This window comes from the organism of the source record quoted next, unplaced genomic scaffold (assembly GCF_019419815.1).
Source record: "Pyrus x bretschneideri cultivar Hongxiangsu unplaced genomic scaffold, Pyrus_bretschneideri_v1 Contig41, whole genome shotgun sequence".
Taxonomy (NCBI): domain Eukaryota; kingdom Viridiplantae; phylum Streptophyta; class Magnoliopsida; order Rosales; family Rosaceae; genus Pyrus; species Pyrus x bretschneideri.
Genome location: NW_025999735.1, coordinates 1,565,721 through 1,854,078, shown reverse-complemented (window position 1 = coordinate 1,854,078; position 288,358 = coordinate 1,565,721). Strand labels below are relative to the sequence as shown.

At 37.4% G+C, this 288,358-nt stretch overlaps 21 protein-coding genes, 1 long non-coding RNA gene and 5 pseudogenes across 28 annotated transcripts; 14 read left to right on the top strand and 13 right to left on the bottom strand.

The window, feature by feature from the left end:
* Positions 1 to 29,450: 29,450 nt before the first annotated feature.
* On the top strand, positions 29,451 to 31,513 carry LOC103959462 (uncharacterized oxidoreductase At4g09670). The gene is made up of 2 exons (XM_009371811.3): positions 29,451 to 29,992; positions 30,789 to 31,513. Exons 1-2 carry the CDS (start codon positions 29,525 to 29,527, stop codon positions 31,413 to 31,415), a joined length of 1,095 nt encoding a protein of 364 aa, XP_009370086.2. The 5' UTR covers positions 29,451 to 29,524; the 3' UTR covers positions 31,416 to 31,513.
* Positions 31,514 to 36,469: 4,956 nt separating this feature from the next.
* On the bottom strand, positions 36,470 to 38,894 carry LOC103959460 (protein GAMETE EXPRESSED 1). Its single transcript, XM_009371808.3, has 6 exons — positions 38,376 to 38,894; positions 37,697 to 38,284; positions 37,499 to 37,625; positions 37,224 to 37,410; positions 36,987 to 37,134; positions 36,470 to 36,898 (listed from the first exon to the last, which is right to left on the bottom strand). The coding sequence occupies exons 1-6, from the start codon at positions 38,852 to 38,854 to the stop codon at positions 36,646 to 36,648; spliced, it is 1,782 nt and encodes a 593-aa protein (XP_009370083.2). The 5' UTR covers positions 38,855 to 38,894; the 3' UTR covers positions 36,470 to 36,645.
* Positions 38,895 to 42,728: 3,834 nt separating this feature from the next.
* Positions 42,729 to 44,929, bottom strand: LOC103959461 (zinc finger protein 4). The gene is made up of 2 exons (XM_009371809.3): positions 44,692 to 44,929; positions 42,729 to 43,788 (listed from the first exon to the last, which is right to left on the bottom strand). The coding sequence occupies exon 2, from the start codon at positions 43,692 to 43,694 to the stop codon at positions 42,942 to 42,944; it is 753 nt and encodes a 250-aa protein (XP_009370084.2). The 5' UTR covers positions 43,695 to 43,788; positions 44,692 to 44,929; the 3' UTR covers positions 42,729 to 42,941.
* Positions 44,930 to 55,479: 10,550 nt separating this feature from the next.
* On the top strand, positions 55,480 to 57,048 carry LOC103959459 (U-box domain-containing protein 21). The gene has a single exon (XM_009371807.3). It carries the CDS (start codon positions 55,567 to 55,569, stop codon positions 56,905 to 56,907), a length of 1,341 nt encoding a protein of 446 aa, XP_009370082.2. The 5' UTR covers positions 55,480 to 55,566; the 3' UTR covers positions 56,908 to 57,048.
* A 366-nt stretch (positions 57,049 to 57,414) lies between these two features.
* Positions 57,415 to 61,928, bottom strand: LOC103959458 (receptor protein kinase TMK1-like). Its single transcript, XM_009371806.3, has 2 exons — positions 59,362 to 61,928; positions 57,415 to 58,137 (listed from the first exon to the last, which is right to left on the bottom strand). Exons 1-2 carry the CDS (start codon positions 61,679 to 61,681, stop codon positions 57,608 to 57,610), a joined length of 2,850 nt encoding a protein of 949 aa, XP_009370081.2. The 5' UTR covers positions 61,682 to 61,928; the 3' UTR covers positions 57,415 to 57,607.
* Positions 61,929 to 80,138: 18,210 nt separating this feature from the next.
* LOC103959454 (PHD finger protein MALE MEIOCYTE DEATH 1) lies at positions 80,139 to 84,305 on the bottom strand. The gene is made up of 3 exons (XM_048566284.1): positions 83,959 to 84,305; positions 81,870 to 82,113; positions 80,139 to 81,790 (listed from the first exon to the last, which is right to left on the bottom strand). Exons 1-3 carry the CDS (start codon positions 84,251 to 84,253, stop codon positions 80,293 to 80,295), a joined length of 2,037 nt encoding a protein of 678 aa, XP_048422241.1. The 5' UTR covers positions 84,254 to 84,305; the 3' UTR covers positions 80,139 to 80,292.
* An 8,722-nt stretch (positions 84,306 to 93,027) lies between these two features.
* Positions 93,028 to 100,752, bottom strand: LOC103959455 (annotated as a pseudogene).
* Positions 100,753 to 101,302: 550 nt separating this feature from the next.
* On the bottom strand, positions 101,303 to 112,286 carry LOC125469266 (annotated as a pseudogene).
* A 777-nt stretch (positions 112,287 to 113,063) lies between these two features.
* On the bottom strand, positions 113,064 to 122,741 carry LOC103959456 (potassium channel SKOR). The gene is made up of 14 exons (XM_048566379.1): positions 122,343 to 122,741; positions 121,886 to 122,177; positions 117,954 to 118,178; positions 117,676 to 117,739; positions 117,097 to 117,436; positions 116,727 to 117,022; positions 116,283 to 116,363; positions 115,722 to 115,820; positions 115,173 to 115,394; positions 114,880 to 115,062; positions 114,676 to 114,751; positions 114,293 to 114,587; positions 113,915 to 114,036; positions 113,064 to 113,434 (listed from the first exon to the last, which is right to left on the bottom strand). Exons 2-14 carry the CDS (start codon positions 122,146 to 122,148, stop codon positions 113,181 to 113,183), a joined length of 2,520 nt encoding a protein of 839 aa, XP_048422336.1. The 5' UTR covers positions 122,149 to 122,177; positions 122,343 to 122,741; the 3' UTR covers positions 113,064 to 113,180.
* A 16,481-nt stretch (positions 122,742 to 139,222) lies between these two features.
* Positions 139,223 to 146,987, top strand: LOC103959453 (tRNA threonylcarbamoyladenosine dehydratase). Of its 2 annotated transcripts, none has more exons than XM_009371800.3 (11): positions 139,223 to 139,424; positions 139,603 to 139,643; positions 140,250 to 140,367; positions 140,996 to 141,143; positions 142,449 to 142,661; positions 143,591 to 143,725; positions 144,245 to 144,379; positions 144,499 to 144,714; positions 145,525 to 145,649; positions 145,839 to 145,896; positions 146,644 to 146,987. In XM_009371800.3, exons 1-11 carry the CDS (start codon positions 139,333 to 139,335, stop codon positions 146,752 to 146,754), a joined length of 1,392 nt encoding a protein of 463 aa, XP_009370075.2. In that variant the 5' UTR covers positions 139,223 to 139,332; the 3' UTR covers positions 146,755 to 146,987. The 2 variants fall into 2 exon arrangements, with proteins under 2 accessions (XP_009370075.2, XP_009370076.2); XM_009371801.3 differs by having other exon boundaries at positions 139,224 to 139,424; positions 139,603 to 139,631.
* Positions 146,988 to 147,153: 166 nt separating this feature from the next.
* Positions 147,154 to 148,897, top strand: LOC103959452 (putative pentatricopeptide repeat-containing protein At1g26500). The gene has a single exon (XM_009371797.3). The coding sequence runs from the start codon at positions 147,342 to 147,344 to the stop codon at positions 148,839 to 148,841; it is 1,500 nt and encodes a 499-aa protein (XP_009370072.2). The 5' UTR covers positions 147,154 to 147,341; the 3' UTR covers positions 148,842 to 148,897.
* Positions 148,898 to 150,536: 1,639 nt separating this feature from the next.
* On the top strand, positions 150,537 to 152,411 carry LOC103959451 (late embryogenesis abundant protein ECP63-like). Its single transcript, XM_009371794.3, has 2 exons — positions 150,537 to 151,699; positions 151,795 to 152,411. The coding sequence occupies exons 1-2, from the start codon at positions 150,656 to 150,658 to the stop codon at positions 152,254 to 152,256; spliced, it is 1,506 nt and encodes a 501-aa protein (XP_009370069.2). The 5' UTR covers positions 150,537 to 150,655; the 3' UTR covers positions 152,257 to 152,411.
* An 8,758-nt stretch (positions 152,412 to 161,169) lies between these two features.
* LOC103959449 lies at positions 161,170 to 162,664 on the top strand (annotated as a pseudogene).
* Positions 162,665 to 165,653: 2,989 nt separating this feature from the next.
* LOC125469239 lies at positions 165,654 to 166,369 on the top strand. The gene is made up of 2 exons (XM_048566332.1): positions 165,654 to 165,948; positions 166,059 to 166,369. Exons 1-2 carry the CDS (start codon positions 165,654 to 165,656, stop codon positions 166,367 to 166,369), a joined length of 606 nt encoding a protein of 201 aa, XP_048422289.1.
* A 4,705-nt stretch (positions 166,370 to 171,074) lies between these two features.
* Positions 171,075 to 172,060, bottom strand: LOC103959486 (ADP-ribosylation factor 1-like). Its single transcript, XM_048566331.1, has 5 exons — positions 171,877 to 172,060; positions 171,727 to 171,797; positions 171,458 to 171,577; positions 171,274 to 171,367; positions 171,075 to 171,158 (listed from the first exon to the last, which is right to left on the bottom strand). Exons 1-4 carry the CDS (start codon positions 172,058 to 172,060, stop codon positions 171,329 to 171,331), a joined length of 414 nt encoding a protein of 137 aa, XP_048422288.1. The 3' UTR covers positions 171,075 to 171,158; positions 171,274 to 171,328.
* Positions 172,061 to 174,311: 2,251 nt separating this feature from the next.
* On the bottom strand, positions 174,312 to 175,034 carry LOC125469238 (annotated as a pseudogene).
* Positions 175,035 to 175,121: 87 nt separating this feature from the next.
* Positions 175,122 to 175,957, top strand: LOC125469237. The gene is made up of 2 exons (XM_048566330.1): positions 175,122 to 175,540; positions 175,639 to 175,957. Exons 1-2 carry the CDS (start codon positions 175,122 to 175,124, stop codon positions 175,955 to 175,957), a joined length of 738 nt encoding a protein of 245 aa, XP_048422287.1.
* A 5,169-nt stretch (positions 175,958 to 181,126) lies between these two features.
* On the bottom strand, positions 181,127 to 206,371 carry LOC103959485 (annotated as a pseudogene).
* LOC103959447 (NADH dehydrogenase [ubiquinone] iron-sulfur protein 1, mitochondrial) lies at positions 206,319 to 212,665 on the top strand. The gene is made up of 5 exons (XM_009371792.2): positions 206,319 to 206,815; positions 207,213 to 207,459; positions 208,182 to 208,476; positions 210,987 to 211,361; positions 211,550 to 212,665. The coding sequence occupies exons 1-5, from the start codon at positions 206,383 to 206,385 to the stop codon at positions 212,447 to 212,449; spliced, it is 2,250 nt and encodes a 749-aa protein (XP_009370067.2). The 5' UTR covers positions 206,319 to 206,382; the 3' UTR covers positions 212,450 to 212,665.
* Positions 212,666 to 213,880: 1,215 nt separating this feature from the next.
* LOC103959446 (microsomal glutathione S-transferase 3-like) lies at positions 213,881 to 215,309 on the bottom strand. The gene is made up of 3 exons (XM_009371791.3): positions 215,087 to 215,309; positions 214,643 to 214,891; positions 213,881 to 214,219 (listed from the first exon to the last, which is right to left on the bottom strand). The coding sequence occupies exons 1-3, from the start codon at positions 215,200 to 215,202 to the stop codon at positions 214,141 to 214,143; spliced, it is 444 nt and encodes a 147-aa protein (XP_009370066.2). The 5' UTR covers positions 215,203 to 215,309; the 3' UTR covers positions 213,881 to 214,140.
* Positions 215,310 to 216,370: 1,061 nt separating this feature from the next.
* LOC103959445 (centromere protein V) lies at positions 216,371 to 219,506 on the bottom strand. Of its 2 annotated transcripts, none has more exons than XM_009371790.3 (2): positions 219,419 to 219,506; positions 216,371 to 217,138 (listed from the first exon to the last, which is right to left on the bottom strand). In XM_009371790.3, the coding sequence occupies exon 2, from the start codon at positions 217,064 to 217,066 to the stop codon at positions 216,638 to 216,640; it is 429 nt and encodes a 142-aa protein (XP_009370065.2). In that variant the 5' UTR covers positions 217,067 to 217,138; positions 219,419 to 219,506; the 3' UTR covers positions 216,371 to 216,637. The 2 variants fall into 2 exon arrangements, with proteins under 2 accessions (XP_009370065.2, XP_048422250.1); XM_048566293.1 differs by lacking the exon at positions 219,419 to 219,506 and adding an exon at positions 217,688 to 217,850.
* Positions 219,507 to 219,668: 162 nt separating this feature from the next.
* LOC103959444 (serine hydroxymethyltransferase 3, chloroplastic) lies at positions 219,669 to 224,693 on the top strand. Its single transcript, XM_009371789.2, has 12 exons — positions 219,669 to 219,753; positions 220,662 to 220,914; positions 221,484 to 221,679; positions 221,778 to 221,952; positions 222,028 to 222,145; positions 222,261 to 222,373; positions 222,504 to 222,626; positions 222,812 to 222,916; positions 223,044 to 223,130; positions 223,207 to 223,314; positions 223,763 to 223,835; positions 224,217 to 224,693. The coding sequence occupies exons 2-12, from the start codon at positions 220,695 to 220,697 to the stop codon at positions 224,489 to 224,491; spliced, it is 1,593 nt and encodes a 530-aa protein (XP_009370064.2). The 5' UTR covers positions 219,669 to 219,753; positions 220,662 to 220,694; the 3' UTR covers positions 224,492 to 224,693.
* A 13,762-nt stretch (positions 224,694 to 238,455) lies between these two features.
* Positions 238,456 to 240,216, top strand: LOC103959443 (aspartic proteinase PCS1-like). The gene has a single exon (XM_048566469.1). The coding sequence runs from the start codon at positions 238,523 to 238,525 to the stop codon at positions 239,948 to 239,950; it is 1,428 nt and encodes a 475-aa protein (XP_048422426.1). The 5' UTR covers positions 238,456 to 238,522; the 3' UTR covers positions 239,951 to 240,216.
* Positions 240,217 to 253,782: 13,566 nt separating this feature from the next.
* LOC103959442 lies at positions 253,783 to 257,399 on the top strand. Of its 4 annotated transcripts, none has more exons than XR_007251572.1 (3): positions 253,783 to 254,940; positions 255,241 to 256,416; positions 256,889 to 257,399. It is a non-coding gene; the product is annotated as an uncharacterized LOC103959442 (long non-coding RNA). The 4 variants fall into 4 exon arrangements; XR_007251571.1 differs by having other exon boundaries at positions 253,784 to 254,940; positions 255,149 to 256,416; XR_007251570.1 differs by having other exon boundaries at positions 253,786 to 254,940; positions 255,214 to 256,416.
* A 16,754-nt stretch (positions 257,400 to 274,153) lies between these two features.
* On the top strand, positions 274,154 to 279,567 carry LOC103959440 (protein FAR1-RELATED SEQUENCE 11). 2 transcript variants are annotated; one of them, XM_048566418.1, is made up of 4 exons: positions 274,154 to 274,311; positions 275,114 to 276,151; positions 276,874 to 277,317; positions 278,302 to 279,567. In XM_048566418.1, the coding sequence occupies exons 2-4, from the start codon at positions 275,156 to 275,158 to the stop codon at positions 278,917 to 278,919; spliced, it is 2,058 nt and encodes a 685-aa protein (XP_048422375.1). In that variant the 5' UTR covers positions 274,154 to 274,311; positions 275,114 to 275,155; the 3' UTR covers positions 278,920 to 279,567. The 2 variants fall into 2 exon arrangements, with proteins under 2 accessions (XP_048422375.1, XP_048422376.1); XM_048566419.1 differs by having other exon boundaries at positions 274,155 to 274,315.
* Positions 279,568 to 280,098: 531 nt separating this feature from the next.
* Positions 280,099 to 281,949, top strand: LOC103959441 (COX assembly mitochondrial protein 2 homolog). The gene is made up of 3 exons (XM_009371786.3): positions 280,099 to 280,385; positions 281,322 to 281,426; positions 281,534 to 281,949. Exons 1-3 carry the CDS (start codon positions 280,341 to 280,343, stop codon positions 281,645 to 281,647), a joined length of 264 nt encoding a protein of 87 aa, XP_009370061.1. The 5' UTR covers positions 280,099 to 280,340; the 3' UTR covers positions 281,648 to 281,949.
* A 332-nt stretch (positions 281,950 to 282,281) lies between these two features.
* LOC103959483 (increased DNA methylation 3-like) lies at positions 282,282 to 283,149 on the bottom strand. The gene is made up of 3 exons (XM_048566329.1): positions 282,978 to 283,149; positions 282,865 to 282,913; positions 282,282 to 282,729 (listed from the first exon to the last, which is right to left on the bottom strand). The coding sequence occupies exons 1-3, from the start codon at positions 283,144 to 283,146 to the stop codon at positions 282,582 to 282,584; spliced, it is 366 nt and encodes a 121-aa protein (XP_048422286.1). The 5' UTR covers positions 283,147 to 283,149; the 3' UTR covers positions 282,282 to 282,581.
* Between the last annotated feature and the right edge of the window lie 5,209 nt (positions 283,150 to 288,358).

The following is a 288,358-nucleotide window of genomic DNA, read 5'->3' as shown; positions in this document are numbered from 1 at the left end:
AGTTAATTCTACATAGGCTAAACAGCCCCACACTCTTAAATATCCCAAATTTGGTTTATGACCTTTCCATATGTCAAAAGGTGTAATTTTTGTTTTCTTGTGTGGCACCCTGTTCAACACATAACAAGCAGTTAAAACAACTTCGCCCTAAAGATTAGAAGGAGCACCTGAATCAATTAGCATAATATTTGTCAAATCAATCAAAGTTCTATTTTTTCTTTCCACTACACCATTAGATGCATGAGAATATGGTGGTGTAGTTTCATGTATTAGTCCTAAAGATTGTACATAGGAATTAAACTCAGAAGACTCATATTCTCTCCCTCTATCACTTTGAAGTTTTTTAATTTTTCTTCCCAGTTGATTTTCAACTTCAAGGAGGAACTCTTTAAATTTATAAGAGCATCACCTTTTTTTTCCCATCAAATAAACATAAGTATATTTGGAATAATCATCAATAAAAGTGATAAAGTATCTATTTCCTCCATGAGTTAAAATTCTTTCAAACTCACAAATGTCAATATGAATTAATTCCAAAGATTCAGAATTTCTTTCATGTTATAAAATTCTTATTTAAGTGTGATTGTATAAATCCTAGATTAAATTTAATTCTAGTTATTCTTCCCTATTAGAACTTGTATTCCTTGGAAGAGAGAGAGTGACCAGTCTCGAGTCATTGGTGTGACTGACATCAAGACAAACATGTAGGTGCTCAATAGGGAATGAATCCGTTGAACGCGATCAACAAGGAGTTCTCATACTCATGTCACATGAGAACTCATGGTTGGGATAATGCAAAGTAGTCATTTGACTTAAGTCATCATAGGTGTCTTATGGTTAGATCATTGATCTTTGACAATGTCAAAGTCACTCCATCAGAAGGTGTCTACGACATAGTTGGGGTTAAGCCACTTAGCCATGGAGGCAAGTAAATGCACAACAAGGGATCTCTAACCTTTAAACCGTTTGAAGGAGAATTCTCTATGATATGATTGAGAATCTCTAGCAAGAGTTTGAATGAGATTTAGGAAGTTGTTCCAAATCACATTCAAGGTAATCATATAAGTAAGAGAATCACATTGGATAGTAGACATGAATAAACTATCCCAAACTAAATAGGTTCTCTACCTCTTTTGATTAGCTTGGGTAGCCATGACATACTGCTAGGTGTCACTCATGGTTTATGGAAGCCCTAAAGGTGTTTAATCACTAAAGGGAGAATTGAAAGTAAGTTTCAATTCACAATCGATTTAAAGAGTTCTAATCGCCCACTGCCTCGCTAAAAGGAACCTAATGGACCGCCAAGCCCATTAACTTAAGTTGTATGACAACTTAATGACTAAAGACTCAAAATGGCCTGAACAAACCAAGCCTTTAAAAGGCCGGCCATATCATGAATGAAAGTTTTTTGGTTCTTTTTGTCACTTAAGTGAAGTGACTGTATAAATGACTTTATAGCTAAAATTCACTAGGGTTCTCTTTTAAGGAAATTGGAGAGAACAAAAGCTCTCTTTTTCTATCTAGGAGGCTGACCCCCTTGGAGGGGATTTACTAGTATCAATCCTCCTCCAATGTCACTTATCTCTTCTTTAAGTCCCTCATTGGTGTGAAAACTTAGAGGTTCCCTTTCTTGGGAACTTAGAGAATCCATTCAACCATCCTCCTCCAAGAAATTCATGAAGCTAAGAAGTAAGGAATGAAGGCCCTCTCTCTTGGGTGAATATCCTTTGCTAAGCAAAGAGGTGTTTAAATGGTATAAAAGTTTCTCAACTCTTTTCTTTAAGATTTGAGTTGAGTCTTAGTTCACCACAACTACTAGGCCTTGAATTTCATGGGTAAAGTTTTGTTTTTTAGGGCAGACAAGCATGCTTCCGCCTTTAATTACTAATTGCATGCATAGATGTTGCTCAAATGAACTTTTTTTCACAAATTTTTCCTTCATTTAAATACTAGACCATCTCCTGTAAAGATTATTACGAACTCTCAATGATTTTCTTCAAATACTACAAGGGGATATGTCGACCAGTCGGACACCGTATGGACCATTTAGATACTTTATGGTTTTGGTTGATGAATTGACAAGATGATCATGTGTTTGCTTATTGTCCACAAGAAATGCTACATTTACTAAACTCTTGGCGCAAATTTTTAAATTGCGGGTTCACCACCCTAATTATCCCATAGAGTCGTTTCAAGTAGATAACGCCGGAGAGTTTACATAAAAAATATTCGATGACTATGGCATGACTCAGGTATTGAAGTTAAACATCTAATTCCCCATGTTCTCACCCAAAATGGTTTTGAAAAAGCGTTCATTAAATGTCTTTAAATGATTGCAAAGTCCTTGGTCATGCACAATAAGCCACCTGTTTTTGCATAGGGCTATGCAATATTATAGGCATCCATGCAACTCCACGTACAACCCATTTCCACCCAACCCTACCCCACGTTATAGTTAGTTACTGGATGCAATCCTAATGTTTTGCCCTTATGCATCTTTGGGTGTGTTGTTTATGTGCCAATTGCACCACCAAAACATACCAAAATGGGCTCACAAATAAGGATGGAACTATGTTAGTTATGATTCTCTTTCGATCATTTGCTATTTATAGCCCTTGACATATATTCTCTTAATCGCTTGTTTTGTAGATTGGAACTTTGATGATGTATTCCTGTTGTTAGGGGGAAGATAAGAACATCAATATTTCTAAATAAAGGTGCGAATTAGTGTGGACGATACCCATTTTGTCTCATCTCGACTCCCGACCCTCCCAATCTGTGACTGAAATGCAATACATTCTAGATCGTCACGTCATTGTCTAAAGCATGCCAGACGATTTTACTAATCTAGCAAAAGTGATGAGATCACATATACTTGTTGCAAACGTGCATGCATGGATAGATGTGCCTAACAGACGTTATGTTAACGCCCCAAAAGAACGTGCTACAAATATTTCAAGTTATGTTACAATCTAATAGAGGATCCATTATACACTTCTTTGTCCAAATCTCCTTGCAGGAAAACGTGTTTCACATCAAATCGATGCAATAGCTAGTCTAAGTTTGCAACAAAATATAAAAGGATATGTTTGGTTAGGTAACCTTACTTAAGATTTTGTAGTATAGTAGATACTAAATAAGAACAAGATTTCACCATAGTACCTACAAACTCAAATGGAAGAGTAAATATATCACCTCTTAATCTACACTTGAATCCAGTGTTCCTAAAATACTTTTAAATCATATATTTTCTTTTAAGTTGTTTAAGATTCCATTACATCGTCAGACCTCTTGTGTGTTTATATGGATGATGTTGATCTTTGTTGCAAGAGTTAATATCTTTTGGTAATCCACTACATATTTCTATATATATCTTTTAGCTATAGTCTAGTTTCATACCTCTCAATTGGGCCATCTGCACACTACTCAGAATAAATATGAAAGCTAGTTGTTTCATAAAATCCACATCACTAGTACAATTTTGGTCATTAACGACACTAAGCAGACAACCATTGCTCATGAAACTGTCATTTCAATTTTCCAAACGACAAATTAAGCCTATAATTGTCGCCAAATATTTGAAAAAGGGGTGGCAAATAGATTTCTTAAAGACTTCATTATATGCCTGTTCCCATATTTTCAATATGTTATGATAATCTTTATGTCATTTTATTCTTCAATTTGTGTATCCTAATACAATTATGTATATTTGTAATTATAAATAGGCAATTTATATGATATATAATAAATCTACTTAAAATTGCGTAATCCGCCTAGGCTGAGCCTAGGTGCTAGACCACAGCACACCGGCCGACTAGCACCTAACGTCTTTTTAGAACCTTGGTTGTATTGTGTGTGGCCTTTTTTTTCTTAACCTAGGCCAAAACGATGTCGTTGGACCTAAAAAAAATGATAATCGATGTCGTTTCGCTGGTTAAAGAAAATATATAACAAAACGGGGACCACTTGCCCCTATCATACAGAGACTCAAACGCCTAACCCAATCACCCACGAGGACCACCACCTAAACCTAGTCTCCTGTCTCCAGCAGCCAACCCTTATAGTAGGCAACCGCCGGTGCCGCCCAGCCAACTCACACTACGATGCCCCGTCACCCTCCATAGCTCCACGATGTCGTGTGCAACCATCAGCCAATTCAATTTTGAGGTAAATCCCTAATTTTTCAAAATTTGGTTATTTAAATCCCTATTTTTATATAATTGATAATTTAATGTGAAATTTTCTTTAATTAGTACTTGAAATTTACTTTATTTCACTTACATGATTTAAATTAACTGATGATTAATATGAATTTTTGTTAGTTTAATTTAAATTAATTTATGTAGTTAATTGATATGGTGTAATATATATATATTAGTTGATATAATATGGCTATTGATTAATTGAATTGTTTTTTAATTAGTTATTAATCATAGTAGACTCTAGGACTAAGATCATTTTTTCTTATTATACAGTTACATAATGGAATGATACTATATAAGAAATGGTGCTTAAGTTCCAGTCGGCCCAAATCCTCTTTCGAATATTCCAGGTAGTTCACAACAAAGTGAGGTCATTGAGTTGGATGAAATGTTGGCTAATCTTCCTCCAGACCCTGGACTTAAACCTTGAATGATTGATTATAAGCCTAATTATCATGAAACAATTCGTAGACACTATCTACATAAGGGTAATGTCAACCTAAAACCCACAAAATACCAAGAAAAGTTATGGTCAAGGGCCCTTGATGTTTTATCACCTATTAGTTTGATTTATTTGAGTGGTTGAAGTATATTATAACAAAAGATGTTGCATTTTGCCTTCATTTCTATCTTTTCAAATGTGATTTGATAAAGCGGAAACACTAACAATGAATCTTTCATAGAGATAGGGTTTACAAATTGGAGGAAAGGACCCGAAAATTTTCAAGATTATGTGGGAGGTGTTGGAAGTCTTCATAGTAAAGCTTCACAACAAGCTAAAGATTTGATGACACAATAGCAACATATTGAAACCTTTGTGATCAAGCAAACCGATCGATGAAGCTCGCATTAATTATCACATTTTATTAGTGGCGCACTTGATTGCACTAGATGATTGTTGTGATAAGATTTTCCTTTTTGCGGCTTTGATGAATCGTTGAAAACAAGCAATATGGGCAATTATGTGGAGCTTATGCCAATTTTTTTGCCAATCATGAAGAGAAAGTTAGGAATGTTGTATTTGAGAATACTCCCCAAAAGATCTCAGGTTTATCTCTTCCAATATTAAAAAAATCTTATTCACCCTTGTACCGTTGAAACTATTGATGCAATTACCAAAGATAATGGAATGTTCATTTTTTTTTACTTTTGATTGATGAATAACATGATGATTCAACTAAAGAGAAAATGATGGTGTTATTCGTTATGTGAACAAAAGTAATTGACAAGTTTTTAGGTCTTCAACATGTCTCCAAACAACTAGTAGCAAACTTGAACATGTCATTAAGAGATTGTTTGCTCAGCAAATTTGAGTACGTCCAAGTTACGAGGACAAGGCTATGATAGAGCTAGTAATATAAGAGGTGAGCTAAATAGTCTTAAAACCAAGATTTTGAACTAACATACTCAAGCATTTAATGTTCATTGTTTTGCACACCAACTTCAACTAACTTTATGGTTGTAGCAAAAGGAAATGAGGATGTTGTCACATTCTTCATAACGGCTAGTAGTTTGGTTAATATTATTGGATCATCATGTTAGCCTCATGATGCATTTAGAGAGAAACTAAAAGAACAAATTAAGAAAGCTCTTGATATTGGTAAATCATGAACGACATTAATACTGTCTATTGTCTAAAAGGATTTGGTTGTCTAAATTTTTTGGGACATTTTATTCTTTTAATTTTCACCCCTCTGCAAATAATTCCTGACTTCATACTGTTCACACTTAAATGAGCTCCCTACCCCCAATTTGTTTTATAAGTAAAGTCTCTCTCTTCTTTCACTTTATCGAACGCAACAAAAAGTGTCCAATCTACCATCGTCTACTAAGCTATAGGATGACACGAACTTAACCAACAATTTTTTTTATACCAAATGACAATTTAAAAGTGTCATTATGAACATTTTGTATCAGTGATGTAATTATAGCAATTATTTGAGCAAAAACATGATTTGTTAGAAGAGTACTTGATTTTGGATTTAAAATTTTATGTGAGGAGATATTTTTTTACTATGAACCATATGTAGGATTCTCTCAAAAAAAAAAAAAAAACAACAAATCAGTTAAATATAAGTCCTTAATCTAGTATAATAGCATCTTCAAATGAGATGTCAAAATCCTAGGTGGAATGCCGTTGTGCATATTTTGTATCAAAAGTCTCTTCAACTGAAGTGTTATTTGTTGACTGGTTTTGAAGGCTTTGTGATTTGATGTCAAATTTGACATTAATGTCAAATTTATTTTTAATTCGTTTTAATGGCGGGTTCCTTATTCCACTAACATTTCAACCAATAAAAATTTTGTTTCTGTTATGAACTTTCCTAGTTTAAGTGCGATTATGTAATCCTAGATTAGATTTGATTCTATTATTCTTTCCTATATGGACTTGTATTCCTTGGGGATGAAGGATTTATTCTCCCTCTTATTATTATAAATAAAAGCCCTACGTAGAAGGGATAACATATCCTCAACACACACATTCCCTTACGATTCTACAAACACATATCTCCTCTCTCTACCCTTGCCATGACCCTCTCCCCTTAGTCAAAAAAAATAAGCTACAACACGTTATCATCACACTCCTAAGAATATGACGTTGAAGCTTTTTCTGCATCAAACCAGTTCCTCCATATCATCAGGCAATCAGGTTCTTCCAAAACAACGATTTTTATCTCGATATTTTTGTAGTCCTGATAGTCTGAACATTCACCATAATGCATGACCCAACTTTACATTTTTTGAAGTTTAAATTCTACATAAATTGTGTATGCATTATATTCATAATTGTTGAATTATGTGAATTTGATATTGCCATGAATTGCATCAAATATATGTACATGCATTAAAACATTTGAATTGAATTGAATATGGATTGAAATAAAAAGAAACAAACTGAAATCGGCAGCACTAGGGTTCTTCAAACCCACAACCTCGACTCGCCTAGGCCCGCAACCTATGTGGCTAAGCTAAGCTAAGCCATTAGCTGAGAACCAACAGCTCTCTCTCTCTCTCTATCTCTCTCTCTCTCTCTCTCTCTCTCTCTCTCTCTCTCTCTCTCTTTCTCCATGAAAACCAACACAAGACGTTCATGGCGTCATCTCCAAAAACCTTCACTTGCCCGCAACCCAGTCACGGCACCAACGCTGACTTCCATCGAAAACCACAACCTGAAGTTGTGATTTTTAGGACAAATTCATCATCTCCAACAATGATCATTGAAATTCCCGTCAAATTTCATTAGGTTTTCAAGGATTTCAATTCGAATCCCTATGGTTTTCACATCCAAACGTTGAGAAATCGAATTTTCTTCGTTCAATATAGGGTTCCAGGTCAAACCCGTACTTCCCTCGACCAAAATTTACCTAGAACACAGCCACCAACAGTAGCAGTCCTCTGGCGACCTTATCTAACAAACGTTAGGATGCTTTGGTTCTTACCTGAGCCCATGTGGGTTTGGTTTGGTCTACATACCAGCCTTTTGGGCTTCGATGTTCCTTTTGAAGCCTAATGGAGAGATATACCAATATGGACTCCCGAGGGCTATGGTTTCCCATACGCTGCGACATACTGGATCACGTCCTCCACTGACTTCACTGTCCACACCACACCAGATCATACGTTTTCATGGGCTCTTATTCTAGATCCAGCCTTTTCTTCTTTTCTTTCTTTTGCATTTGGGCCTGCAGCCCACCTACAATCAATCCAGCCCAATCTAAGCCTGGACCTCACGGCACAGATCTGCTCAGCCCACTCATGGGCTTTGGCCCTATATTTATGGGCGCCAAGCTTCAATTGTTTAAAATTTTTAGACAATTTGGGTTTTATTTTTTTCACCCACACTTTACTTTTGGCCCGAAGTCCAAATAATTAATTCAATTATAATTCTAAACCTGAAGTTCTATTTGCATATTTTCTTGTTGCATATTTCTGTATATATATTTGCGTTTGTCTGCAAGAACATATGAACCTGAAGTTCATCATTATTTTGAAACCTGATGTTTCAATAAACAAGCCTTGTTTGAAAACCTGAAGTTTTCATTAAAAACATCACCCATGAAAACCCGAAGTTTTTTCATGCGAATTTTAACCAATACATGTATATTTAGAACCTGAATGTTCTACTGATATATGAATGGATTGATTTTTCCTTCTCCATTACATTAATCACATCTTGTCCTGTATTATGTGATAGGAACATGTCAAATTTGAACAAACTCGACTTTACCACTTTGGAGGTCTTTGAAAGGAACTACCTCAAGCGGGTCCAAGATGTGAAGCTTCACCTCACTGCAAAGAATTTAGGTCCCGCCATTGAAGATGAGATGGACAGCCCTGTTGGTGAAGCTAAGAAAGCCACTACCATGATCTTCATCCGAAGACATATTCATGATGCACTGCAAACTGAATATCTTGTTGAGGAGGATCCACAAGCATTATGGGTCGCTTTGGCTAATCCCTTTGATCACCAAAATGACATCTTCTTTTCTGAAGCATGACATGACTGGCAGCATTTATGCTTCCAAGACTTTAAGTCTGTGAATGAATATAATTATGAAGTTTGTTGAATCTGATCAATGCTTGAGTTTTGTAATGAGACTTTGACCGAAGAGGATCTCCTCGAAAAGACCTATTCGACCTTCTGTGGTATGAATATTATCCTACAACAACAATATAGAGCTCATAAGTTCACTAAGTTCTCTGATTTGATCTCTATTTTGCTTCTCGCTGAAAAACAGAACCAACTGTTGATGAAGAATCATCAAGCTCGATCTATTGGGGCAATTGTTGTGCCTGAAGCACATTGTAGCACAAACCAACGCCTAAAACACTAAAAGAGGCCTGGTAAGGGTGGCCAGAATCCATCCCGCCAAGGTCATCATAATCAAGGCCCATTTAAGGGAGGAAATAAAGTCCCGAAGCACCCAAACCTTGTTCCCAAGGCCCCCAACTTCAAGAATAAGGGCAAAGCACCTGAAACCATGGATGCGGATATATGTTATCACTGTGACTCAAAGGACCATTGGTTTTATGTTTGCCGAGCTCTCCAGAAGGTTGTAGCTGAATATGATTCTCGTCGTAAGAAGTTTGAATCAAACTTTATGCAAATGGACGAACTGGAGAGTTTGAAGATGGAGGTTTCTAACTTTCAAGAGGCTATCACAAAGATTAGAATCTTAGACATAGACTTATTTTTTAGTTGAAATAAGATAACGGGGCCAAATTCCACAGTAGTGGCCGAACTCCCTCCTTGTTTTTTGGTTAATTTTGAACAATTTTCCTTTATGTTTGGATTATTTGTTGGTGATTTGTTTATTGGATATTAAGTTTTAATTAATTTTTGTCCTTGAATACTTTAAATTATTTTGAATGGATATTTGTTTTTTATAACTTTTATGCATATGACCGTTTCAAATTAACTTTTCATTCTAGGTATAACTAGTGGGAAAGTTAGTTGTCTGGCATATAGTGTGACCACGCACACCGTTTTGCGTGAACACGTCTATTTCACTAACTTCATACCTAAGAATGCACCTCTAACAACCCTATCAGGCTTATCCAACCTGATTAGAGGATACGGTAAGACACGTATAATGTTGTCCAATGGTACAATTTTGACCATTGATGAGGCACTCTATTCTCCACGTTCCGGAAGAACGTTGTTGAGCTTTAAGGACAATAGAGATAATAATTACCACGCTGAAACCCATATAGAAAACGGAGTTGAATTTCTGTACATAACTTCCTAGGAATATGGCCAAGACCGTATTCTAGAGAAGATCAAGCGTATCCTACGTGGTCTGTATACTACGACCATACGTCCTATAGAAAGCCACTATGTGGCCGGCTCTACCTCTGGGACCACGCACGAAATTACACTTTGGCATGATCATTTAGGACATCCTAGATGAATAGCGATGCATCGTATCCTCAAATCATCACATGGGCATCCACAAACCCGAAGTTTAGGTTCGATTCAAGGGATCGCATGTCAAACATGTTATATGGGAAAACTTATTACTAAGAATTCTTATGACAAGATTCGTTTGAATCCTCCCATTTTTCTAGAAAGGATTCAGGGGGACATTTGTGGACCGATTCATCCTCCATGTGGAGCATTTGGATATTTTATGGTTTTGGTTGATGCTTCCACACATTGGTCACACGTGGACTTGTTGTCCACAAGGAACGTTACATTTTCCAAACTATTGGCTTAAGTTATCAAGCTCAGGGCTCACTACCCTGATTATCCAATCAAATCTATTCGATTAGATAACGCTGGAGAATTCACATCAAAACTTTTGATGACTATTGCATGTCGGTTGAGGTTGAAGTTGAACATCAAGTACCTCATGTTCATACCCAGAACTTGGCAGAGGCATTAATTAAGCGCTTACAAATGATTACTCGATTGTTGGTCATATGTACCAAGCTTCTGATCGTTGCTTGGGGCTATGCAATATTGCACATAGCCATGTTGGTCCGCTTGAAGCCTATTGCGACCCAACCATACAGTGCCCTTCAGTTGGTTACTGGATACGAACCCGACATATCGCATCTGCACGATTTTGGATGTGCGGTCTATGTGCCGATCTCGCCGCCTTTACATACAAAAATGGAGCCTCAACAAAGGATGGGAATCTATGTCGAATATGATTCTCCTTCGATCATTTGTTACTTAGAACCTTTGACAGGCAATTTGTTTACCGCTCATTTCACGAATTGTCACTTCTATAAGACAGTATTCCCATCGTTAGCGAGAAGATAAGAACGTCAACGTTCCTGAAGAACAACTCGAATTATCGTGGACGACTACCATTTTGTCTCATTTAGATCCCTACACCGCTCAGTCTAAAATTAAAGTGCAACGCATATTAGATCTCCAGAGCTTAGCTTAGAGCATGCCAGATTTTTTCACTGATCTATCGCGAGTGACAAGATCACATATTCCAGCTGCGAATGCGCCTATAAAGATGGATGTACCAAATGTATGATGGACTTCCCTCTTAGAGGCTCGGGATGCCAACCTAGGTGATCCACGTACATTAGCGGTTAGCCAATCATCTGCCCCTACACAAAAGCATGGCATACTTCTTCGTTCAAAGGATTCATACCCCAAAAAGAGAAAACCCACAGGACAAGCCCCTGAAGAACCTACCATGAATCCGATTGTTGCCTACTTATTCTATCTAACTCATAAGGAAATTCTAGATTACGGTAGTGTCCTTGAAGAGACGAATCCTCCTCCCGAGAATCGTGAGATTTCGATTTATTATGCTAGCTTGGATGATGTATGGTGTAGAAATAAGATGATCGTCGATGATTTGCATATGCAGTAACTACTGAGATCATGTTAAGCAATGATATTGAACCCCGTTCCGTTAATGAATGTTGATGTAGAACTGATTGGTCAAACTGGAAACAAGCAATCCAAGTTGAACTCGATTCACTTGCGAAACGTACGGTGTTTAGACCTGTAGCTCCTACTCCTCCACATGTGAAGCCCGTTGGGTGCAAGTGGGTTTTCGTTCGGAAGCGTAACGAGAAGAACGAAATTATGCGTTACAATGCTCGTCTTGTTGCGTAAGGCTTCTCACAACACCCCAGGATTGACTATAATGAAACTTATTCACCCGTTATGGATGTGATTACTTTTCGCTACCTTATCAATATGGTGGTTTCTGAAAAACTGAGCATGCAGCTGATGGACTTACGTATCTCTATGAGGATCTTGATATGGAACTTTATATGAAAGTTCTCGAAGGACTTACATTGACTGGATCAAATATTTCCAAATCCCGAAACATAGTCTTAATTCGGCTGAGGCGGTTACTTTACAGTTTGAAGCAATCCGAAAGAATGTTGTATAATCGTCTGAGTGAGTATTTGACTAGTCAGGGATATGTGAACAACGAACTATGCCCTTATGTGTTCATCAAGAAGTCACATTCCGGTTTTACGATTGTTGCAGTATATGTTGATGACTTGAATCTTATCAGAACTCTTGAAGAGCTCGCGAGAACTGCCACACACCTGAAGTCAGAATTTAAGATGAAAGATCTAGGTAAGACTCGATATTGTCTCGGTCTTAAGATAGAGCACTGTTCGGATAGAATCTTAGTACATCAAACAAACTACACCCAGAATGTGTTGCGCCGCTTTAACCAGGATAAAGCGAAGCCTTCAAGTACTCCTATGGTCATTCAATCGCTAGATGCAAAACGATATCCCTTCCGTCCGAATGAGGATGATGAAGAGATTTTGGAGCCTGAGGTTCCTTACCTAAGTGCAATAAGCGCTTTATTGTACTTAGCTCAATGCATTAGACCCGACATCTCTTTCATTGTTAATCTTTTGGCAAGATATAGTAATGCACCAACACGCAGACATTAGACTGGCGTGAAAGACATATTTCGTTACCTTAAGGATACTACAGATTTGGGCTTGTTCTATCCCTACGGATCCTCGAGTGATGTTGCACCCCCCACTTCTCAAGTCGATTATTGCCTTGTTGGTTATACTAACGCAAGATACTTATCTGATCCGCACAAGGCGCGTTCTCAAACGGGTTATGTCTTTACTGTTGGAGGCACCGCAATCTCTTGGAGGTCAACTAAACAAACCTTAGTTGCCACGTGATGCGAGATTTATACGCGCATAAATTAAACCCTCTTTTTATCGATTGTAGTAAGTATGTAAGTAGGGATCGTTCTAGACCGGGGATTAGGAGGGATTGTTAACCACTTGGATTTGACTCAAAAACGTAAAATAACAATATGAAACACTATACTAGACTCAAAGAATGTAAAACTAAACACTTAAAACATTAAAACAAACCAAAAGACTCAAACATCACTCAAAACTGCCTTAAAATCACTTTCTGGGCAGTTTTGAGCACTTTGGTGAATTTGGACGAATTTGTGTAACAAAATGAATTAAAACACTTATAAACACAAACTAAAACACTTTCTAACTAAATTGGACATTAAAGTAAAGGGGGAATTAGGTTTTGACGAAAATTAAAATAACAAACAGATTGTAAGTAAAAACAGATAGTAAATATGAATGCGATGAAATTGAATGGATGGGAACCTAGCTAAGGGGTTCATCTCCACACATGTTACACTTGCATAATAAAATGATTTCCAATTACATTTCAATAAACCATGAATGCTCAACACCCCAACTTAACCGTGATGCACTAATTAACCTTCAAATCTTCCTAACGTTATTGAATTGGATGGGTTAGCGCATACACAATTCAAAACATTCCCCACAAGTCCTCAACATGAATGCATAGAAGAGATACAAGCAAGAATCATTACGCTCTATGAAAATTATAAGTGTTGACGAGGCATTCGTTACTATGGATTGCATGAAACTTATGCCAAGAATTCGTTTAACGCGATTGTTTATAAGCAACCTCCACTACTTGTGAATATAAGTTCGTAACTATTAGGTGAAACTCACTTATATTCTAGCGTCATATTCATGCATGAAAATTAAGCGTGCACTCTCAATTAAACATACATAAATAAGTTATCAATCAAACAGTTAAACAAATTGAATCCACAACTTATGAAATGCAATTAGAAGTAATCAAATCAAAATGCAAGCATAAACATATATTTCGAATCACCCCCTAACAAAGGGGGGTTTAGTTCCTCATAACTTTGAAATCAAAGAAACACCTAAACATTCCAACAACTCAAACTTGAATTGTATGAACGTTTAGGCACTCTTCTCTTCCATTCCTCATACGTACAAAACAAAGAGAATTGAATTTAAACATTGAAATCAAAGAAACACCTAAACATTCCAACAACTCAAACTTGAATTGTATGAACGTTTAGGCACTCTTCTCTTCCTTGTTGTTGTAGCACAAGGTCTAAGGATAGTTTGATGGTGTGAATGGTTTGGGGAGTGGTGTTTAGATTAATAGGGAAGGCACGGCAACAAGGGGATGTTGTTGGTGTGTATGGATGAATTTCTGAATATGGAAGAATGGATGGGAATGTATGGAATGGGTGAATTTCTGGCACAAAGGCCTTATTTCTGTGGTGAATGGATCCCCCCCTTTGTGGCTGCAATGAAGGTTTATTTATAGGTGAAATGGGGGGAACATGACAGCTAGGAGGGTGGTGGAAATCTGGAATGGTGATGGGAGATGCATGTGGCTGAAATGCAAGGGGGAATGATGATGAATGCATGTGCAATGACAGCTAGGTTGTGATGATGAATGCATGTGGCTGATTTAATGGAGGAACAAGTGCATGTGCACGGTTTTGGTTGGAATGCAAGGGAATGCAATCTGAAAATGCATGTGAAAGCATGTGAATTAAAGCTAGGTTAAACTAATTAAAGGGAGTGCATGTGGCTGTAAGGTGTGAATGATTATGAGTGCATGTGCAATGTTTTAAAGGATGGAATGCATGTGAATTAGGTTGGAAATGCATGTGGAGTGGCTGATTAGAATCTAGGGTGCATGTGTTGATGGTTTATGGAAAACATGTGAGGGAATGATTAAGGTGAATGAATAATGAAATGGGAAAGCATGTGCAAAAGGGGAATGCATGTGGCTGCAAGGTTTTGTGTTAGGTGATGGGTGTACGTTAGGTGATAAGTGATAAGTGATAATGATAAGTGTATGATATGTGGTTATGATAAGTGATAAGTGGTGATGATAAGTAATGATATGTGATTATGATAAGTGATAAGTGGTGATGATAAGTAACGATATGTGGGAGTGTGGCTGAAATGAAGGATTGGAATGTTGGAATGTTATGCACGGCTAAGGATATAGGAAAGGTTTAAATGTCCTAAAACTAAAGGGAACAAGGTTCCAACACTTTGGTCTTCAATTAGGTCTTCAATTTCGTCTAACACTTTGGCGCCAAGCATAAGCTATCCATCCTTAGCCCAAAAGTGCTCCAAAAGTCTCCAAAATGCATCTTTTTGCTCCTTTAGCCCTTTGGACCTACAAACACACGAAAATAGCTTAAAGGACTAAAATAACTAAAGAAACATAACGTAAATGCACGAGAACAAGTCATTTAAGTCGCATGAATATGCTCCTATCACCACGTCATCTAACCATGCTAAAATTATAGTCTTACATGAAGCAACTCGGGAATACTTTTGGTTGAGAGCAGTTGTGGGCCATATTCGAAGCTCATGAGATCTTTACCAATGCCTCGACGATGATCTTTGAAGACAATGCAGCATGCATCGAACAGCTCAAGAAGGGTTACATCAAAGGAGACAACACCAAGCATATTGTGCCGAAGTTCTTCTTCTCACATCAACAACAAGAGCATCAGAAGATTAAAGTCACGCAAATCCATTCACCAGACAATCTGGCCGATCTCTTCACCGAATTACTACAGAAGGCAACGTTTCAGAAGCTTGTTCAAGGAATTGGTATGCTTAAACTTTCTGAGTTGTAACATTGATATTTCTGTTTGGAATTATGTCAAACTCAGGGGGGTATCCTGAAGTATACTTGCTTGATCTTAATGTACTATTTTTTCCTACGATTAGGAGCATTTTTCCCACTGGGTTTTTGATACCTAACTAGGTTTTAACGAGGCACCCACCTTGGGTTGGTCATATCCCTGATGACGTCCTATAAACGTTTCTTTTGATTTTGCATTTTTCCTTAGACTATGGATTTTGTCCCTACTTGGGTTTTTGCCATGCCCTTAGGGTTTTTAAGTGAGACTTACTTCTTTATGAAAGTTCCTACCTTATTGAGAATAAGCTTTGTTCCCATAATCAGTGCCGACGAGTCGACTTCATCAACTTCTACATGATGCTGAATCTACCTTGAGTATTTACACACTTAAGGGGGAGTGTTATGAACTTTCCTAGTTTAAGTGTGATTGTGTAAATCTTGTATTAGATTTTATTCTAGTTATTCTTTCCTATATGGACTTGTATTCCTTGGGGATGATGGATTCTTCTCCCTCTTATTACTATAAATAAAGGCACTGCATGGGGGGATAACATATCCTTAACACACACATTCCCCTACAATTCTAAAAACAGATTTCTCCTCTCTCTCTACCCTTGCCGCCTGCCCTCTCCCCTTAGTCAGATAAAATAGGCTACAACAATTTCAATATTTTCTTAATAATTACAACCATTTAAAGCTCTCTTTAAATAATAAAATAACATTTGACAATTCGATTGGAGAAGTAAAAAATTTGACATAAAATTTTATATTGCTACATCAGTCATTAATTGTAATATGACTTTTTTAATTTGACTTTTTTTTTTAAGATGGTCTAAGGAGTTACTTTGGGTTGCAACCTTCTAAGACAATTGGTTTGCTGATATTGGTATTGTAGTCAAAAGAAGCAATATATACTCGAGAACGGTCGATTTCCCGCAGACTAGAATAATCGCACAACCCAATGAGGGAAACCAGTCGTTAGATGTAGGATGACTTCTCAATTATGACAGAGACGGAATTTTTAAGTTTGTAGCAGTAGGTTATTGATACGAAGAATTAGGACGTCTATAGATCGGTCTAATGGAGGTGAGCGACCATTTGTTAGTAGAGAAATGTTAAGAGAACTTTCTCAAAGGTAGGACTCTTTATGAATTATCTGTCGTCTCATGCTTTTAGCATAATATTTTATAATATTAATGTACAAATTAACAATAAACTGTGAGATGACAGATAATTCAAAAGCCCCCTTACCATTTTGCTTATTAGTTTTATGGCGATTCGTCGTGATGTTGCTGGAAACAACATATAAAGGTGACAAACGTCAAATCCAATAAATAAATAAACTAAATTTCTCTATATTGAAAGAAATATCAAAAGTTGATTCTTCTAGAAAATTAAAATCTAGTTAATAAACGACTTTAAAATATTCTAGTTATTTATAAGACCAGGAAAAAAAAATTACTCAAAACTGAAACACTTTTTTTGTTAATACAGAACATTTTTCCTTGTTACAGATATCGATTTATAAAATTTGATGTACATATGGTTTAAGGTTGTCCTTGGGAAGGATTGTTCTGTTTAACATTTTGAATGTCTAAGAAATTCCCCCCATTCATCATAAGGTTATCATTATCTGAGCAGAAGATTTCCCATATGTATCACATTTATTGGCTGCCGGTTTGACAAGAATATATGGTGGAGAATATGGAATAGCCTGTGTACCGTTATGCTTCTTGTTTGGTACAGCTCCTCCTATACCATACAAATGATGCTCATTCCCCATTCAATCTGAGCCGTTCGATTACCTTTGGTCCCATTCAATCTGAACCGTTCAATCTGAGCCATTCTTTCTATCATGCTACGTCAAAAAAAAAAAAAAAAAAAAAAAAAAATGTTGCACGATTCATTAAATTTTAATTTGTAATATTCAAACTACTAAATATCCGGATTACTAAGAAGCAGTAATCATCGAAGGCATACCGATACTGAAAGAGACAAGGTACAAAGTCTCCAGTTATAGTCATTAAGAAAGCAATCCTAACCCTTAGCGTTTCAGACCGAAATACGTACTATTAAAAAGAAATTGAAGAAATAAAAAAGACATTCTAATTACATCATTAAGGTCATGTAGCATAGTTTTTTTTTTTTAACACTCGATATTATCTACACTAAAAGGGAGATTGTGGGTTTATCCTCATAATGAGATAGAAATAATGTGGTTCAAACTCGCATTTGGCAAGAATCGAACCTAATACCTCTCACTTACAAATGAAGAGAAATATCACTAGACCATAGTACTGAGTGATAGGTCATGGAGCATAGTTTTATTTTGTCTGTTTGTATATTTTTGCTCTCTCGACAATGTAAAAGAAACAGTAGCATAATTTTAACGAAAAAGTAAAGCTATTAAATGAGAACGTGATCGTTCTAAGGCTGGAAGGGGTCCAGATTTGTCTGGTAATAAAACATTTTACTCAACATTATTATTTTCTATAAAACAAAACTTCTGAATTATCTTCAACTTCGGATCCAAAATCTCATGACCAGTTAGAGTGGCAACCTAGGATTTGTTATGTTTTACTTTTTTGTATTTCTCTTGTTTTAGGTCAGTCATGTCAAGTTACGAATCCTTTAAGATTATAATGGATATATGCGTTGTTTTAAAAATTCCCGCCTAGGTGTTAGGCATCTATCCACCGTCCCAATTAGTTCCTAAGCATTTGAAAATTAAGAAAGTGTAGTTGACCTGCTTTAGGTGTCCACCTAACCCACTTAAACCCGCCCAACCGTCTAGGTCACAACTCTCACTTAAATAGAAAATCAATAACTTTCTTTTTGCATTTTATTTTGTCAATAAAATGTAAGAGATTTGTTGAATAATTGGATGAACACTCATTATATGCTTGTTGTTTCAATATGTTCTAATACTTTATAATCTATATATCATTTTATTTTGCAATTATGTATGCCAAGACAATTATGTATTTTTTTAAGTATAAACAGGCACTTATCTATACCATATATAATAAATTTACTTAAATCCGCCTTGTCCGTCCATGCCCCCGCCTAGATCTCACCTAACCGCCTAGGCGCTGCGCTAACCCTCAGCCAGTTGCCAAACTAGCGCCTAGCGTCTTTTAGAACCTTGAATATGCATGATATAAAAGTCTAACAGTAAGTTAATATTTTTTTTTTTTTAAGTGGTGAATTGCCTTGTCACATTTTTCTTAAACTCACTGCGTCTCGAGTTTAAACTCTCTCCCTTCTTTTCGTATAAATAAGTGTATAATATCGCTTGTAATTGTAAAAAAATAAAAATAAAAATAAAAATAAATTCCTTGTTTCACTTACATGAATGCTAGTTTGATGACAGTTGAATCCCACTTAAACTTGATTTGCAAATGACAAATTCCAAAGAGAGATTGCTAATCTTCCTTATATGTCTTCGTAATGACCATATGGTGCATTTCTTTTTTTTTTTCTTTTTTTTCCTTTTTTTATAATTTGGCCTGCCATTACTTGGAAATCCCTCACCTAAACGTAGCCTAAGAAATTTTGAACAAAAAAAATTATTTTTTACCGAAAGATGAAAAATCACAAATTTAAGATCAACTAAGAAATCTTTTTTATTTAGAATATTTGATGTCAACCCAAAAGTATCAGCGTATTCATGAAAAAACCCATAAAATTTTATATTTTAGATTTCCTTTGACCAATATTCCACGTAAGCTGTATTGGATAATAAGCTTTGTTTTTGGATTAATGAAATTTTTCTCTTGACGAATGACAAACTTTGCCCTATATGTGGTATTGATGAGGAAAACCAAAATCATTTGTTTCTCGACTGTCAACACGCTATGGAGATTCGGAACCTTTCTCTTGTAAGTCCTTGGAAAAATAATTCGATTCATGTAAATAATGTAATAGATTGGTTGGAAACTCTTTAATTCTGGTGAGGGAAAGGAGTTGAGTGAATTAAGCAAAGTTGTTCTCAACTGTTGGCAGATTTGGAATTAGAAATAGCAAAGTTTTTAGAAGTTTAAATCCTATTCCAGCTAGGAGTTTAGCCGTTGCTGCAAGTATTGGCTTATCATACTTTAAGGCCAATTGCAAGAAGACTTCCAAGGGTGATCATACTAATATGCAACCCATCAGATGGCTTCCTCCCCCTAAGGTTGTATGAAACTGAACTTTGATGGATCAGTCAGTTTGGATAAAGCTGCAGCTGCTTTTGTTTTAAAAAATAAGGAGGGACAACCAGTTGGTGCTGGTACGATTAATCTTGATGGAGTCACTATTTCTATTGAGAAGGCTAACGCTTTGAAGGAAGGACTTTTGTTCGTCAGTCAGAAAGGTATAAAGAATTTAATGGTAGAAGGGGACTCAAGGCTGGTCATCCAAGTGGTGCAAGGTAATGGGGTTCCTCCTTGGCATCTTAAACCAATCATTGAAGATATCAAGTGGTTGGCGTCTGATTTCGAGAATATTAGTTAGAAGCAATATATTCAGCAAAGCTAATTTTAGCAGACGTTGTTGCTCATGTGGGACTCTTTGTTAAAAACCCTTATTTCTGATATTATTATATGCCATTGTCAGCCATGGAGGCCTTTAGATTTGATTGTATGGGCAACGGTTGTATTAGAGGTCTTCAACTCTAATAAAGTTCCTCAAAAAACAAAATTTCTTTGACGAATATTACACGTAAGCAAATTTTCCTTGTGGTGATGAGGCAGCCGACGTTTATTAATCCAATTTTCCTCTATATTGTAATACCCATTGTGCCCTCCAATATTTTCAACCGATTCCTACAAACTGGATTTACCCTTAGGAGGAAATTCCATAATTTTAGGTCTGTAATTCAATGGAGTTTATGCCAAATGAGTTAATATCTGAAAATTAAAATTTATATAATATTTGCTTCCCTAATTGGTTGTCTTCTCCAACGCAAGCAACAAGTGGTGGCCCTCTGTTCATTCTTTCTCCTATTCCATCTCTACACATATGAACATATAGGTATACTAATCTTTTGTATATCTATGTTGTTCCCGGTACAAATTTTTATTTTTATTTATTTATTTATTTTATTTTTTGTGGTGGTCTCTTTCCTCCATTTCCTTTTGCTTTAGCAAGGTTATCCAATAGGTATCGTTTTCTCGTTGTTGAACAACAATAAACCTCTGGTCTAGAAGTGCAATTTTTCTAGTTTAATTTTTTTCTATAAATAGGTCATTATTTTTTATTTATTTTTTTGTATTTATTTGTCTTCTATTTTTTTTTTTTTTTTTTCATATCAATTTGTATTGTACCCCCTCAATAGATATGCTATAATTGGAGTGTAGTTTCTCGCAATAGGTAATTTTCTTCTAAATTATTCACTGTATATTGGTTAGGTAGGGTTTACTTTTCCATGAATCGGTCATTATTATTACTTTTTTTTTTTTTTTTTTTGAGCTTGTTTATTTTGTATTTTTTACGGTTGTGAAGGACTCAAATTTCAAATTTTACATTAAGAAGTAAATGATGCATAAAAGGGGGGCATCGGTTTTATTTTTATAATTTAATTTAGGGCAAAATGGACATTAAAATATAAAATAGAAGATTAGGGCCTAAATCTAAATATTAATGAACTAAAAAGTTATATGTACTGTTTTCCACAATTCATTCGGTTGACTGGGTTGAAATCAAAGCTCCCTTTTTTTAATCTACTACTGAAAAACTAAACAAATGAAAACCGAACGAGGAACTGAGCTCTTGAGTAACTCCTATAAGAAAAGTTGGTTTCACAAGGAAGATTTCAGTAAAATTATACTTAGAAAAGCACTTTAAATTTAATGAATTTTTTTAATAGATATTATCTACACTAAGAGGGAGGGCGTAGGGTTAGCCTCACAATAGGCTAAGCAATAATGTTGTTCAAATTCAATAATTTATAAACACAAAAAAACAAAAAAACCCCAGGTGTACAAGTAGATAGATGATGGGTTTTATCTTCCTTTTATCTGAACTTTTAAATTATTTTTATCAAATCTTGAGGTACTTTATTAACTAACCTTGTCAATATGGGATTAAATGTGATATCCCACATCGCCCAGGGGAGTGATCCTTAAATGTATATTCTCATCCCTACCTAGCACGAGGCCTTTTGGGAGCTCATTGGCTTCGGGTTCCGTAGGAACTCCGAAGTTAAGCGAGAAGGAGGCTAGAGCAATCCCATGATGGGTGACCCACTGGGAAGTTGCTCGTGAGTTCCCAAAAACAAAACCGTGAGGGAATGGTAAGCCCAAAGCGGACAATATCGTGCTACGGTGGTGGAGCGATTGTGATATCCCACATCACCCAGGGGAGTGATCCTTAAATCTTAAATGTATATTCTCATCCCTACCTAGCACGAGGCCTTTTGGGAGCTCACTGACTTCGGGTTCCGTAGGAACTCCGAAGTTAAGCGAGAAGGGGGATAGAGCAATCCCATGATGGGTGACCCATTGGGAAGTTGCTCGTGAGTTCCCAAAAACAAAACCGTGAGGGAATGGTAAGCCCAAAGCGGACAATATCGTGCTACGGTGGTGGAGCGGGCCCGGGAAGTGATCCGCCCCGGGCGGGGATGTGACATTAAACCTAATAGGCTAGTATTGGTAAAGGCATACATACATTAATTTATTGAAAGCTAAAGCTAGGGAGACCAAATTTTTAAATCAAATTTTGTAAACAATATGATGTGGTTGTTGATAATTGGATTATTATTTAAGTGTTGATTAACTTACGTGCTTATTTTTTATTTGTGACATGTCATATGGTTTGCAAATTTGGTCTAACAATTTGTCTACATAGCATTCCTCTTTATTGAAGGTTAGACATGAATTGGAATGAACATCTAAAAATTGCAACCCACATAGCTAATAACTAGTAGTTATAAATCGAATCGGAGGTAAAAAATAATAATACAATAGAAATTTGTAAAAAATTGGAAAGAAAAAAAAACAAACATATCATTTCCAACCACCTCCCCATTAATTTTAAATAGTGGAAACCACCAATTATGGTCAAACTTCTTGATTATATGACCAAATTTTGTGAATTTATACATTTATGGAAAGAAATTCATAAAAATTGGAAAATAAAAAAACACATGTAGGGTTTCAAACCCACAACATCATCCTTAATTTTAAGGAGCATAAACCACCATTTTCTTGTCAAACTTCTTGATCATTTAGCCAAATTTTATAAATTTATGCTCTTCTGCAACCAAATATGAATATACCACTCTAATAATTTTGGTGCCCCCATGTTTTTTAGGTCCGGACGATCACCCTACTGGCACTAGGCCAGGGTCGGCCCTAGTAACTCCCATTTGGTGCGAGAGGGAGGGAGGGAGTGGTAGAGCCAGAAAATATACCAAAGGGGGTCAACTTAAATTTAAAAAAAAAAAAGGGGAAATTAGGTTCACATCCTTCTTTTTGTTACTCTATTAATTAAAAACCTATTCATTTTGAATTTTTTATCAAGATCCTTGGGTATTAATAACATCATTAATTAATTGAATAATAAAATATTTTTATTTTTTAATATATTCCTTTAGTGTTAAAAATGTTACAATTAGTATATTTATATTTAGGGCTAAATTTTTTATCATATATTTTTATTTTTAGTTTGTACCTATTTTTAATTTGTAAATATTTTTTAATTTGTACCAATTTTCTTTTCATTTTTAATTTGTACCCATATATTAGTTTCTTTTTGTGCCCATATTTTTTAAAGTCTTATTTGTGTTTGTACTCACGTGTATACCGTCACGTGACATTGTATATTTTAATCAATGATAGAAAAATTACATATGGTATATTTATGTTTTATGCCTAAACTTTGTATCATATATTTATATTTTTAGTTTGTACCCACTTTTAATTTGCAACATTTTTTTTTAATTTGTAGTATTTTCTTTTTAGTTTTATTTTGTACCCATGTATTAATTTCTTTTAGCACCTATATTTTTAAAAATTCATTTGTACTCATAATTTTTAGTCTTTTATCTGTACCCTAATTTATTTATAATGTACCCATTCTTCTTTATTAATGTACCACTTCGTTATATGTGACATGTACCAATTTTTTTTAACACTATGGATACATTCTTTTGCCATTTATTATTTCTTATTTTTACATAGTTTTTATCCATTTATTCAATCAAAATGTTTGAATTTTTTTATTGTAATCATTTCTAATAGTATTATAACGAGAGATTTTAAATTTATAGGATTATTGACACACCCCGACCAAAATCAAGGCTTTCCCAGAAACAAAACCATGAGGGTGTGGTAGGGGCCCAAAGTGGACAATATCGTGCTACGGCGGAGCCGGGCTCGGGATGTGGTGGGGGCCCGGGCCGGGATGTGACAATTATAAATCTCATAAAATATCAAACAATTAATGTCAAAACTATAAAAGTATAAATATTAATAGTAATATAATGAGGTGTACAAAGTCAAGGGACCTTGATCAAACTTTGAATACTATTAAGGTTTTAATTAAAGAATGTTAAAGATTAAGGACCGCATCCAAAGTATCCTAAAAAAAATAAGACAAAATAAAATCATCTAATAGCACAAAATCCTTAGGTCCAAGTTGATTTCCCTCCGTTCACGGGTTGAGATGTCATAATAATGCTTGCCCATGCGGGGGTAGTAATTTTCACTTATGTAAAAAATTATTTTAAAAATAACCACAACTATATATTACCATTTTTATATCCTATGAGACCTAGAAACATACCGCTCAACCACTCAATATTTACATATTTGTGAGATTTATGTCAGTTTTTATTTCATTAAAAGTCTAGTCAGTGAGAAGAGTCATGCCTTGAGAATAAAATATTCAAAATTAAATTTGAACATATACAAATACAAAATCTATTAACTTGAGAAGGGAGAGCCAACTAAGTTAAGATTAGACGGAGAGTCAGTGCCTTATCTCACTTACAGTCGAACTATTATTAAGATATGGCAAATTAATTAGTTACATGCATAATCTTTATACTCTATAGTAATATGCATGCGTATGTATAGTAATATGCATGCTTATGTATGTATGTATGTATGTATGAAGTTGGTTAACGGATTAAGCATGCTTTAATTCAGAGAGAGATGTGAAAGTTCACTTTAATGTGATGTGAGGATACGAATAAAGAAACTTGGGGGTGGAGGTATAGGGGTCCCTTTGTGGTTCCTCCCATTGACGAGCAAATGTATTGAAGGTGAAAGACCACCACGTAAACGCAAAGAATGCACTGTAAATTATCGTGCCATAACCCGACACCACAAACCCTACCAACCTCCAAATTCTCACTTTCTTTTTCACACACTTTCACTTGCTTCTTTAGTTTAAACCCATTTAGGGTTAGTTTGGTATTACTGTGCTTTGAAAAAACACTGCTTCTGCTGTGTTGTGAGAATAAGCTCATTTTTGCTGCTTCACGTTTTCAGCTTTTTTTTTTTTACCCAAAACTATGAAAATAAGCTGTTTTTAAGTGTTCACCAAACATTTTTTTTGAGCTTAGCTTTTTTTTATACCCACTTTTTATAAAAACACCTCAGTACCAAACCAGTACTTAGGCGCTCCCCTTGTGGCTTCCCCTTTGCTAACTAGTCGCACGGTGAAAACTTCAACTTCCTTCGAAGTATAACATGTATAAATGTTGTTTTTTTATTTTTTATTTTTTTATAAAGGAATCAGATTATCAGATGGATTAATCATGATTCATGTAGGAGACTTATCCTCTTTCAATCTCTATAAAATGGTACGACGACCTTAAAGATTACGTTTTTTTCATTATTAGTTCATCTTGTACCTTTAGCATTGGCAAAATTCAGAAACTGACTTCATTTCTTTATTTAATAATTCAATCTTAGGCACTAGACTTTGGACGTAGTGGTTGTAAAGTTTAGGTGTGAATACTGTAACTGGGTGCACTTTATAGGCTGCATATCGACAAATACCATTATAAGTGGCATAAACCATGGAATGATATTGGCCGTTAATCTTTTGTTTATCTACATGTGAGTAAAATATAATGATACAGGAGGAAGGAAGTATTAAGAAGCTTACATGGAAGGTAGGTGTGTCCTTTCACACCTTCAGTTATTTCTTTACTACAAATTGATAAAGTTGAAAAGGAGAAGCCCCTTCAAGTATAGTTGTCAAGCTATTTTAAGTTTGCTTTGTATTCAACTGGGAACTTTTTGATGCAGTCTAAACATTGGGTTTACAGAAATAAAAATAATAAGTTTTCGTTAAGCAACGGAGATGTTCTTTACTTTTTTTTTTTTTTTTTTTTTTTAAGTTAATAACTGTAGTAGTCGAGATGGTTTACTCTTGGGAAAAAGTGATTGAAAGTTAGTTTTCTTTTCTTCTTAACTAGATGCAATTTAGTATTATGCTTCAGTGACATTCTTTTATAGTTTTAAGTGAAAATCATTAGGTTCGAATCATGTCATTGACGAGTAGAAAAGCACAGCAATACCATGCTTTTTATAAAAAAACTATTGTAGAAAAGCATAGAAAAGTAGAAGCAGAGTTTACCATGCTTCTAAAAATATACTTTTTTTTTCAAAGCATAGTGATTAGTGCCTATTTAATGAAATTCTTATATCCCATTAAATACCATGTGGGGTATACTTTCTATTTGAAAGTATACCCCACATTTTCAAATAGAAACTATACCCCACATCTTTGCCCCTACATTTTAACTTGATAATTCTTTTATCCCATTAAATACCATATTTTTTTTAGTCATTTAACATAGTCACAACAATTTATATAAAAGTTTACCAAACATTCAGACATTATGTTTTTGTAAGCACTTTTACAAAAAAATAAAAAAATTTACCAAACACTGAACAACTTTATTTTATAGTTGTTTATTCTCATAGAAAAGCACATGCAGTTTTTTTTCTTAAAAGCACAATAATACCAAACTAGCCCTAAAAAGACTCTCAAAGTCGGACTTTTTATGGACTATCAGTCACCACAGTTTAACGTTAATTATCGTGTCACTATTACAAAGCATTGTGCAAAAAGCCTCACTTTTCCTTAGCATATATTTTTCAATTTACAGGTTGTATAAGCATGAAAACCACAAGTTGCATAAAAATTAGGGTTCCTTACTTTTTCTGATCAAGTAATTTAGAAATTCATAATTTAATTGGCTTGGTAAGAATAGTTTTCTTATAAGAGAGATGCTAAGGAATTCTTTTAAAAATTGGACTTTATAGTTTCTCTACAACTTCACATTTCAACGTCAATTTTTTTAGTAAAATTATAAAACATTCTGCTACAAATATAAAATGACAAAAACTTCATAAAAAAAATCCTACTTTAAAAAGCGTCTCTCTAGCATCTCTCTTCTTGTAATCAAGTGAAGAACAACATTCTACGTTTATGAAGTTAATGAATGAATAAATAAAAGAAGAGAGAAAAGGGAATGGTGGTAACGAAGGCCCATTCCTCGAAAAAGAGATAATAAATGTGAAGGCAGAAGGACACATGACTTTTTCGGCAGAACACAAAAGATGGTCCAATGTGAAAGCGAGAGGTCAGGAAATGATTTTGTAATCGATTGCTATATGATTGATCATCCTTTGACATAAATAAAAGTAAATTTTTTTATAAAATAATAGATACAGTTTCAAAACCAAGGACACATTTTTAATGTATTGAAAATACGGTACGATACACTAACTTTTATAATATAAATAGTTAAAATATTTTTTTTAAGTTTTTAATTGATTATATTATTATACTTGATGTACTAAATTGTATTCACGACTCATCGGAAAGATTTTTCAAAGCTCTTTCAACTTTTACTTTTCCACTCCTTTCTAACACAAAAAAGTGGAAAAGAAAGAAAGCGTTTGTATCATGAGGGTATGATGACCGTATGATAATGCATGTTTTCATGCATGGATTTATCTTGTCAGGTCTTTCTCTACTGTACTAGTGTGAAATAGTATTGTATACAGAAGACTTGTTTTTTACCTTGTTTTTAATGAGAGATTCTCACTACACTTAAAATACAAATTCGTATATTAAGTACCATAATATAAATAAAAAATAATATACATTATTTTATTCTTATATAATGATATATAATGTATCTGTTATAATCAATAAAAAAACATCTCTCGTTTTAAATTCGTTGTAAAAATTTCAGAAGTTTTTTTTTTTTTACTTGGCTTGGTTGGACTTGGACCTAGTAACTAGGTGGCTGTGAAAATAAGGCAAGACTGGAACCTTAGGCTGTAATTTGTGTGGGAGGGAGTAAAAGGGCGATTAATGTGGATGTGTGACTGAGCTTTCACATCATACTTTGCTGAGAGGTTGACATTTGTCTATCAACAAATTACTTGACCTTATGTCTTTTCAGCAGTTAGGGCTTTGTATGTATTTCAATGCTACTACTTTTAGGCATGTGATATCCATCCATCTCATTTTACTTCTCACATACTTTTTTTAATTTTAGATTGTCGGATCGAATGAATTAAAGAAGATCAACAAATATAAATTATGAAAGGGTATGTGAGAAGTAAAATATGATATGTGGATAGCACACCCTTACTTTTATCATAAACCTAATATTTTTTCACAATTTTTCTTCATTTGTAATTAGTAGTGAGTGATATAAAGAGTAAATAATGAGATGAAAGTAAAAGAGTTTTTTTAGTATTGAAAATTAAATTTTAATAATTAAAATACAAGTAACACTTTGTGCTGCATAAGTACATAGCATTGAAATCAGACTGCTTTTCTCATAACAAAAATACCGTTTATTTGGTGAAAAGAGATGAAACGGGCTTTGCATATCTTGACATTGAACTAGGCCCGTTATTGGGCGGGGCTTCATTACTGTGTACTGAGTCCATTAAATGGTGAAAAAGCATAGAAGGCATTGATGGGGTTTGAACCCCAATCCCCAAAAGGCCCGAAACACTATCAAACTTTAGTAGGTCAACAACTTTTTTTCGGTTAACAACTACAGGTTGGCCAAGCGTTTAGGATAAATTCCAAGTCTATATTCTACATGGTTCATCCTATGTTTGATTGGTATTGATGAATTACCTGATGGTGATCAAAGGAAGACTGAAATGCCCCTGTGAGTTTGTCCTCCTAAAAGGGTGGACTACCGTGACTTGTCACCAGTTGATCCTTTAAAAAAGAAGCTTGTTTTTTAGCTAACGACTCATCCTCTCCGTTTTTCTCACTATTGTCAACATTTGCAGCTCCCATGAACAGTGGCGGATCCAAGATATTAATCTCGAGTGGTCCTAATGTAAATGTGAAAAAATATATATATTTAGATGAAAACAACATTGAAACATTAAACCATAACCTTCAGTATAAATGTTTGTACAACAACATGAGTCTTGTTCTCCTAAACTCAAGGTCCAAGAAAATCGCAGTCATTTATCATTTGAGTTTAATCCTACAATAGGAAGAATTAACTTGTTTAATAATCCTGTTCGGATTGGGCCGAAACAATGTTGAACATCAAATAGAAAACAAATGAAATAGCAAAAGTAGGAAGTGGTCATTTATCACAGTAGTGGATATGTGTTGAATTCTTGCATTACGGCGTGTATTCAAATCCCGTCACTAACATATCTAACAAAACCTATCGTTTGATTAAAATAAAATAAAAATAAAAAAATCTTGTTGGTGGCTAGTCTACCAAAATTTATTTTTGGACAACCAAAAAAAAAGAAATAGCAGAGGTTTTGAAGTAATTTCGACCAACAATAGTGGCACTTCTAAAACAAAGGCAACAACCACCACCCAAATCAAGAGTCTCTCAACTCTCAGAAGCCAAAAATCGAAAAATATGGCAGAAAGTCCAGCAGCAATACGTTTCGGCATAATAGGATGCGCCGACATAGCCAGAAAAGTAGCTCGAGCCATAAAGCTAGCACCCAACGCCACCCTCTACGCCATCGCTAGCCGTTCGATTGACAAAGCCCGGAAATTCGCAGCCCACAATGGACTCTCCGGAGCCGTCAAGATCTACGGAAGCTACGAGCAGCTGCTTGACGACCCATGTGTAGATGCGGTGTACATGCCCCTGCCCACAAGTCTTCACCTGCAATATGCGGCGTTGGCTGCCCGGAAGAAGAAACATTTGCTTTTGGAAAAACCAACGGCTCTTGATGTGGGAGAGCTTGATCGGATACTGGAAGCGTGCGAATCCAACGGTGTGCAGTTCATGGATGGGAGCATGTGGCTGCATCATCCAAGGACTGCAAAACTGAAGGACTTGATCTTTGATCCCAAGCTTTTTGGTCAAACTGACATTGTAAGTATATTTCTGGCTTCATATTCTGTCATTCTGTAGGGATTGATTGACAATTTTATATTTACTTTTTAGTGGCAAACGAAAAACTAAGTGAGCGTCCATCTTAAAACGAATTGACAATAGAAGGGAGTCGGCTTCAAACTATTAGATAAGACCTTCCTTTCTCGATGTGGGATTCATACGCTCAACAAAACAAACTACAAAGTTTGGAAAGCTGCCATTTGTTTTGTAACACATTAAAGATTTTAGCTTCATTGGAGGTACTATCGAGCAGTGCTCGAACCCCCTTGAGTTGGTCAAATTCTAAAGGTCGAGAAATGGGCTACAAGTCTTTAACATGTACAAAAGTGGGATAATTTTCAGAGTTTCCCAATTAAACTATGAACGAAAAGAAACACTAAAATGTTTGAGACCATTTCTGGTATAGCAAATCGGTCCTCGATCACGATGCAATGATTAATTTTCTAAATGGTAGAGAGACGAAAATGTCTCTTAGAAGAGGTTAGTAATCTCAAAATTTGCTCCTGTCTCATTGATCCGTGAAAATAGTTTCTTTTAAGAACAGAATGAACAAAAGAACGTGTACCCTTCAATGCATAAGAACATTGGTAGAGGCACATACAAGTGCCTACGTAACTTCTGGAAAGAGGAAAAAGAGAGAGAGTACTGAATTAATCGGAGAGGAATTCGAACTTTCTTTGCTTAATGACAATTGATTAATATTAGGAACACAACTGGTCTACCTGCAATGTCTATATGTTTGTTTGTGTTTTTAACAAGTTATTGTGCTTTTAAGATCCGTAGCACGTCAACAATGCCAGGAACCCAGGATTTCTTGGAGAGCAACATCAGAGTGAAACCGAACTTGGATGCTCTCGGTGCACTTGGGGCCGTAGGCTGGTACTGTATTGGGGCCATCTTGTGGGCAAAGGACTACAAATTACCAACTGTGGTGAATGCTCTACCTGATGTCATAAGAAATTCTGCAGGGGTCATCTTGTCTTGCTCTGCATCATTTCATTGGGAACCCGCAGACAAAACCGTCGCCACAATTCACTGCTCTTTCCTCTCCCACACGTCCATGGACTTGGCTATGACTGGCTCTAATGGTTCGCTGCATTGCAATGACTACATTATTCCATACCAAGAGAATTTGGCTTCATTTGACTACACATCCGGGGCAACATTTGTGGAACTCCACATTGGGTGGAATGTAAAACCAGAAGAAGTTACCGTCACTTCTGAGCTGCCGCAAGAGGCATTGATGGTTCAAGAGTTTGCAAGGAATGCTGAGAACATTGGGAAATTTGGAAATCGTCCGGAGAGTAAATGGCCCGATATCAGCAGAAAAACGCAGTTAGTATCGGATGCTGTGAAGAAATCCATTGATCTTGGTTGTAAACCTGTTACTGTAGCTAAATAAACCTACAAAACACATTTATTTTCATTTGTAAAATATCGAATTGCATGTGTCTAGGCACATTTTATTACGAGACGCGTGATTAAAATTTCCACTTACAGTTAAGAAGATTTTCATTTTAAATGAAAATAGAGAAGGACTAGCCGAGTTTAGCTATTCATCAATGCTCACGTGCGAGGCACCGCCACTTCTCCGTGAAGCAAAAAAGGCCATATCACCCAGAAATTTCCCACCCGCCCTCTGTTTAACAAATTTTACTAATAACAAGAAGGAAAAGAAAAAAAAACAAATGTTGTTTAGTTTTTCCAAGTAGAAAAAAGGTTTGGGTTTAAGAGTATGTACACACAAGTGGTGATTTACCCTGATAGTTAGGACTCTTACGGCCTTACTTGTCGATCCACTGCATTTCGAGTTTAAAATATTCCCCTTCCCTCCCTCTTAATGTAGAATACGGTTTGTAATAAAAATAAAAAATAAAAAAAAAATGTACATGCAGATTGTTAACTACGTTAGAGAACAAACACTGCGCACAAGTTAAAAGGAAATGCTCCTTAAAAAAATGTAATCGATCTTGAAAAATTAAAATTGCTCGTTGTGGTAACCAAATTTCACCTGCCTTAGGAGGGCAGTTATACTAAAGCAAGCCACGATGACGAAATTATGCCCAAAGTTGCGCCAATACTCAACTATCGCATGGGTTGACAACTAATCCATGGAGGAGATGTACCCGTAAATAAGGCCCGGCAGAAATTGGGCTTAGTTGGTCTGACAAGGCCCGAAAAGGATCTCATGAGGCAGGGACTCACAAATGAGATTAGCCCAGATGGGCTAGCGTTTGAACTAAATTTCCACACCACCGTGGATGGAGGAACACTTGATCGTCCACATGCAAAGAGAAGCGAAAAATCATCAATTCCTGGGCACCAGTATGGTAACGCCAAAGGATCTCCAACAATCGAGTGAAAGGTTTTAAAACTCAAGAAGCAGGCTAGAGATTAAGAGAGATATGCTTTCCAGAATGCCAATATCATAGTACCTTTGGTGAACCTTGGATGGGTTATTTATACTAGCCAAGGGAGAGCCTTTTTAGGATAATGAATTCGTATTAAATTGGAGAATCCTAAAGGATATCCACCATAAGACATTGCTTCCTTTTAAAATTATGATTACTTGAGCTACACGCTAGATTGTGAGAATCTCCAAGAATATATAAAACCAATCTAACCTCAAGTTAGATTAGGTTTTTATGTCTTGCAGAGCAAGTAGGTCTTTCTCGACAAGGCATGGGGGTCTTCCCTACCATTTTGAAGCCCAACAAGGTGTCTAATCGAATTCGTTTAGTGTATGGCTGGACTATGGAGGCACACTTACTCTACTTCACCCCACTCTAGCAGATGGAAATTCATGATCCCACAGCTGAGTAAGGAAAGATCCAGCCAAATCTCCACGGGATAATGATCCCTAAAATCGTGGCCCAGGCCCAGGCATAGTCCATGATCATTGATATCGTTAAGCACTATCCTAAAACGGGATTCTTATTTGGTGTCCCTCAACACGTCTTCCTTAGTCAACTGTTGTTAACCACTTAGGGAGCCGCGCACTTGCCCTAATGAATCATCATCTTCAAGCCCATGATTAACCCTATGTAAAGATATGATCATTTCCATCAAAAGATATATCTATAGCTTGAAATTCATCATTCCAACAATTAGGTCTAACCTAGGCATCAGAGAGGCTTTGACTCACATTACACCTGTGTAGCAATTTTTCACCTGTCTTTTCTTTCTTGGTTACAGGGAATTGAATTAATTCCCCACATTAGCATAAAAACCGAACTAGGCCAATTATATATCGCAATAAACTCTCCAGAATGTAATAAGTTGTAATTTTTTTAGATTTGATCTTAAAAAAATTACTTCTACATAATATATAATAGGAATTGTTATTAGCACTCCAAAAATCTTATTCTACATTCCTCACTAGTGTATTTTTCTTTCTAATAATAGAAAGTTTGGAGTGCCAAATGAGATTTTTAGAGTACTAATAACAATTCTCTATATAATATGCAATGTCTTAATAAAAATTTAAATAGTGTAAGATCTTTGGCTTCTTTAATGAACAAATGGTTTGAAAATCAATACGATATTATTGGATGTGTTCTTCTCACTTCAAATAAAATTCATATTTTTTTGTCATTCCGAGAAGAGTTGTGGTAACACAAAAAAATCATTTACAATATCATAAAATAACTGTGATTATTAGGTGAGTGTTTTTTCATGACAAAAGTTTTCGAGGAAAAAAAGAAGTTTTTTTACTATTTTTTGGTCAAAAAGAAATTGTTATTCAAGATCCAAAACAGCGATACATTTGTATAACTACCTTTTTCATAGGCCCCAAAAGACTCGAGTTTTGCTCCGAACAATCACTCGGACACCGGCTTGTCCATTCTCTCGTTGTTTTGTTGATCCCCTCGTTCTTAGGTTTTGACACATTACATTGCTTTTAACATTTTAAATGATCAATATGATTCACATAAACAAAGAGATTCTAATCTTGAATGGATGACGGAAGGTAAAATGGTGAGATGATATTGGCTTTGGAAAGATGGACCATCCTTCCATATTTCACTACTTGCTTTAAAACTAACAGACTTGACGATACTCTCGGAGCAGTGGGATAAATTCCAGGTTTCCTAGTTCGTCCTTTGGGCGGTCAGTGATATCTTTAAAGACTGACATTCAGGGCAGAATGGTCTGCGAATGTAAGTTGGTATGCAGCTTCAGCCATGGATACTGAGGTTGCATAGCTTCTGCAGAATTCAGCCAAGAAGATCATCTTAAAAGAAATCGCTGGCCTCCTTTAAGGATGACCCAGTTTTTCTAGGTAAACTGGAACTCATCCACTAATGTAGTACAATAATCCCAACCTCTGTTGCGTCAGGCTGGATTATCTATTGTCTCGAATGCTGGTGTCGGCTTCTCGGAAACGATCCTGCCTCAGGTCACCACTAGTAGCCTGTTTTTTCGAAAAAAAAGAAAAACCTCCTTTATTGTGGTCTGTTATTTTAAAGCAAGTGGTGAAATATGGATGAAGTTGATTAATCATAGTGTATTGTCATTCAGATTACCACTACTTAGAGACTAGTCGTGATTAGGGCTAGGTGCAGTTCCGGTTGGTTCGATTTTGGGTCCAAGTCCCCACCCAAATCGCACACCGCGGTTTGCCTAAATACCAAACCATAACTTAACCATAATAGCACCGATGTGATAAGTTCAACAATATTGCACTACGGTTTAACATGCACTTATTACCAAATGAATATTTCAAATTACGTGAAAAATTAAAAGAGAAAATTATAAATGATTGCACATAATCATTGTACAAACAACATTACAAAATACAAATGCTAAATTTGGCAATGGCAAGGTTTCATTCTTTAAAAACGTTTCATGATAGTTTCATTATCAGAAACAAGAAAACACATTTTTTTAATGTAAACAACTAAACTATTACTTAATCATTGGTCTCTCATATCAATTAATCTAAACACAAAGTCATATATATCAATTATTTAAGCTAAAAATATATATGAATTAACCAATACATGATCAAATCAATATGAAAAAATGATAAATTTCATCCCAATAATCATACCAATAACTATAACTTATTAAGAAGGCTTAATTAGATTTAAACGCCTAAAATTTAAGGTTTTTTTTTTGTCTAACATCGTGCCTTTCAGGATTTTGCTTAAGGCCCTTAGGTAGATTAGGCCACATCAGTCTATCTATCAAATTAAAAATCATTATTGAATTTTTCAAAATTATTGTTGTAATTTTTTGCCAATATTTTAAAGTATTTTAGAAGTTGTGGACTCTTTTTTAAGATATAATCATGGTTTTTCATTCAAAATATTTATCTAATTATCTCTTTTTTATTTTTTTTTGTACAAAATATTTTTGTCTCCCAAAATTAAAATATTATTTTATCTTCAAGATAACCAAAATGGTGGATGTTGGATCTTTGTATTTTTTTAAAATTATTATGTACACATTTTGTTGAGAGAATTATTATGTATACATTATTAGTACGTTTATTATTGGTTTTCATACGTTTATTTTGTTCATAATATCGGTTGGTATGTTTATTTTTGTACGTTTAGTTTTGTATATGTCGTTGATTGGTATGTTTAATTTTAGTGATTGGTACGTTTAATTTTAATTTTTGTTACGTTTGATTTTAATTTTTGGTACATATCATTGATTGATAACTTAATAATTCTCTCTCTTTGTTTGGGATTAATAATCGATTGATAACTTAATAATTATCCTCTTTGTTTTGGATTATAATTTTGTTGTCTGGCTGTAGCCATGCAGGGCTTACTGAAGAAGGACGAAGCTTATTTGATAAAATGAAGGTGGGTTATGGTGTGTCACCAACAGTTGAGCATTATGCTTGCTTGGTGGATATCTTGGGTAGAGCCGGTAGAATTAAGGAGGCCTTAGATGAAGTGGAAAGCATGCCGGCTCCAAGGCAATGTTTTTCTTGCGGAGCGTGCTGCAATGAAGTTGTTTGAGCTTGAACGAAACAATCCTGGGAACTATGTGATGCTCTCAAACATTTATGAGGGTGTGAAAAGGGTCAGGGAACTAATGAAGGCTAGGGGAATTAAAAGAGAGGCTGGATGCAGTTGGATACAAATAAAGAACAAAGTTCACACATTTGTAGCAGGTGGCGGTTTTGAATTTCGTAATTCAGCTGAGTTTAAAAACATTTGGAAAGATTTGATGGATGCTATGGAAGAGGTTGGTTACATCCTTGAGACCAGTGCTGTGCTACATGATGTAAATGAAGAAACGAAAGCAATGTGGGTTTGTGGATACAGTGAAAGAGTCGCACTTAAGTTCGCACTTGTCCACACTGCTGCAGCCTGCCGGAATACCAATTAGGATTATAAAGAACTTACGCATTTGTGCAGATTGCCACTCCTGGATGAAAATAGTTTCATTGATTACAGGGAGAGAGATTGTTTTGAGAGACGCAAATCGCTTCCACCATTTTAAAGGAGGATCATGTTCTTGTAATTAAGGACTACTGGTAACAATACAATTTTTTCTAGCTTTTTTCGAGGTTCTTTTTACAAGTAATCTTCATTTGAATTTCTGTTTAAATACTAATAGATGGAACCCCAGAAAATACGTAAGAATTATGAGTTCAAACCTACAAAGAGTCCTCAATGAAGAAGACGTTGGCGGAGATCATACTCTTTTAGAGTTGAAGCTGTGATAAAATTTCCCCCAACTTCTTCAGGAACTAAGTAGTCAGGGTCTTCAGAACTGTCTACATCTTCAGGTAAGTTAGTGTCAATCCACGAGGACCAGTTTAAATCACTATCTGCTTCCCATGACAACTTCTGGTTCCGTTGCATGCCATTAACCTTCTCAATCAATGTATGTAACAACTGATGGTTCAACACTTCATAGTCCCTGCATCGTTTAAAAGGCATGCTTTTAGATATAGAAATCAAATTTTCATCTTTCAGCTAGAATTTCGAAGTTTCTGCATTTGTCATACCTGTATGTGAAAATTGCATATATTAGCTGAACTAAAGCAATGACTGCAAAGATTGACCGGAAAAGGTTTATTTTCCATGTTTGGTGTTCAATGTCACTCACTGTGAAGCGAATTATCGCTACTTCTATCAAGAATGTAGTACACAGCCCTGTAATATACAACAGTAGAATATAAGTTTAGTGAACACTGCAAACTCTGAGCATTTTTCCTTTTTTTGTAATGGTATAGATTACGTACCAATATATAGCCATGGTCTCACTGTGTATGTTTGCTTTGTGCTTGTGAACATGTAGATAACAAAGATTGATATAGAGTAAATAAAGAAAGCTTTGATTATGCGTGACTCAAGCAACATAGCATTGTGCAAAGCAAAGAGTTTATCTAATGCAACGAACATGCTGGCTTGCTTTGATTCGAAAGATTCCTGTTTGCATAAAACCAAGAATCAATGAGACAATTACAAAAACCAGTCGAAGAAACCTCATTAAGAAGAAACTAAAAGCTAAACAAACCTGAGCTGCCAGGATAGACTTAGAATTTTCCATCAAATGATCGTGAACCCGCTGAAGTTGTTGTTGCTTATGAAGAAGCTCTTCTTGTTGTCTATGGCCATATTCCGCTAATCGTTGAAGTGTACTCCTGCAGTTTGTTAATGTATTAGAGAAATTATACAGGTTCTCTGGACTTTGACAAAATTTTCGTTGTTTTACCTGCTCTCTTCTAACGCTTCAGATTGAAATTTGGTTAAAAACTGAAGATCCTTGAGAGCGGTTGTCTGTCCATCTAGAAGCTGATGCTGCTTATCCAAAGAGAGCCCAGCCATATTCCCGATATCGTCAGCTTTGGATTGCAGATTTTCCATCCGAGATGACATTTCACCTCCAACTTTAATGATCTCCTTTTCGATTTCTACAGCTTCATCTCTCAAGTTATCGATTTCTATACCCAATTGGCTGTATGAATCTTGCAGCACTGCCATCCCTTCGTTTAAATTTCTCTTCATTTCTACTTGACCTTCTTGTAGCTCTGACTGAGAAGCTTCGATTTTCTTGGATTGCTCGTAAACTGCTGCGGAATGCTTCAACACTATGCCTATATGATCTCCTACATTTTTTGCAGTCTCCGCCACTTGCTGCGTCCGAAGATCAATTGAATTCAAAGAGTCGTTTATATGATTTGAGCCCTGCAGCAGGTATTCTGCTTTCTCTTCAATTGTTTCCAACTTGCTCTCTGCATATTGTGCTGAGTTCTTAAGTTCATTCACTAATCTCTCTGTTTCATGCTTAAATACTCGAGCCCTGGCAACGACATGAAACAAAATTCATTTTAGTTTTTCTAAGACGAACATAAACATTTCATTCACTTTGCACAAAAATTATAATACTTAACTGTAACTGATGGCAGATGGAGTTGGTTTCAAGGTAGAATTCCAAATAGACCTTGTGCTCATTGTCATTCAAACTCTTGAGGCATTTATGCATGGCAGATTTCGAGTCACACGAAGGAAAAGGAGGCCTGCCGGAATCCTTCTGAAAGCAATCACTGAGATGCCAAGCAAATCTTGACCGCTTGTCTTCAACAGCGAAAATCTCCGAGCACCCAGCAAAGAGATGTCGGTAAGCATTTTGCCAACAAGAGTCTGAACCTACCAGTTTCTTCTTAGCATTTTCGACAAGCCGGATTCCCTTCTGGTCATCAAGACCATCCATGGAGAATTTACCAACTGAACCACCGGAAGCGTCCTTCGTACCAGAAGGGTTTTCGCTCGAGTAGGTCTCGTCGGACGAGGAGAACCAACCCCATGAGTGACAGTCCAACGGAGTCGATATCAAAATCAGCAGAAGTAGAAGATTACTAAGATTCCCCATCTGAGGTAGGTATTTGAATTTTCGAGCAATTTTGTGAAACCTGCACTGCACAATTTTACGAGTTTATATATTCTTCTATTGCAATATAATATATATTATATTATCCATCCATAAGAATTGAAGCTTGGAGTTCAAGAAACGCAATTGAAAAGATTGCGACTTTTTTATTTGTTTAATTTATATGCAGGACTTTAGCCATCTGTGCCAAACAAAAAAACAGAATATGAAAATGACAAAGTAGAAAATGAATCCAAAAACGACATCTAATTTCTTTGAGACGAGTCTACATGGTTCATCACAAGTCACATGAATGCGTGATAGGTGATGTAAATTCATGAAAATATATCTTCGGTTGTATATAAAAAAAATTTCGTAATTTATTTTGTAATCTTTTGTCGTATTTATCTTAAACTGTTTAGTAAGATCAGTATTTTTCTTTAAACAGTGATGGAATTTTTGTAAACAAAAATAGTTACTGAATTTGATTAACCAAATCTTACAATCTAATCAAGTTTAAGGATTTAAAGATAAAAGATTATGCGAAAAAAAGAAGTTAAAAACATGAAAAAGTAAAAGGGGAAAGGAGGAGGGGGGGGTGACCTGACTGCCTGGGTGGGTTGGAGATTTGTTGTTTCCAAATTCCAATAGCGTATCCGTGTCTGTCTCCACAAATCGCAATCTAATAATTTATAGAAAAAAAAAAAAAAAATATCACAGACGTAACCTTTGATATAAAAGGTAGGAACTAACCGGTGCGTTTTGTGTAATAAGGCGCGTAATGGTTCATATTCGTCTTCTCCTCTCCCGCGGAAGCATATAAACAGGCCACTTCGGGTTTGCCAAATCCTTAATTGGGCCAATCAGCCGCACTTCTAAATTATAATTGCTGGCCCACTTTTATTTATTATTTATTTTTTACTTCATTATTTTGTTATTTATTTTTCTATTATTAATCTCTACATATAAAAGAAAAAGACCAATTTGATGAAACTATCTTAATATAAAAAGGTGATCCTCCTTCTTATAACAGTTAGAGAAGATAACTTAACTAAGAAGGAGCAAAATATAAATTAATATATTAAAATCAAAACAATTCCCACATTGGAGTAGTTATTGGCATTTTTCAATGTTCTAAAGGGTCGCACTTAGGTGCTAGGTTGGTCGTTGCCACGATTAATTTTTAGATGTTCAAAAAATATAAAATGAGTCATTTAGTACTACAGTCTAGTTGTGTTCCTCTTCGCTTGTAAGTAAGAGGTCTTAGGTTTGATTCTCACAAAAGGCGAATTTGAACCACATTATTATTAGTCCATTGTGAGGCTTAGCCTATTCCTCCACTCCCTTAGTATAGATAATATCAAAAAAATGTAAAGGTGCTTAGGCCTCCTAGGAGCCTGCTTGGCCCGAAGATAATTGGATAGAAAATGATAACATCAATTTTGCATCTTATGTTTTTAATAAATTGTAAGAAACTTGTTGGAGATGGACGAACATTCATTATATACTTGTTCCCATATCTTCTAGTACTTGATATGTATCATTCTATTTTTCAATTTAAGTTTTCTAATACAATTTTTTAAAGTATAAATAACACTCATTTCTATAATAAATTTAATTAAAGTAAAAACCGCTTGGGATCCTGATGTATATTTTAACTAAGATAAATAATAGATTAATTTAAACCAAATTAAACTTGCAAGCGCACGAATCAATTGTAGAAATATATGCAATTACGAGGTCGATCCCACAGGAATTGCGTTTAATACCAATTCAACCAGTTGATTTCGTGAAACTTAACTTAACTAGGAAACCCGAATGATTGGTGAATTGATTATGAAAAATAATTAAAACTCCAACTTAACATTAAACCAAAAATATGAATAACGAAAATGCACAATGAATGAAAGTTTAAAAGAAATTAATGTGATGAAAGCCTAAGGTCATGAATCCACCAATAACAATCCTATTTCCTTTTCTTCAAGCCGATTATTCTCCAATAACCATGCCAATATTTAAGGTTGTTCTTTCTAAAATATGAATTAATCCGTGGTTAGGCATCAACTCATGTGTATATACGTGACAACTATATCATATTGGTTAGGCATACAGTTAAACACATACAAACCCATTAAGCACTGAAGAATTATGTCAACCAAGTAGGACTAGTTTGATATTGGTCATCCTCACTAGTTTTATCTACTCTTCTTAATCTTAGTTCCAATAAACCTAATTGATTGGTCATCCTCTTAGATTTATCTAATTATCTAGAAACAAGTTCATAATGATGGTCAGTCACAAGAACGTTCGAAACTAGAATAGATTAAGCACAAAGATTAAGAACTAAACATGGCATATAATCAGATAATAATCAACAAGATACTTCGGGAATAATCATGTCATGGCTTCATCATAAACCTTAGAAAAGTAATTTAGTTACACAGTCATAATAAAAATCACAAAAGAAGTTATGGAAGAAGATAAAACCCGGAAAAGAATGGTAAAACATGCTAAGCTTTTCTCCTTCACTTTCGAAGAATCCTCTGTATTCCGTTCTTTGCCCTAAGATGGCGTAAGTCACTCTATTTATTCTAATAAAATCCTATAAAGTCTGAAAAAAAAATTAAAAAAAAAAAAAAAAACTCTCTTAAAAGAGAACAAATTCCTAAATAATCAATGAGAGAAACTAGGAAAGAATCCTTCTTGACTTGGGAAACACGGCATCTGACTTGCATGCCAAATTTGAGGTTGATTTCTTTTTTGGAAAATTCTGTAAAAATATAGGAAATGTGGATTTATCTCTTAACTTTCCAAGCATATATCGCACGCCACTAGGAAAAATCGGGAAAGCCTCCAAATCTTTATTATCCTACAGCTGCACAATTCTGACGGGAAAGTTACTTCTGCAGGATTAACTTTGAAAACTGGAACATTTGGTTCCACGAAAAATTATGAAATTTGGATACACTGATCTTCCACCTCTTAGCTTCCTTCTCCAATTGACCTGGCATCAAAACTCCTCCGAAAAGTCGAATTAGCATAAAAAACGTCATGCATGCGCAAATTGACTAAAACAGAGAAAAGGAAAGTAATAAGGCTCTTTTAAGACCAATTCTTTAACAAAACTTAGGGATAATTAAAATGAAAATGTGATAAATAATGCACCTATCAGATCCTATGTAGGGCTCGCCTAGTCCCTAGGCGCTAGGCCCCTATCCGTCTAGCGTCTTTTAGACTTGATGGTGTGGCAATTGGATTAATTACTATGTAAATCTTGAATTTTTCGGATTACCATGTTACTTATTTTATGCTATTTTATATTTTGATATAACGATATAGGAGAGCACTTTGGGTTAAACCACATAATATGTTAATTATAATTTAGTATCATGTCAAACATGAGACCTCTCACTTATATAAAGATAAATACCACTAGATCCATTGTAGTGCCAGTGACAAACTCGACTTACATATTTAGTTGGATGCCTAGTGCGTATTTACAACCCATACTATTCAAAGTCGGCCCTCATTATGAGCATAGCGTATATGTTAAACTATTTTTTCAATGACTTATAGCTGAAGTAGTGAACATTTAAAATCAAATTGTCTCCATAAGTGAAGTAAAATGCTCTTATAATGAAAATTATAGTTTGCTTGTTATAGATGAATTTAAATATTGATATATGATCTTTCATTGAGGACTTAGAAAATGAACAGTTCAAATTAGGAAATTAGATTGAATGGACCGTTTAAACAAGTGGTTAGCGTTGTATTAACTTCAAAATAGGAGATTAGATTGTATGGAGCATTCAAACGAGTGGCTAGTAATGTATTAATTTATTCGTTAGAGCTTCAGCGTTAGTGTACTAGTACCATTGCAAACTAGAACAATTTATATCAAATCAAAGCGAAGGAGCTCTGAAATAGCCTCATAGCCATACAGCTCTTATACAATTTGAAAAGGTAAAAAGCACCAGTAAGAAGAAAGTGAAACTGGCAGTCATATGGCTCATGTGTATCTCACTATACAAACTAAGAGCAACAAACATAAATGCCGATGCTTTTCCATGTCCTTCGGGAACCAACTCTTTCATAGCTTCAGTGTGAGATCTGGTGCAGAGTTGTCTATGACGTCCACGGGCGGTGTCACCTCTGCAAAATTCAAATTTGAACTTTCATGAGTCAGTACAAAACTTGGGTGAGTAGAGTTACTTGTCTCCGCAGCGCTAGCCTGGCGGAAACTACCAGGCCATAACAGCTCCGCCCCATCATCCACGAAGAAAATTGGTACCCCCATGTACCCGTGTTCAGATCGTGCACCGCTCCCAATCTCGGCAGGCCTCACTGGCGGTGCAAACCCTTGATGCACTGATGAGTGTGCTCTGATACCTAGTGATCTGAATGAAGATCCGTGAAGAGGCAAAGATGCCGGATTTGCATAGCTCTCGGAGAAAATACTCATTCTCATAGCGCGTTTTGCCAGCGTCCTTTCTTTCTTGTGTGCATTTTGGTGTCCACCAAGCGCCTGTGAGCTCAAGAATTTGCATTGACAGTAATTGCAAGAAAAAAGTCTTGGACCGGGTGATGTTATGTTCTGAGATGCAGGTTCATTGCTGCTCTCATTCGTGCTCGACAATGAGAGTCCTGTCGAATCCCTTCCCCCTAAGTCCTCTTTATTGAAGCTAAGTGTCAAATCAAGGGAAACTGCAGGACCCAATCCTTGATGAGCTGCATTGAGATTTGCAGATGTATCTTGGATGGAGATATTAGAAGCAACTTGGCTACTAATATCAGAGTCATTTGCCGATGAGGCTTCCACTTCAAGGTCAATATATGTGTTCATGATTTGCTGTCGTTGAGGGGGGGATAGTTTACATATCAGACTTGAAATAACCGGATTGAGCTGGTCCAGTAAGGACTAGCTGATCTTATACATCCTGCATTTTCGGAAACAAAGAATGCTCAAATGTTAGAGGTAATGTTCACTCTCCTTTACCTGAATGGAATGCAAGATCGTGAATATTGCAGTGTAAATTTATTAATTATTTATCCATCACAACTACTGTTTTTTTTTTGTTTTGATCGATTGCAGTTTCACTTGGTATGAATTTTAAGGAAACATAGTTTGAAAGGTGAGCATCGAATCTCCGGAGCAGAGAGGGGAAACATAGTTGATTTCTTAACGAACTTAGTCATATAATGCTAGAAGAACAAAACATGGTCATTTAACTGCGTTTAAGCAACGTCCCTTGTTATCTGAAATCATGTTATAATGCAACATAGGAATTTCATGTCAAAAGCACAAATCCTCCGTTTAATCCTTGCATATTTCCTGTACAATTTTAATCTTGAATAGAAAAATGAAATAAAATATGTATAGAAATCATGTTCTTTAGACCAACCAAAATTCTGATGCTATTTAAAAAAAAAAAAAAAAAAACCTGGGAAATCAAGGAGATGCAGGAAAATTTATCAGAAGACTAAAAGTTACCAATATAGATGTAATCTTGAATCCAATAAAAATTCCAAAGTAGCCCAGGATATCATTGTTATCAAGATTTCAGAGAGACATACCATTATGGTATACTACTAATCACATCGATAATGTCTCCAACTAGCACATTATTACCACGTGCATATTGTGCTGGCAATTTTGAAATTTTTGTCAATTCTTCGATGTGGAATTATTTACATTATTCAACAATCACAAAACCAGGCAAGACCACAAATCAGCATTGATACACCATAAAAGACTAGATCAACTGGTGATATTTGTATGCAATCAATCACAAATATATAAACAAGAACATGCAGAAAACGAAGGGCAAAGAAAAGTATACCATTGATCTGGTTGAAGACCAAGTACAATTGGCTAGCTCTTGGATTCCATTGCAATGCTTGAATTAGCAGACATCTGCCAGTTGAGTGTTTCTTGTCATAGAATTGCAGTTGAACATCTCAAGACAAAGAACAGGCTTGTGGGTTGCTCTCTTTTGATAAAACAAAGTGGTGGGTGAGATCATGAAACTGAGAACAAACAAACAGTTCACTTAAAAATACAAAAGAAAGTGGAAGAAAGTGGAAGAAAGAGGAAAAGTAGTGAGAATTTGATGATAAATTATGGGAAAGCAAAAGCTAGGAATAGAAGAGTGGTGGTGGTGGGGCTTTGGGGGACAGTGATGGGAAGTCAGAGAGAGTACCCAGAGGAAAAAGGTTAAGTGTTGTTGGGAAAAAAATTTAGAAAGAAAAGGGAAGAATATTATGACATACTACTACTGCTAGTAGCTACTACTAGTACCATTTATCTTTAGTCCTTCTCGAGAAAATAATTTACGTAGAACGAGATCATTGTATAATATTTCTATGTAATAATGTATTATTATTTTGTAGTAAAATTACACATAGTTATATAGTATTAAATCGAAATTTCATATAATAATAAACTCGTTTTATGTAATTTCTTCTCATCTCTCAACCATTCTATTTTAATAGGAACAACGGCTTTTGTTGATTTTTGGGCCCCTGCTTACACAGACAACTACCCCTACAACCATGTAGTACAACAATTACATCCAGAGACAGAGAAAGAGAAGCATCGCCAAGAGCCAAGCCAATTGCAAACAAAGCTAGTCCCACGCTGAGTTTCTCTATCTTTCACTCCCACTTTTCAAGTGTTTGATTTGAGATTACTCCATCATGCATGGGTCCGGTCTCCTTTCATTCATCACATTCACTGTGCACGTCCGGCCTAACATCAAACTATATTTCCTGAAGAACTTGGAACTCAAGTAATTAAAAGTGTGTATTTTTTCACGTGAAAGCTACTCTTTCTTTGCTAGGGCGTGGACGTCTGCAGTGATCACATAAAACTAAATATGTCAATATTTGTAATATAAAAAATTTCCAACAACTTCACACACTAAAATTTCAAGAGAATTCAATTTAGGTATTGCCATTACCTCATATTGATTAATCAATTATGCATCAAATAATTTCTTTTATTATTGTTTTATTCATGATATGTTAGATGTGCAACATCTCCTTGGCTATTAGCCATCGTTTCACTAGAATACAACACTCCACCATTGTTTCAAATAGAATCTCAGTCAAATTACAGGGTAACTAGAAAGCTACATTCGTTAATACAATGATGTTGATCAATTATTAGTTTCTTTTTTATTATTTATTACAAATATTTAGATACAATTATATATATATATTTTTTTTTTGGTAACATTAGATAAAATTATATATTTTATTAACGAATTATGAATCAGTATTAGAAAATTCTAAATTTATTTTTGTTAGAGAGAAATGGCTCTATTGGTGATTGTTTTCACATTAATAGAAGAAAAGAAGGTTGAGGCTGGGTTGTGGTTACCCATTTGTCCAGCGGTTGTATTACAATCAAGTATTTCAAGCTTGTTGAAAGTTCTTTAAAAATGATTGAAAGTATTTTTGATAAAAATATTTTGTAACCAATTCTTAGTAAAACACAAGTGAACCTTGGAAAAATATTTTTAGTGTTTCCTGGTGCTTCTTCTAGGAAGCACTAAAAGTGTTTTTGAAATCTAAAATATTTTTTTATAAAACATTTTTAATCATTTTAAAAACGCTTTCAAACGAACTCTTAATGGATGGACATGGATAAATCCATTTATATAAAAGTAGGTAGCGAGTTATTTATGATCTGTTTATTCTTATTTTTATTTGACATGACTAGGTCCATATCCAGCTGGTTTTGCCCAGTGACCACCCCACCTTAAAGTTTGGGATATGATATCCACACACTCTTTTTTACTTCTTCCATACTTTTTTGGTTTTTAACCGTCATATCAGATGAATTGAAGAAGATCAACGGACATAAATTAACAAGGGTGTGTGAGATGTAAAAAGATTTGTATGAATAGCACATTCCTAAAGTTTCATTTGTTTCACGGGAATTAGTCTATTATCCATATACCTACTTTTACTTTCCACACATTTTTTTTTTTTTAAATTTTATCTATTGATTTTTTATTTATTTATTCCATCAACGACAAAACATTAAAAAGGCATGTGGCAGTTAAAAATAGATATTTAAATGAAAGTTTTAACGAAAAGCCTACGGTACTATTTATTTTAACGAAAAATCACATTTTTACATTAAAAAGTCAAACCTGATACTATTCACTTTACCCTTTATTTTGTTCTTATTATTAAAACTCAAAATTTTCAAATCCGTTTCATTAATTTTTCTTATTTAAATAGCACTTTCTTTGTTTCACGAAATAACAACAATAATTCTCAAAAGAAAGAAAGAAGAACATGTGTGACAACGTGGGACCATGCATGGATACTGCAAAAGAACAAAAAAGTGTAGAGAACTAAACTCTTGAGTTATCTGTATCCTCGAGTGCTCGACTAGCATAGCGACCTACCTACAACTAGCTAGGTAGTAGGTAATACATGACCAGCATGTTCAATATTTTATTTTCCGATAAGTATTGTATTGTAAAGCCACGAAAAGTGGAGGAATCCAACGATGGGTTTTTGACATATTACATGCTCACGTGACCTTGAGTTTGTGTAATGGAACTCTATTGTTTTGCACCCCAGAGAAGATATGAAATGATGAATCATAGCAGAGATTAAACAATGAAATAGCAAAGTTCTTTCTTTTTATATTCTCAACACACGCATCTTCATGTATTACGAATTTTTAAACTTATCGTGTGGATAACAGAATTGAAGTAACGTTAAACACGTTTAATTGTTGAGTTTTACACACGAGACAACCTGCTCTGATAACATAAAAAAAGTTGAAGTTTCATCGTAATACCGAATAGCAACATGGAAAGTAATCCAACTGTTTTTAAGTGCATACAGATCTCTCCTTTCCTTGATGTGGATTCATACTCTCAACAGAAAGCCATAATAATAGGGTAGTGTTATCCACACACTCGTTCACTCCTCTTAATTTTCGACCTTAATAGATTGACAGCAATCTATGACAAAAAAATTAATAAAGGTGTGTGAGAGATAAGAGCGAGTTTGTGAATAGCACAAACTATCCTAATAACATTAAAATTGGAAAGAGCCAGTTCTTTCATTTTCATCTTCACTTCCATGTTGATAAAGTCTTCAAATCTGTTTCGTAAGTGTTTTCAGCTATTAGTTAAAAATAAATGAGAACCAAGTTCAAACTAATTTTTTTTTTTTTTTTTTTTTTTTTTTTTAGTACTAAAAAACTAGCTTGTTTTAGGAATGAAAAATAAAAATTAAAAACAGCTACTATTCAAGAAATTGAAAATTGAAATGATTATCAAATGAAGCGTAATTTTTTCATTGATTTTAGCATGCCACTTGCAGTGTAAAAGAACATGAAGATGGACTCGGCCTATGTTTAAGCAATAAATATTAGATAACAAATGAAAACTACATTACATCACTAGCTTGATTTATAAAATTTTGTTGAAAACAAAGTATGACCACCCTAACAATCTTATATGTTTTAATCTTAACAACTTGCGACGATTCTATTAAAACCATTGGCTCCAAAAGCTTAAAGTACGAGGGATGCACTAATAATCAAGGTTTTAAAAAATACTAGACGCTAGGCACTAGTTGGGCTGCAAGCTGGGGCTTAGCATCTAGACGGCTAGGCGGCCTAGACGGATTTACATAAATTTATAATATATATATTATAAAATATGAGTATATGTGTATAATTTGAGGACTTTTTTTTTGTTAATTTTGTAACATTTACTTACCCCATATATATTAATCATAGTTGGACTTTGTTTTTAATTGGAAAAACAATTGGACCAAGTTTCCCTCATTAAAAATATATTTATTTTAGTCATAAAAAATCACACACGTGGCAAAGTCAAGCAAAAATTCCTCTTCCTACATAAATTTTCACTCTTCCCTTGAGCCCATGACACAAAAACCCAAAGCCACTCTCTCTCCTCTCTCTTGCTCCCTCTCTTTTCCAGAAACTCTAGCAAGCAGCCATAGTTTCCGATGCAGGTGCAGATGCCAAATGTGAGGTGCGAGATGCGATGCAGGTGTTGGAAACTTGGAGTTGCAGATGCTACAAGAGTTCGAGGCGAGAGAGTTGCAATCTTGCAGAGCCTTAGGTGGTGGCGAGAGTTGCAGAGCACCTTGTGTGATGGCAAGAATTTCAGACCGCCTAGTGCGCCTAGCGAGTGCCTAGGCAGCCGCCCAAGTCCCCACCAATTTTTTAAACAATTTTCCCCAAATTGCAGCGGGCTTCCACCGTCGAACACCTAGACAGCTACCTTAAGCGTTTTTTTAGAACACTGCTAATAATATCTACAAAGCTCCCACCCACCCCAAAAGCTTTAATTTTAATAACATAAATATGTTGCATATATGTCTAGATAATTTAAGATCCGATGTAAAGTTGTATTACTGAAATGAATTTATCTTTAGTTAATCTTCTAAACTTCAAATTTGGATACAAACCTTTCACTTGTGTATGTTACTCCATATATCTACTAACCATTCACCGGTATTAATTCCAATATAATCACTTAGGTCGAATACCCCCCATATCGTAGGCGGCACAATCAATCTCGAAGTTTAAGGAATAAATTTGTAACTCGTAAAAAATAGATATGACACGTCCCGACTTAGAATGTCCACCTGGACTTCAAATCGAGCTATGCTGACGACACATGTAGGGTGATGAAGCCATAAAGTGTAGTGAGAGGGAAAATGTGAATAAATTTAAACCTAAAGTGCCTAAATGAAAGAGTGCGCATGTGAGCAGGATTGAACTCAATTCACACGTGATGTTAGAGTATAAGTAAAGTACAGTAAAAATAGAATGAGAATTATACCATCGAAGGTAATCTCCAATTCCAACATTTGCCAAGAATCCTTGTCGATATAGAAGCTCTGCTACTAAAACTTGGAGGGGGATAAATAAGGGTGGGTGGGTCTAAAAATAAAGCTTTGTAAAAACCTTTTCGAAAATGTATAAACCCTCACCGTAAAACAAGTATAGTTTTCAATTTTAACATACTACGTATAGTACGAAAATACTTACCATAGCCAGCAATACCTAAAAAATGCAATACATCACAATAATTCGTAAATAAATTCATAACTTCCAGTAATCACAATATCTCGCATAAATAAACATATCATATCGAGTGCTTATCGACATATGCTGACAAACGAGTTCATGCATGGATATTCTGACATGAAAAGGATTAGGTGTAATAATGATTTACACTCTAGTACTACAATCACGTGAAGACTAGCGCTATGCGCATCACATACGAGTCCTAACTGCCTTAGCAATCTAGGATAGGACAGGTACCTACAATGGATCCAAAGTGAGCATGCGGTGCGAAATAAACATACACGTGAAGCTTGGCTCTGGCCTCGGCGAGTACAAACACCTATGTAGCACACGATGAGCAGAAGACGTAAGTATGGTCATGCCACAATAATTCGTTAATTCTAGGCAACATAATATTATTCATAGCCGTAACTCTAATTAAGGCATCTAGTAGGATTATTTCATAATTTCGTAATTTCCATTATTTCGCTAATTATTATAAACGTTAATTTAATCTAGGCATAACGTAGAAAAATTCTTTATTAAATATATAAATGGAAACTAAATAAATATTTAACATTTAAAAGTAAAGATCCACTCACAAATCATATTGTCGAGTCAAACCCCCCTTGCGGACATATAAGATTATTGCGGGCATCGAAGATTATTGCTAGGGAATCTTATGATCATCTTCTTCTGCATTGTCCTCAAATAGATGCTTTATGGAAATGGATTTTCATTCTTTTTGGCAAGGCTTATGGTCCTTGGCAATGCATTAAATATATTGTTTTATGGTTCTTTGGTCTCATATTTCCCCACATCTGTTCGGAAACTTTGGTTCTTAGTTATTTGCAGTTTCTTTTGTTGGCTTTGGCACGAAAGGAACAAGACCAGGTTTGAGAACAAAAGTTTTAGTATTGTCGAGTCCCAACATTGTCCTTTACGACATTGGAGGGAATCAACTTCTATTTGTTTTTCTTCTTTCACTGGTTGTGTATCTATTCCCATATTCTCCATGTTAAGAATTTCATCCCTTTTTTTGGATGCTCTTAGTTTTGTGCCTGTGTTTTGGCATTTGCCTCATGTTGGGTGGATGGTCAGGTGGGTAGTGGTGGTGCTTTTCGTGACTCCAGTGGTCTTTTTTAGGAGCATTTACCTCCTCGTCTTCATATCCAAGTGCAGTTGTTGCAGAGATTGTGGCTGTCATCGAGGCAATTCAGATTGCATGGGATAAAGAATGGCATAACATTTGGTTAGAGACATATTCTATGCATATCATCAACCTACTATCAGCTCACTCCATGGATGTTCCATGGTTTCTTAAAGTTTCTTAGGCAAATTGTTTATGGCATATTGCTCGCTTACATTTGCGTTTTTCACATATTTTCAGGGAAGGGAATTGTTTGGTTGATGCTTTTGCTAATTTTGGTGCAATGAATAGTAGCTTTACGTGGTGGGACTTGGTACTCAATTTTGCTGATGCGTCTTATAGAAGAGACTGTGTCGGGCTTCCATTTTTCCGTTCGAGCTCATGAGGAGCAAATTGTTGCTATGGAAGAGGATTTCGGGAATGAAATATGAGCAGCAGAATTACGAGAAATCAATTTCAGGTGACTAAAGCTAAGCAATCTTTAACTAGTCCATAGCATTTTCGTTAATTGTTTTTAGTGGGTATTGGCCTAGTCCCCCCGCTTGTTTTACTTTTCCTTTTTTTCTTCTTATTATTAATAACATCTTGTAGAGGGGGGACTGATGGGGGTTTTCTATGTGCAACAGTCCTTTCTCCTTTACGAGAGGGTTGGTGCCTCGCATGCGACTGTTGACGAAGAGCTAATCTCGCCTAATCCGTCTCTACAAAAATAAAAAATAAAAAAAACAAAAGACAAAAAGCAAAAAACCATTTACGTAAATATATAACGTACTAACTTAAATTCACATATTCTTACAAAGTATGGCTAATAAAGGAACTATTTTAAATTGATCGAATTTCAAAAAACAAAAGGCAGACTCGGATTCGGCATGTCGAGAAATGTAAGGAGGGACTTTGGGTTCCTCTACGCACCGCCACAAGGTGGCTGCACTGGCCACCACTTACCACTCGTTATGGCTTCCCCACGCGCGCCCACGTGCCTGCGAGTACATTAGTGCTCACCTTGCTTACGAAGGTCTGCATACTTGCAGGTTTTCATCCAATTTTCAAAGTTCCGTTTGAGCTCATTTATCAGCCAAAATCATTTATTCAAGAACCAAATAAAAGTTAGGAATGTGATGAACAGAACTATACCAATTTAAGGTTGAGGCAGGGTCGGCGTTAATTGAAAAAATAACATGAATGTGGCCTGATGGCCATAGTTCTCATCGTAATCTGGGGAGAAATTTCCCCCTCGTTGTTTCTGTCATAAAACCAATGTTCTAAAAAAAGGCCTAGGCGCTGGGCGGTGGTGACCCAAGATGTTTTCTTACTAATCGATTAGAAAAATTGGTTGGGCTCTAGGCGGCCGCCTAGGTAGACTAGGCGGTGCCAAGCAGCTAGGAGGGTGGTTTTTTTTTTTTAATTTTTTTAATTTTTTTTTGAAATTAAAAAAAAAATTCTATCTACATTACAATATTTCCTTATTTTCCTCCTATTTTGCATTTTATGTGGTTTTAAATTGTTTATTGTACATGTATCATCCTACAATACTCCTCACTATGGTTCTATGACATATATGCTTAATGTGTTTTTTAATTTTGGACTTGTTGGATACTCTTTTTGCATTTTATTATTATTTTATTATATTATCCATGAATCTCATACAAGTTTAATTTTTGGGTAAATTACACTTTCATACCTCAGGTTTGGGGTATCTATTTTAATTCCTTACAACATCTTCGAAACATTTCAATTTCATACCTTAAGTACTATTTTATTTCAAAATAATACCTTCGTTACATTTTCATCCATTGATCTATTAAGTGCTGACGTGGCTGCCAACATGACACACCACGTGACAAAAATAATAAATTTTTAATTTAAAACAAAACCACCTGAATCTTAAAAAAAAAAAAACTGAAACCTAGCTCCCCGCAACCCCCCACCCCAGCAAACAAACCCAGAAACCTTAAACCCTCTCCCCCCACCACCCCCCCCCCCAACCCACCTCCTTCTCCTCCACTCTCTTCACCTCCCCTCTTATCAAGAAACCCAGCAAACCCCCACCTTCCCCGAGCCCTTTCTCTTCTTCACCCCTACCCTCCATTCTCTCATTTGCAACCCTACTCACCCTTAGCAAACCTAACTCCATCCAGACCACCACCAACTAAGCACCAAAAAAATTCAAAATTTGAAGGATAAAATTAAATGCATACCTCGTTGTCGGAGCCGATCGACTTGAGGACGAGCAAGGCACGGATGGGAAAAGGAGAAGAGGGTGGGTGTTGCAGATGAGAGGAGGGTAGGGGTCGGGTTCTGGGCGAGGTGGGTCGCCAGGGTCTGGATTTGGGTTCTGGGTGAGGTCGGACGCAGGGAGTTAGGTCGCCGAAGGGGGAAGCAAGGTGAGGTCTCTGGGGGGGGGAGGGGGGAAAGAGGGTGAGGTCGTGGTGGGGGGGGGGTGAAGCAGGGTGAGGTAGCGGGGGGGGGGGAGACGTCGAGGTGGGTCGCGCCGTGGGGGGTATAGGCGGAAGGAGGGTCAGGGTTCTGGCTCAGGAAGGGGGAAGACGAACTGGGCGGGTGTGGGTGGGGAGAAAGGGTTATGGGTTTGTGGGGGGTGGTTACAGGGAGATGGGATGGGGCCTATTTCAATTTTTGTTTTTTTTTTTTTTTTGAGAAAATTCAGTTTTTTTTTTTAAAAAAATATTTTTATTTGCCACGTGGCAGACATTTGGCAGCCACGTGACATATATGTGGCAGCCACGTCAGCATTTAACAGATCAATGGATGGAAAATGTAACAGAGGTATTATTTTGAAATAAAATAGTACTTAAAGTATGAAAGTGAAATGTTTTAAAGATGTTGTAAGGAATTGAAATAGACCTCAAACCTGAGGTATGAAAGTGTAATTTATACTTAATTTTTTGTAAGTATCAATATACATTTATTTACAAGATATACAAGAAATTTACCTAAATCCGCCTAGGCGTCAGCCCGCTGCCCAACTAGCGCCTAGCATTTTTTAGAACCTTGTATAAAACTAGTCCGAAACTCACTCATCAACTATAAAAGTCAATTCAAATGATGAGAGGAGATCATTCGAAGCATTTTCAGCACTCACCTTCACTGAAAACTATAAGATCCACGCCGGGAAATCTCCATTATGATGGAGCTCCATGATCTGAGAGTTATGTCGTTCGAATTTATAGGGCTAAACCTAGGGCCTAGGCTAGGTTTCAAGTGAGAGGATAACGTGGAAGTGGTGGTTCGGTCGTCATCCTCCATGGAAAATGGCGGTGGTAATCTAGGCCTGTACCATGTTTGCAGAGATGAGAGAGGCACAACAAAGAGGTTGAGGGATAGAGATGTAGGACAAGACACAGAGATGGACAAATATTGATGATCTGGTGTGGTTTAGTAGTTCTTGTGGAGTTCGCCCGAGAATATAGCGAGTGCTGGTGGTGCTCATTGCTCTTGTTTACACAGAGGGCAAGAAAGTTTTGAGATGAGAGCTAAAGTGAGGTGAGAGAGAGGAGAGATCAAGTGAGATAGACAGGGAGGGTTTAAGGGAGTCCCAAAAATGTAGGGGATGAACTACCACGTGGAAGTAAGGGAAGGAAGTGGGGTACAGGTCCCACCAAATAAAATTTTAAAAGTAAAAAAACTAAAAATATGATATATAATAGAAAATATTTGAAATTATGAATATACTAAAATGCCCTTTGTAAGTCTGTAGAATCTCCAACGTAACTCCAAATTTGATTCCGCTTACACCTATACGTTCGTAGCGACGAGTAGTACAAGGATACGCTAAAAGAATGCTTCGTACATCTCACTATATGTTGGTCAACGAAAGTCAACATCCTCGTCTCTACGGGCATATTCGCTAATTTACCTTTTTCAAATCAATAAAATCATAAAATTAGGAAAGAGTTGTTACAAGATATAATTTCCATTCATGTGTTTATTAACGGCAAAAAAAATTGAAAAAAATAAGTACGATTTCTCATTTGCGTGTTTACGAACAACTAAAAAAAATTTAAAAAATTAAGTGGATCAATGAGACCAACTGTAGAGTTTGGGTCCGAGTCCAAGCACCGACTAATGGACATTTGACCAAAACCCTAGCACCAGCAGAGCTCAAAACAGCTGGGCAATCTTCTGCCGACTTAAATACAAACTATACTTCGGTCAAAAAAACAAAAATTACAAACTATACAAATGGCGACTGGACCCACACCCCATTCCTACCACCCAATCCACACCCCCCACCTGTTTCCTTTATACAATTTTTAATCATTCGATTCAACTCAACGGTCAACATTCAAATTCGCAACATTACAATAATTACAATAATAGTCCCGCTCCGCCTTTGAGTTTTGACCCCGCGTATGCGTATACAAATATATAAGCTCATCAAATTCCCACATTCCTCACAACCAAAACAACACAAATACTCAAAGCAAATTCTCATACATTTGTGATTTTTCCATTAATTCGAAGCAACAAACAATGATCATTTCTTGGAGAAGAAGGAAGGCCGGCCGTAAGACCGAAAACAAGAAGCAATTTTGTAATTTGGACATGGACGTGGACGAGATCGCGATTCCGACGCATTTCCGGTGCCCGATTTCCCTCGACTTGATGAAAGATCCGGTGACACTTCCGACAGGAATGACGTACGACAGGTCGAGCATCGAGAAGTGGATCGAGACTGGCAACAGTACGTGTCCGGTGACTAATCAGGAACTCATGAGTTTTGACCAGATTCCGAACCATGCACTACGTCGGATGATCCAAGATTGGTGCGTGGAGAATAGGTCTTATGGCATCGAGCGGATTCCAACGCCGCGGATCCCTGTGATTCCCTACGAGGTTTTGAGGATTCGCGAGAGAGTCATGGGAGCAGCGCGGCGTTTGGATGAGAAGAAGTGTCGAGAACTGGTGGGGAAGATTAAAGCGTGGGGCAAGGAAAGCGAGAGGAACAAGAAGTGCATGGCGGAGAACGGAATTGGCGGCTGCTTATCAGCCGTGCTCGAGTCCTTTGCCAGCAGTTCAGCGGACGAATATGTTGAGATATTGGTGGAAATTTTAACTGTGCTACCGTGGATGTTTCCATTGGGTGAAGAAGACCAATCGAAGCTTGGATCTTCAGTGTGTTTGCGATCTTTCATGTCGTTTCTAGAAGGCAAAGATCTAACAGCACGGCAAAACACGGTTTTGGTACTTAGAAAGTTATTTTCTTTGGATCAAAAATATGTGGATGCTTTCGGGAAGATTGAAGGAGGCGTTGAAGCGATTTTTGGGATCATTGGAGAGCCTATTTGTCCTCAAGTGACTAAGGCTGCTCTGGCTTGTGTTCTTTTCATGATTTCATCACTGCCATCCGCAGAAACCAGTGATAAATACAGATCAAGATTTGTGGAATTGGGTTTGGTTTCTTTGCTACTAGAAACTCTTGTTGACGCAGAGAAAAGCGTTTCAGAGACAGCTTTGGGGGTTTTGGATGGTCTCTGTGATTGCAAACAAGGGAGAGAAGTGGCCCTCGAGAATGCTCTCACAATACCTCTTTTGGTGAAGAAGATTTTGAGGATTTCAGAGTTGGGGACGGAGTTTTCGGTGTCTATAATCTGGAAGCTGTGCACAATTGAAACCCAGGAAAGCTTTTTGATTGAGGCGCTTCAAGTGGGCGCGTTTCAGAAGCTCTTGGTGCTCTTGCAGGTCGGGGTTTGTGATGGAATGAAGGATAAGGTTACTGATCTGCTGAAATTGTTCAATCTGCACATGAGTAAATTGGACTGTGTGGATTCATCCATGAATTTCAAGTACCTCAAGAGGCCATCTTTGAGTTAGAGAGAAAAGAAATTACATTTTTTGTTCTTTATATTATATTGTGTTCGAAATTCTTTTTGTACAAATAGAGATTTGTAAAGCAAAATACCATTCAATTATTCAATTATATATCAGGTCGAAACCTGGAACAAACATTCATTCTGTGATGTGTGTATTGTTTTTGGATCTAATTAGCGTAGCCAAATTGACTAAAACAGTTGCTCCTTATACGCACACGAGTTTGAATCCTTTTCACCAGTAAGTTGTAATAAAGAGTATATTAAAATGAATGGGGATCCTCTCCGGATCCTCTTTGTGAGGATCCAAGAGATCCTTTAATCGTGTCCGTTCATCGCAAATCATGCGGTTAATTTTCATCAGGTACTACTTGTATTTAATTTTAAATGATTTCTGATCGCATGATATATAATGAACTGACACGATTAAAGGATCTCTTGGATGCTCATAAAGAGGATCCTCATTCTATTAAATTATCACTCAGAATAAAAAGAAATGAGACATTCATTCTTGAGAGTGAAGAACCTGTTCCCATTTCATTCACAAAACCTATAAAACAACTGATAACATCCGATAACATCAGAGCAAGGGGGGAAGGATAAAGCATGAAAGTTTGAACAAATTGTACACAGAAACCTGCAAGGTAAGAATCAACCAGAATAAACATACCAAACCAATCGTTACAATAATTTACAGTTAATCATTATCTCCCATCTGCAGATGTGAAAGACTCAGCAAATCCATAAGGGCGCGTAGGGATGCTCGTCTGAGTGTTATCCAAGCTGGGAGGAAGCGATGAAGAAGAGGATTCCAAATTGCTTCTACCTTCAAAAGCCTGCCACTTCTTAAGTGCTTGCGGCAATGACATTTCAAGGTCTATACCATATATATCTTCAGAACTTTGATCAGTTGGTTTCCAAAGCTCCACCAGAGTCGATAAGACATTCACAGTGTGGCCCATGTCGGGCCTTTGATACGGCTCTCTTGCACAGCAATGACCTGCTAACTCGGCTACAGTACTCACACTGGCAAGTGTTTCCTCATTGAGATCAATTGTGGGATCAATCGCCTTGCTGAATGAGTCCTTGTTGATGAACGTTCTCCGGAACCAAGTTACTAAGTGCATGCTCTCCTCAGGCTGGCTGTCATCAAGTGCCTTTCTCCCGGTGATTAGCTCCATCAAAATCACTCCAAAACTGAACACATCTACTTTAGTTGTCACGCGGCCAGTAACTGCAAGTATCACAAATGTTTTGTTTACGATCAGTATCAATACCGACTACCAACCATTAACCAGAATCTACCATATTTACTCTTAAACGAAAAATAAAACGAACTACTGAAAAGCAAAACATCTACGACATTATAAATTGCAGAACCACAAGAAGAAAGGCAGTACTTAGCTTTGTTGTAAAGCTTGGTAAGTGGGATCAGCTGACCTAATAAAGGAAAGAACCGAAAAACAAAAATACTAAAGTGGGTTCAAAGAATCGACTGCTTTAAGGTCCAAAAGGGCAAAAACAGCTGGGAACAACTAATATAATGGAGATTTCCAATGAGAACAATCCAATAAGCAAAATATTCTACCATTCTGTTATTACAAACAGCAAGGAAAATGGCTTAATAATATCCGAAAAAGGTGAAATACACAGCTGGCAGAGAAGAGAAGATGCGCTAAGATGATTATTGAACATGCAATTTGGTGAAATTTAGGGAATAGTCATCATTCTGGTGCGTTTCTTTTTCCTGTAACCACCCAACAAACTCCCAAGAAAATCATGACTCCACATTTCTAATCTGCTTTCTTAAGAATGGCAGTCATGACTCATGAGAGCGTCCAACCTTGATCATAATGGAATACAATAATGGATACATTTGTAACACAACGGAAAATTGAATCGTTGAGATCTCTCCTCTATTAAAGATTGATTTAACATAATCCAAGTGCAGTGTGGATTACAAAAGTTTATTTATTTTTTGGTGAACAACACATCCAACTAGAAATTAAGAGATAAAATATAAAATAATAAACATGTTTAATACATTTTTAGATCCGCACATAGTCCATATTTACTGAATCATTCATAAAATTCTGATAAATTGTAAGAAAATCATACGTAAAGCAGAGATATGAAATTAAAATAAAGGCTCTCTAGTTTGGAACCAAAAATTAAGAGCCAGTAGCTACCGTTTTCCTTAAACTGGTTTCCTGAACGTTTACAAAAATCTCAGGAAATGGAGGCAAAGGACTAAGGTTGCATCTGGGTGATGCCATATTAATATATTATGCAAGTTGTTTCTATTTCGCGTGCACTATCGGGTACTCAAACGGACCTGATATCACTCTCATGTTTTATTTTCTATTTTTATTGAAGTAAATAAATTTGAAAGTTGGCCTGGTTTTAGAAGAATCTTATAGCAAAAAATTAAGCATAAGTAAACAGAAACAAGAATTACCTGCATATTCTGGTGCCAGGTATCCAAAAGTCCCTGCAATCCTTGTTTCAATTGAACCTTTACCCTCTGGAGCAAGCCGCACAAGACCGAAATCTGCGACCTTAGCTCTCATATCATCTCCAAGAAGAATATTTGAAGGCTTTAAGTCCCTATGTATAAAACTCTGATGGGCCAAACCATGGAGATACTCAACACCCCTTGCTACATCTAAGGCAATTGTGAGCCGTCTCGTCCATTCCAGTGGTTTCAGTCCTTCTTCTGGCCAGTTGAAGATGTACCGGCTGAGCGTCCCTTGAGGCATATACTCATATACAAGAAGCCGTTCATTTCCATCCAAACAATACCCCAGAAGAGCTACGAGATGCCTGTGACGAACCTTCGTCAAAACAGAAATCTCAGACTTAAATTCGGAAAGACCCTTTCCTACTATTACGCCAGCCTCCATTCTCTTAACAGCAATCTTTGTTCCGTCGTGCAGTTCCCCTTTATACACTGTCCCAAAACCTCCTTGCCCCAATATATTTTCCTGACTGAAATTGTTTGTCACATTCCGGAGCACTTGAATAGAAATCACCATGTTTCCTGCCTCAACCATTTGGATTTCATTGGGCTCACTGCTGGGAAGAGTATGAGCTTCACTCAGTGCACCAACACTAACACTAGCGCCTGCAACAGTTATCTTCATGCTCTCATTATCCGATCCAGAGTGGCGGGGATGAACTACCATTTCATTCGGGCTCTGAACTCTACTCAACTGCTTTTGTTTTGTTCTATATACACAGATAAGCAACAGCACAATTAATAAAATCACAAAAACACCCCCGATTACAGAGAACACAATGACTCCTATTAGAGTTGAAGATTTCTTTCCATGAGGTCTAGAACTGTTTCCAGAACCTACACTTGTAGAAGGGTTGGTGGAATCTTGAGACGGTCCAGCTGAAGTACTCTTTTTCTTCCCTATATCAGGGTTACCAAACATTACAAGCACCTTATCCTTAAAAGCTGGGGTTTTCCCATAGAGGTTATTGTTTGACACATCAAATACCGTGAGTGCAGGCAGCGTGGCAAGCTCCGCTGGAATCGTTCCAGTTAAATTGTTATCAGCAAGAACTACTCTTTGCAGGGACTTCAAAGACGCGATTTCGGGAGAAATCGTTCCAGCAAGACCCATTTTCTGAAAATTGAGGACCGTAATGTTCCCAGTATTACAAGTAACCCCAATCCAATCTGCACAGGGATTATTCCCCTTCCAATTCTCTGCAAACCTTTGGGGGTAACCCACTGAACTCACAATTGAAAGCAACGTATTCACTCGAGGGTCACATTCACCAGGACTCGGTAGGCAAAAGTTATTAGAACCCTTAACCAAATCTACCGCAACCCCCGGAACAAAAGCCGGCATTGGTCCTTGAAGCAAATTGTTTGTCAAATTCACAGCCTCTAGTGACTTAAGGCTCACCAATGACACTGGAACAGGTCCAGTAAACAAATTATCTCTCAAACTCAAGCTCCGCAAGTCGGTCAAACCCGAAAAGTCCGGTAATGGACCTGAAAACGCGTTCGAATGCAGCCAAACCTCTTTCAACAGAGTCATGTTCTGTAACACAGCAATGCTTCCACCAAGCTTACCTACACTTTCTTGCCCATTAAGCCACAAAGACTGAATTTGCAACCCGGAAAAGCTCGCGGGCAGTTCTCCTTGGAGGCCATTGAAGGCCAAGTGCAAGTTAACCAGACTCGGAAACCCATCTCCACCGAAAAAATGGGGTATTTTTCCGGTAATGTTGGCCGAATTGGCCGAAAAGTTTTGAATTGATGCTGCACTCTTGAGAGTTTCAGGAATTTCCCAACTCATAAAAGGGTTGTTATCAATCTGAACAGATTGAAGGGAAGTCATACCAGAGAAAAAATCACCAGGAATTGAAGTAAACAAATTGTTGCTGAGCATTAGAACTTGCAATGCACTTAACCCACTAAGGCTCGGAAGAGGACCAGTAATTTTGTTCCATTGAAGCTCTAAGCGCTCGAGTTGAGTGAGGTTTTGGAGGCTTGGAGGAAGCGTACCTTCTATATTGAGGTGACCCAGTTGGATCCTGGTCACCCTCTTGTCGTCCGAGCAGCCCACATGGGTCCATGTGCAGGGGTCCGGGTCGGACCATCCGAGAGATTCAGATGGATTAAGGGTTTTCTTCAGAGCCAGCATTACTGCAGCATCGTTGCTTGAACTCGATTGGGAGTTGGCACACAGCAAGAACGATGAAAACCCAGCAAGCAAAATGGCCAAAAACTTGAACCCAGCATGGGTTTTCTTCTTCATCTTGAAAAAAACTTTCAGATGTGAGAGAGAGAGAGAGATTTAGGAGGTGGGTTTTGTACAAAGTGTTTGAAGTGTCAAGAACTTGATTCCATATTATTAGGTATGATAACAAGGTTCTAGGGAATGGGGAGTTGAGAAAAAGTTAGAATGTTTGAGTAGGAGGAGGAGATGAGGATGCTGAGAGAGAGAGAGGGAGAGGGAGGGAGAGAGAGAGAGAGAGAGAGAGAGGCAGAGAGGGTGTAGGCAGAGAGGAGAGAAGCTTTTTCTAGGAATGGAGGAAGGAAGGACTGACTGGCATGCACATGGTGGGTGAAGGTGTTTGGCTTAAAAAGGCTGTCGATGACAAGGTTCTACTTCATGAGAAGTGGTTAACGTTATGCGAATAAGGTAAACAAAGTTAAAAGATTCAATTATAATTAATTGGTAATATTAAAGTATTTTAATGTTAATTTTTTTATAAAAATATATATGGGTATTTTTATATGAAATTTACTATCTCAATATCATCATAGGTGATATTACTTAAGTCTGTGGATAATACACATTGAGTGACATTAGAACATGTATTCAACATATTGAGTGACGTCAGTTGAAGTTTCAATTAACAATTGAAGCATATGCATGGTTCCTTATTCTCCCACATAAGGTTTACATTCCCAACGGATACTTCGAATGCAAAGTGTGCGAAGATGAATTGTCTTAGCCAAATGAACTATTAAGAGCCCTTCACAACAACGGAGTTTCTTCTTTTGGTCTGATTGCATTAACAAGATTTTTGACAGAGTACTCCGAAGTATTGAATATTCTAATTTTTTTAATAAATCTTTAATTAAAGCCAAAAATACTAAAATCTAAAGATTTAGAAACCTAAAGTATAAGAAATTCCGAAGCACTGGATAGTTTTTGTGCAAAATGAGTTAAAAGGCTGGAAATGAGTCATGAGTGGAGTGGGTTTTCGGTAGGTGGCCATGAGTAGAGGGAGGGTCAAGTTGGCATTAGAATATGTATAAAAGTAGTAACGTTTTTATATCTCATGCACTGATGCACATGTTGAGGGCCAGAATCTGAAACCGTCCAGATAGAGTTGAAGTGAGCACCAACGCACAGAGGGGCGGAGGGAAGAAGAGAATAGGATAGGCCCAGGCCCATCCTCACTTTTTTTTTGCAAGTCTTCACCTGTAAGCATCTTTCATTATTCTTCTTCTTTACAACCCTTGTCCTATTGGTCCTATTTTAAAATTCCAACTCCCATATTTGATTCCATCCTAACACTAAATTAATATTTATTTATTGAACATAAAATCAATAACCTTTAACATTTTGATAAAAAAAAAGATTAAAAAAAAAATCTCTTAATTAACATTAAACCCCTTAACTTTTAATTAAAACAAAAAACTTCTTTGGTCTTTCACAATCAACCCAGGAGTAAGAGTCCAAGACTAAAAAGCTATTATTCTTCTCATTTTTTTGAAATTTTATATCTATTTTCATATAAAATTCAAATTAATTCAACAAAAACAATACTATTTGTAAAATCCATCTTACTTTCCATAATTTTTTTTTATTGTTTCTCATCTATCTTACATCTTACTTAATTGTTAGAGTTTGAACCTTTTGATTACTTCTTCTTATTAAATTTAATAGTATGGATAACGAGGTTGTCATGCAATGGTTTCAAAATATGAAAATTCATCAGAGACAATTATGATTATTGAAAATATAAAATATTATAGATGCATGTGTTATTATGGTGTTTTGATTAGTAGTTTTGCAATTGTTATTCGTCATTTTTTTTGCATTTGTGAAAGGCCCCTCCTCACATGAAATCCTAGCTACGCCACTGAATGCACATGGCATGTTTTCATTATTTTGCCTAGGTGTATTAAAAACATAAAATTATTATTTATGCATGGCCTAATTAGATTATTAGTCCATGTGGTGATAGTGTAGCCGGAAGATAGTATGCATATATATATATATATATATATATATATATATATATAATTTCTGGGGGAATTTGCAGCTCTATACAAGTTTTGGGGGAATTTGGAGCTCTGTACAAGTTCCCGCCGCCGGGGGGACGGGTGGGGTGGGGGGGCGGGTGAACTAACAAACACCCATTTACAAAATATGGTCTAAAAAGATGATCTCCCTACATTTTCCATGTGTATATATAAGGAAATGTTGCATTGACAAACGTTGGTCCAAACTTTGGTCTTAGGTATTTTGTTTGAAGTTACAAAAATATGTGTAATGTGCAATTGAGTCAATCAACATTTTTTGTTTTTAAGGAGAAGTTAATAAGGAGAAATTTTAGCAAGTGGTATTGATCTTAGCTGGAGAGAAAAAATTGTTTATACTGACCTTAGTTTCAATTGACTTCTGCAGCCTAATTATATCGGTGTCGCAACACTTGTAATATGACTTCTTCAATTTGTTGTACTTGTTTAAATATTAAGACATCTCACTTACACGTGAAGAGAAATACTACTAAACTATACTACTAAGTAACTTCGCGTACTGTAATATTATATAAACAAGTGATCAATTGCCATGGTATATATGACATTACTCTATAATTTCTCTCCCCTCTTTTTTTCTCTCTCCTTCCCTCCCCTCCTATTTGAACGGTCACGGTTAAACCACGTCAACATCTTATATTAATTTTTTATAGAAAAAGAAAGACAAAATAGAGAATTTGAGAGGAGGAGATGGAAGGGAATGGAAAGAGAAGGGGAGAAAATCCTAGTCCAAAGTTGAAAGGGATGATTTTTCTATCCCGAGTGTGTTGGCTTGAACTTTCGGTTTATTAAAACTCAAAGTTTTCAAGTCATTTTCATTAGTTTTTCTTTATATTAAAGCCTAGGTCAGAGACACAAAGCAGGGTAATGTACAACCCATGAGTGCAATAAGGCCTTGTTTGGCACTATGAGAAGATGATTTATTTTCTTTAATTTTTAAGATAATTTTTTGATATAATGAATTTTGTTTCACCGTGTAGACGTGGACATAGTCAATTTGGTTAGAATGAATATACACATCGATCCTTCCTCCGAGTTTAAATTCACTATTTCAGATTAGTTTAAAATAAAACAGGATTTGCTAAATCCATTCTCGCCATTGCTAAATTCAACAAGCATATGGATCCAATACTTTCCAAACATATGTGATCCGTTTGGCCCAATTAAAGTTTTCAATTGAGCCTATATAGTAGTTGTGAGGGGAGTGAATGTCACATACTCTTATGGCAGCTCATTTTAGAGTCGGTTCAGTTTTATTTGGATCGATTTTCATCAAACTCAAAAACCAAACCAAAACTATTGTTTGGTTTATTTTCATTTATTTGATTGGGTTCCATTTTTTTTTGTTAATTTTAATTTAGCAAATGAGAGATAGATTAAGAGCTCTTTCGAAGCTTCTTCATCGCGATCGACAATACTAATTTAGGAGTTTTAATGAAAAGTTTATAATATTGTTCACTTTAACGAAAAATCACATTTTTATACTAAAAATTTAATCCTAGTATTATTCACTTTACTCTTTATTTTGTCATTATTATTAAAATTCAAAGTTTTAAAACAATTTTCATTAATTTTTCTTACTAATTTTGTGAAAGGTGGGACGGGTACGGACGCGACATAGAAGCCGATGAAGAATGCTGGTTATATAATCCTCAATAGTAAACTGTGTTGGAGTTTTGAGACTCCATGTCTCACATCGGGGAACATATGTTTCCCAATGATCTATATATATGTATATTGTCCTTTATACTACTAGTTGGGATTTGAATCATTTGGAAAAAGGATTGAAAGGTTTGTGCCTTATATTGTGTGGATTAGGCTTATATAATATAGCTTAATATAATTAATATTAATTAATTAAGATAAGGACATTGGGCCTTGGAAGTTAAAATTAATCAAAGTTTATTAATTTTAATTAACATATTAATTTAAAACTGTTTTGATTAAGAGACACAACTTTTAGAAAGAGTTGTGTACTTTCAAATACGTTCAACATGTATTTGAAAGGGTATAAAACAACCTATATATTTGCAATCTCAGTTTCTAATAAAATTAACTTTTCTTCCTCTCTCTTCCGTACAAACTTCGTAGAGAGTAAACACAGAGAGCAATTCGTGAATTCTATAATTCAGTGTGGGTTGTAGAATTAGATAGTTGTATCTTGATCGAGTAGATGTCGTACAACCACAAGCACAAGAGTGAGACGAAAATACTGTTCGAAAGACATAGTTTTTGCGTTAGCCTCTATCCTTAATTCAATCAAGTTAGTATCATTTTAATTCCTGTAATTATTTTTGTTATGTCATTTTGCATTACAAGTATTATTCGTTAACAAAGAATCAATATTTCATGATCTGTTATTTTTATTTATTTTTGAATTGTTCTCCAACATACAGTCAAGAGGGAGAAGAGAAACATAATCTCCATTCCTATGGAAATAGAGGACGGTTTATTATTGGATCAATATGATTACATTCATTTTTTCAAGAAACATGATCGTTTTATCGTACAAGCAAGAAACTTCTTCATTTAAAGCTACACCTAGGATAACATGTAGGTTCGCATTGTTCCGAAAAGCATGTGATGGGAAGCATTAGAACATCTTCAAAAGAAATATCAAAATGTATACATCAATTATAACAGTAAAAAAAGATTATACTAATATTCTCCAACCGAAGTGTCAAATTTTATATGGCAATAACATAGATTGGCAGCAAAAAAGGTTGCTGTCAAATTTGACAACAGTTTCAAATGTTTTTTTTATTTATTAATTATCAAATGTATTTTATTAATTTTTAATTAGTTTAATCATTTATTATAATTAATGTTGGGTTGACCGATGCAATTATCCTACTTTTTTATTCATTTCAATCAAGGAAAATGAACAGATTACTGATTAAACTTTAAGTGTCATTTATTAAATTTTAATTAGTTTAATAATTTGTTTTATAAAAAAATAAAATAATAATTTAATTTGACATATCGGTTGGAGAACAAAACTTTAAAAGATGTCAAAATGCCGCATAAGCTGTTAAAATTTAAATTTTATGTTCAAAATTTAACATCTTCTTTGAAGATGGTCTTAGAAGTAACAAACCGTGGCTTGTCGTTTTTGGAGTCCATGGCAACTTGGTATTGCTTTTGACCTTTGGCTATCGGAGGCAAACCTGTCACTCAATATAACAATTAATAATTTAACCCACTAACGATATCATTTGTAAAAAAAATTTGTAAAACATTTAGAGTTGAGAGCCTAACTAAGATCTCTTTTAGATTTGTAAATCTAGTTTAGGTTCTTCTGTTTAAAAGTCAATACCATGGCATATTAAAGTATTTAACCCAATTATCAATTAAGCTTTAGAAATAAGAATTGGCTTATTATATTAACATCCTACATATTGTTGAATAAACCCCACATACTTAATACATCCCTCATTTGCTTTCTCAATTGAAAATTATCTTAGATTCTTAATACACCTCACATACTTCCCCATAATACCCTCACACCCACATTCTCAACATACACATTATATTCTCAACATTCCCACATTCTTCAAATCTTATAATACTCATTTGTTTCTTGAATCTCTCCTTGTTCAAAGTTTTCCGAGTTAGTACCCTTCCCATTAAGAAAACTTTGGAAGTTCTTAGCAGTAAGCCCTCCAGTTTATCAACCACAATATGTTGCTCATCACCTGTGAGGGCCAATTGCTCCGAGAACTAGGAAACCATGTCCTCCATTGCTCCTTCCATAATTTCTAAACTCCACTTGGTTGTTCTAGCGATTCTTTCTGCGAGTAGTCGTAGCACTCCAATAAAAATTGAGCAGACCCAACTGAAACATTCCTTGGGGATACCGACATGAACAGGAATCCACAGTTCAGACTACCATCACTGCCTATGCGTCGTTGTGAAGAAACTCTCTCCAAGATAACCCTAGAGATACTGGTTATAGCAAACTGATGAATATTATTTGCTAAGAACATACACCTCAAGATCAAAATTATTTAAATTAGTTGATTGGTAGCAGTAGTGACATTGTAAACAAATATTAGGCTTGAATCAATAATAGGCTTAAATAAATATTTTGAAGTATGGTTTCCTGGGAACTCACAAGCAGATATTTGGAAGAAAGAAAGGCCTCCTACATGAAAAAAAAAATGTGATCTTGATTCACAATTTGATGCCCGGCAACATATGTTGGAGAAGATAATTATGATACTTTTCTAAAGTTTAATAACCCAGAAAAAGAAGAAGAAAGCAGTTAAGGTTTTCATATGTAATTTCATTGGTTAGAGTTTGATTCAACAATGGAGAATGGGAGAGGTTTTGATAGTTGAAGAATATAAATAATACGTTAAAAGTAATTTGAAGTGTATTTATAAATTTCTTATTTTTTTAAAACTTAATAAGGTCGAAATTATCATTGAACATAAGTCATTTAATATTAAATTTTGATGTGAAGTGCATTCAACATTATGTGGGTGCCAATAAAAAATGCTTTTATTAATCAATCAAATAATTGAAACATTTGCATCTTCTACTAACACATTAAATAGGAATTCTGGACCTAACTCATCCCAGTCAAAACTCACGCCATGCTTGTCACATCCCGACCCGGGGCGGATCACTTCCCGGGCCCGTTCCACCGCCTTAGCACGATATTGTCCGCTTTGGGCTTACCATTCCCTCACGGTTTTGTTTTTGGGAACTCACGAGCAACTTCCCAGTGGATCACCCATCATGAGATTGCTCTAGCCTCCTTCTCGCTTAACTTCGGAGTTCCTAAGGAACCCGAAGCCAGTGAGCTCCCAAAATGCCTCGTGCTAAGTAGGGATGAGAATATACATTTAAGGATCACCCCCTGGGCGATGTGGGATGTTACAATCCACCCCCCTTAGGGGCCCGACGTCCTTGTCGGCACACACGCGACCAGGGTTAGGCTCTGATACCAAATTGTCACATCCCGGCCCTGGCCCCCACCACATCCCGGGCCCGCTCCACCACCGTAGCACGATATTGTCCGCTTTGGGCCCCGACCACGCCCTCACGGTTTTATTTTTGGGAACTCACACGAGAACTTCCCGATGGGTCACCCATCCTGGGAATGCTCTCGCGCACTACTCGCTTAACTTCGGAGTTCCTATGGAACCCAAAGCCAGTGAGCTCCCAAAAGGCCTCGTGCTAAGTAGGGATGGGAATATACATTTAAGGATCACCCCCTGGGCGATGTGGGATGTTACAATGCTTATAAACGTACACCGCCACCATATAGGCTGCACGATTACATAGATGAGTTTTGCCCATTAACTTTTATTCTGACTATTGTTCAAAAATAAAAAATAAAAAAATAAAAAATAAAAACTAAAAAATAAAAAATAAAAAACTTTCATTCTGACTAAACAAAATTTCTATACTTACCATGGTGTGTTTTTACAATTTTTTTTAATACCCATTATGTTCTTTGTGAATGCAAATTTCTGTCTTCCCTTGATTGACAAATATGCACCTGCAAATAATAACACCCAAGATTAAGGTCAAAAGCCTCATGCACCTACGATGAATTGAGAGGGAGGCTTTGGAATTCTAAAAAATAAAAAAAATAAAAAAAAATAAAAATTGTATTTAGAAGTTTTCAGGTAGCAAAAGCCTCTGAATTTTGGAAATAAAATGGGTAGGAGAGATGGAGCAAGTGGGTTGGCCCTCTAGGGTTTAGGGGTGGCCGGCCCTAGGGTGGAATTTAGGTGGGAATATCCCAAGATATTTATGTAAATAAATATCTTGGAATAAATTGGTAAATGTCCGAAATAAATGGAATTATGATTACTTACTTGAAAGATGTCTTCTCTGATTAGGAATGTACATATGATAAGAATAAGGGATTATTCTATCATAAATACCTTTGAATTTTCCAACGGGCAGGAGTGCCTTGAGCAGTTGTTGATCTCTACCTGCTCTACCTTAGCTGCGCATGGTGAATGAGAATGCTTCTGCTCATTTAATAAGGGTAGTCTTGTCTTTCTTGGAAAATAATCCACGTATCAACTCTATGAATTTTGGAATTATTTTTGCTCCACAAATACCCCCACACCTGTTGGGCTGCTTGAAAGAAAGGGTATAAGGTGGTGGAATCCAAAGCTGCAATGGAGTTTGTGTCCTAATTTGATGTAGATTCCCTCTTTGACTTGGAATTTAAATTCTTCTAGGAAAGGGAATGTAATTGCCACCAAAACCTATTTAAGTATGTGTCAAGCAGGGAATTAAATAAATTTGGAGTGCAACTAGAACCTCGCAAGAAAGAGAAAAGGCTAGAGGATATTTGTTTCCCCTCTCCTAGCAATCTTTTTTGCTTGCCCGTGCAAAGAATAGTGTTCCGTTTGTTTTTCTTCTTCTCCAACATAAGAAAATTTTGATTTTTTTCTTTCTTGTTGATTTTTTGGAGCCTTGGGGCTTGAATTTTTGGCTCAATGGGGTCAAGGACGTGATGAAAAAGGGCAACCGTGGGCTGCTGCTGCGTGGCGCAGCTTGGCTGGGCCAAGGTAGTTAGCGCTAGGGCGCGTGGACCTGGGTCTTAGGTTGCTGGGATTAGGCCCGTGCAGCGTTGAGAGATGTGGGAGAAAGAGGGAGGCGCGGGGTCTCCAACCCCCTCCTTTTGAATTGGGTACCATGATTTTTAGATGTTTGTCTGTTACAATTTTTTATTTACTCTATTTTAGTCTCACTTATTAACTTTGTTTGATTTTCAGTTGAACAATGCTTATCTACTCAAGGATGAGTATGAACTCCTACTTAAAATTCTTCTAGTTCAAATTACAGAGTTTTGTGCTTATGATCAGAACCGTTCATATTATGAATCACGTTGTAATGATCTTCTCTGCAAAAAATGAATTAAGAGTAAGATCGTTTAGTTAATCTATTGTAGCAAATGACAGTTCATAATACTTTTACCAAATCCATTCATTTGTTTTTTACAGTTAGAGGACTAAATGACCTTAGTTTTAATTATTTTTTGCTGAGGTAATCTTTATAGAATGATTTGTAATGTGAAAATTTTGATTATAAACACAAAGTTCAATGAATCAGTAACGAACAGTTTTGAGTGTGAACTCATAATCATCTTTTGAGTAGCAAATATTATTCTTTTCAATCATGATCAATATGCATTTGGATTATTTTTTAACAAAATATGCATTTGGACTTGGATTCAAAACAATCAAATCATAAGATAACCATTGCATGCGTATATGTTTGGCAATTTTCTAGTAAAACCCGCCGAATCTTGCCATTGAAAGCCAAGCAGCAGCAGTTCGGGACTACGAACTAAAAATAAGCAAACTTCAAACCCCATTTCCTAGTATATATTTTATGTGTTTGAAAAGAATTTTGACTATCTTTATAGTTGAGATGAGATTCGCATGTGTTGATGAGCTGCATCTCTATCAGAAAAATGATACAAATACATGATCAGTTTAGCATTCATCTAAAAATATTAGACAAGATGTGGCCACATTTCTCGAGAAATGCATGAATGTCAGACAAGATGCCAAATTACACGAAATCGTCATATTTACGTCCAAATTAAGTACTCCTCTGAATATTCATGAATTTACGATTTTGTCCTCGTCTATGGCAGCTCCCTGGCGTACACTCACATGTATTGGTAATTTGGCATATAGAAAGATAATAAAAAGATGCATCATAAATATTTTTCTTATTTTTTGAAAGGAAAGTAAGTTAAATCCAACCTGGAAAAGAAGAAAAACATGCAACTTTTTTGGCTGTATTCATAAGAATCTATTGAAATCTATGTATAGTCGCGCTGGCGTTACTCATTAAATGAATGTTTGCCACGTATTAATACAACAATTTCCTTAACAATCTCAATAAATGTTTGTCACAATGTCACAAATTACACATCCTCAATTTCATTGATCAGGCAACAAAAAAAGTAAAAAGAAGCTGTTATATCCATATGGTAAGTAGACCCTTCCTTACTAATTGTTTAACCTCTTCTCAAATTCTCCTCTAATTCTTGAATCATACACCAAATCTTTTACAATTTCAACTTGGTTTCAGTGAAGGATGAGTTCATCTTACTCTAAATTAAGACCTGAGGCACTTCCTCAAAAGAAAAGACATCTTCAGGTACGGGACCACGAATTAAGAATAATTCCATTTCCTTTTGGTTTAATTTCTTGCAAATAGTTAAATTTAATCAAATATTTATTCTCTATATATCCATAATTGTTTTCCTTGATAATTGTTCTTATGCATGTGTATTGAATTTTTTTTTCCAATTCAATTTGTGGTGTATATTCAGAATGGCCTCATCGAAGACCCAATATAATATTATTTTGTACCAATATACCGTTTGCACTTTCAAATAAAAATTTGTGGTCTATATTTGCTATGAAAAAGTTTTGGTCGAGTTTTCGCGATGAATTAACCAGCATATAATTTAATTTTTGGTTTTTTTAGCAAAATAAAATTGTTTTTGGTTGAATGTGGCTAGTTTTGTTATGTCTGCGCTAAAACGACCGAGTTAATAATTAAAAAGGGAAATTCTTGAGCTAATTTCCCAAAATTTGTTGAAATCAATTTGGCATCTCTAGCTACTTGTGTTTTTTGAACTTGTATATTTTGCTAAAAACTTGATTCCTCGTAGTTATGTTTTTCTTTCTGTTTTATAGGTATTTTATCATATAATGAAATTATTTCTTAAGTTTATGTGCACTGTGTCTACAATTTTTATGGTAACGGTTTGACTACAAGGAGACACAAGGGAAAGTTGTCACGGATAACAATACGTAGGGATAGGCGTATAGGGAAAGTTGCTAGAGCGATTAGGATTATAAAAAAAATAAATAAATAGATAAATAAAATCCATTAGTCAAATTGACATTTCTACCCTCCGACAAAGAGGGTACTCCCTTGAATATCTTAAGAGCAGTTTCACCGTTGGAAACCCTCCTCCAGGCTATTCACTATTTAATCCACCCAATGAACAGTAATTGCCTTTAATGAACAGTAATTGTCTTTTGCATCTCCACCGTTACACTTGAATAGCCCTGGCAATAGAAAATAAAATATTAGTATATTTTTTATTTATAATTAATATTATATTATTTAATTTGTATAAATTAATATTATACCATTTTTATTTTCTTCTTCCTTCCCGAAACTTCTACCATTGTTTTCTTTTTCCTTCCCACTCTCTCACTCCCCTCTCCCTCATCTTCCCTTTTTTCTCCGGCCGATCTTTCTTGTTCCTCAAAGCAGAGAGAGAGCAGCACCAAACCTACCCCCTCCCGCCATGTCTAAACCCGCTGATGAGTCCTTCTTCCTCTTCCTAGTCCTCTGCGGCCAGGCCCACGAAGGCCGCCTGCTCCTTTCCGACTTCAACCAATCAACGTCATCCGATCTAATCTCCGATGGAGTCCACCACCCCCACCGGTCCCACACCTTCGCGCCCTACCTCACTCTCAAGAAAGCCCTCTCGGTGAAGGACTCCACCTGCGAGTAGACCTACGGGTTCCTACCCTGCACCACCACCGTGATTGGCAACCTCTTCCTGATTCCGGTGTTCTCTCCGGTGAAACATGTTTTAAATCGTGGCTGACGTCACCCTGACGTCAGACGTCAGCCTTGCGTCACGTGGCCTTCGGGCTCTCGAGCTGGCAACTCCTGCCGGGCCTTTCCCTCGGGCTTGCTCGGGCTCCCTCGCCAGCACACGCTGGAACTGCTTGCTCATGCTTTCTGGCCCTGTTCACGCCCCTGTCCATCGCGCTCCAGCATGCGCTGGAGCTGCTCCAAGACAGAGCAACCACACCCATTCCACCCGACTGGGTGAGTAGACCACGTATGATTGGCAGCCGCCACTCTGAGTAAATCAAATGTATCTTGCACATGAAGCCATTACATGCCAACATTTGTTATAGTTTACAACAAGATGAATGCAACCACCACAAGTGCTCCTATGGAGATGTGGTAGAATTTCAAAGTTAGGGATGTTTCTTGGTTTTGGATTCTAGGCACGAATCTGACAAAATCACTATAGTCAGAGATGGTTATCAAATGCATTTAGCCTTTCAAGACCCAACTGAAGATTAGTCTTACTCTTAGGGTTGTCGAACATCTTAAACTTCAGCTAAAAAAAAAGACAAACAAACAAACAATGAAGGTTTAAAATGAATAAGTCGACAAAATACTGTAACTTAAATAACCATTAATTCGATCTTTTGTGATACAATTGACAATATCACTACTGCCTAGATGGGCTATTGCGTTCATGTAATTACCAAAACAAACACTACCAGATAAATAACAAAACGAACACTAATGTTGGTCAACCACCGCTAGATCTAATCTAACGATGGACAAATATAAGTATTTACTTACCTATATTTTTCTCTGTTGCTAGATCTACTCCAACGACAGTTGACTAAACACTCTCCTGAACCACAGGGTCCAGGTGAACGGGACTGTCCACATAAATAGGATATGTTTTTGTTGTTCAAATAGACACGAAAGGTAGTGGGTAACCGTCAAGAAGCAGATGTTACACACAAATGCAATTTCTATGTAATTGCAAGTCATCTCCACTGGTTCAGTAGTTCACACATAACTTTTAGGTTATGCGAGGCAAGTGATGTTGTCAGTTGACTCTGATATGAAGAAAAAAGTAGGCATTGATGCTCTTCAAAAAAAAAAAAGTAGGCATTGATGTTCCGTAGCGTAGGGATTAAACTATATATACACACGCTTTCGGAACAAAAATCATTCCGATGCAGCCACACTTAACAACATAACACAATAATTTAGCATCCATGGCTTGTTTAAGACCAATTTGCGGTAATATAATATGTACACATGAGCTTTGAACATTGTTCACAAGAAATGCAACCACATATAAATCCTTATGCGATAGTCCATAAGTGTTATAAGATGGTTGATCAAGTGTTCGTTTTGAAAACAAGATCAACTAACGCTTTCTATGAGGAATGGAATCAAGCATGAAGAGTTGTAATGCATTTAGGCCTCGTTTGACAGTTTAGACTGTCCTGACTATTTCTGTAAGATATGATAAATAACCATCAAATAGTACTGACTAAATTAGTCGGGCGTTTGGTGCAGTATCGGACTGATGACCGTATTATTTATAATATGCTTGGTATTAAACCGGATAAGAGGAATTCAAAGTAACTTTGATATTTCACTTCATATTTGTCCCCTGTTTAAATCAGATTACTAAAAAAAAATTAAAAAAAAAAAAATTGAAATCTATCTTTTTCCCAGATCCCTCTGTCGCACCACCCCGACAAACACCCTCATTTCCTTACCTGTTCTTGGCCCAAAGAGGCTTGAAAACACCATCAAGCAGATGGAATCTTAAAACCAAGAAATTAAAGAAATTAAAAACCCAGATGAAATCTTAAATCCAGAAGAAATCTTTCTGAATCGTAAAACTCATATGAAACCCTTCCGAATTTTCAAATCCTATTATCGATTCCCAATCAAGGTTCTAAAACCCAGATGAAATCATTCCGAATTTGCGCGGTGGTGGTGCGAGTCGTCTCTTTGTGGGTGTTATCAAATAACAAAGGTGATAGGGAGAATAGAGCCACCAAGAGGAGATGGAGAGAACAGAGCTTGCCAGATGAGACGGGGAGAACACAGCTGGCGAGAGAAGGAGATGAAGCAAGCGGCGGGGACGGCAAGGGAGAGTGCCCAGTTCGCGCAAGAGAGAAGAAAGGGAGCCGACTAATTAATACGCCTATTTTGGACTGGTTTGCTAAGAGGGTATATGCCGTATAAAATAAGTGGATCAGATTAAATTAGTCCGGTCCAATTTAATATGAGAGAGCGCCAAACACCCGTTTCTGTATTAATAGTCCTATCTGGTACTATATACGGCGTACCAAACAGGGCCTAAGAGTCAAATTTTGGAAAGAAATCTACATAATATATGACATAATTGTGCAGACAATCTGAGCGAACAGACTCTGGTCACAAAATGGGGGAATATGAGAAACATGATGTTAGACCTCAATTTATTCAGTTTCAGTTGAGTAAGTTTGTTTTTTCCAAACAAGCTTCAGTCATGCCAAATCATGGCCAGCCGAATGATAGACGACGTCAATGTGCTGACAATCTGTGTGAACAGACTGTAGTCACAAAAAGGAGGAAAGATTAAAAAGCATAGTGTCAGACCTCAATTTATTCCAGCTTCAGCTGGATAAGTCAGATTTCTCCAAACAATCTTCAGCCGGGCCAAATCATGGCCAGCCGAAATGGGGTATGAGAGATGATGTTAATGTGCAGACAATCTAACTGAACGGATTATTGTCACAAAAAGGAAGGATGATTAAAAAAAACATAGTGTCGTACCTCAATTTATTCAACTTCGACTGGACAAGTCAGATTTCTCCAAACAATCTTCCACCGGGTCAAATCATGTCTAGCCAAAATGGGATGATAGATCATGTCAATATGCAGACAATCTGAGTGAACAAACTGTGGTCACAAAAAGGAAAGAAGATTAAAAAGCATAGTGTCATACCCCAATTTATTCAGCTTCAACTGGATAAGTGAGATTTCTCCACACAATCTTTATCCGGGCCAAATCATGGCCAGCCGAAATGGGATATGATAGATGACGTCAATATCCAGACAATCTGAGTGAACAAATTGTGGTCACAAAGGACGGATGATTAAAAAGCATAGCGTTAAACCTAAATATTTTATTTTTAAGAGACTTTGATTCATGTCCTTTAATTTCTACATAATTTAATTCCTTTCTTCAAAAATCATGATTTCAATATCTTTAAATCTCTTGATTTCCAATAGAAGGCCTAGGCAGACCAGTTCTTTACTCGGCTATACAACGTTTTTTTTAGAATTATGTCCGCATTATTACCAAAAGATTTGCTACATACATGCATCCTAACAACATTTACCTAGAAGACTTATAGTTTCAACCAAATCTAATCAGACTTCAGAAAAGGATGAGAGGAGGATGAGAAGCTATGTTCATATCTTTCAAGTCTAGAACAAAATAAAACAATCATAATGAGTGTTACCATTCTTTTCTCTTCTTTTTTTTTCGCCGAAGCTTGAGGTATCTTGTGCCTAGAAGGGTAGAACAAATTTCAGTGAGGCTTAGAAAGGCTAAAGGCTTTTCAACCTAACATAGGCGACAATCAAATGACACAGGTCTTTCCAAAGCCTTCAACCAAAAAATCACTCATATTTTTACTAACTTCATGCCTCAAACTCAAGACCAAGAAGCACACCTAATAATTAGTGTTACTACTCAAATGATAGATTCCATCTTTCTTTAGTTCTTCAGCACCACATTCAGTGTCATTAAGTTTTTTCAGGTTCGAATTAGCCGTTAGTTTTAGAATTGTGCAACTTAGACCCATTGAATGTGACTTGGATCGCACTCCAAGTAATCCAAACTCAAATCAAATAAGGAGAAATCTTCCTAGATTTCCTCTTGTAATTGGATTACACCCGGGTTGGGGTTTACAACCCCTATAAGGACCCTCCAATCATCGTTATAAATACCCCAATCATCCACCATTGAAGCTACAACATCATTCAAGCTCTAAGCCTACTACTCTTAGGTTTATACCCAAATGGCAACTAATTTGACCATTAAGAGAGTTCTTGAGAGATCTTAAGTTAGACTTTAGATGATTTAAGGTTCTTACTTATCTCTAGAAGTAGAGTTTATTAAGAACTAATGATTTTTTAGACAACTTTGTTTTCGCCAAAATATAGCACGATAATGCATCCACCTTTTTGTTGTAAGGTTAATACTTATGTTCTCCTATTGGCTATTGGGAGAACCACTTGTCCTACCACTTATGATTAATCTATCTTCACCGTACAAATATCATAATTAGAACCGTTCATTCTCTTTTTCATCATCTAAAAATTGCATCTGCAAAAATATTCATTTTAGAGATATGATCTTTAGTTGATGATAAAGAGAGTGAACAGTTCTTATCATATGATTTTGTACGGTGAAGATAAATTAATCATAAGTGGGGACAAGTAAGTGCTGAAGAGTTTGGTTAATTAGCACATAATATATACCGATGCAAATGGGTTATAATTTTTTCATGAATATTTGAAACACTTATTTGACTATTACAAAGTAGGAAATTGTTATTCCGTCGATGTTTTCTTAAAAAAAAAGGTAGGAAATTGTTATTAACACTCAAGAAAAGCCAACATTAACTCCCAAACTAAAAAAAATAACAAATAAAAAATAAAAATTTCCCTATGGTAGAGTGCCAATAGTAGTGGGCAAACCTTGGCGCAAAAGAAATATGTTGCTCCTTTGTAACCAAAAGGTCAAGAGTTTGAGTCATGAAAACAACATCTTTGCTAAACAAGGGTAAAGTTGCTACGATAGACGTTCCTCCCACAACTCTTGCAAAGCCGGGACCCTTGTTGACTTCAGTGGCCTTTTTGGTGGAGTGCCAATAGTAGTCCCTAAACGCATAATTGTTGCTATAATTATTTTCATTGATAGAAAGCGATTTCACTCTAACAATACTTGATGACATATCACTCCTTTGGTGATGAAACAAAAATTTTTTCCCTCCAGAACTTTTAGTTCATATCTTGGCCGCGATTTTTATATCTTGGGATGCATACTTCATTCTATTGCTGTATGTCAATTTTTGGGATCATAGATTGACAGTACTATAGTACAACTAACGTAAATAATTTTGTGAAATTTTACATGTATGTCGACCCCTCGGACAAATTCTGGATCTACCATGTTAATAGCAAGAGTAGTAATGTCGTTTACTATATAATCAATTTGATTTTAGGTGCTTCATGGTTTGGCATGATGTCCCTCATGTTGTGCTCTTGCTACTGTTGCCTAGTGATGACCCGGGCTTCCTTCGTATCTTTTTGGTTAGTTTTTCATTTTGGTTGCTGTGGTTTGTACCATTGTCTCGTTGTCTCTATTTTTGTTGCATTTTGCATTAAGTAACTTCATACTTTATTAAGGGTGAATGAGACCTCTCGTCGTAAATGGATGAAGTGTCTTCACCCACATCCTGACACTCTAGGGTGGAAAATCTGATTGTTGCTCTTCTTTTGCAATGCCAGTGAGCAATCGAGGCATTGATGACAAAAGATGTTGCAGCTGTGTCTTTGCCTGACAATGCTTTTCGTCCCAAAACCTTGTTTTGTAGGTAAACTGTTTTCTTAATGAAAGCAGGGAAGTAGTTGACGTTTCAAGCGGCTCAAGGGATGGAAACTTGATGAGGGAACAAATTTTAAGCAAACAGGAAGTTCAGAATGGAAATCAAAAGCCCAAATGGCTCGATTCATTTGTAAAAATAATCTTTTTCGATAACTGTCCAGATCATAATATACCCAAGAATGAAAGGAACATATACTGTGTTGATTGTAACACAGCAGCCTGCCAGTACTGCATTGCGTTGGGTTATCATCGCTATCACCAAACGTTGAAAATTTACCGATATGTCTATCAGGGTGCTGTCGCACTTGATGCCATGAAAAAGCATATTGATTGTTCCCAAATTCAGGTACATTAATTCATTCATGTGTTTTCCTTCTTTACTACAGTCTTTAATGTGTTTTCCTTCTTACCGAATTCTTTAATGTGTTTTCCTTTTTCATCTGTTTCTTCTTTTTTCGTCGGTTTTTCAGCCATATAGATCCAACAAACAATTGGTTCTATCTCAGACTCCACTTCCCTGCTCTAAATCAAAAAATGACTCGGACAAAAATGAAGGTTGCTGTGAGATTTGTAAAAGAAGACTACTCGAACCAGATGTCAATCGATATTGCAGTATTATTTGCAAGGAAATTCTCTGACTGCATTACATTTTATATTTAAATTTATACTGATTTCATTTTTCCTTCAGTTGAATTTGTCTAAAGTTGCCGCCTAAAACTTCAGGTCAAAGCATTTTCAACAAAGGCCAGTGCTTCAGTTCCTCCATTTCTTTTCATCCAGCCTTCTAAGCAGCATAAGAGAGTTCCGAAACCTGAAAGAAGTTTATCCAAAAGAAAGGGAAAACCCTCCAGAGCCCCCCTTTTCTAAAGCCTTAGGTCAGTTCACTTGCTTGATACTTAAAAACGAAAGTACTCACTCTTTGTGGTCATTTCAGTAATTAAACACTAAATTTTCTGAGTAAAGCCTGCTTCTTGTTCTTCAGGTCTTTCTTCACTCTCTCATATTAAGTCAGGATGCAAGGTTTCTCAAAGAACTTCAAGCATGCCATCGGAACATCATTCTGCATTTTATCATGTTGCAGCAGTCGCCAGAGCATGCAACTGTGCGTGTGTGTGAGTTAGTGAGAGAGAAAGAGAGACAGAGAGACAGAGAGAGACGGATAGATGAGCAAGACTCTGAACATTTCTTTATTAGTTCACTTATCTGTCTGAAAGACTGAATTCCAGTATGACATTTACAGTTACTATTATCGAAGGAACAAGAATATTCGCAAATCTTTATGCATTGTCATTCCTAGGCTGCTAGTAATCAGCACAAATCATTTGCATTAGTACCCCAACCCCAATCCCAGTCCTTGTTCAGTGTCTGCAGCAAATGGAAAAAGCATCAGAGCAGTCGAACCTGAGACAGGGTTCAATTCTAGGAGGCACCAGCGAAACACAACAGGCAGAGCACACAAACAGCGGTGGAACAGTGTCAGCATCCTCAATTCCACAGCAGCGTGTATGTTGCCACACTTCGCAGATGTCACATGCCACCATCCTCTCCCCGTCATCATCTCTAGCCCCGCACTCACATCTCACCATCCAAGTGTCTGATCCGCCTTCATACCTCAGTGGCGTGTCTAAATCTATCCCGCTTCCTCTCACACCAACTTCTGCTCCCGATTCAGCTACTCCAAAAAGTACTTCCATATCATCCATTTCTTCTAAGCCTTCGATTCCCATGACCACAAACTGTTCTGTGATACAATAAGTATCTCTCAGTGCACTCTCAGCTGCTCGCTTTAGCTCTCCAATTGTTGCATGCAGTGGCATAACTACTACTTCACCAGGCGGCATCCCCCTCTTGAATTCGATTTCCTTATCAGTCGAGCTGGGCAAGAGTTGGCAAAAGAATGTCAACCACTGCTCTTCATCATCCCGAAATGGACATTCCTTCACGAAGTGCTTGGCGTCCAATACTGCTCGAGTAGCCAAATCCACTAGCTCTGATTCTGGGTATCCCAACAGCACGTGCTCATATAGATAAAGCACATCATTGTATACATCAACTCCAGGAAATAGAGTTGCTGATTGAAAAGACTGAGCAACTATCTCTTTCCCAGGTTCCGAGACCTTAACCCCATCTGCAAGATCATGAACTGTATACTCCAAAATCCGAGTTGCTGGGTTCACTGCACGACACACAATGTGATTCCCAACTATCACATTATTCATTGATTTCAGCACATAATCCAAAAGGCCAGTATCTCCAATATGTAAGCGAGCTGCATCTCGCACATCTTGCCGGGTCATCCCACCATGACCACTCTCTTTCTTTTCTTGCAATGCATTCACAATCACATCTGCTGCAAACTCTAGTCTTCTTGTAGGCCATCTGCTATCCATGTGAGCAAGAATGGTACTGAACTTCCTGCACTTTGCAGACTTTTCCTTCATTGAGGGCTTGACCTGGAGAGTCGCCTTGGTTGCAGATTTTACAACGAAGGATGAAACTTCAGCAGGACCCATTAATGACTTCTTCTGTCCAGGAACACTGGACTTGACAGTTAGCATAAACCGGAGAAGATCCTTAATTGTGACCAATTTTGTTTCACTCAAATTTCTGTAGTAGCGGATTATCTGTTTCAGTTCTTCGCACCCGTCCATGTCAATAAAATCTTGGAGGATCCTTTCAAGTGCTAAAGAGCTGAGAATCTCTATTGCTCGTTCATAATTGTGTGCTGTCACACCGAAACTGCCATGGCAGAATCGGTAACCCCATCTACCAAACCAAGAATGTCCATAAGCAACACCATGAAGAAGGCGTAGATCCATTGAACGTTTCTTAGAGGCATCCTCAACCGAGATTTTCCTGGCAAAGGGAAGAAAATATCAAAACCAAGTCACTGATTTCAATAATGTAATTTCAAAATCAAGAAATGTGGGGTTACCTGGTTCGAAGATTAGTGCAAATTCTGTCCCAAAGATCCATGATCTCTCTGCCATAGAGATGCTTAGAACCCCCTTCGAGTCCATTGATGCAGACCAAGTGAGCAAACCCATTACAGTGGATTAAGCCATGCAAGAGATGAGTAGGAAGATTGAGGATACCATTATCCAGAGGCTTATGCCACTCATCCTCCACTGGGATTATCATATGGTACTTTCTCTTCGATACAAAGTGATTGCTCCAACCTAAACAAACACAACATGGTATGATTGCAGAACTCAGAAGCTGGTATGACACTGGTACAGCACAATCAACTAGCAGACCTGAGAAGCTAAATTATTTTCCTTTCATGATTTCTTGTTTAGGGAAAAGCCAGCCTAGTAGCCATTTCTGTGTTAATTAGTAGTACATTAGATTGGAGTTATACTAACGGTAAAAATCCTCTACTCAGTTAAAGAAATCAAACGACAGAATTAGGGAAGAGTTACAAATTTTCTATGGTTCCATTCCAAAAAGGAAGAGTTACAAATTTTCTGAATTCTGCATTCCAACAATTTAATCCAGCAACTTGCTATGCTATATTCAACCAACATCCAATTCCAAAATCCAACACCAAAGTAGCAGTAACCCCACTCGAAAACTGAGGAACACAGCTAAAGATAAGTAGCACGTTGGTCATTTAGTTACTAGTACATTCGTTTGACTTATATTAACCCTAACAATACTCTACTTGTCTGAGAAATCCATAACCAATTTTCTAACTTTGGTTCCTTTCCAAGAAGGAAGGAGTTACAAATTTTCCAGATTATGCATTCTGCAGAATCCAATAACTACATCCAGCAACCAACATAAAAAATTTCAACAAATATCCAAATTGAACACCAAAGTAGTAGAAACCCCAATCGAAAAACTGAGGAACAAAGCTAAATTGTTGTCTTCATGATTTCCCGTTTAAGAACAGCCCGCCAAGCAGCAAGTTGTTCGTTTAGTTACTAGTACATTTAATTTAATTGTAATAATACTCTACTTGGATAAAGAAATCAATGTCATTGCATTCGTTTCTAGGAAAGGGAACTGCAACTCAATTACCATAACGGAACGACAGAATTAAGAATTATTATAGGGTGGGAAACCAATTGTCTAACTTAGGTTACTTTCCAAGAAGGAAAGTGTGTAGACATTTTCCAGGTTCTGCATTCCGCAGATTCCACCTACATCTAGCAACAAACATCAAGTTTTTCAACCATAAACTTTAACCAACATCCAATTCCAAAATCCAACAGCAAAGTACCAAAAACCCCACTTGGAAAACCAAGGCACAAAGCTAAAGAAAGTAGTAAGTTCATTTAGTTACTAATACGCTCAATTTGACTTACATTGTAAGTTCATTTAGTTACTAATACGCTCAATTTGACTTACATTAACCACGACAATCCCCCTACTTGGATAAGAAATCTATAAGTCATGGCATTGGTTTTTAGGAAAAATATAACTCAATTAACATGGTGAAATGACAGAATTAGGAATTGTTTCTAGAGTATATAGGGAGACAAATTTTCTAACTTATCTTCCTTTCCAAGAAGGAAGAAGTTAGAAATGGTCCAGGTTCTGCATTCACCATTCTGCAGAATCCAACAACTACGTCCAGCAACCAGCATCAAATTTTTCAACCAAACTTTTCAACATCAAAGTAGCAGAACCCCAATCGGAAAACCGGGGAACAAAGCTAAAGATAAGCAATTCTTAAAACAAATTTGACCAATTTATAGCTCTAAGACAAAGAACTCAAGAAACCCAATCGAGAAATCAAAGAAACGATCACATTACAGTACACAAATTCGAGTTCTATAGCAGACCCCACTTGAAGAAAGAAAAACCCAATTCAGAAATCAAAGAAAAAATCACAATTCAACAGAGAAAGTCGAAATCTTTAGCCAAACCCACTTGAAAGAAACAAGGAATTGAAGAAATATAAGCAAATCTTGGAACACCAACGACCAATTCCTGACCCTAAACAGAAGTTTGCAGAAACCCAATTCAGAAATCAAAGAAACGATCAAATTATACGAAAAAGAAATTGGGGTTTTAACCTGTGCATCGGCATTGGTCACAGAAGGGTTCTTCAGAGGTCTTGACGTCCTCTTCAATGGTGTAAAGAGGGACAACCAAGCTTCTATTGTCGTGCACAAGAAGAGTGCACCAAATCGGCATTCCCCGCACAGTGTAATCTTCACGCTCGGCACATTCTTGAAGGAAGACTCGAACGTTATCGCGAAACGGACCAATCAGACTGATCGGGCAACCGGGATCGCAGAATGTTTGCAACCCGAAAATCTTTGGCCTTCGCTTCTTCTTCCTGCAAGCTTCAAGGATTGGGATTGACATGGTGATCACTTCAAGTTTCAAGCTTCCAGCTTTAGCTCTCCCTCTCTCTCTAACTCTCTCTCTAACTCTCTCCTTCTCTCTCCCCCAAGATTCTGCGTTCTTGAAAAATTAATAACGACCTGAAGAAGTTTGTTATAGAGGGGGTGTTTTTCTGTTACAACTTTCAGGCCCTGCCTTCTGAGCTCTCGGTAAACAATTTTCCCGCTCGAAATGGAGTGTGAGCAGATTTACAATAATGCTCCTCCTACTGAGAAATAATTACAAGTTTTACCAGCCCATTCTTTCCTTTGATGCTTGTGTGAGGGATCATCTGATATGGGTATTTTAGTCATTTAGGTATTCTAGACATCATCCGCAAGAGGGTATCAAGTATGAACAGATGCTTTTTGGGCACTCACTTTGGGAAATACCCATGTTTATAAGTTGTCATTTAATATTACGGTTTAATAGCATTCTTCTTCATTTATGACAAGATGTCTGAAGTTCAAATATAAAAAATAACGAGTCTGCAAGCCTCTACATGCACAAAAATGTTAGTTCATTACAAATTCATTGTTCGAATTTCATTTTATTAAACTGTTTATATTTTTATCTTGTATAGTGTTCTTTATTTTGTTTTCAACAAAATTGTTCGCTCTGATTGTTGTTCCACCAACATTCATAAAAGACATTAATCGATTTGAAACACAAAGAACTAAACGTACATTTTTCGCAAATCATAGTGACGATTGTGATTAAAATCCCTATTTGGCACCAAAACATTCAATTGGTCTTCACGAAACCACTTCAACATCATGTTTTTATTTCATGCATAAAGAAGAGTGGATGAAGGATGATGAGCAGAGATGTATAAGAAATGTAAAGGGAAAGGTGCATATAATGAAAACTAAAGTTAAAAATCCAAAAAAACTTTGTTGAATTGTTTTCACTTTTGGGAGATTCTGTTTTTGTTCATTCTTTATCTCTTTCCCTCTCTACCATCACCCTCCTTCATCTCTCATTTCTGCTATATACTTTTTCTTATATACTTTTATCCCGTATACTTTTATCCCGTATACTTTTCTCATATATATCTCAATACAAAATGCAAAAATGAAATAGTTATCAAACAGTCTTCAATCTCTTTGAAGAGCAACTTTTTGCAAATGAATGTTGTGTATGAAGCACATATTCAAATGAGCCTGAATGTTTTGAACACGAGGGGCCAAAGTGTGTACGTTAAAAAAAAAAAATGAATTCTAAGTGAAGATGTTATTAGGTTAATTTCACCAACTAATTGTCCTATCTTTTGAATTTCATGTTTCTCCCTTCAATCTTTCTTTTAGAATTCGTTCAGTGTGTGAATATAAGGTGAGTAAAAAAAATAGGACTTGAGCATGAAATATTAGCACTGTAACCTCCAATTCTGAACCATGGTCAAATGATCACCGAAGATCCCCAACTCAAGTGAGTCAAATTCCTTCCACACATGTTTTTTTCTCTTCATTTTGTTTTTGCCTTAACTTCAGATATTAAAATATAAACCACCCTTTATACCATGCATAAAATTTCCCCAGCTTTTTAGAACCACTGATTGATTCTAATTTGTAGGAAATTGTTACTAATCTACGCGTTATAAGCATGAACAAGTAAAACACAAAAAGAAGAGATCTTCCCTAAAAATCGTACCCTTGACTAGTACGAGCACTCAACAACATTATGATCAAGCTGTTCTTAAGTGCTGAAGTTGCCGGAAGTGCATCTGGGCTGTTGCGTTACTTGGATCTGAAGCAATAACAACATTTCGATCATCAGCTTCTTTCTTCACATTGTCTCCAGAAATCAAAAGCGCATCTTGCAGAGACGAGAAAAAGAGGCGAACAAGAGTGCCAACAAGGGGAAGAGAGGAGCATATAATTGCAGCTTGTCTAATATTCATAGCTTAGATAGTAAAGAGTTAAAGAACAGCTTAACTTGGAAATTATGTGGTATCATGTTTGGCTAAATTTATAGCGAAGAGTGCAGTGAAAAGTTGAGTTATTTTTAAGTCAATTTAACGACATAACAAGCAAGTGACAAACGTGATAAGCAAGTTGGGAGAATTCACGCGGTAAGCAAGTTGGGAGAATTCTATGTAATTTGAAATCTCAAGCCACCCAAATGGATCCTTAGTAGAAAAAGAAACAAAGAATGTACTAATAGAGTATTTATTCTTCTTAGTGACGCTTATAGCTGTCAAGTAATAATATGTAGTTTCAATTGATAATGATGCAATAATTTGAAAAATAGTCGTTTTGGCCAATTTCTATTAACTTTTTTTGTACGTCGTTGATTGTTTCTGAGAAATTACAAGTTGATTTTAGTGACTTTTTTGCTTGCAAAGAATATTTAAAGAAAGACTTGAACTTGGGAACTCGGTTGGTAGAGATTCTCTTAAAATCAGTGATATTATGCCGTGACTAACTGACAGATGATGACTATTTGAACATATTACAATCATTGTTCACTATTTGAATATATTACAATCATCTATGAGATGTGCTGACATTAAAACAATATAGCAGGTTCAAGAGAGTTTTTATCCTCAATTAGAGGAATAAATTATCTTAAACAATTGAGCTATAAACCCCGTGCATCCATCACCTAAGTTATTCTCTCTCATCGTATACACTAGTAGTAGTACAAAATCATATGTTATTTTAGTGACATAAAATCCTTTAGTTTGTGGGATAACATCTTACAAGTTTACAACACACTTGACTATCACATGACAAGCGTCGTAGATTTCAGTAATATATTTCCAATGACATGTGAGAATCTCTCGGCTGATGTGGTTGGGTTCGTTTGTCGGAGGACAACCAACCATACCACTACATTTTCATCCCAAACCAACAAGATCATTTATCCAACAGTGGCTTAGATTCTTAAAATTCAGAATTCACTTAGTAACGAAAGAATCAAATGCTGCCTTTATATTTCACTCTTTCGTTCTCGGTTGGAAATTAACCCAAAAACAAGGCATCTTAGTGGTTATGCTTACACCTAATGCAGATGTTTTACAAAATGATACAAGGACTATACAAAATAAAACTATGGAATGACCAAAATGTTTATGTAAAATGGGTCTTACTGACCAAATACAACTTCTGACCATCATTTATCAAATCCACATCAAGAATTTACCTACCTCTTCTGTTAATATTATACCGGAACCACTCGATGAAAACTCAATTGCTCTCCTGCTGTTCTGATGAGCTCTCCAATGGCACTCGGGACCCATATCACGATTCCAGGTCTTCTTCCTTCTTTGCTTTCCCATGGGTGGAAAGCGTATACCGTGCATTTCTTCGGGTGCATTTTATCTGCATGTTACAACAGAAATTTCGTATTAACTTATTATGATAACTTAAGTACAAGGTGTCATGTGTAGGAATGTTCATTAGGCCCTTCGCATGCGATGTTAACATATTTTCTTTTGCTTCTTTTTCATCTAGAGATAAAAAGAAAAAGCAATTATTCAGTAATTTGTTTTCCTCATTTGGCTACAACGGAGACTTTGTTGGAAATATTTCCTATCCATGAACCTCAACTTCTTGTTATTGTTTGTTCGAGTAACAAAAGCTGATGAAGATATTTCTTGTTCCAAATCCATGACCTATATCGGTGCAGACATAACTTGTTATTGTTTGTTCGAGTAACAAAGGGTACAATCGGATTGATCGGGCAACCAAGATCGTAGAATGAATGCATCCCAAAAATCTTTGGCCTTTGCTTCTTCTTCTTGCAAGCCTCACTTCAAGTTTCAAGTTTTCAGCTTTAGCTCTCCCTCTAACTCTCTCTCTCTCTCTCTCTCTATTAGCTTTCCCTCTCTCTCTCTCTCTCTCTAACTCTCTCTTTCTCTCCTCCAACACTCTACGTTCTTGAAAAATCAACAACGACCTGAAGAAGTTTGTTATAGAGTGGGCGTTTGTTTGTTATAACTTTCAGGCTACGCCTTTTGAGCTTTCGGGTATATAATTTTCCCGCTTGAAATGGAGTGTGAGCAGATTTATGATAATGCTCCTCCTGCTGAGAAATAATTACAAGTTTTACCATCCAATTCTTTCCCTTGAGGCTTGTGTGAGGTGAGCATGCGATATGGGTACTTTAGACATCATCTACATGAGGGTATCAAGTATTAACATATTCTTTTTGGGCACTCACTTTGGGAAATACCCATGTTTCTTAGGAAATGAACATTTGTTTTATCGTTAAAATTAACATGGTTTTAATTGTCACTTAATATTACGGTTTAGTGGTATTTTTCTTCATTTGTGGTGAGATGTTTAAAGTTCAAATATTAGAAATGACAAGTTTGCAAGCCTCTATAAGCTCAAAAAAGTTCATTACAATTCATTGTTCAAATTTTGTTTCATTAAACTGTTGATATTTTTATCTTGTTCTTTATCTTGTTTTCAATAAAATTGTTCTCTCTGATTGTTGTGCCGCAAACATTCATAAAAGACATTAATCGATTTGAAACACAAAGGAGTAAAAATACATTTTTTCGCAAATCATAGTGACGATTGTGATAAAAATCCCTATTTGGCACCAAAACAATCAATTAGTCTTCACAAAACCACTTAAGCATCATGTTTTTATTTCATGCATAATGAAGAGTGGATGAAGGATGATGAGCAAAGATGTATAAGAAAAAAAAAAATCTTTGTTGAATTGTTTTCACTTTCGAGATTCTTCTTTCGTTCATTCTTTATTTCTTTCCCTCTCTCCCATCACCCTCCTTCATCTCTCCTTCTCTCATATACTTTTCTCATATATATCTCAATACAAAATGTAAAAACGAAATAGTTATCAAACGGTCTTCAATCTCTTTGAAGGCACCTTTTCGCAGATGAATGTTGTGTATGAAGCACATATACAAATGAGCCTGAATGTTTTGAATGCGAGAGGCCAAAGTGTAAGTTTTTGAAAAAAAAATTAACTCTAAAAGAAGATGTTATTCGGTTAATTTCACCAACTAATTGTCATATCTTCTGAATTTCATGTTTCTGCCTTCAATCTTTCTTTTAGAATTTTATTCGCGGAGTGCGAATATAAAGTGGGTAGGCAAACAAGAATCGAGCATAAATTATATATTAGCACTGTAACTTCCAATTCTAAACCATGGTCAAATGATCACCAAAGATCCCCCAACTCGAGCGAGTCAAATTCCTTCTACATGTTTTTTTTCTCTTCATTTCGTTTTGCCTTAACTTTGGATATTAACAAAAAACCACCCTTCATACCAAGCATAAAATTTCCCCAGCTTTTTAGAACCATAGATTGATTCTAATTTGTAGGAAATTGTTATTAATCCATGCTTTATAAGCAAGAACAAGTAAAACACAAAAAGAAGAGTTCTCCCTTAAAAATCTTACCCTTGATTAATATGGGCACTCAACAACATTATGATCAAGCTATTCTTAAGTGCTGAAGTTGCCGGAAATGCATCTGGGCTGTTGCGTTACTTGGATTAGAAGCAACATCGACATTTTGATCCTCAGCTTCTTTCTTCGCCTTGTCTCCAGAAATCGAAAGCGCCTCTTGTAGAGACGAGAAGCAGAGGCGAAAAAGAGTGCCCACAAGGGGAAGAGAGGAGCATACAATTGCAGCTTGTCTGATTTTCATAGCTTAGTAGATACTTAATAAACAGTTGCTCGATCTTGTTTAATTTGTAGAATAATTGGATTAAAGAACAACTTAAATTTATAGTGGAGAATGTAGTGAAGAGTTGCGTTATTTTTAAGTCAAATTTTCAACAAGTTAAGAAAATTCAATGTAATTTGAAATTTCAAGCCACCCAAATGGACCCTTGGTAGAAAAAAGAAACAAATAATGCAATAAGAGAGTACTTATTCTTCTTAGTGATGCTCCGAGCTGTCGAGCAATACTAGGAAGTTTCAATTGATAACGACGCGATAATTTGAAAAATAATCGTTTTGATCAATTTTTCAATAACTTTATTTTTATGTCATTGATTGTTTCTGAGAAATTACAAGTTGGTTTTAGTGATTTTTCTTTATGCAAAGAATATTTAAAGATAGACTTGAACTTGGGAACTCAATTAGGAGAGATTCTCTCTAGAAATCAGTGATATTATGTGGTGGCGAACAGACGAATGATTACTAGTTGAATATATGACAATTATCTTGGATTGGTGGTGACATTGGTATAATATATTGGTTTCAAGAGAATTTCTCTTCTCAGTTAGAGGAATAAATTATCTTAACCAACTAAGCTATAAATCCAATGCATGTTGATTTTTGTATTTTCACTAAGTTTGCGGGATACTTTCCTTTTTAAAATTGTTTTTGGGTCTTAAATGGTGTGGCCAAGAGGCCCACCTCTATTTTGTGTCCCCGGTTTCCCTTTTTCCCGTGGACTCATCTCTCTCCCTCACTTTTCTCTCTTCTCTCCCCCGAAACTCTCTTTGCAACTCTCTCTCCCTTCTCTGCGCTGTCCCCCTCCTCTTTGAAAACAACCCACACACACCCATGCCCACACCTCATCAACGATGACAGCATCACCATCATCACCACATTAGCTCTCTCTCTTCGTCTCTATGGAGCACAGAGAAACTCCGGCGAGTTCCTCGTCCTTACGTTTTGGGTAAGCATCGAAACACTCCAAATGCTTCTCTTTTCATCCCTACAGTTCTTTTCTAACCCCATGGTTGTGTTTTGGACGTCAAACCACGAAGAAACCACCTCGGAGACATTTCCCCAGTTTTTCGGCGAGCACCGCCCCTTTCGAGGAAATTTCCGGCCAAACCACGGCGATTTGGCAGGTTTGCAAGGTATCAATCTCTTCCTCTCGTCAATTACTACAACTTTCCTTTTTTGTTTCACCCAATTTCGTTGAGTATTGAAGAAGCTATATCCATTTGAATCTTACCCAGTTTCCGGCGGACACCCGTGGCTTCCAGGCCGTTTTCCGGCCAACTCCGGCCACGATGACAGAAAAAAAGGGTACATCTCGATTACTTACGTTCGGGGCTTCAATTTGATATATTGAATGACATGTTTTGGTTGAGTTTTGAGCTCCATTGGAGCTCGGGAAGTTTTCCCCCAGAATCCGGCATTCTCCGTCGATTAGGTCCGACGACCCATGGTTTGAACTTAGGCCGGGTATTCTAGCCCAAATCCTTTTGAACCAGGCCCTTTGGGCCGTGCCAAACCTAGAGCCTTAGGCCCGTTATCCTTTTAAACCCAACCTAAATCCTTTCATCTATTTATTTATTTAGTTTTATAAAAACCCAAATGGCTGCTGGGCCAGGCCTTCAGCCTAAGGCCCGTTTCAGACCCAAGCCCAAGCCCTTTTTATTATTTTGTTTTGTTTTAAATTATTTGTTAAAGGCCTTTGGGCCGTTTCCTTTTAAGGCCTTTGGCCTTTTAACCCTAAACCCATTTATTTAAACCCTAAAACCTATTAGACCCAAACCCTTTAGGCCCAACCCGGTCCAACCCAAAAACCCTTGACCCGGATCCGTTGACTTTGACCCGGTCAACGGTCAGCGTTGACATTAACTTTGACCGGTCAACGTTGACTTTGACGGTTGACCTTTTAGGTTTTCGAGTGGGACTCCTCCTAGGCTAACTTCAAGGTTCTGGACCTGTTTTTGAAGTCTGTTTTCCCAAATTCAATCGTTTGAGTAGAGTTTGACTGAAGGTACCATTTGTGTGAATAGGTGCAATTAATAGCAATGATTCCATTATTCCTTTTTGGTACGGCTTTGCACCAATGGTGTACGGTGAGTGGACCCCTTCTAAAAATGCATGTTTTAATAGTAGAAATGCATACATTAAAAGCATGATTTAACAATTATGTTCTATGAAACGTTTTATAAGATAACATGCTTACTGAGGCTATTTTGAATTATTACTATTTTTCCTATAATATGTGTTCTTATGGAATATCCAATGGATAACGATATGATATTTAGAACATGTTTAGAACACCTTTTTATAGTATAGATGATGGATGACTTTATACTATGAAGTTACTTTTCAATATATGTATATTCACTGGTTTTGTACTTACCTAGTGGTCCTTTCTGCTACGGGGCGTAGGGATAGATTCCGATCCGTCCCGGGCGACGGTTTGGTGTTGGCATAGGGCCTGAAGTGTGTTTCCTCTGGCTATTTAGCACAGGGAAGGGAAGCCGGCATGGGGCCTGAAGTGTATTTTCTTCTGACTGTCTGCTCAGAGACCGGGAGTTGGCATGGGGCCGAGGGGTTATCGAACATTCACTAGTGATTATTATATATACAAGTTATGATTTGAGACATTGCACGACATGCTAGGCTTCGGAAAACCTATGTTTATCATGATATATATGTGTTTTCATAAAACCTAAGGGTTAGTACGTTGATAACTGTTTTATTATATATATATATCAACTTGATCCACTCATGTTTGTTTTGCGCTCCCTTCAAGATTTAGAATCGAGGCAGACAATCCCGGCGTCAAGGCACTTCTGCATCGGCATCTTCGAGTCTTCTCGGCGTAGGACCCATTCTTTTATTCATTCAATTTTATATTATTTCTTTTAGTATTCTAGTTAGTTGTATACTCTGAACACGTTCCTTAAATGCACATTCTTTATTCTTTTATATTTATAAACCTTATCTACCCCTTGTTTTCAGCATTTGCACTCAATAAATGACTTTCGTTACCCTCGGGTGTCGACCAGCACGTGCCTATCCTGGTATCCAGAAAATATCGGGATCGGGGCGTGTCAAAAACTCTCTCGAGCATCATCACTTGAGTTTTTCTCTCTCATCTTGTACACTAGTAGCAGTACAGAATCATCTGTTACTTTAGTTCGATATAATGTTTTAGTTTATGGGATAACATCTTACAAGTCTACAACACTCATGATTGTCACGTGATGGGTGTCATAGATTTTAGCGAAATATTTCCAGTAACATGTGAGAATCTCTCGACTAATGTGGTTGGGTTCATTTGTAGGAGGACAACCAACCATACCACTACATTTTCGTCCCAAACCAACCAGATTACTGATTCAACAATCACTTAGATTCATAAAATTCAGAATTCACCTAGTAACGAAAGAATCAAATGCTGTCTTTGCACTTCACTCTTTCGTTCTCTGTTGGAAATTAACCCAAAAACGATGCATTTTAGTCATTATGCTTACACCTAATGCAGATGTTTTATAAAATGATACAAGGACTATATACAAAATAAAACTATCGAATAACCAAAATGTTTATGTAAAATGTGTATGACTGACCAAATACAGCCTCTGGCCATCATTTATCAAGTTCACATCAAGAATTTTACCTGCATCTTCTGTTAATATTATACCGGAACCACTCGATGAAAACTCCAGTTGCTTTCCTGCTGTTCAGATGAGCTCTCCAATGGTACTCGGGACCCATAACACGATTCCAGGTCTCCTTCCTTCTCTGCTTTCCCATGGGTGGAAAGGGTACATCGTGCACTTCTTTGGGTGCATTTTATCTGCAAGTTGCAATAGAAATTTCGTATCAACTTACCATGATAACTGTAAGTACAAGCCGTCATGTATAGGAACATTCATGAGGCCTTCACAAGCGATGTTAACCTAGTTTCTTTTCCTCTTTTTTTTTTTATCAAGAGAGAAAACATGACGAAATTCCTTGCTAGAAAAACTGATTTATCACTATTCTGTTTTCCTCATCTGGCTACAACTGAGACTTTGTTGGAAATATTCCTATCCTTGAACCCCACCTTATTATTGTTTGTTCGAGTAAGAATAGCAAAAAATCAAAAATTCATTTTCCAAGTCCATGTTCTATATCAGTGAAGGCATAACTAATTCGTTAAATCTTAACATTCATCATCCTATACCGTCATCTCCTTGGTGTTTTTTTACTAAACGGTATTAACATCTGACCGAAGTGTAAAACCTTCCTATTGTTATAATTTTCTTTCTAGATCTTCTCTCTAATTTCAGAGGAGAAAACAAACTAAAAGGTCACAAAGAAAATATAAGAGTTTCTCTATACCTGTGATTTCTTGAGCACAGTAAGGGAATTCTGTCAACTGAGCTGCCTTTGCTTCTTCCAGCAGTTTGATTAAATTCTTGTTCCCACACATCCGACCTTCATCTAGTGGGGTCTTTCCCCATCTGCAGGCCAGAAAACGATTATATCGTTGTTAAAGCAAGAAGAAGAGTAACTATTTATAAAAACAGTCGTGAAGGAGAGAAGCATAGGTGAAAGAGGTTGGATTAGTAAATTAGGTTAAGTTTCTAAACTTCATGTGAAACAATACTAGGGAACCAGCATAGAAAAGTAACATTTTAGAAGAGTCCCGGTGAGCTTTTCTTCCAACTGTACCTGTCCTTTGAGAAAACGCTAGCCCCAGCTTCTAACAGCAACTTTGCCATTATATATAGTCCTTCTGATGCAGCTACATGAAGTGGAGTCCGGTGATCATAATCTTTTGAATATGGGTCAATGCCATTTGCCAATAATCTTTTAAGGAGATCTGCGTCCCCCCTTGCAATGGATGTACATATAAAACAACCAGCATTGTCGATGTTCAAGGAAGCCCCTTGTTGGATAAGTAAAGAAGAAACTCGATCATTCCCGTTCTTGATGGCTTCAAGTAAGGGTGTGTTCCCAAAATTGTCTATAAAAGTTAAACAAATTATTATATTGTGGTACTATGATTGGAAAACAGTTCAAGCCACATAAGGATTGGTATACTGTAAACATACCCTTGATGTTGATGTCTACTCCTTCCCGAATAAGGAAAAGTGTAATATCTTCATGTCCTTTTAATGCAGCGAGATGCTGTGGAGAAGAAACACACCTTTCAGACAAGATATATCATCATGTCCCGCGTATACGCACGCACACACGATGCTAAGTCACAGATATACTCACAATGATTAATATAAGAGTTTCATGGCATTTCATACCAAGGGTGACCTTCCATCATAATCTGTCTTGTTGGGATCAGCTCCAGTTCGAATCAAACCTTTTAGCTGAAATAGATCTCCGTGGTAAGCCGCGCTATTGACCTTCAAAGCAAACTCAGCTTCTTGCTTTCCGATATGAAATGTAATGTCTGACTCTTGTTGTTTCAAGCGAGGTGCTTTACCCTGTACCATTTTCAGCCATACGATGGGCACATAGGTAAATCTAATAAAAAATATTTCCAGACAGTGGTAGGCACATAGGAAAAGGAACATAAATAACCACAGAAAACCTACCTCTAAAAGGTTGTTCAAGATTTTCCGCCCATCATAGAAGTATATGTCAAGGATGCTTGTAAAAGATTGTTTATCAAGTAGCAGAAGTCTACATAATTCACACACCCTAACTGTATAAAGTTGAGGAATGTTGCAAAGAATGGAGATTTCTCCAAATGAGCTGTTAGGTTCCAAAAGCTCAAGAGTTTCTTCTGTTCCATCATCCCCTATGCCCACCTCCTCCTGTACAAGAATAGCTTTGTTACTCACGTAGTAGAACAAACAAACAAGCAATATATATCGATTTTTTGTCGAAACTGGAAATACATAATTGTGAACTAATAGCATATGGTTCAAAGCGACAACAAATTATTTTCAGACAAACTTCATAAAGGTTTAAACAAACGACTAACAGACTATATGTTGATTTTTAAATGAACTGGTAGATCCAATTTCCAAATTTTCAGACTTCAGTAGAAAAGCTAAGACGACAAGAAATGAAATGAGAAACATGGCATTACCAACTAAATAAGATACACCACTGACTCTAGAGTATGAAATCGTACCAGCACACCATGACAGACGAAATAAAGTTGATCCACGATGTTTCCTGGTTCCATGATCACTTCTCCAGGGAGAAAAAATTCTTCATGCAGTTTAATAACCTACAAGATGAAAAAACATAAGAATAACTCATTTCACTAATTCACATTCAAGCAGATATATCCATGACCATGGAAGGTTCTACTTGACATTATAAGTGGTGCTGCATATGAAACTTCTGACTTTTAGACACAATTACACCACCTACATAAAAGTGATGCCACGCTGGTTTTCGGTGGCCCATTTGGCATGCAGGCACAAATATTCACAAGATGGTATACGCTTATATCACATGTATTGTTTTCCAAATGAGGTGCCAAATCAAAATCATGCCCATGCAACAGAGGAAGAAACACCAATTTTGCAGGATTTTTATTGTCTATGACAATGCTTGTTAACATTAGCACCCACTTACACATACGAACAAACTGGCATTGCACACCAGATCAGAAAGATCCAACTATCAGTGTTTCAAGTGAACATACTTTGTCCATCTATTATGTACATAGAAAATTAATGACTTACGATCTGATTGATGAATTCTGTCGAGCATCCCTTGAAGAGAGGAACACTTTCAATATATGGTAAATATAAAGTTTGCGAAATCTGCAATGAAGAAACAACTAATTTTAATGATAAAGAAGTCTTTCAAAACATACTCCCTCAACCAGAAACCCATGATGTACAAACAGCCGGAATAACGCATATATATTGGATTACATGAGGTATCTTCTTTTTATTCAAAATCCATAGGAATAAAACCAACGAATTTCTACCGAGGTCTTCAATGCAAAAAAGCAACCCAAGTTTTCTATAAAAAGAACCAAACAAAAAACACACATGTACCCCAATAGGAAAGCATATAATGTCAATAGCTTTGGAATATGCATAACAGTTAAAATCAAATAATTCTTACGGAATTTATTGTAACTAATTCGTCAATACACAAAGTACACAGAGATCCTATGTGTATCTTACCTTAGAGCGAATTGAAGCAGGAATTTCCTGGAGAACAGCAGCCTCCGTGCAGGTACTCTCATATTGTAAACGCAAGTGACCTTTGATTTGATTACGGATATCCTTCCCAAGTCTATTTCTGTTCATATATTTGATGAGATCTGTCATTTTGTCCCCGAACTTTTCTGTCTTTGATCCTTTCACAATTAACGCTGTCATGTTACCAATCAAATACGCTCCAAGAATCATGTTAAAAGATACATAAACCATTATGAATATCATTTCCCTCAGATTGACTGCATGAATATCTCCATAACCTGTAAAAGAAAGAGTGCTGGTCAGGCATTAAACATTCCAACTGATTACATAAACGAATTAAGAGGTAACTTACCAGTGGCAAAATACAAAGATGTTGTGTAGCGCTTCCATAAGTCAATGTCCCTGAAGCTTGAATAACTATAGTCACCTAACTTCCAATCCATGTGTACCCCTCCTGTGAAGCAGGTAGGGTGGTGGCCAAATAGTAGAATATGCAGGCCGCTGTATGCGTGCTGTAGAGTTCAACGACAGTAAGCTTTATAATCCTGGTAAACAGATAATTGATACGAATATCCTTTTCTAGGTCATGAAAGAACCTAGTGACTTTGCGCACCCGACATAACCTTATCCATAGGAGATACCTCACTTCCTCTCTTCTTCCACAAGCCTATTCCAAAACAGATTTCACAAAGTGAATACGGAAGCAGAACATATTGAAGGCATTATAGTAGATAAACTTTATTACTTTAAAAATCAAGATATATGCTTGCAATTTTATCATGAATCGGCAATCTCATGAATCGGCAAAACATGAGCATTAACAAATTAACATTTTATGGGAGAAAGTGTCGATGGCCAAGTCACACAAATTGAAAATGGAAGTACCTTGTAGATGTTATCCCAAGGCATACAGCCAAGCAAGTCAATGATAAAACTCGATTTCAAGTACCTGCAAAGTAAAAGTTAAATCAGCAACGAAATTAAAGTACAATGCTGGAACATATGGCTTGTAAAATCACCATGGACATTTGTTTGCTTTTTAAGTTTTAACTAAATTCAACAAATTCCAGTAAGTACTGAGAACTGCTACATAGTTTGTACAGTTAGAACCCATCACAACGATCCTTTTTTCTATAAACAGCTAGATGGAAACGAAAACTAACCGTAGAGCAATCCAGTTGCGCTTATAGACCATTCGATAGGTGTGACTGTCTCGGTAGGCGATGAAGAACTGCAAAACAATGTCTACGAGGAATGCTACCTGTCCTACTACATCCAGTATAAAGAATCTATCCCCCAAACCCCTGCAAAACCCGAACTCAAAAGGTGTGAAGAAGGACGAGTACACTGCCCATAAAAGTATGAATTTCATCCATACCCGATACCACCTGCATTTGCTCTTCACATTTCATCACAGAGAGCGAAGAAAAATAAAACACAAAAATACAAGTATATATATAAATATGTATTAGTGCACATATACACAGGAGGAGGGAGAGTGCAATGCATGTCAGTATGTAATGTAGAAGTAGTTCATTAGAATGCCTAAGGTTTTTACTTGTTAGCTAATCTAGAGATCGGGCCGTTGTCAACCACAGGTATCATTTTGGCCTGCCGGAACACATAGGAGGAGGAATGTTCATCATTTTGGCCACCGGATGCATTATATATAGGATTTATTGGCCACTTATTGGCTAAACATAACAACTGAACACTATACGTTTCAACTAGTAAACTGGCAAATATCTACGTGTTCGATGCTGCTGTGCTGAATAATGCCAGTGTACGATACTTTGATTCTGATTTGCCGACAAATTTTGAAATTTGCTTGCTAAACTAGAAAGAACAAAAAACTGACAAGATTAGTTGAAAATCTGATCGAAATTTTAACTAAATTATTGTAAATAAATACTGACACGTGGCGCGTTGGGATTGGTTGAAAATCTTATCGGAAATCTATCCACAAATAGTATTTTCAGATAATGACACGTGGCGTTACAAGATTGGTTAAAAATCCTAAACTATAACTATTTTTTTTAAATTATTTTATAAAAAAATTAATAATATTTTAAATGGACTAGGTGTAAGTGGATTTTGTAGGGTGGAGATTGTTTGTGTCAGCGTATTTTTTAGGAGTGGAGATGCATTTGGCCAATTACTATTCATTGAAGTCTATCACTATTTACTGGGTGGTTTAAATGGAGGGTCTATCACTATTTACTAGGTGGTTTAAATGGGCTAGGTGCCAGCATATTTTTTTAAGAGTAGAGTTGCTCTTACCATGTTATTTAATTAATTTCTCATGTGGGACCCAAAATAAAATTTTACAATTAAATATTTAACGAGCGAAATCACAACTTTTGCCCTTATTTTAGAAAATTACTTTTTAGAAATTGTCTAAAATAATTAAAAATCGAATTTCACTTGCTAAATTGGTTAAAATTTTACATCAACGACATTGCAATAAAAATTTGACATGTAACGTTGATAATTTGGATAATGGTAAGTCAAACTTGAACTCACTAATCTTTCTAATTTTAACTTGTTATTCCATCATTTCTCAACACTTACAAATCTTAAAGATACACACTATCTTAATTTTTAACTTTTAGAACAATGACTAATAACATTTTACTATATTGTTGTAATAAAATAAATGTAAAACTAAATTTGGATTAAAAAGATCCAGCCATCCACGTTTGAAAAATCATAGTAAAAACGAAATGAATGGCCAGGATACGTGCGAAATTAGACTCGTAATTAAATGTAGATAGACAGATAATACCGATTTAAATTGGTTACTTAACCGATGATTATGGAAACACAATATTTAAAAGGAAAAATAAAACGAAAAAGAAACTGAAAGAGGAAGCGTCGTATCAGTTAGCAGGATGAAGGACGAGTCCTTTGGAGAGCCCTCTGACGCCGTCGATCAGGCTCTGATGACCGAACCGCCGCCGCCAAGTCGAAGACCCGTCGCCAAGTCCTAACTCGTTCTTGATTAGATTGAACTGGCTCCCGCGCGACGATTTGATTCGGTCCCTCAGATTTTGCACCTCATACTCTTCCTCCTCCTCCTCCTCGCCGCCGTCTTTCGACGACTCATCCTCCGTCTCACTGTGGTCCTCCACCACCATTCTCCTCGACATTTTCCCCAAATCGATCAACAAACGAAACGCTTAACAGAAGGAAAGCGCGCGCAGATTCAAAATCACGAGCGAAGAAAATAAATGTAAAAATAAGTCACGAGGAGGACGTGGTGGTGCTAAATGATGTGTTTGGTTAGTGAGAAAATCCAAGTACCTTTTTTCTCAGGAAACTTTGCGATTCGCAAGTTGGAGAAGCTGAAAGCTCTGCAGAGCTCTCAAATCCACGCGTTATAAGCAAGAACTAGTAAAACACAAAAAGAAGAGTTCTCCCTTGAAAATCGTACCCTTGATTAATACGGGCACCCAACAACATTACGATCAAGTTGTTCTTGAGTGCTGAAGTTGCCGGAAATGCGTGTGGGCCGTTGCGTTACTTGGATCAGAAGCAACGTCGACATTTTGATCCTTGGCTTCTTTCTTCGCCTTGTCTACAGAAATCGAAAGCGCCTCTTGCAGAGACGAGAAGAAGAGGCGAAAAAGGGGAAGAGAGAAGCATACAATTGCAGCTTGTCTGATATTCTTAGCTTAGTAGATACCTAATAAATAGTTGCTCGATCTTGTTTAATTTGTAGAATAATTGGATTAAAGAACAGCTTAAATCCATAGTGGAGAGTGCACTCCAAACGGACCCTTAGTAGAGAAAGAAATAAATAATGCAATAATAGAGTATTTTTTTTCTTCTTAGTGACACACCGAGCTGTGAAGCAGTACTACGAAGTTTCAATTGATAAATTTTTCTTTAACTTTATTTGTATGTCGTAGGTTGTTTATGAGAAATTACAAGTCTACAACACTCATGATTGTCGCATGATAGGTGTCGTAGGTTTTAGCAAAATATTTCTAGTGACATGTGAGAATCTCTCGGCTGATGTGGTTGGGTTCGTTTGTAGGAGGACAACCAACCATACCACTACATTTTCGTCCCAAACCAACCAGATTACTGATCCAACAGTCACTTGGATTCTTAAAATTCAGAATTCACCTAGTAACGAAAGAATCAAATGCTGTCTTTGCACTTCACTCTTTCGTTCTCTGTTGGAAATTAACACAAAAACAGTGCGTTTTAGTCGTTATGCTTACACCTAATGCAGATGTTTTACAAAATCATACAAGGACTATATACAAAATAAAATTGTTGAATGACCACAATGTTTATGTAAAATGTGTCTCACTGACCAAATACAGCTTCTGACCATCATTTATCAAGTCCACATCAAGAATTTTACCTGCATCTTCTGTTAATATTATACCGGAACCACTCGATGAAAACTCCAGTTGCTCACCTGCTGTTCTGATGAGCTCTCCAATGGTACTCGGGACCCATAACACGATTCCAGGTCTTCTTCCTTCTTTGCTTTCCCATGGGTGGAAAGGGTATACCGTGCACTTCTTCGGGTGCATTTTATCTGCACGTTACAACAGAAATTTCGTATCAACTTATCATGATAACTGTAAGTACAAGGTGTCATGTATAGGAATGTTCATTAGGCCCTTCACAAGCGATGTTAACCTAGTTTCTTTTCCTTCTTTTTCATCAAGAGGTAAAACATGATGGAATCCCTTACTAGAAAAATCGATTTATCTGTTTTCCTCATTTGGCTACAATGGAGACTTTGTTGGAAAATTCCTATCCTTGAACCCCCAACTTGTTATTAAGTTCCAAGTCCATGATCTATATCGGTGCAGACATAATTAATTCATTAAATCTTAACATTCATCATCCTATAACGTCATCTCCTTGGTGTTTGTTTACTAAACGGTATTAACATCTTACCGAAGTGTAAAACCTTCCTATTGTTATAATTTTCTTTCTAGATCTGCTCTCTAATTTCGGAGGAGAAAACAAACTAAAAGGTCACAAAGAAAATATAAGAGTTTGTCGATACCTGTGATTTCTTGAGCACAGTTAGGGAATTCTGTCAACTGAGCTGCCTTTGCTTCTTCCAGCAGTTTGATTAAATTCTTGTTCCCACACATCCGACCTTCATCTAGTGGGGTATTTCCCCATCTGCAGGCCGGAAAACGATTATATGGTTGTTAAAGCAAGAAGAAAAGTAACTATTTATAAAAACTGTCGTGAAAGAGAGAAGCACAGGTGAAAGAGGTTGGAGCGGTAAATAAGGTTGAGTTTCTATACTTCATGTCAAACAATACTAGGGAACCAGCATAGAAAAGTAACATTTTGGAAGAGTCCCAGTGAGCTTTTCTCAAAGATAAATGACATTTTTTTCTTCAAAAAAAAGATAATGACATTTCAACTGTACCTGTCCTTCGAGAAAACGCTAGCCCCAGCTTCTAACAGCAGCTTTGCCATTATATATAGTCCTTCTGATGCAGCTACATGAAGTGGAGTCCGGTGATCATAATCTTTTGAATTTGGGTCAATGCCATTTGCCAATAACCTTTTAAGGAGATCTGCGTCCCCCCTTGCAATGGATGTACATATAAAACTACCAGCATTGTCTATGTTCAAGGAGGCCCCTTGTTCGATAAGTAAAGAAGAAACTCGATCATTCCCGTTCTTGATGGCTTCAAGTAAGGGTGTGTTCCCAAAATTGTCTAGAAAAGTTAAACGAATTATTATACTCTGGTGCCACGATTGGAAAGCAGTTCAAGCCACATAAGGATTGGTATGCTGTAAACATACCTTTGATGTTGATGTCTACTCCTTCCTGAATAAGGAAAAGTATAATATCTTCATGTCCTTTTAATGCAGCGAGATGCTGTGGAGAAAAAATACACCTTTCAGACAAAATATATCATCATGTCCCGCATATATGCGCGCGCACACGATGCTAAGTCACAGATATATTCACAATGATTAATATAAGAGTTTCAAGGCATTTCATACCAAGGGTGACCTTCCATCATAATCTGTCTTGTTGGGATCAGCTCCAGTTCGGATCAAACCTTTTAGCTGAAATAGATCTCCGTGGTAAGCCGCGCTATTTACCTTCAAAGCAAACTCAGCTTCTTGCTTTCCAATATGAAATGTAATGTCTGACTCTAGTTGTTTCATGTGAGGTGCTTTACCCTGTACCATTTTCAGCCATACGATGGGCACATAAATAAATCTAATAAAAAATATTTCCAGATAGTTGTAGGCACATAGAAAAAGGAACATAAATAACCACAGAAAACTTACCTCTAAAAGGTTGTTCAAGATTTTCCGCCCATCATAAAAGTATATGTCAAGGATGCTTGTAAAAGATTGTTTGTCAAGTCGCAGAAGTCTACATAATTCACACACCCTAACTGTATAAAGTTGAGGAATGTTGCAAAGAATGGAGATTTCTCCAAATGAACTGTTAGGTTCCAAAAGCTCAAGAGTTTCTTCTGTTCCATCTTCCCCTATGCCCACCTCCTCCTGTGCAAGAATAGCTTTGTTACTCACGTAGACAAACAAACAAGCAATATATATCGATTTTTGTAGAAACTGGAAATACATAATTGGGAACTAAATAGCATATAGTTCAAAGCGACGACACATTATTTCCAGACAAACTTCATAAAGGTTTAAACAAACAAGTAACTGACTGTATGTTGATTTTTGTATGAACTCATTGATCCAATTTCCAAATTTTCAGATTTCAGTAGAAAAGCTAAGACGACAAGAAATGAAATGACAAACATGGCATTACCAACTAAATAAGACACACCACTGACTCTAGAGTATGAAATCATACCAGCACACCATCACAGACGAAATAAAGTTGATCCACGACGTTTCCTGGTTCCATGATCACTTCTCCAGGGAGAAAAAATTCTTCATGCAGTTTAATAACCTACAAGATGAAAAAACATAAGGATAACTCATTTCACTAATTCTCATCCAAGCAGATATATCCATGACCATGGAAGTTTCTACTTGACATTATACGTGGTGCTGCACATGAAACTTCTGACTTTTAGATACAATTACACCACCTACATAAAAGTGATGCCACGCTGGTTTTCAGTGTCCTATTTGGCATGCAGGCAAAAATATTCACAAGATGGTGTACACTTATATCACATGTATTGTTTACCAAATGAGGTGCCAAATCAAAACCATGCCCATGCAACAGAGGAAGAGGCACAATTTTGTAGGATTTTTATAGTCTATGACAATGCTTGTTAACCTTAGCACCCAATGACACCTACGAACAAACTGGCATTGCACACCAGATCAGAAAGATACAACTATCAGTGTTTCAAGTGAACATACTTTGTCCATCTATTATGTACATGGAAAATTAATGACTCACGATCTGATTGATGAATTCTGTCGAGCATCCCTTGAAGAGAGGAACGCTTTCAATGTATGGGAAATATAAAGTTTGTGAAATCTGCAATGAAGAAACAACTAACTTTAAAGATAAAGAAGTCTTTCAAAACTTACTCTCTCAACCAGAAACCCATGATGTACAAACAGTCGGAATAACGCATACATATTGGAATACGTGAGTTATCTTCTTTTATTCAAAATGCATAGGAATAAAACCAACGGATTTCTACCAAGGTCTTCAATGCAAAAAAACAACCCAAGTTTTCTATAAAAAGAACTAAACAAAAAACACACATGTACCCCAAAAGGAAAGAATATAATGTCAATAGCTTTGGAATATGCATAACAATGAAATAATTCTTATGGAATTTATTGTAACTAATTCATCAATACACAGTACACAGAGATCCTATTTGTATCTTACCTTAGAGCGAATTGAAGCAGGAATTTCCTGGAGAACAGCAGCCTCCGTGTAGGTACTCTCATATTGTAAACGCAAGTGACCTTTGATTTGATTACGGATATCCTTCCCAAGTCTATTTCTGTTCATATATTTGATGAGATCTGTCATTTTGTCCCTGAACTTTTCTGTCTTTGATCCTTTTACAATTAACGCTGTCATGTTACCAATCAAATACGCTCCAAGAATCATGTCAAAAGATACATAAACCATTATGAATATCATTTCCCTCAGATTGACTGCATGAATATCTCCATAACCTGTAAAAGAAAGAGTGCTGGTCAGGCATTAAACATTCCAACTGATTACATAAACGAATTAAAGGGTAACTTACCAACAGTGGCCATGGTTACAATGGCAAAATACAAAGAAGTTGTGTAGCGCTTCCATAAGTCAATGTCCCTGAAGCTTGAATAACTATAGTCACCTAACTTCAAACTTCCAATCCATGTGTACCCTTCTTGTGAAGCAGGCAGGGTGGTGGCCAAATAGTAGAATATGCAGGCCGCTGTATGTGTGCAGTAGAGTTCAACGACAATAAGCTTTATAATCCTGGTAAACAGATAATTGATACGAATATCCTTTTCTAGGTCATGAAAGAACCTAGTGACTTTGCGCACCCGACATAACCTTATCAATAGGAGATACCTCACTTCCTCTCTTCTCCCACAAGCCTATTCCAAAACAGATTTCACAAAGTGAATACCGAAGCAGAACATATTAAATGCATTATAGTAGATAAACTTTATTACTTAAAAATCAAGATATATGCTTGCAATTTTATATTGATCTTATACATTCTGTACAGCTGCCTGCAATCTCATAAATCGGCAAAGCACGAGCACTAACAAATTAACATTTTATAGGAGAAAGTGTAGATGGCCTAGTCACACAAATTGAAAATGGAAGTACCTTGTAGATGTTATCCCAAGGCATACAACCAAGCAAATCAACGATAAAACTCGATTTCAAGTACCTGCAAAGGAAACGTTAAATCAGCAACGAAATTATATAAGAGTTTCTCTATACCTGTGATTTCTTGAGCACAGTAAGGGAATTCTGTCAACTGAGCTGCCTTTGCTTCTTCCAGCAGTTTGATTAAATTCTTGTTCCCACACATCCGACCTTCATCTAGTGGGGTATTTCCCCATCTGCAGGCCAGAAAACGATTATATCGTTGTTAAAGCAAGAAGAAGAGTAACTATTTATAAAAACAGTCGTGAAGGAGAGAAGCATAGGTGAAAGAGGTTGGATTAGTAAATTAGGGAACCAGCATTGTCGTAAGTTAAATTTCTAAACTTCATGTGAAACAATACTAGGGAACCAGCATAGAAAAGTAACATTTTAGAAGAGTCCCGGTGAGCTTTTCTTCCAACTGTACCTGTCCTTTGAGAAAACGCTAGCCCCAGCTTCTAACAGCAACTTTGCCATTATATATAGTCCTTCTGATGCAGCTACATGAAGTGGAGTCCGGTGATCATAATCTTTTGAATTTGGGTCAATGCCATTTGCCAATAATCTTTTAAGGAGATCTGCGTCCCCCCTTGCAATGGATGTACATATAAAACAACCAGCATTGTCGATGTTCAAGGAAGCCCCTTGTTGGATAAGTAAAGAAGAAACTCGATCATTCCCGTTCTTGATGGCTTCAAGTAAGGGTGTGTTCCCAAAATTGTCTATAAAAGTTAAACAAATTATTATATTGTGGTACTATGATTGGAAAACAGTTCAAGCCACATAAGGATTGGTATACTGTAAACACACCCTTGATGTTGATGTCTACTCCTTCCCGAATAAGGAAAAGTGTAATATCTTCATGTCCTTTTAATGCAGCGAGATGCTGTGGAGAAGAAATACACCTTTCAGACAAGATATATCATCATGTCCCGCGTATACGCACGCACACACGATGCTAAGTCACAGATATACTCACAATGATTAATATAAGAGTTTCATGGCATTTCATACCAAGGGTGACCTTCCTTCATAATCTGTCTTGTTGGGATCAGCTCCAGTTCGAATCAAACCTTTTAGCTGAAATAGATCTCCGTGGTAAGCCGCGCTATTGACCTTCAAAGAAAACTCAGCTTCTTGCTTTCCGATATGAAATGTAATGTCTGACTCTTATTGTTTCAAGCGAGGTGCTTTACCCTGTACCATTTTCAGCCATACGATGGGCACATAGGTAAATCTAATAAAAAATATTTCCAGACAGTGGTAGGCACATAGGAAAAGGAACATAAATAACCACAGAAAACCTACCTCTAAAAGGTTGTTCAAGATTTTCCGCCCATCATAAAAGTATATGTCAAGGATGCTTGCAAAAGATTGTTTATCAAGTAGCAGAAGTCTACATAATTCACACACCCTAACTGTATAAAGTTGAGGAATGTTGCAAAGAATGGAGATTTCTCCAAATGAGCTGTTAGGTTCCAAAAGCTCAAGAGTTTCTTCTGTTCCATCATCCCCTATGCCCACCTCCTCCTGTACAAGAATAGCTTTGTTACTCACGTAGTAGAACAAACAAACAAGCAATATATATCGATTTTTTGTCGAAACTGGAAATACATAATTGTGAACTAAATAGCATATGGTTCAAAGCGACAACAAATTATTTTCAGACAAACTTCATAAAGGTTTAAACAAACGACTAACAGACTATATGTTGATTTTTAAATGAACTGGTTGATCCAATTTCCAAATTTTCAGACTTCAGTAGAAAAGCTAAGACGACAAGAAATGAAATGAGAAACATGGCATTACCAACTAAATAAGATACACCACTGACTCTAGAGTATGAAATCGTACCAGCACACCATGACAGACGAAATAAAGTTGATCCACGATGTTTCCTGGTTCCATGATCACTTCTCCAGGGAGAAAAAAATTCTTCATGCAGTTTAATAACCTACAAGATGAAAAAAAACATAAGAATAACTCATTTCACTAATTCACATTCAAGCAGAAATATCCATGACCATGGAAGGTTCTACTTGACATTATAAGTGGTGCTGCATATGAAACTTCTGACTTTTAGACACAATTACACCACCTACATAAAAGTGATGCCACGCTGGTTTTCGGTGGCCCATTTGGCTTGCAGGCACAAATATTCACAAGATGGTATACGCTTATATCACATGTATTGTTTTCCAAATGAGGTGCCAAATCAAAATCATGCCCATGCAACAGAGGAAGAAACACCAATTTTGCAGGATTTTTATTGTCTATGACAATGCTTGTTAACATTAGCACCCAATTACACATACGAACAAACTGGCATTGCACACCAGATCAGAAAGATCCAACTATCAGTGTTTCAAGTGAACATACTTTGTCCATCTATTATGTACATAGAAAATTAATGACTTACGATCTGATTGATGAATTCTGTCGAGCATCCCTTGAAGAGAGGAACACTTTCAATATATGGTAAATATAAAATTTGCGAAATCTGCAATGAAGAAACAACTAATTTTAATGATAAAGAAGTCTTTCAAAACATACTCCCTCAACCAGAAACCCATGATGTACAAACAGCCGGAATAACGCACATATATTGGATTACATGAGGTATCTTCTTTTTATTCAAAATCCATAGGAATAAAACCAACGAATTTCTACCGAGGTCTTCAATGCAAAAAAGCAACCCAAGTTTTCTATAAAAAGAACTAAACAAAAAACACACATGTACCCCAATAGGAAAGCATATAATGTCAATAGCTTTGGAATATGCATAACAGTTAAAATCAAATAATTCTTACGGAATTTATTGTAACTAATTCGTCAATACACAAAGTACACAGAGATCCTATGTGTATCTTACCTTAGAGCGAATTGAAGCAGGAATTTCCTGGAGAACAGCAGCCTCCGTGCAGGTACTCTCATATTGTAAACGCAAGTGACCTTTGATTTGATTACGGATATCCTTCCCAAGTCTATTTCTGTTCATATATTTGATGAGATCTGTCATTTTGTCCCCGAACTTTTCTGTCTTTGATCCTTTCACAATTAACGCTGTCATGTTACCAATCAAATACGCTCCAAGAATCATGTTAAAAGATACATAAACCATTATGAATATCATTTCCCTCAGATTGACTGCATGAATATCTCCATAACCTGTAAAAGAAAGAGTGCTGGTCAGGCATTAAACATTCCAACTGATTACATAAACGAATTAAGAGGTAACTTACCAGTGGCAAAATACAAAGATGTTGTGTAGCGCTTCCATAAGTCAATGTCCCTGAAGCTTGAATAACTATAGTCACCTAACTTCAAACTTCCAATCCATGTGTACCCCTCCTGTGAAGCAGGTAGGGTGGTGGCCAAATAGTAGAATATGCAGGCCGCTGTACGCGTGCTGTAGAGTTCAACGACAATAAGCTTTATAATCCTGGTAAACAAATAATTGATACGAATATCCTTTTCTAGGTCATGAAAGAACCTAGTGACTTTGCGCACCCGACATAACCTTATCCATAGGAGATACCTCACTTCCTCTCTTCTTCCACAAGCCTATTCCAAAACAGATTTCACAAAGTGAATACGGAAGCAGAACATATTGAAGGCATTATAGTAGATAAACTTTATTACTTTAAAAATCAAGATATATGCTTGCAATTTTATATTGATCTTATACATTCTGTACACCTGCCCGCCAATCTCATGAATCGGCAAAACATGAGCATTAACAAATTAACATTTTATGGGAGAAAGTGTCGATGGCCAAGTCACACAAATTGAAAATGGAAGTACCTTGTAGATGTTATCCCAAGGCATACAACCAAGCAAGTCAACGATAAAACTCGATTTCAAGTACCTGCAAAGGAAAAGTTAAATCAGCAACGAAATTAAAGTACAATGCCGGAATATATGGCTTGTAAAATCACTATGGACATTTGTTTGCTTTTTAAGTTTTAACTAAATTCAACAAATTCCAGTAAGTACTGAGAACTGCTACATAGTTTGTACAGTTAGAACCATCACAACGATCCTTTTTTCTATAAACAGCTAGATGGAAACGAAAACTAACCGTAGAGCAATCCAGTTGCGCTTATAGACCATTCGATAGGTGTGACTGTCTCGGTAGGCGATGAAGAACTGCAAAACAATGTCTACGAGGAATGCTACCTGTCCTACTACATCCAGTATAAAGAATCTATCCCCCAAACCCCTGAAAAACCCGAACTCAAAAGGTGTGAAGAAGGACGAGTACACTGCCCATAAAAGTATGAATTTCATCCATACCCGATACCACCTGCATTTGCTCTTCACATTTCATTACAGAGAGCGAAGAAAAATAAAACACAAAAATACAAGTATATATATAAATATGTATTAGTGCACATATACACAGGAGGAGGGAGAGTGCAATGCATGTCAGTATGTAATGTAGAAGTAGTTCATTAGAATGGCTAAGGGTTTTACTTGTTAGCTAATCTAGAGATCGGGCCGTTGTCAACCACAGGTATCATTTTGGCCTGCCGGAACACATAGGAGGAATGTTCATCATTTAGGCCACCGGATGCATTATATATAGGATTTATTGGCCACTTATTGGCTAAACATAACAACTGAACACTATACGTTTCAACTAGTAAACTGGCAAATATCTACGTGTTCGATGCTGCTGTGCTGAATAATGCCAGTGTACGATACTTTGATTCTGATTTGCCGACAAATTTTGAAATTTGCTTGCTAAACTAGAAAGAACAAAAAACTGACAAGATTAGTTGAAAATCCGATCGAAATCTTAACTAAATTATTGTAAATAAATACTGACACGTGGCGCGTTTGGGATTGGTTGAAAATCTTATCGGAAATCTATCCACAAATAGTATTTTCGGATAATGACACGTGGCGTTACAAGATTGGTTAAAAATCCTAAACTATAACTAATTTTTTTTAATTATTTTATAAAAAAATTAATAATATTTTAAATGGACTAGGTGTAAGCGGATTTTGTAGGGTGGAGATTGTTTGTGTCAGCGTATTTTTTAGGAGTGGAGATGCATATGGCCAATTACTATTCATTGAAGTCTATCACTATTTACTGGATGGTTTAAATGGGCTAGGTGCCAGCATATTTTTTTAAGAGTAGAGTTGCTCTTACCATGTTATTTAATTAATTTCTCATGTGGGACCCAAAATAAAAATTTACAATTAAATATTTAACGAGTGAAATCACAACTTTTGCCCTTATTTTAGAAAATTACTTTTTAGAAATTGTCTAAAATAATTAAAAATCAAATTTCACTTGCTAAATTGGTTAAAATTTTACATCAACGACATTGCAATAAAAATTTGACATGTAACATTGATAATTTGGATAATGGTAAGTCAAACTTGAACTCACTAATCTTTCTAATATTAACTTGTTATTCCATCATTTCTCAACACTTACAAATCTTAAAGATACACACTATCTTAATTTTTAACTTTTAGAACAATGACTAATAACATTTTACTATATTGTTGTAATAAAATAAATGTAAAACTAAATTTGGATTAAAAAGATCCAGCCATCCACGTTTGAAAAATCATAGTAAAAACGAAATGAATGGCCAGGATACGTGCGAAATTAGACTCGTAATTAAATGTAGATAGACAGATAATACCGATTTAAATTCGTTACTTAACCGATGATTATGGAAACACAATATTTAAAAGGAAAAATAAAACGAAAAAGAAACTGAAAGAGGAAGCGTCGTATCAGTTAGCAGGATGAATGACGAGTCCTTTGGAGAGCCCTCTGACGCCGTCGATCAGGCTCTGATGACCGAACCGCCGCCGCCAAGTCGAAGACCCGTCGCCAAGTCCTAACTCGTTCTTGATTAGATTGAACTGGCTCCCGCGCGACGATTTGATTCGGTCCCTCAGATTTTGCACCTCATACTCTTCCTCCTCCTCCTCCTCGCCGCCGTCTTTCGACGACTCATCCTCCGTCTCACTGTGGTCCTCCACCACCATTTTCCTCGACATTTTCCCCAAATCGATCAACAAACGAAACGCTGAACAGAAGGAAAGCGCGCGCAGATTCAAAATCACGAGCGAAGAAAATAAATGTAAAAATAAGTCACGAGGAGGACGTGGTGGTGCTAAATGATGTGTTTGGTTAGTGAGAAAATCCAAGTACCTTTTTTCTCAGGAAACTTTGCGATTCGCAAGTTGGAGAAGCTGAAAGCTCTGCAGAGCTCTCAAATCCACGCGTTATAAGCAAGAACTAGTAAAACACAAAAAGAAGAGTTCTCCCTTGAAAATCGTACCCTTGATTAATACGGGCACCCAACAACATTACGATCAAGTTGTTCTTGAGTGCTGAAGTTGCCGGAAATGCGTGTGGGCCATTGCGTTACTTGGATCAGAAGCAACGTCGACATTTTGATCCTTGGCTTCTTTCTTCGCCTTGTCTACAGAAATCGAAAGCGCCTCTTGCAGAGACGAGAAGAAGAGGAGAAAAAGGGGAAGAGAGAAGCATACAATTGCAGCTTGTCTGATATTCTTAGCTTAGTAGATACTTAATAAATAGTTGCTCGATCTTGTTTAATTTGTAGAATAATTGGATTAAAGAACAGCTTAAATCTATAGTGGAGAGTGCACTCCAAACGGACCCTTAGTAGAGAAAGAAACAAATAATGCAATAATAGAGTATTTTTTTTCTTCTTAGTGACACTCCGAGCTGTCAAGCAGTACTACGAAGTTTCAATTGATAAATTTTTCTTTAACTTTATTTGTATGTCGTAGGTTGTTTATGAGAAATTACAAGTCTACAACACTCATGATTGTCGCATGATAGGTTAAAAAAAAATGGAGATATCGGTTGTGCAAGACCTGAAGACGTTTTATGTCCCATCCTAGTTGGCCGGGAGGCCTGGGACCTTGTTCTACCAGTCGACTGTTTGAGCAAAATATTTCAAGTGACATGTGAGAATCTCTCGGCTGATGTGGTTGGTTTCGTTTGTAGGAGGACAACCAACCATACCACTACATTTTCGTCTCAAACCAACCAGATTACTGATCCAACAGTCACTTGGATTCTTAAAATTCAGAATTCACCTAGTAACGAAAGAATCAAATGCTGTCTTTGCACTTCACTCTTTCGTTCTCTGTTGGAAATTAACACAAAAACAATGCGTTTTAGTCGTTATGCTTACACCTAATGCAGATGTTTTACAAAATCATAGAAGGACTATATACAAAATAAAACTGTTGAATGACCACAATGTTTATGTAAAATGTGTCTCACTGACCAAATACAGCTTCTGACCATCATTTATCAAGTCCACATCAAGAATTTTACCTGCATCTTCTGTTAATATTATAGCGGAACCACTCGATGAAAACTCCAGTTGCTCACCTGCTGTTATGATGAGCTCTCCAATGGTACTCGGGACCCATAACACGATTCCAGGTCTTCTTCCGTCTTTGCTTTCCCATGGGTGGAAAGGGTATACCGTGCACTTCTTCGGGTGCATTTTATCTGCACATTACAACAGAAATTTCGTATCAACTTATCATGATAGCTGTAAGTACAAGAAGTCATGTATAGGAATGTTCATTAGGCCCTTCACAAGCGATGTTAACCTAGTTTCTTTTCCTTCTTTTTCATCAAGAGGTAAAACATGATGAAATCCCTTACTAGAAAAATCGATCTATCTGTTTTCCTCATTTGGCTACAATGGAGACTTTGTTGGAAAATTCCTATCCTTGAACCCCCAACTTGTTATTAAGTTCCATGTCCATGATCTATATCGGTGCAGACATAATTAATTCATTAAATCTTAACATTCATCATCCTATAACGTCATCTCCTTGGTGTTTGTTTACTAAACGGTATTAACATCTTACCGAAGTGTAAAACCTTCCTATTGTTATAATTTTCTTTCTAGATCTGCTCTGTAATTTCGGAGGAGAAAACAAACTAAAAGGTCACAAAGAAAATATAAGAGTTTGTCGATACCTGTGATTTCTTGAGCACAGTTAGGGAACTCTGTCAACTGAGCTGCCTTTGCTTCTTCCAGCAGTTTGATTAAATTCTTGTTCCCACACATCCGACCTTCATCTAGTGGGGTATTTCCCCATCTGCAGGCCGGAAAACGATTATATGGTTGTTAAAGCAAGAAGAAAAGTAACTATTTATAAAAACTGTCGTGAAAGAGAGAAGCACAGGTGAAAGAGGTTGGAGTGGTAAATAAGGTTGAGTTTCTATACTTCATGTCAAACAATACTAGGGAACCAGCATAGAAAAGTAACATTTTGGAAGAGTCCCAGTGAGCTTTTCTCAAAGATAAATGACATTTTTTTCTTCAAAAAAAAGATAATGACATTTCAACTGTACCTGTCCTTTGAGAAAACGCTAGCCCCAGCTTCTAACAGCAACTTTGCCATTATATATAGTCCTTCTGATGCAGCTACATGAAGTGGAGTCCGGTGATCATAATCTTTTGAATTTGGGTCAATGCCATTTGCCAATAACCTTTTAAGGAGATCTGCGTCCCCCCTTGCAATGGATGTACATATAAAACTACCAGCATTGTCTATGTTCAAGGAGGCCCCTTGTTCGATAAGTAAAGAAGAAACTCGATCATTCCCGTTCTTGATGGCTTCAAGTAAGGGTGTGTTCCCAAAATTGTCTAGAAAAGTTAAACGAATTATTATACTCTGGTGCCACGATTGGAAAGCAGTTCAAGCCACATAAGGATTGGTATGCTGTAAACATACCTTTGATGTTGATGTCTACTCCTTCCTGAATAAGGAAAAGTGTAATATCTTCATGTCCTTTTAATGCAGCGAGATGCTGTGGAGAAAAAATACACCTTTCAGACAAAATATATCATCATGTCCCGCATATATGCGCGCGCGCACGATGCTAAGTCACAGATATATTCACAATGATTAATATAAGAGTTTCATGGCATTTCATACCAAGGGTGACCTTCCATCATAATCTGTCTTGTTGGGATCAGCTCCAGTTCGGATCAAACCTTTTAGCTGAAATAGATCTCCATGGTAAGCCGCGCTATTTACCTTCAAAGCAAACTCAGCTTCTTGCTTTCCAATATGAAATGTAATGTCTGACTCTAGTTGTTTCATGTGAGGTGCTTTACCCTGTACCATTTTCAGCCATACGATGGGCACATAAGTAAATCTAATCAAAATATTTCCAGACAGTTGTAGGCACATAGAAAAAGGAACATAAATAACCACAGAAAACTTACCTCTAAAAGGTTGTTCAAGATTTTCCGCCCATCATAAAAGTATATGTCAAGGATGCTTGTAAAAGATTGTTTGTCAAGTCGCAGAAGTCTACATAATTCACACACCCTAACTGTATAAAGTTGAGGAATGTTGCAAAGAATGGAGATTTCTCCAAATGAACTGTTAGGTTCCAAAAGCTCAAGAGTTTCTTCTGTTCCATCTTCCCCTATGCCCACCTCCTCCTGTGCAAGAATAGCTTTGTTACTCACGTAGTAGAACAAACAAACAAACAAGCAATATATATCGATTTTTGTAGAAACTGGAAATACATAATTGGGAACTAAATAGCATATAGTTCAAAGCGACGACACATTATTTCCAGACAAACTTCATAAAGGTTTAAACAAACAAGTAACTGACTGTATGTTGATTTTTGTACGAACTCATTGATCCAATTTCCAAATTTTCAGATTTCAGTAGAAAAGCTAAGACGACAAGAAATGAAATGACAAACATGGCATTACCAACTAAATAAGACACACCACTGACCCTAGAGTATGAAATCATACCAGCACACCATCACAGACGAAATAAAGTTGATCCACGACGTTTCCTGGTTCCATGATCACTTCTCCAGGGAGAAAAAATTCTTCATGCAGTTTAATAACCTACAAGATGAAAAAACATAAGGATAACTCATTTCACTAATTCTCATCCAAGCAGATATATCCATGACCATGGAAGTTTCTACTTGACATTATACGTGGTGCTGCACATGAAACTTCTGACTTTTAGATACAATTACACCACCTACATAAAAGTGATGCCACGCTGGTTTTCAGTGTCCTATTTGGCATGCAGGCAAAAATATTCACAAGATGGTGTACACTTATATCACATGTATTGTTTACCAAATGAGGTGCCAAATCAAAACCATGCCCATGCAACAGAGGAAGAGGCACAATTTTGTAGGATTTTTATAGTCTATGACAATGCTTGTTAACATTAGCACCCAATGACACCTACGAACAAACTGGCATTGCACACCAGATCAGAAAGATACAACTATCAGTGTTTCAAGTGAACATACTTTGTCCATCTATTATGTGCATAGAAAATTAATGACTCACGATCTGATTGATGAATTCTGTCGAGCATCCCTTGAAGAGAGGAACGCTTTCAATGTATGGGAAATATAAAGTTTGTGAAATCTGCAATGAAGAAACAACTAACTTTAAAGATAAAGAAGTCTTTCAAAACTTACTCTCTCAACCAGAAACCCATGATGTACAAACAGTCGGAATAACGCATACATATTGGAATACGTGAGTTATCTTCTTTTATTCAAAATGCATAGGAATAAAACCAACGAATTTCTACCAAGGTCTTCAATGCAAAAAAACAACCCAGGTTTTCTATAAAAAGAACTAAACAAAAAACACACATGTACCCCAAAAGGAAAGAATATAATGTCAATAGCTTTGGAATATGCATAACAATGAAATAATTCTTATGGAATTTATTGTAACTAATTCATCAATACACAGTACACAGAGATCCTATTTGTATCTTACCTTAGAGCGAATTGAAGCAGGAATTTCCTGGAGAACAGCAGCCTCCGTGTAGGTACTCTCATATTGTAAACGCAAGTGACCTTTGATTTGATTACGGATATCCTTCCCAAGTCTATTTCTGTTCATATATTTGATGAGATCTGTCATTTTGTCCCTGAACTTTTCTGTCTTTGATCCTTTTACAATTAACGCTGTCATGTTACCAATCAAATACGCTCCAAGAATCATGTCAAAAGATACATAAACCATTATGAATATCATTTCCCTCAGATTGACTGCATGAATATCTCCATAACCTGTAAAAGAAAGAGTGCTGGTCAGGCATTAAACATTCCAACTGATTACATAAACGAATTAAAGGGTAACTTACCAACAGTGGCCATGGTTACAATGGCAAAATACAAAGAAGTTGTGTAGCGCTTCCATAAGTCAATGTCCCTGAAGCTTGAATAACTATAGTCACCTAACTTCAAACTTCCAATCCATGTGTACCCTTCTTGTGAAGCAGGCAGGGTGGTGGCCAAATAGTAGAATATGCAGGCCGCTGTATGTGTGCAGTAGAGTTCAACGACAATAAGCTTTATAATCCTGGTAAACAGATAATTGATACGAATATCCTTTTCTAGGTCATGAAAGAACCTAGTGACTTTGCGCACCCGACATAACCTTATCAATAGGAGATACCTCACTTCCTCTCTTCTCCCACAAGCCTATTCCAAAACAGATTTCACAAAGTGAATACGGAAGCAGAACATATTAAAAGCATTATAGTAGATAAACTTTATTACTTAAAAATCAAGATATATGCTTGCAATTTTATATTGATCTTATACATTCTGTACAGCTGCCTGCAATCTCATAAATCGGCAAAACACGAGCACTAACAAATTAACATTTTGATAGGAGAAAGTGTAGATGGCCTAGTCACACAAATTGAAAATGGAAGTACCTTGTAGATGTTATCCCAAGGCATACAACCAAGCAAGTCAACGATAAAACTCGATTTCAAGTACCTGCAAAGGAAAAGTTAAATCAGCAACGAAATTAAAGTACAATGCCGGAATATATGGCTTGTAAAATCACTATGGACATTTGTTTGCTTTTTAAGTTTTAACTAAATTCAACAAATTCCAGTAAGTACTGAGAACTGCTACATAGTTTGTACAGTTAGAACCCATCACAACGATCCTTTTTTCTATAAACAGCTAGATGGAAATAAAAACTAACCGTAGAGCAATCCGGTTGCGCTTATAGACCATCCGATAGGTGTGACTGTCTCGGTAGGCGATGAAGAACTGCAAAACAATGTCTACAAGGAATGCTACCTGTCCTACTACATCCAGTACAAAGAGTCTCTCCTCCAAACCCCTGAAAAACCCGAACTCGAAAGGTGTGAAGAAGGACGAGTACACTGCCCATAAAAGTATGAATTTCATCCATGCCCGATACCACCTGCATTTAGTCTTCACATTTCAGCACACAGAGAGAAGAAAAACAAAACACAAAAATACAAGTATGTATATATAAATGTATATTAGTGCATATATACACAGGAGGAGGGAGAGTGCAATGCATGACAGTATGTAATGTAGAAGTAGTTCATTAGAATGGCTAAGGTTTTACTTGTTAGCTAATCTAGGGATCGGGCCGTTGTCAACCACAGGTATCATTTTGGCCTGCCGGAACACATAGTAGGAATGTTCATCATTTTGGCCACTGGATGCATTATATATAGGATTTATATTTTCACATTACGTTCAACTAGTAAACTGGCAAATATCTACGTGTTCGATGCTGCTGTGCTGAATATAATGCCACGTGTACGATACTTGTGTGCCGTTTTTGAAGTTCTTTGATTCTGATTTGCCGACAAATTTTAAAATTTGCTTGCTAAACTAGAAAGAACAAAAAACTGATGACTGGTCATTGCAAGATCTTCAAAAAACAACACATTAAACATTCATTTGTCACAAGTCCAAAGAAAACACATTAATTTGTAAGTATTCACAAATCTTCGATGGAGCTCATGTTAGTATTGTTATATGGAGATGCGTGTAGCTTGTGATTTGTGAAGGTTTAGGAGTGAAAGATGGGTAGAGAGATTATTCTTCTTAGTGTATTTCTTTTTCTTTCCTTTTTTCTCGACTGGTATGTGTTTTTAAAGTTTTCATTTTCGTCATTCACGTTCAAACTCCATTAATGTTATCTACTAATCCTCCACAATTTCATCCATACATCAATATACGTAAGTCTTATTGTCCAATTATGTTGAAACTTCTATTGACAACACTCACGCGCAGGCACGTTTGTTAAATAAACATACGTTATCGCACGTAAGCATTTTTAACAAATGTTTTCGACGCAACTGAAAATATAAAGATGACACTGATGTGAAGTGAATTATGAAAAATGACATTGATTAATTTTGAGCATGAGAAACAGTTATTAATTAATACAATACTAAATTATAAACCTCACTGAGTTATACTAAATTCGGGATTAAGTGGCTAAGTGCTACCATTAGCTAAGATACAACTTTTAGTTTTGGCCAATTGTATCTAAATCATCTTTAGTTGACTTAAAATTGGGCTGACAAATTCATGAAAGATATAGATAACTACGACTTGACTATGTGATCTCAAGATTCAATCCTACATCGACCATATGTGAAAACCCAATAATTAATCAATAATTATCAGTATATGTGCTGATTTATTTATGAGAGTCTTAACGAAACATTCATGGTACTGTTCATTTTTAACGTTAAAGACATTTTTCTCTAAAATGTCACTCCTGATACTATTCACTTATAACACATTTTTTTCATTTTAGTTAAAATTCAAAGTTTTGAATTCATTAGTTTTCCTTTTATTTATTTCTGCAAACCTACACCTAATTTATCAAAACCCACTTTATGTATCTAATTATTTATTCTCAGTAATTATGTACTTATTTTATTTATTTAGTTATATAGTTTAAATGAGTGTGATACCAATATGAAAGAATGAAGGAGTCTGAGTTTGATATTATAACATTATTATTACACTAGTGTGAGTTCAATAACTGCTAAGAGTTTTTATTTTTATTATTTTTTATTTTTTACAAAATGTAGACACTTGTGAGTTTAAGATATTAATTAAACTAATGCATTCAATATTAATCTTACGCTCAAATTTTACGACTCCATTGTAAAAGTATTCCTATTTCAAAATATATTGGTATCATACTCTCTTTTCTGACTTACTGTGGAAGACCTTACTTAATAATATTGAGAGCCATCCGAAAATTTTGACACCAGAAAAACAAATAGAAAAGAATAATAAGCATGAGTTGCACATGCAAAGCAAAAAAACATAGCTGCTTTAGTCAAAACGCTGTGTTTTCAAATTTTTTCTTTTGGTTGAAGATTAAGCAGGAAAATGAAGATGGGGGAGAAGAGAGAGAGAGAGAGAGGGGAGAAGGGACGAAGTGAGGGTTTTTTTTTTTTTTTTTTTAACTTTTGTTTTAATATTTAAAAAATATTAAATAATTTTTTTTAGTTTTTAATAATATTTTATTAATTTTTTTTAATAAAAAGTGAGTCCTGAATCAAGCCACGTCAGTATTTAACTGAGAAATTCACGCCAAGCTAACGGAAGGTATAACATTGGCACAAATTCGTAAGATGAGGTATGACATTGTCAATTTTAAAAGATGAGGTAGTTTTTTGTACTTTACCCAATTAAATTTGATAGTCCCCACCTCACACAAACCAAAGGTTCAAATCTATCTCTCTCTTGAAGTCCATATTTGCTGCCTTGAGCTCGTTGGTTCCAAAAATATAGACAAATTGCCCATTTTAATAACTTTTTTTTTTCTTTTCTTTTCCTTATCAAACTCTCAACTCTCTTATTAGGCAACAAGGCGAAAAAGAACAATACAATGTAGAGCTCGGCAAAAAAAAAAGACAAGCTCAAAACACAAATGAAAAATGACAATCTTCGAGTTTTTGTTTTCATATAATCTTCGTTTATCACTTCATCCCTTCCAATCCTCATTTTTTCAATATATTTTCCTTCTATTTCTAGTACCCAAAAAATTATTTTATCAAAGATGCCCTTACTTTGAAGCAATCATGCATTCTCTAAACTTTAAATCTGAGTAACGTCATTAGAGATTGACAAAAACAAAAAAGTAAGCAATTTAGGTTTGACTTAATTGTAATCTCCATCTACATCCTAACATTTTAATTGTTTCATGGGATTTCAATCACTACACATCGTCTGACAGTAACATTAATTTATGGTTTTGCTGTTTATGACCTGTGAGAGTGAAGTTGCATGTCATATTCCATCCAGCTACATACGCGGCTTCAACGACATCATCATATCCACGTTTCAATTTCCTAAACCATCAATTACCTCACCATGTTATTTAATCGATTTCTCATGTGGGACCCAAAATAAAATTTTACAATTAAATATTAAAAGAGTGAAATCACAACTTTTGCCCTTATCTTAGAAAATTACTTTTGAGAAATTGTCTAAAATAATTAAAAATTAAATTTTACTTGCTGAATTAGTTAAAATTTTACATGCAATAAAAAATTGACACAGAACATTGATCATTTGGATAATATGATGAGTCAAACTTGAACTCACTAATCATTCTAATTTTAACTCGTTATTCCATCATTTCTCAACATTTAGACTAATTTTAAAAATACACGCTCTTTTAATTTTTAACTTTTTACAATAACGACTAATAACGTTTTAGTAAAATGATCATACTTAATTTGATAACTAAATTTTTCACTTAATATTACGATTTAATGATATTTTTCTTCACTTGAGTGATATGTATCAAGTTCGAATGTGTGTATGACAAGTTCGACTAATTTATTCATATAGCCCCTAGTGTTAGTATAGGGTTTAGCATATCGTTGTAATAAAATAAATCTAAAACTAAATTTTGACTAAAAAACTCCAGCCATCCACGTTTGAAATATCATAGACAAAACGAAATGAATGGATAGGATACGTGCGAAATTAGACTCTTAGTTAAATGTCTAGAGACAGATAAGACCGATTTTAATTCGTTACTTGACCGATAATTATGGAGACACAATATTTAAAAGGAAAAATAAAACGAAAAAGAAACTGAAAGAGGAAGCGTCGTACCAGTTATCAGGATGAATGACGAGTCCTTTGGAGAGCCCTCTGACGCCGTCGATCAGGCTCTGGCGACTGAACCGCCGCCGCCAAGTCGAAGACCCGTCGCCGAGTCCTAACTCGTTCTTGATTAGATCGAACTGGCTCCCGCGCGACGATTTGATTCGGTCCCTCAGATCCTGCACCTCATACTCTTCCTCCTCCTCGCCGCCGTCTTTAGACGACTCATCCTCCGTCTCACGGTGGCCCTCCACCACCATTCTCCTCGACATTTTCCCCAAATCGATCAACAAACGAAACGCTGAACAGAAGGAAAGCGCGCGCAGATTCAAAATCACGAGCGAAGAAAATAAATGTAAAAATAAGTCATAAAATCACGAGCGAAGAAAATAAATGTAAAAATAAGTCACGGGGAGGACGTGGTGGTGCTAAATGATGTGTTTGGTTAGTGAGAAAATCCAAGTACCTTTTTTCTCGGGAAACTTTGCGATTCGTTGGGAAAAGAGATAGCAGGAGACGCAAGTTGGAGAAACTGAAAGCTCTGCAGAGCCCTCAATTCGTTTCAAAAATACTGATTGGTTGTTTTTTTTTTTTTTTTTTTTTTTTTTTTCCTCTTTCTATATATAGTTTTTGAAGTGACTGAAAGCAGCGCACAAGAAAGTGCAGTCTGCACTTCTTTTGGCAATCAGAGTTTGAAAATCTGTTTGCGCCCTCGGCAATTTATACTTGCAACTGTTCTTTCCGTCACGATGCACTTCCAACAGATTACGTTTTTTTCAAATAAAAAATTAAACTTTTATTTTTATTATTATTTTATCTGAGGAAATAACTCGACGTGTACCGCATTTGAAGGTGCGGTGCCCAATCGATAATTTTCCCTGTCATGCTTCTCTTCTTAATAGAAGGTTATTGAAAATGTTAATACTAAGGAGATCAACTATTTAGATTAAATTTTGTAATTTATATGAAGTGATTGTTAATGACTGATTTATTACTTAAATGCTGATTAACGTGTTTATTTTTTATTGCTGACATCACATAATTTGTAAATTTGATCTAAAACATTGATCTATCTAGTATTACAATACTTATTGAAAATGTTATCTCAGTCTAACCCTTGGTATAAAATTCGATATATGATGTGACAAGAAAAAAGCAACTCTATAAATTCAAAGAAGAGGTTCAAACGGGGAATGGTTTATGGTGGATACCTAGGATTTAACATATGAGGAATCGGGAATGTGCGGTATGTGACGAACTGATTATTCCATTTGTAGGCTAGAGATATGTTGTTTTATGCATAGATATTCGGTCATGTGGGAGTTTCGGTTAAGTGACATAATTAATGGATATCAAATTTTGGTATTGAACTCATTATTCATAAGTGTCAAATTTAAGATTTTTTACCTACTAATGAAGAAGAATACCACAATACAATAATACTAGTAGCAACAGAAATTAGTGCTATAGCCTATAATACATAAGAAATAAACAAAATTAGTGACAACGAATCCATTTATTAAAAGATTCCTTCAATAATATTTTTGGTCCTTTATGATCCTTTCCATGTGTTTTGAGGATACTCAATATATATTTTGGTCCGTTTCATGATTTCCCAGTGTTAAAGATTCTTCCAGCGGTGATTAAATCTAATTTCAATTGTTTAAATTTCGAATAATAGCAGAAATTTTCATGTGTACTATATTATAATTTACGTGAAATAATAATATTTTGTGGCGGTGCCCTAATTATATCAAAAGGGATAAATTTGTACGTACATGCCATATATTTCTTCAGGCGAAACGATCACAGTTTTATTATAATATTAAAGGCTAGACATCGGAAAGAACATAAATAGGCTAAACGGTATATATTGTAAAATGTTTCTTTGGCCAATTGGTGATACTTTGAAATGGTGATTATTAAGAGCAAAGCAAGATGGGTGCTGCTGGCGGCTGGTAATTAAACAGCCAATAAAATACGATTGTCGTTTTCGATTAAGATTGGTTTGATGAGGTTAGCAGGACGTGGATGTTAACACAAAAAAATTAGTATATGCTAATGCACCTGACGGCTTCATACAGATACATATAATATGTACACACACAGACGGCTTCATACAGATACATACAATATGTACACACACATACACTTCACCAGTCCGATGTTTGCATATCAGTGCATTACTGTATCTTACCAAAAGATTAACAGTAAAGGAGATGTCAGGTCTAGTGCATTGAGCTAAGTACAATAAAGTGTCTATCGCACTTAGATAAGAAACTTCAGACTCCAAAATCTCTTCATCATCCTCCTTCAGACGGAAGGGATCTCATTTTGCATCTAGTGATCGTATGATCATAGGTGTACCCGAAGGCTTCACCTTATCTTTGTTAAAGCGGCCCAACACCTTATGGGTGTAGTTTGATGTATTGAGATTTCATCTGAACCGTGCTTTATCTCAAGACCAAGACAGTATCGAGTCTTTCCTAGATCTTTCATCCCAAATTCCGACTTCAGGTGCGCGGCAGTTTTCTTGAGCTTTTCAGGAGTTCTGATAAGGTTATGTCGTCAACATAAATTGCAACAATCGCAAAACGGAAATGTCACTTCTTAATGAACACGCAAGGGCATAGTTCGTTAGTCACATATCTTTGACTATTCAAATGCCCACTCAGACGGTTATACCACATTCTTCCAGGTTGCTTCAAAACGTATAGTGAACGCCTCAGCTGAATTGAGAGCGTGTTCCTATTGGAAATTTGCCCTAAAGCCAATCATATAATGATACTTTACGAACATTTCACATGTTAAACTAATCTAGTTTAATATACAGGGCAAAGTTTATTGTTTAAAGCTGTCTCATATAAATACTATATGCTTAAACAATAAGTCCAAGGAATATGTAATTGGGACAATGTGATCTAAAGAAGTTAGATTCATGAGACCATTCTTTTTCGTATACATATCCTAAATGTTCCTGATCATAGGATTGCTAATTGGGCATTGAAAGTTCGTTAAGATCAGTACATGCTATGTCTTCTCTTAGGGAGAGTGACTGGTCTCGAGTCATTGATGTGACTGACACCAAGACAAGCATGTAGGTGCTTAATAGAGAATGAGTCCACTAAATGCGATCAACAAGGAGTTCTCATACTCATGTCACATGAGAACTCATGGTTGGGATAATGCAAAGTGGTCATTTAACCTGAGGCATCATAATTGTCTTGTGGTTAGGTCTTTGATCTTTGATTATGTCAAAGTCACTCCGTTAAAGGGTGTCCACGACATAGTTGGGGTTAAGCCACTCAGCCATGGAGACAAGTGAATGCGCAACAAGGGATCTCTAACCTTCAAACCATTTGAGGGAGAATACTATATGATATGATTAAGAATCTCTGGCCAGAGTATGAATGAGAGAAGTCGTTCCAAATCACATTCAAGGTAATCATATAAGTAAGAGAACAATGTGGTCAAGAGTATTGTATTAGAGAAAGACCGTATTGCATTGTAATCCCAAACTGAATAGGTTCTCCATCCTCTTCTAATTAGCTTGGGTAGCCATGACATACTGCTAGGTGTCACTCATGGTTTGTGGAAGCCCTAAAGGTGTATAATCGCTAAAAGGATAATTGAAAGTAAGTTTCAATTCACAATTGATTTGAAGAGTTCTAATCGCCCACTACCTCGCTAAAGAGAACCTAATGGATCACACACCGTGTAAGGTAATGATTGAAGGATATAACGAAAATGAGTAAGGACAATTAAATAGTTTAATTGTATATGGCAAGGATTAATTAAAAGTTAATTAATCTAGAACGAAAGGTTCGTTTTAGGCCTTAAGTTAGTTTTGGGTTTCGAGACACACACTACTACGATACAGGCTATCCCAAGCAGAGCTAAAACTGACAATAAATCCAATTTCTGTCGAAAATTTGGCAAAAATCAGACATAAAACAATGTAATGTCGGATTGGAATAGGGACACTAATGCTAGCATCACGAAAGAACTTCAGTGTCACTTTGTACGCTTAATCCGCCACTACTGAGCGTCGGTTAAAAACGACACTCAAGCTAACGTCGGTTTAAAGTGACGTGAACTAATAAAATAAACTATATAATATCCAACCTAGTGTTGGTTTTATCCGACATCATGATAAAATAAACTAATAAAATATCCTTTAACCGACGTTAGATAACAATTAAATAAATAAAATATTCAAACTAGTAACACTCTTAATCGACACCACTTTTGTTGATAATAATAAAATTGTTTGAAAATCTGCACTCGTTTCCAATTAATTGTACCTAAAAAAAATTATATAACCAAAATAATAAATTTAAGTATAGGCCAAAACAAACATTAATAAAAATAATTAACAAGCAAAATAGTGCCAAAATATACAAATATTTTACATCTAACATTCCACATAAAATACAAAAACCGACTGTTGGGTTCCCGGGCTATTCGGTGGTTGCGGCTGAAATCTTTGCAGTAACATCGCAATCAATTAATTCTGCCACTGCTCTGATTGTTCCATCTTAACCTCTAGGTCCGCCATCCAATTATTAGCATTTTCTTCCCTCATTCTTAACTCATTATTTTGAGTCATCAGCACTGCCATTAAACTCTTAGATGACCTCCTAGAGGAATTTGATGTAGAAGATGAAGAAGATGCATAGGACACCATATCAGGAGTCACCCCATGACCATATCCTCTTACTCTATTATGAGTCTCAGGACCCATTGTATGAACATAAACTTGATTCCTAAGTTCTTCATTATCCTCTTGGCCCGACTCAATCAAAGTTTGCAGATTGCTCTCCATTGTTACCTTGCATTACAATTTTTAAAAATAAAAATTCAAACAATCGTAAAACAGATAAATAAGCTATAGATAATAAAAATTAATAACAACGAAACACTAACACGAAAAAATCAATTACCCCTGTACACTCCGAAGTTTCATCAATCCAACTTTTATCTTTTCGTGTATGACATTCACGAAAAAAGGTTACGGGATCTGCCTCTATGCTTCTTCTGCTTTATCAAAAATAAAATTTCATACAAACAATTTTAAGCAAACCTCATATTAAAAATAAAATTTCTAACAACTATAGATTATTTAAAACTAACAACATTTCTTCAAAATGTACAATCCATACAAATTCTTGCCGCACTCTTGCAAAAGATTTGGTTCCACTAGTATGGTTCATTGTTTTCATTTGTCTATTGATCTTATTTTTTTCAACAACCTGAAAAAATCAAAAAAAAATTAGACAAATTTAGAGTGATAACGAAATAAATCATAGCAATTACCCTTGTTTTTTCTCTATTCTAGTAAATCACCAATGCAACCCACTGTGCAGGATTCACTTCGCGAAGAAGGTGGTTGTGCACCTCCGCTGCTCAGTTAGTATAAAACTTTTTTTTTTAACTTATTTCTAAACTCTTTGTGCGCATGCTCCACAACCTTAAGCGTCATATGGCGGATCATAGGCATTTTTACTATTTCTGCATCTTCAAAAAAAATATTTCCCTACATCCATTAAAAAAAAAAAAAAAAAACCAAGCTAATCAATTATTATTACTATCATTGACTTGTTCTTCTATTTTCAAGTAAAAATATAAATATCTATACCTTTATGCTTTTCCAAAAAACTTCCTTATCTTCTTCCTTAATCTTATGCCAATCACTCACCAACGGGAGATTTCTGTGGTCTCTAACCTCCCCTGCTATATATTTTGCAAAAGCACTAGAATTATCACTAATGCATTTTCCGGAAGAATCAAATGAACAAAGTTGTTTCGTCCATTTAGGAATTGAGGATCCACGCCTCCGTTGAGATGTTCCTTATTAATACCAAAAAAAAAAAAAAAAAAAAAAACAATTAAAAACCAGGAAAGCAATGTAAATTTTCAGTTTAAGCAAAATATAAGTTTAAACACAAAACAAAAATTGAATTTAATAATAATTCAGAAAAGAACCGGCTTCGAACTCCTCCTCTTCCAAATGAAGTTCGTCAGAATGTTGATCTTCACTAGAATTATCCATAGCACAAGTTAGTGGAAGGAGCAGGAGTATAGCAGAAATGAAGGAAATAGTAAGGCTGAAATGGAAGAAGGAGAGGGAGTAAACGAGACAGAAATGAAAGATAGAAATGGAAGCACGAAAGTAATGGGAAAGAAGGAGGTTTGAATATGGATTAAAACTTAGCGTCGAAATATGAACACGTTACTTCGGTTAAAACCGACACTATCTCTGAATAATTGAACTTTGCGTCGGAATAATTGAATTTTGCGTTGGTTTAAACCGACACTATCTCTGACACGACCTAGATATATGTAGCCTAACACACTTTTGACTAAAAGGTCGTGGCGTCGAAATAGGGATAGCTTTGCGTCGGTTTAAACAGACATGATCCTGACAGAGTAGCAGGCGCCTCGAAATTGGACAGGTTTACGTAGGTAAAAACTGACGTGAAGCTGACATGTCAGATGTAGCGTCGAAATAATCAGAGGTTGTGTCGGTTAAAACCGACACCAACTCTAAAACGTACTGAAAAAGCTCTTCCAAACCATTTGCCTGTGCAAAAAAAGGGGGAAAATTCCCGCCCAAAATATTTCAATTAAACTGACGCAGATGACGTATGTCATCGGCTAAAAGCGACAGGAAACATTCAAAAAAAAAAAAAAAAAAGGTTTAACCCAAAGTTAAAAAATAAGCATCTCATATAATATTTTAATAAATAAAATTTAACTTATATATAATACTTAATAAAAAACAAAAATATAATTTTATGATAAGATATCATCACACACAAATTGAAACATGGTCTAATTAATACATAAAATAATTAATATATTTATTCCCTGTCATCATCTGTTAGCTCGTTATCGGCATTGGCATGATTAACGAACTCGGTAGGCAATGGTAATGATTCAAAAACATGTCTTTTCCACGCCAACTCTTGTATGGAAAATTTCATTATCAAGAATTCGATCATCCAAGCTAGGTATGGCATAATCATCAATTGCATCACTATCCTCTAATACGTCAAACAAATCTCTCGACTGGGTTCGTACAACTACGTGCCAATCTTTTTCAATTGTGTCCTCCACGTAAAATGCTTGTGATGCTAATATGAAGGGATCCTCTTTAAATCCCAATTGATTGAAATTCACCATAGTAAATCCATATTGATCAGTCTTCATTCCTCGTGAACTTTCACTATTAACCCATTCGCACTTAAATAACATCACAACTTGACCCCAAACTAATTTAAATCTACTTAAATAAATTTAAATCTACTTAATAAATAAATTTAAGTCTACTTAATAAATATATATATAAATTTAAATCTACTTAATAAATAAATATATATATACACACACACCCCATTGAACTTGATGGGATACAAATTCTTCGAAACTAATTTCAACGATCCAACCATCAAACTTGTTTGTATATGCTTCGAGATCGTATCAGCAAAAAATCGCAAAAAAAAAAAAAAAAAAAAAAAAAAAAATTTAGAGATCAAGTAATGGGACAAAACTTTTCGACGGTTATAAAACGAAAAATCACGATTTAATGGTTATTTTAACTCCGATTTTGATTATTTTTTATAGCTACACTCCTTGATCCAATATGAATACAATGAATGAATTCGATCTTCAATTTAACATATTTACCACAAAATCTTATGTTATACTTAATGGAAGTATAAATAAACTCTAAGTGTTAGTGAATCTATCATTTTGATGGAATACGCATCATTCGAAACTAATTTTGAATGATCCAACCGTCAGACTTGTTTATATATGCTTGGCAAAAAACAAACATTTAGAGATCAAGTAACGTGACAAAACTTTTCAACGGTTATAAACAAAAAATCTCGATTTAACAGTGATTTTAACTCTGATTTTGATTATTTTTTATAGCTACACTCCTTGATCCTATATGAATACAATGAATGAGTTCGATCTTCAATTTAAAATATTTACACTAGTAGATACCACAAAATCTTATGTTATACTTAATAGAAGTATAAATAAACTATAAGTGGTAGTGAATCTATCGTTTTGATGGGATACGCATCCTTCGACACTTATAAGCGACAATAAATCTGACGTCATGTTCAATAAGTGTTGCAACTGTCAAGTCCGACACTATATTATATTAAACCGACACCACCTACTGACACTATAAGGCCCTTTTGTAGTAGTGACAAAAGGGTTTTGGTCCACAAGGCACATAAGGTTTAAGTTGTGTGACAACTAAAACAAATTGGGCAATTAACCCACTAACAATAGGGAGGCCAATCATGCTTAGAGAGGGAGTGGGTTTTGGACGTATTACAAGTTTGCCACTCCAATGAAGGTAGGTATAAATGTGACTTTATAGCCTTTTCTCCATTAGGGTTTTCTTTGAGGAAAGATGAGAGAACTTTGGCTCACTCTCTCTCTCTAGAGAGGCCGGCCACCATGGGGGCATTTACTAGCATCTAATTCTTCCATGGTCATTCATCTTCTTCCTCAACCATCCTTGGTGTCGGAACTTAGAAGTCTCCAACTTTTGGGACTTTTGGAGAAACCAGTTCTTCCATCCATATCCAAGAAGACATGGAGCCAAGAAACAAAGTTCCTCCATCCACATCCATGGAGCCAAGGAGCAAGGTGACAAAGGAAAGAAGACCCTCACATGGGTGATTAACCTTTACTAAGCAAAGAGGTGCTTCAAAGGTATAAAGAAATCTCAACTCTTTCTCTTAGATCTTGAGTTAAGTCTTGGTTCACCATAACTACTAAGCTTTGAATTTTATGGGTAAAGTTTTGTTTTGAGTTCATACAAACATGATTCCGCCTTTTAATTGTTAATTGCATGCATAGATGTTGCTCAAAAGAACTAGTTTTTACAAATATTTCCTTCAATTCCGAGGTTTGGAAATATTTAATCAAATCAATGTAAGTCATTCGAGAACTTTTATATAAATTTCCATATCAAGATCCCCATAGAGATACGTAATTTCATGATTTCCCAGTGTTAAAGATTCTTCCAGTGGGGATTAAATCTAATTTCAATTTTTTTAATTTCGAATAATAGCAAAAATTTTCATGTGTATTATATTATAATTTACGTGAAATAATAATATTCTGTGACGGTGCCCTAATTATATCAAAAAGGGGTAATTTTGTGCGTACATGTCATATATTTTTTCAGGCAAAACGGTCTCAGTTTTATTATAATATTAAAGGCTAAACATCGAAAAGAACATAAATAGGCTAAAAGGTATATATTGTATACTGTTTCTTTGGCCAATTGGTGATACTTTGAATTGGTGATGGTTAAGAGCAAAGCAAGATGGGTGCTGATGGCGGCTGGTAATTAAACAGCCAATAAAATACGATTGTGGTTTTCGATTAAGATTGGTTTGATGAGGTTAGCAGGACGTGGATGTCAACTCAAAAAAATTAGTATATGCTAATGCACCTGACGGCTTCACACACACACACACACATTTTGCAGTGCATCATGTGTCTTCGGATAAAGATCATGATATTGGCTTTCTCAGATTCGCCAACTAAGTTGTTCGTCTCATCTTCAATGGTGGGATGTAAATTCTTTGCAGTTAAGTGGAGCATCACATCTTGGACCTACTTGAGGAAGTTTCTTCCAGAGACCTCTAAAGCGGTGAAGTCGAGTTTGTTCAAATTCAAAATGTCCATATCATAAAATAAATGGTCAAGAATGTGGTTAGTGTAATGGAGAAAAATCGATTCATTCACATAGGAGTAGAACATTCAGGTTCTAATAGACATTTATTGGTTTAAAGTTACATGAAAAAACTTCGGGTTTTTATCGGTGATGTTTTTAAAGAAAAACTTCAGGTTTTCAAACAATGCATGTTTTTAGAACTTCGGGTTTCGAAAGAAATATGAACTTTAGGTTTATATGTTCTTGCAGACAAACACAAATACATATATGCACACACAGAAATATGTTACAAGAAAATATGCAAATAGATCTTCATGTCTAGAGTTATAATTGAATTATTTATTTGGATTTTGGGCCAAGATTAAAGTGTGGGTGAAAAATTATAAAACCCAAAAATGCTTAAAAATTATAGGCGGTTAAACTTGGGGCCCAAACAATGGGCCAAAGCCCACGAGTGTGTTGTGAGGTCCAGGCCCAAAACTGGGCTGGAGTAGGCACGGGTGGGCTGCATGCCCAATAGACCAGGGCCCCAGATGGGCATGGATCAAGTTCGGCGCGGTGTACGGTTGGGATCGTGTGCGGGCGGGTACACAGATGCATCAACCAAGGGTTGGGATCCAGTGTGTTGCAGGCGCAGAGACACCAAAGCCCAAAGGGCTGGTATGTGGACCGAGGTGAAGCCAGGCCTATATGGGCTCAGGTTTAGACTGAAGAAAATCCTAGCGTTGCTCGCTGGAGTTGAGGTCAGCGCCGCCGCTTTTGGCGGGCGCGTTCTGGGTCAATTTTGGTCAAGGTGAAGCAGAGTTCGAATTGAAATCTTATTTTGGATCGAAAAAATTAATTTTTCAACGTTGGGTGTGAAAACCATGGGGATTCGAATTGGAATCCCCAAACCAATGAAATTCGATATATCGAATTTCTACAATCATCGTCGGAGATGATGGATTGGACCCAAAAAACATGAATGTAGGTCGTGATTCCCAATGGAAATTAGGATAGGAGTTGAAGCACAGGCTGCATAGATAACATTGTATAGCGTGGTCGACGCTTGAAAGCCAAATGATTTGGTGGACGGAGCACTATACCATTACAACCTAATACTACGCGAAACAGCTGTACGATCACCACACATTAATTTGTCAATGGAAAGCCACGTTGGCCCAAACCACTAACTGTTAGATCGATGTTATTAAGCAACTATATATTAACCTAGCTCATTGCCAAGAACCAACTTGGTGTTCAGAATTATATAATATGCAAGTATGGATATGCTACTATAGCAATTAATAAATTGTAAAACTGGAAAGGCTTTGGATTTATACTCTTTTTTCTCTCAACAACTAAAAAATTTCACTACATTATTTGTTTAGTCTTGGATTGCTATGTAGAAAACGCTTGTGGTGTTTTACACTCAGAGTATTAGGTACTACGTGTTTTTTAAATGTTAGATCTTTGGTCAAAAATAAAAAAATTCAAGATTCAATGGTTAAAATATGCAAAGTTTTTTTTCTCTTGATAGTAGGAGTGAGCACAATACAATACGATTCAGTTAGAGACTATAACTAAAACAAAATTATATTCGGTATGTTTCGAATCAGTTTGGGCATGCACTGAATTGATATTGTACCGTTTGATAATGGTACGATTTTGGTCTCTTTGAGTAGGTGGTTCTATTTGGGCCAAAGAAAAGCCCACAAAACAGCAATAACTTAAATGATTTCAAACTTTATGTGGTCTTGCACCATGGACAATTTTATGTGGCCTTGCACTTCTACGATGACCTATGCAGTTGCAGGTATAGGTTTGTTGCATCTGTCGTGTTTTTGTGACAAATTTGTGTTGGCGACGTTTCGTAGGTTAGGGCAATGCTTGTGGTAGCTGTATAGGGGTTTACTATAATTTGTTTGGTTGCACAAATTTATTTCAGACCAATTTCTTGGTAAGTGGAGCTATGTACCCGACTGACAACCTCTTTAACTGTTTGTGAAGTTCAATGGAATACCACTCTATTGCTTCTTGTAAAAAAACTCCCAAATTCCAGGGTTAAACTCGTTAAATATAATTCTAGAGCTCACATGCATGACGTTATAGAATTGGCATTGTTCAATTTGGTACGATATAAAGGTGGAACCAAAACTGAAGCAAATATTTTTTATATGGTTCGGTTAGATTTCATTGCGTGTACCAAATTTATACTTAACCGAAACATTTCGGTCTTGGTCTTATACTGCAGTAGATCTCTCTAAAGTAAATTATATAAAGGAATAACTCCCAAGTCATAAAAATTCTGATTCCAATTTGACACCAGTTATGTATAAGAATAAATTTCACATTGTAATAAGTTATTATTTTTTGGGTCCCATATTAAGTAAACACCACCTCCATACAATAATAATTATCAATGAGTACAAAAGTATACAATAGCACAAATAAAAGTTTATGATGAATTAAAATATTTATCTAAAATTATTTGAGACAATGCTTTAATTTTTAGAATTGATGCCATGTTTTTTTTTTTTTTTTTTTTTAAAAGAGTACCAGCTACCCAGGACGTGCCGTATGGAATATGGACTTGAAATTTGTCCCATCTAGTGGACCATGTGGTTAATTGATACCACGTTTTTGAGCTTGTGATAGGTAGGTGCAAGAAATAAAATATTTGGGGTCCAAAAATTCCTACTAGGAAACATAACATTTATTAATGCTAAATAAGTTAATAAATAATATTTTTAATTGCACCTCTATTAAGTAATAACCTCCTAAAATCATAAAATTGGTTTGTTCCCAACTTTATGACTTTATAGAAGTTTTATTGTAGGAAAATTTTATTTAAACCCATGTAACATCTTTCTACATCAAACTTAAATTTTAAATGTTAATTGTCTGTTTTATCATCTTGCATAAGTACCATCAAGTACAAGATGAAATTAATAATAAAACTACAATTTATCAATAAACCCACACATTATAATTAAATGTTACCATCACTCCTTGTTTATCTTACGTTCATTCTGACTAAAACCCTAATAACTCTTATTCAGAAAAACAATTTTTTTTATTGATGGCTAAAACCGTATTTCCAGCAAGGATGGAGGAGTTGGATGAACCAACATCTCACTCTCAAACCATTCGAATTAAATAAACAACATATAAAACAAGCAAAAGCCTTGAAGAAGTACCTGAGTTACAGGCCACACCTTTTATGTCAATTGACAACAACCTTCTATAATCATGGTTAGGTGATGTGCTCTGGACTCAAATCTTCAAGGAGTCCCCTCAAAATAAAAGGACCTGCAAGAAAACTAGGAGAGAATTTATAGTCAACACGAATCGAAGTTCAGCACTGTGTTCAACATTGCCGGCCATGAACGCTCTATAGCTTCGTGAAAATTTTTCTCCTCTTTCTTGCCTCAGATACTGCAATTGCATTTCCAAGCAGGTACATAGGACCTAGAAGATTTTTGACTTTCGAATTTCTTTGAAAACAAAACTACTTAGTTTGAAATTTTGTTTTATAAATGGGTGTAAAGAGAAATTAACATTTTGAATTGGGTATGGGAGGACATTTTAGGTAGTAAATTTAGGTTTAAAGAGAGATTAATTCTTTAATTAAAAATAATGTGGGAGTAGAGAGTAAGTTAGGTGTAGAAAGAAGTTATATGATTTTAAATAAAATTTCTCTTTATTGTATAATGAAATAGAATATTAGGATTTATTCAGTTTAACCTCCAAAATTCCAAATTCAATATCCAAGTATCCAACATCAAACATTCAATTAAACGTTTACAACCTCCTTTGGGGTCATATCGAAACGTGAATGTTAGCTCGTTTCGAATTTAATCTCAACTCTCAAGTATGGTCCGCAAAAACAGTGAAAGGACAGGTCATTGCACATGTTCTCGCTTCTTGTCCGTCCTTGGAACTAAATCTGGCAATTTTTTACACAAAACGACACGAAAATAACAAATTTCGGGTCAACACGATAACTAATCGAGTTGTTATTGGGTCATATGATAAGAACCCGTTAATAACGGTTCCTTAATAGGTTTATACGAGGGTAATATACGGTAAACCCGTTTCGACATATTAAGGAAAAAAGTTATTGATGATTTTAATTTTTTAAACTACTAAAAAAACTTACTATATAATACAATAGTCATAATGTATATGTATATATTGTATTATTATTGTATATAACTTTAAAAAATTTATCTATTTATTTATTTTTATAGTATACTATAGGCAAAGAGTGATATTTAAAAAAATTATAAGCACATTAAAAATTAAAATATCAAGTAATTTAAAAATACCAAACACATTAAAAAAATTATAATAATTAATTTACAAGTGCGAAAAATGTGAAAAAATATGCGGTGATTGCATCCTCTACGCTTTGAGGATGGGTACATCGTCGTTTGAATTTTCAAAACCATACAAACCCTCATGAATAGTATTTTTAGAGGAGTTCAAAATAAATAAAATTCATAATCATTAATGTAAAAGTCTATGTCACATCTCGGCCCATGGCGGATCACTTTCCAGGCCCGCTCCACCACCGTAGCACGATATTGTTTGCTTTGGGCTTACCATTCCCTCACGGTTTTGTTTTTGGGAACTCACGAGCAACTTCCCAGTGGGTCACCCATCATGGGATTGCTTTAGCCCCCTTCTCGCTTAACTTCGGAGTTCCTATGGAACCCGAAGCCAGTGAGCTCCCAAAAGGCCTCGTGCTAGGTAGGGATGGGAATATACATTTAAGGATCACTCCCCTGGACGATGTGGGATGTCACAATTCACTCCCCTTAGGGGCCCGACGTCCTCGTCGGCACACAAGCGGTCAAGGTTAGGCTCTGATACCAAATTGTCACATCCCGGCCCAGGGCGGATCACTTCCCGGGCCCGCTCCACCACCGTAGCACGATATTGTCTACTTTGGGCTTACCATTCCCTCACGGTTTTGTTTTTGGGAACTCACGAGCAACTTCCCAGTGGGTCACCCATCATGGGATTGCTCTAGCCCCCTTCTCGCTTAACTTCGGAGTTCCTATGGAACCCGAAGCCAGTGAGCTCTCAAAAGGCCTCGTGCTAGGTAGGGATGAGAATATACATTTAAGGATCACTCCCCTGGACGATATGGGATGTCACAATTCACTCCCCTTAGGGGCCCGACGTCCTCGTCGGCACACACGCGGTCAGGGTTAGGCTCTGATACCAAATTGTCACATCCCCGCCCGGGGCGGATCACTTCCCGGGCCCGCTCCACCACCGTAGCACGATATTGTCTGCTTTGGGCTTACCATTCCCTCACGGTTTTGTTTTTGGGAACTCACGAGCAACTTCCCAGTGGGTCACCCATCATGGGATTGCTCTAGCCCCCTTCTCGCTTAACTTCGGAGTTCCTATGGAACTCGAAGCCAGTGAGCTCCCAAAAGGCCTCGTGCTAGGTAGGGATGAGAATATACATTTAAGGATCACTCCCCTGGACGATGTGGGATGTTACAATTCACTCCCCTTAGGGGCCCGACGTCCTCGTCGGCACACACGCGGTCAGGGTTAGGCTCTGATACCAAATTGTCACATCCCGGCCCGGGGCGGATCACTTCCCGGGCCCGCTCCACCACCGTAGCACGATATTGTCTGCTTTGGGCTTACCATTCCTTCACGGTTTTGTTTTTGGGAACTCACGAGCAACTTCCCAGTGGGTCACCCATCATGGGATTGCTCTAGCCCCCTTCTCGCTTAACTTCGGAGTTCCTATGGAACCCGAAGCCAGTGAGCTCCCAAAATGCCTCGTGCTAGGTAGGGATGAGAATATACATTTAAGGATCACTCCCCTGGACGATGTGAGATGTCACAATTCACTCCCCTTAGGGGCCCGACGTCCTCGTCGGCACACACGCGGTCAGGGTTAGACTTTGATACCAAATTGTCACATCCCGGCCCGGGGCGGATCACTTCCCGGGCCCGCTCCACCATTGTAGCACGATATTGTCCACTTTGGGCTTACCATTCCCTCACGGTTTTGTTTTTGGGAACTCACAAGCAACTTCCCAGTGGGTCATCCATCATGGGATTGCTCTAGCCCCCTTCTCGCTTAACTTCGGAGTTCTTACAGAACCCGAAGCCAGTGAGCTCCCAAAAGGCCTCGTGCTAGGTAGGGATGAGAATATACATTTAAGGATCACTCCCCTGCGCGATGTGGGATGTCACAGTCTGAAAAATGTGAAAGCATATATAAATGCTTGTAATTGCATTCTCTATGCTTAGATGATAATTACGTGGTCATTTATATTTTTTAAACCCTCCAAATCTCATGAATAGTGTTTTTTATTTGAGTGCAAAATAATATTAATTATTGTAGGAGTGTGAAAAATGTAAAAAAAAAAAAAAATACACAATCACTCGTAGTGACAAATTTTACAACTTTCGATAAGGTGTTAACTTCGAAATCTGACACCATAATCAATAAATTTTAGATTTTGATTGTCTTTTATGAATTATTCTACTCACGGAATTTCAATTTTTAAATTTTCATTATTTATTGATTTAAAATATATTTTCTTTAACGGATAACGGGTCGGGTCATATTACCCGTTTACTTTAACGGATGTTACACGACATGATCCATTAAGATATCGAGTATGTCACAAAAACGACACAAACACAGAAACACACGACACAAATGCCAGGTCTACTTGGAACCTGAATAGGCTGAATTGAATCTTGATTTCCTTGATGTGGCATGTATGAGCATGAGAATTTTTCCTTGGCTGTAACACAAGTGGTACACCATACGTTATTATATAAATGGTAGAAAATTTTATTTTGTCTGTTATTAATTTTTTAACACAAGAATCTCACCACTTGTATAGAGACACATGATGTACCACCCTGTGTTTCGAGCACACTAAAAATCTTTCGTAAGAGCACACCATGGTAAGGTAAGTGAAGATTTTGATGTCCTCGAGTATACTCACTAATGCTGCGAATGCTAGAATAAAAATGATCCAAGGATACTCTTCCTAACTTTTCTGCTAAAATGTTCCCCTATGATTGTATAAAGGCTAGCCACAACAATGTACTAGTGAGCAGTGGCAGAGCTAAGATTTTACTTAGAAGAGGCTCAAAAGTCTCAATCTGAAACGTTTTTTTGATCTTACAAAAATTATTGTGCTGTGTGGTGAGCAATCGACGTTTTGTGAGTTTGGTATGGTGTCGTCCTTATCATCATTTTCCTTAAATCTAAACTCCACGTCTCTCTGAATTTCTTCCTCTCTCTTTCCACTGATCCTAGATAAAAATTCTCCTCAAAGCTCATAAGTAATAGATTGCTTGAACTGCATAGGAGCAATCAATCTCAAATCTAAACCCAACGAACAAAATTAAAGTAAAAATGTTGGACCCTGAGGCTACAAAAAAAATCGTAAAAATCATAAGTATAACAGTAAATGCTAAAGGGTCCGCCTCTGCTAGAGAGCTGCAATAAAAGATAAATGTACAAATTCATACCATAAGACAGTGTGGTTCGAAACCAAACTATTGGATTTATATAGTGCGAGGCCCATTTTAGACTAGGCCCATTTGTAGTTGGGTACCACTGTCGACCCGGTTACCGGAGTAGCGATGCCTAAAACCCTGTCTGTCCCCCTTCCCCGCCAATGTTCCGGAGATTGGGGTGTTTGGCAACCCAGAAAAACGAAAGAAAGTAAGAAAAAACCAGAGGTTGGAGGGAGGGCGGCAGAAGATGGAGGAGAAAGCAAGATGCTTGGCATTGCTCGGATTTGGAGCTCTGCTAGGCTCTGTTTCCACCATCCTTCTCTTGAAGTTTCGACCAAGGTCAGTCAATCACTAGAGTTTTTTTTCCGTTATCAGTAGCTGATTGAGTTGATTTTCGATACGAATACGATGATATTGGTATAAATTCTATTGATTTTTCGATATGAATATGGTGATACTCACTGATAAAGGGGGTTTTGGTGTGCTGGGGTTGATTTATCTACTTCTTACTCCGTAGGAGTGTCAACGGATGCGATGAAAAGGGAGGTGAGTTGCATAGTAAGTTACCCAATTGTTATTTAATTTGTAGAGAAAAACTGTTTATTTACTTGGTGGTAAGTTATAATTGGTCTTTGCTTGAATTGGGTTTCAAGTAAAAAATATGTGAAGTTTCTCACTTTATCGTTAAGTGATAGCTTATGCAGGAGTTTCACCAGTGCACCATGTCTCAATTTTTTGTAAGATGTTTCATTCTACATTATGGTAGGAGTGTAGGACTGAAATGTTTTGTTGGGTTCATGTGACATTTTGGTTTGCTAAATTCAGCACCAACTTATGATTCGAGGACATATAATAGAAGTGAAATGCTCGAAGAACTTACCGTTGCTACGTGTACCTTGTGCCGAGTAAAATTGAATCTGTAAAAGGTCTCTTCGAGTCTACAACAATGCCCTATTGCTCACAAGTGAGCCTAACCACCTGCATAAATAAATGAAAAATGCTTGCTTGGAAAGTGGTCTATGTAGATTGCAGCTGTCTTGATACCAAATTCATGGGTTTTTTGTGTTCACCTTCTATTTTGACTTACCCCATCTGTCTTCCATTAAGTTTGTAGCTATGATGTTTGTTTTTCTCCTTCTTTTGTCGTTTTTATTGTTATTCCAGGTATAGAGCCTGTTTCCAAGACACGAACAAATTGTTGTGCAGTTCCTGGGAATGGGAATAACAAGATGGCTGGTGTAGATCTTCTAAGTGATGAAATAGTTTCTGAACAACTAACAAGGTATATTATCTTTATTCCTGCAAACCATTTGTTTGGCACTCTCTCCTATAGTGATCATACATGATTAGTTGTTTCATAATCTGTCCTTTGATTTATTGAATACCTACCACATTTCTTTCTTCTTTAAAGACATTTACTTTCATAGCATTCATTTAAACCAGGAAAATTCTGTAGCCATTTATTCAATGCATTTTAAATATTAAATGTCATTAGGTTCTGAATTTTTGACAGTTTCCATAGAGCATTATTTCAACATACAAAAGGGTTTCTTCACAAAGTGCAAGAAAATGGAATCAGCAATCCTTAAAAAGCATAGATCTTAAGTCTACATCAAAGATGTGATAAAGCTGGCAAAATACTCAATGAAAAGGGCTAGTATGGTCTTCTTCGCGTTCTTTACTTACGAAACCTGTACAGGACTGAAAAGAGGGAATATTGGACTCTATTTTTAGATTTATTTCTTAATATGAATATTCTTCTTATAAGAGAGCATATTATTAAATATGCATAAGAATCCTTTATGACTTTTCCAAATAACAAGGATTTTTGCAAAGATAGGACTTGAGCCATGGTGGGATCTTCTGATATGGTTTACATAGCTATACATGCTGCCTTTTGTTTTCAACAGGAACATTCAATTTTTCGGACTTGAGCCTCAACAAAAAGTTACTGCATCCTATGTTGTGGTCATTGGTCTTGGAGGAGTTGGAAGTCATGCTGCATCAATGCTTTTGCGATCAGGGGTTGGGAGGCTCCTCCTTGTGGACTTTGATCAGGTATCTCTGTGAAGCCTAAGCATTACTCGTGTCTTGGGCTTCTCCACCTATTTCAAATTTCTTGGGTTGATTCTCTAGTTTTAACATGATAATAAAGCCTTGCAAAGGTTCCTATCTCTCAAAAAGTTTCTGAATTCGCTACTGCTGCTCAGAAACGGAATGTTGATGTGTTTGGGAATTAGAAGGAAAAAGAGGAGGGTATTGAAAAGGATTTTGTGTAAGAGATGTGTTACCTTCCTTGTCAATTTGGGGCATGAATTGGAACTGACTATGGAATATAAAGAGGTTATTGCCCAAGAGGTTCTGCAAGAACGCTGTTCCCTTCCTTATCAATTTTGAGCTTGAACTGACTAAGGAATATAATGAGGTTATTGCCCAAGAGGTTCTGCAAAAACGTTGGCTCCATAATCTGGGAGTACCTGGTCACAGGAGGTTTTGCATTCGAAACCTCCAATCCCAGTTCCCAACTTCTTTGTTCATTTTCAAGTTGTAGGTTTGTCTGCATTTCCCTAATTTTCAATTTGCAGCAGGGGTTGCATGCACGGTGGGGTGTTAGCTTTACATCCATTGTTGGCCCATTCCCTAGTAGCTTAAGCTTTTGGGCTCTAGTGGTTGTCTAGTGATCTATACTACTTATAAAATTATTGATGTGGTTGCAGCCTGCACGAGTTATGGATATAAAATCCCACATCGGGAGTTGGAAACCTTGCATTACAAATATCTTGGGCCTGTCCACATCCAATTGGTTTTGGTCCTCTAATTGTAACAGCTATCAATTATCTTATCATTTACCTGCTAAATGTAAATAGATATAAACTAAAAAAACAAACAGACTATGTCAAATTTTGTACAGTTGTTGGTGATACTAGGCAATAGAGATTATTTATTATCAAGTGAGATCTCATACTCTCATGAAGTTCCGTTTCAACATATGCAATCAAGTAATTTGCAATAAATTTATCTCCAATCTAATCACAGAATCTTGCTTTATTCATTTTCACACATATTCTTATTTTGATTGGGTTCACTTTTGGAGGTATTGCAAGCTAGACATCTTTTACTTGTTTTCTCCAGCTTGAAGAGGATTTTAAGAAGTGTTTTTATTACTGTCTGAGATCCACAACTTGTGTTTGTAACTGGTTTATTTTCGTCTTTGAAAAGCATCTATATAAATTTCATAGAAGTGTTGGATGCCTAGCTTTAGGAGAGCATCCTTCTCCACATTCTCCCCTATCTCCATCTCCTAAAATCTTCTTTTCTAAATTCTTTCTAACATCTTTACTTGTATGTTCATTTCATTACAAGGTATCAGTTTCATCACTCAATCGACATGCTGTTGCAACAAGAGCAGATGTTGGCATCCCAAAAGCTCAATGTCTGAAAGAGCATTTCTTGTCAATCTTCCCAGAGTGCCACATAGATGCAAAAGTTTTATTATATAATGAATCATCTGAAGAAGAAATCCTTGCGGGTCATCCTGATTTTGTTTTAGATTGCATTGATAACATTGATACAAAGGTACCACTATTGCCTGGAACTGAAAGTAGTCTGAATGTTTTATTTTAGCTAGCCTTTTATTCTGATTTCTCGTTTAATAAGTCACTAACAATCTGTAAGGTAAATTTAATAATATCTGTACTGTCTTCCTTTTTTATTTGAATATCTTCGTAGGTCTATAGATCAGTTAGAGAGAAGGTCCATTAGTTCTTAGTTTGATATCGTATATGCAACGATTACAGTCTCATAATAATTCTTCGGTGACCATGACTTAATTGCTTCATCCATCAGATATGGTATTTGGGGAACATATTTGATTTTGGCGCCTGTGATAAGTTGCAAATAAATGCTTGGTCATTTAATTTATGGATGCAGATTCTATCCCTTCTCTGCATATACTATGTAATTAGACATGTATATGTCACTTTATGTGAAAATATGGGAACTGCATTAATCAGATGAATTAATTGATTTATGCCGCAGGTGACAAATCATTTAATATGCTTCCATTCTGGCCATATACTTTTGTTGTTTTGTACCTTTCTCTATGATCAATGAATAAGCATCCTATAGTCCGTTACAGGGCTGTACTTGCGAGGAAATGCAAAGCTGCTTCTAAAATAATGCAAATGTTGAAGCGCATCTATAACTATTCTCCTGATATAATACCACTGTACATGATTTTCCCCTGCACATCATTTTGCACGAACGAGTGGTTGAGATTTGACTAAATCTTATTTAGATAATCTCAACTGCTCATTAGTGTCTTTTGATGCTTAGGAGAGCAAAGCTCATCCCACTACATGCATCCCACATTGTAGAAAGCCTCAACAAATATCTTTCAGTAGTTGTTTTACAAGCAGTACTGTTTTTTGTTCTGGAAATTATTTGTGTATTCTATTAGGAACTGAAAGTTCATTTTTCAATTCTTGATTTATCATATGTAATAGGTGGCACTTCTTGCTGCGTGTGTACGTAGGGGTTTGAATGTATTATCAGCAACAGGAGCTGGTGCTAGAGCTGACCCAACTAGAATACGCGTTGCTGATTTAAGACAATCAACAAATGATCCATTATCCCGATCTGTAAGGATCTTGACTTTAATTTAATTAATAGTTTTTGTAACACAAATAATGATTTGTCGCCAGGATCTTTTTCACAATTTTCTATTGCTAACCCTTGCTATGATTTTATTTTTTATTTTTTTTATATTTTTTATAGTGGAAATAGTTTTTAGCTTTGTGCAGTAAATTGTTCCAACACTTAAGTACCTGTATTTTGCCAGAGCTTCTCATTTTTTGTTGGCTTTCCGAATTATTGCATGTAAAATTCATGTAGCATTAGTCAATTGTTTATTGACAATTTTCTATTAAGATACCTTTAAAATATGTTGATGTATTTCTTTAGTATTTCTGGTCAATCTTTTGAGCATATTAGGGACATCTTGTTCCTCAACTTTTTCAGTTCATCTTTATTTTAATTAATATATTTGTACGTTAATGTTTTCTTGTCAGACAATCTAGTATGCTATGTTGCCAGATAATGATGTTTTGTTGGGATTCTTGCATTGCTCTTATATCTCTTTATCAAATTGGTAATCACAGGTAAGACACCGTTTAAGGAGAGATTATGGCATTGAGGGTGGCGTAACTGTTGTATTTTCATTAGAGAAGCCTAAGGCAAAGCTTCTTCCATTCAAAGGACCAAGTGGAGAGGAAGAAAATCCTTCAGATTATCAGGTAATGATTTACTTTAATTTATTTGGTTATTTACTTCCATTGAATTGTATAGATCCCAGGAGTCGTAAATTTCTTAAGGTGTTGTAAAAAAATTCACTGTCTTCTTACTATGACATCAGATCCTACCGGGATTCAGGGTTCGCATAATACCTGTTCTTGGCACCATCCCTGCTATATTTGGACAGGTCATGGCCTCCTTTGTTTTGACACAACTGGCTGGATTGCAAGTTCAAACAGAGCCTATAGTAAATTTGGACATTGACCATTACCGGATGCTTCACCAACGCCTTATTGAACATGAGGAGTCATTGTATGGAACTGCCTTGCATGTCCAGGTATGGAAAGGTCTCCTCCCTTAAATTTTGCTCCTTTGAGGTTGCCGTACTGTTGAATGTTTGGGAATGGCTATGGCTTTTCTAACTTCTTTTAGGATTTCTTTTGATTACTTTAATGGGATGATATAGGTTTGTTCTTAACTGGGTCATGTGTAGTTGGGGCTGTGGAGCTGTTGGACTCCCAATGGCTACTAGTATTTTCTTTGTTCTTTATTGTTTTTGTTAATGAATTAGCATTTAAAAGCTTCCTGTAATAATAGCATGGAAATTACATAATGCATCCCCTCATGTCGAATCCAAGAGTGGTTCTATGGTGACATAAAGCGTTCTTTCTTTTGTAAGGTTCCTCGACACTGATGAGCTGCCTTCAATGATCATTTCAAGAATCCACTCCAAATGGTTGTGGGGCTTCTAATCAATGGAATGCTCCGTTAATTTGATTTAGTCCTCTGAAATTATTCTCTATATTCCTTATCAATATTTTAGTCAATACTGCGATGGACTAGGATTTGTATCTCATGTCATTTTTGAAGTCACAACTGACATATTTTATGCCAAAACACTGTTTTTGGTTTTTTGATCTGCGAATGTTTTAATGTTCCGTTCGAAGTGCCAATTATTAGTCAGTAGGATAGGATAGTTATAGTCAATGTGAGCACAACTTTAGACCGATTTTTACTGGTATGCAGAGGAAAAAAGAAACACGGGCTTATTCATCAGAATTAATTGTTTTGTGGCTGTTCAGTGTTCTTATTCTCTTAAAATATGCATCTAAGTAATGCTGCAATACTCATTTGCCCCTTCTAATAGGTGGATGTTGAGGAAGTGATGTATATTGCAAAAGAGTTGTGGCATGGAAGAAGTGCAAGAGAGCCATTTGCCAAAGATGTAGGACGTGGGATGTGGCGATCGGTAAATGAGTTAATGCTTGTGAGGTACGGATTCACTTTTGTATTACCATTGATCAGCAAGCATATAATATTTCATGTTTAAATCTCATAAATGAGTACCTGTGTGAAACAATGAACTTGGTAGAGAATCCTTTGTTCTTTAAGCACAAACATTTGAAGGATTAAAGGTTTATTTATCACTGAAGTGTTCAACTTCTTGTTCCTTTCTTCCAGGTGGGACAGGGAAAAGCCGGCATCTGTATCCAACCTAATTCTCTTAAAATTTAAAGAGGTATGTGAGAGTATATTCAACTTTTGGCACACTATCGGTGCTTCGTTAAACCTGGAAGCCAGCTATTTCGATTGAATTTGGTGTTCATAAAATGCAAGTACATGCTAGTTCTCATATGCCTGCAATATTTTTTGTCTTTCCTATTCATGTCAAATTGTTGAAGTTCTTTTCTTTCTGTATGGTAGACGTTGAGTTCCCCAATTAATGGTCAAATAGATCGGCATCTAAACTAGTGGAAGCTTTGAGCTATCAAAATCGTTTTTGGTTTCGTTTAGTACGTATAAGCTTGAAATTGTTCTCCCTTCCCTTTTGCAAGTGACAAGTTAATTTCGATTTTCATTGGGTTAGTAATAATTTCCTCAGAATCACGAGGAGATGTATCCTAAATCATTCCCATTTACCCCTAATTCGAACGAGGGACTTGCTGGGACACCATGGGATGAATTTAAGTGCGGTTAAACCTACTCTCATACGAGCTGCTGGCAGTTCGTTCATCTGACCGTAGACTAGAGCCACTTTTGTTAGGAATGCTAACCTCGTAGCCGACGGCAACCAAAGCAAACTAGAAATCCTCTTACCTGTATGTGATAATATGGTATGATCTGCATGGTAATGTGATTTGCTGGTGTAACGAAGGAGTCTGATGTCGATGCAAGTTTTTATAGGTGTTGTGTTAGTTGCTTTAGAACTTTATTTTGTTTCTTCGTTTTTTACGGTTTCCTAACATGGTCTGCTTCTTCTGTTCAGGCAGATGAACATGAATCGACTACTCTGGAGGATATTAAAGAAAGAGAATCAGAATTTTTCGATAGAGTGACCTCTGTTCTGAAGCGCGCTGAGCTAGAATTTGGCTTGTAACCAACGAGGCTCGTGACTCGTGAGCTGAGACGGAGTAACAACTCGTGATCTGAGAGGGTCTCTGTAACTGACATCCTTTGATACATGTACGTCTAAACTCGATCGATATAAAGTTTGGATCCGTTTCAGCAGCGTTTCAATCTTCACCAAATATGTATTTTACATGAACATGGTTGTTATATTACTATTGGAATTTGAAACTGGGCTTCGAAACAAAAAGCGTTTTTTGCATATTCTGGGAATTATTTGTGTTTTCTTTGAACGATAAAAATTATTATTCGTCGTGAGATTTGATTTTAAGATTGCTTGTTTTCCTTTAAGAACAACTAATCACAGCCATACGTATGAAGCAACATTCTGTGCAAGGGTGCGATGTTCGCACAATTTGGATTTTATATCAATATTATCATAAATTTAGGGTATTAAATTTGGTTATTTTATCAAAATTCCCCCGACGAAATGAGACTAAAGTAAGGGCTAGGTGTTGTAATTTACAAGTTATCTAGGGTTATTTAGGTCTTTTGAAAATTTCATTCAGGACAAACAGCGGCCGCGGGAAAAAAAAACTACCTGAGAGAAATAGCAGAATGCTAATCAGACAAAGAACAAGGTCCCTCCTAATCCCAAATTTCTTCCGCCGGTTCACGACAACCGAGTCGACTCAGCCCCAACTCGCCGCCGCCGCTCCATCCCCGGTAGACCCGGCCCGCCTCCTCCGGGTCTGCACCATTCTCTACCAGCAACAGAACTCGCCCGAGTCACGTCTCCACTCGAACCTCAACTCCTCCGCCTTCCAACTCACCCACGAGTTCTTCCTCCAGGTCTGCAACTCCTTCCCCCTTTCATGGCGGCCCGTCTACCTCTTCTTCCGCTACACTCAGTCCCACCACCCCGATTTCACCCACACCGCCGTCTCCTTCAACAAAATGCTCGACGTCATCGGCAAGTCCAGGAACATCCAGCTCTTCTGGGACACCCTCCATGAGATGGGACGTCGTCGTTTGGTGAATCGCAAGACTTTTCTGATTGCTCTCAGGACGCTGGCCAAGGCCAGGGAGTTGAACAAGTGTGTCGATTTCTTTCACGCCATGAATGGGTTTGGATTTGGGTACGATTTGGGGAATTTGAATATGGTGGTTGAGGATTTGTGTGGGTCGAAGCTCGTCGTTGAGGCGAGATTTCTGGTTTTGAAGCTGAAGGAATCGATTCGGCCCGATGGGTTTACTTACAGGTGTTTGATTCAAGGTTTTTGCGATGTGGGTGATATGATCGAGGCTTCAAAGATTTGGAATTTGATGGTAGATGAAGGGTTCGACCCGGATATCGGTGCCGTTGAGAAGATGATGGAGACCCTTTTCAAGACGAATCGATACGGCGAGGCGCTGAAGGTTTTCCAGATGATGAGGGTGAACAGAATGGAGGATTTGGGTCTCTCAACTTACAGGCTTGTGATTGAGTGGATGTGTAAAAGGGGCAAGATAGAGGAAGCACATGAGGTGTTTGAGGAAATGCACAAGAGAAGGATTGAGGCAGATAATTCGACATTGGCGTCACTGGTTTACGGGCTTTTAGCAAGAGGACGAGTTACAATGGCGTTCAAGGTTTTGGAAGGGATCGAAAAGCCGGATATTAGCTTGTACCATGGGTTGATCAAGGGGCTTTTGAGGTTGAGAAAGGCGCGCGACGCGACGGAAGTGTTTAGGGAGATGATCAGAAGACGGTGTGAGCCTAACATGCACACTTATATCATGCTATTGCAAGGGCATCTGGGGAAGAGAGGGAGGAAGGGATCGGATCCTCTGGTGAACTTCGACACCATTTTTGTTGGGGGTTTGGTGAAGGCAGGGAAGTCGTTGGAAGCCACCAAGTATGTAGAGAGGGTGATTAAAAGAGGACTCGAGGTCCCTAGATTTGATTACAACAAGTTTTTGCACTATTACTCAAATGAAGAAGGGGTGGAGATGTTTGAGGAGGTGGGGAAGAAGTTCAGGGAGGTCGGGTTGGTGGATTTGGCGGATATTTTTCAGAGGTACGGGGAGAAAATGGCGACAAGAGATAGAAGAAGAAATAGGGCAGTAGAGACGTGAAGAGGGGTTGTGAATTGTGAGTCCCTAGACTTTTAGGGCATCTGTCCGAGAAAATTTTAAGTTATTAAATTTTTAATACACATATCTCATTATTTGTATAATAATACGTGAAGTATCATCTTCTGCTGAAAAATCTCTCCGTTTGTCCGATCACTATAAGTTCCCTGACCAATCACGGACGATCTATGTGATGGAAAGAAGGGTATCTAGGATTAGCCTTCCCCAAATCCGAGTAACTATTGTTTGAGGTAGAAGATGATGATTCTGTATATACAGAGACAGACAGACGATAAAATTTATTTAACCAGTGCCTATTTTTGCATTACTTGCAATAACTTGTTGAAAACTTAACGTTATAGAATTTATTATGAATTATTTATAGCTCTATAGAATTTAATTATCTTTACGGTTTTAGATTCATTTTCCTTTGTTATTTGGGACTTGGATGTTATTTTCCCCAGTAGGATTATGAGTTGATGGGGTATATAAAACTTATTTTTTTAATGTTTGAAATTACGTCAATATGGCTAATATTTTTGTGGGATATTAGAAAATTAAAGAAAGATACGAAAATGAGGAGTGATGTTTAAACTTCAACCTATGCTTAAGAAACTCTTAAATGAACATACTCCACAGATGCCTTTCGAACGGCGAGAACCAGTTCGGGCATATTGGAATCGGTCTCAATTACAAAAGATTTTAGGTGTTTTGCCGGCCCATATACATAGAATGCAATCTCATTCTTATTACAAGGATTTCAATCAATTGCTACTCATCGCTAAATCGTAGATTAAGTCCATAGAACCGACTAAAATCATCAGATTTAATCGATATTCTCGACATATCGATTAAATATTTAGAAAAACAAACAGTCTATAAAGTTATATTTTAAATTTTCAAATTTTTAACAAACTTTTATTATTTTTCCGAAAATACTGTATGTCTATCAATATTTTTACAAATTTTCATTTTACACAGACTTAGATTTTTATCAATAAAACTTAGTATTTTATCGATCTTGTGGATTTCGGAGATAGTGTTCTAGGTGTGTTTAGAGTCTTTAGACGCTTGCCTAGAAATTATATTGAATTCCAACTTTATTCAAAGCCGACTAGTGCTGCACTTATTTTTCCAGATTCTTAAAACCACCAGTTGCATTTTTCTTAGCCAAAACGTTATCGACTCGAACTAACCGACCAAGAGCCAAAATCAAGCCCAATTCGCCACCTGGCATGACACGTGGAATGCAACCAGAACAAAACGGTAAGGACCCCCCTAATCCCTCCCAACTAAATCCACCGACAGTGCACTTCCCATTTCCCCCACACAGTTGAATCGAGATCCTCATTGCCATTCATCACTCTGCATGCAAATCGACGTGTCAAAGTCTCGACCCACAGAACCACGTAGCAGCTACAAACGCACCCCACCTCCACGTGTCACATTCTCATAACTCCACCGGTTATATATACGGATTTGGATCCTCTCCTGAATTAATGGAAAGAATTCTCCTGACCTATCATCATGGACCGTTAGATTTTTATCCAACGGTTACAATTATTATAATTTTAAAAGAACCTTCTGTTTGTAGCCATTGAATTTATCCAACGACCTACGATAATATATCAGGAGGATCATTTCCATTAGATCAGGAGAGGATTCAAATCCTATATATACGGCCACCTTACCTTCCGGTGTACCAAAAGAAGATACAGAAAAGAAGAAAGAAGTAAAAAACTCGAAAAGCATTCCAAGTGTTTGTTTGAAAAGAAAAAAATCGTGTCTAATTTCGAAGTGCGTTTTGTGGGTTTTCAATGGCGTCGTCGAAGCAAATGAAAGATGAGACAGCTGCCAAGGCAGCAGCGAGGCTCGCTGCCGATGAACCGGCGGAAGAGACTGTCGTGGTGGAGACTACTTATGTGACTGATGACCAAGGGAGGCCAATAGAGTTTGCACAGCGCGAGGAGAAGCCCGGTGTTTTCGGGTCAATGATGAAGGCAGTGACGGGGACTTTAGAGCATGCCAAGGAAGCTGTGGTGGGGAAACCCCACGAAGAAAGTCAGGTTCAAGAGAAGGGCAAGGAGTATAAAGACTATACCACCCAGAAGGCGAAAGAGACCACTGATGCAGCCGGGAAGAAGATAAACGAGTATACTGAAACTGCTGAGGAGAAGGCGAAGCAGGCCGCGGAGAAGGCAAAGGAGACGAAGGAAGCGGCTCAGGGGAAGGTGGGTGAGTATGCGGATTACACAGCTGAAAAGGCGAAGGAAACTAAGGACACCGCTGCTCAGAAGGCGAACGAGGCTGCTCAAAAAGCGAAGGAGACAAAGGACAGCGCGGCTCAGAAGGCAAAGGAGGCGAAGGATGCAACAATGGGGAAAGCGGGCGAGTATACAAACTATGCAGCTGGGAAGGCGAAGGAGGCGAAGGACACAACTGTGAACAAAGCCGGCGAGAACACCAACTACGCCACCGAGAAGGCGAAGGAGGCGAAGGACACAACGACGAACAAAGCCGGCGAGTACACCAACTACGCCGCCGAGAAGGCGAAGGAGGCCAAGGACACTACGGTCAACAAGGCTGGTGAATATACCAACTATGCGGCTGAGAAGGCCAAGGAGGCTAAGGATGCGACGGTCGAGACAGCAAAGGAAACCAAGGACTACACGGCTGAGAAGGCTAATGAAGGGAAGGATACTACCGTGAGCAAGTTGGGTCAGCTCAAGGATACCGCTGCCGGTGCCGCTCAAAAGGCCATGGAGTACTTGTCCGGCAAGAAAGAGGAGACCAAACAGAAGGCTGCCGAGACTGCTGAGAAAACAAAAGACACGACTTCTGAGACTGCAGAGAAAGCGAAGGTATAATTACTAATTCTTGATTAATACATGTACGTTCATATAAACAAACAACATTGGATTTATCATTATGTAACAAACTTTTTTGTGTTTTGTAGGAGAAACTGAGTGAGACTGAGGAGGAAGCGAGGAGAAAGATGGAGGAGTTGAAGTTGCAAGGAAAAGAGTACAAGGATGAAGATGCTGACAGGGCACGCGAGGCACGTGACATCGAGGCCGAGAAAGGGCAGGCAGCGAAGGAAAACATATTCAGCTCGATTGGGAGCATTCCTGGTGCCATCAAAACCAAGTTGATTCATCCTACGGATGTGGTGGAGGAGTCACGTGCCGCACGTGAGAAAGGGAGTACGGGGAGAAGGACCGTTCCTGTTGTGGAGGGGGTGGAGGTTGATGTGGCGGAGACGAGGCCTGGTGCTGTTGCAAGCAAGCTGTACGAGTCGGACCAGAAGCATAGTCAAAACTTCAACGACGTGGGTCGTTTGGATGGGGAGGGTAAAGCGCGAGTGGAGACCCGCATTGATGACGAGGGCAAACGCGTGGAGCGCCTCGACAAAATGTGATCGCGTCCAACGTGTGTAGCGTGGACCTGACTCCACCTTTGTAATGTTGTCGAACTTTTGTTTTTATGTCGTTTTTTGGGTATGTTGCGGTTTGGCTTACATAAATTGGCTTTGCCATCTTTATCGTGTATAACAGGGTTTGGTTATGACCTGCATCTTGTGTTTATCATGTACACTTTCTTCAAATTCACCATCTTCTTAAGCTCAAGACTTGTCGATCGTGTCATCGACATAGTGAAGGGAAGTGTTTGGTTTACCAAAAAAATCTTGGGCGTGGATGAATTTTTATGGGCTTAAGTGCAACTTCACCCAAATTTCATCACAAAGTAACAGGGCGATTAGCCTGAAGCGGGAGAGACCCAAAGCTCCCTCGTTGGCAGTACTCACCAAGTCAAGTAATCGATCCTGTAAATTTGTAATGCAAGAATCATGGCGGTAATGCAAGAATCATGGCGATAGAACTTGTACTTAATTATGGGATCTTGAGAGTGATAAAAGTAGTGATTCGCTAGACATTCACCATGTTCAGAATGTTTACATCATCCATAGATGAAAGTGAGCTAAACCCTATTTTATATGGACGTCGTGATTGCTCGAGTGAATTAACATTGATTTGCGCAAGTATCTATAGTTCGGGGGTGCCGATCGACCAGGGATGAACATAAACTTGTAAGCGACGACCACGGGGAGAAACCAGTATCCGACTAGGGATGGACGTAAACTCGTAAACCACAGGTTCAAGGGAGAAATCGGAAGGGAACTGTAACCAACTAGGGATGCACATAAACTTAGTAAGGATAATGGTTACACTGAGAGTTTATATGGTTTGTTGGTGTCGCATAAGTGTGTATGTTTCTGGATTCAAGTAGTCTGAACTAGTAGTTTTAGCCCCCGCACCGCACGTTGACGCGGGAATCAAATGAATTATAAGTATTGTATTTAAAAATTAGAATAAGGAATTAAATTAATGTGTTAAGTATTGTGCGTGGATATATAGAAACTATTTACATCAAATATAAGCAAAGTAGTTACACCAAAAAAAAAAAAAAAAAAAAAAATATATATATATATATATATAGTAGCTGTTGACAACTCTATATACATATAAAGTGTCGTTCAGAACATTCAACTAAATCTCATAATGTTTAGTTTATACGAAGTAAATACGTACAAAGAAAGAGAACTCAGTCGTACAATCCAAAACAGCAAAAACAAAACAAAAATGTTTCAAAACTTCTATTGTTTCCAGCATTTCTCAACAACAATCACAGAAAAGGATCAATTGGGTGCTACATTTATTTTCTTTTAAATGAACATTATATTAATCCAGTAATCCACTTGCATATTCATTTCCCATTTTAAACTCCTATCAAATTATCCATAGTAACTACATTGAAATATTTTAAGCTCGACATGGCTGCGAAGGAATCAAAGCTTTTAGCGGTCACTTTTGTTTTGGAAGATATTTTCGCATTCTGTATGCCGTGCGAGGGATCCGTGTGGAGAAATTTTTGATCGTGACGGGAATACGGATGATATATCATGTGTTTTTATGTAAGCGGTGTAAATTTTTTCTTTTTAAGTTATTAACATTTTAACATACAAATCCCACCATTTGTTTAATGACACGTGGTGTACCACCTCGTGTGACGATCGCATTGAAAAATCTCTTGGTGGCGTGACAGGGAGGGCTCAAATGCACAAACCAATATTATTTAGGAACATCATGATGTTATTCCTACCTGGAGAACTTGTGATAGTATACAAAAAAAAACGACTAAACTCGAAATCCCCAACACAAGATTTTAATTTTCTAGCACATTGTTCGAGCGCTTTCACATTCACAATTTTGAATAAATCCCGACCTTGCCGTGGGCAGTCCTGATTAATTAACATACTAGAGCAACATTAGGATTATGAAATATACTAGTCTTTTTGCACGCGCTCATGTGCGTGCGGAAGACTCTTTTATAATTATGGCGTTCTATGATAACGATTTTACCATAGACGCAAACGGGTTAAAAACTCCTATATTACTTGCAAGAATGACAAGGTTGTTGTAGTATAAACGGTTCTCGCAAGGTCGTTCTCCACAGGGATTATTAAATAATTCGAAACAAACCAAATTCCAATTAATTAGTATAAAGCAGAAAGTTAAGATGATTGATTTTATAACCTACTTAAATTAAAACGAATTTAATTAATAAAAACAAACTAATCTGCAATATTAAAGATGAAGGGGAAAGAAAAATGTTTTGGAAAAATCAAATTAAGAAAGCACAAGGGTTCCACCATCACCTAGCAATCCTATGTATTTTTACCAATTACTTATGATCTACGCATGCCGCTTTAAATGTTAGGTTTTTCTAATTTATATTCTACTTGGAACCTCCAACATAGAACGTATATTTAACATGCAACCCGTTCGGACATTCAGATCAAATCTAAACATGAAAGACTCATTATGCTTTATGAAAACCCTTTGAAAAACCATGCAACCCTTAGGATGTGGTGTTCATCTTAAGTGAAATTACAATTATTAATCACAAGAAGCCAAAGTCAATTTCAGGGAACCTTCCGACCAAAACTACATCAAATTACTTTTCTAAAGATCCTAATGGTGATCAGGCATTAAGACAATTAGATAGTTTTAATCACGGTGATTAATAATTCAAAGTATGCATGCAATCAATCATAAACAATTAAATAAAAATTACATATTCATGCTAAGGCTCAAGGCTTCGCCCTAGCAAAACGAATTAGTTACGCAAATTCATAATTGAAATCATAGAAAATATTATTAAGAATAAAAGGAATGAAAACGCCTTAAAGTAGAAAATCTCCAAGAACCCTAACAATTCTCTCTATCTCCAAAGTTGCATAAAAGTGAGCCCCCTCCCAAACTATGGCTGACTAAAACCTTTTATATCTCTCTCAAAGCCAGTCGCACAAACCCTAGGAACCAAGTGTGACATCCCACATCGTCCAGGGGAGTGATCCTTATATGTATATTCCAATCTCTACCTAGCACGAGGCCTTTTGGGAGCTTACTGGTTTCGGGTTCCATGGGAACTTCGAAGTTAAGCGAGTAGCGTGCGAGAGCAATCCCAGGATGGGTGACCCATCGGGAAGTTCTCGTGTGAGTTCCCAGAAACAAAACCGTGAAGGCGTGGTCAGGGCTCAAAGCAGACAATATCGTGCTACGGTGGTGGAGTGGGCTTGAGTTGTGGTCCCCCCGGGCCGGGATGTGACACCAAGTCTCTTATTTCCACTAGGAAGCCAACTAATAATAAAATACATTAAAACATAAAGTCCTAATTAAACTAGGATAAACTGCACACGTTTTAGCCTCAAATCTCCTCCAAATCCAGCCCATAATAGTTTATTTTGAAGATAAGAACGTTCTGAACACATCTCCAGAAGGCCACTAACCCATCCGATGTCATCTTGGGCTCCAAAAATGTAATTCAAATCCAAAACGTCATTATTCCGGCACCGCACATTGCTCCTTTATTTTATCGCCAGAAAATAACCACTTGGTGGAAAAATATGATATTTTGATACAATCAAGCTAAGTGACTCACGAACATCCTCCAACTGGAATTACTCCAAAATTCATCCATTTGACCATGTTTTGCTCTAGAAGAAGTCGAAAGTCCTATATTGGAAATACAATTCAAAATATCAAAATTCTTCAAAAATATTAACAAAAGTATACTAAGAATAGGGTAAAATATATAATATAAAATATACTCATCATTCTACACGCAACTTATACAATTTAAATGTATTTACCTACGTAGATTTGAAAAATGAATTAAAGATTAAAAGAATGAATGTAACCTTATCATATATCTGATAGAAGCAAAATCTCTTTGTACACAACATTTCTTGTGAAGACTCCCATAACAAACCGCCAAAACATGAAAGCACAATATTTCGAAACTCTTTTTTTCACAACTTGCAAAGTTGGAATTTTTCTAACACTTGCACTTGTTGAAGGAACTGATCACATTATATCCATTGAAATGTAGATAACCTTTTATTTTTCACGGCTCTGAAGTAAATTAGTCACACACAAACGATAAATGAATTAGGCCAACACTATTATTAACCCAAAAAAATTGCAAAAAATTCTACAAAGTAGCAAGACATGAGCAATCAAAACCCCAAAACCCGACTATTACAATGATCTTTTTTTTTTTTTTTTTTTTTAAATAAAAAACTGAAACCACTGCATAAGTCATAAATTACACCAGGAAGAAAAATTAAGAGACCTTTGCAAATTGCAATTAGTCATAAACCTAACATTTATAAACAGTAACACTTTTCATCACAATTTTTTTCCTGTTACATATTTCAACATAGAATTATTTCTTTATTTTTCCAAAGCTTAATCTATCACTAACCTACAAAGAACCATCCAACCATTCTCTATACCCCACAACCAACCACATAAATTTTAACCCATAACACTTATTTCACGACACAATTTACCATCTTGCCTATTCTCATCTTCTCTGTGACAGCCCATCCCGAGAAAATTTAAAATGTACGTGTGAAAAGACGATTTTGCCCCTAGCGTTATTTTTCGTTGTGTAGTTGTTCTTTTTGGCTTGGTGTGGTTGGTTTTGCACCACACATTCACCCTCACTGTTTTTATCCTTTCCCTGCACCTGTCCCGAGTCCCCTTTCCCATCCCATTATCCTTACACGTACGGACACACACCCAAACCCATCAAACCTTCATAGATCGAAGAATCCAAGCACATATTCAGGCTGGTGAGGCTTGTAGGAGTCCAACCATACCCATTTCAGGTAAGAATACCTTCGTTTTCACGTTGAACTCATGATGCCCGATTTTGGTACTGTTCATGCACACGTGATTTCTCACGTTTTAGGGAATTTCAAGCTTGTAGGAAGCTTGGTGAGGTCCCTAGGAGGCTCGGGGTGGTTTGTTTGAAGGTTTTGGACGTCGGGATCACGAGTTTCGAGGTTGGCCGGAGTTGGGGTGATTTTGCAGGTGAGATTTTGTGGATTTTAGCCCTTGAAAGTGGTATGATTGTGTTCCTCTCGTTGTAAGCTTCATTTTGGTACCAATTTTGTGAAATTTGGTTAAAAAACGAAGAAGATATCAAAGTTTGAAATTTTCCCGATTTTCCGGCGTTGGAGAAGACGACGGAATATTCCGTCAAGCCTGACGGAATATTCCTGACACCGTTAACGAAATCCGTTAGGAATAACGGAATATTCCTAACGGCGTCAACTGAAGCCGTCAGCGTGCCAGGCACGTGCCTGCGCGTGGCCGGCGCGTGAGGGCGCGTGCGGTGGTGAAAAATTATTTTAAAAATATGGGGATGTTCCTGAGGTTGAGTAGATCACGTTGGTGTATTCATACACCCTATTTGAGCATTGTATGAAAAGTTATTTCTAAAGGTTGGTTATATGCTTTAAAATTAACGTTTTTGTAGCTGTTTCGCATATAAGTGATACCTATCTCGAGGACGAGCGTGGTCACTCGAGGCAGGGGGGCTACGTCCCTTCCACATACCAATGAGTGGGCTTTTGGTTTTCCGTATATACCTATATACTTATATTTTTCCAGAAATTGATTTGAATTGTTAATTGCCATATGCCATGCATTACATTACCGTTGTTTATGCATTGTTAGTTGCATTATTAGTCGTTTATATATATATATATATATATATGCATATTTGGTGCTGCGGATGCACATGTAAGTGTCAGGTAAGTGTTATTTATGTTACATTCAGTAGTGATTTGAGATGCTTAGAGAGCTCATAACATGCACCCCCGGTGTTAGTGCTCCCACCCAGAGTAGGGCACAGTCCTTCACGTGAGGTTCACCTCCCGCACCTCACACTCAGCTTGGATCCAAGTTAGGTGCACAGTTCTGTCGTACAGACCACTTTAGGTGGTTCCGACTCGTAGGTGACCTGCGATTATTCGCCCAGCCTTCACGTGATCGTAGCACTTGAGCGTATATATATGTTACACCCAGGCCTGTCGTACAGACCACTTTAGGTGGTTCCGACTCGTGTGCAGGTTTAGTTAGTGAGATTGAGATTTGAGCTCTAGATTCAGCCGTACAGGTCACGTTAGGTGACTCCGGCTGCCAGATTTTATGTTGTTGATATGATTTATACCTGAGCACTTGCATTTCATTTTGAGGTTTTGGCATGGCATATTCTTGAGCATGGTTGGTGTATATATATATATATATATGCGTATATCTATTTTCTGGGAAGTATACAGGTTTTACGGCGAGGGGTTAGAACTTATTTATTAATGGTTTTCGAAAAGCTTTGTTTTTGCCCACTCACGCTTTTGTTTTGCGCCCCTCCAGGTTCTAGTTGACTAGCAGGTTTGGTGGTTTCCCAGAGGACTTTCCCGGCATTTCTGACAGACGATCACTAGCGTAGGACCACCTTCGGGTGTACTGTTGTCACATCATTTTCTTTTGGACTGCTTAGGCTTTATGCTCTAATCTAGGTGTCGCACTTACATCGCATTTGTTATTACTTTATGTAAAATCAGTTTTTATTTATTCGTATTACTATTTCCATTTTTATTTTATTTTATTAGCTTCCGCACTGTGCACATGGCTACGTCACTTCCACGTGACGACCAGCATGCCCTGATCTTGATCGGGGTGTGTCATTCTCCCTAACCAAATAAAAAAGGGTATCCCTAAGTAAATAAAAAACTCCAATTTATCTTTTTCAAGTTGTGATAACATGATTTGAAACAACGGGAAATAACAATTAACAAAACCAAGCCAACGGTAATGAAACCAAACAAAATAAAATCACAGCTAAAATTAAAAAGTTCAAAAAATGATTACCAATTAATAAATCTTGAATGATATAAACAAGTCTTTTCATTTTTTACCGTCTTTTATGACGCTTCAGTTGATTGATTAAAAGGCTTCACTTCTTTTATGCTTGGTTATACAAAATAATTCTATGTTGTATCATTCACTTTTGCGAGGCTTTACTAAAAACCAAAGAACATCAATTAAGTATTTTGTATTTCCTATGAGCAATCACATAAATTCCAAGTTATTCAATACATTCATAAAACAACATGAAACACATTTAACGTTTAGATCATACAAAACTGAAACCTCAGAATATGCGAAAAGAATTATTACTTCCTTACAGAATAGCCTAAAAAGAATAACTCTAAATTACTTATCGCTATTACGAAAATGTTATAATACAAGAGAAAAAGGCCCCAAAAAATGAAGACCCACAACTCCTGGAATAAAAAAGAAAACCAAATGATACATTCAGACCACCAATCTAAACAAAACGCACAAAAAAGGAATTCACAAACAAAACGCACAAAAAAGGAATTCACAAACAAAACCCATGTAAACACAGAGAACGAATCCAAAAAGGGAACCCAACACATGAAGAAAGTCAGAAAACCGTCACAATTAAAATAAAAAAGTTGAATAGCTCATTACCAATTAATAAATCAATAACCAAATAACCAAAATTTTGCATTCTTTAATTTGTCACTGGAAGAAGAGTATGGACTTTGCCAGGGCCTCTAAAGAAGTCAATCACTGAGAAAACATCAAAAATCAAAATCAAACACCAAAAATCCATAAAATTAAAATATGAGTTTTATTAATCGGGTAGTGAATCATTAAAAGACCACGAATACTTCTGAGGACTAAATCAAACAACAATAAAAATTAAACCGTACTTTATATTTTTTTTTAAAGGAAAACTAACGAAAATGGCTTGAAAACTTTGAGTTTTAATGATAAGGACAAATTAAAAGGTAAAGTGAATAGTACCATGATTGACTTTTTAGTGTAAAAATATGATTTTTCTTTAAAGTAAACAGTACCGTGGTTTTTTTGTTAAAACTTCCTTTTTTTAATTCGAAAAATGAAAGAGGGTAATGAATTTTCTTCACAAACCTCTCTAACCCAATTAAGGGCACTCCTATCAAGTCCTTCAGTGAACATATGTCTTCTGGGTTCTTCCTTTACCTGCACAAAAAATCAAAAAAATTAAAAACCCACAAACCGAAAAAAAAAAAAAAAAAAAAAAAAAATTCAATTCACTCAACGAACTCAAGTATAGGTAAAAAGATCGTCAGGAGAGGATTAACTTTCTCTCTTAGGCCGAGACCAAATTCAGCGGGATTGGGCGGAATCAGCAAAATTCCGCCAAAAAACCGTCACTGTTCTAGGCTCCAATCTTTGAGCACAGTTGATTTTGAGGTGTGGGTATCATATCAGATGGAAGAGGGTTCTGATACGAATGTATAGGCTCTGACATTGTGCGATTTCGTTGCCATATGAAAAAGTTATGATGAAATGAAGTTTTTCAAGTGGAAGAATTAAGGAGGAGGAGAAGATCTGCACGCAATAGAAAAAAACAGAAATTAGGAAGGCAAACCGACATAGAAAAGCTTGGGCATTAAATTACTTAAAATTAAATTTACAAAATTACCCTTGCTTTATTTTACACATTTTTATTTGCTACTTTTGTTTTTTTTTTTTTTGGCTAAGGGGCAATTTGGTTCTATTGATTTTTGTCGAAGACGTGACCCCAAAACTGGGGCTTTGGCATTATATATAAAAGATAATATTTCAGCGTATCATACAGTTACTTTCTCAAGACCCTTAACAGAAGAGAGAATAAAATTCCAATACGATTTGGGTTTCCTAGATTTCTGGGGTAAGGATATCCGAAACATGGTTGGGTAAGGACTTATATTAGGGCCGGTTAGGGTTTTCTGTTCTCTATATAAGCAGATAGATGTTGCTATAATCCTCGACTTATAATTTGAAAAAGTTTTCTGGTGGATTGTTATACTTTCTCATATTGTTGTTGTGGGTTTGGTTCATCATCTTTCAGTACAAGGGACATGGCGCCATTTGCGACTTCTGATGGGATAGAGGCGATCATGAGCTTCGATGAGATAGGGTTGAAGGATGATGTGCTCTGAGGCATTACGAATATGGGTACGACAAGCCCTTCACCATCTAACTACGGGCGGTCAGGCGTATTATCGAGGGTTATGATGTCATAGCCCAGTCCCAGTCAGGTACCAGCAAAACCTCCATGATTGCCCTCACAGTTTGCCAACTCGTCGACACCTCCTGCCAAGAGGTTCAAGCTTTGATATTGTGTCCCACTAGGGAACTAACTTCACAGATGGAGAAGGTGATATTAGTAATTGGAAATCACATGAACATACAAGCGCATGCTTGCATCGGAGGCAAAAGCGTGGCTGAGGAAATTCAAAAGCTTGAGCACGGAGTTCATGTGGTGTGTGGAACTTCAGGTAGAGTCCATGACATGATCAAGAGGAGAAGTATGCGCACTCGAGCCATTAAATTACTATTCCTCGATGAATCTGATGAAATGTTAAGCAGATCATTCAAGGATCAGGTTTACAATGTTTATAGATATCTTCTACCTGAACTACAAGTCTGCTTGATTTCCGCTATGCTTCCTCAAGAAATCATGGAGATGACGAGCAAGTTTATGACGGACCCTGTAAGGATCCTTGTCAAGCATGATGAGTTGACTTTGGAGGGAATCAAGCAATTTTTCGTTTCGGTTGAAATAGAAGAATAGAAGTTTGATACGTTGTGCGATCTCTATGACACTCTTACAATTACACAATCTCTTATTTTCTGCAACACAAAACGAAAGGTGGATTGGCTGATAGAAAAGATGCGGAGTAATAACTTTACTGTATCTTCCATGCATGCAAACATGCCTCAAAAGGAAAGAGATGCCATTACCCAAGAGTTTCGTGCTGGAAATACTCGTGTCCTGATCACCACTGATGTTTGGGCTCGGGGCCTCAATGTTCAGCAGGTAAGTTCTTGATCTAATTATCTTTTATACCTTGACAGACAAGTTCCTATGAATTTTAGGGGAGCTCGTGCTATGTGTGTGTGTGTGAATATATATGATATACATACAAGTTTTGGTTGAACAACTTTTTCTAATATGTTGATGTTTTCCCCTTCATCAGGTTTCCTTGGTTATCAACTATGATCTTCCAAACAATTGAGAGCTATACATTCATCGGATTGGTCCTTTTGGTCGTTATGGGCGCAAGGTATGTGTGCATGTACTTTAATTTTTATTATGTCATATGTTTTTGTCGACTCATAGTATTTATGCTCGTTATCGCAATATGTATGCCAAACATATTTTTATAGTCTTCGTTTCGTTAACTTATGTTTTTCAGGTTCTCAACATAATTGCTACAATTTGATTATTCTTTGCAGGGTGTGGCCATAAACTTTGTCAAAACCAATGATATCAAGATCTTAAGAGACATCGAACAGTACTACAGTACCCAGATTGACAAAATGCCGATGAACGTTGGTGATTTGATATGAGAGCTTTGTTGCTGTCCATTGTCATCGTCATAATTTGATATATTATAGTTATATATACTTATGTTAAATGTACTACGCCACATTAATTTGTTGACAAACGTATGAGTTTTGAATTTGATATTTCAATTTTTCAATTTGTATAAAAAGCATAAAACTTCGTACAAAATGTATTGTGCAAAGATATATATGATCAAGTTTGCAAAATTGATACCACTCTTGGCTTCGGCCAAGAATCATATTTTAGAGAAAGAGAGAGGGGTAAGCAGAAAACCGAGCTATTTCATTCATAGCAGAGCGATAGACATTTCTTACATGAGCTATTAAGTGGTATTAGTGAGATCACCAACAAATTCGTAAGGGTATCTAGATAATAATGTTGCTAAAATGTTCCTACAATGTGAAAAAAGCTAGGCGGTATATGTATAACAGTGCGGTCTTGTGTACATGTATTTACTCAATTCTGTATATGTAATATGTCTATCAGTGCGGTCATCTATATATATATAACAGTGCTGCTATCACCCAATAGATCTCAACAAAACCTGCAACCTTCACTGGTATTCCACAATCTGTGTGGTGATCTGTGTATTCAGCATAGTTCAATGCCTCTTGTATCATTCATCGCTACATGACCCTACAAATAATCAAAATAGCACATTGTTGTTAGAACTTGCAAACATAAGCTAACAATAAGCAATCAGCAAAACAGACTAACAATGGAAGGCAGCTTGCCTGCCGAACCTTGAGGCTCGACTTAAGTATCTGTTGCCAAAAATATGTCTGAATATGACAAAAACCCTCTCCTTATTGCTAAACACACTGAAGTGTACATTAAGTAGCACTCCGGGCATTGGATCAATCCACTGATGGTCTATATTCTCATTCCTAGAAGTCACACCTATAACATGTTCATCAAACTCAGCTCTATGCCATTCATTTTTCATTGCCTGTCAAATATTTAAGCGAAATAAACATCAACAATGAAATTTCAATTACATTGAGAGGTAAGAGGAATTATCAGGTACCTTGAACGCATCTTGCCCCATTTCCATGATATATTCATAGTCCAATATCAAAAAGTCAACCGGCAGACCGCAACTACAAGCCTCCTGAACACGGTCCATGATATAATCCAGTCAACTCACACAAGTGAAGTGAAATTCAGGATTGACTGCGGATGGAGTCGGCACCCATTCATTTTGAGTAAAGACCTCCTGGATAGTAGACTGAAAGTCTTCTGAAATTAAAAAATCATGATACACATTACAAAAACTATATGTTTACCCACTTCACGGCCTTGTAAGAAATCATTCAAAAATAGTACAAGAGAAGAAAGAGAAGTAGTTACCCTGTTTTCACTCCCAACATCAAAGGCTGCAATGTTAATATAGGCATGTTTCACCATCTCAACACTAAATCCTGAAACGGTAAACAATAGGCACAAAATGCATAAGAAATCAGAAGTAGGCATAAAGAGGATAGGGGGCTACGGGCTCACCGGGGGTGACTATCTCAGTAGAGACTCCTTCAAAGTGAATCTTGTTCAAGATGGTGGTCTTGCCAGAACCATTAAGATCCGCCATCAAAATGAGCTTGTCCCTCCGTGATTTGAGGTCTGCCAAAAGGGTAAAAAATTCCAAATCGAGATCCATAGCACCTAAAACAAGTAGAACCAGAGGCATTATGATTAATGACTAACAGAAAAGTTTAGAGGTCATACTCATTGAATGATTTATCAAATGAAGAACTACCAATCACACACCTACTTGATAATTTCAAGAATGCATAGAATTTGAAAATTTAGAGAGTATATAGAGTAACTAGCTTTCACAAAATATCAGTTTTTGTAAATTGTAAGTAAAACATAGGTCAATATTATACTTACCTACACTATCTTGCTAGCTTAATGTGAGTTATTTTTAACAGTGTACATGGTCGATTTTTTTCGAATTCCACAACAATTGATCGAGGTCTAGATTAAAAGCTATTTTCATTTATTTTTTATATTCATAAAGACATTGATCGATTTCAAACAAAAATGGCCAAATTTACATTTTCCACAAATCATGGTGACAATTGTGATAGAAGCCATATCTGCCACCTAGACAATGGATCGATCTTCACAAAACCAGGTTAGCATACTAAGATAATTGTCTAACACATTGTCCCGACCTTTTCGTGGGCAATCCTGATTAATTAACATATTAGAGCAGCATTAGGATTATGAAATATATAATATTTCAACGTATCATACTTTCTCAAGACCCTTCACAGAAGAGAGAATAAAAGTCTATTACGTTTGCATTTCCTAGATTTATAGGGTTAGGATTTCTGAAACATGGTTGGTTAAGGACTTATATTAGGGTTAGGGTTTTCTGTTTTCTATATAAGCATATAGATTTGCTGTAATCTTCAACTTATATTTTGAAGAAGTTTTATGGTGGATTGTTATACTTTCTCATATTGTTTTTGTGGGTTTCAACGTATTATTGTTGGAGCATAAGCATGGCAGTTGGATCAAGCATTCAAAGTTGCTGCAATATGAAAGAAGAAGCTCTAAAATGTTTAAGCGTCATTCTTAGCTAAGTTTATATATATGTGTAATAAACGGTAAAGCTTATATCATCTTAATGGTGTATAATTTGACACGTGTTCAGTTTGTTAGATGTTAAGTGCAACCATGTGAGTAGCACGTGATCACAGTCACAATGCTTTGATGATGTTGGCAACGGCTATATAGCTAGTTTGTAGCTGAGTTTCTTGGTGCAAATCCAACATAGATTCGAGGGAGCAACGTATTCCTTCTTCTCAAAAGTTCATCTTTGTCATTCATTTTGCAAATTCATTTCAATTACTTGTTGAATTTGTTACAAATTGATAGAGAAATTTAGCTCAAACACTAACATGGCCTTACAAGTTGGATTTGAATCTGGGAGTGAATCTGTGAATGTTTGGCTAAGTTCTCAACAAAGAACTCAGAAGTTTAAAAATGGCTGGATCTAGCACAGATCTTTGTGTGCAAGTATTGATTAGAGTCAATTATGAATTTTGGTGTATCAGGATGAAAATAATTTTCAAGTCTCACAATCTATGGAGCTTTGTTGAAGATGGTTTCACATTGTCAAAGGAAGGGAATGAGACGGATGAGAAGCAAATTCTTGCTAATCAGGATTTCATCTCTAGAGATGCAAAGGCATTGGGACTGATACAAGGAGCTGTGAGTGATGAGATCTTTCCTAGAATCGCCAACCAAGAGACTGCAAATGATGCTTGGATGTTCTTAAGTAAGAATTCAAGGGTGATGCTCAAGTCATGGCTGTGAAATTACAAGGTATTCACCGTGATTTTGAATAAGCTACGGTGATAAATAATGAATCTCCCTCTGATTATCTAGCTAGATTATCTGGTCTTGTGAATAAGATGAAAATGTTTGGTGAAACCTTGCCAAATAAGAGACTAGTTGAGAAAATGTTAATTAGTCTAACTCCTACATATGACAATATTGTTTTTGTTATTGAGGGAACTAAGAAATTGGATGAGATTGATCCAAATGAAGTTGTTGCAACTCTGGAAGGATTTGAGCAGAGATTGAAAAGACATACTGAAGATGAGGAAGTGAGTGATAAGGCATTTAGCAGTCTTAGTATCCAAAATAAAAGTGGATCACATACCATTGGTACAAGAGGAAGAAACCTTTCAAATTAAGAGATAAGAATGGTGATTTTAAGGGTAATGATAGGTCTCAAAATGTTGTCAACCCCTAGTTTAACAAGGAGAACACAAGAGAGGCATGTAAAATATGTGGAAATGTACACTACGGTGAATGCAGATTCAAAGGGAAGCCTAAGTGTCACAATTGTGGCAGATTTAATCATTTTTCCAGAGATTGCAAAAGTAAACCAGTTCAACAAGTTTAAGTGGCACAACAAATGGAGGAGGAAACCTCTATGTTATTTGCTTGTGATTCAGCTGCAATTGTTAAAAGTGAACATGTCTGGTATATTGACAGTGGATGTAGCAATCACATGACTTCACATGAGTCTATGTTGATTAATCTGGACAGAAATGTCTCAACAAGAATCAAAATGGGGAATGGACAGATTGCTCAAGCTTGTAGGAAATGAGCTTTGGTGATTGAAACCAAGAAGGGTACCAGACACATCAAAGAAGTAATGCTTAGATGAAAACCTTTTAAGTGTCGGGCAAATGATGCAGCATGGTTACTTTTATTATTTGGAGATGATCAGGTTGCAATCTTTGAATATACAAGTTTGGAGAGTCATGTTGTTACAATACAAATGACTTGCAATAGGTGATTTCCACTACTTACGGAAGACATGAATGGTTCCGCTCTAAATGCCAGTTATGAGCGTGATGCTTGGGAATGGCACAAAAGGCTGGTACATTTGGATTTTAGCAACTTGCAGTTGTTATCTGATAAGGAAATAGTGTTGGGATTACCAAAGCTCAAGAAGTCATCTGGTGTATGTGAAGGATGCATTGCAGGAAAGCAACACGGAAATGTCTTTAGTAAAGAGTTGACATGGAGAACAAGCAAGCCTCTGGAATTAATCCACTCAAATGTTTGTGGACCAATGCAGGTCACAACATTTGGAGGAAGCAGATATTTCTTAACTTTCATTGATGATGCAACCAGAATGTGTTGGGTTTATCTTCTGAACCACAAATCAGAAGTGGTCAAATTGTTCAAGAAATTGAAAGCCATGTTTGAATTGCAGAGTGGCTACCAATAATGTTAAGAAGTGACAGAGGTGGAGAGTATAACTATTATGAATTTAATCAATTTTGTGAAGACTTGGGGTTGGAGAAATAGTTGACTGTAACTTATTCTCCATAGCAAAATGGTGTTGCTGAGAGGAAGAACATAACCATTGTTGAAATGGTTAAGAGTATGCTTCATGACAAGCACATGTCCTATGAATTTTAGGGAAAAGCTGTTAACATAGCTATGTACTTGCTCAATAGGTGTCCAACCAAGGCTATGGCCATTTGAAGCTTTTAGTGGCAGAAAACTAGGTATTCAGCACTTGAAGGTGTTTGGATGCATTTGTTATGGTCACATACCAAATGTCATGCTTTGAAGTTTAAAATGTGAACTAAGTCTTTGAAGTTTAAAATGTGAAAAAATGTGAACTAAGTCTTTGAAGTTTAAAATGTGAACTAAGTGCAATAATTTACATTTATCATGTTATTAATTATTTTCTTTTATCTTTGTCTACATTTTCACTTATTTTCACATTTTGAAAAGAGTTTCATCAATATAAACCTTAATGAATTTGCTTGTATCCTTTTTCAATCATGCTGGTGAAATGAGTTTCTTTCCATGCAAATTTTGATTACATTGAAACACGTTGTGATTTAGAATTGAGACTGAAATTTTTTAAATAAGGATGTCATCTTTTTCTCATTTTTATTCTAGTAGATTGCTAACCAATGTTAAACCAAAATAATGCAAGATCATTCAATATGCACTCAAACACTTGTCACATGAAGTAGGGGTACCTAACACTCCCTCACAGTTATTTTATTACATCCTTATAAATGAATATTTTGTGTCATTTGACTCATTTCAATACTTATACATAACGTAAAATTGACTTAGACAATCGAAAAAAATGTAAAATCAATATAGTGTAATTTTGTATTTTGAGGTGTTATGGAGAAATTGTCTAATTCCGAAAGGATAATTAGCAATATAAAATATTGGAGGAAACTAAAAAGTTATATTCCCGAATTGGCCAATCTTGTATTTCGGAGTTGATCTATTCATGAAAGTTGTAACGCTTGTCATTACGAGTGATTACAGCTGATTTTGAGGTGTGGGTATCATATCAGATGGAATATGGGTACGACAAGCCCTCCGCCATCCAGCAACGGGCGATGAGGCGTATTATCGAGGGTTATGATGTCATAGCCCAGTCCCAATCAGGTACCGGCAAAACCTCCATGATTGCCCTCACAGTTTGCCAGTCGACACCTCCTGCCAAGAGGTTCAGGCTTTGATATTGTGTCCCACTAGGGAACTAGCGGCTGAGGATATTTAAGATCTTAAGAGACATCGAACAATACTACAGTACCCAGATTGACGAAATGTCGATGAACGTTGGTGATTTGATATGAGAGCTCTGTTTCTGTCCATCGTCATCGTCATAATTCGATATATTATAGTTATATATACTTATGTTAAATGTATTACGCCACATTAATTCGTTGACAAACGTATGGGTTTTGAATTTGATATTTCGGTTTTTCAATTCATATAAAAAGCATAAAACTAAAATGTTTTGTGCAAAGAAATATATGATCAAGTTTGCAATATTGATACCACTCTTGGCTTCGGCCAAGAATCATTCGAAGGGATTAATTTTGTCTTAGAGGAATTAAGGGGCAGTAAACCCATGCATATTTGAGAGAGGTCAGCAGAAAACCGAGCTGAAGTAGTGTTACATGTCAGTTTCCTAGGAGGCGTTAATTTGAAAATTTAGAGTGGACTTAGACAGAAGATAAAGGGAACTGAATATATAGTGAGACTGAATCTTAACTACTACTGATGTAACACAAACATCAGTTAACAGTTAAAAATAATTGGAAAGTTGTTGGTTTACTTACTAGTACATCCAGTTTGACTTATATTAACTGTAACAAACCTCTAGGAAAATTGCAACTCAATTAAAATGGAGGAAGGACAGAATTAGGAATTGCTTCTAGGGCATATACGGAAACAAATTTTCTAATTTTGGTCCCTTTCCAAGAAGGGAGTTACAAAATATCCAGATTCTGCATTCTGCAGAATCCAACTACTACATCCAGCCAAGATTCAATTCCCAAATCAACATCAAATTAGCAGAAATCCCCAATAAAAAAAAACCGAGGAACAAAGCTACATTGTTGTCTTCATGACTTCTTGTTTAAGAAAAGTCAGCTAAGTAGTTAGTATGTTATACTTACTAGTGTTTTTTGTCTCACATATTGTTTTTTGTCCTACTCTCACATATTGTTTTTTGTCTTACTTTAACCGAAACATTACTCTACTTTGATAAAGAAATCAATAAGACATGGCAGTAGTTTCTAGGAAAGAGAAATGTAATTAATTAACATGGATGGAAATGCAGAATTTCGAATTATTTCAAGTGTGGGAAACCAATTTTCAAACTTAGGCTCCTTTCCAAGAAGGAAAGGGTTAGAAATTTTCCAGGTTCTGCATTCTGCAGAATCCAATGACTACATGCATCAACCAACATCCAATTTTTCAACCAAATCCAACACGAAAACAAGCATAAATCCCACTCGAAAAATGGAGGAACAAAGCTAAAGATACGCAGTTCTTGGAACAAAAATGTCCAATTACTAGTTCTAACAAAAAAAAATCCATAAACCCAGTTGAGAAATCGAAGAAACAATCACATTAAATTACACAAATTCGAGTCTTACATCAGAACCTCATTTGAAGAAAAAAAAAATCCAATTCAGAAAGTAAAGAAAAAATACACTGCTATGGAGAAATTCGAGTTCTTTAGCAGAAATCCACTTGAAAGAAACAGGGGATTGAAAAAATATAAGCAACCCTAAATAGAAATTTGCAGAAACCCAATTCAGAAATCAAAGAATCATTCGAAGGGATTAATTTTGTCTTAGAGGGATTAAGGGGCAGTAAACCCATGCATATTTTAGAGAGAGAGAGAGGGGTAAGCAGAAAACCGAGCTATTTCATTCATAGCAGCGCGATAGACATTGGATCAATCCACTGATGGTCTATATTCTCATTCCTAGAAGTCACGCCTGTCAAATATTAACATGTCCGTCAAACTTAGCTCTATGCCATTCATCTTTCATTGCCTGTCAAATATTTAAGTGAAATAAACATCAACAATGAAATTTCAGTTACATTGAGACGTAAGAGGAATTATCAGGTACCTTGAACGCATCTTGCCCCGTTTCCATGATATATTCATAGTCCAATATCATCAAGTCAACCGGCATACCCCAGCTACAAGCCTCCTGAACACAGTCCATGATATAATCCAGTCGACTCACACAAGTGAAGTGAAATTCAGGATTGACCGCGGATGGAGTCGGCACCCATTCATTTTGAGTAAAACCTCCTGGATAGTAGACTGAAAGTCTTTATGTTCATCTTTGTCTTTACCTATTTCTTCACCACTGCAGCTTATATCCTCATCTTTATCAACACAAATTAACACGTGCACATGAGGGACCTGCCAATGAAGAGGAATTATATAGGTAAGAAAACACAAAATGCAATCTGTTCAATGTCCATGAATTATGCCTGTTTTTAAGGACACAGAAATGTTGCAACATTATATACCAATCCACAAACTATTAACAAGAGTTAATTAGTTTTCTTATCGTAAGCAAATTCTAGGCAATTACCATGGAATCAATGGCCCGAAAAAATTTACGCAAAGCCTCAAGCAAGCCATCTCCACTGATTGCACAAGTACTAGAAATATGCCTGAAAATTACATTGACAGCAGTTTTATGACATACTTTATTATCTGCAAATCGGAATTTTTACATGAGATCAAAATAAATTCCACATATCTCAGTTGAATGATAAAATAGTTTACCACTGATTGATTCTGAGAGACTTAATATCCAGCTCTTTGCTCAACTCTTCTGCAGTCATTGCAGTACAAGCACAACAACGTTCTTGAGTTCATCCTGCAGCCAAATTCAATTCATCGTTTTAAAAAAACATAACTCAAATATTTTATATTTCCAAACAACTATTCGTGGAAATCACGAAACTACCTCCTGCAACATCCTGTGTAACTCATCCCTTGCCTCCAACACTCGGTTCTGGTCGTTGCTATCTACCACAAAAATAAGACCTTTCATGTTCTGGAAATGCTGCATGTACAGTGGAGGTATCTGTATTGGGAATATCTAGAACAGTCACTGCCTATGAAAAAGTAGAACTTCTGAAATTCAAAAATCATGATACACATTACAACTATATGATTACCCACTTCACGTAAGAAATCATTCAAAAATAGTACGAGACAAGAGAGAGGAGCTACCCTGTTTTCACCCCCAACATCAAAGGCTGCAATGTTAATATAGGCATGTTTCACCATCTCAACACTACATCCTGCAACAGTAAACAATAGGCACAAAATGCATAAGAAATCAGAAGTAGGCATAAAGAGGATAGGGGGCTACGGGCTCACCGGGGGTGACTATCTCAGTAGAGATTCCTTCAGAGTGAATCTTGTTCAAGATGGTGGTCTTGCCAGAACCATTAAGACCCACCATCAAAATGAGCTTGTCCCTCCGTGATTTGAGGTCTGCCAAAAGGGTAAAAAATTCCAAATCGAGATCCGTAGCACCTAAAACAAGTAGAACCAGAGGCATTATGATTAATGAACAAATTTTCTAACTCTGGTCCCTTTCCAAGAAGGGAGTTACAAAATATCCAGATTCTGCATTCTGCCGAATCCAATTCCCAAATCAACATCAAATTAGCAGAAATCCCCAATAAAAAAAACCGAGGAACAAAGCTATATTGTTGTCTTCATGACTTGTTTAAGAAAAGTCAGAATCCAATAACTACATTCGGCAGAATCCAATAACTACATGCATCATCCAACATCCAGTTTTTCAACCAAATTCAACACGAAAACAAGCATAAATCCCACTCGACAAACGGAGGAACAAAGCTAAAGATACGCAGTTCTTGGAACAAAAATGCCAATTACTAGTTCTAACAAAAAAAATTCCATAAACCCAGTTGAGAAATCAAAGAAACAATCACATTAAATTACAAAAATTCGAGTCTTACATCACAACCTCATTTGAAGAAAAAAAAATCCAATTCAGAAAGTAAAGAAAAAATACACTGCTATGGAGAAATTCGAGTCCTTTAGCAGAAACCCACTTGAAAGAAACAAGGGATTGAAGAAATATAAGCAACCCTAAATAGAAATTTGCAGAAACCCCATTCAGAAATCAAGGAAACAATCAAATTATACGAAAGAAATTTGCAGAAGCGGACCGTTCGGACTGATCAAGCAACTGGGATAGCAGAACGCATGCAACCCGAAAATCGTTGGCCTTCGCTTCCTCTTCCTGCAGGCTTCAAGAATTGGGATTGAATTTGATATGGTTTTCACTTTCAAGCTTCAAGCTTTAATCTTTAGCTCTCTCTTTCTCTCTCTCTCTTTCGTCCAAGCCTATGGTTCTTGAAAAGTCACTGACGACCCGAAGAAGTTTGTCTGTTACGTTTTCAGGCTCTGCCTTTTGAGTTCTCCGGATTACAATTTTCCCGCTCGAATTGGAGTTTGATCAATTTACAATAATGCTCCTTCTATGAGAGATAATTACAAGTTTTTACCAGCGACCTCTTCCCCTTGAGGCTCGTGTGAGCTGTGAGGTGGTTATGTGACATGGGTATTTTAGTCATTTAGGTTTAAATTTTTTGCGTTGGACATCATCCCACACGAGAGCGAACAGATTTTTTGGATTCTTTTTATCTTAAAAACACCTCCAACAATTTTGCCCCCAATTGCACTAAAACAGTCTGTTACGCAAATAAAAACAACGGAATAACCGAAAAATGTCGTCTCATTTATGGTACTAGCTAGTGTTTTTTAGCCTATCTAGTTCTACTTGGTTCTTTACTTGGACTAGGACGTTCCCTATTTTTTACGTATTGGGTTTTCCGAGTTTCTTGTGTCTTGTTGGCATTAGGGCTAGTTCAGAGATTTTTGAGACCCGGGACGACACTAAAAAATGTGCCCTCACATCATATAAAAAAATTATTTGTTTTCACACGTAAGATATCGATAAAATTATATTTAGAAAAGCGCTTCAAACTCAATAATTTAAAAACACGGAATAACTAATTTATTTTGTATCGAAAGAAGGAAACCAAAAAACTTCGAGCTTACAAGTAGATAGATTATGAGTTTTGTTTTCCATCTAAACTTTTAAAATGCTTTTGTATAAATCGAAAATGCTTTTGTATAAATCGTGAGGTATTTTTTCTTATTTACTAACCTAGTTAGTATAAGACTAAAATTATAATAATATTTTCGAGTCTCTAAGGATATGTATAAGTAATGAATGAACATTAAATTAAACCTTTTGATGACACGTAATATTATTTGCAAATTTGGTCTAAAAAATTAGTCTACGCCTTACTCTTTGTTGAATATTAGATTTGAATTGGAATGGATATTTAAAAATAACAACTCACATAACTACTAGCTAGTAAATAAATTAACAACCAAATAAAAATTTGTAAAAAATTGAAAAAAATAAGCATGCATATAGTATTTCGAACTTAAGACCTCTCGTTAATTTTAAACAACAAAAACCATTGCTTATAATTAAAAAGATATTTGTAAAAATTGGAATGTAAATAAACACACATGGTGTTTTGAACCTAAGACCTCCTCATTAATTTTAAACAATGAAACCACTAGTTCTAGTTAAATTCTTTGTCACTAAACCAAATTTTATAAATTTATACTCTTATAAAAATATATCATCCTAATAATTTTGGTGCCCCTAATTTTTTTGGGCCCCAGACGATCGTCCTGGGCGCACTTGACCTGGGCCGGGCCTGGTCGGCATGGTTTATTGCACACTTTGTTTGAAAAAAAAATAAAATAAATTTTGATACATTTATGATTTTATTTTATCAAACAATTGGTGTGCAATGAATCAAATGATCTTGGTCTGAGATTTAACCTTATCAAGCGATTTGTCTATGATAAAAATGAAAGTAAGATTAATGAAAAAAAGGCTTCAAAACTTTGAAATTTAACCAAAAGCTAGCTAATAACTTTATTTAATGATAAGGACAGAAAAAACAAAAACAAATAAAATTCTAACTATAAGCGCGTGCACCACCTCAATCTTCTTCAGCTTCATATTTTTTTGACAAACCAGCAACCAGAAACAAAATTGCATTAATGTTCTTAGAAACCAAAAACAAAATCGCACTACTGCTAATTCAAATTAGATTAAAAAAAAATCAAACATAATCCAACACTTCCAAATATCTTTCTATGAACTAACAAAACAGCGTTGAGGTCTTTGCCCTGCTAATTTAACTTTTCTTAATCTCGGAAGAACTTCTCATCCTTTCAAAGCTTGAATCTTTGCCCTACTTCTCAGACGAGTTGGGTCCCCTCTTCTTTCCGATGCCAACCACAGGGGTGACGGATCTGCGTTTGTATTGTAAGCATTTGTGGGCGCGACCCTAGGGCTGCTTCTTCTTATCCTGCTTGACCACTTTGGCTGTCTAGCCTCTCACCTTAGTGGCGCAAGCCAAAGAACCGTGGACCTTTCCCAAGACGGCGAGCCAAAGTACCGTTAGGTTTCATAAACAGATAGATTTGCTGTAATCTTTGACTTATATTAGGGTTAGGGTTTTTATCTAGCTAGATTATCTGGTCTTGTGAATAAGATGAAGATGTTTGGTGAAACCTTGCCAAACAAGAGACTAGTTGAGAAAATGTTAATTAGTCTAACTCCTGCATATGATAATATTGTTCTTGTTATTGAGGGAACTAAGAAATTGGATGAGATTAATCCAAATGAAGTTGTTGCAACTCTGAAAGGATTTAAGCAGAGATTGAAAAGACATACTGAAGATGAGGAAGTGAGTGATAAGGCATTTAGCAGTCTTAGTATCCAAAATAAAAGTGGATCACAGACCAAAATGCTCTCAAACCCTGTTTTAACAAGGAGAACACAAGAGAGGCATGTAAAATATGTGGAAATATACACTATAGTGAATGCAGATTCAAAGGGAAGCCGAAGTGTCACAACTGTGGCAGATTCAATCATTTTGTTAAAGATTGCAAAAGTAAACCAGTTCAACAGGTTCAAGTGGCACAACAAATGGAGGAGGAAACCTCTATGTTCTTTGCTTGTGATTCAACTGCAATTGTTAAAAGTGAACATGTCTGGTATATTAACAGTGGATGCAACAATCACATGACTCCACATGAGTCTGTGTTGATTAATCTGGACATAAGTGTCTCAACAAGAATCAAAATAGGGAATGGACAGATTGTTCAAGCTAGTAGGAAAGGAACTTTGATGATTGAAACCAAGAAGGGTACCAGACACATCAAAGAAGTAATGCTTGTGTCAGGACTGGATGAGAACCTTCTAAGTGTAGGGCAAATGATGCAGCACGGTTACTTCTTATTATTTGGGGATGATCAGGTTGAAATATTTGAAGATACAAGTTTGGAGAGTCATGTTGTTACAATACAAATAACTTGCAATAGGTGATTTCCACTACTTACAGAGGACATGAATGGTTCTGCACTAAAAGCCAATTATGAGGGTGATGCTTGGGAATGGCAAAAAAGGCTGGGACATTTGAATTTCAGTAGCTTGCAGTTGTTATCTGATAAGGAAATGGTGTTGGGATTACCTAAACTCAATAAGTCATCTGGTGTATGTGAAGGATGCATTGCAGGAAAGCAACACAGAGATGTCTTTAGTAAAGAGCTGACTTGGAGAGCAAGCAAGCCTCTGAAATTAATCCACTCAGATGTTTGTGGACCAATGAAGGCCACAACATTTGGAGGAAGTGGGTGCACGTGCTATGTGTGTATGTGAAGATATATTGCCTTCAAGCTCTAGCAAACATGTTATACATACATATGTTTTTGCTGCACATATTTGTCTAATCATGTGATGTTTTCCCTTCATCAGGTTTCCTTGGTTATCAACTATGATTTCCAAACAACCGAGAGCTATACATTCATCGGATCGGTCGTTCTGGTCATTTTGAGCGCAAGGTATGCATGTATTCTAATTTTTATAAGTGTGATATGTTTTTGTCCATGGATCTCGCGTCTATTTTCGTTATGTATGCCAAAACATATTCTTAGTCTTGTTTTGTTAAGTTATGTTTTTGAGTTCTGATCATAATGTGCTATAATTTGATTATTGTTTGCAGAGTGTAGCGATAAATGACACACCCCGACCGAGATCGGAGCGTGCTGGTCGTCACACGAAGGTGACGTAGCCATGTGCACGTGCGGAAGCTAATAAAGTAGTAACATAAAGGTACGAATAATTAAAACTAGCACAAGTGAAATAATAATTCAGAGCAGGTCTATAGCAGTCCAAACGAAAACGACAACAATAGTACGCCCGAAGGCGACCCTACAGTGGTGAGTGTCTGTCAGAAACGTCGAAAAGCCCTCTGGGGAAACCACCGCAACGGCTAAGCAACTAGAACCTGGAGGGGCGCAAAACAAAAGCGTGAGTGGGCAAAAACAAAGCTTTCGAAAACCATTTATAAAATACTATCTAACCCCTCGCCGTAAAACCTGTATACTTCCCAGAAATATATACGCATAATACAAATGCCAACATGCTCAAATATATGTCAAACGTGCTCAATAATATGCCATGCCAAAATCTCATAATGATATGCAAGCGCTCAGGTATAAACATATCAACATCATATAATCTGGCAGCCGGAGTCACCTAACGCGACCTGTACGGCTGCATGTAGAGCTCTAATCTCAATCTCAATATCTGAACCTGACCACGAGTCGGAACCACCAAAAGTGGTCTGTACGACAGGACTGGGTGTGAATAAGTGCTACGATCACGTGAAGCCTGGGCGAATAATCGCGGGTCACCTACGAGTCGGAACCACCTAATGTGGTCTGTACGACAGGCCTGTGCACCTAGCTTGGATCCAAGCTGAGCATATGGTGCGGGAGGTGAACATCACGTGAAGGCCTGTGCCCTGCTCAGGGCGGGAGCACTAACACCGGGGGTGTAGGTTATGAGCTCTCTAAACATCTCAAACATACTAAAACATAAACGTGATTAACGCTTACCTGGCACTTACCTGTGAGTCCACAGCACCCAATATGCATATGTATTTATATGCCACTACTAATGCATGTGATGATGCATAAACGATAATAATAATGTGCATAGCATAAAACAATCAACTCCTTTATCTACTTTCTGGGAATATAAATGTATATAGGTATATACGGAAAACAAAAGCCCACTCACTGGTATGTAGAAGGGTCGTAGCCCCCCTGCCTCGCGTGTGCACGCTCGTCCTCGGGGTACGTGTCACCTATATGCGAAATAGCTATAAAAACGTTAACTTTAAAGCACATAACCAACTTCTTGTAATAACTTCTCATACATTGCTCAAAATGGACAATTGAATATACCAACGTGCTCTACACAACCTCAGGATCACAACCATATTTTTAGAATAATTTTCCTCCGCCGCACGCGCCCCCACGTGCCGGCCAAGGCACGGACCTACGCGCCCCCCACGCGCGGCCACGTGCCATGCACACTGACGGTGTCAAAAAGACGCCGTCAGGAATATTCCGTTAAACTGACAGAATATTCCGTTAAACCTAACTGACGCCGTCCACCGCCGTTAGGAATATTCCGTTAAACTTAACGGAATATCCTCCCTTCTTCTCCGAACAGTCCCCGACGCCGTCGCCGACACCGTCGCCGGAAAACCTGCAACTCATGTTTTCTCGCTCATTTTTCCACCTTTTTCCACGTTTCTTGCACCAAAATCAACCCTAAAGCTAGTAGAACAAGTCCCTACAAGTTTTAAGGCCTAAAAATTACGAGATTATACCTGTCCAAAACTTCAAAACTCGGCCAACTCCACAACCAACGATCCTAACGTCCAAATTCACCCAACGAGCTACTCCCAAGCTCCTGGGAACTTCACAAAGACAACTACAAGCTCAGAAATCCCAAAAACACAATGTATAACTTTTGCATGAACAGTACTCGAATCGGCCATTGTCGAATCGACGTGAAAACGATGAAGTTCTTACCTGAAAATAGTACGATCGTGCTCCTCTCCACCTCACGAGTTCAATGGTGTAGTTGGTTCCCTCGATCTGCAAAGGCTTGAGGGTTCTTGGTGTGTGTCCGTACACTTACAGAAGGAAGAAGAAGAAAGAAGGGAGAGAGAGACACGGGACAGAGAGCAGAGGGAGAGGGAGAGTGAGTCAGTGTGTGTGTGGCCCTACACTTGCCAACACCACACAAAACTACCAAAAACATCACGAAAACCAACTAGGGGTAGAATTGTAATTTCACACGTACATTCTAATAATCCCGGGACGGGATGTCACAATAAACTTTGTCAAAAGCGATGATATCAAGATCTTAAGAGACATCGAACAATACTACAGTACCCAGATTGACGAAATGCTGATGAACGTTGCCGATTGATTTGAGAGCTTTGTTGCGGTCCGTTGTCGTCATCCTCTGGGCAAATTGCTAAGTCGAGGGGTTTTAAGTCGTTGATTAATTGGCGTCTTTGTACTGCTTTGTTAAATATTTTCGGTTTGAATATACTATTTTAAATAAGTTTTTCGATGAAAACATAAAACTATGGATTTTTTTCATTAGCATTCCCTTTTTTGTTGAATGCATCACACATAAATTTTATAAAATAAATTATTTTATAAGGTATATGTAGAAACATAGTTGTGCCTTCCTTTCCTTCTTCTCTGATGTGGGTGTGTGTAGAGAGTATAAGGTATAGGTAGAAAGTATGAGGAATGACAGTAATTCGAGAATGTGTTTGAGGTGTATTAAAATAAATATTAATTAAAAATATATACGTGGAGTGTGTTTGAGGTGTACTAAAATAAATATTAATTAAAAAATATATATTTGGAATGTATTTAATAAGTAAATGTATTTAACCGTATGTGAGATGCGAATAAAACAACCCTAAAATTATATCAGAAACAAATATAAAAATATTAGAATCTACATAATCGCAAAAGGAGCAAAAATATTTGCTTGGGAAACGAATAATTGCTCCGTTGTTTCGAAACTTTCTAACATATCTCTATGATCAAAATACAAGATTCAAATCTATATACAAATTGGAAACCTTTATATAGTTGACTTTACCATCTCTAAACCTACAGTCAATATAGACAGTAAATTAATAATTTTGTATTAAAGAGCTCGGGTGGAAAAATTGTCTACCCCAAAAGGACCATTGTCTACATTCCAACTGTCATGCCTTGAAGTTTAAAATGTGAACTAAGTACGATAATTTACATTTATCATGTTATTCATTATTTTCTTGTATATCTGTCTACATTTTCACTTATTTTCACATTTTGAAAAGAGTTTTATCAATATAAACCTTATTCAATTCGCTTGTATCCTTTTTCAGTCATGTTGGTGAAATGAGTTTCTTTCCATGTAAATTCTAATTACATTGAAACACGTTGTGATTTAGAATTGAGACTGAAATTTTTTAAATAAGGATGTCATCTTTTTCTCATTTTTATTCTAGTAGATTGCTAACCAATGTTAAACCAAAAGAATGCAAGATCATTCAATATGCACTCAAACACTTTTCGCATGAAGCAGGGGTACCTAACACTCCCTCACAGTTATTTTACTACATCCTTATAAATGAATATTTTGTGTCATTTGACTCATTTCAATACTTATACATAACGTAAAATTGACTTGGACAATTGAAAAAAAATGTAAAATTAGTATAGAGTGTAATTTTGTATTTTGAGGTGTTATGGAGAAATTGTCTAATTCCAAAAGGATAATTAGCAATATAAAATACTGGAGGAAACTAAAAAGTTATATTCCTGAATTGGCCAATCTTGTATTTCGGAGTTGATCTATTCCCGAAAGTTGTAACGCTTGTCATTACGAGTGATTACAGCTACATGCAGGAAACGAATCTCAATTTTAGCAAAAAGTTAGAACTAGATATTATAGTTACATTCAAGAAACGAATGATGGTGAGGAGGAGACGGGAAGAAGCTATGTGGTCAGCAAGAGCTAGATATTTTCTTGAGAGGGTGAGAAAAGTTCGCAAAAGGTTCGGCAACGAAAATCAAGGGCGAATTTCATTACAAAAAACAGAAATTGTGCATTGCAGCCACCAATTACGACAAGGAAGAAAAGATCAAAGAGGTATACTCGAGGTCAGAAGTTATTTGATTTATAAATAAGTCACCAACCGCCTTTCTTAAAGAAATAGTTAGTGATAGGCAAGAAGTTGAGAATTATCGCAGGTTCGATGTTAATAAAGTTGCATTATTTACAAATGAGAATTGAGGAATGGTGACATAGAAAATGACACAATTCCCCTAAAACTTTCAAACAAGAAATAATCCATGTTTTTGCCAGTTTCTTGACTCGAATCCAAAGTAACTATGACTTGGAAATCTACTGTAATTCCATTGGACCGCTTGCCGTGGTTTATTTTGAATATAAGTTTTTGGATGAAAACATAAAATCATATCAGAACCAAGATCCCTATGTAGATCTGTTCAAACAAATATGAAAAATACCACGAATTACATAATCGCAAAACAGGCAAAATATTTGCTTCGGAAACTAATAATTGCTCCGTTGTTTCAAAACTTTCTTGTACATCCCAACCTTTGCTCTACTATTTCCATGCTTGAAGAACACAATATAACATATCAATGATTTACACAATTTCAACTTTATCAATCGCGTTTCAAAGCCTTTGTCAAGCAGGCCTTGAAAATTACTATAGCAAGGTACGCCAAGACTGTAAGGGCGATGCTCCCAGTAAGACAAGATGATCGAAGGAAAATTTTTGGATAGTGTAGACCGGAAGCCCAATCACATCCTAGTTGCATTCTGTCCAAACAGCATCCAACAGCCCCATGAGTTAGAGTTATTGGGAGGCAATAGAGTCCACGTTCCAGATTCAAACTTCAATTGTGTTGAGTATGCCGGAACATATCTGTATGATCAAAGCACAAGCATTCAAAATCTTTATACAAATTGGAAACCTTTAGTTGACTTTATCACGATCTATCAACCTACAGTCAACAGATAAAAGGTTGGTCTGGACAAAAACAGGATCTTTGGATGGAAGTTTCAAATAATACGACCTGGCAAGCAGGTCAGACACCTCAACTAGGTCAATGAGGCACGGTTTATTACATTAAAGCATCATCCACTAAAAAAAATTGGTTAAGAAATAAGCATGCTTATTAAAATGAATCTGCGATTTCTAGTTAGGTAACTGGTTGTGGAGACAACGCATACACCCTTTCCCTCTGTTTCTGCTCTAATGCATACTTCACCGTCATTACTGCAATCTTGAGAACATAGCTGTTGAATGTTTGATGTATTTTTCATATCTGAAACCATTACACGATGCAACATATATGGGAGAAGAAAAACGTGAAGAAGAAAGGAGGACCATGGCAGCTAAGCCAACATAATGATGACCTCCAATCCCACTAATCTTAATCTATTATCTAACTTTAGCTTTACAGTGAAGAAGGGCCGAAAGCAATGGATAAAAACAATAGATGATGGAGGACCGAAAGCAACAGCTAAACACCAACAGCAGCTGAGCTGTTATCCATCCTACTTTTAATAATGACACATCCAATACTCCCCCTCAAGCTGGATCCAAAAGGTTGATAGATCCAAGCTTGCCAAGAAGAAGCTGAAACTGATGAGAGGCCAATGATTTTGTGAATAGGTCCGCAAGTTGATCCGAGCTCCTTACAAAATGCGTTTGGATAACCTGAGATTGAACTTGTGTACGAACATAGTGACAATCGACTTCAATGTGCTTGGTTCTCTCATGAAAAACTGGGTTGGAAGCAATGTGCATTGCAGCCTGATTGTCACAGAAAAGGGACATGGATTGATGATTGAAAACACCTAAGTCACACAGTAAACCTTTGAGCCAGATTAGTTCACACGTAGTAGATGCCATTGCCCGATATTCTGCCTCAGCACTGGATCTTGCAACGACAGTTTGTTTTTTGCTTTTCCATGAGACAAGGTTGCCTCCCACAAACGTGCAAAATCCCGTTGTAGACTTACGATCAATGGAATTGCCAGCCCAATCTGCATCACAATAACCTGTAATCTGAGTGCTTGCATTTTTCTTCATGATTATACCACGTCCCACAGAACCTTTTAGATACCGAAGTATCCTTTTGACTAGGTTAAAGTGCTCCATCGTGGGAGAGTGCATAAATTGGCTAACAATACTGACAGCATAGGTAATGTCGAGCCTTGTGATGGTCAGGTATATCAACTTACCAACCAACCGCTGATAATAACTTATGTTTGGAAGAGATTGACCCTCTAAGCTGACCTTAAGTTTAATGTCAAGAGGTGTAGGGACCGGTTTAGCATCACTCATGTTTGCTTCCTTAAGGAGATCCAGAACATATTTGCGCTGGTTAAGGAAGAAGCCCTTGTGAGATGTAGCCATTTTGATGCCAAGGAAGTATCTCAGAACACCAAGATCTTTTATTGCAAAGCGTTGCTGAAGGGAGTGCTTGAGTTCTTTGATTTCTTCAGGGTTATCTCCAGTGATGATCAAGTCATCAACATACACAAGAACAACCAATGTACCAGCGGTGCCTGAGCGTACAAATAAAGAGGAGTCCGCATTGCTTCTTCCAAAACCAACATTGATAAGGACTGAACTGAGCTTAGCATACCAGGCTCTCGGTGATTGTTTAAGACCATAAATTGATTTGTGCAGTTTACACACAACATCCTGTTTATGACTTTGAGAGTGACCCGGTGGTAATCTCATGTAGACGTCTTCTTCAAGCTCACCATGTAAGAAGGCGTTTTTTACATCCATTTGATACATAGGCCATCCTTTGTTGATAGCCACAGACAAGAGTACGCGCACTGTGTTCATCTTTGCAATGGGGGCAAAGGTTTCCTTGTAATCCACATCAAATGTTTGAGTGAAGCCACGGGCCACTAATCGTGCCTTGTGTCTTTCAATAGACCCATCCGAGTTGAATTTAATCTTGTATATCCACCTGCAGCCTACTATCTTCTTTCCTTTGGGCAGTGGCACAATGCTCCAGGTTTTATGTTGATCGAGTGCATGCAGTTCATCCTGCATTGCTTGCTGCCACACTTGGGATTGGTTAGCTTCTTGAAATGATTGAGGCTCTTCATGCGCAGATATATTACTCAAATAGGCAGTGTAATTAGGTGACAACTTTTGATAAGAACAGTAGTTGGATAAGGGGTGCTTGAGCTTGTACGTAACAAAGTCTTGCAGTCTTGCTGGTGGGTGCCTCTCACGAGTTGGATTTCGTCGAGGTATGGTAGGAAGAGACTCTTCTGAAGGTTCTTCAGGACCAATACTACGTAGAGTTTCATCTTCTACAGGCATGTTGCTGTCGTCATATGAATCCGGTTGATTTGGAGCCACAAGATCCATTGTGTGAGTTTGATCACCCGCATTGTTGAGTATCTCAGTCCTTGGCAGTGGAAACATGTCCAAGATAATCTCCCCCTGACTTGTACTATCCAGAGACTTACTGTAATAAGAGTTAGTTTCATGAAATTGAACATCCTTTGAAACAATTAATCTCTTAAGTTGTGGATTATAACACTTATACCCTTTTTGTGTGGACGAGTAGCCAAGGAAAATGCATTTAGTTGCCCTAGGATCAAGTTTGTCTCGATGTAATGACTGAACATGAACAAAACAGATGCATCCAAAGACTTTAAGGTGAGACAAATCCACCTTTCTGTTCTTGACTATCTCCATTGGGGATTTGAACCCCAAAACCCTACTAGGTAATCTGTTGATCAGGTAAGCTGCTGTCATGACGCTTTGAGACCAAAAACGTTTTGGTACATTCATTTGTAACATCAATGCCCTAGTTTTTTCAAGGAGATCTCGGTTTTTTCTCTCGGCAACACCATTTTGTTGGGGTGTGCCAACACAACTAGTTTGATGTATGATGCCATTGTTGCTCAAATATTGAGTCATGACTTGGGACATGTATTCTGTGCCATTATCAGACCTTAGGGTTTTGATTTGAGAAGAAAAATGATTTTTGACAAGGTTGTGAAAGTCCTTAAACACTTCCATCACCTCACTTTTTGATTTTAACAAATATAACCAGGTGGCTCTTGAATAATCATCAACAAAAGTTATGAAATATTTATAACCATCAAAAGATTCATTTGTTGGTCCCCATATATCAGAGTGTACAAGCTCAAAAAGATGAGAAACTCTAGACATCGAAGACCCTAGAGGTAGTCTTGTTGCCTTTGACAAATGACAAGTTTCACAGTGGGTTGATTCTTTGCCTAAGTCAGGAAATAAGGTGGATAAGATAGGTTGAGATGGATGAGCTAGTCGTTGGTGCCACAAGGTGGAAGCTTGAATGGAGGTATGGATGGACTTTGACTTGGCATGGAACCCACAGGAAGAGCTTTTTGATATGTAATAGAGACCATCAAGGTAAAACCCCTCACCAATCGTCCTCTTGGTTATACAATCCTGAAAAATGACAGTTTTTTGTGAAAAAATGGCCAAACAATTTAAGGAATTTGTGATTCTTCCCACTGAGAGAAGTTGAAATGGAAATGATGGGACATATAGGGCCATAGACTCTATTTGATCAGATATCAGGTGGATTTTTCCCTTTCCTACAATCCTAGCACCTTCACCATTAGCAACAGATACATGTGAAGGATTATGTAGTTTCTCAAATCTATGTAACTTTGACATTTGATTAGTCATATGGTCTGTGGCACCAGAATCTACAACCCAAAAATCATGTAACTCATTTATTTTAAGAGCAGTTTGGAAAGCAGTTACGATACCTAATCAGCATCAGCTAAAAAACCTGCAAATTTGCCCATCAATGCAGTAGTACTTCCATCTTCATGATCAACCGATCCATCCTCTTTTCCCTTCTTTTGTTGGAGATACGCTGCGAACTCATTTAAAAGGATGGCAGGATTTGCAGTGAACTGTTGATAGGTATCAACATTGTTGATAGATGAAGATGTTGCAGTGTTAGCACGAGGGTGTGCTCGACTTGTCTTTGGTGCGGATTTATCCTTCATGAAGTCAGGTTTAAGTTCTGGATGTAGGATCCAGCACTTGTCTCTCACATGCCCGATGTTGTCACAATGTAGGCACTTTAAATGAGGGTTTTTTCCTTTATATCTTTTTTCATTTGTCAGGTAAGCCCTAGCTTCTGTCACGTTGGTTTTTATACCATTGTTCATGACTTTTCTCCTTACTTCCTCACGTTGGATAGTTGCACAGATACTAGTGAAGGATGGTAGCTCCGAGTTCATGAGAATGTGACTTCTCAAATCCTCATATTCTGAGCTCAAGCTAGACAATAATTGAAAAATTTTATCTTCTTCAGTTCTTTTAAGGAGCACAGAGAGATCAGTTGTGTGAGGTCTGTACACATCTAACTCATTCCACATGCTTCTCAAAGAACCAAGATGTTGAACAAAGCTTTTACCTTCTTGCTGTATGTTGGAGATATCCTTCTTGAGTTGAAAGATGCGAGCTGCATTGTTTTGATTTCCATACATCTCCTTCACGGTGTTCCAAAGGATGAGAGACGACTCGGAATAGCTGAGGATTTCAGCAATATTCCTTTCCATAGAATTTAACAACCATGACATGACCAGTTGATCTTTACATAGCCACGCTCCATATTCTGGAGAAGAAGCATCTGGTGCAGGTTGACTGCCATTGATGAAACCGAGTTTGGATCTTCCACCGAGAGCAAGACTAACAGCCCTTGCCCATGGCAAATAATTAAACTCATTCAATAATACTGAACTGAGTCGTTGGTTTGGATTGATATCCATTTCAGAAGCGCTTCCAGATGAAGAAGCAATGATACTTCCATCTGCCATTGTTTTTGAAAAATAAACACAGCAGGTTCGATATACAGAACTGGCTCAGGATGATGCCCGCTCTGATACCATGTTGAATGTTTGATGTATTTTTCATATCTGAAACCATTACACGATGCAACATATATGGGAGAAGAAAAACGTGAAGAAGAAAGGAGGACCATGGCAGCTAAGCCAACATAATGATGACCTCCAATCCCACTAATCTTAATCTATTATCTAACTTTAGCTTTACAGTGAAGAAGGGCCGAAAGCAATGGATAAAAACAATAGATGATGGAGGACCGAAAGCAACAGCTAAACACCAACAGCAGCTGAGCTGTTATCCACCCTACTTTTAATAATGACACATCCAATAATAGCTTGCATTTTCCTTTGGAATAGAAGTTCTTTCAGCCAGGAAGTTCCAAACAAACCTTGAAATGCCACCAACGTATCCAAGATAAGGTGTGGAGGAAGGTTCATCAAGCATAACACCAACATAATGGCTCGGGCAGGTATTGGCTGGTGATATATAGCCTTTCACCAGAGCACAAGAAAGACCTGGCTCACAGTCCAACAGGCAACCCATTAGTTCTTCAACTAGTGAAGTATTCACGTTGATGGATGTCAAACCTGGACTGGTTAGATTTTTGGTGTCACTTGCAAGAATGTAAAGGGTGCGTGCTACAAGAGAAGCAGCCGCCACAATGGATGACAAGTTGATATTTGCTGCAGTGAAAAGTCAAAGTACGAATGAAAGAAAAGAGATTTTGGATCACCTTGTAGCATCAAGGTGATTAATCAAGAAAGAACAAAAGAATACTTAAAAACTCACATAAATCGTCAAGGTGACTGGTAGAACTTGTTGGTGCAGACAGTATCAAAATCTTCTAACACAACACCAGAGGTTAGAGAGTTCTGTTAAGATTAAGGAGCTATTGAGAATTCCATGAAATCAACAATAAAAAACGATATCCATTTTCTTGAGCGTTCAATATCTCCGAAGAGAACAAAAAGCTAAATATAAAGAAAAAAAATGCGTAATTATGCGCAGTAAAACATAAGCTACAAAAATCTTAGTACTTTCCTGAGTTCAAGATTCTGTGGATTCAACAAAATGAAACTTCCACATGGAATGAGACATTCGATACCTCCAGATGATGAATGCTCTGGGGATAAATTTAAGGGGACATTGCATAAGACTAAGAGTAGACTGAATTCAGTACTGTCCTGTGTTTGGAGCACTGTCAGGCCAATCTATATGGTACGGTCATGTTTCTAGTATATGATTAGAGTCAGACTGCATATTGATTTATAAAACTTAAACAATATATACGATAATGTTCTGTCAGACTTAACGTTGGCTTGTCAAAACAAGACCCCTAGTGCCTGTGTTATTCTTTAACTTGGACAAGCTATCCGGTTTCAGGAAGTCGAGATATGGTACTAGTCCAAGACAAGTCAATCCCTCCCGTACTCCAGTCTATCAAAAGCCCCTAAAGATCACCTCACAACCATACTAAATCATTTTTGCGGTATGAAAGCGAATAAGCAGACGCTTATAATTAAAAAGTTTTGAGGCCAGGTCCTCTTCTTCAGTTTTTCTTATACGATCCTTCCTTCAATTTGGGGATTTGGTTGATTTGTGTTAGGATAAACTCATTTACTTATATATATTTTTTTAATACATTGTTTTGGCCTTTTAGCAGCTCATCCTTGAAAGTGATATTCACATATATACCATAAAGGTAGCCAAATGTTTGGAGCCCACATGTTAAAGGAAAGAAATTCAAGGGCAGACACCAGATTCCTTTAACACTTGTGCAGGTGCATTATGCAAGATACAAATTCCAAGGCAGAGTAGCAGAAGTTAAAAGGATGTGCATAAAATTTGAATCTTAGGAAACAAGGTTTCTTACCCCGGCTGTATGGATAAAAAAGTTAATAATTCCTTGGTTGAGGCCCTTTCCAACAGATCAAATTTCCACAACCTACAGACAAGCATGCAATTACCATTTAGTGAGTTTCTCAAAAGGATTGCTGATGTATTATGTGAAAGATCCAACTGAATTACAAGAAAATGAACCATATAACCTAACACAATACTCAAACCTACACAACGCGAATCACGGTTCTTAGTCCAACATGAGAGGACAGGAGAGGGATCTTTAACATGACATATAAAAAAGAATTCTCCCTGACCAGAAAGGGAGGAAATTAAAACTCATATCTCCTTCTAACTAATGCGTTTGAAGATCCTGCTCAGGAGGATCTCGTAACGTGTAAGTTTGCAATACTTAGGCCAATGGCTCGGTATAGCATTTAACCGGTCAAGTGTTCCAACTAATGAGAAAGTGCATCAACTGCGGCCAGCAATGAAATCAGCCCCTATAAATTGTTCCAAGTATGATTTTGTATGTTCATTCAACGCAGCATAAACATTAGAAAGAAATAAAACGAACTCACAGATATAGGAGAATTGGCACCGAGACCATTATCACGGAAAAATGAAGCTGAATCCATTGACGCCAGTGCAAGTATAATGGGCTTGGACTGTTCTGGTGATGAAATGTTGATTGGGGGAGGTGATGACTAAACACTTCCCTTCATAATCAAGATGCAAAAACTACACTTCACACAAAATTAAGAAAAGATAAATAACTGAATTCACTTCTACCAGGTAAAAATGGCTACATATAGTTTTCACGGCCCTCGGGACTATATAAAGTCATCTAATTGAAGACAGACACAAGATCCAAATCTACTTTCCTTTTTGTGACTTATGCTTTATTGTAAGAATTTAAGATGCCAAATAGCTAATGGAATAATTATGACAACACTTCTCTGTTTGTGTGTGTGTCCTACATATGAATTTTATACATAAATCTTTTAGATAAAAAGTTAGAGTTGGTTGAATACTACCATAAGCATAGCACTGCATCACAACTACACAAAATTGCAAACGAAGGGGATCATAAGTTTATTCATAATGAGAACAGGAAAACTCACCTGTATCCACCTAACGGAAGGCAAGTGTTTTCCTTTAGACAAGATTCGGAATCACGAGTCCCAGATTTCATTGTCTAATCCAAGCCAAACGTGTTAGAAAAGGTCATTTTTGTTGAATAATTGGCCAAGTGGCCAAGTGGACAAATGTCCAAGAAAACTTTAGGTGATTAAACAAAACAAAGAAAAGTTTGGTGGACATCATTATGAGTAGAGACAGAATGATGACGTTTGTAAGAAAAAAGTAAAGGTGGTTGTTTTTATTCGGCTCCGTTGAATGTGGCTTTTATGATTATGGCAGCAATTATGATGTTGGGGAAGAAAATGTGAGTGGCCTTGTGTTGATAAGTACGGCCGAAAGAAGGTAGAGGTGTGAGAGCAAGGAAGAGTTGTAGAGAGCAAGGGAAAGTTGAGAGAGCAGAAAACAGAGAGCACTTTCTGATTTGCAGAGGCAGAGAGCATAAGAGGTGCCGCATCCCCCATTTGAAAAGAGCTCCTCTATTTGGTTAGTAATCATCCATCAAAGTAGTTGTTGTTGTAATAGCTTTGAGCTATATGTATAGAGAAGAAATTATTCTTTATATTTCTTCCTCTATTTGTTTCTTTGGTGTGTGAGAGCTTTTGGGTGTAAGGGGTTAATTGGGTTGTGAGATTGCCAACACTTTGTAAACTCCCATTTGGTTGATAATGGATTATTGGGTGAGCTCCTACTGCTCCGAGAACGTACTCCAGTTACACTGACTGTGGAGGAACCTCGTTAAAATCTTTGTGTCTTTTATATTTTGTTCTTGCATTTTCATTTGATAAAATTCCCTGTGGGTTAGCTTGAGTTGGTTCCATTAAGTTTGGTGCTATCCTAGCACAACAATTGGTATCAGAGCACTGGTTGCTCTTGGGTACTGTCTAATTGCCAAAAATGTCAGACGGGCAAGATGAGAATCCTTTTGGAAGCAGCTCCGGATTTGCAAAAACTACGGTGCAAAATGCAAAGTTCGAAGTTGAAAAGTTTGATGGCACAAACAACTTTGGGATGTGGCAATGTGAGGTCAAAGATGTGTTGGCTCAACAAGATCTACTTGCCGCTTTGGGAGAGAAGCCGGAAGCTATGTCGAAGCCGGAATGGGAGAAATTAAATTTGTGGGCTTGCTCTTCAATTTGGTTGTGCCTTGCAAAAACTCAGAAGTATTTTGTGATGCGGGAGACATTGGCAAGTGTGTTGTGGCAAAAATTGGAAGACAAGTATATGACGAAGAGTGCAGAGAACCGGCTACACTTGAAGAAAAAGCTCTACCGCTTCCAATACAAAGAAGGTACAAAAATGATTAGACACTTTGATGCTTTTAATAAGTTGATTGCCGACTTGTTAAATTTAGATGAGGATATTAAGGATGAAGATAAGGCCTTAATATTGTTGAATTCCCCTCTTATGAGCATTTTGTTACCACTATTATGCATGGTAAAGAAACTGTGAAATTTGAAGATGTGTCAAATGCCTTGATGAATTATGAAATGAGGCATAGAGATAAAAATCATGATAGTACCTCGGAAACTTTATTTGTTAGAGGTAGATCATCGGAGAGAAGATCATCTTCTAGTAGGAAAAAATCACAGTCTCGACCTAGAGGAAACTCTAAAAGTAGAAAACCTTTGGAAAGGGATGAATGTGCCTTTTGTCGTAATAAGGGCCATTGGAAGAAAGATTGTCCTAAATTGAAGACCAAAGGTAAAGAAAGTTCTGAAGCTAATGTTGCTGAAGTTGAAGCAGATTTTCCTAATTTTGCTTTAACCACTTCCTCATCATTTGATTGTGCTACTAAGTGGGTGTTGGATACGAGTTGTACTCATCATATGACTCCTCATAAGGATTGGTTTTCAAGCTTGAAAGAGTTTGATGGCGGTGTTGTGTTCATGGGAGATGACAATCCTTGCACAATAAAAGGGATTGGTATAGTTCGGTTGAAGTTGCATGATGGCATGGTTAAAGAGTTGACAGGTGTTCGGTATGTACCGAATTTGAAGAAAAATCTTATTTCTTTGGGAACTTTGGAAGCCAAGGGCTTTAGGTTTCATTCAGATGGGCAGACATTGAAGGTGACTTATGGTGCACTTGTTGTGATGAAAGCTACTCGATGTGGCCATTTGTATTTATTGCAAGGAAGCACTGTGACAGGTGAAGCATCTGTAGTCTCAGAAAATATGGGCACATCCGATTCTGATACTACTAGATTGTGGCATATGAGATTAGGCCATGCCGGTGAGAAAGCTCTACAAGGGCTTGTGAAACAAGGTCTTCTAAAAGGTGCCACGACTTGTAAGCTTGATTTCTGTGAGCATTGTGTCTTGGGGAAGCAAACTAGAATGAAGTTTGGTACTGCTGTACATCAGACGAAGGGCATTCTTGATTATGTGCATTCGGATGTTTGGGGTCCTACAAAGACTCCCTCTTTGAGTGGTAGACATTGGTTCATGACCTTTGTTGATGATTATTCAAGAAGGTCTTGGGTCTACACTATGAAGTACAAGAGTGAGGTGTTGAGCATTTTCTTGGGTTGGAAGAAAAAGGTTGAGAACCAGACTGGGAGAAAGATTAAGATTTTGAGATCGGATAATGGTGGTGAATACACATCCGACCCTTTCTTTAAAGTTTGCAAAGAGGAAGGGATTGTGAGACATTTTAGTGTCCGGGGAACTCTACAACAAAATGGAGTTGCAGAAAGATTGAATCGAACCTTGCTTGAGAAGGTTAGATGCATGTTGTCTCAGTCGGGTTTGAGAAAGTCATTTTGGGCAGAGGCAGTTACTTATGCATGTCACATCATCAACCGATTACCCTCAGCTGCTGTTCAGGGTAAGACGCCAATGGAGGTATGGACTGGAAAACCTTCTAATGATTATGATTATATTCGTATTTTTGGTTCACCTGCTTATTTTCATGTAACTGAAAATAAACTTGATCCTAGAGCCAAAAAGACTATCTTTCTTGGTTTTAGTAGTGGTGTCAAAGGTTACAGGTTATGGTGTCCGAAGATGAAGAAACTTGTAATCAGCAGAGATGTGACATTTGATGAAGAAAATATGTTTAGAGACTCTGAAAAGAATGTGAAAGATGTCCAATAGGTGGAGCTTGAGAAAGTTTCCTCTAGTACTTCAAATCCTATTTTCGCTGATGTCGAAGCCACTACAAGTGAAGAAGTGGGAGACCATGAGGATGTTGAAGAAGTTGAACTTGAAGATTCTATTCAAGTTGAAGAGCAAGTTTCACCTCAAGAGTCTATTGCCAAGAACAGAGGAAAGAGAAATATTACCAAGCCAGCTCGGTATAGTGACTATGTTGCTTTTGCTCTTCCTATTATCACTGATGAGATTCCATCCAATTTTGAGGAAGCCATTGAGAGTGAGGAAAAGGAGAAGTGGTGTAATGCCATACGTGATGAGATGAATTCTCTCTTGAAGAACAAGACTTGGGAGTTAGCCAAATTGCCTAAGGGTAAGAAAGCTACTGGTTGCAAATGGGTGTATGCCAAGAAGGAAGATGCTAATGAGAAAAGCAATGTGAGATTCAAAGCAAGATTAGTTGCTAAAGGGTATGCACAAAAGGAGGGCATTGACTACAACGAAATATTTTCTCCAGTTGTGAAGCACTCCTCAATTCGTATTATGTTAGCTCTTGTTGCACAATATGATCTTGAGCTTGTGCAACTCGATGTGAAAACGGCTTTCCTACATGGTGATTTGAATGAAGAGATCTATATGTGTCAACCGGATAGGTATATGGTGAAAGGGAAAGAAAATTTGTTTTACAAGTTGAAGAAATCACTTTATGGCTTGAAGCAATCTCCAAGACAATGGTATTTGAGATTTGATAAATTTATGAGAGGCCAAAATTATTCTAGAAGTCAATATGATCATTGTGTGTACTTCAAGAAGTTGTAAGATGGGTCTTTCATTTATTTATTGATATATGTTGATTGCCTCAAAGAATGTCGAAGAGATTGAGAAATTGAAGAAGCAAATGAAGAATGAGTGCGAGATGAAGGATCTTGGTGAAGCAAAGAAGATCCTTGGTATGGAGATCACTAGAGACAGAGAGAAAGGTTTGGTATGCTTGAATCAAAGACAATACCTTGAGAAGTTGATTCGGAAGTTTGGAGTTCATGATTCAACCAAACTGGTTAGTACCCCTTTGGCTCCTTACTTTAAATTAAGTTCTCTACAGTGTCCTAAAACTGATAAAGAGAAGCTGCAAATGAAAGATATACCATATGCAAATTTGGTTGGTAGTTTGATGTATGCAATGGTATGCTCTAGACCGGATATTGCTCATGCAGTTGGCATGGTGAGTCGATATATGCATAATCCAGGTAAAGAGTATTGGCAAGCAGCTAAATGGATATTGAGATATCTCCATGGTACTCGAGACGTTGGTTTATGCTTTGAGAGAGATGACTCTGGTATTGGTCATTTTGCAGTTGATTATGTTGATTCAAATTATGCAGGTGATCTAGATGGAAGGAAGTCTACTACAGGCTATGTGTTTACTATGGCTAAAGGGCCAGTTTGTTGGAGGTCCATTTTGCAGTCGTTTGTTGCTTTGTCTACTACAGAGGCTGAATATATGGCAGTTGCTGAAGCTATAAAGGAGGTCATTTGGATACATGGGCTGATTAGAGATTTAGGGGTTGATCAGAAACAGGTGGAGGTGCATTGTGATAGTCAGAGTGCCATTTATTTGGCTAAGTATCAGGTTCATCATGCGAGGACCAAGCACATAGATGTGCGTTATCACTTTGTTCGTGAAGTTGTTGGTGAAGGAAAAATCATTCTCCAGAAGATTCCAACTAAAGACAACCCCGCTGATATGTTGACTAAGGTTGTTGGTGTAGCCAAGTTTGTTCATTGCTTGAACTTGGCTCACATTTTGCCTATATAAAGAAGGCGTTGAGCAGTAGGAGTTTTGGAGCATTTGGCTCGGCATGAGTTGTTCTCTTGCTAGTGATTGGGAGTGATGTTGTGTGTTAATTGTGTTGTTTGGCTTATCATGGCGTTTTTCGGAACTTGGCCAAGGTGGAGATTGTTGAATAATTGGCCAAGTGGCCAAGTGGACAAATGTCCAAGAAAACTTTAGGTGATTAAACAAAACAAAGAAAAGTTTGGTGGACATCATTATGAGTAGAGACAGAATGATGACGTTTGTAAGAAAAAAGTAAAGGTGGTTGTTTTTATTCGGCTCCGTTGAATGTGGCTTTTATGATTATGGCAGCAATTATGATGTTGGGGAAGAAAATGTGAGTGGCCTTGTGTTGATAAGTACGGCCGAAAGAAGGTAGAGGTGTGAGAGCAAGGAAGAGTTGTAGAGAGCAAGGGAGAGTTGAGAGAGCAGAAAACAGAGAGCACTTTCTGATTTGCAGAGGCAGAGAGCATAAGAGGTGTCGCATCTCCCATTTGAAAAGAGCTCCTCTCTTTGGTTAGTAATCATCCATCAAAGTAGTTGTTGTTGTAATAGCTTTGAGCTATATGTATAGAGAAGAAATTATTCTTTATATTTCTTCCTCTATTTGTTTCTTTGGTGTGTGAGAGCTTTTGGGTGTAAGGGATTAATTGGGTTGTGAGATTGCCAACACTTTGTAAACTCCCATTTGGTTGATAGTGGATTATTGGGTGAGCTCCTACTGCTCCGAGGACGTACTCCAGTTACACTGACTGTGGAAGAACCTCGTTAAAATCTTTGTGTCTTTTATATTTTGTTCTTGCATTTTCATTTGATAAAATTTCCTGTGGGTTAGCTTGAGTTGGTTCCATTAAGTTTGGTACTATCCTAGCACAACAATTTTATGATATTAAGTTAAGAAAACAATCACGGCATAAAATCACCGAAATGCAGCAGGAAGAAAAAAATCATGCTGAAATAACAGATAATCCCTGCATCACCAGATCGAATTCAGCCACATCATCAGCATAAGATTTCTTGCTCTTCTCATTCTTTATGGCAGCCTAGATATAAGTGACAACACAACTAAATATATCAATCAGAAAATTTGATCTGACCCTATAAGTAATCAAAAAGTCAATTGCACACAACATTGAGAATGCAGTCGTGGATAGTTTGGGATTAGAGAAATACTGATGGAAGTATATGTGAAAAGCAATTGAAAAAAAAAATGTTAAAACCTGGAAAATTTGAATTAAGCTTTAGGGAATTGTAATGTTTGACATCTGATTAAATAACACTCCTTAACACCTGATATAATGCATTTTGCATTTAGTTAAATAACACTTCTTAGCACGTGATATAACTTACACATTAGTAAATCCCAAAAATAAATTTCACTTACCATACACTAAGAGGCCAAATTTTACCTACATAGCCACTTCCTTATTGCACACTGAGTTGTAAAAACAAGAAGAAAAAAGGATTAAAATTCATTACATCTTCGATTACATGGTAAAACCTTTTCCAATCTCAGTACCGCATCGAAAGTAGGCAACTGCAGAAAGTTGCAGTGGCAGCTTGTTTCACAATTGTGTGGTGCCGAATGTTGCACCGTAACAAAACTGGGGAAAAAAACTTAGATCTTACTAACTCGCCATACTTTCTAAAGGGTGGAAGCCTACACCCTTGTGTCAGCCGGCATTTCTTCCATTCGTGGCTCAGAGCACAAACATCAAATAAAATAAAGGCTTAACTATCAAAACGCCTTCTGAACTATCAGGGAAGTATAAGCAGGGTGTAAAGTGATAATTAAGGTATTATTCAGGAGGCATTTTGATAAGTAACATAAAATAAATTAATAAGACGGCATCATTGTAATTCATAAAGGACACAAGAAACATCCATTAATATTTAGAAAATTACCAAGAGGCATTGGCAAATTGGGACAAATATTTACCATGGCATTTTAATTATATATTTTTTTGCACCATTATGTCTTTCAACGAGAAGACAATGAATCCAGGTTAAGCAATAGTTCCAGTTATGATTTAACTGGGATTAAAAGATTATCTAGGTCATAAGCAATTATGTCTGTTGGAATATTCATAACATTTAGCATATTAAGCCATCTCACAGTAATAATAAAACATATAACCAGGGCCACATATGGTACTCGCAATTTTTAAGAACTTGCATTACCTCCTACATGGTCATTGTGCTAGTCTGCGAGAGTAAGAATACAGGAAAGTTATATGGGTTCCACATTATACCAGAGCCCTGCACATTTGAAACATTGATGCCTAAATTTATCAGGGGAAAAAAGGTGAATCTACATCCTCTGATTCTAGTATTATCAACTCTAATCTCGAGAGTTTAGTGACAGAGAAAGTAAACGTTTAATTGTTAAGTTTGTTCATGGTTTCCTTAAACGATGTTTTTGTATCTTTGGAATTGATCAACTAGCAAGTTGCATTTGAAAGCAAATCAAGCACTTTCGGTACAAAATATTATCTTTGTCAAATTACTGATTCATTAAGACACTTTTTTTGGCAACACAAGCATTGCAATAGTTAGCAGTGTATATAAAGGTAAATTATAAAAGAGTCAAAAGACTGTAAAAGAACTTACAGTTGGATTCCATTCATAGTTGATGCTAGTGCAAGGAGCGAATTCAGATTGTGGGAACTTTTGAGCTGGAGAGAATCCTACAAGCAAGACAAGAACCACTATCAACAGCACCAAAAAGAATTCCTATGGTTACCTGTTTTAGCTTTCTTGAAAAAGAAAAAGACAGACATATGACCAAACCCTAGATTACTACAAGCAAAAAATAGATTACTACAAGCATCATTCTCAAGTTAACCATCAAAGCCTAGGCTGTTAAGGAATCCAAACCCTAGATTATATTACACATTGAAACATCAGTACAGAATAACAGAATCTTCTACTTATATAATCCACCAAGTCCTAAACATAGCAATACATGTTGAACCATGGACATCATTATAAAAGCACAAAATCCTAGTATTATCAGCAGAAGAAAAACTAATTTGGCCGTATATCTGCCAGCAAAAATTACTAATTGCTAGCACAATTTAAACAGAAATAGATTGGAACGAATGAAGATTGAGTATTGTTGAAGGCTTGGTGCTTTGTTGTGTTCTCTCTCTTCCTTCTCTTAGGTAGTCCTAACACTTCCTTGTTCCCTAAATATCCTACTTGTTTGAATTTTTGTCATCCTATGCTCACCATAACAATCCTCAAACACTCTCCTTTTGCATTGTCTTGCATCATAATTTTATTTTAATGTTTTCTTCCTCTTCATTTCCCCCTCATAATGCTAAAAAGGTAACAGGTCTTCATATGCTAATTATTGTCATGTCTATTTCCTTGAAGAAATGTTTCCATTACCGCAAATATTAATAAGAGGATAGGCCACAAGGTTCTCTACCTTATAGAACCTCAAATTACAAGTTTCGATCTGATTAATAAAAAGGTTAATGTGACATTCAAATAAGAAATAGACCATAAATTCCGTGGCCTATGACTTTCTTTAATAACATATAGGACACGAACATATTGTTGGATTCACTTCTAAGCTCTCAACATGTTGTTGTCAAAGTGTTTGCATGAGATATTAGTCCATTACCAAGGATCATTTTTTCATTTAAATATAGGAAAACTAATGAAAATGACTTGAAAAGTTTTAGTTTTGATCAAAAAGCATGTTATAAGTTTTCTTTAATGATTAGTACAAGGCTCATATTAAAGTAGTCCAACTAAAAATGGCTCAATTATAATAAATTATAATTTGTTGATTTTACCCCTAACTTTTTTAGGTTGAGTTCCAGATTTTCACCGTTAATGGAGTTCATCGTTGTTTTGTAGACATTCTTCTTTTTCTTTGAAACAAAATTATAGATCGTCATGGTATTTAATTTATATTTTGTATTATTTCGTTGAAATGTGATCGTCGTTATTATTCGTAGTGTATTCGAGGTACTGTTTTTCAATTTTTCTTCGTCAGTGGTGTTCATCGTTTGTTTCTTCATAAAATAAATTTGAAATCTGCATGCTATTCAATAATAACGGCGGATCACTGTTTTTGGAATCTAAGTTACTGTTTTTGGAATCTAAGTCACTATTTCTGGATCCAAATGAAATAGACACACTATTTCTTAAATGTAAGTTAGAAAAAAAATAGTGAAATTCACTGTATTTGGATTCAAAGCAAAATAAGCATCATGTTTCTTAAATATAATCAACTGATGCATGAAAGAAAAGAAACAGTCAAATGTTAAAACATAAACTGTTTATGGAATCTAAGTCACTGTTTCTGGAATTTAAGTCACTATTTCTGGATTTTGGTTCCTTTCTTTCCAGATACAGTGTTTGTTTGTACACAGACAAAACAAACATTGTATCTGATTTTTTTTTTTTTTTTTTTTTTTTCAGAAACAGTGTTATGTTTTGGGTTCTCTAGAAACCATTTTATATTTTGGTTCTTTTTTTTTCAGAAACTTTTTCGTTAGTTTCTGCCATTAAACTTCTTTGAACTTGTTTCGGCGGCTTTGTTCCGATGAATGCTTCCTTTTTCAACTTTGATTTGAACTTTGATTTGGTTGTTTTTAAAATGGGGGAATTCGATTTGATAGGAAGACAGTGAGTTATTATGGCGGTTTTGTGCTGGGTTGAGGTTGCTGACAATTAATAAAAAAAAAAGTACAACAAGGTGAATTTAAACAGAAGACCTTGTAATATCTGCAGGTCAAAGACAAGCAATCCTACAGCCTTTATCCTTTTACAACAAATACATACCAAACAAACACTGAATTAAGCAAAGGTTTTCGACATTTCACAACAATACCAAAAACTAATGTCTACAACAATGCAGGCATTTCATCAAACAGTTTACAAGCAGACTCTTAGACACAAACAGAACACTCACAAGGTAATCGAAATCACTACGATTCAACGCCCGATTTCATCGGATCCAATTTCCGATCCCCTGTCTTGCTATTGTCGTAGTCGTTCTTGGCGAGGGTTATGGCGACGCGGTGTTGGTGGACACTTAGTTTTGGATGGTTTTTATTAAACTTTGAGCCCTTTTGGTTAAATAACATTTTGAGATAGTTTTTTGTTAAATATTTGTTGGTCCAAGCCCTTTTCATTAAAACTCCCTTTAAATATCCATATGATAAATGTGTGTGCGCGTGTGTGTATCTATGTATAGGATTAGGACCCATTTCTTGAAGGGGATAACTTAAGATGAGTGGTTGAAAGGAATACCATTGTCCAAACAATCCACAATGAAGTTCAGTAGTCCAAATTGTTTAGTTTTTAAATCCCCATCTAAGAATCATCCAAAAATCATTGGAATCTAAAATTGTTAATAAGGACTATGGTTGGATAAGATCCTGAAAGTTGAACAATTCTGATCTTTGGATTCCATTCATGGTTGGGCCCACTTGTGATCCTTTTTCATGAAATAGTAAAAAGTGATGTTGCTTAAGAAGGCCTCCCTGTATGTATTATACACACATATACATATATACATATATCGGTTAGGATCCAAGAACACATGTTTTTGACACACTTTTTGACACAATTTTTTGTTGGGCCTGCTTCATAATGTATTTCAACAATTCAACCGTCTATCTGTTATATCTTACCTCAAAGATCATGTTTACTAAAAGTCACCAAAATCTGAAATCATATGACTGTTAGATTAAATTTTGTTTGCACCATACTTGACCAATTTCGAAACTACCAAGCACCGGTCAACGTCATACCTTCAAGGACCCACTGAGGGGTTCATGTTGAGGCACTGCTGTCAAAGCACAAGAGTTTCCCTTCAATCAGGAGACCAATCACACACAACATATGTTAACGTTAGAATAAAGCTCACAGAGTCTCACATCGACTGCGGACAGAAGCTGTCTCCTCAACTATAAAAGGAGGTCATTCTCCTACAATTAATCTCTAATGTCATTATTGTATTTAAACTAGTCATTAGAACCCAATGATGATAGTTATACTTAAACTTATGTATTTATGCAAACCCTTCACTATTAATGAGAACTCATCTACTCCGTGGACGTAGCCAGACTTAGGGTGAACCACGTACATCTTATGTTTGCTTCCTTATATTTATCTATTTACGTATTATCCTCACCAAGTGACCGGAGCAACCGAGCGAAGGTTACAAACTTGACATTTTATATTGTTCCAAAGTCTCATTGATTTTGTGCATCAACATTTAGCGATGTTTGTGGGAAAAGACACTTCATTCCTACTCTCTTCAGCTTTGTCAAGTTGGTTTCCATCGTTCGTACACTCTCATTTGACCAGGCATCCCTCTTCAACGTGGGGAGCGAAGGAAGCCACAGCATATAGAATGACACTCCTCTTGTGCCTAGTGTGAGGTAGAGAAGGAAAGAACGAAAGAAGTTTGCTCTTTAAGCTAAAGTCGAAGAGTTGGAGGCTCAGAACAACAAGAGAGCAATGAATAATGAAATCCTTCATGAGCAGTATAAGAAGCTTTTCAAAATGCTCCATGAGGCTAGGCATACTCAGTCACACGAGCCCATTGTCCTTATGAACGTCAACCATCACCTGGGTACCTCCCAACACGGAGAGTTACCAGTCTTCAACATAGATATTCCTAATGAGGAGCGAGCTACTCATCAATGTATTGATCAACGTGAGACTTCTTTTAACCCAGTTACTTCGACCCGAAGTAAGAGAAGTGGAGGGAAACACTTCCTTGCAGAAGGAGGCATCTCTTTGCAGAGGGAGTGGAATGATCGAAAATTGTTTATCGTGACTGTCAAGACTTCCTAAGGCAACATCGAGAGAACCCCATCCACATAAGCTTAAAGATCAATGACCCAAGGGTTTTTGAAAGACTCGGTCTTCTACCACGACCCAGGCTAGCTACCAATCCAAGGAAGGAGCGACAAGTCTTAGAGGAACATGAGGGTATAGAGGACTCGGAGGTCTTCTGACATACATGCCTTAAAAATCAGTATGGTGAATCTAAGGAAAGACCATATGCCATTGATCAAACTTCCCTACTTCTAAAAGGTGATGGAAACTTAATTAGGAAGGCTCCAGTAATACATGACTCCACTCAGGACCCTATTATCCTGCAACTTCTTGAGGAAGTAAACAAGTTGAAGGTCGAACATCAAGGCAAGATACCTGATTGGAACCAACCAAGGACCGACCCTCTTACAAGAAGGATCATTGACACGTATCTCCAAGCAAAGACAAAGTAAAAGCTGGGCTTACAACTATATATCGGAAATGACGATCCGATTGAACACCTTAACCTCTTTGAGTCCACTATGGCATACCAGATACATACTAATGAAGAACGATGTCTTCTCTTCCGCTCCACCCTCTTTGGTGGAGCTCTGAACTTGTATTGCTGCATTCCACCTGGGACGGTAAATTTCCTTGAGGAGCTGAAGAAATTGTTTGTTTCTCAACACATTTTCCAAACCAATTGCTTGCACTCTGCAGATGACTTGTACACTATTTGCAGAAGCCAGGCAAATCACTACGTGAGTATGTCAGCCACTTTAGTTATGAGTATTCTTATTGCGTTGAGGTAGATGACAAGACTGCCCTTAAAGCCTTCACGACAGGTCTACGTGACTGTTTCTTCAAGTACATGATTAATGCCAACACTTGGAAGACTTACTCTGAAGTGATGGCACAGGCTTACAACCCTGCATTCGCCAAGGCAATGACATATCAAAGGAAACCCCCCATGGCTATCCCTTATCAACAAGTGGGAAATAGGAGCCAGATCCAACCAAGTTAGAAAACCTCGACCTTCCAGACAGTTGTTGCATCTCCCCTTGCCTTACCTAGCGCGTTATCGGAAAAACACACATATCAATCTCAAGGCAAGAAGAAATATTTCCATCCTCAACAGTCTCATTTTAGTAAGAAGAGTATGAGACACTATCACGATAACTAAGGGTATCGCTACAATAATGCCAGCCCTCAAGCAGTCAATGCAATGGGCCAAGTATAGGTTAAGACAGACCCTACCCCAGGTATGAAATATAAACACCTTTAAATGCCACATGCCCAACTATTTACCCACTTGATACCAAAGCCAAAGCCCAGGCAGCCAGATTATAAGTCCACGAAGAACATGAGCATGTTTTGCTGTTACCACGAGTATAATGACCATGACAGCGAGAAGTGTATCACCCTGTGTGACCATATTGAAGGTTTGGCACGCGAAGAGAAAATTGATCAATTTCTTCTTCACACTCCAAAGGATAACCGTAACCAACGCCAGGTGAACGTGATATATTCTATCATTGGTGGTACACCTCTCTCTGAATCACCCAGGTCCCTCGAGTAGCAAATAGTCATGCAGATGCCTTAGCTCGCTTTGGCTCGCCTTGCCTCTACAATGGAAGACGAGGTTGGAAGAAACATTCATGTTGAGTTGTTGGTAGCACCAAGCACCATTACCATGGAAGTATGCAACTTACAACAGGGGGATAATTGGATCACTCTGATTTATAAATTCCTTGCTCATGGCATCCCTTAGATGATAAATTTACAGCTAAGCAATTTCGATATAAGTCTCCCCACTACATGATCATTAATGACCAACTCTACAAGCTAGGTTTTACCCTGCAATACTTAAGGTGTCTTACACCTGTTGAGGGGGAAATTATCATTCGAGAGATACATGAAGGAGTATGTGGAGATCATGCTAGATCTCAGTCCCTAGCACACAAGGCTTTTCGCCAAGGATATTATTGGCCAACATTTCACCAAGATGCCATCAAAATATCTCGCTTATGTGACAAATGTCAAAGCTATGCAACTATTCCTCATTCCCTTTCTGAGTCTCTCACTCCTATGATCAGCCCTTGGCCCTTGGCCTAATGCTTATGGGGAAGCGCAAGTCATTATGCGATCGTTGCAGTTGACTACTTCACAAAGTGGGCCGCAGTAAAACCCTTGGCAACCATTATTGAGGCAAAGATAGAAGCCTTTGTATGGAAGAACATCATTTGCTGATTCAGCATTCCCAATACAATTGTCACTGACAATAGACGACAGTTTGACAACAAGAAGTTCAGGATTTTCTGCTTTAAGTTCAACATCAACTTATGTTTCGCCCCCCTCAGCTCATCCCCAGGCTAATGGACAAGTTGAGGCTATTAACAAGATAATCAAACGCACCTTGAAGACCAGCTTAGACAAGGCTAAATGTTGTTGGCCAGAACTTGTACCCTAGGTTTTTTGGTCATATCGAACTTCGTATCAGACTTCAACATGAGAAACTCCATTCTCACTTGCCTTTGGTACAGAGGCAATTATCCCAGTTAAGTTTGAGCAAGCAACATATCGAGTTAAGAACTACATGCAAAGTGAAAATGACAAACAACTCACCCTTAACTTAGATCTAGTCGAGGAACATAGGGACCAAGCTTACTTGAGGAACATCGTTTACAAGCAGCATGTCTCCAACTACTATGACTCTACGGTCAAACCTCGCTCTTTCAAAATGGGGAACTGGGTATTGAAGAAAAGACTACTATGTGACAGAGTCCCGAGCGAAGGCACACTTAGTCTAAATTGGGATGGACCATTTGAAGTTGTTGGCATCAGTTGCCTTGGCTCCTACAAGCTCAAAAGTTCCAATGGCAAGACCCTTAGCCATCCATGGAACACTGATCACATAAAGTACTATTACAGATAGACTCACATTATATAAGTGTTGAGCGATAACCAATTGACATCCTTTGTAAGGAAGACCATTTCACACGAACTTAATAAAAAGGTGATTCAGACAACTTCATCCAAACTCTTTTACATTCCTAGCACCGAAACACTTGGTCTCACACCGACCTAATAAAATTGTAACTCAAAACCTCAACTTAAATGACACCGCATACTCGAGTTCGAAGCTTCAACATCAATGCTTTCAACATGAAATAAAGTCTAAGCATCTGTCAACAAGACTATGCAAGTAAACAAACATCTTCAAAGTGTATTCATTCAATTATACTCAACTCATGGGTTGTATCCAAACAGAGGATCTATTCAAACATAGCCAAGCATTTATAAATGATAGTGCAAATACTTAGCACTTAACATCAAAATAAATGGTGCAATGTCGTAAAGATCTATACACAAAAAAGCCCTCAGGCACCTAACTTAACACACAACATCTATGCAACAAACTAATGCATGTAGGAAGTGAAGGCACTACGAATCATCCTTATCTAAGGTCGAACTCTTGATAATATCATGTTGTGTCTCGCCTCCATTACCATCACCGCCATCCTCGGCATTTCCAGGGCCATCCTCACCATGTTGAGTCTGCTCATCAACACTGGTGCTATCCTCAACTTTAGGATTAATAGTTAGACGGGATTCCTTAATTATAAATTATTATATATGTAAATACACATAATTCCTTAACTTTAGGATTAATAGTTGGACATGATTCCATAATTATAGGATTTGAACTAATTCGTTAATAACTTAAAACTCTCTTGTAGGAATTATAGGTTGGGTGATTTTGGGCTGATTATGAAGGATGAGAAGGTGAGTATTGCGTCTGCTGCTGGGCATCAAGTGAGAGTATCATCCCCATTTATGCTTAAAGTTATTACAGCATGGAAGGCTACACTGTTGCTCCACCATGAGTTGCAGATGATTGCACAATGACTTTTTTTAGAGAAACTCATTCATATTATCATAGTACTTGCTGCTCTACAATAATTTGATGATGATTCTTTTACCTGGGTGCTGTTTTGAATGATGCATGACCTTTTTTGCATTTAATTTCTTGTGTCCGTTTTAATCATGGCCTTTGAAATTTAATCCAACATTTAAAGTTATTATAACTTTTAATGGGACCCCCTATTTTTAACCATTGGATCAAATTTCAAGGGTCAGGATTATGTGGTCAGTAGGCTCAGATGGAAAGGGATCCAAAGATGATCCTTTTCCTTAATCATGGTTAAAGTGAAGCAAACAGTGTGGCTCATATGCAAGGTATGGTGTGGGAAAGTGATCCAGATGTCACACTTGGTTTCGTTGGTGTTTTATCTACCTGTATTATAGGATTATTTATTTATCTATTTATTTTAATCAATCTACCCTATTATATACTCTATGTATTATAGATTAATAGTAACTTATCTACCTATATCACTTGTTTTTGATAATTCATCTCAAATTAAATGTTTATCAACCTCTACCACAGGTTTTTGCTCATAGTTTGTAGAGTATATTTGCTTCCTAGGTATAAAGTATTTGCCTTCCTATATCATAGGTATATATGTAGGTAGACAATACTTTTGTTTATTTATCTGTATAATAGGTTTTTGTTTATAATCTACCTCACATGTTTTGGACTTAATTTGAAAAAAGCTGAATATTGTGGACTTGGATCAAAATGCACCAAATTTTAACTCAATTAATTCAAAATCTTATACGAGATGTGAGATTTGTAGATGCATAAAATACACTAAAAAATCTCTTCAATTCCCTTTGGTTCCTCAACTTTTTCAAATTATTCTAAATCAAATTTTAATTGAATACACCTAGATTGTTATAAACTTCTTTAAACTCTTAATTGAATACACTTAGATTTCTAAGAATTTTAATAAACCATGTTAAAATCCTAATAGAATACACATTGAATTTCAGATAATCATTTAAAATCCTAATTGAATCCTCCTAAATTCATTAAAATAATTAAAATCCCTCAAAATTCCAATTGAATACACCTCCAAAAAATTCTTTATCCAACCGCTAGATTCTTCTGTTGCCTTGTATGGAATTTCCGTGCAAGTAAAGTGCGTATGCCTCCTTTGGGTTCTACAAAACAAATGGGCTCTCAATGGGCCTCTTCTTTCGTTAATCAATCTGGGAAAGAGTTTCCACTTCCAACGTCGCAACGCACCGACCACACCTTCCATTTCTAATTTTCTCTCCGTCTTCATATAGCTCACAGAGCTTCTGAAAGCAGCAAAATCGAACACATTGCGAGTGCGAGCCATCATCGACAGCAATGGGGTTGGGATCGCTTGCTTCGAGGGCCCTGAGGCCCACAGCGTCAAGGCTCCTCAGCTCTCAGAACCCCAGACCCTTCTTCTCCTTCCACAGGGCGGTCTCAACCACGCCGGAGCTCCAGAACGCCGACCAATCAGCCGCGGCGGCCCAGCCCGACCCCCCCGCGGATCTCCCTCCTCGAACCCCTGTGGGCGGGGCCCGTGTCCACTTCCCGAATCCCGAAGATGCCATCGAGGTCTTTGTCGATGGATACCCCGTCAAAATCCCCAAGGGATTTACTGTGTTGCAGGCCTGTGAGGTCGCCGGCGTTGACATCCCTAGATTCTGCTACCATAGCCGGTTGTCGATTGCCGGTAACTGCCGTATGTGCCTTGTTGAGGTTGAGAAGTCCCCGAAGCCCGTCGCCTCCTGTGCCATGCCTGCCATGCCTGGTTAGGTTCCCCTCTAACCTCCTTTTTCAGCTTGTGTTAGCTGTTTGTTGCTTCAAAGTTCCGATTTTCGGACTTGCTTTCGGGGTTTTCTGTTTGTCGAATTCCTAATCTCTTTAGTGTATAACTTAATTGACCATTGGGGTTACATGTTTCCTCCGTAGAAGTGTGAATTATGATTCTATTTCACATTAGGATTTTCGGTAGTGCACAATTTTGCGAGGTTCTGATTATTGTTTTTGGATTCACAGTAACATTTTGATTTTGATATGATATTTTGTTAGTTGAGCAATACATTGTTTGGCTATGGCATAATTTGGTTGTGGTTACAGTAGAATTAAATTTTACTTTATCTTTTGGTGCATAAAATTATGATTTTTTGACAAAAGCTTCTTCTTAGGCATGAAAATTAAGACCGATACACCAATAGCAAAGAAGGCTCGAGAAGGGGTGATGGAGTTTCTGCTGATGAATCATCCCTTGGATTGTCCAATTTGCGATCAGGGAGGAGAATGTGATCTGCAGGATCAGTCTATGGCATTTGGATCTGATCGCGGCCGTTTTACTGAGGTGAAGAGATCCGTAGTTGATAAGAATCTTGGTCCTTTGGTGAAGACTGTAATGACTCGGTGTATTCAATGTACAAGGTCAGAATCCAGCATTACCTCTTCTTATACACCAAATATTCACTACAGTTCTAGTGAACTGTATGACTTTTTGGTAAAATTTTCTTCTAGTGTAATCTTTTTTATTCTAAAAAAATACACATTTTTGATGCTAAATATTGTCGTAGTTTTACCTCTAAAAGTACACAATCTCTAAGTGTTGGTAGTCTATTTGTAGTGTTTTGTGTTCGACAGTGAGTTACTGAATGATCAATCTATTTGTTGTTTGGTGTTATGTATTTTTAGTGATGCTAAATATTGTCGCAGTTTTACCTCTAAAAGTACACAATCTGTAAGAGTTGTTAGTCTATCCCTAGTCTATTGCATTCGACAGTGAGTTACTGAATGATTGATCTTTTTGTTGTTTGGTGTTAGTGTATTTTTGGTGATGCTAAATATTGTCGTAGTTTTACCTTTAAATGTACACAATTTCTAAGAGTTGCTAGTCTATCCCTAGTGTATTGCATCTGACAGTGAGTTATGACATTTGGAAATCATGTAGTCCATGATGTTTTCTCTAGGTAGAGTAAGTTTTCAAATTAACAACGTACATCACATCGTTGATAGGGTTTAAGTTTATCACCTTCTTATAATAAATTTTTGATATATCAGAAAACAGTTGCATCATTCATCGACTTGGATAGAGCTCTTGTTTTATTTGTAGTTGCAAGCTTCTGATATTGAAAGTGCGTTTGGTTGAACAGGTGTGTCAGATTTGCAACTGAGGTTGCGGGGGTTCAGGACCTTGGCATGTTAGGTCGTGGCAGCGGAGAGGAAATTGGGACTTACGTCGAAAAACTTATGACAAGTGAGCTTTCCGGAAATGTGATAGATATCTGTCCAGTGGGAGCCCTAACCTCAAAACCGTTTGCATTTAAAGCTCGAAATTGGGAATTAAAGGGAACAGAGACCATTGATGTTACTGATGCTGTTGGATCCAACATTCGAATTGATAGCCGAGGTCCAGAGGTCTTGCGCATTGTCCCACGATTAAATGAGGTAGATTTTATTAGACTACTTTTGATGATTGTTATCTCTGAGACTAGGTTTCTGCATTACTAATATATGCCAATGATGATTACACTAAACTTCAAAACTTACAACTTGCATAGACTAAGATTTTTAACGTATGATGTAAGGGCTGATATTAGTCATTTTTAATTTCTCAAATATGTATAAATTCAAGTGCCAAGGTAGCTGAGATAAAACAGTTCTGATAATTGATGAATCATTAATTATTTCTTTTATTCCTGTTAATTGGATCGTTTGTTTTATTCATCTGGAAGTTGACAAGTCAAACTTCACTTGCTTCCCTCATCCTTCACCTTTTTATTTTATTTTATGAACAAACGATACTATCTACACTAAGGGGGTGGGGGAGTGGGCTAAGCCTCACAATAGGCTTGCAATAATTTGGTTCAAATTCGCCTTTGGTGAGAATCGAACCTAAGACCTTTCACTTACAAGTGAAGAGGAATACCACTAGACCGTAGTACTAAGTGGCCCCTCACCCTTCACCTTGAAAACCTTATAAAGCAGTGGGTTCCATAAGAAGATTGGGGCTCTCCAAATATGAGGCTCAATGGAGGGGTTGGGCCCTAAAGCTCGATTGTTGTGAAGGGTGAATGAGAAGGTGAAAATTAAGGATAAACATCTCAAACAAAGGGGCCTCAACTCTTTGGGGACTTCAATATGGGCTGCATGTAGATGTTTGGGACTTAAATATTGTCACTAGGCTCCAGAAAAGCTCATGGGAAGACATTATTCAAGGCATTAATTTGTTTTATTCTTGCTGCCAGGTTCAGTGGGTAATGGGGAAAGGGTGACGTTTTGATAAGAGAGGTGGGTGGGGTTTAATGCATATGCCTTTCTTTTCCTAGACTGTACAGATTATCATTCTCATATCTTTTCCATGTGCTTTAGTTCCTGTCATCTTCCTTTGAGCGAGAATTTTGGGTTTCATAGGAATTTGAATGCTCTGGATGTTCGGGAGGTGTTGTCCTTATTAACTTGGTCAATGGGTGCAGTGCTGGTCTTGTCCAGGGTGGATGGGGGAGATGGATGTTGGAGGCCGAAAGTACCGCCTAAGGCATAGGTGTTAGCGTGGTTTACCACTCACTGGAGTGTTAACACTTGTGTTAGCATTAACCATCTGTTTTTGTACTAGACATAGCATATGTATTTGGGTGGGAGGAGGGTATGGTATTGAGAAGTTGTGTGATGTCTATTATCTGGGTTATTTTGGTGGAAACTAATATGATGAATTTGAGAATGTGATTATCTCTGTGAGAGGGTTTGCATTTGTTAGAGATAATTCTTTCTCTGCATATGCCTTTCTATTCCTAGACTGTACAGATCATTACTCTCATTTCTTTTCCATGATAGGCGTGCTTTAGTTCCTGTCATCTTCCTTTCAGCGAGAAATTTGGGTTTCATTGGAATTTGAATGCTGTGGATTTTCAGGAGCTATTGTCCTTATTAACTTGATTAATGGGTGTAGTGCTGGTCTTGTCTAGGGCGGATAGGAGATGGATGTTGGAGGCCAAAAGCCCCACCTAAGTCACTGGTGCTAGCATGGATTATCACTAACTGGAGTGTTAACACTTGTGTTAGCGTTAACCATCTGTTTTGTACTATATATTTGCCTCAGTATGCATATATTTATGGGTGGGACAAGGGTATGTTACTGAGAAGATCTGTGATGGCTAGTATCGGATTATTTTGGTGGAAAGTAATACAGTGAGTTTTGAGCATGTAATTCTAAGAGGGTTTGCTTCTGTATTTGAGAGATGGTTCTTTCTCTGCAATTTTATTTTAATTGTAATGTAGTTGTTCACTAGGAGCCTGTGCTCTTTGCACTATTGGAGATTTCAATTGGTTGCACTTTTTCAGATCGGCGGTCCAAAAAGCAGGGTTGGCCTTGTCTTTTTGTTTGTTTGTTTGTTTGTTTGTGGGTTGGTTGATTGACCTGACTGTTAGTGACAGGCCTACTTCTCAGCCATGAACTTCTTGTTTTTGATCTTTTGACTAATTGTCTTCTTGAGTCCTGATGATTCATAGGAGCTACATTTGGACTACCCAAAACACTTTAATTGCAACCTAATCTTATGTCCGAGTCAAGAAATTTATCCTAGTCCGGTCTTTTAGTGTTAAACTTGAATGCCTGCTCCTGTCATGTTTTGATTCGGTCTCAGTTGTTCTGAATCTATCTCAACTGTCGTGAGTCCATATATTTTTCTTTTAAGTTTGCCATCAGTGTTGATGAGTGTTGATGCTTTTTAAATCTGCAAGTTACACCATGTTATTGAATTCTTCTTTAACACCATTTGAGTTCCTATTGGATGTTAATTACATGCACGTCATAAAATTTGCCAGTCTACTTGAGCGCTCTAGCACCACATATGCCACATATTAATAGACACTGAATTGTAAAACATACGGGTGTTATCATCCACCCTTTTATAGTAATACTTCCTTTGTATAATGTATTTGCTTACTACCTCGTGCAGGACATAAATGAAGAATGGATATCAGACAAGACTCGTTTCTGTTATGATGGTCTGAAGAGGCAGAGGTTAAATGACCCTATGATTCGTGGTGCTGATGGGCGCTTTAAGCCTGTGAGCTGGCGGGATGCCCTCGCTGTAGTTGCCGAGATGGCTCATCAAGTTAAACCAGAGGAGATTGTTGGGGTTGCTGGCCAGCTATCTGATGCTGAGTCCATGATGGCACTGAAGGACTTCTTAAATAAAATGGGGTCAAACAATGTCTGGTGTGAAGCAAATGGTTCAAACTGTGACGCTGATCTTCGATCTGGATATATTCTGAATACTAGCATCGCTGGTCTGGAGAAAGCAGATGCTTTTCTGTTGGTTGGTACCCAGGTATGTTTATGGTCATCTAATCATAATTTTTGCGGTCCAGTTTATGTGATTTCCACCTGCCTCTTACACGTTTGTATGACATGCTAAGGATTAGTGGATGGATAGGTAGGGACTAGTGGGGTCTTTGATCATCAGTGGATTCATTGTGTTTTGTGTTTTAATTCATACTGTCATATTATATTTACCAGCCAAGGGTAGAAGCTGCTATCGTAAATGCTAGAATCCGGAAGACTGTGCAAGCTACCCATGCCAAGGTTGGGTATGTTGGCCCTCCAGCTGATTTCAACTACGAACATGAGCATCTTGGCACAGGCCCTCAGACACTTCAAGAAATTGCTGAGCGTCGTCACCCATTTTCCTCAGTCCTCGCAAATGCCAAAAACCCTGCTATCATTGTCGGTGCTGGGGTCTTTGAGAGGAAAGACAAGGATGCAATTTTTTCTGCTGTTGAAGCCATTGGAAAATACGCTAATGTTGTAAGGCCTGATTGGAATGGATTCAATGTACTGCTTCTCAAAGCCGCCCAGGCTGCAGCACTTGACCTTGGACTTGTGCCAGAATCTGGAAACAGCATCGAGTCTGCAAAGTTTGTTTACCTGATGGGCGCTGATGATATCAGCTTGGAGAAGGTTCCAAGTGATGCATTTGTGGTTTATCAAGGGCATCATGGGGACCAGGGTGTGTATCGTGCCAATGTCATCCTTCCTGCGGCAGCATTCAGTGAAAAGGAAGGGACATATGTAAACACTGAAGGGTGCTCTCAGCAAACAGTACCTGCAGTTCCGACTGTCGGTGATGCCAGGGATGACTGGAAGATTATTCGGGCTCTATCTGAGGTGGCAGGTGTACGGCTGCCATATGATACACTTGGGGCCATCCGATCCCGGATTAGGACAGTGGCACCAAACATTTTGCAAGTAGACGAGAGAGAGCCAGCTACCTTTCCATCATCGATTAAGCCTGAGTCCACTCAGAAGGTGGATTCGACCCCATTTGGGACTGCTATCGAGAATTTCTATATGACTGATTCGATCACAAGAGCTTCAAAGATAATGGCACAATGCAGTTCATTGCTCCTGAAGAAGTGAGGATGGTTTTATGTTATTCGAATAAAGTCGCAAATTCACATTTATTTCTCCTGTTATGTTTATTGGGTTGTTTTGAGGCCCTGTTTGGCCAGAGCTTCTGGCACATTGGAAGTACTTCCAATAAAACTACTTTTAGGCTTTTGTTTCACATTACTTCAAATGAAATGTATTAGGATTTTTTGTGTACAACTATTTGCATTTATACTTTGGGATTTTGCATTCCATTTGTGTTACGAAATATGAAAACCATGAACGACGTGGGTGAGGCTAAGTTGGCTAAAACAGTGTTATCTGGTAAGATTTATCAGCTACTGCATGGAAGCAGTCAAAGAGTTTACTCTTTGACAAATGATCTCTTGCAATTCTATCTATATCGGTGAAGATGAGTTTGATCCAACCAAATCACAGTTTTTCAAAACCAATCCTGGATGCAATTGGAAAGGGAGTTCTCAATTGAAAGAAAAGAAAAAAAATGACTTCCCTTACAATGATAAAAAAAAAAAATCAAATTGAAGAGGTCAAAAAGAGCATCTACTTGACACCCTGTGTTCCATGTTCGCCTCTCCAATATCGCTTGTAACAAGAAAAGGCGAGAGGAGTTAACAACTCTGTGAAAATACGTACACACTTGATTTGTGGATTGTTGATGACATGGAGCTAGAAACTCACCCCTTAGGTTTAAAGATTACTAGCAAGAGACTAGAGTGGTGCTGGGGTAACCCATTTTATGACTTCACCACCGCTAAGGGTTAGAGAGTTTGGCACCAATTGTGTTTGGGTCAGCTTGTATATGAGGCTATTGACGGATCCACATAGGACTATAGGAGCCAATGCATGCAATTGCCCCCGCTCACCACTAACGTTACACAATAAATTGTCCAAAAGTCCTTTGTTATTCTCCATGAGCGCAAATTTTATGAGGACAATATGCTTGACAAAATGCCTCAAAGTTTTGCCAATGTGGTATATGCACGTTTCATCTCGCCCTTGGGATAACAAAATTCTTCAATCTGCCATTACACGAGACAATGTATAATGAATGGTTTGAGCACATATCTCAGGAACAAGACGGTACATTAATATCATTTTGTGTACTAACCATTGTTAATTATCACTAATTGACAACTGTTATGGTCACCAGATTATTCCCCAGCTGGGTGCATGCTTTGTTTGTTTTCCTTCTTGTTTCTGGGTCTCGCCTGCTGGCCTTGCCTTGTATTGGTCTTGGTCTTGTTGGATACTGTTTGTTTATTTTAATAAATTTGGTCTTTCATATAAAACAAAAAGCAATCAATTGGATTTGATGGTCGTGAATTTTAAGATTGGCCTTGTTATAAACTATTGACAAGGTCTAGTTATAAACTATTCTCGCTTGTTAGCGGGTGATTCAAACTCGACTGCAAACCGTGGACATACATTCCTAACCAACTAAAGCAAAATTAACCTAATGTTTACAAACTCGTGTAATTCATACATAAACGTTTACAATTACATAAAGACATCAAAAGTAGACGTACAAAACGCAACACACACTATTTCCTTCCTATCTCTTGCACTTTCTTATTCAAAAGCCAATACTACAAACAAAAGGAAAACCCTAGGACCTTCTAGCAGAGCACATGAGATAGCAAGAGCGAGCAAGCCCTCCACGGCCATGAGAGTACGAGATGAGGGCTTTGTTCGGCTTTTCTTTATCCTCGAAGAAGAAGACCGACCCCAAACGAAATCGTGCACCCTATAAGCCCGAATATAGCCAAAAACCCGTATTTCCTGTCATTGCAATAAAAAAGAGTAAATCAAGTCTGACATGTTACGGTTCCACCGGTCACAAAACAATTTGTAGAATTGTTAAGTAAAATCTTATTAATAGGAAAGTACATTTGGTCTATATTTATCGTACATACGATATTATAAAAAATAGAATGTATTGTCGCTCTATAGATATTATCTCATAACGTATCATTCAAGTCACAATCCTACCCAAAAGATCCTATTAGTTGATCAATACTCTTCTCATCTCAAATTTCTCTATATATATATATATATATAAAATTCAAAAGAAAAAAAAAAAAAAAAACAAATGCACGATTATTTTAAAATGCAAATAACAACCTATATATATTGATGTATCATTAAATTAGCTAGGATAATTGGCAAGATTGTAAATTAGTGGAAAGAAGAGGGCATATATACCCGATGGCGAGGCGGTTCATGGGGTCACCGGTGGCGTAGCCTTTGAAGTAGAAGTAGCGAGTAAAAGCAAAGAAGAAGCCAAGGGCGGCGGAGATGCAAGGATGCTTAAGACCTCCCAAAACCAGAAGCACAAAGAACATAGGCATCATTTCGAGAGAGTTCTGATGCCCTCTCTGAACACAGTTAAACACGTTCGCATCTTTGTTCTCCGATTCCGACGCATACATAGTCGGATATGGCACCTTGTACCTGCGGCGGTCGTTGTCCAATTCCAATCAATTAATCACATAATTAAACAAAAATATACGGAAATCAAACGATAATTACGCTAAATTCATCTAAACTACATGAACGAAAGGAGGAGACATAAGTGGAGCGCACTGTTTTAACCAACTCGACGGAACTCAAGTAGGTACGAGGAAACAGAGAAGGATTTACGCATACCGTTTTCTGGCCCCGCCAACTTGGGCAGCCATCCAGAAATTGAGAAAGGTGTAGAGAACGACGGCGAGAACTACATAGCCGTATTCTTTGGGCAGCAATTCAACTGCAGACGACATTTTTGTTTTCGTTTATTTCTGATATGAACTGAAAGATTACGATGGGGAGGAAGAAAATTAGGGAAATGGTTTTATGGATTGATCGACTTTTGAGCTGACCGACTGGTGGGGGTGCGAAACTATGGATATGGTCCAGTGGATTGGGTGGTATTGGTATTGGTAATCCACGCTCACTCTTGACTTTTTCTGCAAGGCAACTTTTGAGTTTAATATTTCCACCGTCAAATTAATATATTATATGTTTGACAAAAAAAAAAAAAAAAAGAATATATAATATGCGTGTAACAAAATATACATTTGTAGGCTTGTTCAACAAGTAGTACTTGCATCTCTTTTAGAGGTGGGCTCCAAAAAACGAAAACAGAAAGAAATTGGGTAGAATACCGAATTGAAAAAAAAAAATGAAAATCGAACCAAACAAAAAATTATTGGTTTGGTTTCAATGGTTTTAATACCGGACCGAATCGAACTGAATAAGATATAATTTTTTATTTATGTTGGTTATTTATTTTTCAAATCCAATTTCAAGTTAACTATTAGTCTAATTTCAATCCAATGATAAGTAAATCCAACTTTAGGCTCAAATACGTTGAAAACATTACTCCCTAGATTATTGTGTTTCTCCTTAACAAATTGCAAAACAAACAAATCGAACTGAACCGAATAGTAATTTCAATTTTGGCAAAAAGTGAAACCGAATGAAACCGAGCTCTCCTTTGATATCTTTGTTGAAGTATGTAATGTACTTACATCAAGACTTTTTATAAACCTCACACATATTAGATTGTATATGTGATTAAGTTGAAGATCATATCGATATTCATTAGTTTGCTGAATTATCTCTAAATTTGACATGATTTTTGAGCCAATCCTTTGTTCCCGCTTGAACTCGAATTGGGCAACAAATTGAAACCCCTAAACAACTGAAACCCAAACCAAGGGTTACTAAAGTGTTGTCTCAAAAGAGTGGCCTCACATAAAGAGGGCACGATGAAATTAAATCCTCCTTATTCTCAATGATTTCATTGCTAATTGCATCAAAACATTTTGTCTAAAATTGTGCACATATTAGACAGAGTTCACATAGAATCTCATTTTTGAAAGATTTCTCTTAACATATCTCAAATTAGAAACAATATCAGTATTGATTCGTAATCGGCCACGAGACTGTTCGGAAGCTTTTGACAATCATTTGCAACATTTGAAGCTACAAGGACAAAAGTGGACGTTCAATACAATTACAAGGACCAAAATTATAGTTTGGCCTAAACAAAAGAAACAGAAGAACAAAACAAAAGGGGAGACAAAAAACAACACAAGACAGAAGCCAACATAGAATGATGCATTCCACAATCCACATAAACATTGTAAAAATCCCCACAGGGCCGAAACGCCAGACGACTTTGATTAACACTTCGAAATCACACAACATAAGTCAACCCATATCTTGCGGAGTCTGCACTTTTGACTGCGACGCAATGCCTGTTTGACTGTAAGAGGCTTCCCAATTTTGCCCGTCGTAATACTTAATCTCAATGTGGGCGAGTGTTCCAGGATCAACACACCTAAATGTGATGGCGACCCCATCAGGGTTTGAGCGTGGATGATAGAACGAAGTTATCCCACAAACTTTACAGAATGTGTGCTTTGCTATATGAGTACCGAAGCTGTAAGTTGTAAGAAACTGCTCAGAATCACTCAAAAGTTGAAATCTTTCAGCAGGGACAATGAAATGGGTGTTACTCCTCATAGAGCAATTCGAGCAGTTGCAACTCCAAGCCACAACACTGCTAGGTGCCTTCACTTGCCACCTTACATTCTTGCAGTGGCACCCGCCTTCATGCACTACCATCTCAGTTTCCATGCCTCAAGATTCTAATTCTCCAACTAACGAACAGGATTATTTCTTCTAATTTCTAAATGCAAGCACTCTGACCTGCCATGTCAACAAAAATTACTTAATAACCATTTGTTGTAAGTGGAAACCAAACCCGCAATTGCAACTTCCATCTCATTGAAGTTGATTTTATTCTAGTTTCCTCCAGTTAAATTTCTTCTTTTGTCTTTCTTCCGCTTTAAATAAGAAGACATTTACTATATCAAAATATACAAAAAATTTCATATGGATCAACTTTAAAGGATTTTAAAAACATGACAATCGACATTTCTAGCAAATACCCTTCATTTTAAGGCGGTTTGTACAATGTACTTTATCATATGATTACCCAAGTCGCCCACAGGTCTCACCCAAACACCTCGACCGCAACTCTGACTTATCAAATCCACATTGCTACAACATAAGGCTGGTCATATCTGAACAGCCACTTATATACTAACCCAAAGCCAAAAGTGACTCATCCATGGTTCATGAACTATGTGCTTCCATACTACCTCACAATCAAATGGTCAAATTGTTAACCCAAAGCCAAAAGTGACCCGTCTATGGTTAACGAACCATGTGCATGTGCTTGCAACTGTATGCTACCTTACAATAAAATGGGCAGTTGCTCCATTCATTTGTCCATGGCCAATTGATTCGGGAAATGCGCCCAATGACCCAAACAAAGACGCGAATCTTAGAAACGAAAGAGAAAAAGCGGAAGGACGAGCAGTAGAAGATATAAAGGGATATCCTGTCTACCTTCAACCTTCAACATTAATGGAAAATGAAGTGAAAATCTCATACAAAATACCAGGATACAAATATACAAATATCTAACAAGAAACAAAGATCAAACATGACATCAATATCTTGTTAGCATGCTTTCTAAGTTGAATGGTTTCTTTCTCCTAATGACTGATCCTAATACCAAAAGGGCAGACAAGGAGGGAAAGACGTAGATGTTCTTTTTCTACTTGAGTTTAAAATCATAAAAAGAGAATTTTATTTGCATCGATCGAGGATGTTGTAACAGAACAGATGAGTAACTACAAATACAGATGATCCTTTTTCATCAACGGAAGCCACTTTCCACAGCACATAAAGAGGCCTCAGCATTGGATTTTTTTCTTCTGAGGTGACGGTTCTGACTAAGTTGAATACAAGTACAAAACGGCAAGCGATGACAGGATTGGTACTGATTTTAATATGTTTGTTTTGATGTAATGGAAATTGCTAAAACAAAAATCGTATCATATGTACTGGCAATTGCCCTAATGAAAGGCTCAACCCCCAACTCAAACTAAAACTGACAAGTTTCAATGAAACCCAACTAGACTTGGTTACGGTACAAGTATTTACTTAAGGGAGCCTTTAGATGCTGTCCCTACCCACCACTCTTCTTTGACCTTTTTTTTTTGCTTTTTTTTGCTTTTTTTTTTTGTTTTAATAACCGCTGTTCTTTGACTAAAACCTTACCTGTTTTTAGTTTTTAATCAAAGTTCTTTGATTTTGACGACTTCAGCATATTAATATTAATGTAATACATTTCTATTTTCATTTTTTTTATGAAAGTTACAAATTATGAGATTTATAACTCCCCATTTCATAGATAAATTAGGTTCACATCCCTCATTTTTCTTTCTCATTAATTGAAACCTTATTTCTTTTTCATTTTTGATCAAGGTCTCTTGACTAATCTTCATGTCATTATTTGAATATTAAAATTATTTACACGTCATCATATGTAAATTTTAAAAATGAAAAACTTATTAATCATTTTTAAATATATCTTTTTAGTATTTTTTTTTTCATATATTCCTATTTATAATTTGTACCCTTTTATAAAAATTTTAATTATAAAATTCAATTATGCTGGCATGTAAATTTATAATCATTGAAACTATGGCGTGGATAGAAACCAAAGGATCTTTGATCAAAAATTGAAAATGAATGAAGTTTTAATTCATGAAATAAAAAAAAAAAAAAAATGAGAGATGACAACTTAACTTCTCCTTTACTTAAAAAGGTCAGATATGAAACCAAAAAAAGAAAAGAAAATATCATATCTGACTATATCTTTGTCAACCGCTTGAAAGAATTTCAAACTCAAAATCTCAAGACAATAAACACACACACACACACACACACACACTCTCTCTCTCTCTCTCCCCCCTATTTCCCTTCTTCTTCAGCTAGTAGTCTTAAGTCTTAATTTGTACACGAATATATCAAACATCATGAAAAATAACTAAACCCTAAATTATAAATAAATATATAAAGAAAACAGAAATAGTAAATAAGAAATGAAGTGGGTGAGTGAAAAAGAGAAGGAACCTGATTCCGCCACCGCTGTAAATCAATGGGCACCTGGAATCTGGATAGAGGAGTTGGAGGAGAACATATAAATATAATTTATTTCTACAGCTGCTGGCGGTCGTTAGTGGCGGTTGTTGAGGTGGGGCCCCCTGTAAAGTACGGGCCCAGCCCAAAATCTGAGTTCGTAGGCTGAACCCCGTCCGGCCCACTAAAGCGCATACTTTATATTTTGGTCAAGCACTTGATTTTTTTTTTGGTCAAATAAAAACAAAAACCTACTTTACTCGATTTGCCAAAACAGTCTCGACATCCCTACCCGGCAGCAGTCCGGCCTCCTCCTCTGCTCTCACTCTGTAAGTCCTTCTTCTTCTTCCTTAAAATTAGGGTTTTACTTAATCTCCTAATTATGTTTTTGGGAATCAATTAACTTATAGGAGTCAATTAATTGTTTCAGTTAATACTCTGTGCATGTATAGGTTCATATTTCAGCAACTTCCCTAAAAGTAACAGGATCGATAAACTGACTTGTTTATTTGACTGACTGACATGGTTGGTGTGATTTGTTGCTTTAGTAAACCACAACTTAAACTAGCTTTATATTGTTTTTCGATTCCACGGTTGTTTGTTATTTGTTGTTGTTGTTGTTGTTTTTTTTTAATTTTATTATATTTTATTTTTTTAATATTTTTATTTTGAGTTTTGCTGATGTATAAGTGTGCATTTTGACGTGTAAGGCTTGTTACTCTCCCTCGAGTAGGCTTTTGTTTTCTTGATTTTTTTTTGTTTCCTGCTTGTCAATGAAATTCACTCGTGCGTGTCATAATACCGTTGGATTTGTATTGGGGAGATGACTAACAAAATAGTCTTTTTAATGTCCCGTCTGTCAAGTAAATTATGAAGATGAATAGAAATGATCAATGTGACAGTCTTAAAAGTAGCAATTATCAACGAGTTTAAGTGTTTCATCAGCGTAGGGAAACAGTTCCTTTTTGAATTGGCAGTAGCCATCATGTGTTAAAATAAGTTTAAGGAGTGAAATAATGTATGTTGGGTGATTTATCCATTACGTTAACTATTTTTTGAAAACAATTTTATACTCTCTAATTACAAATTTGGAACTCTTGTATATAACTTTTGTTGATAAGATTATATCAGTCTATGAGCATGCCAGTATGCATGTATGTAATATATATGTATGTATTTGTATCATGTGTATGTTAAAGTTGTGCTCACTGCCCAGAATTTTCTGCAATATCTGTAGGAAGCTTGTAAGGTATAGTATTTGGAAGCAAAGATGCAGGCTTGTAGTGGAGCTGCATTGATGGGTTCTCTCCAACAGCCCACTTGGACCAAAGGAACAATTTTTCCAAACAAGGGGCTTACCGGTAGTGGATTTTCACATCAACTAAAGCTCAATTGTGTGAAGCCCGTTAGATCTTCTTCTTACATTGAAGGAAGTTTGGTTGCTGGAAGGCCGTCCTCTTCTGTCTCTGTGCCTATGCCTGAAATTGGCGGTAGTTATACTCCAAACTTTGAACTGATCTCAGTACCTTCTATTTATTTATGGTTCCATTTGTAAATATTATTAAAATGCATGTTAAATTTCTGTTCTGAGAAGTCTGTGGCAGGAATAGTTCTGGTTTTTTAAATTCTATGGTGTTATAATTTAATTTTGATTTCAGTTGCTCTTAAGAAATACAAAAATTTAAAAGACCATCATGTTGTTTAGCATCTGCCAGAATGGTATTCCATTATATTGCTTGGATTTGGTGCTCTGTGTATTTATTTTTGAAGTTTTCTTAGTATCTACTTAGTATAACAACAACGACAGCAACAACAAAGCCTTATCCCATTAAGTGCAGTCAGCTGTATGAATCCTATGAGAATGAATATCGACTTGGTATAACTAAAAAATTTCATTACTCGGTTCTATGACAAAACCATCCTTATGAATACACATCTTTAATAGAACCATATGTTCCGGCTGTATTTTCCCAACTTCTGATGTATTATGAAAGGAATCATTGGTTAGTAGCAGGAATTATGTCTGACTTGTTCATGAATTGTATTTTTTGATTTACAGGTAATGGAAGCAGTTTTGTAGACAATGGGTTAAGTGAGGCTGACCCTGAGGTGCGTGCTATTATTGATATGGAGAAGCAGCGACAGTTCAAGAGTCTTGAGCTTATTGCCTCAGAAAATTTTACTTATCGGGCAGTGATGGAGGCAGTTGGCTCATGTCTCACGAACAAGTATTCAGAAGGATTACCAGGTAAAAGGTACAGATACCAAGACTCAGAGTAATTTGAGTTGAGTAGGGACCTTCCGTTAAAATTATTTTTCTTGGTGTAGCTCATCGTTTGATTGTACATATCAGGTACTACGGTGGAAATGAGCATATTGATGAGCTTGAAACACTTTGCCAAAGGAGGGCTCTTGATGCATTTCACTTAGATGGAAAGAAGTGGGGTGTTAATGTTCAACCATTATCTGGTTCTCCTGCTAATTTTGAGGTTTATACCGCAATTCTTAAACCTCATGATCGTCTCATGGTAAGTTATCCTCTTGGGTTTGGTTTACTCTTTTTATTGGTGGCTACTGGCTACTAACATGTGCATGCATCTTAGGGTTTGGACTTGTCTCACGGAGGACATTTGTCTCATGGTTTCATGACTCCTAAAAGACGGGTATCAGGCACATCCATTTATTTTGAGTCCATGTCGTATCGACTCAATGAATCCACAGGTGCTGCATTTTGTTTCTAGATAAGACTATGTTGCCTTTCAGATTTGTTAAGGGTGTAATTGTTATTCTTTGGAATGATGTTGGATTTTTTTTCGTAACAAAAAACAAAACGCAGGTCTGGTTGATTATGACAAGCTTGAGGAAATAGCTGACCGATTTAAACCAAAACTCATTATTGCCGGGGCTAGTGCTTATCCTCGAGATTTTGACTATCCTCGCATGAGGAAGGTTAGTATTTTATGTATTCATTCTATCTAAATTAATTTAATTCGTGTAATGGATATGGAGTTCATTATCATTTACAAGCTTGTGTTTTTTCTTTGGCAACTAATGAATTACATCTAATGTTCATGGGAAGATTGCGGATTCTGTCGGTGCTTTTCTTATGATGGATATGGCTCACATAAGTGGGCTTGTTGCTGCTTCTGTGCTTGCAAATCCCTTTGACTACTGCGATATTGTGACCACAACAACACACAAGGTATTGTTCAAACTTCAAACTCATGTATTTATATCTTACTAGATTTTTCCAAGTTAAAAAAATTACACTTGAATGGACTCGTAGACATGCGAAAACACGAGTACTTCATAGTAGCCTTATCATGTGCTTCCTATGTTGTAATCCACATTTGGATGATCTCACATATTTGTGACTCTTCTTTTCAGTCTTTAAGAGGTCCAAGGGGTGGGATGATCTTCTTCAAGAAAGATACAGTTCTCGGGGTTGATTTAGAAACTGCCATCAACAATGCTGTTTTTCCAGGTTTACAGGTTAGTTGTACTTGTTTCATCTTAACAAATCTTATTGATGCCTAATTATTTATTTATCTTTCTATAAATTCAACATTTATTTTGAATTTTGATATACAAGGGATAAAGGCATGAGTTCTTTATGCAGGGTGGTCCTCATAACCACACTATTGGGGGCCTTGCAGTTTGCTTGAAGTATGCACAGTCCCCAGAATTTAAGGCTTACCAGAACCAGGTACCATAATATTTTGTCCTCGTGTAAAAATGGTCGAAGACATGCCCTAAGTTAGTGTGGATACTCGACCTTGTAGGTGGTATCTAATTGCAGGGCTCTTGCTAGCCGATTAACTGAACTTGGATACAAACTAGTTTCTGGTGGCAGTGATAACCATCTGGTTCTTGTGGATCTCCGGCCTTTAGTAAGTTCCTAGTCCTAGATTGTTAATTAATTAACTTGTTTTGATCGATACTAATTTCTCTTTGCTGCTTATATGAGACCATGTCCTGAGACGTGGAAGTTTAGCTGTTGTTTTATCTATGTTTCCTGCTCAACATTATGCTTTAAAAGTTAGCATTAGAGGTACAGAAAGAACAAGAAATTCACTGAGATGAGTATGACCTAATTTTAACGTTTAAATGGCTTTTTCTTTTTTTTTTCTTCTTTTTTTTCAGGTTTGACAAGGTATTTTTTAAAAAGGAATCTTCTTCCTTCCTTTTCCTTCACTGCCTGACCTTGTCGTTTTGTTTTGTTTTGTGTTTTCTCATTTGTGATGTTATAGGATTATTTAAGGATAAAAGTTACTGGATCCTGTGCATTAGTTTATAACGGAATCTAGTTTTGTTATTTGTCATTTCCTTTATTGACAGGGTATTGATGGAGCTCGAGTGGAGAAAATTCTCGACATGGCTTCTATCACCCTCAACAAGAACTCAGTACCTGGTGAGTGTAGAGAGGTCAATTTGGTTGAAAATTTTGAAGAGAACTCTGGATTTCAGAATAGGGCTATAAAGTTTTACACGGGATGTATTTGAAGTAATTATATGCAAGTAATCATATGAAATGGACATGTTTTCTTTCTTTCAAATGTTTATATATCCTAATAGTTTAATCAAGCCATTTCTATAATTTTACCCGATGGGCTAAGGGTTCCAGACCTTTACTTTTGGTTTCACGCCTATTTGGCCCTAAAGGGTACTTGCCTAGTTTTGAAGGGTCTTTATCTATGAGCTATTTTGTTAGTGTAGTTGTGGTTTTATCTGTCTTTGAGCTTTTTAGTTTTTGTTCCTCTTGATCTTACACCTGAGATATTTGATGAAATAGGTGATAAAAGTGCTGTAGTGCCTGGTGGCATTCGCATTGGATCACCTGCCATGACGACAAGAGGATTCACCGAGAAAGAATTCATAGCTGTTGCAGACTATATTCATGAGGGTGTGCAGATAACAATTGATGCTAAACACGCAGCCTCAGGATCGAAGCTCCAAGATTTCATGAAGTTTGTAGCTTCCCCCGAATTCTCCCTAAAGGACCGAGTGTCAGATCTGCAGAGAAGAGTTGAAGCTCTTACCACCCAGTTCCCGTTGCCTGGAGTATAGCTCGTATAATTAGGCACATGTGGTCAATGTTCTCGTAAGGAAATACAAGGTTATTACTTGTAACTTAAGTTAGCGTGCTTTTTTCAGATGTACTAAATATTCATCTTCGGTTTTGTTCCTGTGCGAAGGTGAGGAAACGAGTTAAATGACTTTGTCTACGCGAAGCGTATGAACTTACTATATCAATGGCATGTTAGACGTACGCAATGTAGTTTTATGTTAAACATCCATGACCATGAAAATTAAATAGGGTGGCGAGCAAATTCGTAGTAGAAAGAAAAAGATGTGTTCTTGGAGTGTTGTTATTTGCAGCAAACATCCCAAAACAATGGTTGATCATTGTAAATAATTTAAACAAGTATTCCCCACACTAACAAACAGAATGCAGAAATAATCTTGAGTTGAAGAGTCCCGGCTGCATTGGCACTGCTGGTTTCCAAGGTTGAACAGAATGACCAAGAGCGAATGCTGTGTATTTCAACCCACACCTGTGGCAGCAGAGAAACCAACGCTAACCAGCTCCGGCAGCACATTCCTCAGATCGACTATATATGAAAGACTACAATCTCCGACATCGTGTACTGGATTTTTAGCAAAAAAAATTAGGACAACGCACAAGTTTTGGGTCGTGGAGTTGGCTTACCCATGCATTTGCTACAGATCATTTTTTATGCCGCCTTTCAATGTGACATTGGCTATTGAGGTTATGGAATTAACATTGATTCCTTCATGATAGGACTTGGATCCCACATATTTTTATAACTGTCAAACTCAACGGCAACGACTTTGTTTCAGGAGGAGTCAAAAGTCGAATCAGAACTAAATAAACCAAGTATCCACCACTTGAATTGTGAGGGATGTTTAATCCGAATGGTGCAACGAAGAAGGATATGCCATCGCCGTAGTAGGTATCACTCAGGGAATTCACGATGAAGTTGAAATGGGTAGTGAAGTCCGTGAGCCTCCCTGTGCTAGCATCCCAAAGGCGAACCAGCTGGGCATACGAGGCTCTGCCAACACGTCGAGGAAGGGGAAGACCTTCAACTTGGTTCTTCGTGAGTTGGATTACTCCCCCAAATTGAAATGCATCACCTTGGAAGGTTAAATCCGCAAGTTTGGACCAAAACTGGAGAACTTGAAGGAGGTTGACACAACATTGTTGACTAGTAAGAAGAATACAAAGATGTTAATGACAAGTGAGGGCAATGTTAGGTGTAAAATTGGGGTTGAAGAGAGTCATTTTCTTTCAATTGTTCTAACTCAAATGCTCACACTATCTATATTGAAGCTAATATATATACAGATAACATGATTTCAGATTGTTATGATGTTTTGTCGAATCATTCACAGCTGAGTTATCAAAGCTCATGGTAGCTATCTTCGCTTTCGAGGAATATGATTTTGTAGCCGTCATTTGACCTCTTTTTTATATTTCTCTATCTACTCCAACTCCAGCAACATCTATACAAAAACGGTATATACAAACCAAGTCTATAAATCTATAGTATAACCTATTTTCTTATGGTTGGACTATGCATTTCATAAGGACTGAGACTTTAGGCAACAACTAAGAAAAGAAATGTCAGTAAGCGCTGCCAGTCAACAACGATAGAAGCTTTTGGTGAAAGTTAATTGATACACCAAGGAGCTGCTGTTGGGATTGTTTTTGGAAGGGTTAGAATCTTAGAAGCAGTTTCTGACAATCAAAAACACTTCCGACTGAATTTGGCGGAAAATGTTTGAAGCGCTTTTGGGTCATAGAGCACTTGCCATGGGGTTCTTCATAAATCACTTGAGTTTTCAAAGAAAAACTTGACATGTTTATAATGAAGCATTTCTAGCAGTCCAGAAAACCTCAAATTTGGTGGTATTTCTCTTCCCAATTTTGGAAAATGCCCCAAATCCAGCACCTCTGTAATTGATAAAAAGCCTACAACAACAACAACAAAGTTTTATCTTACTAAGTAAGCCTACATTATAAAAATATATGCAACCAAATGTTTGAACTCATCTCTGCAGTTACTTACGTGAGGATTGTTTGCTGTGTATTCGTCTAGAAAGGCAAAACCCTTTCCCAACAACTTTTTTATCTACTTAGTACCCCAATGCCGAAAAAATAATTTGTTTGCATGGATTCTAATGCCACTTTCAACGAGTCATTTTTTTTTGGTGAGATTTCCTTTGCCAGCAAAACTTTTGTTGGGTTCAAGAAACAAAATTAATTGATTGTTTGCTAAATTAGGTTGTGTTTTGTTATAAATTCTTGTTACATTTTCATTACTGGTAAAGTTTCTATTCTGATTCAATGTTGTTTTAGGATAAATTTACAATGAGTGGAAGAGTGAGTTTATCGCATATACAACAGCTAAGCATCCATTCCCTTGCAGCAGTCCAGCATCCACTTTCTTCTTTTCCTCTTCCTCCTCCTCTATAAAGAAAGTTGGGATTCCATCATAAACCCAATTGGCAATATGGGGAGTAGCCCAACATACTTATAAGCCTATGCAAGGACCTTCATTCCATCGATGTGAGATTTATTCTCAACACTCCTCCCATCGATATGGGATAGAAAACCTTTGTGTGACGTAAAATTCATCGGGTAATCAAGACACAACGAAATATATCTATACAAATATATATAGAGATAGAGAGTGTGATTATTAAGAGCTCTTGCATGTAATAGTGTAATGACACAAGGAAACGAGCTGCAGATTTCTCCATTTCATCCATACACACCTAGATGATTGTCTATATTTATCCATGGGTTCAAACTTACCCAATAATACCATAAGAGACAAAATTAGTGAGTAAGAAGGACAAAAGAAAGCGAACTCTCAATCATCATCTGATACAATCTTCGTCAGGTCTAGATCTTTTATCAATCCTCTCAAAAACTCAATTAAGACCATGGCCACACACATCATATTCCTAATTACTCAGCATCGCCTCTTCCCTTTTTTAGGTTTGCTCTCCACATCAAAGCATCTAAGTCCTTTGGTATACCATGTAAACGGAGGTAAACTTTCAACTTGTCTTCCTTTGAGGTATGCTTGTATTGCATGCTTAGTCCCAAAGCGATGGAGGAGTGTTGAGACTAAATCTCAAATTGATGGGAGGAGTGTTGAGAATGAATCTCACATCGAACGGCCACATGCTCTCCAGGCACCCTATTGTGTTGTCCACATGTTAGGCTTAAAAATTCACCACAAGTGAGGGGGCATGTTAAGAATGCTAACAAAGAAAATTCGGTTAAACCTTAATGCGATAGAAAAATGCCGTGGCCTTAATAATTCTCATAATGCAATAACTTCATCACTTATTTTAACGCGATTGACAACTTTGTTGCACTATTCTTTGGAGTGCGAGTGGTCGTTTGATATAAAATTCATTCTTAATACTCCTCTCATCGATGTGGGATTCATTCTCAACAAGCCCCTCACATGTGGCAAATTTTTAAGCTTAACACGTGGACAACACAACAGGGTGATGTGGAGTGTATGCGGCCGTTAGGCTTCACAAGTGGGACAACCTGCTTTGATACCATAAATAAAGTTGAGGTTACACCATAAAACCAATTGGCAATATGGGGAGTAGCCCAACCTCTTATAAGCCATTGCAAAGTTTCTCCTTTCACCAATATGGGGCTCTTTTACCTTCACATCCCATGTTAAGAATGAATCTCACATTAATGGGAGGATGGACCTTGCATAGTCTTATATATAAGAAATGGGTTGTGAAATCCGTGAGCATCCCTAAGCTGGTATCCCAAAGGCGCACCAGCTGGGCATAAAAGGCTCTGCCAACATTGCTAGGAAGGGGAAGATCATCAACTTGATTATTTGTGAGTTAGATTACTTCCCCAGATAGAAGTCCATCACCTTGGAAAGTTAAATTTGTCAAACTTGGACCAAAACTGGAGAAGTTGAAGGAGATCAACACAACATTGTTGACTTGTAAGAATAATTCAAAGATGTCAATGACAAGTGAGGGCAATGTTAGGCGTGGAATTAGGTTGAAGTGAGTCATCATCTTTCAACTGTTCTTATTCAAATGTTATATTACACAATCTATATTGAAGCTAATATATAATCAGATTATATGAGGTCACATTATGATGATGTTTTTTTGGATGCTTTGTCATCAAAGCTCAAGGTAGTTGGCTTCTTTTAATTTTGATAGCGCAATCTTGAACACCCATTTTCTGTCATTCGACACCCTTATTTAGTTTTGGTCCTTGGATTGAATAAATTAGAAGAATAATAATGTGCAAAAATCATTTCCCAATCTTTATGTGCGAGATTAAGTCTTGCGTTCGAGGAGCTAGCTTATTGTGAGCCTAAACGCACCCCTCTCCCTAGTGTAGATAATATTGTTTGTTCAAAAAAAAAAAAAAAAAAAAAAAAAAAAACAGTCTTGCTTTCAGGGAATATGACTTTGTAACCATCATTTGATGTTGGCTGAGTTGGAGTAGATAGAGAAATATAGACAATTACAAAGTCATATTCCTCAAAAACAAGATTTTTTTTTATTTTTTAACAAACGTTATTATCTACACTAGGGAGAGGGGGTGGGTTTAGCCTCACAAAGGGCTAGCTCCTTGAAAGCAAGACTAATCTCGTGCATAAAGAATGAGAAATGATTTCCGCACATAGTTAATCTTCTAATTTATTCAATCCAAAGACCAAAACTAAATAAGGGTGTCGAAGGAGAGAAAATGGGTGTTCAGGATTGCGTTATCAAAATGAAAAGAAGATATCTACCTTGAGCTTCGATAACAAAACATCTAGAAAAAAACATCATCACAATATGGTTATGTGGCTTATGCTTTTTCCTTTGCATATTTACGAAGAAGGATTGAGGCGTTGAGGGATCATATGAGGCTCTAGAAGTATTATTTTAATGTATTCCTAGGAAAAGAGTGAATTTGATTTCATAATTTCATTTTGGGCATAATTTTATCTTTGTAGAATATTTAATGACTAAAGTTGTTCATTGTAGCTTGAATTTGTTACAATTAAAATCAAGTTCATTCACAAAGATAAATTTAGTATATACTTATACAAGCTTTGCATTACAAAGAAATATTCTCTAAGAAAACATGTTGTACTGGAATTGTATTTTCATATATATTCAATTAGGTTTACATTCTTATATACACATATCAGTCAACACATTCCTATTCTATTGTGTAAGGCTGAAACATAGGCTAAATAAGGAAGTAAATAATCTACATATCAATTTACAATATATGAAAATCAATCAGAAATTTCTTTCTCAACATTCCCCCTCAAGTTGGAGCGTATGTTAATGACACCCAACTTGCCAAGTAAAACTTCAAACTGCGTCAAGCTTAATGGCTTGGTGAACAAATCTGTAGGTTGATTCGATGTCCGTATGTAAGTTGTCTTCACCATTCATGTTTGAATCTTTTCACGTACTAAGTGACAGTCTATCTCTATATGCTTCGTTCGTTCATGAAATACTGGATTCGAAGCAATATGCATGGCAGCTTGATTATCACAAAATAGTGTGACAGGTTGTGCATGGTTCACTCCCAAATCCTTCAAAATGTTCTTTAGCCATATAACTTCACAACATGTAGTAGCCATAGAACGATATTCTGCTTCTGCACTGGAACGGGATACGGTGCTTTGTTTCTTCGTTTTCCAAGAAATTAGTGCTTGACCAAGAAAGATACAATAATCAGTTATAGATCTTCGAGTGTCTTTACACCGAGCCCAATCAGCATCACAAAAGGCTTGCAACTGTAATGAACCTGTAGAGGGTAAGAAAATTCCTTGTCCAGGTGATTGTTTAATATACCTAAGAACCTTATGAACTGCTTCAAGGTGTGGCTGTTGTGGCTTGTCCATGAATTGGCTCAACATATTAACCACATAGGTTAGATCAGGCCTTGTGATGGTTAAGTAGATCAGTCTCCCTACGAGTCGTCTGTAAGAAGAAGGATCATGAAGAAGCGTCCTATCCGTTTGCGTGAGGGACAAGTTTGGTTCCACTGGGAACCGTGAGGGTTTCACACCAAGGAACCTTGCATCTTCTAGTATCTCCAGCACATAATTACGTTGGCACAAGGCAATCCTTTGTTTTGATCTTGCAACTTCTATCCCCATAAAGTATTTAAGTTTTCCCAAATCCTTTAGCTTAAAATGTCGGGAAAGAAAGAGTTTAGTTTCTTCAATTTCTCTCAAATTATTTCCTGCAAGTATCACATAATCAACGTAGACAAGTAATGCCATGAAGCTACCTTGATTGTTTCAAATGAACAATGAGTAATCTGATCATGATTGATGAAAACCAGCGGCCTTGAGAGCACTAGACAGCTTGATAAACCACTGTCTCGAGGCCTGTTTCAAACCGTAAAGAGATTTGTTCAATTTACATACTCGAGTTTCCCCTTTTCGTCCGAACCCAGGAGGCAAGGACATATAAACATCCTCTTAGAGATCACCATGCAAAAAAGCATTGTTCACATCAAGTTGATGAAGATGCTAACCACGGAGAGAAGCAACACTGAGGAGGACATGAACAGTGGTGAGCTTGGCAACGGGAGCAAAAGTTTCCCGATAATCAAGGCCTTCAATTTGACTGTAGCCTTTAGCAACGAGACGGGCTTTGTAGTGCTCAACACTTCCATTAAGTTTAAACTTCACCTTATAAACCCATTTGCACCTAATGGGACGTTTGTGAGAGGGCAAGGGCACCAGAGTCCAAGTACGATTATCCTAGAAAGCGGCAAGCTCTTGTTGCATAACGGCACGCCAATGAGGGTCCTGGACAGCCTACAAAAAACTTGTGGGTTCTTTGGTAATGGTGAGGTTGGCGAGGAAAAGTTTGTGAGAGGAAGAGAGACGGTTATAGGATAATAACAAGATAGAGTGTGAGGTGTACCTGACGAAAGAGAGACGGTTATAGGATAGTAACAAGATAGAGTGTGAGGCGTACCTGACGACTGGACGATGCTGGTGGAAGATGGGGGAGCAACACGGGATGGGAGGGCCACCTCGACGTGAAAGTCCTGCAAAATTATGGAGGGTTTTGTGGGTTGAGTGCTGCGACAGGGTGGAGGGGTTGGGTTGGGTGAGGAAGGTGTAGTAGGCGTATGAAGAGAAGATAAAATATCGGGGGTGGGAGAGGGTGTTGAGTCTGGTGGGTGATGGGAAGGTGGTGTGATTTTAGTGGGTAGGGAAAGAGTGTTATCTAAAGGAAGATTGGTATCGAAGATGGCTATTGGGGAAAAAGGTGGATGAGGCGACTCAAGGGAAGAGTCAAAATCAACCGGGATAGAGGGTGTGGTAGGGTTTGAGGAGGTGGGTGCAGCGGAAGAATTAGAGTTTTGGAATGGAAAATGGTCCTAAAAAAACACAACATCCCTGGAAACAAATGTTTTATTTTGTTTGAGATCAAACAACCGATAACCCTTTTGACCATAAGGATAGCCAAGAAAAAGACATGGTGTTGCACGAGGATCAAATTTAGAGGGTTTTTGGGTGTGTGTAGAAGCAAAACATATGCTACCAAAAACCTTTAAATGAGAATAGTTAGGTGCCTTGTGAAACACTTTTTCGTAGGGTGTTTTACCGTGAAGAAGTGGAATGGGTGTTCTATTGATGAGATAGGCCGAGGTTAAAATGGCATCCAGCTTGAAAAAGCAAAGCCCGAGCAACATTGAGCAAATGCCGATGTTTACGTTCAGCAACACCATTTTGTTGTGGTGTGTTGACGTAGCTAGATTGATGTAGAATGCCTTTGTGGGCATAAAATTGCTTAAGTTTAAACTCAGGGCCATTGTCACTTCGTATGGTTTGAACTTTAGTATTGAATTGAGTCTCAACCATTTGAATGAATTCGACTAAGATGTCTTTTGTGTCTGATTTATGCTTCATCAAATAAACCCAAGTACTTCTAGTGTGGTCATCTACGATGGTAAGGAAATATTTGGCACCTGAAAGAGAAGCAACCTGATAACCACCCCAAATATCAATATGTAATAATTCAAAACAGGATTTGGTAGAAATTGAACTTAATGGAAAGGGCAATCTTGTTTGTTTAGCCAATAGGCAAATTAAACATTTGTCAGACTGGTAAGTCTTGTTATTTAAATATGGAAATAACAAAGAGGCTTTATGAGATGGATGGCCGAGGCGTTGATGCCAAAGTTGTGGTGAGACAATATGGATAGTGTTGCATGTTCCTTTCTTTGATGAGTCAAGGTAGTAGAGTCCCTCCCTTTCAATTCCCGTCCCAATCATCTTCCCTGAGCGAAGGTCCTGGATAACACAAAAACGGGTTAAGAAGATTGTGACATATAAAGAATCATAGGCTAGTTTACTTATGGATATGAGGTTGAATCTAAAAAATGGCACACATAGGACATTATCAAGGATAAGATTAGAAGAAAAAATAACTTGTCCAATATGGGTGACTTTGGCGACAGAACCATTGGGTAGCTCAATGGTATGGTTGTCAACTGCTCGTGAATGTGTAAGCAAACTAGGGCTACAGACTATGTGATCCGTGGCGCCACTGTCCAGGATCCAGATGCTGTTAGTGCCTTTAGATGAAAAAGAGAAGGCTTTACCTAAAAGGTCTTCATGAGTAGAATGGTTACCGACTTGGTTGGCAAGTGATGACTTGTTCTTGTTCAATATCTAAAGGATTTGCTTGCAATCTTCCTGAGAGAACGGGAAATTTGACATTGTCTCTTGCTTGTTATGTTGGGAAATTTGATTCCCCTTGGAAGAAAAAGGGCGACTAGACTCGGTCTCTGCAGCAGCTTTCTGTTTACGACAGAATTCAGAAATGTGACCTTTCCAACCACAAAAAGTGCATTTAAGATGTGCACGACAATTTTTGGTGGTGTGATTGGATTTATTGCACTTTCCACATCGTGCCTCAGTGTTCTCCAATGCAGGTTCGTGTAATGAGTTTTTCACTGCAAAAACAGCAGCCTCCGATTATGTAATCTTCCCATTAGAAACCTCTGCCTGATGTTCATGTCGAAGGACCAATGCATATGCCTTGTTTACCGTAGGCAGTGGTTCGAGGAGAAGAGTATTGCTTCGAACCGTAGCATACGATTCGTTCAATCCCATAAGAAACTTCATGGTTTTCTGAGTCTCAACATACGATGTCATCTCCGTCTTAGTTCCACAACTGCATGTGGGAATGGAACACAAAGTGTCGCGTTCATCCCACAAACTTTTGAGTTTGGTAAAATAAGAACTTATACTCATGTCGCCTTGGACGTAATCATGAATCTCATTCTCAACATGGAATAATTGAACTACATTCACATGTGAGAACCTCTCCTGCAAATTGGTCCACATTTGTTGAGCATCTTTGTAGTTGATGACGCTCCCTGAGATCTCCTTTGACATGGAACCTAGCAGCCATGTCTTTACCAAGTTGTTGCAACGATTCCACTGCTGCAACTCTTCAAGATTGTTTTCACTTGGCTTTGTGATTGTCCCATCAACAAAACCAACTTTGTTCTTGACCGTTAAGGCCATACTCATGGATTGAACCCATGTGTTGTAGTTGTCTTCCACCAATGGCTAGGGCACAAGGATCGCACCAGGTTGGTTCGAGTGATGGAGAAAAAAATGGATGATTGGGATTTTCCCATTTTGGATGAGAAGTCATGCCTGAACTGGTTGGCTTCGAATTTGGCTTGTCGCCCATGATCGTGTTTGTTTTGGAATTATGGTTTGCGTGTTTCCCAGATCAATGCTCTAGTACCATCTAAGAAAACGTGTTGTACTGGAATTGTATTTTCATATATATTCAATTAGGTTTACATTCTTATATACACATATCAGTCAACACATTCCTATTCTATTGCCTACAAGTAAGGCTGAAACATAGGCTAAATAAGGAAGTAAATAATCTACATATCAATTTACAATATATGAAAATCAATCAGAAATTTCTTTCTCAACATATTCAACGAGATAACCCCAAACAAATATGGGGATAAATTCCATAACTTTTATTATATTTCACCTTCTTTCATTTAGGAAGACATGTTAGCTAAAGAAACAAAGAGATTGATGATCAAGAAGTTTAACATGTAGCAGAGTTTATTATCAAGTCTCAACTAACTCAACATATTTTTAGGGGTGCATATAAATTGTTTTTATTTTCTGACTTTACTATTCGAAACATATTGGAGGAAGAGAAATTGTAAGAAGCCAATACACTGAGTTAGGACGCATTTGAAGTTGTTTTTGTTTTTTCAATACTCGTTATGTGGTGGAGCAATTTTTCATCTTCCACTCACTTCGACGTTGATTGCCCATTCTGTTGCGAATGGAACGGTACAGTTGATGCACTATAGTACTTGTGTGATACATGTTTTTTCCCAATACAATTTGTTAATTTGATCCTTGTAATAGAGTGTTTCTCACTACTTTAGCTACCAGGAGATTACACTAATTTTAAATTCGTTAAGCAGCACGAGTTTCTGTTTAACTTCACATATATTATGACCTTATCTGGTACCAATAAAATCTGAATAAAAAGTTTGTCCAGATTTAAATGAAACATTATATTGTGATGTTGAAAGACAAATTATTAGATGGGGTAATCCGTATCGATTCCCGATCAATAACAATGCATCTTCTCGCTCTCGCTCTGTCCTAATTAATCGCGAGGGCTCTGGGCATGAGAACGAAAGTTCCGGAATTGAACAAAACGTCCGAGGATGAAAAAAAAAAATGCTCCTTGCGGACAAAATTTGATATATGAATTTCACGAGTAGTATTGTTTGAAACGATTTACAAGTAACCGATGTTGTAAAGAGAAACATATACAATTGAGAATACATCTTTGCTGCAAGTATATTATAAATGGTCTTTTTTCCTTAAGGAAAGGGTTGGTGCCTCACACACAACTGTTGATGAAGAACTAATCTTGCATAATCATTTTCTACAAAATTTAAATAAAAAACTGTTGTAAACGATGCTATTGGTGAACAATACTATGTATCTAAGTATCAAATTGATGCAATTGAATGATGGAGTGCAATTTTAATGATCATATAGAAATAGTTTAATAATTATTGGTATGATGCCTAATACTGCACAGTACTAATCAAATAGTAAAGGCATTCCATGAGCCGTTCTATCACCCATTTGTTTATTTTATCAGCACATTGGTTGCCACATACGTGTATATATTCTTTTTTTTTTTCCAGCATTATTGTTGATAGCATCTACATCTATTAACATATGGTATTAATATGGCACTATTGCATTTTGTAAGATGAAGGCACATTGCTTAAACAAATAAGCTCTAATATTCGTTTGACTTGACAATTGACACAGGTCCAGTTGGTTTTTCTACAATATAACGGTGTAGGGGATGCATCAATGCTTGAACGGCTAGATTAAGGTCATCAAAATTCAATCATGTAGATTCAACCGTCCAATGCATCGATGCATCTCATACACCTGTGCATTGTAGAATTTTCGCATTTTCGCATTTTCTGGGGGTAGTAGATGAAACCGTCTTCATATTTTAAAGGGTAGCTAGATGCAACATTATTATTAGCTCCCAAGTAAGCATATTTCTGTCTCTTGGACCAATATAATCCTATTAGAATATGATCATGAGTATCAGTCTTAAGGCCGGCTATTTGTTTCACGTTGGTATATAAATTAATAAGGTAAAAAGATATAATTAGTCCTTGTTTGTGAAGGATTGAATAGACGTATGTAAACTGGTTTATTAACACTTCATGTACAATAATGTAACTGGTATTGAATGAAGAGTCTAATAGGAGAATTACATGGATTAAATATGTATAAATTGTGGCTTCTACTCTTACAAAACATGCGCTCAAATTCGAACTAAGACCTATTGTTAGTTTGAATACTTTTGGTTTTGACAGAAAGAAGAAGAAATACTACTTTGTTTGATAATGGCTTCATCTTCTTTCAACAGATGCGGGTTAGTTTTTCCTTCTATATACATGTCGCTGTCAGTTCATCGATTTAGTTATTTGTGGTTTTATTAATTACGTGCTCGACTATGGCCAACGATTTAATATTCTAACAAATCCTACACGCATAACCCGTGAATCATATAATAATCTTGTTCCAGGAGTTAGATACGTTGAGATCCGACAGCTACCATGCAATAATTTTGTTTTCTATTGTTTTCAATTTAGATTGATTAGTCATATGTTAACGCCATGGCACCAATTATTCTCATTCCCTAGTAAACACGGATAAAATTTTGTCCTTGCTAGTTCAGTGTCTATCCATGATAATAAACCCAAGTAAGAGATATTTTAATAATCTTAATATTAATTAGAAGACAAACGATATAGTATGGTTTGTTTTTTCATTCAAATTCATGACCTCTTAACTGATTGAGCCATGTTCATTAAACACTGTGTCCTTTTTAAGAACAATAAAAATTGTTGGGTTCAGAATTTGCATCTACAACTTATTCAAGATCTTAATGGAAACAGGAAAATATTGGAGTGAGTAATTGATCTCATTTACCTCGTTGCTAGTTTTGTGCTCATACAATACCATGTCGTCCAAAACGATAATGCTGGGAAGAGCATATTTAACTAATGAAATTAATATTGGCATGGAAGTCGATTGATGATGGCTTAATTTTGATTCCCAACCAGCTTAATCCTCTGGCAATTTCATTTCTGAAACACTATGGTATTCCTAATCCTAATACACAACAACGCAAATCTCTTTATAAAACTCCACACATCTGCGACCTTTGACCACATCTCTCCACACGGTGGCGAATGCATGGGAAGTCGTTTTATTAGTGATTGGTGCAAATAAAGCGAGGAAAAAAGAAGTTACTGTCCTTGGACATAAGTATGTTAAGTAGTGGTAATTTTTATCATCCTATTGACTGTCATTTAATGCACTTAAATTTTAAAATTTGTGTCGTAGATACATTAAATAACTCATGTAACAATAATCAATGAGATAATCAGCGATACTGCCGATTAGCATTAGCTAAGTCATTCTAATATCAATCGGTCCAAGTGAAACTATAATCTGAGTGTCTTTTTCTCTAGAGTCACTAACGCGTGGTAATTATTCCACACAAGAATTTGGCCACCGGCCATTTACATTTAGTGCGTGAATGCGTTGGGGTCTTCCGGCAAACGTTGTCATCCAATATACATATAAAAACAAGACAAAAAGGCCATAATTACTGTACATAATTTATGTGCAGTACTTAAATGTGTGGACATCAAGACACTTGCATATCGACCCTTCCCCACTCACCATCACCCATGCCCCATCACCCTATAAATTTTCAGTTAAACCCAAACACGAAGTGATACATTACGTATCATTATATAAATAATAAGATACTTGTGTTAAAAATTTAACAACTTAAAAAATAAAATTTTTCTCTGCTTGTATTATGACAAGTGGCATACCATCAATGTTCCAAGCAAAATGAAAAATTTCCCCCATCACACATGCAATTTTATATATCAAACAGTGGAAGCCATATATATAGAGAGGATCCTCGTTGGATCCTTTTTGTGAGGATTATGGGGATCTTCCAATCACATCCGTTCATTCTATATCGTACAATCATTTTTTGTCAAGTACTGTTTATATTCAATTTTAAATAAAAAATTTATAATAATTTTTTATCGCATAATATACAATGAACGGATATGATTGAATGATCTCCAAAATCCTCCTCGATATGCACACACACACATATATATGATCCCTACTCTTAGCTACTCTTTTTAACAAAAACGCGTTATCTTCTGCTCTTTTCTTTTTTCCTCTGGCTTCTCCTGTCTTTGTTTGTTCCTTAACTTTCTTCTTTAGTTTTCTTCCTCCTTCTACCCTCATAATTCCGATGGTATAAATACTACCCCACCTCCACAACCCCACTCTACTGAAAAACCCACCCACCCCCTTCATTTCTCTCCTCTTCTCTCTTCTTTCTGTGTGTGCTTTTGTAAATCAATCACTAAATAGCCTAGCTTGCTAGCTTGTAATAATGTACCTCTCTTCCAAAACCATGTTCTTTAATCTTCTCACGATCTTCATCTTCTTCCTCCTCTCTCCTTCTCAATCGATTTCCATCCCGAAAGATGATCAGAACAAGCACCAAAACAAGTTGAACAACAACGACACTAGTGCTTTTTCTCTCTCTTTCCCTCTCACTACTTCTCCACTTTCTCTCTCTCCTCCAAACACGTCCAAAACATTTCATGCCTCTCTCGTTTCAAACTCCAAGCAAAACCCTACACTGTCCAGAAGATCGGCTGGTGGTGCTACACTAAAAACTCCGTCGTACAACTACAAGATTTCGTTCAAGTATTCAATGGCTCTGATTGTTTCTCTCCCTATCGGAACTCCGCCGCAGACCCAACAGATGGTTTTGGACACCGGAAGCCAACTCTCATGGATTCAGTGCCACAACAAGAACCCCAAACCACGGCCACCTCCTCCTCCCACAGCGTCTTTTGACCCTTCTCTCTCTTCCACCTTCTCTGTTTTGCCTTGCACTCACCCTATTTGCAAACCCCGGGTTCCCGATTTTACCCTCCCAACCTCTTGCGACCAAAACCGCCTCTGCCACTATTCCTACTTCTATGCCGATGGTACTCTCGCTGAGGGCAATCTCGTCCGAGAAAAATTCACCTTTTCTCGTTCCGTAAGTACCCCTCCCTTGATTCTTGGTTGTGCTAAGGACACCAGTGACACCAAGGGTATTCTGGGTATGAACCTTGGGAGGCTATCTTTCGCTTCCCAAGCAAAAGTTACCAAGTTCTCCTACTGCGTACCTAGCCGACCGGCTCGAACCGGGTCCAATATGCCGACCGGAAGTTTCTACTTGGGCCACAACCCGAATTCTGCGGGATTCCGATACATTGACCTCTTGACCTTTGGTCAAGGTCAACGCATGCCGAATTTGGACCCCCTTGCCTATACAGTTGTAATGGTGGGGATAAGAATTGGTGGGAAAATGTTGAAAATTCAACCCTCCATATTCCGACCCGATGCCAGCGGGGCGGGTCAGACTATGATTGATTCGGGTTCTGAGTTCACGTATTTTGTGGATGAAGCGTATAGTAAGGTGAGGGAAGAGATTGTGAGACTGGCGGGAGCAAAGTTAAAAAAGGGTTACGTGTATGCAGGTGTGTCCGACATGTGTTTTGATGGTGACAGCATAGAGATCGGGCGGTTGATAGGAGACATGGCATTTGTGTTTGCCAAAGGTGTGGAGATTGTGACGCCAAAAGAACAAATTCTAGCCGAAGTTGGGGGCGGAGTCCGTTGCGTTGCAGTCGGACAGTCCAACATGCTTGGTGCCTCCAGCAATATAATTGGAAATTTTCATCAGAGGAATCAATGGGTTGAATTTGATCTGGCAAATCGTAGAGTTGGATTCGGTAGGGCTGATTGTAGTAGATCAGTATGAATATATATATATGATTTGGTGGGGGCTGTACAAGTTAATGCAAGGGTGGCAAATATGTCATTTTCATGATGATGACCTAATACAAGAATCTAAACGAGTGAAGAGATGATATTGCCACTTGCAATGCAGTAGTTAGTAGTATCAATATCTTGACTGTTCCAAGTCTCCTGTATGTATTTACCGAATGTATTATGTGTGTGTGTGTGGTCAGTAGTATCAATGTCTTGACTGTTCCAAGTCTCCTGTATGTATTTACTGAATGTATTGTGTGTGTGTGTGTGTGTTGAGACCAATGTATGTACAAGATGTGCAATAATATAATCACTTAATTTGGTAAAAATAATCATCTCTCCTTTTCAGGTTTTTTTTTCTTCGGTTGGAATTAAACTTTCGACCTAACTTAATTCTAATTATGTTAAAGCATGTTCTTTAATATCGTTTGTTCAAAAAAAAATATATGGTTCTTTTAGACTCATTAAAATAATATATAGTTGTTGTTGGGTCTAAGGAGATAGGCTTGAAGAAAACTCACTAAAGGATGAGAAGATCAAGACATTTGGCTTACAAGCTAGCCTAAGGAGCTAAGCAGACAGAGAACTACCACAAGAACGAAGAAGATAGCCGCTCTTAGCTTTGGACCGTCTGCCAACAAAGAAGGACGAGCAAAAAACTTAAAAGTACTTTCCGACCATTCTTGATAGTTGGCAAGCCTGACAACTTTTTAGCATGGAGCTCCAAGGGTAGGTCTACCCTGACGTCAACTTCGTTCAACGTGTTGGCCATCAACGTTAAAATAAGTCCATGAAGGGACGTAAATACTCTCAGGCCTAGAGCTGCTAAGTGCTTTCCGACCACTCTTGAACAAGGGGTGCGCTCGATATGCGTCGTCCTGGGAATCATGCAAGTAGCTCTGAGCAAATGTCACTTATGTCAAGTGGATAATGGAGGAATAGCTTATATGTCCCATATATGTGTTCGGCCCATTAAATGATAGGACAATGAGAGAATTAAGGACCCAAGACTTTGGGACTCACTCAAGGCCTATATAAAGAGGTTGAGTACCCTTATAAGCAGTCGGATCCATGAGAGGAAAATCAGATTACATTGTTTCAAGTTCTCTTGTAAATTACTTACATCATTTCAAGTTATCTTGTAATCTACATCAAATATATAGCAGATCACTAGCCCTTTTTAAGGGTGAACCACTTAAATCCTTCTATTCATAATTAGTTTTATATCCTGAGCCCATTTTTAGGAGTGAGCCGCTTAAATTCTTTTGACCATATTGGTTTTTGTTGACCTCCTAGTTTTGAGCTTAACAAATTAATTTACTTCACTTGTATTCGTTATTTTGTTAAATTATTATTGTTAAGGGAAGGGGGAGAGATCGAAACTATTACAATAATTTATGGAAGGAGAAATTTTGAACTTGGGATGGATGGGTGGAAACCCAACACCCTATTCAGTAGGATATTGGATAACATGACTTGAGCTAGCATTTATTTGTCACTTGAGCTAGCATTTATTTGTCACTTGATCATCTAACAAATGTTAGATGATAACTTTGGCCACCTCACACTCTAAGACTCTCTAATTTAGTGAAACGACAGTACTATAATTTTGAAAGGAAAACAGGTAAATGTGTCCCCATCGACTCATAGACAATAAAGGGAGTAGTTGTTATATGATATGAAGATTGATAAAATGAATTCAAACTTTGAAGAATCTGGTTTGTTTTTTCTTCTAAAATTAATCAATTCCATTGAACATGGACATGCATCCTTTTGACCTATAATAATTAATCCAACAAAGAGAAAAAATATCGAACATTGGGGTCTAAACTCGGCCAAACTAAACCCTTACTTTATGGTTCTACTTCTTATCCATATCCTTGTAAACTGTTATCTCACTCATTACATCTCTCCTGTGATTTTTATGCTGTATTCCAGTAATAATTTTCTTGTTTTAATCTTTATGGGAGATGCAGATTCAAATTCGAATCATTCTTCAATACTTTAAAGAGAAATATCACTAAATTTTAAGCTTTATTTCGTTTTATATGCTTGCATTTGATCATTTTTGTTGTTAATACAAGAGATGTTTTTACTTTAATTTATACTTGAAGAGAGAGAAGAGGGAGAATAGTTTAAACCAAAAACACAACGGGTTGAAGAATAATGCACTAACCACCAAGCAATCTATACTACTTGTTGCTTTGCATTTGATCATTAAAAAAAAAAAAAAAAAAAAAGAAGAAATGCGCCACTCCATTCATGCGACTCAAACATACTTTAATTAGCAAAATGGCCAACGGTATTTCATTACCACATAGGTCTAAGAGAAAAAAAAAATAATCTACATATGTTAAAGCTTTATGTAATCGATTCTTACCAGTGTGAGCCTGTGAACATCTTTCTTTGTTTTGTTTGTGTTTGTGTAAACATCCAACAAAATAAACAAGTCATGGGATTAAGGATAATGCTAGAAAAATTAAATTTATAGACAAAATTATAGAAACTAAAGGACATAGAAATTCATGGTTGATTAATTACATTGATAAACGTATTCATTCATATTAGTAACATATTATTCAGTTTTCAAACTGTCTCCAATTTTAATCTCCTAACATTACCCTGGAATTAAAGTTTAAACCCGGCAAAGCATCATGCCGAAGATTTAAGTAGAGGAAAATGTGGGCTCTACCAAAGTTGGAAGCGTGCAGTGAAGTGGAGAAACCTACTTGGGACTCTTCTGCCGACTCAATACTCCTCTTTCCACAAATATTCCCGACACTCACATGTTTGACATTTTCTTTTCTTTTGAATCTTTGATTATATTTTGTAATATTTTCTTGTAACATAATTGATTAAAGATTTTATAGAAAAATATATATCATAAGGTCGTTCTTCTTCTCACCCCTTTAACCTTTTGTCACGTGGAACTTGGAAAAATGTTCCATCATTTCAAAATCATGATTGTTCTTTTATATATTGACAAAATTAAAATGGACTTTATTTGGTTTGTATACGTGGCCTCAAATTATAGATAAAGTTGCATGCATTGTCATGAATTAATGAGACTAATTTAATTAACTTTACAAAAAAAATTGACAGTTGTCATCCTATGCTTAATTTGATCTGAAAAATTCATTCATCATCTCGAATATAATGTGAAGCATTTGATTAAGAAAACGAGATGGTTCACGAAAAAGCAAAGCTAATTAAACCCTAGTAACCTACAGAAAATGACCTTGAAAGGCATGAGCTATGCCCTCTCGTGAATGTGGTGAGTTATGATCGATCGTCCAATCTTCTTGTGCCAATGCGAATGCATGAATAAGTAGTAACTAATAAGTTCTTATCATATGAAGGAGATGATATCATCGACATAAAGCAATCCAATCTTCTGTCAGAGTGTAGACAAACACAAAGATGAGGATTTAAGTAAAGACAACAAGCATAAAGATGACAATCCAAGTGAAGGGAATTCAAGGGTCTAGATGATGATAAGTGTCACAAGATCCAAAGGAAGTTACAAGGTTGTTAGAATCTGGTGCTAAGGTTGTTAGATTGTTAGATTGTTAGCTTGTGTTGCAAGTAACGTAATTAGATAAATACATATAGCTAAGGTGTAAGAAGATAACTTGACTCTCAAGAAATACAAAGAAAACTTCTCTCAACTCTCAATCTTTCTCTCTCTCTCTCTACAAATTGGTTTCTTCGATCATTTCCATTGAAGCTGCTGCTTCAATCTTTACATGGTATCATCGCCACACATCGACCTGGCGCTTCCGCATCTCAATCAAAGCATCTTCTGCATATCAACTGTTTGATAAAACGTCTCAGTGAATGAATTCTACAAAGTATCAACAATGGTTACTGCTGATCAGTTAAAGATTGTTTAGTCTCCGATCAACGGCCTTATCCCACCATTTCTACATCAATTACAATCAAGCTTGATGATTCTAACTACTTAACTTGGAGTTTTCAAATCACACTACTCTTCGAAAGTCATGGAACTATGAGGTTTGTAAATGGATTAAAAAAATGTCCTCCGAGGTTTGATAACGATGCTACAACTGAAGGGATTGAAAATGATGATTATCTTGTCTGGAAGATGCATGATCGTGCTCTTAGGCAATTATTCATTGCAACTCTGTCTACAACTGCAATGTCCTGCATAATTGGAAGTCAAAGTTCTCATCAAATGTGGGTTAATCTTGCTGAGAGGTTTTCGACAGTTACAAAAGCTACTATCTTTCATATGAAAATTGAGCTTTGGAACATCAAAAAATGGTTTGAATCTATCTTTGTGTACTTGCAAAAGATCAAGGGTGCAAGGGATCATCTTCCAGTTGTAGGAGTTATTTTTTATGATGATGATGATATAATCATTCTTGCCCTGAATGGTCTTCCTGAAAAATTCAATACTTTCAGATGTGTTATAAGAGGCAGATTTCAAATCTCAATTGTTGACAGAAGATACTACAATTGGTCAATACTATAAGTCCTCAACACCTTTTGGTTCTGCAATGGTTGCTGGTACTGAAACCAATAAAGGGATAGCTCTAGTTCTTGATCAAGACTCATCACAATCTGTTGAGTTTGGTTCTAGCTCTGGAACCAATGATCAAAACTACAAGAGTAATGGTAATGGATCAAATTTTACTGGTTATAATTCTGGTGGTCAATACAATAACAATGGCAGTCAATACAACAACTATGGTGGTCATTATCAAGGTTCTTACAACTAAAGGGGTTACAAGGCAAACAACTTTAGAGGTAAAGGAAGAGGCAGATCATATCACTCTGGGCCAAGATCTTACAATCATCCACCAAATGCAAGTCCTGGAATTCTTAGTGCTTCAAGGCTATTTCAAACTCAATGTCCAGATCATCAATCTAAGATACCAACATGCTAAATTTGTAACAAAAGAAGACATGTTGTAGCTGATTGCTTCCAGTGACATAGTACATCAGTCACAAGTTTTAGTTCTCCAATTCAATGCCAAATTTGCTAGAAATGTGGTCATTCAGCTATTCAATGTTATCATAGAGGCAATTTTGCTTATCAAGGAAAGTCACCACCCCCAAATCTCTCTGCAATGCATGCTAATCATCAACCATCTGCACCTGCAAAACAATTTTGGGTTGCAGACATTGGTGCGACTTCACATATGACATCTAAGCTAGCTAACTTGGAATTAGCAAGTCCATATCAAGGTAATGACACACAGCAGGTGGTGCATGTTTGCATATTTCTCACATATGATCTTCAAAATTACACACTTCAACTCATAACCTTGTATTGATGAATGTGTTACATGTTCCAAAGATATCTCAGCATCTATTATCAATTTACCAGCTTTGTAAGGATAATAGACGCAGGTTCATATGTGATGATGTTTCCTTTTGGGTTCAGGACAAATTCACAAGGATAATTCTTCTCAAGAGGTTGTGTAAAGATGGTTATTACCATATACCTTTTCATATTACTCAAAAGCTACCACATGCATCATCCCAATCACAAAAATGCTTTCTTGCATAACTTGTTAGCACAAGTTTATGGCATTAAAGGCTAGGACACACATCCAATGCAATCACCTCTGCAATGCTTCATCAACATTAAGTGTAAGATCCCACATCCCACAGGGGAGTGATCCTTATATGTATATTCCCATCCCTACCTAGCACGAGGCATTTTGGGAGCTCACTGGCTTCGGGTTCCATGGGAACTCTGAAGTTAAGTGAGTAGCGCGCGAGAGCAATCCCATAATGGGTGACCCATTGGAAAGTTCTCGTGTGAATTCCCATAAATAAAACCGTGAGGGCATTGTCGGGGCCCAAAACAGATAATATCGTGCTACAATGGTGGGCCCGGGATGTGGTGGACCCCGGGCCCAGATATGACAATTTGGTATCAGAGCTTAACCTTGGCCGCGTGTGTGCCGACGAAGACGTCGAGCCCCTAAGTGGGGTGGATTGTAAGATCCCGCATTGCCCAAGGGAGTGATCCTTATATGTATATTCCCATCCTTACCTAGCACGAGGCTTTTTGGGAGCTCACTGGCTTCGGGTTCCATAGGAACTCCGAAGTTAAGCGAGTAGTGCGCGAGAGCAATCCCATGATGGGTAACCCACTGGGAAATTCTCGTGTGAGTTCCCAGAAACAAAACCGTGAGGACGTGGTCGAGGCTCAAAGCAGACAATATCGTGCTACAGTGGTGAGCTCCGGATGTGGTGGACCCCAGGTTGGGATGTGACATTAAGTTTCTGCATCTTTAGACACATGTAAATCAATTTGTACACCATGTCTAGAAGGAAAATTCACCAAGTTACCTTTTTCTTTTCCTACAAATAAGCATGTACATCCACTAGAAATCATACATAGTGATGTATGGGGACCTGCCCCACTGCTATCATATGAAGGATTTAGATACCATGTAACCTTCATAGATGAATGTACAAGACATACATGGATTTTCCCATTGAATAATATATCAGAAGTGGTTGCTTTATTTGTCAAATTTCATGCCTTTATGTGTACCCAATTTTCTGCAAAAGTAAAAGTTTTACAAAGTGATGGAGATGGAGAGTATATAAGTTCTCAATTCCAACATTTTCTGGCTACAAATGGTATAATACATCACAAATCATGTTCATACACTCCTAAATAGAATGGCTTAGCTGAAAGAAAACATAGGCACATTGTAGAGACTGCAATTACTCTACTTCAAACTGCAAAATTACCTAATTTCTTCTTATTTCATGCTTGTGCCACTGCAACTTATCTAATCAATTGAATGCCCTATGTCACTTTAAAAATGAATTCCCCTTATCAACTGTTATATGGTCAAATTCCCAACATTAGTCATTTAAAAATCTTTGGTTGTGCCTGTTTTCCTCTCTTGAAACCATATAACACTTCCAAATTACAACCAAAAACAGCAACATGTGTTTTTCTAGGTTATGCAGCAAATTACAAAGGTTTTATATGTTTAGACATTGCTCAGAATAAACTGTACATATCCAGACATGTGTTATTTGATGAATCAGTCTTTCCATACAACAAGTTTTTTGGTTCTGTCAAAACATCAACCTCCCCAATCACAAATTCTTCACTGCATCATTTTACATCATTACCATGAATTACATTGACTAATCAAGTCATATCATAACTTCATACTCATGCATCTTCATCAAATATCACAGATTCAGTAACTACAAATGCATCTAGTGCCCCAAATTCATTGGCTACATCTAGTGCCTTATATTCTTTGCCTGCATCTAATGCCTTAGATTTCTTGGAAACATATGCATCTGCTACCCCAAATTTCATTCATTCATCACCAAGTCATAGTTCAAATGAGCCTTATAGTCCTAAAATACCAAAAAATATACCTACACAGCATCCAGGCCTTGTGGATCCTGATTTCCAGCATGACCAACTTCATGCTATGTTAACAAGATCCAAGAATGGTATAACCAAGAGGAAAGCTTTCTCAGCCAGTATTGGTTCTTAGTCACTTGTCTCAGAGCCAAAAACATTCAAGGCTGCTTCCAAAGTATCAAAATGGCAAAATGCAATGCAATAAGAGATAGATACACTACATTCTCAACATAGATGGTCTCTTGTTCCAATTCCAAGTGGTAAAATCCTGGTTGGGTGTAAATGGGTGTACATAATAAAAAAGAATGCAAATGGCACTGTGGCAAGGTATAAAGCAAGGCTTGTAGCAAAGGGCTATAGTCAAGAGGAAGGTGTAGACTATGGAGAAATATTTAGTCATGTGGTTAAGCCTACAACCATTAGGCTTATTGTTGATTTAGCATCTCAGTTCAAGTGGCAACTCAGGCAATTAGATGTGAAAAATGTCTTCTTACATGGCATTTTACAAGAAGAAGTGTATATGGAGCAGCCTCCAGGGTTTCAAAGCTCACAGCATCCATCTAATTATGTCTGCAAGCTTCAAAAATCACTCTATGGGCTTAAACAAGCTCCAAAAGCATGGAATGGCAGGTTTACTAGTTTTTTACCAGCATTGGGATTCAAGTCTTCACAGGTTGATCCATCTTTATTTGTTCAACACACTTAACAATTCATTGTAGTGTTGCTGCTTTATGTTGATGATGTAATTTTAATCGGCAGCTCATCTTAGTTGATATTTGAGGTAATCAAAGAACTTACTACAGAGTTTGAGATGAAGGATTTAGGCAATTTGCATTACTTTTTGGGGCTGCAAATTAGTCACACAGAATAAGGCTTATTTGTTTCACAGTCCAAATATATTAGTGAGTTAGTTGACAAAGTAGATTTGTAGGATTGTAAACCATGTGCTACTCCATGCTTACCATATCACAGACTCCTAAAAAACGATGGAAAATCATACCATAGGCCTAATCAATATCTCAAATTTACAAGGCCTAACATAGCCTTCTCTGTGAATCAATCATGTCAATTCATGCATAATCCTATGGAGTCACATGTAATTGCAGTTAAAAGAATTATAAGATATCTCAATGACACATCAAATTATGGGATTCACTTTAAACTAGGACCAATACATCTTCAATCCTATAGTGATGCAGACTGGGCCGAGGATCCAAATGACAGAAGATCTACCTCAGGGTTTGTAGTTTTCCTGTGATCCAATCCCATTTCTGGGGCATCAAATAAGCAACACACTATGTCGAGGTCATCCATAGAAGTTGAGTATCGAGCTTTTGCTATCATAGCTGCTAAAATAGCCTAGATAAGGCAGTTATTTTGTGATTTACACATCCCCTTTAACAATCACCAATGATTCATTGTGATAACATCTCAACTATAGCTCTATCAACCAATCATGTGTTTCATGCCAAGTCCAAACACATAGAGATCGACTATCACTTTGTTCATGACAAAGTTACAACAAGAGATCTTCAAGTACAACATGTTTCCTCTGCTAAACAATTTGCTGATATACTCACAAAGGGTTTATTTGCACCCTTGTTTCGATAGCATTGTGGCAATCTCATGCTCAGTTCACTAGTGCATGAGATTGATGGGGGATGTAAGAGTGTAGACAAATACAAAGATGAGGATTTAAGTAAGGACAACAAGCACAAAGATGAGAATCCAAGTGAAAGGAATTCAAGGGTCTAGATGATGACAAGTGTCACAAGATCCAAGGGAAGTTACAAGTTGTTAGAATCTGGTGCTAAGGATGTTAGATTGTTAGATTGTTAGCTTGTGTTGCAAGTATTGTAATCAGATAAATACATATAGCTAAGGTGTAAGAAGATAACTTGACTCTCAAGAAATACAAAGAAAACTTCTCTCAACGCTCTCTCTCTCTCTCTCTCTCTCTCAATTAGTTCTTTGATGATCTCCATTGAAGCTGCTGCTTCAATCTTTACATCTTCTTGTCCCACTATAGATAGTAAAATACGAAACGAATATATAAATGTATTATTGATATGTCATCTTGTCACTATTTTCACGTCAAATTAATTTAGACTTAGCCCCAGTTTGGGGTTGAGGTGCTTTTTTAAAAAGCTGCCATGAAAAAAAGCTGATAAGGATTTTGGTGTTTGGTAAACATCCCAAAACAGCTTTATTTCAAAGTTTCACATGAAAAAAAGCCAAAAAGTGGAAGCTGCATTTTGCAGCTTACAGAAGCCGCTTATTTTTTCCAAAACGCGGAGCTACAGTACCAATTAATGAATTTTTTCAATTTACCAAAACTGCCCCCTCCTTTCTCCTTTCTCCTTCTCCCGATCCTACACTCTGCACTCTCTCTTTCTCTGTTGCAAAAAACTCCCGCCGCTGCACTCCCCCTCTTCCCTCCCGCCGCTGCACCTCTTCCTCCTCCTCCTTTTCGTTTCTCTCCGTCACTCTCAACACCACACCGCCGTCGCCTTCCAGGTACCAACTACTCGACTCGCTTTGAATTAAGGTTATTATCATGAGATCCATGAAACAATTTCAGTTCTTAGGGTTTGATTGGCAATGATGGTGTTGCTTTGTTTGTTGGAGTTTTAACTTTGTTTGTTAGTTTCTGGGAACCCAAACTTAATTGTTTAATTGGCTTGTTTGTTATCCCATAAAATAGAGCTGATTCCACAAGTCTTGTACAGGGCTTAATATAGTTTGCTTTGTTTCGTAATGGTTGTGGGGAAGAAAGTTAATATATACACCTTCGATTTACCTCAGTATCCGCACAAGAATAACAACAGAAGCAATATGAAGGATTCCAGAAATTAAAGAAAAAAAAGGTTAGATTAGTGAGAAAGTGAAAATAGTTAGTTCTAGTAATCACAAGCATTTGCTTGCTTTTCATAAGCATTTTTCACTTCCAGAACTGGAAAACTTCCCTCCTCATACTAGGGGGACAATTGAAAGCCTAAAAAGCAATTTCCCTTTTGTCTAAAAAGCAAAACTTTCTAGTCAAATTGACCGTCTTGTTGAAGTTTATGAAAGTAGGAGTTCTGCAAACTCATTGATGAGGCCGCTAAATTTAGGCAGTAGTATTGTGGAAGTGATAGTGTCTGTTGCAAAATTGCCTGGTTGTGAGCCACCTAGCGAGCTATGGTTGTTTGCTACATGTTTATTTTGTAGTGCAGAGAAGCGAGAGATGTTTGCCACTATGAAAGATCCTGAAGTGCAGCTAACTTGGTTGAAATATATGTTCAACAAAGAACAATAAGGAGCTAAAACTATGAATTAGGACTGTGTGGTTTGTGTTTATTTAATGTTGCTTGTACCTTGTGTTTATTGAATGTTGGATTATGATTTTTTATTAAACTTTGGATTATTCATGAATGTCAGATTATGATTTCTTAGTGATCGCTGGATTATGACTTGTGGAATGTTGAATTATGTGTTATGTTACAGGTGTATATTCAATATGAACACTTATGATGATGATGATGTTGAGGATTTGGAGGATGGTCTAATTATATGTGCTGTAGCGAAAGCTGTTGAAACATATTATTTAAAATATGTCCACAAAACTCCGTGTATGAATTCTTCCCAAACAGGTAATATTTGGTTGATAGAAGTACTACAAGGACATCATGTGCGATGCTATAAAATGTTTAGGATGAACAAAGATGTCTTTTATAGATTATCCAATGACTTGCAAACTAATTATGGATTGAAAGGTTCAAGGAGAATGAGTGCAATTGAAATATTAGGAATGTTCTTGCATATGTTGGGACATGGTGTGAAAAATAGATTAGCGCAAGAGAGATTTCAACATTCTGGTGAGACTGTTAGTAGATATTTTGGTGCTATGTTGGATATCGTATGTAAGATGGCAATAGATATTATCAAACCGATGGATTCGGAGTTTCGTGGCATTCCCCAAGAAATAAGGAGAGATACAAGATACATGCCTTATTTTAAGGTAAAATTTGACTCGTCTTCTAACTTATTTGCAAACTAGAAGTGTAGGTTGACGCTTTTCTTCTATGTTATTATTTTTAGGATTGTATTGGTGCTATAGATGGAGTACATGTTGAGGCTTCAATACCACCTCCGGATCATAAAGAGGTATTCAACCACATGCATTCTTCTCTTAGGAGCATCATTGAACGAACTTTTGGCGTATGGAAGAAAAGATGGGCAATTTTAAGGGATATGCCTAATTACCCGTTCAATAAGCAAGTGAAGATTGTCATTGCTACAATGGCTCTTCATAACTACATACGGAGGTATTCTGAACGTGATCGTCATTTTGATGACCCTAGGGACTATTGTGAAGAGAGCGATAGTAGTGATGATGATGATGAAGAATACCAAAATTATGAAGTTGAAGGATCACATGAGATAGAAGCATTAAGAAATAGAATAGCGGCAAGTTTGATGAATGCATCTAATTAGATTACTTTTAAGTACATTAACAATATTGTACTAATGAATTCTAACTATTTAGTCTAAAATATTTCAATTGAAGTAGTTTGTCATACTAATTAATATTTAAGATAAAGTTTATAAATATGTTTCTTTTACAAATAAAGTATATTTAGTAATTCACCTTTATTGGTTAAGAAAATTAAATTAATGGCACATCTAGTATTATACCATTTTTGGTCATTTTACACAGTCACAGCTGTTTTACATAAAAGTTTACCAAACACTATCATACTGTTTTTTTTTCCAAAAGCACTTTCACAAAAAAGTTTACCAAACACTCTGCTGGCTTTTTTTCACAGCCGTTTTTTTTCACAGCACAACAGAAGCAGCTTTTTTTCAAAGCACAGCAATACCAAACCAGCCCTTAAGCGCATTCACATCCACTAGTTAAGTCAAACATGATAGCTCCTCCAACCAAGTGGAGACAGCAACCCCTAGGGCATGGGCTAATTTTTCTTTTCCTTCTTCTTTCTTGCCTATTTTATTCTTTATTCTTTTCAATTTTTTAAAAATAAATAAGAAATTCAGTTTTAAGATTTACAAAAAGGACGAGGAGGGTATGGTGAGCAAATTTTGAGGTACAAACAGATTATCCCTAATGTTTTTGCGTATGGGTATCTGCATTGATTAAATTTAATCACTAATCCAATGAATGATCCTAGCTACATATATAATAACTTGTTTTGTGAACTTTTGATCCATCCCTCTCCTTTTAAGGAAAATAGAACAGAAAAAGAAAAGAAAAGAGTTGCAAAGAGGTGGCTTAAAGTGGAATGTAATACACTGTTTTTTAAATATTTGACAAGTGAGTTTCAATAATTTCAACCTCGTGTTCAACATTGGATGACCGGACTGGGCTTCCAGGGAGAAAGGTGCATCATCTCATCATCAAAAGATTCAAAATATATGGAATGCCATTGCAAACAAGGAAAAGCGTAGTTTGATCATTACAGCTGGCCAAAAGAGATAAAGCCACTTGCATGGTTGCATGCTAGCTATTTTAGGATGGACTGCTTTCACTTTCAGCCCATCCTCGACGACCTAACCCTAAACTGGATGACGATGAGCACATCTCGCTTTCGGCATGATGTCAAGTAAGAGGAACCCTAGTTTTTTCCATGGCTAGTGAGATTTTTCACCCCTTTTAAAATCTCCAGCGTACTCATGAGCGCAAAAAATATATGAACTCGTAAATTTAGAGTGCAAATGATTACAAGTTTGTGTGAAAACCGACTCAAATTGAAAATACTAGGTCATTTAATTTGTAATGTGATGTTTGTATAGTAGTTAGCATTGGTTCCGTATAACATTGCATTGTGCTATCTATTTGTCTTTGTGCATGAAAGTGCCACATCCTACTTTGAAAAAGTAATGACCAAAAGTCTTCTATTTAGATATTGCTGCTATACACTGTTAGTGGCCGCCTACAAATTAACAGGGTTTTAATGGTCCCCTCTCAGACTCTTCCTATTCTTTTCCCACGAGTTTGTTTCAAGTTTTCAATCATAAACGAAAGCAAATAAAGCCAGCTTGCTCTTAGCACTTTGGTGGACTTGTTGGTATATATCATATATGGTTGGTAAATGAAATAGACGATGAGAGTAGAAATTTTACATTCGGGAAAGAAAGGACATTGGATGTGCTTATAAAAGATTTAGCTACTTCCAATATTACTAGTTGATTTTATGGAACCCCAACTTTCTTCAAGAGGAAGTCAGTGAGAAACCAAAGTCAGTCCACTCAATACAAACCTTCTCTTTGGTCTATCGTAGCCTTTTATTGTGTTTATACTCTTATGATTGGTAGCAAAAATGCAGAAGTCAGCTTGTAACCAAGAGTAGATCACTTCATAATTCATTTATACAAGCTCAAATATAGCTGGATACAATTAAGATCCATTAATTTGGATAGAAAGATTACAAGCCCAAATTTTATACTTAAAAATCTATTGGGTTGATTTACAAATATTCGAGCTTGAGAGAGAGGGGGGCTTTTGATTTTATAAATTGTGGAATGAATAAACAATGACAAACTGCTGTAGTAAAACTATAAACAAAAATGCTTTAAACAAAAATTAATTTCTAGGCACTCAATTTTATGCTTATTTTCGGAAGGGATATATAGAATGCATAGCAAGAGCACATTTGATCATCCATGAGGTTGAATCCAAAAGGTTACTGGTTGTGAATGGGAGAAAGATTGGTATAAGTGTAATAATCGATCAGTATACCAACATTTACACTTACCTCAATTTTTCTTCCATTCAAAACCAGCACGATGTTAGATTTCAACTTCATGGATGAACAATATGCTCTTGTTTTGGATTCCAACGAGCCAAGGTAGACTCCAACCGAGTCCCAAGGGACATTCTTCGCCATGTATTCCTCCACTGCTTCATTTGAAGCTTTATATAAATGTTTTAATTTTGCCTCGTCTTCTAAATGATTCAACATCTTAGTCGCGCCCTCCATGTTGTAGTTGTGGCATGCAACCGTAAGTGTATCTGATCTTACAATCTTGAATTGATGAGGTTTGCTGATCCATCCGCGGGAGGTTATTCTTGAATCGGTTACGATAACAATCGTATTATATAAATCCAATAGAATATTAGTAGTTCCGTGTTCTCGTAGAAGGCCTAAAAAAGTTCGAAAATCCTTCTCTAAATCATTAGCAATGGTGATTACTTGTGTCGAAGTTTCTTTTTCTTTTTGTGCTCCACTCTCTTTATAAAGCATGTTAACAAAATAAAGAATAAGAGTACAAAGCATATCTCATAAATAAAGAGTAAAAGCATAACCTCATACATATACATAACAAAACAATTCTGCTGTAATATAATATTAGCTAATGAATTAAACCCTCCATCGCTCTAACCCTAAACTACCCGCCAAAGCCCCCCTCGCTCCCTTCTCAACCCCAAAGCCCTCTCTCTCAAACACAGTGATAAACCGTAACTGCCCACAAAGCCCAGTCCCTTCCTCTCTCTGACAAAGCCATGAACTGCCGACTGAAAGCCAAATCAAAGGCCAAGTCCCTGGTGGGATCAGTATCCTGGAATTGGAAGAATTCAGCCCAAGCGCCAAAGCTCCTAGGTGAGTTGTATGCTTTTCGTTTTTCTTTTAGGGTTTGTGAGGAGGAAATAATTTCGATTTTGCTGATAACATGCTTTGATCGTTTGAGCAAACATACTAAACAAAATTTGGTTTTTGGCTGCTGTGCGTGAATTTAATTAATTCATACCGAATTTTTTGTGTGCATAAAACTATATCCCTTTTAATATATCGTATATGTATCTTTTAGGGTTTATATAATAGCAGCTAGATGTATTGTGGTTAGCTGGGTAGAATTCTGAACAAATTTCGCAGGAGTGCATTCAAACGGATTTTCTGTAGACATGGTTGCAGAGTTCATAGCAGCGGAACTCCACTCGGAGTGATTGCCATTTCTGAACCCGTCACATGAAGGCATGTGATGCAAGATCAGCCTGTATGAAGGTCAGTTGAAATTCTAAGTTAGCTAAGAAAGTCGTATCATACAGTGCAATGTGCATAGCTGATAACTGCATGTGCATCATCCGAGCTAACTGTAGGCAAAATGCCAGTTTTTAAAGAAAAACAAAAATGTGAACCGCTCCGGAGACCGAAGAGTAAGGGTTTGGTTGTAAGCTTGTACAAAACCAGTGGCCTAACAAAATAATAAGAAGGTTTCTTTAGCTAAAATGGTCATTGAGATTTGTCTAACTTCTCACTTTGGTCTTTGAGATTTGAAATCAATGGAAGTAGTCCATGACCATCAATCATTTTCGTCATTTGGTGAAAAATTATGTAAATAATGATCATAATAACAAAATTACCCTCAATATAATAAACAATAGGTCAAAATGATTTGGCAAAATTTGAGGATATTTTTGTCATTTTATTCTTATTTTATGGAGATTTTCATGGAATAACCAAAATGATTGATTGTGGAAAAATTTAGGGACAAATTCTATCGATTTCAAATCTCAGGGACCAAAGCGCGGAGTTATGCAAATCTCAAATACCATTTTAACTAAAAAGTATAACAAGAAATCCATAAGGGGTTTGGTTGTAAGCTTGTACAAAACCAGTTTTAAATTTTTAATATTTTCTTTTTCTATGGAATTATAAATACTATCTTTATTGTTTAAATAATTAGTTATAAGGGTAAAGTTATCAATTTATCAGTAAAAATTTGACCAAAAAGGTTATGTAAAAGTGAATTAAAAATTGAGGAGTGCTAGTGTAAGGTCTCAAACTTAAATTTATGAAATCGCCTATAAACCTCAGGGGTGTTAGTGTAATTATCAAACCCCAAAAGTTAGTATATAAGGGAAACCTCTTATCCCTCTAACCAATAAACTACCAGCCAAAGCCCCCCTCCCTCCCTTCTCAATCTCGCTGTGGCCCAAATCTAACCTCAAAGCCCTCGCTGGCTCTCTCTCTGAATAGCCATGAACCGTCGACTGACAGCAAAATCAAAGGCCAAGCTCCGCATGGGACCAGGATTCTAGCAGGTGATGAACTCAGCCCAAGAGCCGAAGCTCCTAGGTGAATTCCGGACTCATTTTGGTGTGCTTTTGGTTTTTAGTTTTACGGTTTGTGAGGAGGAAATAATTTCGATTTCGCTGATAACATGCTTCGAGTTTGAGCAAACATACTAAGCAAAAAATTGGTTTTAGGCTTCTGTGTGTAAATTTAATTAATTTGATAACTAATTTTTGTGTGTGCATAAAACCCTATCCCTTTTAATATATCGTATATGTATCTTTTAGGGTTTATATAAATAGCAGCTAGTCATTTTGTGGTTACCTGGGCAGAATTCTGAACAAATTTCGCAGGAGTTGATTCAATTATATGTATATATGTATATTTGTGGCATGCATATGATGGGCTTTGTTAATTATCTTTATCAAGATGCCTCTTACCATACACAGAAATGCATACATACATATGTACAGATACATACTTATATATGATACATTATTAATTTTTTCTGTACTTTTCCGTAAATTAAAAACAGATAAGAAGAAAGAGGAAAATGCTGTTGAAGACACTTTGACTGAACTCAACGTCTAACTTGAGGATACAACTTCAGAGAAGAAAACTTGTGAGCCTGAGAAATGTGTCAACAAAGTTTGTCGTGTTTGCCTCAAGGTTGGCCACTGGACTTGTGAGTGCTCCTACCTCCGTCGTGTCCCAGCTGGCGTAACTGAGGTTGGCAAGGGCTATGTAATAGTTTGTTTGCGTTGTCCTTCAGTGCGTAACAGGTGCAAGCATAATATCGGCCGTGCTGTTTACGTGTATTGTTATATATGTAAAGTGTGGGGTCAGCACATCACTGGTGAGTGTTCGAAGATCCCAAGACGAACGAAGGAGGATACAAAGGAAAATGCGTTGAACCTGTATCTCAAATGATATGATCCTGCTGAAGCGGAGGATTGGGATGTACGAATGCTGGAGCAGTTGTATCGTCTAGGGACGTTATTTCATGGTAGTTGCTTAATTTTCTCTCTATTTTCTTTAGTTTGGGCACTCTGCCGACCCTGAGTATTTAGGGGCCCTGTGCAAAAATTAGATGGAGACCCTTCATTTTTTTTTTTTTTTTTTTATGTTATTGTAGACATCGAAATTTCGGTGAAATGAATGTTAACCAATAATTAAAATTTCAACGCTCACGTGTCACATAAATTTTACATGTAGCGTGTGACTCAACGAAAAATCGAAATAAATTGGAAAAGTCATCAAATAGGACACTTGTCAATACCTGGCAGAAATGATTTATTTCATCTGATTATTTAAATCCAAAAATCAAGTTTTGGAATTCTATAAATAGGAGGCCAAGGCATTCATTTTGGGGGGAAGGGAGAAAGAAAGAAGAGAAAGAAGGAAGAAGAGAAAGAAAGAAGGGAATTCACATCACACCAAAACCTTGAAGCTTTGAAACTCTAAAGCTCTCAAGCAAATCCCGAAGGATCAAGAAAACACTCTTCGTTCTTCGTCAAATCCTCCTTCAAAGTCAAGCCCCAACGGCCCTTGAAGAACTTCCACCGATTCAAGATCAAGCCCCGACGGCCCTTGAAGAAAGTGTTCATCAACTGTTCAACTCAAGATCAAGCCCCGACGGCCCTTGAAGAAAGTGTTCATCATCCGTTCATCCTAAAGATCAAGCCTCAACGGCCCTTTGGATCAACAACCTCAACAAATCCACACATACAATCGTTCTTCAAGATTAAGCCCAAAAGCCCTTGAAGATCCGCTCATCCATCAACCTTCAAGAGCAAGCCCAAAAGCCCTTGAAGAAATCCATACACCCGTTCTTCGAGATTAAGCCCAAAAGCCCTTGAAGATCCGCTCATCCATCAACCTTCAAGATCAAGCCCAAAAGCCCTTGAAGAAATCCACACAACCATTATTCAAGATCAAGCCCTGACGGCCCTTGAAGAAAGTGTTCATCCGTTCATCCTAAGATCAAGCCCCAACGGCCCTTTGGATCAACAATCTCAACAAACCTATACACCCATTCTTCAAGATCAAGCCCAACGCCCCCTTGAAGATCCATTCATCAACTGTTCATCCTTAGATCAAGCCCCGACGGCCATTTGGATCAACAACTCATCCACAAATCTACACCCTACGAAGATAGAATCAGAGGATCAAATTACAAAGAGATTGTAACCCCAAAATCATTAAATACAAAAAATATATTTTGTACACGTATTCTTGTTTCTTGTTTCAGGAATTTTTCGTGTTCACAAATTTGGCACACCCGGTGGGATAATCTCTACCTCTCATCTCTGTCTCCGTTCAAGATATTCAAGCACAGTCCATGGCTTCAAACAAAGAACAAGTCATGACTATCGGCACTACCTCCATTGAAAAACAGCTGGTTCAGATGAAGGAAACAATTGCAAGGCTGATAAAGACTGCAGAGGAGAAAAACTTGCAAACCGCCGGACTCATCAACCGTCTGGAGGCGCAACATGGTGTCATAGTGAATTCAAGCTCTCTTCCAACTAAGAGGACCGAAGAAGGCTTCAACCCAAATGCCTACGAACTCATGTCAAAGGTTGGGCATGACTTTGCTTCCTCTTCAAATCTTGGAAAGAAGGTTTCAAACACCGTCAACGACAAAGATCGCGACCTCACCGAGACTCAAAAGAAGTTGAAGGAGCATGATTATGGAGTTGACAACAACAAGGCTGGACTTGGCTTCACACCAAATGCACCCGTGAAGATTTCAAGCAAAGTGAAGAAAGCTAGCGCTCAACACATCAGCGTGAGCATTGAACAAGACCAAGAAGAGCCTAAACCCTTCTCTCGGACGTCGGTCTTCAATAGGATGAGCCATTCAAGCTCCAGAACTTCAGTGCTTAATCACATTGGTGGTCAAGACCGAACCTCTGTCTTCAAGAGGCTTAACGCGCCGACATCCCAAAGCTCTGTTTTTGAAAGGTTGTTAAAGCCTAAGAAACAAAGCAACACATCTGTCTCTCCTCTGCGACGATCAGTTTCAGAAAGATTTGAAGATGATGGTAAGCCTTTTGGAAAGAGGAAGACAACACCAAAGGAAGAAAAGCTCGATGGGTTAGGAGAAAAAGACGACGCTCGAAGCTTGATTCCTTCAAGGATGAAGCGCCAAGCAATCCTAGAGGTCGACACAAAAGGACCACTGAAGGTAAGGAGGCGCATCATCGTCCACACTGGCAAATCTTCATGCCAACAAACCCAAGAGAACGGCACTGAAGAGGAGATCCAAGATGTTTTCTACATCACGGTTCAAGAAGGTAAAGAAGACGAAAGCCCGAGGAAATACTCAGAGTCCTTACTCTCCGACCCTGATCCAAGCGGCAGTACAACCATGCAAGTCATGACCACTGGAGAAACTTCAATCGATGAGCAGTTAGCTCAGATGAATGAAGCAATCGCAAAGCTCACACAGACTGTGGAAGAGAAGGACTTGCAGATTGCCGCACTTGTCAACCAACTAGATGCGCTGCCCGACGTGAAAGTCGACCCAAATATCGGCCTATTAAAGAAAGAAGACGACGAAGAAGAGGAGCCACCAGCGGAGAAAGTTGAAGAGAAGCCGAAGCTAGACCAAGCAACGGCATCCATGGGATCTCTCTCTATCCAGCAGCTACAGGAGATGATCGCAAGCACTGTCAAGACACAGTACGAAGGAAGCTCGCATGACTCCGTACTGTACTCAAAGCCTTACTCCAAGAAGATTAATGCTTTGAAGATGCCAAGGGGTTATCAGCCCCCAAAATTCATGCAGTTCGATGGAAAAGGCAACCCGAAGCAACATGTCGCCCATTTCATTGAAACTTGCAACAATGCTGGGACAGAGGGAGACTACCTCGTCAAACAGTTCGTGCGTTCACTAAAAAGTAACGCTTTTGACCGGTACACTGACCTCGAACCTGAGTCTATCAACAGTTGGGACTAGCTAGAAAGGGAATTCCTCAACCGTTTCTACAGCACTCGTCGTACTGTAAGCATGCTAGAGCTAACCAGTACAAAACAGTGGAGAGATGAACCTGTCGTCGACTACATAAATAGATGGCGTTCATTAAGCCTGGATTGCAAAGATCGACTTTCTGAAACCTCCGCCATTGAGATGTGCGTTCAAGGCATGCAGTGGGGACTACACTACATCCTTCAAGGCATCAAACCACGAACATTTGAGGAGTTAGCCACCCGCGCCCATGATATGGAGTTAAGCATCACCCGTCATGGGAAGAAAGAACAGATCGCCGACTACAAGAATGACAAAGTTTTGGGGCCAAAGGTGGATAAGGCTGCGTGGAAACCCACCAAGGAAGCAATGACGGTCAACACAACTCCAGTCAAAATCCATGCACAAGGCAAGTCAATTCAAACCGAAGCTTTTCGTGATCAAGAGATACGTAAACGCACTTTGAAGGAGCTTGAGGAGAAAACTTATCCATTCCCCGACTCTGACGTGGTTGCCATGTTGAAAGACTTGCTTGACAAAAAGGTGATTGATCTACCTGAGTGCAGACGGCCGGAAGAGATGAACCGTACTGACAATCCAAGGTACTGTAAATTCCACCGCTTCATTGGTCATCCGACGGAAAAGTGCTTTGTGCTAAAAGATCTCATCATGAAGTTGGCTCAGAAAGGGATCATCGAGCTAGATCTTAATGATGTGGTGAAATCAAACTATACCTCCTTCACTTCTGGCTCTTTGAACTCAAAATCTTCGCCTCAACCGCTGGGGGCATGCTCCAAAACCATGTCAGTCAAGTCAAGTGAAGATAAAGGATGGACTTATGTCACTCCAAAGAAAATGCACAAGAAACATAGGTCTCCTCCACAAGTTCACCAATCGGAAAGGGGGCAAAGCAGCTACCGTCAACCTTCAAAGCTACATGAAAGTGTTGAGGATGATGAAGTTATGACGCAAAGATCGTCCGTTGCCATCACGATGCGCGATTTCTTCCCCAAAGACTTCTTCAATCACTTAGTCAAGACTTCTTGTTATAAAGATTGCAAGAAATGCCTCTCTAAGATCGTTTGACAAATTCACACGCTCCTCGTTCGCACGAGCCTAAAAGGCGACAACCAAAGCTCCTTGTCCGCACGAGCATAAAAGGCGACAACAAACGCTCCTGGCCCGCAAGAGCATAAACTGTGTACGGCAAAATCATCACCAAAATCATCATCAAAACCATCACTCATTTGAACTACGTTATGACTTGATCTCTTCTTTGGAAGAGTACGTAGGCAACTTGAAACTTCAAAACTTCAAGTACAGTCACATCAAAATAAATAAATAAATGTTTCATTAAAGAAAGTCAATTTTATTACAAAAGAAAAGAAAAAAAAATACATATGTTACTATATATATATTCTCTATTCAAAAAAAAAAAAAAAAAAAAAAAGGGAATGCATGTATATGTGTTCCCCCAAAATCAAAAAAAAAAAAAAAATTAATAATAATAATAAAAAAAAAAAATAAAAAAAAATTATACATGTTAAAGTGGGTTTGCCTACAAGACCCACGCCAATTCAAAGAAACAGAAGTTGAAGTCCACAAAAGGAGAGACTCCCAAGGAATTTGGTGGGGCGTAAGACTTTGTCACCATGCCAAGTGGATTTTGATTGGTCGTGAGATGGTGATGCGAGAATTACTTGACACTCAAATTAAACCCTCGTTTGACAATTGTAGTAGAATGGATAAGTGAGGGATCGTTCTAGACCGGGGATTAGGAGGGCTTGCTAAAACCTTCTAAATTGACTTAAAAACATAAAAACTAAATTAAAATATTCTTAACAAGACTACTATGACTCAGAATGGCTTTGAAAAACTCAAATTGTCTAAAACAATCAAATTGACTCAAATAGAAGCTAGAACTTGATTTAGACGAATTTGCAATTGTTTATCACTCCAAAAGCTTTAAAGATACACAAATAAAACAAATACGAATGATTAAGACTTTAACAAAATAGGGGGGGGAATTGTGGTTGGACGATATTAAATTAAAAAGACAGAATATAATTGAAGGCAAAATGTAAATATGAATGTGATGAAAATATGGATGATGGAATAGCCAAGGGGTTCTTCTCCACACATGTTACACTTGCATACAATATTGATTCTCAGTTGGTCTTTCGATAAGTTGTGAAACTCAATGCTCCAAGTTAATTAGGTCCGCTTAAATTAACTTTCAGATTTCCCTAGATTCGTTGGATTGAATGGAATACGCATTACAACCAAATTATTCTTAATCAAAGTCCCTAACTATGAAATACGCATGATAGAGACATTCAACAAAGATCATTAAGTTCAACGGAAATCATAAACATCGACGAGGCATTCGTTACTATGGAATACGCATGAAACTTATGCCAAGAATTCGTTTAACGCGATTGTTTATAAGCAACCTCCACTACTTGTGAATATAAGTTCATAACGATTAGGTGAAACTCACTTATATTCTAGCGTCATATTCATGCATGAAAATTAAGCTTGCAATCTTAATGAACATACATAAATAATTTATCAATCAAACAGTTAAACGAATTGAATCCACAACTTATGAAATACCAACCAAAAGTAATCAATTCATATTGCAAATATAAACATAGTTTCGAATCACCCCCTAGCTAAAGGGGGTTTAGTTCCTCATAAGTTTGAAATCAAAGAAACCCCTAAACATTCCAACAACTCAAACGTGAATTGTATGAACGTTTAGGCACTCTTCTCTTCCACTCTTATACGTACAAAACAAAGAGAATTAAATTTAAACTTTGAAATCAAAGAAACACCTAAAAATTCCAACAACTCAAACTTGAATTGTATGAACGTTTAGGCACTCTTTTCTTCCTCGTTGTTGTAGCACAAGGTCTAAGTGAGCTTTGGGGATTATGTGAAGTGTTTTGGAGGGATGGGAAGTGGTTGGATAGTGGCTGCAATGAAGGAGAAAAACTGCACAGAAAATGGAAGGGGAATTGCGGCAATGGATGTGTATTTGTGTTGTGTGAAGTGTTGTGTATGAAAAATGAGATATGAATTGAATGGGGAGTGAATGAATGCCAAATGAATGAGAATGCAAGGGTTTTTATAGGAGGAATGGAGATGTATATGGCTGTTTGTTTAAGATGCAAGTGGCTAATTAATGATGGAAAATAGTTAGGAAAGCATGTGAAAGCTGAAAATGCATATGGGGTACACGGCAATGATGCTTGTTGGTGCTGAAATTGCATGTGTGTGAGGTGTGTAGGTGCTGAAAAATGCATGTGAATGCATGGCATTTGAAATGATTGTTGTTTGGAATTGAATGTGAAGACATGTGAAAGTGGAAATGCATGTGAAGATGTTGGAAATGGGAATGAAGGGGATACACGGCAATGTTTGGAATGTGGAGAAAAGGGTGCATGTGGTTGTAATGTTTGTTGGTTAAAGATGCATGTGGATGTATTATACAATGGGAAAGTATGTGATTGATTTAAAGGATGCAAAGTGAATGAATCATGAATCATTGTGGATGAAAGGTGGAAGTGCATGTGTTGATGACTAGGTTAGTGGGTGGAAATCTGAAAATGGCAAATAGGAATGGGAGCTCACGGTTTGAATGTGTAAAGTGTGTGTGAATGCATGTGAAGATGCAATAAATAATGCATGTAGGGTTAAAGAGGGAGAATGTGGTGAAATGATGAAGTAGGAAGGTGGAAATGCATGTGAGATGTTTGGAAAGGAATAAAGAATGAATGGTGGAAATGTGAGTGAATGATGTGCATGTGTGAGAATGCATGTGGAATTAAGAGGAGTATGGAAGTGAAATAAATGAATGATATGTTAAGTGATAAGTGAATGATATGTAGTGAGTGATAAGTGAATGGTTTGATAAGTGATAAATGAACTAGTTTAAAGGGCTAGGGTTTAAGTACATAGAATGGGCCTAAAATAGGTTGGTTTGTATGGCATAATGTGTTTGATTGGGCTAGGCCCTTTGTTTGATGTCCCCAAAGAGCATACAAGGCTTCAATTTCGTCCATCCTCTTTACTCCATGATTAAGCTATCCAAATCATGCCCAAAAATGCTCCAAATGGCCTCAAAATGCACTTTCTTGCTCCCTAGGCCCTTAGAACCTGAAAACACACAAAAGAAGCATAAAGGACTTAAAATAACGAGAGAAACATAACGTAAATGCACGAGAACAAGCCATTTAAGTTGCATGAATATGCTCCTATCAAATGGTGGAAAAAGCAGAATGCTGATGTGGCTTATAGAACTCTAAAACATCTTGTACCCACCGTTTTTTAATACCACTCTCACTCTCACTTTCCCTCTGCGCCTCCCACTCCTCTTCCGACATTGGACTTGCCTACGCCGTCGTTTCGTGGCTCCAAAAGCACAACCTCTGCTTCTCCGACGAACTCCTCTACTCCATCCTCATCCACGCCATCGGCCGCTCCGAGAAGCTCTACGAGGCTTTCTTGCTCTCCCAGCGCCAATCCCTCACTCCCCTCACCTACAATGCTCTCATCGGCGCCTGTGCTCGCAACGGGGACCTCGAGAAGGCCCTCCATTTGATGTCCCGCATGCGCCAGGACGGTTACCGCTCCGACTTCGTCAACTACAGCTTGATCATTCAGTCCCACCTGAACGCTGTCATTCTCGGAGAATCTCTCGCTTCTGAAGAGAACGATCTCGTCTTTCCCAGCGACCACTTTTCCCTGCCAGAGCCATTTTCGGGAATTTGCTTCTAAGTTTCCTCTTGAATTGGCTTCAAAAGCTGCATCATCCAGTCCGGTGTTTGCGGAGCTTGTTGACTGGTTTTCAAAGATGGGCCTATCGTACCTGATTCCAGATGCCCAGGTTCAGACCGAAGGAGATTCAGGCAAGCAGAGCGGTGCCTCTGGGAGTCACGAGGCTCCATCAGCTGCTGGTAATTCAAATGATCTGAGGGGTGATGACAAGTCAAAGCCCATCTTAAAGTCTGCAGCCCATTAACCAGCCAACACCACAGGCGATGTCGTATGTTAACAATCTGGTTCCCAACAATCCGGTTCAGACCCGAGGTGTGGACTCCGAGAAGATGTTTAGCAACAGGCTGCAAGAGTTGGAGAAACGGCTTCTCGACGATAACGACGAGGACGACGAAGGCGACGCTGTTTCTGTCATTACCAAAACCAACAGCGAGTGGTCCGAGACGATACAGAATCTGATGGGTACGGCAGCTCCGAGTCAGAACCAGAAGCCCGTTTCGCCGTCGCCTACTTCGTCGTCGTCTTCCTCGTCCTCCGTAGCGTCTCCTGCTACCTCCACGTGTTCCAAGCAGTCATTCATGGAAGCCGCGACGGCTATTTCTGATGAGAAATCTGAGGCCGCTATGGAGATCCTCACCCGGATGAATTCGACCCAGGTCGCGAATCCTAGACCCAGTTCAGAACAAAGACTTCTGGAGTTCGTGGGTTTAGCTTTGAAGTCTCGGGTCAACCCGATTGATAACTCGGCTCCGATAGCGGAGCTTTTTAGGCAGGAGCATACCGGGTCGACTCAGTCGCTTTACGAGTTATCTCCGTGTTTCAGACTCGGATTTATGACCAGCATCTCACAACCCCAGATAAAGAATCGACCAGCTGAATCTCTAGGATTGGATTTCAAGAAATTGCAGGAGGATCCAATAAAGCTCTCATCATCGAGAAGGATTAATGGCAGTAACAATGGAAGTGATCATCTGAAAGTCCTATGCTTGGTCGACGGTTGCAGGGCGGACCTCAGCCGTTGTCAGGGATATCAACAGCAGCACAGAAGACGAAGAAGAGAGAGAGAAGCTGACTGGAAGCAGAAGCAGCACCGTCTGGACAGTACCACTGAAGTGAAGGTGCTTGCTCATCGGAGAAGAAGCTACAAGCCTCCTCACTGCTAAAGAAGTTGTGTTCCTCCACCTTCACGGAAGGCTGATAGCTCTTTTGGAACGGAAAGCAGTTCGTTGACGATGATGACGGCAAGGATTATTAAACAAACATTTTGAAAAGCTTATCCAGTGTGACACACGACTTTGTGTCTTAAGCCAGCAGCCAGAGATTGTTTTGAAATCACCATATTTTGAACCATGCTCTTCTGCTTTTGAAGATCCAGGCGAATGCAAAGGTCATGGTTTTGGTCAACTGGGGAATGGACCAAATGGTAAAGGTTCGTGGTTTTCAAGATATAGCATCACCATCTGCAAGCCAGTCATCTTCTTTGAATATTGACCAACAGGATACAGCTTCTATGGCATTCGAATATCAGTCCAGAGAAGCGCCGTCCCCCAGCTCAGTTATGGATGCTCGTGCAATGGAAGGAAATGGCAGTTCAGAAGCTGTTAATTCCAGGGAGGAGCAAATGGAGCTCAAACTCCAACAGTAGCTTGTTCGCTGCCCGTCAACGCCTCCACCGATTGCAGCAGCAACCATCCTTGCCGTCTTTGCCGCTGTCAACTCCTCCCGCGGAGTGTTCCTTCTTCATCTCCACCGATGGAGGCATTTGAAGCGCTAAAAAAAAAAAAAAAAAACCAAACAAACACAACGGAGATCTCACCAAAACGCAGCAACAGCATCCACTAACTACCTCGAGCTCGTCACCCTGGCCACCATGATCAAAATCAACGAAGAGCTTCATTGACCGCTGTCAAACGACTAGCCGGTCTTCAAGCTCGACGCTTTGCACTACTTCAAGCTCTGGCTGCTTCTGCACCTCCGCCATGGCTGCTGCCTGTGAATGTGATTAACAAAAACAAAGTTTGTCAACTCACATCTGCCTGCCTCTGCTGCTGCCTGTGAATGTGATTAACAAAAACAAAGTTTGTCAACTCACATCTGCTTGCCTTTGCTGCTGCCTTTGAAGGTGATTGACAAAATCAAAGTTTGGCAACTCACACCCAAAGACTTTCTCCGTCTCTTACCTCCTACTACTCCAAGCTCCTCTGCATTTCCTCCCTGCACCATGTGGGGAATATATATATAAAAAAAAAATATATCTATCTTGGTGGATCAGCACCACCGAAAGCAAAAGAAAAAACAAAAAAATATAATAAAAAAAATCTATCTTGGTGGATCAGCACCACCGAAAGCAAAAGAAAAGTAAAAAATAAAAAAATAAAAAAAATAAAAAATAAAAAATAAAAAAAAAATAATAATAATAAAAAATAAATAATAAAATAAAATAAAAAGGAATGATGATAGATGGTGATGTATATGTTTTATCTGTATTTAGCATAATACACTGAATAAAATAAAGCATGTCCATTGATCTCCGAGAAATTACAAGTGTGTACAAAAAAAAAAAAAAAAAAAAAAGATGGAGCTTTCACAAAGGATGTTCACGTGAAGCCCCATTACTTGGCAAAACTCTAGAAGCGGAAGGCATCAGAGCAGAAGACATCGGAGCGGAAGACATCGGAGCTAGAGCATTCCAGGCCTCAAATATGGGTGGAACGCTAGATGACGCAGGAAAAAGGTGCCTCTGGAAGAAAGTCGCAAGCATGTGACGGTCACTTTGACGGTCACTTTGCATTCGACCATTGGATTCTTGCAGCTCATCAAGCTTCCTCTTCATGCCCGACGAATAGTTATTTGCAAGCACATGCAAACTTCTATTCTCGTACTTAAGCAGTTTGATCTCTTGCTTAAGACTTTCCACCTCTGCCATCAAGGATTCAACTTGGCGGGAGCGAGCAAGTAGGCGTTGGCCCATTTTGGACACAGAGCCTGCACACTGAACACTGAGAGCGAGGGACTCTTGAACGGCCAACTCATCGGACCGTCCTGAAAGCAGTCGACTATCTTCAGGAGTGAGGAGGTTCCTAGCTACTATCGTAGCTGTTGTTGCGTCCTTCATCACAGAGTCTTCACCTGTAAGAGGACCGTTAGAAGATAAAAAAGAAGGGCGCCATACATTACCTTGACGGGGCACAACCGGATCGCTGCTGAGACTCAAATCTAAGCAAAGGTTCGATGAGTTAGCCATTTTTCAAAGGTGTTCAGAGAGAAGGGGTGGATGGAGATAATTCTCAAAAGGCCAGAGACGATTTTCAAGAATGGGCAATTTTCAGAGTGTGTATGTTGGAATGATCGATACCGCTATAAAAAGCCAAGGCGACACGACCACCAATTCAAAAATCCGGATTTTCCTGCGTGAAGTTCGGCGACGCGTTCGCAGCTTTTCAGAAAACGCGTTCAACTTTGTCAAAAGATATCTGACAAAGTCGAAAACACGTGGAGGCCATCATCGCGACTACACGTCTTTAGCCGACAAGCGCAAAGTTCGGCGACGCTTTCTCTGCTTTTCAGAAAACGCGTGCAACTTTGTCAAAAGTGGCGCTCGTTCAAAAATCGAAGAGGCGTCGTTCAGATATCGAAGAGACGTTTGTCGACAAGGGTAAAAGAACGGTACCACCACTTGCTATTGGGAAATCCCTATATACGTCGACCTTCATCTTTTATGGCAAGGCAGACCTGAAGAAAATGCCCAACTCTTCCTCACCTCTGAGGGCGCACTCCCAGCAAAGCCTCTCGAAATACACAATTCTTCTTCTTCCTTTGAGAAAACCTATTCAACCAAACAAGATACCAGATACCTGGAGTACAGATGACCCAGGAGGAAACGGTAGATCGAAGCATGTGGAGACAAGCACAACAAATACATGTGCCGATTCATTCACCGCTTCTTCAAAAGCAAAGGTATCTCATATCATCAAGGGCGAAAGCATAGGTATCTCATATCATGCTTTTTCCCTATCTTTTCCTTTGCCCTTGTTCTCACCTGCCAAGACAAGGACAGAGGAAGCAATATGTCGGAACCTCCACTCAAACCAGTTGCCACCAAGGAGTGAAGCACCATTTAAATGCAAAGGTTGCATTCAACTCCTGCATCGGAGGACAAATACTACAAGAGAAGATGCTAAACCTGCATAAGGAAATACCACTTCTGCAAAGGGGAGCAAGTAAGGCAAGCGAAAATGATACATCGAAGCATGTGGAGACAAGCACAACAAATATATGTGCTGATTCATTTGCTGCTTCTTCGAAAGCAAAGGTATCTCATATCATGCTTTTTCCGTGTCTTTTCCTTAGTCCCTGTTATTACTCGCATGGCAAAGTGAAAGAGAGCAGTCAGCGGCACTTGGAGTCAGTCTTCCGATCTGGAACCGACTACCTGGAATCTATTCCTGATTGCTTACCTAGTATTGCTCTCGAGTAGTCATCTTCAACGGTGGATACACTGCCAGAGAAGGGACAAGGAAACTTCAATTTTTTCAATTCGTATTCAATACGAATTGGAAAGATTGAACAAAGAAACAGGTCAGCACCTCCACCTCGTACTTGCCTGCCATATCCTGAAACCGCTCGTAGACCTTCGGGGGGAGACCAAAAGAATCCTGCTGCCCAGTTCAAGAGTAGCACAAAGGAAAATCAACGAGCGGAGGAGACTTGAAGAAATTTCCAGCTCAATTCAAGATCAAGCCTCGACGGCCCTTGGATCAACATCTACATTAAGGAACTTCAAAACGCATCTCATACACGTGACAAGCACATGTCAACGACGCGCCTTGAAGTGGGGGCATTTGTAGACATCGAAATTTTGGTGAAATGAATGTTAACCAATAATTAAAATTTCAACGCTCACGTGTCACATAAATTTTACATGTAGCGTGTGACTCAACGAAAAATCGAAATAAATTGGAAAAGTCATCAAATAGGACACTTGTCAATACCTGGCAGAAATGATTTATTTCATCTGATTATTTAAATCCAAAAATCAAGTTTTGGAATTCTATAAATAGGAGGCCAAGGCATTCATTTTGGGGGAAGGGAGAAAGAAAGAAGAGAAAGAAGGAAGAAGAGAAAGAAAGAAGGGAATTCACATCACACCAAAACCTTGAAGCTTTGAAACTCTAAAGCTCTCAAGCAAATCCCGAAGGATCAAGAAAACACTCTTCGTTCTTCGTCAAATCCTCCTTCAAAGTTAAGCCCCAACGGCCCTTGAAGAACTTCCACCGATTCAAGATCAAGCCCCGACGGCCCTTGAAGAAAGTGTTCATCAACTGTTCAACTCAAGATCAAGCCCCGACGGCCCTTGAAGAAAGTGTTCATCATCCGTTCATCCTAAAGATCAAGCCTCAACGGCCCTTTGGATCAACAACCTCAACAAATCCACACATACAATCGTTCTTCAAGATTAAGCCCAAAAGCCCTTGAAGATCCGCTCATCCATCAACCTTCAAGAGCAAGCCCAAAAGCCCTTGAAGAAATCCATACACCCGTTCTTCGAGATTAAGCCCAAAAGCCCTTGAAGATCCGCTCATCCATCAACCTTCAAGATCAAGCCCAAAAGCCCTTGAAGAAATCCACACAACCATTATTCAAGATCAAGCCCTGACGGCCCTTGAAGAAAGTGTTCATCCGTTCATCCTAAGATCAAGCCCCAACGGCCCTTTGGATCAACAATCTCAACAAACCTATACACCCATTCTTCAAGATCAAGCCCAACGCCCCCTTGAAGATCCATTCATCAACTGTTCATCCTTAGATCAAGCCCCGACGGCCATTTGGATCAACAACTCATCCACAAATCTACACCCTACGAAGATAGAATCAGATGATCAAATTACAAAGAGATTGTAACCCCAAAATCATTAAATACAAAAAATATATTTTGTACACGTATTCTTGTTTCTTGTTTCAGGAATTTTTCGTGTTCACAGTTATATTTCTTTATTATTATTTTTTTCAAAATTTTCATCTATAAAAGTAAAATATTACAAGTTACTATAACAAAAATAAGTTGTTTGATTGGGCAAGCTTTTTTCCTTACCTTCAAAGGTCCTGAGTTCGATATACGTTGGATGCGTTTTTGTTATCTTCTTTTTATGTTTACAAATTTGCAAAAGCTAAAAAATTAGAAAAGCAATATCAAAGGGATTCAAACCGAGCCCATGGGTCATAAGGTAGAAGAGCTAAATCGCTAGAACCACATATAAGATTGTCCTTTGCATCTCATCTATTTATATGCATCTGTATACATGTAATGAAAATTTGGGGGCCTGTCCAAATCAGAGGCCCTGTGTGATGGCACCTTTTGCACACCCTCAGGGCCGGCTCTGTTTGTATATGCCATGTTTGTTTTGGAATAAGCTAGCTCCGTCACTATTCATGGCTAGCGATAGCAAATAGATACTATGTTGCTTGATCGTATTGGTCTCGAAAGTTGCAATAGCTAGCTGCGGCAGTTTGATATGTACTTGGTTGTTTTTCTAATCACTGCTTGTGCATCATTCGACCTAACTACTGTAGGCAAAATGGCAGTTGTTAAAGAAAAACAAAAATGTGAACCGCTCCGAAGAAAGACTAGTTGTTAAAGAAAAACAAAAATGTGAACCGCTCCGGAGTAGGGGGGGAGGCATTTAATAGAAAAGGGCAACGCTAGGTTTCCAAAATTTACAGACTAAATTTTGGAAACTAAAGGCTATGGAAGAGAAATAGATTTGTTTTTTGTGAACTTGTACAGAACCAGTGGCGTAACAAAATAATAAGAAACCCATAAAAGAAGCTTGAAAAAAAAAAAAAAACGACTTACTAAAAAAAAACCCGAACTCCTATCCCTATTTTTCTTCCTGTGCTTTGGTCTTCTTGGGCTTTTTGGATTAAACTTAATTCAAATGGTTTGTGTAAAGGAAATCGTGGTCCAGCTTCTTGTGAATGAATTTTCAGGGATTGTCATGGTCATTGCAACTCTTGTTTTGGTGGTTTCTGCCAAGGAATTGGTCGTTGCAACTCTTTTTTTTTTGCATAATTATCAACAATTTTAATTGGTCTAGAATTTGCACATCAATGGGGTTGGCATTGTCTTTGGTTGGAAAGTGACTCTTCTATTGGTGTTTTTGCTCTCCAATCGACTGATTTTGGTCTTCTTTGACCACTTCATACGCAATAGTCTATTTGATTGGACCGCATTTAGAAGATGAATTTCAACAACTCTCACATACATCGCGAAGGGAATGTTGTTGCGGACAAATTTGCTAATATGAGTTTCTTCTCCAACTTTGGTATGGCATGATTCCGTTCCGTTAATAGCTCATGCCGATTTGTTTTTGGACTATATTGGCTTTCCTGATTTCCGCTTCTCAAATTAATTTACATCTTGGTACACATGTTTGTCTCACTTTTTTATTCTTAACCTTATGATGTTGTTCAATCTGTTTTGCAAGTTTAAACCATTAGGTTTGGCATTGGAGGGGTTATGTTTTATATCCCCCTCTTTTCTTGTACTTTATTTTTTTCATTGTTAGAAGGGTAAAATTTAGGTCCTCTTGTTTTTCATATGCTTTTTTATTCTCTTTTCTTCTTTTTTATTTTTATTTTTTTGTCACAAAGACAACTTTCATTACAATAAAAATTAGTACAAGGCCCAAAAAGGACCGGATAAACAACTACAGGCAAAGTAAAAGGCCCAAGCGAAATGAGCGCAGTAACCCAAGATACAACAGAAGGCCCACACAAGCTTAGGCCTGAAGGTAGCAGAAAACAAACAATAAAAATCCCTAATCTCCAACAGCAAAGACCACATCACCGCCGCCATCACATCCTCTGAGAAAGTCAAACTCCAAATTGAGAAAGTATACATCAAATCCAAGTTCCCTCACAAACCCCTGCAAACATATACAAACAAAGTAACATATGGGAAGAAGGTGAGGCTAAGGGGTTATGTAAAATACCCAACACTTGGCCTCGATGGAAATTCAGCATGCTGGTTGGAGGAGGGGAACTGAGGGAGGGAAGTGGATCTGATATCCAATTTTTGGTCAAAGCCTGCCAATCAAGCACATGGTGGGATGGGGATAAAGTATCACAGCTAGAAAGGAGGGAGAAAGGGATATATAAGACATAAAGCAGTAAAAGCAGGGGGAAAAGGCCGGATAATGGAGAAGAAGCCCTGGATAGTTGAGACTCGGATCAAGGAAAACTGAGATTAAACTCAAGGAAGGGAGAAAACTGGAAAAGATGAAGGAAGAGGAGAAGGGAAGTAAGGAAGGGGGAGGAGCAGAGGAGATGAAGGGAAGGAAAAGAAGGAAAGTGCAAATGAAAGAGAACTCCAGAAAACTCAAGAGGAAAAGAAGAAAAGAAGGAAGGAAGGGAGGATGCCTCCGGCACCCAACCCAAAAGCTAGGGCTGACAGCAAAGTTGCTGGAAGTCTTTCACAGAGACAATTTTAGAGAGAGAAATTGGGAGACTTTTTAAAGAGAGACTCGATTGTATAATAGTGAAGTAAGCTATCAACCCAAATTAAAATTCTTGATTTGCTGTACACCGATCATACCTTAATTAATAAGAGAAATGTTTCTAATAATAAATAAAGACAATGAATTTGTAAATAGTTTGCATATCACAGACAAATTTGGAGTAATACCAATTTAACGACGATCTATTATAGCCAAATTCTTTATCTTTTGGGGATCGAAATCTACAATAACCTTACTTAGTATATGATACTCGCGCTGATAATGTGAATTTGCATCCCTTTTGTATGTTTAGGATGCGACAACCACCAACGGGAAAAAAATTAAACGAAATCTCAAATTTACAACTCCGCTGTTAAAGTAAAACTGTAACGTATCATATTGTGATTGTGTCGCACTTGGCAACCCCATAACATTGGGCCAAGCAACTCTACCACAAAAATACGACCCAACCCAACTGACAGCTGGCCCCAAATAGCTTTTGAGGCCCATCGACCACCAAGCTGCCTACCCCCTTTTTTTCCCGTGTTTTTCTCTGTAGTCCGTGGAGGCAAGCGTGGAGGACCTGAGACCGACGCACGCAGCAGCAGCAGCAGCAGCAACAGCAACAGCAGCTCCCTGTCATTTGTGTGTGGATTCAGCTGCTGTATTCGTAGCAAATAGCAAGTCAAGGAATCCAATTTCCCAAGGGTAGGTGTGTGTGTTTATATGACTATGATCCTCCTTCTATATGAAATCCACACGTATATTTGCTTCTCAATTTTTGGGTCTTCCTTCTCTTGTAGCAATCGTCTTCCAGATTCAAAACCCATTTCGTCAATTTCCCCAAATTTCGTGTTCTCAATCGAAAATTTGAGTTGGGTATTTATTTATATGACCAATATGTCAGGATAAAAAAAGAGGTTGGTGTAGTTTCTGCAGGTGTCTGTAGATTTGGAGTCAATTGGGGTTAAAAGATGTATCCTCCATTAACGTTACACAAGCACCCCATGTGTGCACAAGTGACTCCTCCTTCCCCTTTGCTTTCTTCATCTTTATTTGTATTTTTAGATGTATAAGATAAAAAATTGCACATCACTTCAATGGAATTTTGAGTCCTGAGCCTCCGTCTAAGTACTTAGTGCGCTAACCGAAGACTTGGCGCAAAATCGAGCGCAGTGGCATAGGCTTGGTTGTTGTTGTAACATTTTTTTAGTCAAATGATAACTGGTACTTATTAAATTAATCGAATGTGAATCGATACATTGACATCTTCAGCTAAGATATTGATTTTGGTTTTGGATCATCTCTATATGTGTAGTTGGGCTGTGTAGTACCATAACTAAAGATTTCTTCATCTATTTTCTGTTGTTATTTTCGTATTAAGCGCATATTTGTTAGTTTCAGTTTATTATGCTAACTTGGGCTATCTAGTAAAAGTTTTTCCTCCTATCATATATTCATGTACTGGGTTGATTCTGTAATTAATACTCTTCCATTTCTTTCATATCAGATAAGCAACCGTTAGAGTTACACTAAGCTGAAGAATGACAATATGATGTCTGAAGCCGCAGGACTTAGGAATGACAATATAATGTTAGTGGTTTATGATGATGCTTCGGATCAACGATCGTTGTCTTTGGATGATACCAGCAGCACTGAGGAATCGCCTGATGAGACCAGGCTTTCATTGGAGACCACAAATGATCTAACTCCATATATTGGACAAAGATTTTCTACTCATGATGCAGCTTATGAATACTACAGTGAATTTGCTAAGAGATGTGGATTCTCAATCCGGAGGCACCGCACAGAGGGAAAAGTTGGGGTAGGAAAAGGAATTACAAGACGCTACTTTGTCTGTCACCGTGCTGGAAACACCCCCATCAAAAACTCCAGTGAGAGTAAACCTCAAAGGAACAGAAAGTCCTCCCGATGTGGATGTCAAGCTTACATGCGGATAAGCAAGACAACAGAATTAGGAGCACTGGAATGGCGTGTCACAGGTTTTGCAAACCACCATAATCATGAACTCTTGGAACCAAACCAAGTTCGTTTTCTTCCTGCTTACCGAACTATTTCTGAGTCTGATAAGAGCCGGATACTTATGTTTGCCAAGACAGGAATTTCGGTGCAGCAAATGATGAGGCTCATGGAGCTGGAGAAGTGTGTGGAACCAGGGTGTTTACCATTCACTGAAAAGGATGTTAGGAATTTACTCCAGTCATTTAGGAAATTAGATCCAGAAGAGGAGAGTATCGACTTGTTAAGAATGTGCAGAAGTATCAAGGAGAAAGATCCCAACTTCAAATTTGAGTACACCCTCGACTCAAACCACAGATTAGAGAATATTGCATGGTCATACGCATCATCAGTCCAGGCATATGAGTCATTCGGTGATGCCGTGGTGTTTGACACTACTCACCGCTTAACTGCATTTGACATGCCACTTGGGATATGGGTTGGAATAAACAATTATGGTATGCCTTGTTTTTTCGGCTGTGTGCTTCTACGAGAGGAAAGTTTAAGGTCGTTTTCGTGGGCGTTAAAGGTAAGAGTGACCATGTTTATTTTTCATCTTCATAAAATCTGTCACATCACTTGTATACTTTACAGAGGGATACCGTAAGGTTATCTTGGACAAACCCGTTGATAGGTACTTAGTTTAATTTGGACTATGACTAATACATTGTTGATACTGTAAGTAACTTGGTCTAGCAAATGAATTAGGATTCTCTTTTGTGACACAAACAAAAGCCATGGAAGCATGTGACAGTGTAAACCAGGGAAGCATGTGAGAGTGTAAACTTAGTTTCTGAAATAAAGGGCATCAATAGGATGGGTGAGAGGTGAGAAAGCTTAAAGTGTAATATTAACGATTGGTCAGTCAGTTTTTGGCCAACCATAAGAGATGTTGCTTAGGTGATTGTGGTTCATACTTAAAGCAAGGGACTGATTCTTTTTTTTACTTTTTTTCTACTTTAAATTTGAATCATTTTTAAGCAGTTTTGTAGTACAATTGTATAATGCGAGGGACCAAGTCCTTATCAAATTTATGGCAGTTTAACTAATGAAGTTGGGGACTTTTCTTACCCCCTAGTAAATGCCAACAATCATCTCCTCTTATGTGTTCTGTATATCAGTCTTTTCCTGATAACCAGTTTGAACTAAAACTTATATGTGTTGAAATCTTCTTATACTCATGATGAATGTCTGGCATCTGCAAAACTTCATCACTCTCAAGTTTACTTTGGTTTTCTTTTTTGTATGAAGGCATTCCTGAGCTTCATGTATGGGAAGGCACCACAGACAATATTAACTGACCAAAATGTGTTTCTGAAAGAAGCAATAAGCATGGAAATGCCAACTGCTAAGCATGCACTATGCATATGGATGATAGTGGCAAAGTTTCCCTCCTGGTTCAATGCTGTTTTGGGTGAACGTTACAATGAGTGGAAGAGTGAGTTTTATCGCATATACAATTTGGAGTCCATAGAGGATTTTGAGCTAGGATGGAGAGACTTGGTAAATTCTTTTGGGCTTCACTCTAACAGGCACATAGTCAACTTGTATGGCCTACGTTCGTTATGGGCATTACCGTTCTTGAGAAGCCATTTCTTTGCAGGAATGACTGCAATTGGACAGTCAAAGTTCATTAATGCATTCATCCAACGATTTTTGAGTGCACAGACCCGACTTGCACACTTTGTTGAACAAGTATGTGTCCCGTTGCTCAATTTACAATCAAATTTGAATAATTCCATTTATTATTTACTCTTAACTCTTGTTTGGTTAGAAAGTCTGGTTATACTCTGATTCATTTTAGTGTCTTGCTTGGTCAAATGTTAGGGTAGGATGATATTAACATAGGAAGATTGATATTTCAGTATTAGGCTATTTATTCAAAGTGGTTTTGTAATTCTACCTTGCCTAAGATTTTGTAGTACATCAGAACATGGAAATTTGTGTGTGTTTCCATGTGTCAAACAACATCAAAGCACACACAATTTTAATAAGTCAAAAACTGTAACTACAGAGGAAGAAGTGTTGAGCTACAATAATATTCTTCCTGTGGTCAATGTGTTATCTACCTTTGACCCCGGACATGCTTGAACTTTAAAAAAAAAATTCTTTGGAACCTGTGTTTTGTCAAATAGTCCGTTTAAATGCGCAATTTTTCAGCTTATATGGAGGTTCTATATAGTACGCAATTCCAATAATGAGGGTAAAGTGGAAGTTGATGAATGTTAACCTGCTGAGTGCTGACTGTACGGTAAACAATGTTTTCCTGTGACTGCTTCATGCTTGAATGACAAGCATAGCTCCTTCTACTGATTTCTCGTGTGGTTTACGTACCTATCACAGTTGATTTTCTACACTTAAATGAATGTGTTGGTGGATGGAACGAAGTTGTACCTGTCATTAAGTTTGTGGAAGGTAGTAGTCTACTTTTGGAAAACCCATTTTGCTGGTATTTAGGAAATAAACTTAATCGAGAATTAGAGTTAGCCCAAAGCTTATTTAATATACATGTTGGTTAATGTGCATTTAGGTGGATGTATTATTGGATGCACATTTAAGGAGTCATGTCCCTTTGTGAAGATGCATGAGGCATATCTTATGATGTATGAGGCATCTCTCGTTTTTTTTTAATTCTTTTGTGTTTTTGTCCTCAATTTTTACTTCGATTTGCACGAGCAGGTAGCTGTTGCCGTGGATTTTAAAGATCAAGCTGGAGAACAACAAACAATGCAACAGAATCTCCAAAATATTTGCCTTAAAACAGGAGCGCCTATGGAATCCCATGCGGCCTCAATCCTTACTCCTCATGCTTTCTCTAAGCTTCAAGAACAACTTGTTTTGGCTGCCCACTACGCATCTTTTCAGATGGAAGATGGTTTTCTTGTGCGACACCACACAAAAGCTGATGGAGGTCGTAAAGTGTATTGGGTTCCTCGGGAAGGCATCATAAGTTGCAGTTGCCATCACTTTGAGTTCTCTGGAATTCTCTGTCGGCATGCACTTCGAGTTCTCTCCACAGGAAATTGCTTTCAGATACCCGATAGATATATTCCTGTGCGATGGCGCCGGATCAGCATGCCTTCTGCAAAACTCCTTCAGAGTGCTCCAAGTGAACATGCAGAAAAAATACAGTTATTGCAGAATATAGTCTCAACTCTTGTAACAGAATCTGCCAAGTCTAGGGAGAGACTAGATATAGCAACTGAGCAAGTCTCCATTCTCTTATCTCGTATACGAGAAGTGCCTGTTTCGTTGCAAAGTACAAGAGAGATTTGTTCTACGCATAGGAATATTTGATTCATACATACAGATAGCATAGTCCAAGCTCTCATGGACAGCAACGCTTGTCAAGGTTTGCTAAAGAATGTAAGTCGGACAGGCTTGGAAGCTGCAATTTGCACCAGAGGCTTGGAAGCTGGTATGTCTGATAAAGTTGTTGCTTGACCTTTTTGTAGTTGTTTTGGTATCCATGTGATGATGGTTGTAGAAGGACTTGGGTTTTTTGGACTTCATTTCGTATGCCCTACGGCCGATGGATGAAGACATTTCTGCTAGTTGCCAGTCGGGACACAAGAATGCGGATACATAGAGGCACAGTTGTTTTGAAGCAATGGACGGATGTTTCTCCCTCAGTTGATTGAGTCGGAGTGTCTCAACACCAGAAAAATAGAACGCAGTTCCTTGTCTTCATGAAATAGGGACACCAGAAGAAACAAGGTTGGATTGGTTACCAACAACTGGAGCACCCTGGAGATATTTGGAATTGACAATAACATGCCGTGGTGCACGCCAACTAAAATCATGCAAGAGGATTGTAGCTCAAGGCGATTAGAGCATTTACTAATGTATTTGATGTTCTTTGTTCGATCCCGCACTCCCAATATCACTTGTATCTTGGAAGACAAAACTAGGAATCAAAATCGAACCTCGGCAACTTCGAATGGATGCCACATCTCTGCATCTTCTTCATTTTGAGAGAGAGAGAGAGAGAGAGAGAGAGAGAGAGAGAGAGGAGAAGGAAAAAAAAAAAAAACAACCTGTGATTAAAACAGAATTAGTGCTCACAGCTCGTAACCACATATAAAGTGGGTCAATCAAGTCTAGCACAAAAACACAGCCCAACCCAGCTTACAGTTAGACCCAAGCAGCTTTTAAGGCCCATTAACCACCAAGCTGCCTACCTATGTTATGTTATGCCCCTTTTTTGTTAATTGCATTTTACACCACAGGGTTTAGGCTTCGTTAGTAAAAATGAGTTACGAGATTTCAATTTTCGTGTATTACACAATGTGATTTCAAAATTGTACCAATTTAACTTCTCTTTAAGTTTCACATTCTAATTAGACGTTACAGAGTGATTTAATTGGTGCCATTTGAAAATTAATGGTATTACTTTGCGAAAATTGAAATCTCAAAACCTAATTTACAAATGACTCCAAAAGTTTTGGTGTAAAATGCAATTAACCCTTTTTTATACAAGCGATGTGCATTTTTCTCTGCCGTCGGTGTAGTCAGAGCGTGGCGAACCTTAAACCTCTAGTTTATGCGAAGCCTGAAGGAGGAGGACCTGAGACAGACACACGCAGCAGCAAATCGCAAGTCAAGGAATCCAATATCCCATTTCCTCAATTTGCCCAAATTTCGTCTTCCATATCGAAAAATTATAGTTTCTGCAGGTTGCTGTAGATTTTGATTCAATTGGGTGTTAAAGATTAAATATGCATCCTCCATTGACGCTACACAAGCACCCCATGTGTGCACAAGTGAGTTCTCCATCCCTTTTCCTTTGCTTCTCTTTCTCTTTAATTTTTTATCAAATTTTTTATATGATTTCGGAATTGGATCGTCTCTGTTTGTGTGGTTTGAGAGTCATGATTCACTGCCTGAATTGCTTTGGCGTCTCATAGATTGTATTCAACTTAATGGGAAACTGAACCTGTAACTAGTTGTGTCTTTCTGTGCCAAATTGCCAATACAATTACAAACAAAAAAAAGCAATTGAAGTGTTTTTTTGGAAGATGTGCTTCTAAGCACAAGTGCTTTTTGAAGAAGCATTTTCAAATGGGTAGTCTAAGGGTTCGTTTAGAAGGGATTTTAAAATAATTAAAAACGTTTTTGATGAAAATATTTTTGAAATCAATCCATAGTAAAAATACAAATAAATCTTGAAAAAATGCTTTCTACAAGAAGCATATAACTGGTCCTTCTTGCATAAAGCACATTGCTTTGGGAACCTAAAAACACTTTCAGTTATTTTTAAAGCATTTCCAAACGAATTAGGAGGCTTGCCAGTGTGTAGCCCAGCTAATGTTTGATTTCAAATGGAGAAAAATTGACAACTTATAGACAAGAGTTGCGTAACCTAATTCATTCATTATATAAACACGTATGGAGCTACATATACGCAACCAAATAGATGAGTTATGTATCAGGATTTGCCAGTTCTGTTATAGCTGGATACAGTTTGGGGTTACAATTTATGAGGTTAAGGGAAGATGGTTTTGATCAAACATCTCTCGTAAATCTGCCAAGAAAAGTCATAAAAGTTGTTATCTTGACACGAAAAATACCGTCAAGACTCCCATCTTGAGGTCTTAGATGGTTTCTGGTGTAGGAAGTTTCAGTTTTTGATATTCGAGTTATGAAATTAAGCAGCAAGTTGATATATTTATTTTATTTCTCTTTGTGTGCGGGTGTAGATCATCGAGGAGTTTCAGAAGTGTCATGTAGACCATCCTATTGCAAAATTCTTTGGTGAATGTACAGACCTCAAAATACAGCTCGACCGTTGTTTCCGACAGGAAGTAAGTCTTAGTTATCTGAGTCTTTTTATTTCAAAAATAGAAACTGATAATTGTTGTGGAGTCTTGTTAATTATTTTGGGGTAATAGCTTTGGAATTACTGCAACAGAAAGCTGTGAAGAGGAAGGCAAACTTTGAAGAGAGTAAAAAACTCAAGGAAAGGCTACAAACTTTGAGGAAGGAAACTGCTGAGATAACCACTGAGAGTTCTGTACAGGCTTAATAGCAAACCAAGGCATTCTTTTAGCGACGGAAAAAAGGCGCAATATCAGGTACACTTCTTATAGACGAATATAATGTAGTATGTTGCTTCCACAGATTAGTGACATGACAAGATACTCCTCAATGTCGTGTTGCTGGCGATGCTGGCCTTTATTTTCTTCATTTTGTCGAACTTGTGTCCGAATGGTCTCTTTCGTTTGAGGGAAACAAATGTACAAGAGAATGTTTCAAAATAATTTTGAAGTTTGAGAAATATTATTCGTCGAAAATAAAAGTAGGATTCATTTTCAGTCGTAGTTTCAATGGAACTGTGTTATATGTTGAATAATACATGAGCAGCTTCTTTAAATTGCAAATCTTTGTCCTCTTGAGATATGTATGCTAAATCATAACTAGAAGTTTAATCTACGTTACTTGGGAAAACTTTGGCGAATGGCATCGCTTGAATTTCAATCCACGACCACCACTAGTGTCGTTTCACTGCTTTCGCAACGACATTTTGAAGGATCGCCTTACCTTGTATCACCAAGAGACTCGTACAAATGCCACAATGCAGAGCTTTAAATGCAGGCGCTCTAGCTTCATCAGAGACTGGCCAGCACCTTATGGGAAGAATTTATGCTAACGGAAGCAAAGAAAGTTAAAAAAGTGAAACAAGATTAAAGATAATTTTGAATCACTCTGAAGGCTTCACACGCGTTCTTTATTTCACAATACGAAAATCCTTCTGCTGGAAAACATTCTCAAAACTTAAATCCTCAACCACCCTTGACGATTTAAGTTACAGTAGGAAATTAAAAGACAAACCCTAGATCGAAGGGCTGAAACACCATTGGAATTTGTATCACTCCTGTTCTCCATCGGACCATCGCCAGTTACATCTCCGTCATCATTGTTCAACTCAATTACACTAGCTTTGGATGTGCTTTGATTTTTCACTTTTTGCTGAATTTGCTCGATTTGAGAACAACGATCTCGAGGAGTCCATCATGCTGGAAATGAGGAGAAAAGAGACGGGGGTCAACAGGTCCGGGAAGACTGAATGAAACGGCAAATGGTCCAGGCGGGCATAGTTGCTGGACTCTCATATGTTACACAGTTGATGAGTTTCTCAAAAGTTCAACACCGTTCATGACTCCTTGTATATGAACCCTTCCATCACGTTGGATAACACATTTTATGTTACCTGCGACAAGAACCAAAAGCCCGATTAATTACCTACTACTTCCTACTTGGTCGCTGAGATTTGCATCTTGGACAACGTTAACTTTAACAAACACACCAACAACTATGAGGATTGAGAACTGAAAACGAAAATGAAAACGTATTACCTCGATTCGTTCGAAGACCAGCAAGTGCAACTCGAGCAAGGTAGGCAGCTTCGCTCTCGCCAATGTCGACAACACCGCCATTACCTTCCTTTGCAATTGCTTTTCCGGTGAAAGCAACGCCCGACTCCTCCGAATGTGGACGACGATTCCCGACATTTTCTGCTCGCATCTTGATCACTGAAACTAACTAGGATCAGATTTCATTGAAATATTTATAATGCAGCACGGTAGGAAAAACGTAACAAAACAATAAAAATTGTGCACAAATGCAAATCGTGGGTTGCCTAGGTGGTTCGGGTATTCCTCTTCAACTCACTGTGTCCGGATTCAATCCTCTTCCTCCCATTGGCGTAAATTAATGTAGATGATCACTTTTGCGTACAAAAGTGTGCAATCTCACATGTGAAATTAAACAATGTGAAATTTATGCATGCCGTTGCCTATTACATTAAAGAAAATTATAATTCCGCAATCCAAAATTGTGTTATGAAATTTCATACCGGCGTCGCCAAAACCGAGGGAAAATAACGGAGAATCTTCGAATACACCAAAAAATGAATGGGTTTCTGAACAATCCAACACCCCAGGTCCTCGGATTGGTGGTGGGTTCGTCGGGTCGCGGCAAAATTAATCCGGGCCGGATCCTAGTGTTTTGGACAGAGTGAATTTTGAAAAGCAGATTTTCCAATTTGAACACGGGCCGGGTCTAGATTTGGTAACTAGGAAAATGGGTTGGGCCAGCACACAATTTTTACGTTAATTGTAGTGGGAAGGGTGTTTCCATTGACATATATTAGAAATAAAATATTCATTACCCACCTATGTCAAATGTGAAATAATTTGTTGACCTTAAACAAAGAGAAGTAAATATTATTTAAAATACAAAAAGAAAATAATAAATTAAACAAAATCACCTCAACTATGAGTCGCATAATAATCTCATGCTCCATGTTTTGAACATTGCAATATTATACATCATCTTATAACTTTGTTGCAATGTCATACCTCCATCAACTTTTCTATTAAATGCTGACGTTGCAAGACTGGAGCCCACTCATTAGCCAAATGAAATAAAAAATTAATTAATTAATAATAAATTATTGTTATTTATTTAACAATTAAATTTCATTAAAAACAAATAATTTTATGGACCCCATGTTTGTTTAACAATTAATTTAATAGAAATAATAATTTTCTGGGCCCCCACACCCAATCTCTATTTTTCTCCCTCAAGCTCTCCCTTATCTCCCAACTTGCGTCTCTTTCTTCATCCGTAGCCGCATGTTGCACTGCTGCAGCCTATGCTCCGTTTAACCTCAAATCTCTACCAAAACACATGAAATTTATCTCAAAATGGAGATCACAAAACAAGGAATAGAAATATACCCTTTTTAGGCCAAGTTGTGGCCGAATAATGGCCTGAGCTTGTTAGCCCAAAACTGGGTTTGTGGTTTCTCGCGAAATCGAGGCAAATTCGAGCCTCTCATGCTCGAATCTGAACCTCAAGATGAAGGCGAAGTGATATGTGGTCCTAGTCTCATCCAATCTGATGAGGAATTGACAGATTTTTCATCGGAATACCGTGAGGTGGTGACGGCTTCCATTTGTGTTGGTGTACAGAGAGAGATTAGATAAAGTTGGGACTTGAGCGTTGAGGGAGAAAAGAAGAGAGGGTGACACGATTATGGTGGTGGTCTGGAGGGTGGCCGTTCTTTGGGGGTCAGCTTCTCTGTGAACACAGAGAAGTAAGAGACGGTGAGAGTTGGTAGAGAATGGAGATTTTGAGGGAGAAAGAGAGAGATTGGGGATGGGCCCACAAAATTATTTTTTTAATTAAATTTAATTGTTAAATAAATAACAATAATTTTTTATTAATTCATTCATTTTTTATTTCATTTGGCTAATGAGTGGGTCCCGTTCCTGCCACGTCAGCATTTAATAGAAAAGTTGACGGAAGTATGACATTGTAACAAATTTATAAGATAAGATATGACATTGCAATGTTTAAAACATAAGGTATAAGGTTGTTATGCGACTAATAGTTGAGGTGATTTTGTGTAATTTATCCAAAAGAAAAACGATTGTTTGCAACTGCAAGTAATTGTGCTTCAAAGAAGCATTGGACTTGTATTGTTAGCAATGTTGAGTGGTACCTTTCTAAGAGTGTATCAAGGCTTCCACTGTACAAAATTCAATTGTACCATGTTTATAATCGTACTTGAAACCACACCTTTGCCTTCGCTTTCCATGACAATGCTCTTCTAAGGTCCTCTTTTTTAGGATCTGTGAGGACCACTTTTATGTGAACCATAGGATTGATCTAACGGTAAAAAAACTGATAAGGTTATATAACTATGACACTCTTCAAAGTTACAAATAGGCCACTTCGTCCCAAACTTGTTACGAGAAATGCTTAACTTTGCCTTACAACCCAGACGAGTTGATCCAAGATTCCTTTCTTCCTTGATTGATGTATTCTTTTTTGTTTTCTGATAAGTCTCGTCCGGTTCGCCTTCTTTTGAAGAAACAAATTGTTTCCAGCTAATTTAATTTGTTCCTTTTTTTCTTTTTACTTGAACCCATTTTGACGCTAAATCCAACTTCTCAAGCATATTGATCGTAAAAATCATATGCTTTCGTTATTGATCCAAGTTCTTAGCCTACTTTGGGATTTCGTTCACCTGCAACTTGTTTGAGGTGAAGGACTTCTTTGTTCTTCCATCATACAACAATCTACAATTAAAATTAAATTAACATGATGCAAAAAAAAAAAAGAATGGGGTTGAGGTTGAACCACCAGCAAAAAAGATTATAAAATAGGTTACTATGGAACATAATTAAATAAGAGTGGTGCTCAATTAAAATTACAGTTTTTCATTGGTTTTTTATATTAGCACCTCATAAAATGTTGAATGCACATAACATTAAAATTTAATATTAAATGACTTATTTATCCCATTATGCAATGACAATATTGACCTTACTAGGTTAAAAAAAATTCTAAATACACCCCAAATCACTTTTAGGGTATTATTTTTCTTCTCAACTATCAAAACCCTCCACTCTCCCTTGTTGAACAAAACCCTAAACCCCCTTGATCAATTGATTGTGCATTGGATGCATCCTATGCCCAAGCCCCCTTTGCCTTTTTCCAACCTCAGGCCTCTAGGTCTAGTTCTATTTAATAGTGTTGTACGTGAAGTGAAAGATGATGAAAGTTGCTATGCAAATTTGAGAAAATCCTCTCTTCCATTCTGGGGAAATTTGTAGCAAACAAAAAACACTCTAAAAATTTATTGCTCCTAATTTTTCATATCTCAAAAACCTTACCGCAAGAATATTATCCAGGGCTCCTTATTCTACTACAAGTGACCATCATCTTGTTAGCAAGTATGGCAACCCTTGAGATCATCTTCTTCTATGTGGAGGATCTGAATGTGCGTAACGTTGTAGAGATTCACTAGAACACGATGGTGGAGCACTTGTCCAATTAAGGTAATGAAACCAATTTGATCAGTTGATTTGAAATCTTTCGGTAAACTAAACATTCAAATGGTTAGATTCAATCCCTAAAAATTAAAAATGAATGTTATAAGATTTGAGAAATGTGGGGGGTATAGAAAGTGTGGGGTGTATGTACAAAATATAAGGTGTATATTAAGAATGTGGGGTGTGGGGTATTATGGAAAAATATGTAGGGTGTATAAAGATAATTTTTAAGTGAAAAAGCAAATGTGGGGTGTATTAAATATGTGGGGTTTATTCAACAATTTATAGGGTGTTAATATAATAAGCCTTTTTCATTTTACGATAACCATAAACATGATTTAATTTTTACTTTTTTTTAACTATGGGGAGGGGAAGGGAGAAATTGAAATCAATACAACCACAAATGATACATTTTAGTTGCTGGAAAGAGAATTTAAATTTTTTGATGACCATGCAAAATTGGACGTCGCGCAATGTTCTCTTTCAACTTACGAAATCTATCAATTCAAGGATGAGCGTCAACTCTTTTTTTTTTTTTTTTTTTTTTTTTGTGTTTTTTCATTTTGTTTAGGTGTAATAGGATTATATAACCTCATCAGCTTTTTTACCATTAAATTAATCATATAGTTCACATAAAAATGACCTCTTAGGTCCTCGAAAAGAAGACCTTAGGAGAGCACTGTTGTTGATTCATGTATTAGGGTTGGACTAATTGTGGTAGATAATTGGCTTAGCCAAGTTATGTGTGGGTCTCACCAGTTGAAATGTATAATCTACAAAATTATTTTATTTTTTTTACAAACGATATTACTATTATGAGCTTAGGTAAACGTAATCGAATGATTTGATGACACACCCCGGCCCGAAATGTCCACTTGGACTCCGAATTGAGCTGTGCTGGCGGACACCCAGAAGGTGATGAAGTCATAAAGTGGACATTCCGAGTGTCGGCCATCACAACTTGATTCAGAGTCTAAGTGGACATACCAGGTCGGGGTGTGTCATTTGAACTCAAGGATTAGTGAGTTAAAAGATCCACCATTACTCGCAAGGTTCAATTCAAAATACTAGATATGTTAGTTCTATGTATAAACATGAAAATCCTGCGACAAATGAGACAATAACACGTCTACAAAATAATTATTTTGTATTAATGAATTTGTAGGGTCATAATTTCTTTACAACTTGATCCTCTGCTTCGATATCTGAAATGTAAGGAATGTAACGTTGTTGATCCAAGGGTTGTGATGACTTGATCTTGGATGGATGGATGCCACAAGGTTTTAGCTCTTGGCAATGAAGGATCAGCACAGGTAGTAGTGCTTGGTGATTCTTCGAAGGTTTGGTGAAGAACGCAGAGAGCCTTTTGAATTCTTCTTAGTGATTGGGGATTTAGGTGCTTGAGCTTTAGCAGCATCTAGATACTTGAATGATTTCTGGATCCCCTTTTCTTTGTCTTGGAACCTTCTATTTATAGACTCTCCAAGCTTTGACTGCAGATAGATTTGGCCTTAATTGTGGGCTTGATTAATTGACGAAAGAACCAGGACTTGATTTGTGAGCCGATTAGTGATTTGACTCCATCAATTAACATTTGACTTAATTAAATTAAAATCAAATAATTCCCTTCTGCCAAGTGTTGACACTTGTCCTTCTTGATAACTCGTCTGATTTTGATGAATCATGTACCATGTGTACAATTTGTGAGACACATGGTACATGCCATGTAAGCCCTCATATGCCAAAATTTAATGCATTGGTGAACATTTATTTTCACCGAAATTTCGATGTCTACAAATGCTCCCACTTCAAAGTGTGTCGTATGTATGTGCTTGTCACATGTAGAATATATGTTTTGAAGTCCTTCGCATAGTGGATATATTTGACCTCTA

Bases quoted from the DNA above. Each gene is read 5' to 3' on its own strand.
- LOC125469239 (XM_048566332.1), top strand. From the start codon at position 165,654: ATGGCTGGATCTAGCACAGATCTTTGTGTGCAAGTATTGATTAGAGTC. The intron at 165,949-166,058 runs GTAAGAATTCAA...CTGATTATCTAG, and splicing joins TGATGCTTGGATGTTCTTAA to CTAGATTATCTGGTCTTGTG.
- LOC125469237 (XM_048566330.1), top strand. From the start codon at position 175,122: ATGAAGATGTTTGGTGAAACCTTGCCAAACAAGAGACTAGTTGAGAAA. The intron at 175,541-175,638 runs GTTCAAGTGGCA...GTATATTAACAG, and splicing joins AAAGTAAACCAGTTCAACAG to TGGATGCAACAATCACATGA.
- LOC103959440 (XM_048566418.1), top strand. From the start codon at position 275,156: ATGATGTCTGAAGCCGCAGGACTTAGGAATGACAATATAATGTTAGTG. The intron at 276,152-276,873 runs GTAAGAGTGACC...TTTTGTATGAAG, and splicing joins CGTTTTCGTGGGCGTTAAAG to GCATTCCTGAGCTTCATGTA. The intron at 277,318-278,301 runs GTATGTGTCCCG...TTGCACGAGCAG, and splicing joins TTGCACACTTTGTTGAACAA to GTAGCTGTTGCCGTGGATTT.
- LOC103959443 (XM_048566469.1), top strand. From the start codon at position 238,523: ATGTACCTCTCTTCCAAAACCATGTTCTTTAATCTTCTCACGATCTTC.
- LOC103959452 (XM_009371797.3), top strand. From the start codon at position 147,342: ATGCTAATCAGACAAAGAACAAGGTCCCTCCTAATCCCAAATTTCTTC.
- LOC103959483 (XM_048566329.1), bottom strand. From the start codon at position 283,146: ATGCGAGCAGAAAATGTCGGGAATCGTCGTCCACATTCGGAGGAGTCG. The intron at 282,914-282,977 runs GTAATACGTTTT...TGTTTGTTAAAG, and splicing joins TGGTCTTCGAACGAATCGAG to TTAACGTTGTCCAAGATGCA. The intron at 282,730-282,864 runs GTAATTAATCGG...GTAACATATGAG, and splicing joins GACCAAGTAGGAAGTAGTAG to AGTCCAGCAACTATGCCCGC.
- LOC103959453 (XM_009371800.3), top strand. From the start codon at position 139,333: ATGGAGGAGAAAGCAAGATGCTTGGCATTGCTCGGATTTGGAGCTCTG. The intron at 145,650-145,838 runs GTACGGATTCAC...CCTTTCTTCCAG, and splicing joins AATGAGTTAATGCTTGTGAG to GTGGGACAGGGAAAAGCCGG. The intron at 145,897-146,643 runs GTATGTGAGAGT...TCTTCTGTTCAG, and splicing joins TTCTCTTAAAATTTAAAGAG to GCAGATGAACATGAATCGAC.
- LOC103959462 (XM_009371811.3), top strand. From the start codon at position 29,525: ATGGCAGAAAGTCCAGCAGCAATACGTTTCGGCATAATAGGATGCGCC. The intron at 29,993-30,788 runs GTAAGTATATTT...TGTGCTTTTAAG, and splicing joins TTTTTGGTCAAACTGACATT to ATCCGTAGCACGTCAACAAT.
- LOC103959441 (XM_009371786.3), top strand. From the start codon at position 280,341: ATGCATCCTCCATTGACGCTACACAAGCACCCCATGTGTGCACAA. The intron at 280,386-281,321 runs GTGAGTTCTCCA...GTGCGGGTGTAG, and splicing joins AGCACCCCATGTGTGCACAA to ATCATCGAGGAGTTTCAGAA. The intron at 281,427-281,533 runs GTAAGTCTTAGT...TTACTGCAACAG, and splicing joins ACCGTTGTTTCCGACAGGAA to AAAGCTGTGAAGAGGAAGGC.
- LOC103959459 (XM_009371807.3), top strand. From the start codon at position 55,567: ATGATCATTTCTTGGAGAAGAAGGAAGGCCGGCCGTAAGACCGAAAAC.
- LOC103959460 (XM_009371808.3), bottom strand. From the start codon at position 38,854: ATGGGGAATCTTAGTAATCTTCTACTTCTGCTGATTTTGATATCGACT. The intron at 37,626-37,696 runs GTAAAACAACGA...AACAAACTGCAG, and splicing joins GAAGCGTTAGAAGAGAGCAG to GAGTACACTTCAACGATTAG. The intron at 37,411-37,498 runs GTTTGTTTAGCT...TTATGCAAACAG, and splicing joins AGTCTATCCTGGCAGCTCAG to GAATCTTTCGAATCAAAGCA.
- LOC103959454 (XM_048566284.1), bottom strand. From the start codon at position 84,253: ATGTCAATCCCAATCCTTGAAGCTTGCAGGAAGAAGAAGCGAAGGCCA. The intron at 82,114-83,958 runs GTTAAAACCCCA...GTGTTTGTTTAG, and splicing joins TGACCAATGCCGATGCACAG to GTTGGAGCAATCACTTTGTA. The intron at 81,791-81,869 runs GTAACCCCACAT...TCCCTTTGCCAG, and splicing joins TGCACTAATCTTCGAACCAG to GAAAATCTCGGTTGAGGATG.
- LOC103959445 (XM_009371790.3), bottom strand. From the start codon at position 217,066: ATGGAAACTGAGATGGTAGTGCATGAAGGCGGGTGCCACTGCAAGAAT.
- LOC103959451 (XM_009371794.3), top strand. From the start codon at position 150,656: ATGGCGTCGTCGAAGCAAATGAAAGATGAGACAGCTGCCAAGGCAGCA. The intron at 151,700-151,794 runs GTATAATTACTA...TGTGTTTTGTAG, and splicing joins AGACTGCAGAGAAAGCGAAG to GAGAAACTGAGTGAGACTGA.
- LOC103959456 (XM_048566379.1), bottom strand. From the start codon at position 122,148: ATGTCGAGGAGAATGGTGGTGGAGGGCCACCGTGAGACGGAGGATGAG. The intron at 117,740-117,953 runs GTTAGTTTTTAT...TTTCCTTTGCAG, and splicing joins CGCAACCGGATTGCTCTACG to GTACTTGAAATCGAGTTTTA. The intron at 115,063-115,172 runs GTAAGTTTTCTG...AAAATGGTACAG, and splicing joins TCTTGAACAACCTTTTAGAG to GGTAAAGCACCTCACATGAA.
- LOC103959458 (XM_009371806.3), bottom strand. From the start codon at position 61,681: ATGAAGAAGAAAACCCATGCTGGGTTCAAGTTTTTGGCCATTTTGCTT. The intron at 58,138-59,361 runs GTAATTCTTGTT...TGATACTTGCAG, and splicing joins CCTGGCACCAGAATATGCAG to TTACTGGCCGCGTGACAACT.
- LOC103959446 (XM_009371791.3), bottom strand. From the start codon at position 215,202: ATGTCGTCTGCAGTTGAATTGCTGCCCAAAGAATACGGCTATGTAGTT. The intron at 214,892-215,086 runs GTATGCGTAAAT...CGACCGCCGCAG, and splicing joins GTTGGCGGGGCCAGAAAACG to GTACAAGGTGCCATATCCGA. The intron at 214,220-214,642 runs GTATATATGCCC...TTGCAATGACAG, and splicing joins ATGAACCGCCTCGCCATCGG to GAAATACGGGTTTTTGGCTA.
- LOC103959461 (XM_009371809.3), bottom strand. From the start codon at position 43,694: ATGAACACATATATTGACCTTGAAGTGGAAGCCTCATCGGCAAATGAC.
- LOC103959486 (XM_048566331.1), bottom strand. From the start codon at position 172,060: ATGCCTCTGGTTCTACTTGTTTTAGGTGCTACGGATCTCGATTTGGAA. The intron at 171,798-171,876 runs GTGAGCCCGTAG...TTACTGTTGCAG, and splicing joins TACTGAGATAGTCACCCCCG to GATGTAGTGTTGAGATGGTG. The intron at 171,578-171,726 runs GTAGCTCCTCTC...TTCCCAATACAG, and splicing joins ATGTTGGGGGTGAAAACAGG to ATACCTCCACTGTACATGCA.
- LOC103959444 (XM_009371789.2), top strand. From the start codon at position 220,695: ATGCAGGCTTGTAGTGGAGCTGCATTGATGGGTTCTCTCCAACAGCCC. The intron at 220,915-221,483 runs GTAGTTATACTC...TTTGATTTACAG, and splicing joins GCCTATGCCTGAAATTGGCG to GTAATGGAAGCAGTTTTGTA. The intron at 221,953-222,027 runs GTAAGTTATCCT...CATGCATCTTAG, and splicing joins AACCTCATGATCGTCTCATG to GGTTTGGACTTGTCTCACGG.
- LOC103959447 (XM_009371792.2), top strand. From the start codon at position 206,383: ATGGGGTTGGGATCGCTTGCTTCGAGGGCCCTGAGGCCCACAGCGTCA. The intron at 206,816-207,212 runs GTTAGGTTCCCC...GCTTCTTCTTAG, and splicing joins TGCCATGCCTGCCATGCCTG to GCATGAAAATTAAGACCGAT. The intron at 207,460-208,181 runs GTCAGAATCCAG...TTGGTTGAACAG, and splicing joins CGGTGTATTCAATGTACAAG to GTGTGTCAGATTTGCAACTG.